The sequence below is a fragment of the Epinephelus fuscoguttatus genome, linkage group LG2, assembly GCF_011397635.1.
Source record: "Epinephelus fuscoguttatus linkage group LG2, E.fuscoguttatus.final_Chr_v1".
In the NCBI taxonomy this organism is placed as follows: domain Eukaryota; kingdom Metazoa; phylum Chordata; class Actinopteri; order Perciformes; family Serranidae; genus Epinephelus; species Epinephelus fuscoguttatus.
The window spans coordinates 24,354,050-24,635,821 of record NC_064753.1 but is presented as its reverse complement, the minus strand read 5'-3'; the positions used below and the strand labels follow the sequence as shown (position 1 = coordinate 24,635,821).

Here is a 281,772-nt window from a genome sequence, read left to right as displayed (position 1 = left end):
CCAATCCACATTACACGAGCCTATGAGTCGGGGACAGAATTTCAGAAAGTCAGTCGCTACTAACACTGATAATTAATGTTAGCTAGCAAGCAACACACTATTTACACGCAACAAACAGTTCAAATGCCACACAAACAAACATGTGACTGACTTACTTTTCCGTTGTCAAAAAACTGTCTCTTGAAAGTCCCCTTTTTTGCACAGGAAAAGTCTTTTGCTTGGATGCTGATGTCCGTCCAATTTGTTCATTTGTAAGCTCTCATTACTGAGCAGCTCCCTGCATGAAATACCAGGTGGCAACTTCCAGGGCTAAAAAATGACGCAAATGTGAAAGTGCTTAAAAAAATGTAACAAAAAATTTTAATCAAGGCTTACAGTTATGCATAATTAAGGGTGTGGCCACTTTGAGTACCAGGCTGTTTGTAAGGCATCACCACAGTCTATGAGTCAGATCCACCCTCTAATCCACACATGGTCTCCTCTAGCCCCAAAAATGCAAGATGGCAAAGTCCAAAATGCCAAACTCAAAGTTTTAAAATGTAAGTCCACGAACCAGTTTGTATGTAAGGTGGGCTACGTCTATCATTTTTAAACAGTGCGTGATTAAAGTATCCATGATGAGTATTTTGGATGGCGTTGTTAAATATATAAATATAAAATCTGCCTTGTATTTTCATTTCAGCATCATGCATGTGACTGGGAGTGAAGGAATCACTGGAGTAACACTGACCATTCCTCTGTCAGAGAGCGTGAACACATTTTAAGGTTCATTAAAACAGAAACAGACAGGATGGGTGGAGCTAAATGAGAATGCACTTCTATTTTAATTAGGAAAATGATTGAACATATTTTAGCACTGTTTATTCTCTCAATTGGCGACCCAATAAAAACGTGTCACCACCTACTTTGGGTCATGGCCCTAACTTTGGGGAATAATCTCCAAAACCAATCTCAACAGCTACCCTTTAAACCTATTACATATACAACCATGAAAATGGTGTGAAAGTAAAGTGTCCAAACACTTATTTTGATTTTAGAAACACCACCAGTTCCCACCACAGCTGTGTGAGATTCAAGAATATTGTTTATTCTGTTTAACTACTGCTACATTGCAATGTGATCAAAAAAAAATCTGCAAGTAACAAATTAGAAATGAGCAAATCTGAAGTCCTGGTACATCAGGTCTGAGTGCGATTTGAAAATGAACATGACAGCACAGACATGGTAATCAGTGGAATACTGAACACTGAATTAATACTATGACAGATGCATTTGAAAACGGTGTTAGTGGCTGTGCACCACGATTAATAAAATAATACATAAGATATAATTAATATAATACATTTCAAGAAATACTATGACATAATGCCTCTCAATAGTCATGTTTCCCAAGTCGACAATCCCACCGAGGATACTACAATATACACGAGGAAGCCAACATGCAAAAGCACAAAGATCCTCAAATGACTCAGAAGACAGAACACATCGACCCATCTGAACTGGTTTGCTCCAGTCTTCTCATAGGTGCACATGCACACACATACTCTCTCTCTCTCTCTCTCTCTCTCTCACACACACACACACACACACAGTCTCAAACTTTTCTGATCAGAGCGTAGTGTGGTCTCATGGACAGGATGTGAGGTCTTGATTGTTTACTTTAATTTCCTGTGGTGAGGGATGATGAGTGCCTGCCTGCCTGCCAGCCAGCTCTGCTCTCCTGTCTCTCCCAGCCAGTTCAACATGCCTCCTTCCCAGTGTACCAGAGAAGGCAGCGTGAAAGCCAGACACGCATGTTTCCCAATGGGTCATCCACAGGAGAGGATTTGTCACCAAAGCCCCCCCTTCGCCCTCGCCCCCCACCCCTACTCCCACAGGGCCGACCTCAGCCCGCCCAGCTCCCCTACCTTCACATGGCTCCGCTGCTGTGGAGGTAAACTGCCGGGCCGTGGCTCCATTTAAGCATACAGTTGATTGCTATGAGATTACACTGCTCCCTTTCAGCTGGGGTCAACGTCCTCATGTTTGACAGTTTGAATCACAAGCAAATTGTGTCATTTCCTACTTGTTCTAGCTTTCAGTATGCATGTGTGCGTGCTTGTGTGTGTGGCTGTCTGATCTCCTTAGTCAGCCAACGGTTCGCAGGCTATTATATGACCTGTGTATCCGAAGCTCACTACAAAAGCAGCTATTCTACTTTTTAAGAAATTGTAGTCCTACCTCCCCCACCTCTCTTTCTGGACTCTTGTGACTCATCACATTTGTGTTGTTCAGAATGCTCTTCGGCTCTGCGCTTTACTTTCTTTCCGTCATCCTCGCTGCACGTTTCCCTAAATATCATCGCAGCAGTTTCATGTTGTTTCTGCGGCCAGTGCCAGCGGCATCTCACCCCATTGTAGAGTAGAGCTGGTTTACAGTTTACATCTGCCTGTTTGCCTGTCCACTATACTCCTCCTAACTGGGACCACCCAGGAGAATGGCGGAGTGGTACTGGTTTCTCTCTCTTTCCATTGCTTTCTCCATCTCTCCATATTTGTGCCTCTAATTCCTGCTGTTTCTTTGTAATTCTCTCATTTCTGGAGTGGTGAAGCGGCATCAGCCTCCTTCTGTCTTTAAAATCAAATAAGCTTTACAGGCATGTTGCCACGTTATTGTCAAGGCATGAATGAACATATATAGATGAAGTACCACAAGAAGACAAATTTCCTAAACAGTACAATCCTACAGAGATGAACAGAAAACAGTAAAACAAAAAAGCGGTTTTATTGGTTTTGTAATATATTCTGCAGGCAAGAAATCTCTCCCAAAATGTTTAGTTCACCCTCATTTGTCTGACGGGGGATTTCTGGACATATGATACCTGCTTTCTGTAAGAACTGTTCTTTAAATTTGGCATAATTGGTGCATTCAGTGAGGTAGTGAAGCTCTACAGTGAAACACAGCCCGTCTTTTCTTTCTAGACAGGTTTCACCTTTGTCTCTTCTGACTCTGTTCCTCGTCAACATTTTCCTTGATTTTAGCCGACGATAGTGCACGATGTGATGGGATGCTATTGTATGAGTGTGTTTTAGGACCCAGTATCAAGTTTGTACTGTCCTCTCCTGTCTTAACACAACACACAAGCCTTCTGTTTACACGCTGGGGTCATGTACTCTGTGGCTGCAGATACCACTCATATCTCTCCGTCGTGTCCTGTTCCCTGGGGATGGACCGTAATAGCCTGACTCCGCACTGCCATGGTAACGCCATACATGGCAGGAACAGAATGACTACCCATCTTATTGTGGGGAGATGCTTTTTGTTTTCCGATTATGTTCGCTGAGCACAGGCAAAATTGAAAATACTGGTGCTGGTTGTTGATTTCAGGATGTGATGCTGATCTGACTGTAATTTCTGTCAGCACATGGTGTGTTTCAATTTTGAAATGCTTACAGTCACCACTTTCCCTTTACTTTGGTTTAATTTTCCTCTCAGCTGCAAAAGCGCTTCTCACTCTCAGTGTGGGGAGTTTGTAGTGTGTGCACGTGAGGCTCAACTTTAAATATGAGCACTGAAATACACCTGACATACACCCAGACACATGGACTCAGTCTTAGATTAGTTTTACAGAACGAGCCAGTGTTACAGATCAGAGCTGATGAGAGGCCAGCGCTGCTGAGCGGTCAGTGCCAGTGGAAACAAAGAGATGTTGTGTTTGGACCAGCCTCCATGTCTGAGCGTGATAGGGCCGGATGGGTGAGTGGAAGTGCAGGCGGCCTAATTGGACATTGACTGAAACGTCACACATTTGGACTGCTGGCCCCTTGTGATGTCATTTTGGCTCACTTAGTGCTGTTTCATTGAACAACAGAGTCTGCAAAATGCATATGCAAACAATGTTCCCTCTCAGCACCAGCCAGTCCTGTGCCGTGAGAGATTCTGCAGGTACTCAATCCAACTAAATGCTACTAAAGCTGATTTTACTCATGCTGAATTTTCACTTAGAGAGCAGGATCTGACTAAATAAATCAGCTGCAAAAGTGCTGTGTTTTTTGTCATGACTGTCCACCTGCTTTGAGAAAACATTGTGTGAAATGTATGAATCCACAGGTAATTTCTATTTACATAAATTTGATTTGGTTTCATTGCAGAATGTAATGTCCAGTGTCCATTATAAAAATGTTTCAACGAAACAATGTGACAGCATAATAAGCTATAAAACCTTCACTCACATGTCAGCAGTCAAAATATATCAACTGTCTTTAGTTCAAGGTCCACAAAGTTTAATATCTTCAGCATCATACATGCATTTGGCTATGCCATCAAGCTAGTTTGCTGTCTCTGTCAAGTACCTGTCTGTTACTCACTCATTCTGCAACTGAAAACACTTCAAAATAAAAGCTTGTGCCGGAAATTCACTGTACTTCAAAAATAAAGTGTATTTTATACAGACTTGACAGGATTGCGAGTCACTTGTGGTCCATTCAGAATGGACCCAAGACCCACTTTTGGATCACAACCCACCAGTTGGGAACTACTGATGTATTTCATTATACTCTTATATTGTAACTCATCTTGCCTGAATTTTACGTTTTTCTTATGTAACAATATTTCCACCATAAATTGGTGTATAGAACGTCACTAGAATGCAATAAATTAAGTGTTTGAAGCTAAACATTTCCTGAGGGAGGACCATCAGGACCCTGTTTTAGCTACAAGTCCTGGTAACTTGACTGCAGAACAAGATGGGACAGAGGAAGAGGGACGAGAGGGTTGTCTTAAAGCCCTCTGCCTGTTAGCACGTCACAGCCAATCTAATCAGCCTCCCAGGACAAAAGAGGGGTACAGAGGAGCTCCCTAATTGCTCATTTGTTCTGTATCTCCAACCACTCAGCAGCGCTAACTGGCCCCAGTCTCAGCCCCCGAGCTTTCCCGTGCTCTCACTAACTGCATGCACACACGCACATGCCCACACAGTAGATGTTTACTTGTAATCATGGCATTTAGTTACAATAATTTATTTCCTCGTGTACATGACATGGAAAATACAAATCATTGCAGACCAGGGACCTTGGAGCCAAGTTAAATTTTGCTATTATAGAGTTACAAATATGCATTTAGCTGACACTGTCATGAGGAATAACCTATAGAGAGGGAGCAGGAAGGATATCAAGCCTGACCTGTTTTTAGGGCAACCTCTCTAACCCATAGACCACTGTCAGGGTTAGCAGTTGTAGACGTTAATATTGGGTTTAACTTAATTCGGCTGAATTTGGCAGGGCAGCCAGACAGCAGCTTCAGCAGGAAGAACTGGTGCAGCCACCAGGCATCTGGGCAGGAAAACACAACTGTCACACAACCAGTAGTTAATGCAACCTCACTGTCAACGCCTGTGCCAAGCTGCTTCAATTTTTTTCATCCCCCTCTCTCTTATTTACTGAATCAGTGTCTTTACAGGCACTTTAATATTCATATCATCACCAGATGAAGGTGACACTCCACATGTTGTGACTGTCATGTAAACACCTTATCTCTGTGGAATTAAACCTGCATTCAGAGAGTATGTAGCTCACTTATTAAAGCAGTGAGGCAGATTTGTATTTATTTTCTTTTGGTCCTGCACTCAAGAGAAGTGTTGCAAAGTCCACTTATACAGTACAGACACAATGCAATGGTAAAAGAAAAAAGAAATACTTATATATTACAACTAATGAAAGAATGGAATAACATTAAAATGATATGGTATTATTGTTATTAGAATTATTATTAGAAATAAATATTGTTGTTTTTATAAAATACATTGCTTTTTATACCCAAAATTCAGCTCTTGTGAAAAAAAAGCAACATGAAACAAAAACTTGATGAATGTAAAATGCAATACAATGTCTAAAAAGAGGTTTAGTGGTTACCTGTACGAGATCCCTGCAAGTTACTATGCATTCCTTGAACATGTTATATGAAACAAATCATAGATTACCATCTCCGCCAGGCATAAACCTGGAGGGCATTGGGCGTTTGGTCGTGTGTGGGTGTATACATGTAAGTGTGTCTACCTGTCTGTGAGCAGCTAATCTCACATACTATTGGACCAATCATCCTAATATTTTGCGTGCACATTTTTGACTGTATGCTCAAGGTCCTCATGTGATTCACGATTGTCAAAAATAACCTGTTTTATTGACTGTTTCAAACCTACACTGGCTACTGACTCCTCGCTCCTCTTAACCAGCCAGTGGGAGTTGCAGGTTTTGCGGGAATCAACGTCCATTTTGAATCGGAATTATGACCCAATAAAGTTAGGAGCAAAAAAAAAAAAAAAAGAATGAGTAAATGGTCTTTGTTATTTTCAATGCCATCTTGACAGTTAGGGAGGGTTAAAATTCCATTGCATCCGGCTGCACCGCATCCCAGCAACTCAGAACATTTTCAAACACAAGAATGCAAAGAACAGACTAGTGTTCTTGGGGAGAACGTGAGTGAGACAAGTGGCGCATCTGTTCAGCATACCTGCTATTTCACATGAACAGGTAAGAGAAAAGCTCTATCTATATACAAAAACAGCACAGTCACAAGAAGAAGATGTTTATATATATACAGTATATACGTTACATGATACGTTACATTTTTCATACGTATCATACCAGCGTGACCTAAATGAGCTGGCTTTATCATCAGGAGGTAGAGGGGATAATAGATGTCGTCCAAGATGGCTGCCAAGCTGCAGACCACTGTTTGAGACCAACAAACAATCAATCTGTCAGTGTGTTTCCACAAACTTGGTATGTTTTGTAGCGACCCGTAGCTGTGTTTCTATCAGCTTTGGATATGGGTGTCAGTCGGGATAGTGCCACGATAAGCTGTTTTTTTTTTTACCAAGACATTTCTGCCTTTCGTTCAGGGATTGTGGCCCCCAATCTGGGTATTTTAAGCCAAACATGATCTTTTCCTAACCATAACCAAGTTGTTTTTGTGCCTACACCTAACCACACGTTAACCACAGCGTTGTTGGAACGCTCAGTGCCAACATTTTTTCTGGCGATTGGGTTGAAAAGAATTTTTTTTTTTTTTTTTTAAACACAGATAGTCACATCACACACACTCATGCTCATGCTCATGCTTTTTCCCATGGATGAGTAGAGATGGTGTTTGTGCATTAATAACAACGCTAACATTGTGCTCAGATGTGTGTGTGAGTCGTTTCTTTTTTTTTTTTTTGTCTTTTCAGCAGTAGAAAATTTATGGTCACAAGATGACCATGCAGCACTGCAGGGAGACCTGTGAGCAACAAAAACTCCTGCTGTTGCTATGAAGAAAGTAATGTTTTAAAAAGTTCATATTCAAAACCCCAAAACACACTAAATTTTCAATATGAAAAAGGTTTGGGATGGTTTACATTTTGATATTGTAATTAGTTTGTGATTGCGGATTGAGATGGCAAACTATGTCCTTTTTCTGATTAATCACAGTTCACAGTTATAACATTTATAAAAAAACATATTCGCACAATCTTCTGTCATACACTCACAGAGGCACACACACACACACACACACAGGCCAGGCCTGGGCCTGCAGTCACTGGGTCATGAGGTTAACACAAGCCAATTACCAAAACAGTTAAGGAGGAGACAGGAAACACAATATTTACCACATGACTGCCAGAGTGATGTACTGCACACAGACACATGTCGTTTATGCCTCATTCTCTGACTTTACCCTCAGGTTTCACTGTGGAGAACAAACTCTACACTGTAATATTGGGTTTAGGCATACCTGAACAACAATAAGCGACTTTAGAGGACAGACAGATTGAAAAATGGTGATTCTGAATTAAAATTATGTTTTTTTTCCTTTAACGCTTAATGCTGCCTAGAATGTAGATATGATATTGAATAGATACACAAGCAGTCTCAGACAACTAATCTCAACAGCTCTTATCCTCACTAAAAAATAAATAACAATAAAATAAAAAACTATTACGTTGACTTGTCAAGTGTGCAGCTGTCGGGCTTTGTAAGTAAAACTCATATCAGAAAATCCACTTTGCAAGGAGACAATGTTCATGCTGCGCTTTGATGTTTTGACAGGGCTGATAACTATAAATGTCCACGTATCAGACGTGTTTGTATTGGGGATGTTTGGTATGACCCTGGCGTGTGGCTGTGGGACACCGCGGGGGGTCTCACTGTTTCCTGTTTATCACATCTTCCACATGAATGTCAAACAGTTTACCTAACAAGGTACTCTCTCTCTGTCTTCTCACACAAGTGCACACACACACACACACACACACGCACACACACACACACACACACACACACACACACAGAGAAAATACACACGTACCATAAACACAACACACTCGCTAACACATGCGCACAAAAATCATAGAAAGAAACACCTGACAACACACATAAGTGCACACATATGCAAGTATGTGCTAAAAAAAACCGCTAGCACTCTCTCTCACACACGCGCACACACACTTGTGCACACCCAGAGTCAGTGGGTTTACAGTAAATGAGGCAGGAAGTGAATATTTCATTTTACATAAGTGGGAACTGGTGTCATCGTGAGGCCAGAACTATTTTTGAATTGTACATCACACCATCTCAGTCTTACTACACATTATTTTCAGTATATGTACGCGTATATGAAATGTGAATATCAATCCGTATGGTGCATTAAAAGACAAGACAGAATACACCTTACTTTTAGGCTTAACTTTAAACTGTAAATAATAAAGGATTATTATAATAGTCATTAGTAACAGAAATAATAAGACATCTCTATAGTATTAGGAGTAGTATTTGTTTTAAATGACATTCACATACTACATCAGGGGGAGGCAAACTTCAGCTCCAGAGCTACACGTGGCTCTTTCACCCCTCTCTGGTGGCTCCCTGTGGCTTTGACAAAAAATATGTAAATTAATGATTATTTTTTAACATTTTAATTTTCATTTATCATCGTTGTACCCTAAGTTATGACATTCTCCAACTGAAAAAATGTGTCGCCTATACACTGAATAAGAGAAATGTTTTAACATTTCATCAACTAAAATGTGCATCATACATCTATGGCCTAGCACATTTTCCTCTAAATTTTGCCAAACCACAGTAGCAGTAGCTCATCTGGAGTCTCCTTAGCTAGGCTAACATTGAATTCCAAATCCAAAAAAGGAAAGTTCTTGGAGGAAAGTAAAGTATTTAATAGGGTGTGGACAGGTTTGTTTTCTTTTTACCGCCAAATTCTACAAAGTTTAAGTACCAAATAATCATAGAGAGTCCACTGCAGAGTGGCAAAACATATTAATGAATGCTCAGTTAGTCCTATTTATAACATTAATAAGCTAATTTAGACTTAATAGGCTGTGTTACCTTCATATCAAGCTCAAATATGTTTTGTGGCTCCAGACAGATATATATATATATATATATATATATATGTAAGGGAGTGAGTTTATGTTCACCAGCAGAGGGAGGTATTTATGTTTCTGTCCTTTTTGGCCCACTGTAGTTTTGAGTCTTTTTGACCCTCCGCAGCCACCGTAGTTCACAGTTTGTTTTGTGTCTCGTAAGGTAAGGAGGGTTTCCAAACACTGTACTAATGAAACGACTTTATTTAAGTCATTAACATAACTGTCTGTTATAATTTTATTAAACACGCCAGTCCCAAGAGTGGTTATGTTAAAGATGGGACAATTCCTATAATTTTTATGTTGAAATGTGTTTATACTGATGCACTAACTGTGTGGAGCTAGTTGTGTTGTAGCTGGCTAATCAGTAACTGTAACAGAGGCAGCTGAAGTTTATTTTATTCTGTATTTGATATTTAGTTTAATTCAAGTGTTAATATGTGCATTGGAAACTGAGGACAGTTTGTTTTGTGTCTCGTAAGGTAAGGAGGGTTTCCAAACACTGTACTAATGAAACGACTTTATTTAAGTCATTAACATAACTGTCTGTTATAATTTTATTAAACACGCCAGTCCCAAGAGTGGTTATGTTAAAGATGGGACAATTCCTATAATTTTTATGTTGAAATGTGTTTATACTGATGCACTAACTGTGTGGAGCTAGTTGTGTTGTAGCTGGCTAATCAGTAACTGTAACAGAGGCAGCTGAAGTTTATTTTATTCTGTATTTGATATTTAGTTTAATTCAAGTGTTAATATGTGCATTGGAAACTGAGGACAGTTTGTTTTGTGTCTTGTAAGGCCAATAAATGAGGGAAGCTTGCTCCGCCTCAACCATCAGTTTGAGTCCTGTTTAAAAAAAAATGGCTCTTTTGATAGTAAAGATTGCTGCCACCTGTACTAAATATCAGTCAAATTAGCTAACATGATTTGATTAGCCTTCTGTCATGTGTCAAGACAAAGGTCACAAAACATATTTTTACGTATTACGTACTTTTTTGTGCACCGCTTTTCCATCGTATTGCAGTTGTGGCACAGTATCTCTGACTTCTGGCTTGAGAATATTTTTTTAATTTGCATGGATTAATGGAGACTGCTCTTGTTAAGTAAAATCTAGACTAAAATAAAAAAATAACATGTAACAATTTGTCCAAATTGGCAATACAGTTTTAGTCTTAACATTCCATTTAACCAACAGTATGGTCATCAGTTGTGTGGGCACATTGATATGTAAGAGATACACAGTATATGCTGGAATACAACAACATCAGAAAGAGAAAAAGAATGACTTCTTGTTATAACGGTTGGGTTATTCTTGATATAAGTACACAAGCAGCAGCAGCACACCATGTGAAGCTGATTTTTTTTTTTTTTCCCTCTGACTGCCAGTAAAAACAGTGTCACCGAGAAGCCTTTTCAGGAACAACTCTGGTCTTCCTGTCTTAGTTACAGGGCTTTCTCCAGACTTAACTGTCTTGTAAACCATGCAAAAGTTACACAACGTAACATGAGAGGCTGCATGTCAGAGACGGAGAGAGAGAGGCATGTGGAAGGCTGGAGGAGGTGATGGTAATTTGCAAGCTCAGTTTTAGAGCTTTAGAGGATCTGCCATCTATCTGATATCCACCGTGGCTCTAAAAACCCTCGGTGGGTGGCTGAATGTGTGTTTGTGGGTCTGTTTCTTACTCTTGTGCCTGAACAAGCTATTGATTAAGGAAGTAAAGATTGTTATCCCTTTAGCCTGGTGTCCATACAACCATGTTCTTACCATGAACACAGAAGCTTTAGAGACATTTTTATTCATGTTATTTTCATTCACAATGTATTTTAAAGCTCATATAACCAGATATTCAGTCTCCTAATTTGGGATTAGTTTAATGCATGACAAAGTGATACTATCATACAAATAAACTGAATAAATTATTTAATTAGTTCACTACAAGTATTGCAGCAAAATAAAACACATTCCTTTAAATGTATATATATTTATTTGACGCTATCACTGTTTATTATTATAATAATGCTCAGTGTGTAATCAGATAATGAAAACTAATATCAGTTTACAAAGATTGACAGGCATTATTGCATACAATAAATAAAATATGACCTGGTTAATAATGACTTTACTGCGACATCGGTCTTTCATATCATCTAAGATAGAAGAGTTGAAATATATATATATATAAAAAAACAGAGGCAAATGGTGAATTTCCTTTATTTTGCACAAAGCAAAAATGAAAGCCATCTGAGAATTATTAGTTATAAAGCAGTTTCTGCCAGCAGTACCTGTTAATATATTTATTTTTGGGAAAGGTGAATTGCTAAAACTACTAAAAACAGCTGTCTGCATGATTAAAAACCACTGAGGTGAGCTTAAGAATTAATTTCGTTTGCCTGATTTGGGTGAACTAAGCTTTTTATAGAAAAGTGGTGGTCGGGCTGCAGCAGCCATACCACAGCTAACACATGTCTCTGTTCACGCCAACAGGTGATGCTGGTCCAGTCTGGGGGGAGGCAGGGATGTAGATGGAAGGGCCAGACATTAAAACAGATAATACACCAAGGGATTAAGCAGTCCAGTGAGATTGAGCCTGGTCATAATAATCAAACACAGAGACAGACAGGGCACATGTCCATTGGTAGACTGGGGTGGTAAAGCACACAGGGAGGTATTTTAGGCACAGCTTTCCACTTTATTTTTACTGATTTTCCCTTTTCCCCCCCGTATATGATTTTCCTCCATCACTGAGGATAAATGCAAGAATGATGATTGTTCTGTTTGGATAGCACACTGTCTAATGCATGCATGCGTGCGTGTGTGTGTGTGTGTGTGTGTGTGTGTGTGTGTGTGTGTGTGAGTGTGTTTGCGTTCATGTAAAAGAGACAGAGGAAAGGAGCGAATGAGGCAGCAGATGAATGTGTGTGTGTGGGTGGTCTTGTGAAACAAGAGCGCACGGCCATGGAGGTTCTACACTGCGAGTGGAAGTGAACTGTTAAAGGCCGCAGGAGCAGCCTGAATGAAATCACAATACGCCGAGATGAAAAAAAACTACACGGCGAGGGAAAAACAGTGTCCCGCCGAGACATGCTGAGGGGCCGTGGATGAGCCTGGCTGCTCCCCTCTACAAAGCAGCTCTTTCACGAGGGGAAACATTCATGAGTCGGCCGTTTCGCCTAATAAACATTCAATAGATTTAAATAGTTGGGCAACCGAAGCCAGGTCGGAGTGGAGTGAAGCAGAAGGCCTTGAGTCATAAGAGGCTGCTGATGTTCGCTGCTTCGACTGCGGCCTCCTCAATTCACGTTCACATGAGCAATGCTGGAACAGGAAAGTGACTCAAAGAACTATTTAGAGGAGGGACACGCATGACAGAAGGTGGTCAGTTTTAACCCATCGTGCCCAAAAAGAGGTTAAGATTTTCATTGTGAGGTTTTGTGCAGCAATCTGGCCTCCAAAAACAATGACAACAGGAGCTGTTTGTTATAATAATACAACAGAAGAAGACTGACAGCTCCACTGGGCTCTATATCAGAACCCTCATCTTTGATAGCGACTATCAGTTTTTGTACACTGATGCTGGAGGATGGACCTGAGATGAAATTAGTAGCAGACAAACTCACTCTACCTCTATATCCCTCAGTTCTTTTTTCCCCATCTCTCTCTGACAGGCTTCACTCTCTCAGTCTGTCTGTCTCTGTGGATTTCCTGTGGCCTCAGGGCTCCTCTATATCCACACACACACACACACATGAACAGACGCAGACATACGCACAAACACACACACATACACAATCAGCTCAGTGTCTCTGGGACTGCCATGATAGGGATCTGCAGCCCACCACTTCCCTCTGGGGTCAGAATGGAAGAGATGCTGCCAATAACAGGGATGTTTTTAGTGTCAGTCACCCTGTGTGCATGTGTGTGCTTACGTCTGTCCCTCTAAAAGTTTATCTACCTTAGACCTACATTTCTTTGTGTGGAGGTTTGTGTGCATCTCTGAGAGGGAGAGAGACAAATGGAGAGAGCCAGAAAAAAAGACAGAGAGGGGAGGTTTTGCCCCGTGAAAGGAGGATAAGGAGGGCAGAAGCTCTTTTAGCTGCAGGGCTTCAGCCAATGCCAATGGTTTCCAGATGGGCCTCATTTGCCCCGCGCTGCTCCAATACATGGACCACTGTCCTCCACTGAGGATGCTCACACACACGTACACATGCACACAAACACATGAGACACAGAGACACACAGAATACCCTAAAAACAGACCAAAAATTCCCTGAGAAAGTCCAACGGTGAGAGAAGTATTCAGTTTGTGGACTTGAATAAAGGAGCAATACCACCGTGTCAAAATTAGAGCCCAATCTTACATTAGATTGGGCAAGAAAAAAAAATCACAGACTTATGAATAATCAGCCAATAAGTAAAAAGAAATCACAGCACAGAAATGTCAATGTTTGGGGTAATTTAGAAACAATGCCATTGTTTCATAGTTTGACCACTAGAGGGCACTGAGAAGTTTATTTTTCAACAGTTAAATGTTTCAGTCCCAATTCTTGAATAGTCAAACATATCCTCATAGATGGGTTCATATGATAGCCTACAAAAATGCAGACACAACAGTTCGTACGATATTGTACGAATTAGCACCCCCCAAATGACGTTTTGTCCTACATGTACAGTTACATAGGCTAATTCATGTAAAGTTACAGAGATAAGGTTTAGGCAAGTAAAGTTACTGTGGTTAGGGTTAGGAAAAGAAACATGGTACAGATGTACCTTAAAATGACTCTGAGTTCACTCAAAGTTCACGCGGTTCCGAACGCGCATCTCCAGGGGGACATCCAAGGGGAAAATCCATGTTTTTGTGACCAGCCCATCACCCCAACCTGCCTCCTTACAAGACCGTTTGGGATTGCTTCCTTGTTTACTCCCATCAGTGCACTGGTAGGGTGATTACAGCCTTTTAAAAACGGGATATATACAAATGTTGGTGCATTACTTTTCATAAGAAAACACATCAATAGTCTGAAAAGGCCAGTGCAAGGGATCCGTATCAAAAAATTTTCAGTTATGGCTTTATGTTAATGGCTTTACATCAGCAATTCTTGTTTGATGATTTTAAGTGAAGACATAAGACAGAGGGTTAACTGTTAACTGTAGGACTCTTGTGATTAGCATCCTCATGCTTAGACATAACTAAAAAGCACATTTGGATGATGACAATAAGAGTAAAACAACTGCAACAACAAGTGCTTGGGGAGAAAACGGATCTTCATAAGCGATCCAAAAAATGTTTATATCTCTGCTGTCAAAGGTTGCTTGATAAAAATATGAATTTAACTGAATATTGGCCATATGTTGTAATCGTCCAACATTTCAACTTCCACACAAGTAGCACAATGTGAATCCAATGTAAATGTTTTTATGCTGTCAATGATGCGTCAACATATAAGCAGTATTTTATTGTGGTAGCTGGTCAAAGTGGAGCTAATATGAACAATTTATGTACTGTTGAATAGTTTAATCAATGGCAATGTATCGTGTTTTTTAATTCTCCAGCATTAAACCTGTATTCAAGTTTGCTTTTGAGTAGATGCACTTAGTTACTTTCCACTACTGAAAATATCAAATGTGAAGATAGAGATGTACACACACACACACACACACACACACACACACACAGACGAACACGGTGTGGTCCTTCCCACGCAACGCTTTACAAAGAGTCAGTGTTCGGGGGCCTTCAGTGTGGCGATGCGTGACACAGCGGTGTGAAGCTGCCTGTAAAACCCACAGAAACAGGTAAGGGTCACAGACAACAGCACACATGGAAGGTCAGCCTGTGCTTTCTCACTGTGTCTGTGCTGAGTGTTTGGCTGTGTGTTTGACCAGGGTGGAGGTGGGATTGGGGTGTGAGTGTGTGTGTGTGTCCATACCACTATATTTTTGGAAACCACACAGTTTGAAACAGCATGTTCATTGGCACACATGGCAGAGTACTCAATATGGACTATCAGTGAGCGTGAGCATCCACAAACCCCCATCCTTTCCACAGACACCACCATACACACACATTGTACATACAAACACATGTACTCATCAAACTTTGAGCACCACATGTGGTACCGGTTTTAACCCTCTCTTTCCACTGTCCAAAACCAGAAGTTATCACCAACCAATGATGGATACATCTGTAAACTGAGGATATATCATTAGCAATAGTTAACAGCCTCACAGTGTTTACATTATTGATACACAGCTCTTGAGGAATGTCAAACAAGCAGCATGGATAAATAAGTCTTCCAGGTGGAGCTATTGATCACCAAGAAGTCCGTTGCCCCCACCCAGCTAGTGCTGCACTTCAAGATCGATTGATACCTTCATTAGCCAATTGGATTTGGCCCTAACCTCAATACAAAAATCTGTGTTTGTTATTGTGTGAAAAAAATGAGTCCAGTGGGGATAAAGCTGGCCACACTGATAAAAGCACGGGAGCGATGATGACAGAGGGGAAAATAAAGAGAGGTAGGAGAGAGGGAGGTTGGTGTTGAGAGGAAGAAAGTGTATAAAATTGGAGATGTTGATGGTCAGGTTAAGGGTTCACCTTCAATTGAAAGAGAGAATGAAAAAACATGACCGGCTACTTATCACATGCATTGAGCACATGTGCATGCATGTGAATGTATGTGCCTCCGAGTGCTGGTTGCGTGTTGCCCCATCATACATTAGACAGTGGATGTATGTGCTGGCAGGCTGGTGTAACATCTGGTTTCCATGAGGGCCCGAGCAGGCTGAGAGCAGCCAAGTACAGCACAGAAGGTATTAGAGGTAATTTACTTATTAGAGAAAAAAGACTCAATCTCAGGAGCTGTAATTGTAAATGGAGATGGGGCTTATCTGAAGGACTATCAGTATCCCTGCAGGGGAAATACAAGCAGGCAAGCAGTGGCAGTTTTACACACACGTACATGGGTACGTCATAGCCACAAACACACATGCAGGCATGCAAACACGAGCGCACATCAACACAGTGCGACATTATTCTATTAGGTTGTTTTTACTCGTGCTTATAAATTGCATTATCTGAACTGCTAACCCTTTGTGTCAGCGCAATAACAACACAGCTGATAAATGAATAGGCTCTTTTAACAGGAGTCATGACTCCGCTGCTCTGCTGTGAGGGGCTGACTGCTGGTCTGTTGACTCAGATATGCAGTATGGATGTGCAGCGGGACATCCATCACATCAAGCGGAAAACTGTCCCTTTTTGTTTTATTTTGTTGTGGAGGATTTTTTTTTTTAAATATGGAGTTGACATTAGACTCCCACACTGTAGTGATGCAAAAACTGTGTATTACAGCAATGCATTATTTAGCTAATTTATCTTTATGGTAAATATAATGCATGAAACATAAATTTACTGTAAAACTTCATTTAGTAACCCGGGCTATTATTTACTTAAATCACTGAAATCACTGGGCCTGTATCTGGAGCAGGCGTCTATATGGGAGAGGCCTTTATGTCCTTTTACACAAAACTGTTGCACAGCAAAGATCATGAAATGAAATTGATTTGTTCATTTAAATAGTTTGAATAGTATTTGTATAAAAGTAAGGCTTTGAGAGAGAGAGTTACGGCACTAGAGGACTACGGCACCCAGCATACTGACACAACACCATTTTATCCTGTTAAAACAATGCTGACAACTTGGATTCATTTTTATAAAAAAAAAAACAAAAAACAAAAAAACTTTTCATTCTTTTGAAAAGCAGATCCTTATGGATTAAAGGAACATAAACTGGCACATAATCTGTGGTGGAAAGAGTGTCTGCAGATAAATACGCCACCACACACTTCTAGTGGGTCATAAGTGCTTTTGCTTTTGTATGAGTCTATACATTGTTTTATGGGAAATTCCGGCACAGTATATCCTTTCCTTTAGATGTAAATTAACACAAAAGCTAGAAAACAACATGTAGCTGCTAAAAAGTAGCAAAGAATAAAAGGTGATCCCATTCATGCCAATAGGAAGTTATTGTGATTATATTAATCTCTTGTGTTGTGTTGACATTAATAGGGTTTTTAACCAAGACAGGACCAATCCCTTAAATCCCAAAATATATAAGACATTCCACTGACTGTTCTCCCTCCTGCTTTGCAACACAGACACACCAGAATAAAGCTTTTTTTTCCTGTCTGCGGTGTTTTCATTGGTTTCTTGGCCGAGCTGGTTCTGCTGCTGCACAATATGTGGGTCCAAGCGGGAGACCCAAATAGTAACTTAGTGAGGTTTCTTTAGTGTTGGGATGACACCACTGAAATGAAAGGCAGCTATTATTTTCCTAGCCATTTCAAATGTGCGTCACACTTGACCTGAGCAGAGTGGAAATAAACCAGAAGCTGGGCCTGAGCGCTGGACGGGTGACATGAAGGAGGGAAGAAAAGTAGACATGCCTCACCTTGATTTACCCCAGGCAGTCTGATAATGTACTGGACCAACTCCCCGTAGTGGCAGGAGGCCGTGTATTAAGACACTTGTCCAGTAATCTTATCATCATCTGTATCAGCGAACGCTTTTACTCCATGACACTTTTTGTTCCCTCGGTCCAGACAGACTTTTTGCGTGTGTATATGTGTTGCTGGTGAATGCTGTCATGCCTAAGTTATTTCACTCAGGGGCACCAGAGATGACATCAGTGTTTAATGATGCTGTCACTGTTAACGTCTCTGAAAAATGGCTGCTGCTATCTGTTTGTAAATCTGATGACGCTTTTGCGGCTAGTTAGTCATCGTCGGCGTGCATCTGCAGCAAGCTGGGAACATTTTCACCTTCCTGCAAACGTCATAAAATTAACCGGTGGTTCTGCGATGGAATAGCGCTGAAAGTACAACCAAAATAGCCAGATATATGATATATTGATATAACCAGCCAGACAACGCCCCCAACGCTATCAACCCTCAATCTCTCCGGGCCTTCGCTGAGTGGCTGACCTGCCCTGATAGTCGTCTTCCAGTGATCTATGGCTGTGGTGTACTCCCCCAGAAAAGAAGTCTTCTCCTGTGCCTCACACACTGACCCGGCATCTGCCCCAGTCTTGACTCAGCTGAAACTCAATCCAAAAAAACACAGGAGACATTAAACTGAGCAACGCATTGGCCTGTGACCTTTGTGGATCGCGAAATAACACACGTCATGTTCGTCCACGTCAGATACACTCAGAAAAATCCACCCACATTGCACACATCATCTGCTCTTTATCTTCCAGCTCCCACATACATGGGTGATGAAGAGTAGAATGCCTGCGTTGCTCCACATGTAGATTTGTGTGCATGTGTGGTCATTAGGCAACCTCGCTTGGCAGCATGACATGAGCAAAATCTGCCACGGTGCATGACTGTTTTAGAAAGATCAGATGAGCTCTTATCGGTTCTATTTATCTCCCCAGCACATTTAAGATCGTGTGTCTGTGTGTGGTACAGTGAGAGCAAAGCTGATATCAGCCACACCCTTGATTCACCTTTGCTCTTTGGAGATGGGCTCCAGCGTGGTCAGCAGTGTCAGTGAGCAAGATCTGTTGTGATATGTTTGTGTGTTTGGTGCGGGAGGGAGGTTGTTGGATTAAGGAAGAGAGTTTTTGGCACCTAATCCATTGATTGATGGGGTAAATTGGGTGGGCCAGGGCTCACTGAAAGGAGGAGTGTGTGGCTGACGTCTGCTCACAACTGTCTGCCGTCTGATCGATCCTTGCTCGGCGGTGGCCAGACAAGCCCTCGTGATATAAGACGCTCACACACCCACCCACCAGATACACCCACAGATTGAATTCCCTCCACGAGTCAGTTTTCATAAGAAGATTAAAATACCTATATTTACTGGTTTGAGGCTTAAGAGTGTGTGTGCATGCAGAGTGTGTCACCGTGTGCCAGAATGCTGAAGCCTTGCTGCTGTGTTTACGAGGGGGAGCTCTTTGTCTGTTCTGTGTCTCTGTGTCAGGGTGACTTTACCACAGTGATCTGGCTCGTTTCTTCCTCTCCAGCACTCCAAAATGTTTTTCTCTCACTTCTTTATTCTCTGCAATGGAAGGGATTTTTCTGGAAAACTTAGAAGTCATATAAAATGTTATTCTCCCTTACTTCCCCTTTTCTTCTTTCTGGTCACTCACATTAAATTTTGTGCTCTCCAGAGCACTTGAGCCGACATTGCCAATGGATACTGACCTCTTAACGGATAAAGTACAGCGATATAAAGAGCATATAATTTAGCTCATTTCCATGTCCACTTGTGGTTATGCCCGTAAATAAGCATGCAGTTTAACTTTTGGAGTTTAAGACACAGGCCTATAGTATTTCTGTACATTCATTGCATTTGGCCACGATGGTCTATCCCTTCATCTCTTTATCCATCTGTCAGTCCATTTCTGGGTCCAGAGAGATGCTCTAACCACTGCTGTCTGTGTGGCCTCCTTTGTTGTAATGTTGGGCTGCTGTTCCCTTTCCAGAGAAACCACGGTGTGTCATAGCCACAGAAATAGATCTGTGTTTACATCACCTTAAACCCAGCCCGGTGCTTGTTTTGAAAGATGTTCTGTGGTGAACTCGGTGGAAAAATGTTTCTTTTTCTTTGGATTGGAAAAGAAATCACCAGGTATACATATAATATCCACTATGGTTGAATTAACAGGGATTTCACATCATGAAGCTGAGTCCTAATTTTTCACAGCTTTGCAATATACGGTTCAAAGGTCTCTACTCTGTATTTAGATATTAATATCTGAAGAAGTAAGTCTGCTTCCCCGATTTTATGCCATAACCAGTGTTTCATTACTGACAATGAGCCACTGAAGCCTTCCAAGTGAGCTCAAGTGGGGTGCCGCTGATTATGGAAATTCCTTTACTGTCATAACATTGTGCAGGACTCCCCCTACAGGAGACAGAGTGCACTGCAAAGAAGAGAAACCTGCACTGTCATTACAAAACATATTAAAACAGTCAGTTCCCATTGGAACACTGTCAGTTCATTAAACCCCAAATAATGACAGGCCACACATTTGATGCCAATTATAAAATATCAAAAGTACATACATGTAAAAATGTTGAAATTTTTTCTGATGTATATTGCTACTATATAAAAAATGAGAATTAGGCCATAGCAGAGGAAAATTGATGATAGAAATAATAACCAAAAACACAACATGAAAATATGTCTCTCTCTTTCTTTTTATGATACTGTACTCTGTACTATTATATAGTTTTTATTTTAGCAGCATTTGTAAACTATATTAACAACAACCATTCACACTCATGGGCAATTTGGAGTCACCAATTAAATTAAACCTAGCCTGCATGTCTTTGGACTGCCGACGCTGACACAGGGAGAACATGCAGGCTCTGCACAGAAGGGCTCCCCCACCCCAAGTTTGAACCAGGGACCCTCTTGCTCTGAGGTGACAGTGCGAACCACTGCACCACCGTGCCACCCCCAATCATTCATTTGTTGCCTGAAATCATACAAGGTACAACTCCAGTGAAATGTGATCCTGTCAGCCGATTCAACTTGTGCATTGCAGTTTAGAACTTTTTTGTGTCATCCTACGTTGTAGGCTGCTGCTTTATAACTGTCCATGTTTCCAGATGAGCTGCTGTCTGTGTGTAAATGCATCCTGGTCGGTTCTAGTAATCAGTGGTTTCTGGTTGCAGAATGATGTAACTGTACTTTTTGGCACTGTTGCTTCTGTTGTTTTACAAATCAAATCCACTGTGGACTCAGTGATGATATCAGTGATGTCATCGATGGTGTCCTAGGATGTGCTCCAGACTCTGGGAGCCTGTTAACATGTGGTATTAAATGCATGTCAGTGATCCAAACACAAGTGGACAGCCGAGACACATCGCCATTCACTCACATCATGCATCTCCAGCTGACCACTTGTGTTCAGATGTCATTGCTGCCTATGTCACTTGTGCTAAAAAGTCAAAGGGCCCCATGTGCAGTTATTACACCCACACTCTCATTAGCATGCTCGTTAGTCGCATTAGCAGTTGTGTCAGTATAGCTGGAGATATTGCTGTCAGCAGGATTCAACATCTCCCTCTGAGAAGCAAAACAATAGACAGTCACACAACACTTTGTCCAATTTGAGTTTCCAGTTTGAGTGATCAGATCACAATGCGTCTTGGTGGCCATTTGGACTTGTTTTAAGCGCTGTCCACTTGTGATTAGATCCCCAAGATACATATTAATACCAGGTTTAAACAGGGCATGATTGGCTCCATCTCACATGTCATCAGGGGTATGGGCTGTAGTTTGATTACACATCTTGACTTCAACAAGATGGCAGCATGGTCGCTTCTCCCAAACATGGACAGCAACTTCACTCTGCAGCCACCTCAGAACAGCTCGTAGCAGTGATCCAGAGCATTTAATCCCCTTGTGGTGGATGGCAAGCAGGAACAGGACAGCACCTCACATCCCCACTGTCACACCAGTCCTCACTCATCATAAAGCACACGCCTCCTCCCCTTCTCTCGCCAGAGTCCTCTGCTCCGTCAGATTGGTTTCAGTGAAACAAAGGATATTACAGCTCCGGAGGTCATCTAGTTTATTGTCCCACGCCTGCACAATGGTTAGCAGGATGCTAGTTTCTCTGGTGCTTATCTCTATCCATCTTTTCTTCGGTGTTTACTGAAGTTTACATTTGAAAACCTCAGTCTGGCTAGCTATCAAGAGAAAAGTTTACAAACTTTGAGTTGATTTCCTCATCCAAATGAGTGACTCACAGCCACACGCCACCACCGTCCAGCGCCAACCACAAAAAGCACCATCACCACTTGCAAAATAGACATAAGAGCATAAATTTAGCCCAGATATAGGGGAGGTGAAACAACTGGACTTCAACTGGAAATGCCCGTGCTTAAGTGCATCAGTTAGTGAAACAATAACATACAATACATTTTATCTCTTTACTATTACTATTACGTCTGCTCCCTAAAGCTAACCACAACTTTGCTCTGTGCTGTCGTGGCTCATGGTCTGGATGAGTAAGCGACAATAAGTCTGAGTGTTGTCTACTTCTTGATGAGTGGCTGATAAGATGGCAGGGGTCAAATCTGAGTGGTCACCTCCTTTCCTCTCTCAGAGCGCACCATAAATCACATGACAGTGTCTGGGTGCTGTCAGGCCTGCCTGCTGCCCACAAGGGTTAAACCAACAGTGGCCTGAGAGGGGAGGTGGACAGACAGAGGGAGGCCTGGGTAAATGCTGCTTTGTCTTCTTTCCTGACAGCAATACAACTGAGTGAAGACACAAGAGAAACTCTCACTGTAGACAGACTCTGACATCACTTACCACTGATGCTCATGGCTGCAAAGAGGGTTTAATTTTTCCATAATTTAAGTGACTTCCTTTAGTTATCTTCACATGTTCTTTTTGGTGAGACAACACCACTCGCGGTAACATAGGTGACTTTCTTCCCATGCAGTGACTTATTTTCAGTCTTCATCTGCTGCTGCTTCATCTTTCCCTTCCTCTTCATAACTCCATTCTTCCCTTAAGAGCCAAGTGGAGGCTGGAGTAGTGGAGGCCTTACCCAGAGCTAAAGATAGGGCTCCTTAGAGCCTTCATCTGTCATTCTGTGACAGTATTGTAATCAGGCATAGAAGATCCTGCCTACAGGCCGGACCTGACAAGGGGCTTGAGCAGTCCTGAGCTCGCTGGACAGCTGCCAACCCACGGGAGGTGCGCGAGTAAACACAGTATAACCCTCATACTCCATCTAATGTCAGTGCATGGAGGACACATTTATACAACGCTGCTGAAAGCTGTTGAATAACACAATTAGTTAGCTTTGACTTGAACTCCACTGGCTCCAACAAAGCGGGGACGCTGAGTGGGTATGTCTGTGTCATAATGAAATGTGAAACAGCAAATCATCCAGCAACAAAGGCAAGTTCATGAAACAAACTGAAGACAAGGATGAAATAAGTTTTGCAGTTTTTTTTCCAGTGACTCCATTAAAAATAATCATCAGTCAGGCAACCACAACTTTATATCAAATCGCAGCAGAGACCCCAAAGTTTCAAGGGACACCAAATATGTCAGACTGACCTTTTGGGAAATTTTGTCTAAATGTCACACAAGAAAATATTTCTATGATGTAGTGAAATGACGATGGAAATCAAGAGTTTACCACGCTAATATAGCAGAAGTACATGGCATTTCACTAGTTATAATTAAATGGGGATGAATGTCCACCGGGGAGAAATCTTTCATCTTGATATTTTGCTTTGTTCCACTAGAAGTCTTCTGGGGGTCAATGTTACTGCTCTGAGCAATACGTTTAGGTATAATATGGCTTTGATATGTTTGAATCCAATTATTTTGGATAACCCAAGAGTACATAAACAGTCAGAGTGAAACTTCAACATCTTAACCAATAATGGGATTTCCTAACATTTGTTAACAAGAACCAAGTGTTGACCGTCACAGTGAGTGGGATCAGAAATGACGCTGGGTGACTCGGCAAAGTAGTACGTATCTGAAGATTACTTTTTTGATTAGACACACACATACCTGGCACAGTAATGTACTGTAAGCTCTTTCATATAATTACATTCTCTTCTTTGTTTTTGTTTGCGTGGTTCTTATGATGAAGCTTTAAATGACTTGTGCATGCAAAGGTAGAGAAAGATGGAAAGAAAGAAAGAAAGAAATGGGGAGAGAGGTGGAGTTTTGCAGGATGTTATCAACATCCTGTCCGTGTGACCTGCAGCTAATGCTCATGTAAGACAGCAATCTGCTGGCTCTGGTAATCCCTCTGAGAGCAAAGAAAGAAAACACAAAAATCTCACTTTAACTCACACACACACACACACACACACAGAAGGAGAGACAACAATATTCTAATATAATTTTGTAATTATTTTGTATTTAGCGTCAAATAGAAAGTGACATTTAAGTAGTAGGAAAGTAACATTTAAATTAGTTGACACAAGAGTACTGGTGCATTTTCATACCAAAAGCTCTATGTGACTGTTTTATGCTGGCCTTGTTCTTAACAAATTTTTATCCTCCTGAGACCCAAACTTTTGTTTAGTATGCATTTTTAATTCCTCCTAGCTATTTGGGATCAGAGGGACCCAATAAGTATAAAAAACTAAACATTGTCAATGACGATAAAGTCCCAGTGTCTTCAAATGAGTACTTTCTAATTAACAGTGTCTCAGCATGTAACTGTTGCTGAAATTGGTAAAAAAAAAAAAATAAATAAATAAAAATTGTTGCCATATCAAACTACAAACATTCTTAATCACTGAAGTTTCAACCATAAGATGTGATCAGGTTTTGGACCTTGTCCACTTTTGTGTCGGACTGACTGACTGACTTAGCAGAGATGGCTGCCATCCATGTAAAAACAACATGGATTAGTGTATTGTGCTCTTACTACCACTAGATGGCACAAAAAAGTGTCCACAAATGAAGACAACAGGTCTAAGTTAAGTAGAATGAAGTATAAGGTCAAGTAAACCCAAAATGTGATGTCCTCATATGAGGACACAGGGTCTCAGGAGGATCATAGTGGTGCATACCATGGAGAATGTTTGGTTTGCCATGGGTTCAAGCTTTTCCCTCCACCACAACACAATGAACGTAAATTAAATGTTCAAACAATGTCCCAAAACTTACTCAGCATACTAAATAATCATTCAGAGAAACATATTGTGAATAGTTTTAATTGAAACAGTTTACCGAAATAAATTTAAACATTACACATTAGCAACAGGACAGGAAAGAAAAATCTCAAAACTTGGACAAACTAAACAAAACTATCTGCATGCTGCTGCAAAGCTAAGTATCATCAGAGTAAAGTGGTGGTTTACGTAGCTTACTAACCCTTGACATTTGAATTGCCTGCAGTGCTTTTGGAAGCATAACGCCAGAGAAGGAAACAAAACACTTATTTTCCGAATTAAGTTCTCTTCCCTCCAATAGCTCACACACTTGCACCGAATAAGAGGTGTAAATAACCCAGAGGAGCGCTACTCCCCAGCCAAACAGATGGGTGCTCTCACTGTGCAGAGGGGCTAGCAGAGTGAAAGAAAGTGCAAGAAGAAAAAAAAAGAAAAACATCACACAAGTATGCACGCAGCCAGAGATAGAAGTCATTTCCTGACATAGAGAGGGAGAGAGAAAGAGGAGGCGAGAAAAGTGCGGCTCTGGCTCTCCCAGGAAGTCTGTTAATGTGGGAAAGGTGAGAGTCGAAGGCAGGTTGGGTTTAAGGGTTAGAGGAAGGGTTATGCTTAGAGTGCGTATGAGCCTGGAGCTGCAGTCAGTTTGACTAATGATGGATGGACAGGACAAGAAAGAAAATGGGAGCTGGAGGAGCTGGAGGGGGTGTTCTTGCTGGTTTTTAAGTAGACCTTGACAATCTCCCCTTTTTCTACCAACAGATTAAATCACAGCTCACATACAAACACATACATAAATCCTCAGACATAAACACAAACACAGATGCCAATGAACACATAAGAATTTGCTTTTTTGACAGCATACAACAAACCACAATTAACTTTACAAGGCTCAGAAAATGTCCACTGACGACATTGCAAAGGCAAATTTTCTTGGGGTCAGACATAGGCAGAATTCCCCAGTGTCCAGGTATCACCAGCTGGCATCAGCTCCCTCAGAACTCATCATCTCAAACTGCTTTTATTACAGGAAATTGCGTGTGGAATGAGCAGTAATCTGTCTCCTTACGACACATCTGTACAGGGGGAGCCCGATGACGCAGGGGGAGGTCAAAATTACAGTAGGGAGTGAGTTGGTTGAGTAGGTGTGTGTGTGTGTGAGAATCAATTGAGTTTTAGATGTTCAAATTGAGGATAAATTTCCTATATTTATCTTTACTTCTTAAAAGGGTTAGTGAAGAGTTTAAACCCAGTTTGAAAGTTGATGACTTTGTTTTAGGTTGAGGTTATAATCAAGGCTGAATAACCTTTACCCTGAGACTCTGAGTTAGGGTACGTGTGTATTTGTATTTGTGCATGTCACATATGTGCGTGTGGTCCTGCTGAAATGATAGATGTATAGCGAGGGAGGAGCGTGAGACGGGGGCAGTAAACAGTGAGACATGCATGTAGGAGGTCTGGGTGCAGACTAAAGCCAGAGCTGTCAGGATCCCAGACAGAGATACAGATAGATCCCATCCCTCCACACACTGCCACTTGGTCCACACAACGCCATAAACCGTCCCACCGACCAGCCCAGCTTAATGGCCGTCAGACCAATGGGTGACGAGTTCACTGTGGTGCCAGGGTCATCTGCAGGCCCCTCGTAAATATCAAATCATGCACCAGAATATATTAAAAGCCTCAATGTGTGTTCATTGTGTGTTTGTATTTTTAGCTCAAGATCACTTCATTGGTGCCACCTTTGCCTTTTTCCTAACAGTACATATAAAGCTGGCACTGGGTAAGACTTTTGTTACATGAAACAGACCATTTAATCACAGGCAAAAAGTTTTATTCCTTTTAATTTTTGTTCATTTTGCAAGATTAGACACAGCTTGAGAGATGGACGCTGCTTTCAGCATATAATTACTACCTCAAGAAAAAATATACTGTAATGAAAAAGTCATCAAAAAATGTGAATACAAACCTAAAAGATTAAAGAAGAGAGAAAAAACAAGAGTGGCCACAAAACCACATAATAAAGAATAAATGATGAAAGAAAGAAAGAAAGAAGTGAGCTGTGTCTTTATGGTTATCTTCTCTTGTGGTTTGTTTTATGTGATGTAGAAACATTAGAAACATTTGAGTCTGATGCTTAACTTTGTTATCCCTATACAGGATCTCTCCTTAATATTGAACTGTAAATTTATGATGTATTAAATTGAATTTTAGTGTATGTATTTTCCCTCACATTTTTCATGGGTTTATTGTACAATATTGTGATTTAAATTTTGCTGAATACATTTTAGCAAGATAATTCGGTGCTGCAAGAAATAAAAAATCAAATTGATGACTGTATGACTGATTTTTGCATCAGAGATTATGACTATATATCAGGCTGCTATGTTTTGTTGCAGAAATCCAAATCTAGTCTTGTATGAAACAACACTGTAATGCACAGAGCTAAAATAGATCAAAAAATCCAGATGTGATGAATGAAAACTGCAAAATTGCAGGTTGATGCCATCACTATGTGCTGGGTCTCATCATGAGGGCACATGGTTTTGTTCCTTTTGATATAAAGACTTCAGTCATCCAGTGTGATTTTTTTTCCCAAGATGGTTTACTCTGAGACTTCTTACAGCAGGGCGGGGTGGTTTGTGTCTGAGAATATTTGCGATTTGTGTGTATGTGCATGAAGGTGGAAGTCACCTCTCTTATGACCTTCTCTGCGCCCAGGGGTCACACATTGTTCAGGAGGATGCAGACACCCAGGCTGATGGATGACCGTTCAGGCTGTTTCCCTAGGTTCATATTTACTCGGGAAATCGTAATTCACCCCCTGGGAGAGGCCGAAGGCGGACCGGGTCCTCTCTTCTGCTCCGCACTCATTTTCTCCTGGAACCAGGATGCAATGAAGAGGCTGAGAGCTCAGCTGCCTTGGCTGAGCTTTAAGGGGAGGTGGAGTAAATCTTCAGCCACAGCTGTCCCCTCTTCAAACTCCACAGAGTTTTACTGGGCTGAGGAATAAGGCCGTATATGGTGCAACCAAAAATACAGCTTGCCTTTTCTTTGATGCTTCATCACATACACACTACATATAAACTGATGTACAAATACACACATTCTTTGTCATCAGATGATGACGGGATGACACACTCACGACCCAGTGTTGAGTGTGAATATATAACAGTCTTAAAGGCCTTACATTTTCTACATTTTACATGATTTGATAAACTTTGTAAAACCTTTACTAGGTTCAAGGTCAACCATTTTGATCTGCGAGTTCACACACTCTGCGGCGTTATGCAACATTAAAATATAACTGAAAACCTCTGTCCACGTGAGACACAAGAAAAAAGCCCCTCTCTCATGGAAACACGCTTGTTTAAGCCACTAAAGGTACTCTCACATCCCCAAACTTTGACGGAACTCTCTCAATTTCATGTCTAAAATAACACTGAAAAAACAACTTTAACAAGGTTTCTCACACAGCCATGAGGTGGACATGTGGTCAAGTCACAGCTCTAAAAACTAGTGCGATGAAATAACAAGCGTGACCGGCATCTCTGTTATGAGACACATTGTCCATTAGTTTCCTCCACTTTACGACATAGTGACATCATAGGTCACTCGAGCTACCTAATGGGGCCAATGACCAAGACTGATGATTCCTGAGCTCAGTGCACGCCATCACCACCCGCTCTCTCTGCCAAGTATTCAATTAGGGTCAGTGAGTAATTGGGTGTAGATGAGGTAGAGATCATCGTTAGGCTCAGTATGGAAAGTCTTGGAAATGTGTGTGTGTGTGTGTGTGTGTGTGTGTGTAACAGAGACAGGAGGAGAGAGAGAATTTTGCCTGCCGTGTCGTGAGTGACTTAGTAATAAAAAGAGTTTCTAAACAAGTCACATAAACACTCAGGCAGAGTCTCTGGAGCTGTCCAGGGCTTCCCCACCATCTGCTTGTGAGGCTCATTAATTAAATGTTACGGGAAAGAGACAGAAAAGCACATTAAATACATGTTGAGCACCCTGGAATGAAAACTATCCAAATATTTCATCTCCCCAGTTCCAAAATTTGTGTACTTTTGGGGGTGGAAATGTCACCTGAAGTTCAGTAACTGCACAAATGCTCTTCAAAAGTCTATTTCTGCAGCAACCTTTGAAAGGATAAATACAGTAACTTCAGTAGCAAGTCTCTGTCAGTGTGCGGTGGTTTTATGGGATAACTGATTTCCATAAGATCAGTATCCTCCAGCCTTAGTTAATGTGTGCACCTCCCCAATGACTTTCCCTTAACTTCCACTGAGGCTCTTAAATCTGTTTAGACAACAACAATCTCTGGCCTTATCTATTTTTTCCTGTTTGCTTTTCCTTTATGCTCAGCTGTAATAACAGCGTGCAGGGTTGACAGAGAAGACAGCAGTTGTCAAGTTGAATAAACACAACATTTCTGACCATATTAAAGCTTTAATAAATACACTTGCTACTTCTGCTTGTTGTTTCTTTTAGTCTTGAGCTACATTTATAAATGTCATCATCATGTTGTAATCACTATACAATTTGTGTGCGACATACTCTGCAGGGCAATCACAAGAAAATATCTGTAATTGCAGTGGTCACGTGTACGGCCTCTCTAGGTTTTAATGTAGCAGAAATAACAAACAAACAATTTGCCCAGAAAGCGCAAAGGTAGATATGATCTGCTTTCCCTGAAGGAATCACTTTGGAAAATGGGGGAATGGAATTGACTGTAGTGCGCATCAAGATGGGCGAGTAGAGCCAAAAGCTGCTTGTTATCAGTGGCATAAAGGCAGCACTTGGAGAAAAAATAATTAAATATGTTTGAAAAAAAATGCAGTGAAAATGTCTAGCAAAACAGAAAATACAGATTGCACACAGCTTAAAAATTAAAATAATAAAAAAAACCTACTAAACTTTAATTAGATATTCAATAAGAAATAGTTTAGTACTTTTTTCTGTTAAGCAAATTAATTGTGTTCCTGTAGGTGGTTCAAAATAGGTTACATTATGAATTTCAAAGCTTAACTCCTCATTTTAATCCGATTTATCAAAATGCATCCAAAAAAGGTTTGCTTTATATAGCCACAAGATGGCAACATGGAGCTGCAGTAGCTTAGTGTGATGTGTCCATGCTGCTTCTCATTCAGTGCTAAAATGTTTGAGCAAGAACACAAGTTTTTAAAAGGCAATTTAGACATAATATCATAGATGAAATGTCTTTCAACAACAGCAAACCAACAATAAGCTGTTTCCTCTTTTTCGTAAGTTTCACTATTTCCTTCTCATGCCTTTGAGCACTCTTATGACATGAGCCTTAATTTCTGCCCTAAGTTACATAAGCAGGACTTTCCCCCCTGCAATACCTATTGATGTCAACTGTGCAAACCATCATGGTTAACTAGCCGTAGAAGATCCGCTTCACTGGTCCCCGGGACTGTTTCTTTTGTCTCTTTCTATGGAAAAGAGTAGAAAACGGTAGCATGCAAATCGTGTGATAAAAATGTTTTTTACCCCTCACCGGGTTGTTGCTTTTAAACATGCAAATTGTCCACAATTTCACCTGATACAGTTTCCCTTCAGCAATCCAACATGTGTCAAAATATATTTTGATGAGTGCATCATGCTCATCATATGCAATCTTCAAATCTAGGATGACACAGTACACCAACCACAGCTACCACATGACATTAACTGAGCTCATTTTCTATGTAAATTATTTTACCACTGCACTAGCAGGTATTTCCACCTCAGTCATGTGATGGTCATGTTTTGATTCTGGTATTTTCAAAGGGGGAAGTATGTACTGTCACTGTACTTTCTACTAAGGCGTGTGGTCGGCAGACAGCTTGGCCCACAGTCGCCTTCAGCTGTACTGGAACCATTTTAGACCAACTTTAAATAATCTCCATCCCAGCAGCACCTGTTGCCTGGACGGCGTGTGGCATCTTACTCAGAAAGAGGTTGTGTAATCAATGTGACTTCTACAGACGGTCTAATGATATAGTTAGAAACAAGGTTCAAAACCACAAAGATCCTGTTCCTCAATCGATAACGGAGTTACATGTCATCAGAATAAACGTGAACAAAAGCACTTTTCACAATTAATAAGGCAGTGTTGTGTGTAAAAAAAAATATGAGCTGTTTTTTACTGCTGTTTATTTTGCCCTGAGACTTTCTGTCTGAAATTTTTAATCGTAAATTCAGCACACATTCATAAAAAGAGGCAAATCCTCAATATCTATTGAGACGGCAGAAAATCTCTTCATCAGGCATCTTGTGTTACCTCATAACTATCACCTTTGTTACCACATCCTGCCACCTATGTACTTTGCATGCGCACACACGCACACACACATACACACACACATACAGTGAGCACTGAGCTGTGAGCTGCATGTCAATACAGCTCTCATGCTCCCCTGGCTCGTGTACCCCAGGGACTGTTACCCCACCCCGGCCTTCCCCTCCACCTCGACATCCATCACCCTCTTTTACCACCGATAAGTTTTGTTTTTCTTGAACACGAAACAGGAATGCACTATGCATGCATTTTAGTTCTAAACAATTAATGAGTATTTCTGTGCAAGCGGCCCACACACTGTACTTCCAAGGCACTGTAACAAGTACTTCAGCTGTCACTACGGCTGTGTGGATTCCCTCTCATTCATATTTAATTCCTATAAACCAAAGTTTACAAATGGCTTAAATTGTCTGAATCTTTTTTTTTTCCACAGCTGGCCCCTGTGTTGACTGTTCCTCTTTTAGGGGAGAAGTTGTGTGCTGGAACATCTCCCTGGGCTCCTTCCTGTGTTTCCTGTCCAGAGACAGATCAGGCGGTCAGGGATCACTCTTGTCAAAGAGTGCAGCAACCAGGACAAAGACTGATGCAACTCAGATGTCGCCTCACCCACTGATTCACATACACATACACATGCACTCTCCTTCTTTAACATGACTTTGAATCCAGGCTTGTGGTCACAAACAGAGTTTATATGTAGTTTATTCCTGCAGTATATGTTTACTAATTTGACCTGCACTTATTTTGAACTTTATAAATGTTAGCTGTTGACATAGATCCTGTGAGATCAGTCAGATGTGAGTCACAAACTTTCTCACAAAAATAGCTACAAAGATAACCCTTGTGCTTAATTTGATTCTGAGGTCCTGGGCAATTCACAAACACATGGTAAAACATTAAGACGCCACGCTGAGGGAAGACAGAATGATGTTGATATTTCGATGTTGGCTATTTTGATGGTAGGTTACAATAAACCTCTTTCCCGTAAATCAGCATACTTCCTTATATTCACTTTTACATGTTACATCTTTCCTGCTGCATCACACAATTTCCCATTTTTGCGCATTTCTGTCCTGTTACCGTGAATATAGATGTTGATGTAGACGGGTCAGATGAGTCATACATTAATAATCTTAAGCAATTTTCAGATTCCTTCATCTGACGAAATAGCAGTTAACTTTGAAGCATACTCCGTAGGTACGAGGCTTTGGGGACCTTTGGTTTAAAGGACATGAACTGATACCAATTAGAGGATATGATCCTCGATCAGTGGCTACCACAGTGTGTGTGTGTGTGTGTGTGTGTGTGTGTGTGTGTGTGTGTGTGTGTGTGTATACACAAAGTGTGTGGTTAGGTGGCTTTCTCCTTGCGTCCCAGGATGTGGGCTCCCCGTCCACCTGTCTCTCCACTGACAACGTCCTCAGAGCTCTCCCAGTTCCTCTCTGGATGCCTATTCTCATCTCACCCACACTGATTCTAAACCAGCGTTCCCCCCAGAGACACCACCAACGCCTTCAACACTGCCACTTGCATAACTCAACCTGTTTAGGGTAAATCACAACTTCCTAATTTGGCATTCTTTGCATGTATGTGGTCAAAGTCACCTGGCACGATAGAAACAAGGCCTATAATTAGAGTCATTAAAGGAAAGATTTTTTTTAGAGTGACAAAATGCTTCTGAAATACACTAAACCGCAAATAACAAAATGTGCTTTAAGAAGGTAATTTCTCATTGGAACTTGTGATCGTTCCCGTTTAATTCAAGCTGATATAAGCAGTGGAAAACAACAGCAGCTTAACTGAAAGGTCAGTGCTGAGCCTGCAGCCAAACCCTGGAACACGGCTTGAGAGGACTGAGGAGTCAGCAATACGGGGAAATCAGGAAACAACAAAAATAGACAAAGCAATTCCTTTAATCTATCTTTCAATTTGCAGTTAGTCTCTTTTTGCCTGATTTCCTTGAAGCGCTGCTCTTCGCAAAATTGGTGCTGCTTCCTTTAAGTGGCTACTGTACAGCACAGAATATTGAAATGTTATGAAGCACGGCCATGGTTACGTAGCCTATGGTGGCAACATCAGTTCTGTTTGTCGCTTGTCTCTAATGATTTATTGTGGGAAGCCTCAGACGCCACAAAGAGATGTTGCAATACACGGAGAACCACATTGCAGACGCTGAAAATGTGACTGAAAAGAGACTCCGTTAGCAGAAATGCACACAACGCGCCTCCTTCCACTCCCCACAGACATGGGAAAAAATCAAATCTTGGTGTTTTGTAAGAGTCAATACCACAACGCATTACATTGTTTGAACGTGCTACTTTCGAAATTTAACATGACAGGGCTAAAACGATAGAGGCATGTTCAGTAAACCATGTATCAGACATAAAATTTGCCTCTCCTTGTGAAAAATGGTTCATTCTCTGTAGTCCTGTGTGTGAGATTTTACCATCGCTTCTCAGAAACATTTACAACTGCACCCCGTTTCTGACACTAGAAAAACATATCATAGGATATCATGTCCTTTACAGCAAGACGTACAGTCTTTTAACCCTCTGGTCTAACTACATGTTTGTTGGCTTGCTGAAAATAGTATCTGGAGGAAACGAATACTGTGGACTCTATTCTGGATTATAGACTCCTTTGTGGTATCTGGTAAATCCCTCTGTTATGTCTGATAGGATTTATTGTTAAAATTGCAAGTTAGCTTAGCACAGGCATGTTCAAAGTCTGGCCCAGGGGCTAACTGTGGTCTACGGACAGATTTTAAACAGCCAGTGGCTTGTCTTATAAAATATACTGTGGCCCACCCATAGATTTACTACAATACCTAGATACCAGATGCCAAGATGGTGCTAATTTCAATGAAGCTGCTTGTCTGGCACATATACCAAAAAAGTTTTTAGCTTCCTAGTTTACTTTTGGGGTATGCGACCCGCTGAATATACACACTTCTCCCCTGGCTCCGCCCATGAGCTCCTGCTCATCTTATAGACGTTACATTGAGATGATGTCACAGATTTTCAAATCACTTGTCCTCGCCTCCTGGAAAGTTTTAAAAATATAAAACCTCCATGGATCACAAATTCCTAACAGAAAGAGTCATAATTGACCTCATTTTCAGTTTGAGGTATCCTGTGGGCAGTTTTACAGACATCTCTTTTATAATAGTGATCTATGGGGAAAATGATTTTTGGGCAGCAGGGGAATTTTTCATTGAAATACCAAGAGTTGCCACTGTGAAAAACTGGCGGGATTATCATTCAGATTGTAGACATACACCAAGTGGGTAATATACAAGCTGAACTAAACAAGACAATAAACAAGCAAATAAACTCAGTCAGCATCGAGGGCCACCGTATACGAGAGTGGCAGTTGAACACTTATTCAAAGGAAGATAAAACAGCTGTGTTTGTCTTTTTGTACGTGACATATAGAGGCCTATTTTTATAACCCATGTGATGTGAGAAGCAGCCGGCCCCCCAGGTACTTTCACATTATCTAATCTGGCCCCCATTCAAAAAAATTTGGACATCCCTGGCTCAGTACAAAGAATGTAAACAACACAGCTAGCCTTACTCTAACAAAACAAAATCCATCTACCAACAAGTTATTTGGAACCGCTTGACCTTTACACTGTAAAAGGTTACAAGCTTTAAGTGTTTACAGATAAACCTGCTGTGTGGGGCCTGGAGCCGATATATACCCTGGACAGGTCACCAGACAATCACAGGGCTGACACACACAGAAACTAGTCTCGCCACCAGACAATCAGAGATCTCCGCCTTCTGATTTAGTTAAGCAAAGCGTTTAAAGACTGACTTGTGAGTCTACACAGAAACAGACAACCATTCACGCTCACATTCACACCTACTAATGACATTAAACTATTAACTTGTGGAGAGAAGCCAGAGAACACGGGGAAACCATGTAAACTCCATACAGAAGGGCCAGTGGGCTCAAACCGTCCTACTGTGAGGCAGCAGTGCTAACCGTGCTGCTTCTCTTCAATTCCAAGATCCCAGAACCAAGCTCCGCACCATGGGTGACCCGGCCCTTTCCTCTGCTGTACCGAGGCTGTGGAACGCCCTCCCTGACCACCTCAGGGCCCCACAGACTAGTGATGTTTTTAAACGAGACCTAAAAACCTATCTTTTTACAAAAGCATTCTCCTAAATGTCTTTTATAGGATCTCCTTTTAACTATTTATTGTCTCTAATCATTTTAATAATTCTTAAATTGCATTATTTCTAATCTGTTTTAATTTTTTTTTATCCTGCTCTGTAGCACTTTGAGATTGCTAAAATGTAAAGTGCTATACAAATAAAATGTATTATTATGGGCATTTGTCTTTTGTACGTACTGCTACATTTCTGATGATGAATGACAGATGACATGATGAGACTGGGGATGGAAAATGACAGCTATGAAGCAACAGACACTCATCTGCTAAAGATGGGGATGCTGCCCCAGAATGCAACGTGATTGCTGACCTCTATTTAGCATACAGACATAGTAGTACTAGTAGCTGATGAGATGGGTATACTACTAGGTAGATGGGCAGGTTACTGAGGACGAAGTGGGTAAACTCTCCTATATACTCTATTGGCTTCTTGGCTGATAGGTTGGTGTACAGCCAAAAACAGAGGTGGATATAACTCAAATACCCACGTATACCCTCCACTACACCACTGGAAAGTGGTGTCAATCGTCTCATCTGACTCTTGGCAAGAAAGTGAATGAGCCTATTTCTTAAAATACACTTCTGAACTAACTGTCAAGATCATTTTTGTCTATAACACTTTTCTGAACAGAAAAACCATGCGCCTAACAATCAAGTAAACAGCAAAAATGCGAACTGTAAGACTATGAGAAACAAATCGAAATGTTATCCATCTGTACGGGTGTAATTCCATATTTACAAGTAGAGCGGTTATATCCCTGATTACATGATATATATGTGTCATGAATACATTATGGAATCAGTAATGGTCTCAGTATTATTTTGGGGGGAGGTGGGGGTAGAGTCAGTTTCCTGTGACAGTTTTTGAAGTAAGTTCCTGTTCTGTGGAACTAAGACAGAACTCCTCCATATAAAACCACACACACGCGAACACACACGCACACACACACGAACACACACACACACACACACACACACACACACACACACACACACACACAGCCACGGTATTCCACCTGTGTTTTTATTCAGTGAACCATTGATTAGATATTCTAATTTAAGTGAAAGGTTTTATCCCTAGATGTCATATGAGAAGCACATGACTGCTCTCACTGTGTGATCTGTGAGTCATTACAGCAAAGGTTTTCTTTTTTTCATCATTGAAAAAATAGACTGAGCTATACAGCCTTTCTCTAAAAATGATGTTTGTATAGTGCTAAGTCATTGTATGGGTTTACAAGTGGTGTTATTTCTACAAGTTTTGTATTATATTGAACTATTTACTTGTTTTGCTTATATTTATTTCAACCTTTTGGTATTCATACGATTTCCACTGAGAGCCTTTACACTTTACAGTAGTGATATACACGTACAGCATACGAGGCAGCATTTGTAATGACCTTAAGAAAAACAGGCCCTTTGTATTGGGGAACTGAAAATGTGTCTCTGTGTTTGCTTGTGTGTGTGTGTGTCTATATGATGCTTCATCAAAACATGTTTATACGCACTTCCTTGCCACCTTCGCCACTGTGCACCCACTTTGACGTGTGACACTGTCATCTATACCCTGGTCTTCAATGAGCAGCTGTGTGAGACACAGGAGAAGAAAAAGAAGAAGGGATGTCGTCTCATTGTGAATCATCTGGCTGCAGTTGGTCACCTCTCTTCCTGTCCTTTCTCTGTTACTCAGCAGGGAGATGGAGGGGAGGGGGGTTGTCCAAGAGTTTCCCTACATTAGGTAGCCTAGATCCTTCTTTTAGTTTCATACAGTGTTTTAGTTTCATAATTCCTGACCCAGAGTAATAAACAGTATGCGTTCATAGTAAAAGCCGGTCTCAGTAGTGGGGAAGGTTCCTCTAAATGGCAGAGTGACAAAAGAACTGAGAGCTTTTAACTGAATCTTTCAGTTCAATCTTATTGTGCTGGACAGAATGAAGCAGAATGAAGTTCATATTGTATGTTTTCATGTTTGCAGAAATTGTAAATTCATGTGAAATCATGCTTTCAACTATTCAACCACACAGATGTTTGCATTGTGTGCAGCCAAGCATTGTTCAGACCACAAGAGTTATATTTTAAATTCTAATTTAGACCCTTAATATCTATTAAGATTCTTAATAAAGTGGACTAAATCATAGGGAAATGTGTACATTATGCATAAGGTATTTATACATTCTATGTGATGTAAGGGTGCAGGTGAACGGTATTGTAGATTTGAATGTTTCATCCATGAAGCGTGATATGAAATCACTCAAGCATTGAAATAAGCAGACAGAAAATATGCTGTAGATAAAATTACTTGTTTTTAAAGTTTGCTATTTCCAACCTAACATGCACCAGTGGTTTGTATTTATTTTTACTTGGTTGAAACTAACATTAGATAGGTAATCCACCAAGCATCACTTTGACTTTTGGTGTTGTCAAAGTTATGTTATCTTTGTGTGGTTATGCAATTACAGTATCAGTGCAGAGCACAAGTTCATATTTCCATGCTGATTTTAATACTACAGATGATTTAAATGGTTTAAATGGCTGCTTGGATAGTCAAAAAACAGTTTAAGCAATGTAACTTGTGGTCAGTAAGTTAAAAATATGGTCCTGTGATCCATCCAACATTTAGAAGTCTGAGCTCACCGGTGAGTCTAAACCAGCCATCATCCCTATTTAGCAGTAACTATGCAATTTTGTATTGCTCACTTTTGTAATAATGCAACAATCAGAATGACATAAAACAACAATATGATGATATAAAGACAAACACATGTGTTTCAGTACAAACTAGTTTACTAGAAATGCAGTTTATAAAAAATCAGTCTGATAGTAAAACCTATCTGTAATATAATGCCACATTGCACCTACAATTCCACACTTTTTTTATCAACTCATAAAAAGATTTTTCATTTACTGTAAAAAATAGATAAAAAATTAATTTTGTCTGTTTATCCAAACAGTTATCTACGAGAAAGCAACTCAAATTCAAAAACAAACACATAAAATTCAGCTTTGAGAACTACATTGCATATATCCAACTGCTGTCACACTGCCCCGAGGCTTTGAGTCTAGTCTTTACAGATATATATGAGAAAGTTCTGTGATGGAAGTCACCACAGTGAATCTGTTCTTAAGGCTTTACAACACACAAGTTGTGTGTAACATATATTATAACATGCTACTTTTGTCTCTGGAGCTGGATGATGATACTCCCATGCAATAAAAAAGCAGAAGTTAAACACAGAGTTTTTGTTAGCACTGCACTTGTAAAAAATACAAACATTACTGACATACAAATACCAGGGACATCCTAAAATTGAAAACGGGTTGGAGCTGCAGCTTTAAAATGCTATTGTATGAGATTTTCTTGTCCTTACTGTGATTGGTATAAGCGTAAAAAGTATGAAGTTAAAACTGATTATAATACTGTGCTTTGTCTGAATTCATCTTGTCAGTGTATGTCAGTAAAATAAGGAATGTCCCTAATATGTTGTACACTCAGTCTGATACACGCTGGAGAGCTCCTGGCAGGTGTGTTGCTGCTCACAGATCAGGCAGTGATGGGCATGTTGTCCCTGTAGCAGGCTGGCCTCTGGGGGCCGCTGTAGCTGCACAAGTCCTGGTAGATGCGGGCCATCTGGTCACTGGCCACATTATCAGACATCTCCAGGTTTGGGTTGTTGCAGTAGGGCTGGGAGCGGCGCATGTTCACTGCCTCCAGCAGGTGCTGGCAGTTCACCACAGTGATCTGTCATTGGGAGAAGAGACAGACAGAGGTGTTTTTAGTGTCAACGTACAGCTTTTGTCATCTGTTTGAGACACACATTATGACTTGACTGGTCTTACCTGTACAATGATCAGTTTGCTTTTGGCATTGCTGAGATCATTGAGCTCCTCTCCGAAACACAGAGTCACTGTCGGATCAGGAGCAGGAAACTGACCCTCCTGGTACATCTGTAGAGCTGGAACATGCAAAGTACATGAACAGTTGTTAAGACAATCTTTTCAAGTTATCAATCCTCCATTATGATGTTGCTTACGCATATGTCTTGCATTGAACATCGAGGCTCACCTTGAAGAAACTTCCCTGTGTCAAAAATCTTGACAACAGCATCCCTCTCAAGTTTACAAGGCATGGGGCTGAATGGTGAGCCCACTTCTCCCAGCCCGCTCCAGAAGACACGGCTCTGGCACAGCCTCTTGATGAAGATGCCCTCTTGGTTGGCACGGACCAGCACGCCTCTCTCCAGGTGGCCCAGGAGCTTGCGTGTGACATGGCGCTGGCGGTCGTACTCGATGAGCTCGGGGGGAGGGAAATGAACACTCTGCATGCTGTCTGAACTGTACATGGTGCCACGACCCAGGTGCTGCTGTGGAGAGATCCGGCAGCCTTCAGGATGAGTAATCGCTGTGGTGTGCATCAGCTTTCCTCCGTAGTAGAAACTGATCAGCATTTGGGAGAAAGCTGGAGAAGAGAACATTTACTGAGCTTAGCAAGAGAAACATAATAAGTGTAAATGTCACAAAAATAATGACAGAATAGAAGAATTGTTACTGTTAATGTTTAACTAATGATCTGATGTTATTATTATGCTTTCATGGTTAACATTAATACCTGAGCTGAGACCGCCTGACGGCAAAGGGTCCTGATGCAGAGGGAAAGCTGTGAAATACAGGAAGAGGAGATGAGTTAAGGCCCTTATTACCACAGTGGACACGACCACACTGTCATGTCATTATTTTGCTGCATCATCAGAAATACCATTTCTCTAGCACGATCTCAAAAAGAAATAATCCTCTTAGTCAGCAAAGTTCAACAGGATGTTAGTCAATTCCTCCATTGCTGAATTCAACAGACAGGCAAATAACCTCTATTTAGCACCCACAATCACAGGGACAAGTCACTGAGTTTTCCACTGTGGTTGTTTTCAAGACATTAAGCTTGTATGTCTCAAAGACGAAACAGTCTTACTTAAAACTGCCTGGATAGACTTGTAGCCACAACACTCACTGAAGTGTGAACAGCTTCATTTAGTCAGAGGAGTGTGTATTGTATTGTTAACTGAGTCGAAAAGGTTGTCTTACCATTGATGCTGCCCTGGGACCAATACTCTGGACTGGCCTGGATACTACGGCCTTCCTCCTGCAAAAAGACAGTGGTGAAATGAGCTGTTGTCAACAAAGCACCTTTATACACTTTGCAGTCATGCAGACCAAGTGGGAGTGTGAGCAAGCTCGGTGCAACAAGTGTTGGTGGAGACGGCAAAGTGTGGTTATCAGAAAAAAAGGTGACACAAAAGCTGCGTGGCAACCAAGGCAAAGTGAAATGTGTACATATGTGACGGGGGGAGAAAGAGAGGTAACAATATGTGTTTAAAGTGAGAAGTAGTCTCACCTCTTTTATAAACTCCTCTATCTCTGCAGGGCTGCAGTCCATGTCAGTGATATCACCAGTGCTGGTGGTAGCCGCCATGGCCATCACTGAGCTTTTGCCATCTGTAGGTAAAAGAACAAAACATTATGTCTCTGAAAACATAGGACTTCTTTTCTTGATTTTAATTATTGCAAGAGGAATCCAGGAATTATATCCTGCAACATGCACTGCAATTGAAGTTCTAATGATATCTGTTAAAGGCCATCAACTGATCACAAACTTACGCTTCTGCTCCTCCTCAGGCACAATGCGGTAGACTTTATAGGGCTCAGAGATGTCCAGCTGCGACCTTTCCGTCACCTCCTCAAAGTCAGGGCTTTTATTCAGGGCACAGCGGAGTCTGGTCTTCCATGTTGCAGGCTCAGCCTTGTCCCCCTCCTTAAACTTGCCTTTAAACACAGCCCAGGCCTGTGCAGGGAAGGAACACATTTTAAAGATGATATTATATTGGGTTAAATTTCAAGAAGAATCATAAAAGTGATCCCTTATTGCTCAACTCTGAGTAAGAAAGACAGAAAGAAACAAAGAAAGAAACAAAATCTAATTTGTAGTAATGACAACTGGCTATTTATGGCAATTTAACATTTACAATTTTAGTGTAAAAAAATAATACTGGTGCTTTACCAGGGTAAAGCTTTATTACTATTTAAAAAATAAATATAAGTTTGTTCAAGTTAAGTCAAGTTAACTTTCATATGCTATAAAAAAATGATCACAATGGGATTTCAAGGTCTAATTAATAATTTCCTTTCGGCCATAAATGAGCACGCGCTACACAGGTCCATCAAGTTAATCAAGTTTTGGTTTTACGCGCGGCGCTGCGTAAAACCAAAACCATAACTCTACAGTTATCTATCCATGTGAATAGACGAGAGCGCAATCAAACCTTAAAAATGGATGCGTCTATTTCTTGGTTGTAATCCTGTTTCCCTGCGTGTTTCCATGGAATTCGGAACATAGTGCGACTTTCATCCTCCCACTGCAGTCCGGAGTATTGGCCGCTCTGGATCTGCTCCATCAGCCACTGCTTCAGTCTGCGACCTCCCGTGTTTGACATCTTGATGGAGAAAAGTTGCTTTTGGATTGCTGCCTTGAACCTAAATGAGCAGGATATAAGTCATGATAGCATATAAAATGTTAGGCTACTATTTAGTTTTGTCTGAGGTATTATTATGCTGTAATTTATCTTTAATTAAGGCAACACTTACACCTTTAATTCTCCAGCCTTCACCTTTAGATTAGAAATCAAAAGTAAAAGCACTTACACTCTGATACGCGGTTGAGCTCTTGACCCTGTGTGTGATATCCTGAGATGTTGACGGATGACAGATGTAATCAAATGAGCACTCCCCGAGACATGCCTATCGAGTTTATTGTGCTCCGTGTTATGAATGAAATAGCTGGGAGATGATTTGACAACGCAGCCGCGCTCTGACCAATCAGCGCGCTCAAGCTTCTGAAGGCCGGCCCATTCCGGAAGTGTTTTTCTCCTAACTGCGGGCATTTACAAGAAATGGCCTGACACAAGCGCTGGTTGTAAAGCTGCTGCCCACGCTGAACGCTAGAAGACGTGGAGCGCTGAATATACCCGGAGAGTCACAAGTTACCTTGTGCCGTGGGGGATTTCTGCGCTCCAGAACAAGGTACTGCGTCCCTCCTACGCCCACTCAGTGCTGATGAGAAATCACAGACAGTTCTTGTGCAGGTACACAAGCCTACTGTCTGTATGATGGTGAGGAAGTTTTACTCCAAGTCTTCTTGGAGATGTCCCGGACTAAGAATGATGTAAACTATGATGGTAGAAAGACACAAAAACCTCTATGACCTGATTTTTATCTGTTATAAGGATCAAAAGGAGATTCACAGTGGACTCTGTAATAAAGCCACTCATATTTATATCCATTCTTAATTGATATCTGCAATCATGAGTCAGGCATCATGCTGTCAACATCATAAATATATGGATTTAACAGAGTTAAGTTCTCCTCATTTACTCTTAATGTCTATCCTCCACAAAGTCAGATCAGTCCTGTAGGCTAATATTCCTCAGGGACTGATGTAGAGCGGAAATGAATAGTCAGTTACCTGATTACTCCATCAACGGGAAATTCATTTTCAGCTACTGTGATAATCCAGTCATAATTTTCAAGCAAATAATTCCCATGTTTCAGCACCTCGGTTGTGAGGATTTGCTGCTTTAATGTCTTATATGGTAGTATGAAAATGATCATTTTGGGGCTTTAGACTGTTGGTCAGACAAAACAAGTTGTTTAAGACATCAGTTTGGGTTAGTCTACTAATCAAGAAAATAATCTCAAGAAATCATAATCAAGAAAAATAGTAGTTGCAGCCCTGGACTTGATTTTGCCATCTAAAATTAAGTGTCACTAAACCTTGTAGTAAATGAGTTGCTTAGGAGAATATGCTAAGTAAAAAGAGAAGGTGTAGTAAGCTTAAGCTTCAGCCTACACCTTTTCGGTCCACATTTTTTTGTCTTTCTTATGTTTATCCTTTTAATTTAATGCTTTGATGTTATTTATTCTTTACTTTGTGTGTTCCTTTTGGAAAACTGTTAACAAGGAAATAAATTACAACTAACTGTTTCTATTATTTGATTATTTGCCAAAAAAAGACCTCAAAACAAGACTCTTAAATTCAGCAGGCCTGTTACAATCCTTATTGTATTTGCTTGGTGATTCTTAATTGATGATCAGACAGATGACACTAAATACACTGAAGTCTCTCTGTTGCTCCCACTGCATGTCCTTTCAGTATTGCCTTTTTTTTTTTTTTTTTCAAAATTCCCAGTAAGTCTGAATGTATGCTTTCTGAGTAACCACCTCCTCCAGAGGTATTCCCAGGAATGAGCTACACATGTATTGTGGAGCTTGTTCACAATGACTTTTCAGTCATGGAGGATCAGAATAAGCACATGTAGGTGATGGCAATATTATGCAGATAAACTAATTGCTAAATTGGGAGCCAGAAACTAGATGATACAGTACCAGCTGTGTTCAATCCCACTGGCTTCCCCCCTCCCACACAGAGATTCATTCCAAGGAAGCAAATGTGTTCTTTGGAAGACTTTATGAAAGCATGTTGATCTTCCTCAGAAAATGAAGAGAAGCATTTCTTATTATTTTCAGACGTCCTGATGTGTCTCTTTGCGACAAGGCAAAATGAAGCACAGCACTGGTTTGGCATCAGGGTGATGGGGGAAAGGTTAGTCAATGTTTTAAGTATTAAAAAAAACAGAAGATGTGATTTGGGTAGGCTCAGGCTTATGAGAATGTAGTTTGACTGTATCTGTGATGAAAGGGGAACTATGCCCATTTTCAAGATGAATACATCTGTCCATCTATCTATCTATCTATCTATATATATCTGTCCATCCATCCATCATCCATCCATCTATTGTCTATATAGATATAGATGGAATGTATTTATTTATAAAGAAAACAAACACACTAAAACCAGGCTCCCATTCATTGTCTCTGGGGCAGCTTGGACATCACTTGACGACATCACCAGTTTGAGATTTACTTCTCTGGTTTCTGGCTTTGAGAGAGAGATTAGCTCATGTTAACAAATATTGATTGAACCTACCTAGGCCATGGAAATAACATATTGGAAGTCTTCCTTTAGATGGTGTTCCCCTTTAAGAGCTTTTCAAATACACTGTAGTCTTTCGTCATTACAAAACTGGTGGGTGATGTCATCTGCCGACTGTACCTTCGAATTAAAATTCTCGGGTAACCTATAATGTTTCCATTAAGTACTGTTTTGACACCACTAATACGCATCATATTTTTGTATACAGTTATTCTAAAACAGGTGTAATACAGCTTACTTTTTTATTATTAAAAAAATCAAACAGCATGTAAGCATGTAATTTTGGAACCTTAGTCATTACTTACTAGTGGTTAAAGATGTACCACACTGTTTATTTTCATGAAGCTGCTCACCCAAGTCTTGTGGTCTATTACCAGGTGATCTGCTGAGTAATACCCAGAACCCTCTCAAATCTTGAATGTAGACTGAACTTTAAGAAAAGCCATTCTAGGTTTTACTCAGCACAGTTACCATGCTGCCTCGTGAGAAAAGCAACCTGTAGAGATGAGCTGTGTATTACAGTAATAACCACGTATATAGTCATTTTCTTTAAGGAGTTGTTTTACTCACACACAGACACATGCTATGATGTTGATAGCACAGATTTATTAGCATTTCCATAGGTTTCGTCAGTCACTGCATTTTATTATAAAACACAAACAAAAAACACCATAAATACACAATTACAACAATTAACTGTACCCATGAATCTACAACAGAAATGACCTACAAAATCAGCTTTGTCACAATAAAAAGACAAATCAGAGCTTCAGTAAAATCAGGAAGACTTTAGCATTTGGACTGCAGAGATCCTTCATATATAGTTACAGTTTTACTCAAACACTTAATGTAGCTTCCCAGTTAAACCTGCTATGTATTACTTAAAGGAACATTTTGCCAATTTTAAAACTCCATATGTCATTCCTAGCTGCATGTCTTTAAGTGGCCAACCAGTGTTTTCTGCAACTCTATAAAGAACTAAAGCAGCCTAGTTTACTAACAAATGTCACCCCTGGTTTATTTTATCTATTTTATCAGTTGACAGTGGACAAACTATGAAGGGTTTTGATAATGTACTTTTTTCTTTTGTCTCAGCCTAATATGGGACAATCCTGGAACCCATTGGCTATCCATTTGACGACAATAAGCCTCTGGGCGCAATGGACAACATTTCAGGAGACCCGGCGTGGCTAGCAGGTATTCGGGGCAACCCTTCCTCTTCCATGCACCCATCATTTTGGCTAATCTCTATAAACAGATATCTGCATATGAATGCACATGAATTTTGAATGAGAAAGCTAATATAAAGCTAAATCATCAAACAATAACCAATGGATTCAGAGAATGCATTTCGGCTAATGCTTTCTGCCCATAGAAACAGAATGAATAGAAAGGACATTTAACTGTTTGCTATGGTCATTTGACTATTTTAAAAGAAAATGCCAGTTGCTGTTAGTAGTTGACGACACGTCATTGGGGCCATAAACTATGTCACACCCACTAATCTGAGAACTCTGTTTTGGCCTATTCTGACACCTATTTTCCTTCATAAACAGAAAAAAATGCAACCATACAACAATCCAAGTTTCTCTCGTTCATCAAACTAAGACCAGCTCAAAACACACATTATTCAAACTTAACAAAAACAAAAAAAATACTCAACAAAACTGTCTTAGTTTAGGTAAGTTAGTCTACCTTTCCAGCAATCACCAACTCTGGTTTGGTTGAAATAAACCCTTAATTCACAAAGTTAGGTGTGAAAATATGCTGGATCTACACACTCTTTATCCCTGTGGTCTCTCTCTGCCTTTCAGCTGTCTGCAGAGCAGCTGCCTGCTGTCACTCATTCTTCAGAGGCAGCTACATCATGTTTCGAGAAACATGCAATTAATGGCAAAAAAGAAATACGGTTATACAGAAGTTAGCTCACTACAACAGTTGCAATGCCAGCGGTACAAATAAAAATGGCTGCCTCTCTGACGATCCTGCTAAGTTGATTTTAATGGGAATGTCTGTTCTACTCTTATTCTATTTCAAAGGTTCCACCTCCTCACACTGACTGTTTACCTGCAGCTCAAACATGATTGGTCAGTACTACTCTACAAATGGAAAACAAACTGCTTCCGATACAAAAATGTTGTCCTGTTGCCTACAGATTCCACATGCATACACTCATATCTGTTTATAGAGATAACTCAGCAACAGGTGTGTTGGCTGGGACAGAGTTGCTGGGAAATGACAGAGCTGACTAACAACTTTTCCTCTCCCACTACCCAGTAATATTAATTGATATCAAGTGACTACATTCCTCTGTAGATGGTTGGTGCTGGATTCTGTTAGGAGACACTGGTACATATAGTGTGTTGACAGCTTGGAATTTTCTTCAAATATGAAACCAAAAGTACCAATGAACTGAGTGAAGAGCATCCAACAGGGTGTGCTGTTAATATATTTATTGCTGTTATATCTGTAAGTGGCTAGCATATTTGCTAACAACACCATGTCCATTGTTTGGGTATTGTGCATTTTACAAGTGTGTGCAATGTCGATAGTGTTTTAAAATTTGACAGGCAAGCGGTGCTTGCTCTCAGCAGGATGTACATATTAAGTTCTATACTGTCAGCTTGGCAAACATGCCAACTTCGCCATCTGCAGTGTTTAAAGAGTATACCATTAAGAGACTGCAAATTGGTCTTTGTCAGAATAACTGCTCAGAATAATTGGCATCAAATTGGTTGTAGATTTCTGGATTTCACATCCACATAATTAGTGACAAAATGTTCCTTTAAGACAGCATTAATCAGTCTCTTCTTTAAGGCTACTGACCTGAACATTGCAGGTGTAAAGAGTCCACACAGAAGTGTTGTTTATTCATCATGGCTAAGGTGCTGAGGTGTTTAGAGTAAGGCGTCTGTGAGCACCGATACCCCGGTTGTGGCTGTACTTAGTTAAAGGAACAAGGAAGGTATTGGTAGTGGATTAGAGTCTGTAGCCCAATTCTAAATCAACCTCCAGTGATTAACAATGATTAGACAGGTGCAAATTAAGTATGAAAGATATGATTGGCTTTTAAGGGGGGGTTACTTTATCCTATGTTTTCAGAGTTGTACAAAGGCCTTAAAGTTGGATAGAACTTGGGGTTGATTTGGAATTGAGCACAGAAAGATAGTGACTGCCATTTACAGACAGCACTGGGCAGGACGTTAGCATGATCAGAGGCCCATGTTTCAGCTGCTGCCCTCAGCATCATCAGGGTCGGACGGCAGAGCACAGACACCTACACCGTGACTAATCCAGCGCTGGTCTGCTCCTCTCCTCTGGCTCTCCTGTTGTTCTGTGTACTGGCTCAGCAGGGCACCCACCTGCTCCTGGTCATTGAATGGACAGGGGCGGAAACTGGACCGTAACCATGCTCGATACTGGGGACGAGAGGACAGACAAAAAAACATAATTCAGCAAATGTCGTTATTATAACAAACAATTTCTGCATAAATATTCTTGACAACCGTATTTCCAATCAGCTTCACATTTGCCAGTTGTTTTGCTGAGGACCCAAGGAAGTGAGGTGTTGAGTGCGAGCGCCTGAGATCTACAGGTAAAATTTATGAGTAGTGCACTACGACTACCAGAAGTACATACTGTGCAGTGTGTTGAGAGGGGTCTCCTATTAACTGATACACAGCTAAAAGGCATGCTGGGTACAGCTTTCTCTCCATTATTAGCTCAAGTACACTCAAAAACAGATGAAGAAAGACAGACCGGAGATGCTACATTGTAGAAAGCTCAAACAATTCAAGCATCAATGATGTAACTTTTTGAATAAACACTTCTGTTTTCTGATAAACACACTTTAACTTCACTGAGGCCATATATGTATACTCTAGCATTGTTAAGAAACACAACTATGTCATGGCAGGTGAATGGCAGGAAGAGCAGTGTCGAGTGTAGAGTTGTTTGGAAGAGCAGTTCTCAAGAAAGCTGCAAACAGCAGTACTGGAGGTCAAGCAATGAGCCTGTTCTTAGCAGGCATGTATTGAAAGCACACTGCACTTGTTAAATGTAATACTGGCTTGGTGTCTTAGGTCTGTTTACCATGAAGTCACATATCTTGCTTTCGTAAGTCTTGAGTTAACCGGTTATTGCGTCACATTGGATCTGTGTTGTTTTCTATTACAACCTGGGGTGCAAAGTTGATTTCATAGTTTCAACTGAATGATATGACAAAGTATGTCATGAAATGATATTCCATGTATTCACTGTCTTCTTTGCAGGAAGGAGCTGATGAGTAGAAAAAACATGGCTTGCATGGGAATGTGACGTAATGGGTGGAGAGGGCAGCACAGACTGGATTTGATGAGACATTTCTAATGGAGCACTTGTCTCTCTGCCAACATGCCTGCTCACAAAAATCACCTGAGCCTCAGTATTTCCCTAGAACACGACTTACAATTTCAAGAGAGATTCAGCTTTAAAAACAATGGAGTTACTGTGGTGTCTGGCAATGTAAAATTAGAAACCTGGCTAATAGTTATGAGTATATACTCGGTCCAAAAGCCTCAATACCATGTACGAAATGCTTAAAGTCTATTAACTGGCATGTAGAGTTGCTCCATGTGAACTCTGAATTTAGATGGTTTCAACTGCAGAGCACAAAAAATAAAAGAGTCCTTCTGTTAAAATGATTTAAGTGCCATTTTGCCTCTTCATGTATGAGTCAAGACCACTTGCAACAGGTGGTATAGTAGTAGGCAGTAATGGCTTTGAGATATTATAGCATCATAATTTGTGTGTAAAGGTAAAGCTAAGTTATCTATAAAAATTCTCTTGATATTTATTGTCACTACACTGAATGCAGACTGAGCTTGTCTTAGATGCTGCAGCCTTCCTTTCCAGTAAAGATGTTCAGTGTTGTAGTGACAGCAGCAGGTCAAAAGAGCAAGGAATTGAGATTTCTCAAAAGATATCCAGGAATTTGCTGCAATACCTTATTCTTTACGCAATACGATGAAGTGAAAGTCACTTTGGACATAATACATTCATCTTCCTAAAATTAGTATTCTCACCCTCAACCCAAAAACCAAACGAGTACAGCACTGACTCATAGCATCAACAGATGAATGAAAGCACAGCATAAAGATATCAATAATCAGACAGACTTCAGGTGCAGCGTTCTGCTAAAGGTTATTGTGTCATCTTGAAAAAGAAAATGAATCATGGTAAAAGCTACAAGGTGTGTTTAAGTCTTCCACTGACTGATACTAGTTTGATGTCACATGCATCAAAATCAAAAGGGGGTGGTATTGCTATCACGCAACAAAAGTAGAATTTGTCTTGTTAGAACTGAAGTCAGACCCTTAAAGTTAAGACAAAAGGTGGATTTTTTTTTTGTGACCAAATTTTTTATTGTTTTTTTTTTCTTTTTGTTTTCATCATGGAGGAAACACTACAACTGAAAAATACAGTATTGACAACACATGCCATATCTACATCTGTACTTGAGGGTATCCACAAATACATTAAGCATATAGTGTATTTATGTAAATTAGATGAATAGCAATAAAAAAATAAATAAATTGGAGCAATACTCAAAATGTAAATATACCTTCACTTATCCTCCTATAATCCAAACAATAGTTTAAACCCTACTCTTTACCCCCATCGCCCCACCCCACCCCACCCCACCCCCTGTGGCCTGAGTTTAAACATTGAGGAAAAAAAAAAAAAAACGACGAGATCATTAGATTAACTAATCAAAACAAAATATAAGAATAAGTATCTACATACACACACACCTTTATATGAATCCATATATCTATATATCTACAAATACACAGATAAATACTTGTATATACATTCATAATAAATAAAATAAAATGAAGTAAAATGAAGAAAAACTCATCCCTATATTTTGCATTGATTTAAATATGTGTTTTAAAACCAGCTCTCAATGGAACAAAGATTCTGGTCTTAAACTGAATAAACTGTTCATAAAGAATCAATGTATAATCCAAGTGTACCCCCAATTTAAAAAAAAAAAAAAAATGTGGATAAAAGGTGGATTTGAGATAGTTAATTGTGGAGAGGCTCGGGTTCATAGAGTCACTGCTTTACAACAAAACTTTTTGATTCTTTTAACAGAATAAAAACAATCAGACATTTTATTAAATACAATGCAATATACTTCATGCAAGCAGCAGTAATAACAGCTTTCCACGCTTTTGCCTATTACAGCGTTCACGGACTTCAAAGTTGAACGAGTTTTCTCTCACTAAATTTGCATTATCAGTTATAGGATGTGCACTTCACTGTATTTATTTACATGTGTTGCTACTGTGATGCTGTGTCAGTGAATGTTACAGCTGCATTAGTAACTACAGTGTTGTCTTGAGGATTCCTCACTTTCTATCTGAGGCACATATGGGAAAAGCACAAATACAGAAATCCTATTTCCTCTTAAATCCTCGAAATCAGTGCAAGATCTACAAACAATGAGCAATTTTTTTTCAGTCATGTTATGTTGCAAGATGCTGACAGTAATGCTAGACACGTGATGAGCAAAACCAAGCTAATGCAATCCCAGCAAACCCCCCTGCAGTTCCCCTTCTCTACTCAGTGGCTTGGTCAGTCTCAGTCCAGCTTTAATGGGATTCACACACTTGGTGCCTTCAAGTAACTGAAATGCTGCAAAAATGTTAAAGGCTGTGAACAGCTACCTACAGTGTGTTTTCATATATAATTCATCCTGTCAATGGTAAAACACATTGGAGACAAAGACTAAAAGTAAAATGCAAATAACAATGACCTCACTCCCTAGAATGTTAAAAAGAAACAGCAAAGTGGTCTTCTAATTACTTGAGACAGTATTTCTAATACAAACATATGTCATATATTCTAAGATACAGCAGGGCTGCCAAGTTTCAGAAAATGACAAGAGTGAGACTTTAGTGTCATGCTGCGTTCGGAAAAAATTTGGCCTTTTTTAACATCGATTTGGCCTGTTTTAACGTCGATTTATACCTTACGACTGATGTCCTCACCTCCATGCCAGCGGCTCTCCCTGCACTGTGGCCTCCCAATGCTAGTTTTACAGTGGTTCTCAAAGTGGATTCCAGGGACTCTGTGGGTTCCTTTAGTCTAAATTGACCCTTACAAGGTCTGTAACTCTGACAGTGTACAAATGGAACCCCAATGGGTCCATTTGGTTCCATTTGTACACTGTCAGAGTTAAGGATAGCCCTTGAAATTTAGAATTTTGAGAAACACTGCTTTAGGGGGGTCTAAATTGATATTTACAAGTCTGTAACTCTGACACACACACACACACACACACACACACACACACACACACACATTGAGACTAACGTTAGAGTCTCTTTTTCAAGTGTGAACTGGCCAAGAGAAGAGGCAAATAAATTTTACAAAGCTCTGCAACAAATACAGGACAATGATAGACTTATAGCAGCCTTAAAACAGTACATATTAACTAGGAAACTCAAGGAGAAACAGCGAATCAACAGTGAACAAAATTGGGTAGTTTCCTACCGTCCGTCTTCTAGCAAGCAGAAGAACGTCGAGTGGGTTTTAAATGTCGGCGCTGTTGTGTGTGAAATAAAGTTAGAGACGCCAAGACCCGCCTTACGTTGCTTCTGATAGGTTTATATTGCGTGCTGCCTTCCGTGGTTGGTTAGATTTAGGCACAGGACTGATGGATCGGTCTGGGATTGGTTATCTCGGTCAGTCAATCAGAGTTACTCGAACTACGGCAAGCCACGAGGACCAAAGGGTCAAATTGCGTGACTGTCACACTCAAAGCGTGACGCTTGGCAGCTCTGGATACAGTGTTTGACATTTTCTCTGGATGAAAAAATGCCCCAAATCAGACTGGACGTGAAACCAGACAGTTTAGACTGATATTCTCCAAAGTGAAAGTAGACAACTATGAGCATTAAACGTCAGGTCTTTGCCACCGAGACTGTGCGATCATGGATTATGCACTGTAAAATAAAAAGATGTTCAGTGTAAAGATCACCACACAGCTGTGCGGCTCAAAACCCTTAAAACAACCCTCATCTAGAGCAGGGTTGAAAAAATCGATTTAATCGATTCGAATCGATTTTCCTATGGCACAATATCGATTCATTAATTAAAAAATCGATCTTTTACTATAACTGTTTATTTTCCTCCGTGGACGTATTGTACAGCCGGTGGCAGACTGCAGCAGCAGTAGTATCAACCCAGATAATCTCGCGAGACAGCCGGACACTGAATGAAGACAGAGCAGCAAACAATGGTGGGAGCGCGTCCACTGAAGGCATGGGTCTACGGTGCATTTTTCTCACTCGCATTTTCCCCTAAAAATATAACGCTAATAATGTACGCATGTTTATTAAATGCACATCAGTTTCACAGAAAAGATTAAGAAATACCACTAAGCATCAGCACACTGCTAACTGTAGCCTCAGTTTGTACCTCATACAGATCTGCTGGTAAAGTTAACTTAGCGTTAGCAAGCGTGATAAAAGACGGCAGAGAGGCGACGTTGTGCAAATAAACCAAAGATTTATTAATTTTCTGTAGCAGTAAACACATGGACCGATAACAAATGTGTTAACTAACTATGCTAAAGCTTTACAAGCTATTCAGGGCTGCCGACGATAACATTAACATGACAAACAGCAAGGCTAACGTTATAGCTAATAAGCTAACGTACTGACGCTCCTCAGACACTCAGACACACACACACACACACACACACACCGGACAGCCTCTCAGTCCTTCCTTAGCTGCTAACGTTAGCTCATGTACAACACAGGTACCACACAGAAACTTTTACAAAGTGTCATAATGTGCTTCTAGTGACTGTCAAATCGCCAGTGAACATTGTTTACACTGCGGACACGGAGCTGTTAGTGCCTGCTCTCATGGGGCAAAGATCCTCTGAGAAGAAAGACAGTTGACTCTGCTCTGCCGCCAGGAACAAACTCGGGGGCAAAGATCGTCTCTGAGGAAGAGGGTTTACTTTGCTGCAGAGTTCACCTACGTATATTGTTTCTCTTCTGATACAGTCAATGTGTGCATCACAACCACTGTAGTGTATTGCAGAAAAGCTTTATAAGACGGTTACAGGCAGCAAACTTGTGGATGTCCTTTGTTTACATTTTTTGTAGCCACTTTATTTAAATTGTCTGCCTTGTGATTAGATTTAATTTAAAAAATTTATTTTGTATGTGTCAGGTAATGTTAAATAAAAGTACATGATGACTGATGTACTGCTTTGGGGTCAATTCTTAATGTAAACAGTATTTTTAATAGTAATGCACCAGGTCAGAGGGTTCCTTGTTAAATATACTTCGTTATTTCTCAGAAAATATCTTAATATCCAAGCAAATTTTGTTAAATAATTGAAATATACTTGACTGAATCGATATTAAACTGAATTAAATCGAATCGTGAATCGAATCGAACTGAGTCCTTGAAAATCGAATCAAATCGATCTGGAAAATCTGAATCTACCCAGCCCTATATCAGACAGGTGAGAAGTCACGTTTTGTATTTATACAGGAGGAGAATTAAGTCCACTTGCCGTGAGTTTTAATGTTAATTAAAATTAATATTATTAATATTTATGAGAGTTTTTCCATACAACAAATAAATAATATGAATTTTACACATGTATGTTTATGTTTATGTGATGCACTGTGAAACAAACCATGGCTGTTCATTAGTCTCTGCAAGAATAAAAAAAAATATTCAAACAAGGGCCTTTGCCTGGTGGATCAGATTTGGCCTAGTTGAGACCACATTGTTTCGCTGATGAAGAATTATGTATCATATGTTTATATGAATTTCCCTTTCATTACTATTGTAATCAATTTAATAATTAATAATTGTGTAACTATTAATATTATAATCTTATTTTTCCTAAGCTGTCTGTTTGTGAAATACTGTGAGGTTGTGTGTGTGTCAGCATGTGTTTGCTTGTTTTATGTATAACATCATGTGTGGAGATGTGTGTGGGTGTGTGTATGTATAGTATATGTGTATATGTTATGGTACTTGTTTGGTGCAATCAGTTAACATGCTAATGGCAAGTCTAAATTGGTGGCTAGAGGGAGGTTTAGCCATGACTACATGACCCCCAGATATGTGCTGTGTGTTGCTATGTGTTGTTTACTTATATAATATATAATATATTTAAAAAACATACACAGAAGTAATCATGGATGAAAAAGTCCTCTACAACTGTCAGATGAACAAGTGAGCTACAATCAACAGCTGACAGGTTAATAATCAACATCATGTGCACTGTGATGGTTGCATGAATCGTGTTGTGTAACTTCCTGTGCATGTCTAAGTGGCTTTGAATCACCAATAGCAGCACTAAAGACACAAAGACATGTACAGAATGTGAATTCATCATATGGCTGTTGCTAGAAGGAAGCCAGTGAGGAAAACATTATAAAATCTGTCATTTTTAAACATTCATTCATTTTCATTTTCTGTAACTACTTATCCTGATACAGGTTCATGGGAGGCTGACACTGGGCAAGAGGCGGGATACACCCTGGATAGGCCGCCAGACTGTCACAGGCACATAGAGCCAGACAACCATTCACACTCACATTCACACCCATGGGTAATTAGAGTCACCAGTTAACCTGACCTATGTGTCTTTTGACTGTGGGAGGAAGCCAGAGACCCCGGAGAAAACCCACACTGACACTAGGAGAACATGCAAACTCCACACAGAATTTTAAAACATAAATTCTTAAAGATCACAACTTAAAATCCCTTTTGGCTTTAGGTTGCATCACTACAAACTGAAAGGTGGCTGGGTGCCTTCTGAAAGGTGCCGTGGGCGTGCACTCATCATGTCTGTGTGTTCCTTCATGTATTTACCTCTGCAACTTGTGTCCTCTGGTACTCCTGCAGCTGCTGCTGGAAGCCATAGTTTGGGCCAACGAAGGAGCGGACAGCCTTCACTGCGGACAGACACTCCTCCCAGTTGTAGTGGGTGACAGTCATCAGGTAGGCCACCACCATGGTGGTGCTGCGGGACACACCTGCAAGGCTGCGGCAAAGCACGTGACTTGGTCATTGTCACAAAGCAACTGCATGTTCAACACCCTTATTCCTGACTGATAACGATACATAACAGAACAGGTACTGAACAGTTTTTTTCTCAGGCTTATTTTGGGTCTGTCTTTTGAGGTGTACTACAAACCTACATCCAAAGTGAACATGACATGTCTTGACCCCTCCAGAAGGAGCCGGATACAGCATTAGACATAAAAACCTACCAGTGAACAAGACATGATCCACCATTCAGGCGACATTCATGGATGAAGCTGATGCACTCTTTAAAGTGCTGTAATCTGAAAATGAAAAAACAAGGAAAAAAAGAAACTGATACATAGCTCACATTTTTGTGGTTTGTGGTACAAAATATAGAAACGAACACTTTGAATCAAAAATGACCTTAGTACCATGGCTCATTAAATCAGGAAACGAGCTTGCTTTTGCTAAGGTGGTGTAGGGGTTGTGAAGCTAAAAATAGGTTACGCAGTATGGGATATGAGAAAGGACACCTTGAACTGAAACTCCTGCTTCGAGGCCCCAACTCTGTGTTTGAACAGGTTGGTGAAACTGTGATTTCATGATACTTTTCTGATTTTGACTGAAGAAACTGAAAATATAGTAAGAAACCCCAGAATGGAGCAGGCAGTTTTGATGGATTTTTGTTTAGAGCGCATGGCGAGGTTTTGATTTTTCAACTGCTTTCAACTACTCCAACTTGTCATGTGAGAAAAAAGGTCAGGTCTGCTCAAACAGAGAGTCTGTGGTAGACCAGAGCACAGACAGTAGGGACAGACAAGGGAAGTAACAGTTGTTGGTTTTTGTCTATCTGCAAAATTACATCAGGTCCCAGCATTCATTCACTCTGTGTCTACAAATGATCGAGTGGAACAAAAATACAGCCTCCTGAACTATGGCGGACCATTCAGGTTCACATGTTGCTGCCCTCCAAATTAAAGTTCTTACTCATACTGAGCTTTTGTTGGCCCAATTTGTCAGACCCTTTTTTTAAATGCAAGCCAATTAAAAGCTAAGAAATATTAAGAACACAATAGAAAGTCTGGATCAACAGGAAGGCACTCCAGAAGACAAGAAAAGATAAATCAACAAGGATCTGTTGTAAAAGCCCTGACGAAGATGTACAGAAGTCAAAACATGCTGGCTCTTTAAATGGTTTAGCCACAATAAAGGCTTTTTGAAATGATTTTGTTTATTGCCTTTATTAAAAGGGCAGCTGAAGAGTGACAGGAATGGGGAAAGAGAGGGGAGGACGGCAAAGAGCCACGAGTTGGATTCAAAACCAGGCCGCCGCCAAGGGCTCAGCCTGCATTGGGCTCCAGGTGAGCTAGAGTTCATGTTTACCTCACTGATATACAGTAGGGGCCAAAAGTTTGGACACACCTTCTCATTCAATGCGTTTTCTTTATTTTCATGACTATTTACATTGTAGATTCTCACTGAAGGCATCAAAACTATGAATGAACACGTGGAGTTATGTACTTAACAAAAAAAGGTGAAATAATTGAAAACATGTTTTATATTCTAGTTTCTTCAAAATAGCCACCCTTTGCTCTGATTACTGCTTTGCACACTCTTGGCATTCTCTCCATGAGCTTCAAGAGGTAGTCACCTGAAGTGGTTTTCCAACAGTCTTGAAGGAGTTCCCAGAGGTGTTTAGCACTTGTTGGCCCCTTTGCCTTCACTCTGCGGTCCAGCTCACCCCAAACCATCTCCATTGGGTTCAGGTCCGGTGACTGTGGAGGCCAGGTCATCTGCCGCAGCACTCCATCACTCTCCTTCTTGGTCAAATAGCCCTTACACAGCCTGGAGGTGTGTTTGGGGTCATTGTCCTGTTGAAAAATAAGTGATCGTCCAACTAAACGCAAACCGGATGGGATGGCATGTCGCTGCAGGATGCTGTGGTAGCCATGCTGGTTCAGTGTGCCTTCAATTTTGAATAAATCCCCAACAGTGTCACCAGCAAAACTCCCCCACACCATCACACCTCCTCCTCCATGCTTCACAGTGGGAACCAGGCATGTAGAATCCATCCGTTCACCTTTTCTGTGTCTCACAAAGACACGGCGGTTGGAACCAAAGATCTCAAATTTGGACTCATCAGACCAAAGCACAGATTTCCACTGGTCTAATGTCCATTCCTTGTGTTTCTTGGCCCAAACAAATCTCTTCTGCTTGTTGCCTCTCCTTAGCAGTGGTTTCCTAGCAGCTATTTGACCATGAAGGCCTGACTCGCGCAGTCTCCTCTTAACAGTTGTTCTAGAGATGGGTCTGCTGCTAGAACTCTGTGTGGCATTCATCTGCTCTCTGATCTGAGCTGCTGTTAACTTGCCATTTCTGAGGCTGGTGACTCGGATGAACTTATCCTCAGAAGCAGAGGTGACTCTTGGTCTTCCTTTCCTGGTCGGTCCTCATGTGTGCCAGTTTAGTTGTAGCGCTTGATGGTTTTGCGACTCCACTTGGGGACACATTTAAAGTTTTTGCAATTTTCCGGACTGACTGACCTTCATTTCTTAAAGTAATGATGGCCACTCGTTTTTCTTTAGTTAGCTGATTGGTTCTTGCCATAATATGAATTTTAACAGTTGTCCAATAGGGCTGTCGGCTGTGTATTAACCTGACTTCTGCACAACACAACTGATGGTCCCAACCCCATTGATAAAGCAAGAAATTCCACTAATTAACCCTGATAAGGCACACCTGTGAAGTGGAAACCATTTCAGGTGACTACCTCTTGAAGCTCATGGAGAGAATGCCAAGAGTGTGCAAAGCAGTAATCAGAGCAAAGGGTGGCTATTTTGAAGAAACTAGAATATAAAACATGTTTTCAGTTATTTCACATTTTTTTGTTAAGTACATAACTCCACATGTGTTCATTCATAGTTTTGATGCCTTCAGTGAGAATCTACAATGTAAATAGTCATGGAAATAAAGAAAACGCATTGAATGAGAAGGTGTGTCCAAACTTTTGGCCTGTACTGTATTTTGGAATATATTCTGGAGTGCCTAAATTGTCTTCCTATTATCGTGCTCCCTGTTTTCCAAGAACACTCGACACATTTTCAGTCTACATTCTAGTTTAGAGAAAGGGTAACCAGACATCTCTTTTTCACAATACACTTTCTATTTACCTCAAGCCACACACACAAAAGAAAAAGCTCACTGTACAAGTTCACATCCTCAGAATGTGACACTTTTCTAAAATAAAAATAAACTCAAAGCAGCACAATGTGGTGCAACCACTCCTCAAATATCCTACGCGTTCACTGTCAGGAAACACCGATGGCATTTTGCATAATCAAGAAGTGCATGGCTGATAGCGCCGTCTCCAGAGGAGCAGATGCTGGTTACTCAATAGCAGACAGAATAACAGACTGGGGCTAAAATAGATTGACTGCAACTTTTCTTTTTTCCTCCTTCCTGAGATCCAAACTCTTCTTCAAAAGATGTCCCCTCAGCACTTTGTTCTGTCTTCCTAGCACAGAGACTTCCGGCCATCTTGTTTAATATGCAGAAAATTACCTTGTGACAAGGACTTGAGGTTTTAACCAGTTGAATTCAGAGAAGAAACTGAAACAAATTGTTGAGCTACCGTACATTAGAAATGCAAAACGAGCTTGTGCAAATCTATCATATGGAGAAACTTCATTTGGTACATTGGTACTCTGAAGAAGTCATTTTTAAAACAAACAAAAAAACGTACCATCTGATTTTTAACCACAGTACACCATGGTATGCATGCAGACTCTTCTCACAAATGCACATCTCATTTTGGAAAAGCTTGACGCAAATGAGTTAACACCTTCATGGTCAGTGCACACTGTGCATTAAAATCATAACAGGCTTGTCATGAGAATGTAAAAATGGAGGGGAATCCCGGGCCCTCAACAAACAGGTACAAGTGCATGCTAGCAACTATATAAATCAACGTTTAAGACAATTAAAAATATATATTTTGTATTTATTCAGTGAGTGATCACCTCACCTGATATCAATTCTGTAAAAGCCTCGACAGCATCAGCGACAATGGCGACCAGGTTAGCTTTCATGTCCCAGCTGGTTGTTACAGACATTTAACCTTCGTTAGGACACCTGTCACATACTGCACGCCTGGCAATCATAAAAAATGGATGCTTCTGAGGCCCTGACCAAGATTTCATATTTCTGTTTTATCTACTTAAGTTCTGAGAGAAGTAGTAAGGGTCTAAGGTTGGCTGTCATTTTAATTATCTTCTCCATTTTCTTTTATAGTGTAATTGATGCAGCCTATTGAGACAGTAACAGTGATTTAGAGCTACACAAATGAACCCTTCTTCCATCCCAAATTACAGACACAAGAGCTTTAAGGAAGTTTAAGGTTTTTCAGACAGCTTCAAACTGCTACAGTTGCTCCAAAAAAAAAACAAAAAACAGAACCTTCGTGACAAAGACAGTGCCTGCTGTGGACCTTCCACATGGCAGGGGCCATCAGACCTGGCCACAGGGGCTCCCTGGCTGGTGGTGAGCATTGTGGTGCGTCAGTTGGCCTCACCACTCCCGTCAGTCAGCCTAGTGATTGTGACAGAGGGGGTTTATTAAAGCTCTGGGTGGTCGAGGCCAACAGCCAGATGTCACACTAAGGTTTCCTTCCTCTGCTGCCTGAGGGAAGGACACTTGATTGCGACAGTGGAGGTCAGACACCTCCAACCCAACCCAATCAGCAACATCCATCCAAACACTAAACCTCAGGTCTCATTAACTTGCATTTTACCAAGCTCTGTTTTCTTTCTCTCTTTTTTTTTGCTAAGTTAAGTAGAAATTAAGTTCCTCTTCAAACCCCAAACAACCTCAATGACTGCCAAACTCAAAGTCAGCCTCAGATTTATGGAAACCAACAGCATTACGTATCCAAATTCAGGTCAGAAACCCCAAACCTTTAACTTATTCACATTTAAACTCTACGTCTATCAGCAGCACTGTGCTTAAGAATTTTCTTTCTGATTGCAGTGGTCTGACCTTTGAAACAGGACATCTGAATGAAGAGTTTTGAATTGAGACATACTAGTAGGATTGTATACCCCTTTGACACCAAGGACCAAGTGTTCAGCCTCTGTGTGTCCTGTCTTTTTCTACTATGGTATCTATCAACAACCTTATTATTTATTATTAATCGTCATGATTCCCCCCACTTTTTCCTTGTCTTTCTCCCCATTTTAGTATGGCCAATTCCTTCACTGTATGGCCCTTGTCTCTGCTGACCCCACTGTATATACAAATGGTGTAGAAAGCACCAGCGCATATGGTGTCAGCAAGGAGCTTCACAGGGATAAAGTTGTGCACTCGAGATTTATGCAACCCCTTCAAAGATCCCACCTGTCTGTGCAGGCACCCAGACCAACCAGTGGAAGGCACCAGTACAGCAACAACGGCATTATCCCCCACCAGCTCCAATACTGACTGCAAAATTAGTCACGTCCTGAGGTTGCAAGACTGCTCTTTTGCATATATGCTCAAGCTGCAACCCATAATTGATGCTTGTGTTTTGTGCCCTCAGCATGAGTTAAGTGTTTAATCAAGAATTACTGCAGCTAGTGTTGCATGAGGTGAAAGACTCTACAAAGGTATCAACAGAAATGCAGTGACTAATGCATCCGCTGCAAGGGTGGAGGGACAGCTCATGCCTCTTTCAACACCGAGTCTGACTCCTGAACAACAATGACACATTGAACACACTCTTTGTCTCTCTCTCTCTCACACGCACACACGCACACACACACACACGCACACACACACACACACACACACACACACACACACACACACACAGACGCACATACACAAACACAGGGAACAAAGACTACTGTTGTGCCTAATTGTTATGAACATACTATAATTAATCTAATATTGCAGGGTCTACTTTTCTGAATATATCCTCAAATCATGACATAAACTGATCAATGATTTCAATTTCAAATTTTAAACTGGTCACTTTGTCCTCTACTGCACTGCCTAAATTCATGCACTCGTAGTAAAAATTAAACAAGCTGATAGTAAATGTCCAAAAAATACCAACAGGAATTGAACGATTAAAGACAGACATATATAATTTTTATAAACTGTTTAAAGTTATTATAGTTATTGTAATCTTTGTAACGGTTTACATTGGGGTGTCACACCCTGGGACCACAATCAGGATGGTAGAAGTGTTGAAACAATAGTGCATGACTCATCGGCGTCACAGAAATTCACACGGACAGGGACATTTAAAATCTGACGTATAAACACAATTAGTACATCTGATTGTCGGGAGTGTGTGCGCGTGTGTGTGTGTGTGTGTGCTCTTACTCACAGGTTCTGGCTGGAAGCATCAGCTGCATGTATACAAAGGTATGTCATGTCCTGTAAAACATGTATGGAAAACTGTAAAACGGCTGAAACAGAATTCAAGAACATATGCCATGCATGTCATAGCTGGATGTTACCTATAAATCTTATTAATGGGTGCAATTATGGCCCAGAGGCCTCATTACAGATACTGCTTATCCTATCTTAAGTTAACAGACAGGAGAAGCAATTCCTAAACTCATGGCTGTGTCCTATCCCGTCTCAGACCTCCTATCTTAACTTAAGAAATCCTCACTGTAACTGTAGAGTCGATTTATCTGTTGCCACTCATCCTGTCATACCGGTATCTATGTTTAGACTGCCTGCATCTTTGATTAGAAAGCCCCGGTAGGCTGGAAATCACCCAACTGGCAAAAAAAAAAAAAGCCTCTGTGAGCTATACAACTACTGGCAGAGCCCCGTGCCTCCTTGTCGGCCTCTCCAGAGCCAGATGTAACACATCGATCAAATTCTAAATGAATCATCTTGGCAGTCAATATATGCCCATTAATACAAGGTTGGGGAGATTTAAAGCATCAACAAACAGTTCCAGCAGCCTTTCCATCATTATGTTGCGGTCATGTTTTCTCCATCTACATTGTCGTTGCCATACAGACCTAACAACAGTGCTACTGCCACATTTGGTAGGTATTTTGAATTAAGAACAAACTCTAGCTATCCTTATTTAAGATTCCTAACTTGGGAAATCTCTAAATCTGTATTAGCTAAATCCCTATCCTGAGATAAGACAGAATTTTTTCCTACATGCAGTTAGGAAACATGTTGGTGAAGATTCTCAGTCATCCAGGTCATTATGATCTTAAGTGCTATAACACTGGCAACTGGACTTGCTTGAGTTTCTTAAAGACATGTCACCTTTCATCCAAGAGGCTTCTTCAGTGCTGACCTGAAGCCTTTGTAAAGTTCAAAAGCTCCAACAGTTCCTCAAGATAATAATCTGTGTCCAGTGTTCTAAAGTTGACTGTTAAAGCCCAGTGTGTTGAAGTGAAACTAATCTTATCAGTTTGTTCTACCCAGTTGCCTCTGATGTAGCACTTAAACAGTTAGGAAACATGTCTCTGTAATACCAAAAAGATAAGAAGCCCTAGGTCTTTTAAGTCTTAACAGGTGGGTCTGTATTTTTCTAGTCACTCAGTAAAATAATTATTTCTGATATGGGGCTTAGTATTATCTAAATGAATATGCAGATAATATCTACTTAAAGGTGCTGTACGTAACTCTGGAGAAAGAAAGGTAATTACTGAGTCTCATTCCAAGGTTGTCAAATACCGGCGCTTTGGGTTGGCAGTTCGGTCTGACTACCAACCCAAAGCGATGGTATTTGATGATCTGGGAATAAATCTGAACAATCAACTGTCTTTCCCCAACACCTTTAACTCATTATTCAAGACAGGCACAAAAACTGACTAATCAGTCTTCTGTAATAAACTACTTTCCACTGCTACAAATATCAGTCTCAGAACATAATGTTGAAAGACACATCTACTGTCTCTGAATTATATATCTCAGACTTGAGTCATCAGTGTCTGGTAATTACAACAGATGAAAGTGGCTAAAGAAACTTCACATGGTTTCTGAGATTACTATCTCCTGTCCATAAACACACACACTCAATATTGAAACTGTCCATCTCAGGCACGAACCTCTCTTGCTCCAACCATAACTCATCACCACCCCCAGCTGGCTGACAGGACACATCACACTATGACATGCACAGTCATACCAAAATCTCCATGTAAAAATGTTCACAGGAAGAACAAATAGTTTGACCCAGTCAACCTGGATTTTCCACGAACCTCAAACACGGGTTTTGCATTGTTGTACACCGACAGGATGTGGGTGATGCCATTCTTAGACAGACTCTCTCTGTTTTCTGCATCTGGGGCAAAGAGAAGAAAGAAATATCTCTCACCCGAGTCATGTCAGTGATTTATTATACCGACCAACACACCAGCAACTGACCAGCTGTACTGTACATTGCTGCAGAGGCAGGTCTGTTAGCTGTTTACAGTCCTGCAACATCATTCTGTACAGTTAGGCTTGTGGTCACTTGTTCCTGTCACTTGAACTAAATTTAGCCATTATGCTTGTGCCATCATGTGGAGCCATCATCGCAGCAGCTAAAGTTAGAAAGCTGCAAATGCCACATTAACTGGGAAGGGGTTGTTCCAGGCCAGGGAGTGACACGCTAACAGTCTTTGAGACTGTTTACTTGTTTAATGTAAAGCAAGCAACACCCTCTAGCGTAATTGTCTTTTGTCAAGGCATTTGCATCTCTTACTCTGAAATCTAAATTTGACAGTAAAACGACTTGAAGCTACAAAATGAAAAGCTTGTGTTAAACTATACAAGGGACAGCACTTAAACTGAAAACCATTAACACTGAATATGGGTAAAATGTAATGTTTTTGTCCATATTATTTGGAAGAATAAGAATAAATGCCAATAAAAGAAAGTAATATGTTCAAAAATAGGCTACTGAAGGTTAAGTGATGTGCATCAATCCCCACACCACAACATTCCTTCATGCAGTTATGGCCTATAATGGTAGCATTCTGCCTCTAGTAGTGAAAGCCTGACCCGACCCTGCCACACTGCATGTATCAAATCTACAAACATCAAATCAAGTCTGTCTTACCTCTTATATTCCCAAGGTAGAGCCCATCGACGACCTGTGAAGCAGCATTCACAGACATATTGCGTTCAGGTTAGATATTCATTACAGTCCAGCTTCAAAACCTCCACTTGAAAAGGAACGAATGTCCCAGGTTGAGCCAGATTGGATTTAAGGCTTAAAGACCAGCAAATCATCCCCTGCAGCCATACAAGGCCTGAAGCAGTGATGCATGATTATCAGGGCAAAGTGATGAGTGGCAAGCAGCCACTGAGTGTTGCTGTACTTTGGTACTAGTGCCATGAAGCACTGGGTTTCAGAGGATAATTAATTGCTGGATTCACAGTAATAAAATGCACGATTAACTCATCCCACACATTGGTGTGGCAATTAAGGATGGAAATACAGATGGCCAGTTTATTTGCTGATGCAGACTCATTTTAAAGCTAAATTAAAATGTACTGCTTTTACTTGCTCTCCTTTTTTTTTTTTTGCAACAGGCAATTTAGTGATATCCCCACAGTTGGGGTCTTGACTGGTGTTGAAATAAAATTCAAGGTCCTTTTTTTGTCTGAGACCAAGACAAGACCATAGAATACATTTAAGTCCGAGATGAGACAGAGACCTTCAAAAAGTGGTCTCGAGACCAGTCTCAAGACTGACTTTAAGTACTACAACACACCTTTTTACTGTCTAACTAACATACTGTACATCAGTGTAATTTTGCATGATAGTGATAAACAATCCACCATCATGTGTGACGTAAATGTTATGTCGCTGTTTCATAATTTGAGGCAAAACTGCATGAACCCCTCATCAGAGGGTCAGAGGTCAGGGTCAGCCACAGCAGCCCTGGCATGGAGTCAGTGCCTTACTTGTGGGCCCATCAGTAGGGTGGGAGCAGGAGAGTAAAACCAAGCCTTTCGGTTTAGGACCAGTCTACATGTTGCAAGTGTATTATTGGAAAGTTGTGAATCAACAGGATAAGTTGTATCAGTTGAAATAAGGTAAACAAAAATGCTAACAGTATGAACATAGCTTATGTGCTGGTATTTACTATAAGTTTATGATTAAAATATCGTGAAGCAACATAATAAGGTGGCGGCATGGTGGTGCAGTGGATAGCATTGTCACCTCACAGCACCCCTATGTGCTTAGTTTGCATGTTCTCCTCGTGTCAGCGTGGGTTTTCTCTGGGTACTCCAGCCTCCTCCCACAGTCCAAAGACATGCAGGTTAATTGGTGACTCTAAATTGCTCGTAGGTGTGAATGTGAGTGTGAATGGCTGTCTGTCTCTATGTGTCAGCCCTGCGATAGTCTGGTGACCTGTCCAGGGTGTACCTTGCCTCCCGCCCAATGTCACCTGGGATAGGCTCCGGCTCCCCCGTGGATAAGTGGTTACAGAAAATGACTGTATGAATGAACATGATAAGGTGTTTCATATGATATAATATACTGATAATACAGTGCATCAAATTATGCAAGGTCATATTTGGACCAAGGCAAAAGAACTGTTAAGGGAAAAGCTGTGTTTAACTCTGGCACACAACAGTTGTGGTTTTAATTGTTGATATTAAAATACATTTAGAAATGATAGCAATATTGTTGACCTTTAAAAGCAGTGTTTATGGTTTGGCAGGGGCATATTTTGAGTTTGGTATTATTGTTGGGCTGGTTTTGTCACACAGACATAGCAACCCTTTATCCCCAGGAGAAAGCTATAATCATCTGCATTATTCACAACACAATCCTATGAATTCATGACAATTTAGAAAAGAAATTGAGCCACCTAATGCTTAACTGTCATTAGATCTCAATCCAAAGGCAGTCTATATCTTGTTTTAGCTGTTTACTCATTGTTAAAACATTCAAAAATATGAACAGTGCAGGTAACCTAAAGTGCAATCTTCAGTTTATTTATATCAGTGTGGACCATAGACTGTATCAATAATGTAGACAGAGCAGAACACGTCACATGATTGATTACATTGATTGAATGACGTCAGTGTCCAACTTCAGGCCCATCTCCAAGCTCCCTTTTTAAAAAGGTCCTAGAAAAGGTAGTTTGTGAGCAACTGCAATCACATATTGACTTAAATGGTATCTCTGAGAAATTCCAGTCTGGTTTCAAATCCCGACATAGCACAGACACCGCCCTTTTAAGAGTTTTTAATGACCTGCTTTTAACTGTTGATTCTGTCAGCTCTGCTGTCCTGGTCCTTTTGGATCTGTCTGCTGCTTTTGAGACGGTCGACCACAGTATTCTCCTGTCACGTCTTAACTCGTGTGTAGGCATTAAAGGTACAAGTCTTAAATGGTTCCAGTCTTATCTATCAAAAACAAGTTTCTCTGTCCATCTCGGCCAGTATTCTTCAGGTGCGTCCCCACTTAGTTGTTGGGTACCGCAAGGCTCCATCTTGGGCCCAATTTTATTCTCATTGTATATGCACACCTTGGGGTCAATTTCACAACAACATCTCATTTCATTCTTTTGCGGATGATCTGCAGATCATCCGCAAAAGAATGAAATGAGATCTACAGATAGATCTGTAGATCTATCTGTCCATATAAACAAACAGTGAGGCCTCTATTCAGGCTCTGCTGAACTGTCTTAAAGATGTTCAATCATGGATGGAGTTGAACTTTCTTGACCTGAACAAAAACAAAACTGAACTCATTCTATTTGGGCAATCCAAATTTGAAGAACCTTGGTGTGATTTTTGATTCTGCCTTTAAACTGGATAAACAGATTAGTTCAGTTGTTAAGACAAGCTTCTTTCAATTGAGACTCCTGAGTAAGGTGAAGGCCTACCTCCCTCCACATGACTTTGAGAGAGCAATTCATGCTTTCATCTCTTCACGTCTAGACTATTGTAATTCTTTGTATGTTGGACTCGACCAGTCATCACTGCGCCATTTGCAGGTGGTTCAAAATGCAGGAGCCTGTCTGTTAACAGGAAAGAAACAGCATGATCACATCACACTAGCTTCCAGTCCTTTTCCTGGATCTTATATGACTGAGCTTTTCAGCCTCACACCCCAATGAGAGCGTTGAGGTCTACAGATCTATTACTGCTGGAGGTTCCGAGATCCAGGCTCAAAAGTAAAGGCGATAGAGCCTTCTCAGTGGCAGGTCCTAACCTGTGGAACAGCCCACCTGTACATATAAGAGCTGCCCAAACTCTGGAGCATTTTAAATCCATTTTGAAAACACATTTCTTCTCTCTGGCCTTCGGCCCTCATTAAGCATGACATCTTGCTCTTATGATCTTTTTATTGTTCACTGTATGATGTTGTATTGTTTATTTTAATAAGCCTATGGGTTGTTTTTTTTAAAAAAAAATTTATTAATCACTGACTATACTGTACAGCATGTTCAGCACTTTGGTCAGCTGAGGTTGTTTTTAAATGTGCTGTATAAATAAATTTGAGTTGAGTACACTTTGCAGAGTTTTTCCATCAAACAGTCCCTGCCAACAACATACCATCTGAACACGAGACAAAATGAAAGCCTACCTTATTCATTCCATTGCCCATGGTGACTCTGGAGCAGTCTGCGATGAGCTAACACTTTAAGATCTAGATGTGCTGGGGTATTTAAACATGGACTTTGAATCCAAGACGCGAGGCTGGACGGAGTTTCTTCAGACTCACCACACACAGAGGACAATATTCGCTTCAGTCGCTATGTTTGTCTCCTGCTCAACAACATTATTAAGATCCAGCACCGTGCTTAAAGCAGTAATGTTATTAATTCAGCCTTGACCTCGTCTCAGCTCCAACAACAGTTCCGTCATGCTGTATCGTCTTCCGGATTGTTTTGACGTGAAACAACTGCAGCTGCGGGTTCATCCGGTAAGTGACATCACAGCATGTGGCCGGCAGCTCATACATGAACTTCAGCCTCATACATGTAGACTATATGGACATATACAGCCTGGGTTTAGACATGTGCAGATGATAAGGAACCCATAAATCCTTTATATGACGTAGCTATTTTGCAACACCCACTTGGAGACAATATGAAGATGACGTAGCTGATCCATACAATGGGCAAAAACGGAATCCCTTTTGGACTACCTCCATACCAACCCCTCCCACATACTGTTTTTTATAGTTGTTTTTAATGACATGACATTTACATTTTGTCACTGACAGAAAACAATTTGATTCATGCATTCATTAGTTGCCAATTACAAATTCTACCTCTAGTCATGGGCGTGGATTTCAGGGGGGAAGCAGGGGACAGGTCCCCTTAAATATATAATATGTGCATTTGCATCCCCCCCACCCCGAAATAAAAACATGAAGGTAGCAGAGGACATAATTAACGACATTTAGACTATACATTGATGCAGACAATGAACAAATTGGTGCAGAATAAATTTTAAAAAATCACCAGAATGCGGGAAATTGACACTCGCGCTGAAAAATACACTGTTGCTCCTACTGTCAACAAGAGGAAATTATGCTGTTAAAACAAAACAGCTCTTTGCGTGTACAGTGGTTTGGTTTTACAATTATGCATTCCCCGCATTAATACAAAATTTAGATCAACTGAGAAAATACAATGTTATAATGATATTGTTTTTTGTGCTTTCCATAAAATGGTAGTATAACCTAAAAACTATAAATGCTGTTATTCACCTCTTGGATGTATATATAATCCAACATACAATGCACACAACTGTACATATTTCCTGTTTACTTTTATTCTATTGAAATATATGTTGTAGTAGAAATTCTCACTTACAGCCTAAGCAGTGACGATATAATTTTTAAAATATTTTTAATATCTTAGTGTCAAACAATGGAGCATAATGCACATTTTCATTTCTAATTTATTTTATTGCTTTATATTTACATACTTCTATTTCATACTCTTATTCTTACAATTCAGAGTGACTGTAACAAGTCACAATTTCCCCTTAGGGATCAATAAAGTATTTCTGATTTCATCATTTTCCATGTAGTCTTTTTAGAGCAGTGTTAAGCCTAAATGTAAACAAAAATATTGATTAAGTTTATGGCTAGAAAATCAACCTGGACATGTCCCCCAGTCCAGAGTGGGAATTACACCCTTGGACCTATGCTTAGTAAACACTATCCATATACCTACTTTTTTAAGATCACCTTCAAGTAGCTACATGTGTAGGGTGCAGACTCCCTGGACAACTATTTAGAGGTTTTTAAGTACTTTTTATGACCCATGTCACCGAATAACCCATGACATACAAATTAAGACACACTAGCTCTTTAACTATGAAAATTACACTGAGTTATTTACTGATGCAGCTGATGTTTGTTGTATGAGAAATGGTGAGGGTGAAGTCCAGTCCTTCTAATTTTATATATGAAACAGTCATTAACTGTGAAAGTGTTTTTACATAGGAGTAACAGGAGTCAACACAATTGAGACATTTTATGAGTTTAACCATTTTTATTCTTACTCCTATAATACACGATGACCTTAAGAGGAAGAGGTCTTCCAAAATGCACAAACTGAGGTAATGTGGACAATTGATAAATACAGAAATATGAGTATTCTTGTATCTTTGAGTTGGTCTGTCTTTGTCTTCAAGTATGTATTATGGTCCTCTGGCTCCTTTACTTTTTCCACTGGTTGTTTTCGTAGTCCCATTTGGCGGCAAAGCCCTCCACTGGGTTGATTCTCATGTCCAACATCCTCTGCAGCTCCTTCTCTTTGTACTCAGCCTCAAATGTGTGTGGGACGGGTCCATACACTGTAAAGAGACAATATGTCACGTGCTTAATTAGAATGCAACGAGTGTAATAAAGATGATAATTATATTCCTCTGTTCGAATCGGTTATAATGGAAAAACGAGGCATCTCTACATTAAATCTTGAACAGATTTGCAGACATATTGCCAGTCTTTCCATTACTTTTTTGCAGACATACCATACTTCCTCTGCCAGAGCACAACCAGGCCAGTGATGCCAATGAAGAAAAGCATCCCTGCAACCACAGACTTCCACTCTGATGATCCCTGGTTCATCTCAGCAAAGCTCTGTTTGAAGCTGATGCGGTACACTGAGCATTGGAAACACAAAATCTAGATGATTACAACTGTAATAGATGAAAAAACCCTTACCACTAACACATTACTACATGAATTTGCTGATATCAAATCAGTTTGACCAATGGTTATTAACATTAGAACATCTCAAAAAAGCAGAGTGCAGTGCGGCAAAATCCTACATGCAATCTTCTCCTCATTAGAGAGTGCAGCCCAGGAGCCCTTCTCCTTCTCCTTCAGGGTTGCCTGCTCTGGACTCAGGTTCTGCACATAGCAGATATCCGGGAGGGGATTCTCCCGCCTGTCAAAGTAGGCAGGGAGAGTGTAATCCTCTACTTTAGCAACACCTGCAGGGGATGACACAGAATGCCTCATTAAGTTTCGCCGACACAAAATGCTTTCAGTCACATCCACGTTATCTGAAATGTCACGTGTATTTCAAGACTAAAATGTTTTGTTTCTTTTCTGTAAGCCTATGCTGTTTAACACTGAAAGAGAAATTACTGTGTTGACTGCTGTGAGCACTGCACTGCTGTGTTCTTTGTCATTTGAATCTCACTCCATTTAACCTGCAGTATTCCTTCATTTCTAAAGGAAATTGCTTTTTTTAGCCCAACTCTGAATATTATTAAAATATTGAGAAATACTTTGAATAATTGCTTAAGTTTATATTAAATACAGATATTTTGTTGCACAAAACAAAGTCAGCAAAACCCCTCTCTGGTTGAGCATGTGCTGACCCATTAAATCAGCTCTCTCCTGGCACATAACTTCCCGTTCCTTACCCAGGATTTAATGTATACATAACATTCAGTATGTTACTTGATATTTCCACATATATTGAGGGTACATGCCATCATGTAATAGAGGTCAGGAGATATCATAACATAAAGCATACTTGAATGAGTGCCAGAAAGTACTCGTGCTTGCAGTAGATTGACACAGGATACTATGCTGACACTGAAATCAGCTGAGCATTGGCACACTCGAATGCATTTCTGATGGCTGGAAAACATTTTAAAAGCTTGGCAATTCTTTGTGTCTGATCAAACTTAAGCCAAGTGCCAGGCGTACATAGCTAAGGATTTGTTGTGAGATGGGATGAGAGATAAAGCGGGTGATGTACGCCACCCAGACTGACATTACAAGATGGAAATGGCTGTTTGGACTTTGGTGGGAAAAAAAATAATGTTTAACAAGTTGACATGAACATTTATTAATTTAGGGAAAAACATTCATTAAATTGTAGCTCCACTTTAAACAAATTTGCTGAGGGACTTTGCTTTACCCTAAAATACATTCAACAAATATTTGCGTTCTGACATTGAGCATTCTGAGAAAAAAGAACCTAAAGGACTCCTGAAAGGTCACTGAGTTTATCTTACAGAAAATGCATGCTGACTACGATCCAATTATTAATGCATAAGTCTGAAAGAAAAAACACTGATTATGTGAGGCACAAACTCAATCTATTGTTATCAACCCCTGCCAAGAATAGAACATACTACATGTTAGTTCAGGTCACGCTTACCATGTCCTCCACGTACACAGACAGATGTAGAAATGGCACGTTTGCCAATAAGGCGAAGGGCTCTGGTGGCCAGCATTCTGTGGACATTAAGCAAACACTTTAAGTACATTACATTAAACATATACATTTAAACACATCAATATGTTTACACATCCTCCTAACATGAAGATGTAAACATGTGTGTGTGTGTGTGTGTGTGTGTATATATATATATATATATATATATATATATATATATACACACATATATGTATTATAATGAAAAATAATCATGTTTCTTCAGGGAACCAGACCTATAAATACTTAAGAATAAATGATGAATTTATGTTAAGCTGCACATAGCTGTAGGACACTTGAAGAATAATTACTTGGTATCAAATATAAAATACAATGTCCTGCATTTGCAGTTGTCTTCAATACCTACATGCAAACTAAATAACGTTATAATAGCTTCCATAAAACGTCACGGACTACTTTTGTACGTGTGCGTTAAATTGTGCTAATGGTGATGAGACTGTGTCCAATCCAAAGGTCTACCGGTAGTTACTCCGTAAAGCTAAGCTAACGTTAGCGTTAGCTGCAAACACAAGGTCATAGCGCCCGGGAAAAATAATCCCCTAAATACCAGTTTCTTTCAGTCAGTACTGTACAATTCAACAACATCCAATTTACGGAGACTGAATGTATACGAGCCACGTTTAAAACATTTCACTACTGTCTGCTCAACACATCTGCCTTGACAAATCTGATGCTAGAAGCTAATGACAGTTAGCCGGGAAGTTAGCCCGTCCTAGCCTCGGTCCGCTCTGACAAAGTCACTTGTACACAGTTAATTATTTCGGTTAAAATCACCAATCAGTTTTAGTCCATTACTTACAATTTTAATAAGTACAATGTCACAGTGCGTGTAAGTGATAGACTGTGATGTATTCCTATGTGTATAGGATGATGTTGTTGATAAAATGACCGACCTGCTGTCTCTTTCTTGCTCCCGTTAGCCGTTGATCTGAAAGGAGGTAAACTGAGACCGGAAAGACGTAAGTCCCTTTAAGAGGAGCCGTTTTACGGCATATCCGTTCTGATTTACGGCACCACCGGTGCTGCAGAAACGAGTCGAAGGTGGAAGTAAGATTAGCTTCGATGGCTAGTTAGATTTCTTGAGTAATTCATTCGGCATGAAAACAAATTTGTATTTTTTGCTAATAGTAAAGCTAAACGTTACATGTTGGTGTTAGCAAGCATAGCGTCAGCCACATATTTTAGCAGTAAGGTGACTGCTGAGGTAGATATCCACTTTCCTCTGGGCATTATATGTGACGTTAGCTAACGGTAGCAGCACAGGCAGCGGTCTCTGCTCTACGTGTAGCCAATCAACTTCTCTGACAGGAGCTGTCTTTTTACGGACTGTGTCGATTTCCTTATAAAGATGCCTATTCAGCTCACAAGCCAGGCTTACTGTAAACTGGTTTTACATGCTGCCAAGTACCCCCACTGCGCCGTTAATGGATTACTGGTGGCAGAAAAAACGAAGGAGAAAAAGAAAGACAGCCACAGTGAACCAGTCTTGTGTGTGGACTGTGTGCCGCTGTTTCACGGTACTCTTGCTCTGGCACCAATGCTAGAAGTAGCTTTGAAACTGGTAAGTAGCCGTCAAATAAAATATACACTCAGTTTTACGTGTATTGGGTTCACTTAGCTAAAACTAGTACAGTCTGATACACCAGCCAGCAAAGCAAAAGTTCAGCTTTTGTTGATACTGTTTAAAGGTGCTGTGATTAAACTTCATGGTCGTATGGTAGGCTGTGGTGCTGTTGAATTGCACTGCCTTACACAACAGGTGTTTTTAATATTTTGCCCCTCCTATCTATATAATTTAGGGTAAACTAAATATTAGAGTCACCTCTTAGAATAACAAAATGGCACCACAAAATGACAATAATGTTGAACACTTAAAAACTAATCATTCCAACCTTTAAAATCAATTGTTATATTGCAGGGTTTTAGATTACATTCATTAAAGTACAGTGTCATCAAGTGTAGTTCAATGTCTTTGTTTCTCTTATTGAAAATGATTTTGGTCTGACCTCTGTTGTCCTTCTGTCCGTTCACGTTGGTTTCACTTCTGCTCCTGTGCCAGATCGATACTTGGTGTAAAGAAAATAACTACGTCATCGCTGCGTATTATCAAGCCAATGAACGCACAAAGGATTCGAGGTACCAATATCAGAATGCACACCAACAGGAAAACAACCAGCTTCAAACCACGCCCCAAACTCCTCTGGGCTCTGATGCACTAACTATTTTGTCCTCTCTCTTGCAGACCCAACCAAGTTGCAGAAAAAGTGGCTGCCAGAATCTCTGAGAACTTCAGTGACGCAGCAATTGTTATGGTAATAGTACATGATTAGGCTGGTGTTAATGATCTGTGCTGGTATGTTTTTTTTTGTACACATATTTCAAGTTATTATTAACTGCTGACTTTCTGAATTTTCAAAACATTTGGTACAATTTTAGTTAAAGAAATGTGTTCACCCTACCTTCCAGGCAGCCATTAGTTTTAGTTCAGTATGGTGAAGAAAAAAAATCAACTTACATAGTCTGAGAATCTTAAATGGGTCAATTGTCACAGCAAGCATTCAGCTCCACAGTCTGAAATTTGATATGCAGTTTAGTGATAACAAGGAACATTCATGTATAAACAAACTGAAAAGGGTTTATGTGAGTTTGTTATGTTCTTGCATTTTTAGGCTGCTGTAAATGTGCTGCCTCTCAAGTTAAGGATGCTGGTGCCTCTCACTTGCACCTACATGCATGGATCTTGAAGATGCTTTTTCAAAAAGTCTGTGCTCTTTAAGGTTCAGTTCATTTTTAAACGTGAAAATGCTTTAATCAGTGTTTTTACTGGATAAAATCACTGGGTAATCACTGGATAATTTGGCCACTGGGAAATACCTTCTGAACGTCTGGATCTTTAGTTATCAGAGGGAAAGCAGAGCACACATTAGCAGGTGCTGAGCCAGCAGCAGGTCTGAGACAGCGTAGGAAAAACACTGATTTGTAACATTAAAGTGCTTTAATCAGTGTCTTTTACTGGTTTCAATCACCTGGCCTGTTTGTTTGGGTGACGAAGAAACCCCTGTAGATAATTTGGCCCCCAGTAAAAACCACTTGAACAGTGAACTCTGAAGGAATTGTAACCAGGAGTTCACACTTGGCACATGGGAGAAGTTTCAGTAAGGATTGCAGACTGCTAGATGTCACTAAATCCTGTATCATCGTCCAGTGCTAGTGTTATTTGAATGAAAAGCAACAATATTTTCATTGTGATAGGTTACATACATAAAGCAATTTCTGGAATATATGTTAATAATGTACAGGCGAAATGACGAAATGCAGTCGGCTATCTGGAAGGTATTAGAAACACAATCAATCTATAATTATATGGCACATTTTTAAAATGTTTAACAGCATCGTAAAGTTTACAGAATTAGTAGTGATTTCCCTGAAACGTGAAATATTGGTGTGGTGCTTTAATCCCTTGTATGTTTTTTCTGTGTTCTTCCCTCAGCTGGACAACAGTAGATTAACAATGAGCTGTTTTGAGCCCATTGTGCATATCTATGACCATCATGAAAACAAGTGGAAAAGCAGAGATGTAACTCAGTAAGTGTCTCTGTGTTCAGAGCTATTTCACTGAAGACTGTACTGAGTGTGCAACCTCGACCATAGCCTCAGTATAAAATTGTGTAGATGTGTTTTAGGTGCAATTGCTAAACTGATGTTTTCCTCTGTCTTCCAGTGAGTGTTTTGAGGACTGGAGCGAAGCACAGAAAATCACATCTGCTCTGTTAGAGGGCAGGTCGTACGAGAACTTGATTGACTTTGACAATCACTTGGATGATCTGAGGAACGACTGGACCAACCCTGTGATCAACAAGTCCGTCCTGGATCTGTGCTAAGAGAGTCGGTCCGGAGCACCATGGACACGAAGACCGATGTTGCCGCCGTTTCAGCATGCATGATGCTGCCTATAGTGTAGCACAGGAGTACGAAAATGCTGAACGCATGTTCATTGTTCCAACAAAAGCCCCTCATACTGAGGGCAGCTTGCGGAGCATTGACCGGTTAGGCCGAAATCTCTCAAGGGCAAGCGCCATATGTGCACTGTTGGCATGTGTCCACCTTTGCAAGGTGATGCTGAGGTGATGGAGGCAATTGTGTTTTTGACTGCAACTTAATGTTTTCTTTTTCTGCATTGGTTTGTGTTTATTCATAGTCGTGTGCATAAAGTTAAATTCTAGAGTCTTTGATCTATTTTTTCCTCTTAAATTTTACAGCCAGTAGCCATACAGAGATCAAGTCCTAAATTATTAAAACATTTAAGGAGATGATTGTACTACTGAGATTGATAAAGATACATGTTTTTATGAAATGTCTAGTTTGTTTAAAGCCCTGAAACAAAATTCACATGTAAACTGTACTCTGAAGATGTTTGTGGGCAGTTTGATTAAACATTAAACACATATTAGAATAAAAAGGAAGAGTATTTAGATGACATAGAACCAGAGAGACAGGAATCTTAAGTTTTGTCTTCTCTGACTGTAGTTCACCTGCCACTTGAGTTCTGCAGATGCACCAGTAATAATAATGGGATGATTGACTTAAGAGCTTACGACCTTTTAAATTATTAATGCAAATATTTCTATGATGTATGTCTCCTGTTCTCATCCCTGGTGTGCTTCAGAGTGTCATTGTGGGTGATACATATACACACGCTGGCATTTTGGCTTTCTTGGAGGTTCAGAAATGCAACATGCTCAATCTGATTACAGGAATGTGTGAATTTTGTTTCATGTTGGTTATCTGTTGTAAGAATTAGATCATAGTTTTTGTTCATACTTAATTGCCCACTCTAAATCCTACTATTTAATAAGTAATGTTAAAACATTTAAATACTTAACATGAGGACTTCTCTTTGTATTTGAGATTAGGATGAATCAGTAAGAGCTAATTACATAAATAATTATTGGATGTCACATTTTTTACAGACATTTTATGAACTGAATGTACAATGAAACCAACTTTTGAAACTAAGTCTTTGTCAGACTCGTTTTGTTAAGTAAATTATCTTGCTTAGTGTCTTACCACTGTCTTAACAGTTAAGAAAAGGTCAGAAACAAGTTTAGAAACACTCACCCACAAACTCCAGGGTTTCAGCTTTTGGTCAAGTTTTGTTTGGCTTTAAAATTGTCCATTAAGGATAATATTAATGCCTTTGCTGCTCTATCAGTAATGTGTGTCAGGGTCATATGTTACCTGCTCAGAACTGGTAGAATGGAGAATAATATGTTATAGAAAATACAGGAAAAAATGGCAATAGATAAATTGAGTACCTCTGTACACCAGAAATCCTGGTGGGAAATGACATAATTTTAAAAATGCCAGATACATTACAAAGGAGGAACGTAAAAATCTTGATAGTGGGGCATTACCTGTGTATTATAGAGAGGGGATATATTTTATGACAGATCAAAAACACAGCCTGACAGATTGTGTTTCCCACTATAACTCTTGCTAGGAAAGAAGAAACATCTCCATATTCACCAGGGTCATAATGTATGATCTGAAGTACACACAATATAAAATACTTGATGGTAGGGCAGAGATTGTGCATTAGTGAGAGTGGGTAAATTGTATGGCAGATGATTGATTAGATGGGAAAGAGGAAACTTCTCCATATTCACCAACGTTGTTAGGCATGATATGAATTTTTAAAATTGACAAAAATAAATTGATAGTGGGGCAAAGACATGTTTTGTGGAATGAATATATATATCCCACTCTAACTTTTGCTAGGAAAGAAGAAACATCTCCATATGCACAGGGATTATTCAGTATGATTTGAAGTACACATAAAATACTTGATAGTAAGACATCATCAATGCATTATAGATACCATTAGGTGTATAGTAGGCTAGTAGTAATAACCAAATTTAGGGGTACTATTATACACATTTCAGGGTGAAATTATTGTACTTTTGACTTTAGTATGCATATTTACATAGCAAAAAAAATCAAGTTTGCAATTTATAAGTTTAGAGATTAAATCGCAATAAGGCTACAGTAGTCTATATAGTGATTGGAGTTGCTTCTACATGAACTACACCATCAATATGCCACTTACACAAATACTATAATATATAACATAACAATATGAAAAAGGGGACATTGTGCACATCGAGTACTTTTAAATTAAGTTAATTTAAATTAAATTAAATTAAATAAGATAAAAACGTTTTGACAGTAATACTTACGTAGGCTACTTTAGTAAAGTAAAATGGTAAAGGCACAGTTTCATCACTCGGCGAATGTCGCCCCCTAGTGGCGCTTACCGGCAACTGTCGCTGCTGTCACATGACCTACGTCTTACTTCCGGTTCCTATGGTGACCTGACCCAAGCAAAGCAAATAATGAAGGAATAGACAGTTGCGTCGTTACCAACCGACCGTTGACGTGCTAAAAAAAAATAGCATTCAGTGTACAATTTCTCTAAAGATTCAGATACGCAAAGTCGGGATAATTACTTATAAGAGAAACCGATGTTGTTGAAGTGCACACGACGGTAAAACGTCACCACCGCGCAACAATACAGTGTCTGCTGATGACGTAGCTGTCCCGTCCTATGTATCCCTTGTAGGTTCGTTCAGGCTGCAGCGCGGGAACGAGAAGCAGTGCAAATGTGAGGGTAGAAGTTTTCCGAAACAAATTTATCTATTAAAACAGAGAGCCATGGATGCATCTGAGGTAGAGTTCCTCGCCGAGAAAGAGATGGTGACGATAATACCTAATTTCAGTTTAGACAGGATCTATCTGATCGGGGTGAGTAAGTGACGTTTCAGTGTGTTTGTCATGGTGTTATTGTACACGGTTAAACAGTTGGTGTTTGGCCTCATACTGATAATTCACACAATGTTAGCCACATTAGCTTAATGCTAGCATGTGCCAGACCTAACAGTTGCTCAGTAGCTACAGTGTGACGTCAGTATATTTAGACAGATCACCTGTAAGGTTAATGTACACACACCAGTGGTTATATGTTTGTGCAGACTGGAGTCGGGTGGCTCTTTGTGTGACTTACTGGGTGCTAAAATCTGTGTCCTCAGGGTGACCTGGGTCCCTTCAACCCTGGGCTGCCTGTTGATGTCCCTGTGTGGCTCGCCCTCAACCTGAAGCAGAGACAGAAGTGTAGGATTGTTCCTCCTGCCTGGATGGATGTTGGTGAGATGCAATGAACACTTTGAATTAACTTCTCTTGTGTGCTACAACTCTTTATTTAGGGCATATAAACCTTACATTGAGTGACATATTCACAAACTAAGACTTAATGTTTAATCCATGGCTGCATCATTCCATGTTGTTCATAACTATAACACATAAACCTGAATTCAGCCTTACAGATGTAGTATCCTTAGAAACTTTGGGATCTCCAGTAGGATTTGCATTTAACTTATTTTGATTTTTGTTTGTGTAATTAACATGTCAGAGTTTTAAGAGAGTAAACCTTAAATGTTCTTCTTCATATACAAAAGTTATAGACTCAATGTTTTGTAGTATAAAAAAAGATTTAAGATGACAGCCATCCAGAATCAGACACAGGCAATACAACAAGATGATTTGCTTCAAGGCAAATCAGTTGTGACATTTGTTAGGTTGTTACTATCTACTCTTAAAACCCAGTGTAGATTAAAGTCTTGTGAGCCTCAGGATAGGGCTGGCATTATTTTATTGTTTTCATTTTGTCGTTCAAAAATTGCCACTGCGCTCTGACCCTCCTGGTGCGTAGTCCAAATAAATATCCAGCAAGAACAAAAACAGTTTGAGGATCGCACACAGATATGTCCGTAAGCAGGTAAAAAGATTTTATTGAGGCCTCACACTGATGAAGGCCGGACGGCCGAAAGCGCTTTGTCCTTTGTCCTAAAAATGCTTGAAAGGCCTCAATAAAATTGTTGTCATTTTGTCAACAAATACCACAAAAAGACAAAAAACAGCTACACGTCAGTCTGTCTCATGATACTTTAAGACTTCCTTACCCTTTCTGTGGCACTCAGCCCCAGACATTGTTGGATCCTGCAGGGGACGGGTAAATGAAGCCCGATGAAGCTCTGGGGTTTTCTTTCTGTTAGTGCTGAAAAACATTTGAAGCTTTGGGGCTTCACAGGCAGCAAACACAGTAACATCTGGTGGATTGCAGAATGTTTAGCAGCCCTTTAAGACGGTCCGAAGACCCAAACCTCATTAGTTTCATGTGTGCAGTTTAAGTTCAACAAGCTTGTGTGTCATTATAATATCTGCAATACTGCTGATACTAATACTACTACTACTACTACAGAAATGCTGCATTAAATGTAGGTGCAAAGCCTTAATGTACCTTACTGGTGTAGTGAAGGATCAGTGTCACTCTGGGCTCATGTGTTAACTTCATGATAGATATTTAAACAACATTGAATGTCAATGTGGTCGGAGCATGGTGTTCATTAATTTAACTTACTGATTTTACTCCTTATTATTGGGTATCAGGTGAAAATTTTCTCATATTTAAAATTATGTCCTTTGAGTGTTCATCACAGTTTTCTCCGTTATTCTGTTCTTTTTTTTTTTTTGCTAACATTTTTTGTTGAGGACAACTACAAGTCATACAGAATTACAATTGAAACAATGCTTTTCCCTTCATTTTTTTTTATTGTCGTAACAAACATCCCTCCCCATCTCCCACCCATCTCCTCCTGCCCCTACCTTGAAAGTCCATGGAGAAACAGGTTGAACACACTGTGACACTGATTCCATATAAAAAAAAAAATCAAATACAGTTGAAAAAAGGGGGATAAGTAAATAAAAGAAAGGATAGAAGAGGAGAAGGTCTTTTGAGTAATAGTGCGTGAGAGTGAATAGCAATAATGTACAATTACATAATATTTCTCTCCCGTTCAGGAGGGAGTGTTTGAAGGCTATTAAATAAACTATCAAGCATTGCCATGTCTTATAAAAACAGTCTTCAGAGCCACTAAGAGTGAATTTTATCTTCTCAAGTTTAAGAGAAAATACCAGGTCTTAAAGCCAGACAGAGGATGACAGGGATTAGGGCGACAAGCTAATAGAGATGCATACGCCACTACATCAGCTTGTCCAGTGATCAGAGAACTAAGGTCCTCTAGAGCCCCAAACACTGCTGTGAGAGTGCAGGGTTGCAGATCCTCTTTTAAAATCTCAGACAAGGTTCCAAAACTGTAGGCCTATAAGCTCTTTAGTGTGAGACAAAGATAGAATATATGAGCAAGGTCTGCAGCGGTCACATCTGTTGTCTTCTCAGTTATTCTTTTTAGCACAATAACATAGTTTAACTGCAAAACTTTCAAAACTGTCAAACTGAATAGAGCGCTTTCCATAGCACCAGTGACAGTGTATTAAATCAGTGTGCTTCACAGGAGGGAAACAAGCTTATGCTGTTATTTGCACATCTCCATTTCCCACTAAAGATATATAATCTAAAAATAAAATCACACATTTAGAGTCGAATTTTTAAAAAGTACAAATAATGTCCTGAGAAATTTAGACTTTTGTCGGCCAATGTTACTCAAACAAGATTAAATAGTGAATTTGTTCCAGACTGTTTACAGCAGCAGGACAGTGTGTATGTGGGACATAAACTGTTTATGTTCATCAAAATGCAGGCACATGTCTGTCAGTGCAACAGTATGGCTCATTGGTGTGTTCTCAGTTGTGTTTGGACGACTATGCATGTCTAAAGAATAAGATATATCACCCTAAGAATCCATTGCAGCACAGGACGCACAGGTTTGTAGATATATAGAATATTGCCAGCAGGATAAATAATCTGGTTAAGTATTTAAAAATGAAAAGACAGTATCTAAAAATGTTTGATTCCAGACTGTTGTGCCTATTCTGTTTTCTAAAATATAAAATTCAGGATTTCTCAAAATAAATGGATGTTTTTAATGGCAGATAATGCGGCAACATTTTTAAATTGCATATATACATAGCAACACAAATAGCCACATATTAAGCCTGTCTTAACATTTATGAGTTATGCAGGGATGTAGTTATCAGAAAAGTAAACAGACTTTTTATTCTGCGTTCATCATCGTTTCCACGGACACAGTGAACAAACAATGCAGCACAGATGCTATGAAAATGAAATGATTTGAATGGAGATTCAAAAAATATGGGTGGAAATAATAATAGAATATTATTTATTCAATATGTTAAGGGAAAAAAACACTAGTATAGGAAGCACCAGTTAGTTTACTTCCTCACAGGGCAGAGATAAACTTGTCCAGGTTTGGCGTTTGGCACCACAATAGCATATTTAATCAGATTGTAACATGCATTTTAAAAGTTGGATTTTAAAACCATTTATTTACATAATAAACATTTGTACGTAGATGTCAGATATGGTCTGAAAAATCTACCAAGAGATCTGGAAATTGGACTCTAGGAAAGTATGGCATTTTGAAATGGAAAATATGTAGGAACCCTGTCAGTTCCTTTTTCACTGTCATTGTTAAATGAGCACAGATGCCAGCACTGCAGAAATCAAATCTTGAGCACAAGATGCTGAAAATACTGGAACTTGTGTGACTGGCACGTCTGCGAGATGTTGTCATTTATGCTGATTTCTTCCATTTGGCAATGTGCTTAATCAAATTACTGTTTCTGACGTTCCTGCTTTGATGCTGTGCAGAGAAACTGGAGGAGATACGCGAGCTTGAGAGGAAAGAGGACACCTTCACGCCTGTTCCCAGCCCTTACTACATGGAGCTGACCAAACTGCTGCTGAACTAGTGAGTTGTTTAAAGTCAAGTAATTCCAACGCAGAAATAAGAGCATCCGTCTCACAGTGCTCATGGTGTTTACAGTAATTAAATGCTCTCTTATTGTCTGTGTATGTGACGCTCTACTTTACACGGTGGTTTGTGTGTCTCTGTAGTGCGTCTGACAACATCCCCAAAGCAGATGAGATCCGCACACTAGTCAAAGACATCTGGGACACGCGTATTGCCAAACTCCGTCTCTCTGCCGACAGCTTCATCAGTCAGCTGGAGGCTCACGCCAAGGTAAAACTGATGATGAAGAATCTCACACTGAGCATTTAGTGTCAGAAAACTGTTAATTAATTAGAAAATTATTCAGCATTTTTTAAAAAGGAGAAATGCCAAAAATCAGTAGCTTTAGTGTCTTTAATGTGGATATTTTCTGGACTTCTTCCTCTGCTGTGATGGGAAAATAAATATGTTTTGGTTTTGTAGCCTAGGTCCAAAAAATGGTCAGTGGAGGTTTTGTTCAATTGAAGGAAATGTAAGCACCTAGGAATTCTTCAAGTGATGACAACCTAAGTATTCATCAGGTAAAGTTGATCCGTGGAGGATTAACAGCCACAGTCACAGTGTCTTGCAAAATAAGTGGGATTATCTTTTTATCCTCATCTTGTGACCCCAGTGCTTCCTGTTTGCCTGTCATACTAAGATCCAGCAGATATGAGCGCAAGTGTTCACAGCAGTCATTAGAGGAAGATATTATTTTTACATGTTTAACACTGTCTCCCTCTGCTTCCCTTTCCCTCTATAGCTGGACAACCTGACTCTGATGGAGATCAATACCATCCGAGCGTTCCTCCTGGACTCTCTTAACTGCATGTACAAACTGCGTTCTAATCTGCAGCCTGGTTCGAGCAAGGGACAGTTCATGGACTATTGATCCACGAGATCAAGGCCCTGCTGAACAGGTCTGGATCTCGTCCCAAGATATAAAGCCTTGGACTGAGCATCTGATCGGCCTCTGACTGAGGCCTGTGCTCACTCACCAGGCTCTTCAAAAGACAGTTCTCTCAGAAATCATGTTCACAGGATGCTGAGGTCTGTTTGAAGCTAACTGATGTTTACTCAGCTTTTTTAAAGGCCTATATATTTGAGTGAGACTTGAGTTAGCTCTGTACATAGGAAATGCATCGAGGTTTCATGTGTATCTTCTGTTTGAAATATGTGTGTATTTAATTTAATTTAGGATGCTGGCTGTAGATGAAAACTGCCTCCATTTTTGTACATGTCAGTGTCAAATAAATGTACTTGTGTGTATTTCTATGGTATGTGAGTATACTCTATTATAAAACAAGACATTTAAAGAAGTCACTGAGGGCTTTGATGTGCATTTTTCCCCTTTGTGGAAATTTATTGAGGAATATTTCAACTTTAGAATACAGGGAAATTTAAACTGAGTGACACAAGGGAAACATTTCTGAAAGTGATGCTGCTGTATTTAAAATAAGTAAACAAATTTTCATTATTTTTGGAAATAATAATTTGTAATTATCTACTTCAGTTAAGACTAGGCCTGCAACTAACAATTTGCTTCTTAGTCAAATACTCTGTTGATTGTTTTCTCAGTTAATGTATCAGTTGTTTGCTTGATAAAATGTCAGAAAATGGGGAAAGTGTTGATCAATGTCTCCCAAAGTCTGTGATGGTGTCCTCAAATGCCTCATGTTGTCCACAAAGAGAAGATATTCAGTTTACCGTCATATGTAAGAAAAAAAAAAACAAAAAATAGAAGCTGTTATTTAAGAATTTTGACTTTTTTTTTTAATTAGTTTGAAATTTATTTAATAGTTGACAAGTAATAAATTAGTAATTGCAGCTCTATTTAAGTCCCTATGGGACACTTTACCTGTATTTGACCCAACTGAAATATTTAAGAGCAGCTGGGAGCTACAGCTCAGCATCCCAGGTCCAACTCCAATTCTGAGGTCAGTGTTGAAGTGCAGGGCAACGAAAACTATTTTTAAAACCCAAAATGCATGTGCTAGTGGGGAGGGAAGCCCACTGCCTAAACAAGACCCATTACCATTTTAATCTAAAACCAGGAGTTATGATGGGTAAGTACTACATTCACACATCTACAAAGAATCAGTGCCAGGAAAGGTAGAGAAACATGTATGTATGTGCATGAGTTTTAGAGTTCTTCCCTCCTATGTACAAACAGGCGAAGGTTGATATTTAACATTTTTGAAATATTTTATTTTCTTTTTTGTCTGAAATCACAGCCATATATTCATAAATACCTAATTACTACATTCAACAAAGAATATATTACATTACAATGAATTCAAACAAGTACATTTTTAAAAACAGGATTTCACAGCATCTAGACATCCTCCACTGAGTAATGGGGCTATTGCATGGGCGTGCGTGGGTTGGAGACACAGGGAGGCTGGGTGTGAGGGGCTCACTGTACTGCACCTTCCTCCCCAGGGTCGTTGGCAGCTTACCTCAGCATGCCTCTTCAGCTTTGTAAAAATGTCAGACTGCACTCTGTATCCAGCTGATCCTCTGAACTGGCTTGGGGGGGGCCTCGTTTATAAAAAAAGGTGCCGCAATTTAAATTGGTTCTCGGAGACGCGTTTAGATAAAGGAATTCTGTGTCGGTTCTTGGCATGCACATATTTGAAAGGTGTGAGACATACAGTAGACACTTTAATGTAAAATGTAAAGTCCCTGATCACTGGTGTTGTGTGTAGAACGTCCGCTGTGTGGACTGCAACTCATTCACATGCTCCCAAATTCTTGAGGCACTTATTCATATACTGTATGTGGGGGGTAAGCTGTGCTTCAGTTTTATAAATTCACTTTATGCACAAAGTTGATTACGTGTTTTTCACTTTGAAGTACCAAAATCCCCCCCGCTCTTAACACCACAATCATCTATGCACCTCCTGACTGGCCTCTGGGGTCTCCAATCGCACATGAAACCATAAGGCTGAGGCAGCGCGAGTTACAGGCGAGAGTCAGTGTAAAACAGAGCAGGAGTAAATGAGTGAGGCTAGGTAAAGCAAACCTATCTGATGTTATATGTACCAGGGAATGCCCAGGTTGAATTGACCAATATCATATGTTGGCAACTTTGGATAGCGGGGACCTAAAAAGGGGGTAAAATGATTGGGGTCGAAGGTGTTCAGCAGTGGAAGATGGCTACTCTGGTTTGAATGTTTGGCTACCTAATTGCAACTCAGCTGAAAATGAATCCAAAATGCTACCGTTTTTAAATTTTGGCACTATGTCCTCTCGTGGCTGCTGCTGATAAGGGCTTGTAAGGCGTTATGCAAACCATCATTTTGTTCGAGTCCAATGGTGTATGATGTCGTACAAAGTGAGGTGAAAGGTCCAATGGTAGGATAAAGCATCAAGAACCAGTTCCATCCGCTGGCTGCTTAAGAGAATCTTCATGTGTTCACAAAATAATCAAGTATGTCAAGTGAGGAACGTAAAAAAAACCAAAAAAAAACGTCACTGCGGATCTCAACTGGTTTCTGTATGTATGAGAATATCTCAAGCTAACTAGTCATGCTAGCAGCAGTGAAGCTGAGGAGTTGTTGATGGGCGTTCAAACAGAGAGACACATGTAACGGTGAAGAAGGGGGGATGAGAGGGCAGGAGCCATGTCTCCAGACCTTTAAATAAGCTTTGCTGAGCTCAGATGCCAGATGAGGTGGTTGTGGCTGGGTCAGGAGAGAGTAAGAGAAGCAGTGTATCCTGTTTCTCCCTCACTCTGTTAAAATGAGCTGTTCTGGCCAGCAGCAGTACAAACACTAAAAGCAAGGCTTTCTTTTCCAACCCAAAAAAAAAAAGAAAAAAAAAAAAGCATAAACATATAAAAATGGCAGGCTTTTTCTTTAAAAGAACAATGATTAAAGTAATAAAAACATACAAAATTCTTTTAAGTCTTCATATTATATACAATACAAGGCTGAAGCACCTTTTAAAATTCTTATTCTCAAATTTTCTATTTCGAAATAAAACATTTCGTTAATTCTTTCCAAAAATGTGCATTTTTCTAAGTTCTTCCCTAATTTGAACAGTTCTTTGTTGTAACACAGTACCACCAGGTAGTTCTTCAGCTTTTTATTCTTAAGTGCATTTCCAGTTCAAAAGCTCACGTGGCCACTGTGATAGAAATCAGTCCCAACTGGCCTGAAGCCTTTGGAGCATTCAATTCTCTTGACGACACCCTTCCTGGGGCAGCTGCTCCCTCATTGGCAGGATTGTCTGTGTAGCTGTGGCGGTGAGGGATGCAGGGACTGAACAATGGAGCAGTGGGGACTGAAGAATGTGTGAAAAGCAGGTGCGTGTGTGTGTATTTGTGTGTGTGTGTGTGTGTTGATCTTCAGGTACTCCTGCCCCATGCTCACGGGGTTGGCTACATTGGCACACGTTAGTGGCTCGTGGCACAGTCCCTGGCTGGCCACAATCCAAAGACTGCCTGTCCTTCACTGTATGGTCCTGTCTCCTGTGCATTCATCCATCATCCATTCACTCCATTCACTCATTCATCTTATCTTTCCAGCCATATTCTCCTCCATGGAGCCATGTGGACCAGGCCATGAAAAATAAACTCTGGGTGTCAGTCTGAAAGGGGAGGTGGCCGGGGGCCTGGGGGCCATCAGGTCGGCGTGTTGGGGTCACCTGGGAGGGTAGCCCTTGTAATGGCCGCCTCTCGGCCAGTGCGTCTGTGGCAGCGTCAAACACTTCCTGAAGTGCTCCAGCTCTGCTTGTAGCTTCTCCCTTTCCACTGCCAGCTTCTGTCTCTGGGACATCAGCTCCTACATGAGCAGAGCAGCAGAGAGAAGGTGTTAACACAAAGTTACAGCAGTCAGATGTGTTTCAGTTACATGGCATCAATGGGGGAAAAAAATTAAGATTAAGGTGCTGTCATTCATATAAGATCATTTTTCAAGAGGGAAAGCATGCAAGGATTGCAGAGGTGTATCTAATTTATGCTTTAAAAAATAGGTAGGTTTTGATGAGTCTAGGCTTTGAGTGTGTCAGAAGGCGCAATATGTGTGTGTGTGTGTGTGTGTGTGTGTGTGTGTGTGTGTGTGTGTGTGTGTGTATGCATCTTACCCCCATGCTATGAGACAGCTGCTCAGCAGTCAGACTGAGGTTGTAGTTCTGAGCTTCTAGTCTTCGACACTGGCTCTGCAACACTTGTCGCTCCAAGCTTTGCTCTGAAGGACAACACCGAATGAGAGAAAAAAGAGGGGTGGTGATTAGAGAAAACAAATGAAGCCTTGGAACAGTAAACATTGACCTGTTTGCAGAATCTAGACCATGTGTCATCTAACCAGCAGACGCTGGAAGGCTAATTTACCAGAAATTGTCTTCAGATGCATTTATCTTCATGTCTATAAGGAAATAAAACACACCACTGAAACTGTGTGTTGTATAGACTGGAATTGGTCAGAGCGGCATTCAACTTCTGATGACTATATTTCTGGTACACATCCTGATGATACATTTTATCTGAACATGTTGCGTTGAAGGAGGATAAATACCGCCCTCTAGTGACGAGAGAACATTACAACAACTGCTATAACTCAAGCCTATTCATTTGTATTGATTACCACCATCAAACAAACTGCTTCAAGATGAAGACAGTTTAAAGAAATAAAAAGAAACACTAAATTATGAACCTATACTATAAGATATTGACAGCATTTTCAGAGGTAGAGGATGTGAAACCTACATAATTAAACAGAGCTATGAGATTTTTAGTAGCACCAACAGAACCACCGCATGTTCACTACAGCTCCTCACCTTCAACGTATTCCTGATAAGCTTCAAATATAGATTCAATCCCCTGCCACTTGGACACAGGAGCCTCCTCTTCCTCCTCTTCCTCCTCCTCCTCAGAGTCGTCCGGACCCGAAAGGTCTTCTCTCGTCCCTGAGGCCTCCCGGTGTAGGGCTACGGAGAAGTGCTGCCCGTTGGGCTGAGGGTGTGATTGTGAATGTGGCTGCGGCAGTCGGCCGGGGGCGCTCTGAAGCTCTGGAATGTTGTAGTGAACAGAGGACTCCTGGAGGTGGGATGACTCCGACATCCCTGTGGCTCCACCTGAAAGACGAGCAGGAGGTTTTGTCATATTTTCATCAATATTTATTCATTTTAATAACGATGAAAGGATTAGTTCATTCAGCTGGGGATACGGAAAGCGTTTATTTCCATTATAAGTTTATCTGCTGATTATTTTCTCGATTGATTGATTGGTCTATAAAATGCCAGAAAAATTTCAAAGAAGGCCAAGATGTCATCCTCAAAAAAACTGCACTGAAAACCATTTGAAGTGGGGAATTTTTGGGGGAAAAAGATGTTCCTGGCATACCTGTAGTTTGTACCTTTAGTCTTATTGCTAAAAGTTGGTCTCATTTGCCACCATCACAGACAGATCTCCGAGGCTTGCTCAGCTTACCTTTATGTTTCTGCAGAGCCTTCTGAGTGGACTGAAGCACTGATTCGTGGAACTGCTGGGCAAATTCCTCCGGGGTGAAGCTGTCCCAGGGTTTGGTGCGCCCATTGACGCTGTGGAGGCCCTCTTTAGCCTGCAGGGGGAGTGGGGGCCGCAAGCTGTTCAGCAGGCTGGAGCTCCTCTTGGAGATGGGTCCCTCACTGGGCCCCCGGGCCTTGTCTGGGTAGACAGCTGGAGAAGGGGGTTCCTTTGGTCTTAATGTCTCCCCAAGGGATTTTGGATGACCACTGGGGGATGCTGGGCAATGTGGGGAGGGGCTATGCGGTCTGACACTGTGGTGGCCTTCTGATTCAGAGGAAGGCTGGGGAAATGCAGAATCTGCAATCATTTGAACACGGGTTAGTCATGATGAGGTCAAGATCCACATTACTACAGATGGAACACTGCAATTAGAGACTGTAGTTACTTAAGACGCATCATACAAATGAATAAATACCACACAAACCCAATACTTTAGGAATGAGACAGTGAGTGAGTTTATGGTCATTAGCATGTGTCTCACCAGAAATCTGTGCTGGAGGGCTCTTACATAGCGGATGAGGGGCGTGTCTGATGGTATCCAAGGTTACGCTCTTTTCTTTAATGGCTTGAAGCAGCTCCACCACTCTTTCATTATCTAAGAGACAGAGAAACAGAGAAGATAAGTTAGACTTGTCCGTATGTATCTTATTCACTATTTCAGAGGCATCTATTTCTCCCAGTATGTGTGTGTGTGTGTGTGTGTGTGTGTGTGTGTGTGTGTGTGTGTGTGTGTGTGTGTGTTACAGGAGGTTGAGTGTGGCCTGATAGTGTGGGAGGCAGTGTGCTGCCATCTATGGGCAGCAAACAGTAAATCAAGGGGATTAGACGAGGATCACTGTAAGCCCACTGCTGCCACTCCCAATTCCTTGTCAGAACGTGTGTGTGCATGTGTGTGTGAATGCAAGTGCAAAGGAACCTTGACACAAGTCAACCTTTCTAACTAGGGCAAAGTAAAGCATTACATTATACATACATTGTTTAAAATATGCTGCATATAATTCGGGGTTTGAGGTTGACATGATCATTGTTTGACCCCCTTTAAGGTTTCCTTCAAGGCTTGAGTCAACATATTAATGAGACGGCAGCGCATGTAAAGCAGGCAGAGCTCAGCTAAAGTGAAGCGTCAGCAGGCTGCAGAGCTGACTGAGAATGACTGCTACTTTCTAAAAGCCAAATGAGCATGCAATCAGTCTTCTTCTTAACTCTGCCGAAATGAGATGTCAAAGAGGAGAGACATGATATGAGTAATGGATGGAGATGTTTGCGAGGCATGTAAAGGGCACTGGGTCAGTTCTATAATGCGATGGTTTCTAACTAGCCTGCTGAGGCACACTCATGCATGCTCTGCCTCGCGCTAATGTTACAGTATTTTTCAATATCAGTAAAAAACATTTCACTTCTTTTAATTCCAATATTGTACCATGGAAGGCATGGAGTTAGTTTTAGCAATTCTTTACTTAAACAATAAGGAAGCTATAGTTTATTTAATCAAGAATAGCTACGAGGCATTGTTAAACACACTTAATTCTTCCACTAATTAATGTAATTCTTGAAACATAATTAAACAAAACGGTTGGTTAGCAACACTGAAGACTCGCATTAAGAGTAGCTGTTAGACAGAAGCAATATATATATATATTCGCCGTTGATTTAAAGAGCATTTTTAAACGTGACCAAGGGGGCCATGTCCACCAAAGCATTTTTTCCCCAGCTGAAATGGCAGGCGCTCCTCAGCGAACATCCTGCTAGGTGCGCTTGATTTTTTAACTGAGGCACTTTGGTTGCGTCTTGTTGTTATAATACGGAATATCTACAGAAATGAAAATGTTGGCACAAGGTAGAGTACTTGCTCTGGATGAAAGGAGGGCTGAAGCACATAAGGAAAGAGAACAAACCTGCCAGTCTATGTGGGTTCATAAGAGTAAAACATATATATTAACATATATACAGCATATTTCTCCTCCATTGTTGTTGTTCAGCGCCTGTACATGTATGATGTGACAGTTGGTCTTTGTGGTATCTGTCCCTCCACTGTGACTGGCCAGCTGAGTAAAAAGTGACGATGATGAACACAGAGTTTTACCCAAAATGTAACATTTTTCCAACTCTCAGAGCTCAGACAAAAACAGCAAATGGTGGCGCTCCCATTGCAAAGAATTCAAAAGATATGCTGGCCTCAGGAAAAACACTTTGGTGGACATGGCTCCTTTAAAAATTAAGTGTGGGGTGGAGTATGTGCTCCTTAGACTGCGCTAAATCTGTGTATTACAACTACAAATATAAATTCCTTTACCTCTCCTCTGCTGTACAGTGACATGGGACAGTTTAAACGTGGTGAGGAACCGCTTCTTATCCTCCAGCTCTGGTGCTCGGTCCATTTCCTCGGGAGTGAAGCGCGTGCTGAGTTGGGGAGGAGGGGGAGGAGTGCGTTTCGAGTGCGAGGCAGGTGGTGAGGGACTGCGCTCTCTGAGCCTCCTCCTCCTTTTCCTTCTCTTCTGCTGCACCAGCTCATCTCGCCGGCCCACTGTGGTCAGGCCGAACACTCCCAGGAAGTCCAATTTCTGTGCGGAGAGGCAGAAAAAAAAGATATTTGTTAAAGATATTTATTTAGTGCTTGTGGAAAGCACAGAGAGGGAATGTGTTGGCAGGTGTTTTACCTCTGTGGAGTCATCCAGTTTGAGTGGGGGCTGCTCTGCTACTCTCCTGAGATGGGCTCTCACCTCCTCCTCGTCACTCTCATCATATGAGTCATCCAGCTCATAGTAGTAACCTGCAGCAGGCACAGAGGTCACTACTGACACCCCACTTTTAAATCCACTAAAAAAGTTGACTGTTACATAAAACAAGATATAGTCTATGATTTTTCAAAGCATGTAAGAGTACATGGGATAAGCTGTAGTGCAACAGTATGCAGAGTATGGTGAGTACCTTTCTCCCTGGCCTCCCTTCTCCTCTTCTCTTCCAGGTCCAGCTTGCTGACAGGCCTTCGGTGCTGCTGAAGGAATTCATCATAGATCAGCATTGCGTCTGGACCCATCCCCAGTGTGGCTACCTGTCCCATCCCTGGCCCGGCAACCATTCCTAGCCCTTGTCCATGTCTACTGTGCCCTGGGTGTCCCTGGAGGCTCTTTAATCCAGCATTGCTTTTCATGGCTCCCTCCAATTCATACTGGCTGGTCAGGGACAGTGATGCCCTCTGCTGGCTGAAGAAGGTCTGAGTGGACTTCTCCAGATCAGCAAGGAATGTGCTGGGTTCCGGCAAGCCCGGAGGACCTCTAAGCGGGGGATACTTCTCCATCGCTCCCCCTTCTCTCCTTCGTGCTCCGTCCTCATATTTGGAGGGTCCTGGAGGAAGCCGACTGAGCTCATAGTGTCCCATCCCTGAGGGCTCGTGGTTGCGTCTGGACTCTGAGGCAGTTTCTATGAGAGATGCAGGGTTCCACAGGGTGGTGGGAGGGTGGTGTTCACGAGGTGGCTGGGGAGGTTTGGGGGAAATGAGGGGTGGAGGGGCGCCTAAGTGAGGATGGAGGTCCCGGCTTCCTGGTTCATGGTGATTTGGTATGGATCTGTGGATGTACAATGGAAGAGGGGTGAGATTTATCTGTTGGAAATACAGCACAGCACCCATATCACCTCAAAATTTGATTTATGGTGTTTTACAATCACGCATGCAACATAAAGACAGAGTGTTTATATGCATTGCCTATTTCCTTTCATCCCTGTCACTGTGTCTGTGGGTTTGTGTGTCTGTGCAAAGCAGTGTTATCAAGCCCAGACAGAGTAGCCCAGAGCAGAGTGAGGATGTGGCCAAGGCACACAGTGTCCTCCAGATATACAGGCCTGTTTTTGATCTGTCAGGTCCTTGTAGTGTGGCATGCATGCACACGCAGAGAGGAAGAGAGCAAGTCCAGAGAGCAGGCTACTAAGAAAGAGGCCAGGAGAAATATTCTCCTGACAGACAGGTAGGCAGAGAAGAAAAGGGCCGACACAGTGTGGGTAAGGAAAATGGCGTATTGCTAGAAAAGGAATCATAGTCAAGGATATGAGAGAGAAAAAAATAATATATATGTAAAGGGAGAATAAGAGTGAAAAGAGACTTTTTAAAGAAATAATGATATAGTGGTGGAAAAGAAATGGCAACAGTACAGTAGAAAGAAAGGCAGATGGCTGATGGACACTGTCTCAAGCATCTTTCCAAATCAAACCTGGCAGGAGCGCAGACTGCATGACCAGTCAAATTATGTTTGTGTTTGCATTTCTGTGTGTGTGTGTGTGTGTGTGTGTGTGTGTGTGTGTGTGACTGAGTGAGTAAATGTGTGTTATCTGCAATCTGCAGCCTGCGAGCTGTGATTCTGCGATTATACCGTAGGGTTACTGATAGCAGACGTGTGTATCTCCCCTGTCCTTCCAGTTCAGCATTAACCACAGCCTCACTTCTGAATCGCACACAACAACACAAACACAGGCACAGTAACAAAGGAGGGTAAGCAGGGGGCTTACGCTGTGCAAGGTTGAGAGGATTAGCTGAGAATTAGCCTTTGTGTATCTTAGCCGTCCCACTTGCTGCCTGTTTGAAACCCCTACCTAGCACTCACGAAACAGCAGTCATCAGGACCCTGCTTTACACCCTGCATCAACACCTAAACATAGTTGCCTGTTTGCCTACATGTCAGGCCTAGAAGGAAGCACGGACGGAAATAGAGTAGATGTGATGCTTCTGACAGGGTTTATCTTTTTCCAGTCCTGCCAGAAAACAAACTTCTAAAGCCTGCCAGCTTCTGAGGCTTCAGAACACAGGCACAACTGTCCCTATAAGACTGGAAAAGATAGACAGCCAAACACCCCTGAAAGAGGGTTTGCACTGAAAGCAGGCACGCATTTTTAGTGTCACAGAGACCCCAGATCTTGACTGAGTCCAGACCTTTGAATCCACCACCTCCACAGAGTTCAAGTTGACTGATTCGTCTGGCACTGTGACATGACAACGACCAGTGAGCACTGTAGCCAATCAGCACTATGGGTGGGACTAACGGCTGTCAAACTGTTGTCAAGCGTAGTCAAGTGCTGGCCAGAACCAATGAGGAGAGATAAGAACAATGGCACTACACAAAAGACAGACGCTGCTATCAAGGCCGTTCTATATCGACAAGTCTTCTCAATATCGCCTGACATCATAGTTTGTTTTACTGCGCTACACTCCACTCTTAAAACCCCAGGTATGTTGACATGGCTATGCATCAGTGTGGAATTAAAATGGCGTTAGATGAAGATTGAAACTGAGTGTAGTGAGTTGACAATTCTGTCTGATATCAGGCAACCCCAGAAGTTCTTGTCTCTATCAGATAACATGGGCAAAACAACTCTGCAATTGCCACATCATGTGGAAATAAATACTACCGTGGCATGTGGTAAAAAACAAGAAATGGGTTTGAAATTTTCATACATGATGGCTGGACTGCGGCGAGTTTACCCTCATGAGTGTTGCCTCACCTGTGTGAGTCTGTCCTATGATCTGCTGCGTCAGCTGGCCGGCCCAAGTCCAGGTGCTGCTCCAGAACCTGCTGGCGGAATTCAGACACCTGGTACTGACGGTCCTCTTTCTCCTGCCGCAGCTTGCGTTGCCGTGCCAACCACCTCTCCTCCTCATTGGTCCTCTGAGCGATCATTGAGGCAGAGAGTGCAGTCCCTACACCGCTGGAGCCCACGTAGAGGCCATGGCCTGAGATTAGACCGGGGATGGGATGATGTGATTGGATCATTGACGAATGGAGTCCTGGCGGGACTGGTTTGGGAGCTGGTGGGACGGGCTCTTTGGTTTTATCTGTGGAGGGAGAAAGGTCAGATATTGATGTCAGGGGTGCAACTAGTGATTGTTTTTATCTGACTATTATTTTCTTAATTCTGTCTATAAAATGACATAAAAAGGGGAAACATAGCATTCACAAGTGGATAAGAGAGCAAGGTGATGTCTCTGAATCACTTGTTTTGTCTGACAGCTAAAACCCCAAAATATTCAGTTTGCTATTGTACACAAGGAAAAAAAGAACATTCTTTTAAGAAACAGCTTAAGAAATAACTTAAACTATTATCTGAAAATCATTAATTGGTGCAGATTAAAACACTAATCGACTAATTGTTTCAGCTCTCTTTGATATAAGGTGTTTACAGGGAGAAGTGTTTATAGTCAGTATGGCTGTAGCTTGAGGAATCTCCAGGGACAGCACTGACACATACCAGCCCGATTAGGAGTGAGTCTCTCAGGCTTGGTTCGGTCCTCCGGCCCCCTCATGGCATGGAGCTCAGCCAGATAGTGGCTCTCCATGGCCTTGGACGCCTGCAGCTCCTTCTCCCTCAGTGCTCTCTCCTTTTGCCTCTCCAGCTCCTTCTCTCTTTCTCTCTCCCTCTCCCGCTCTCTCTCGCGCTCCCTTTCCCGCTCGCGCTCTCTCTCCCTCTCCAGCTCCTTCTCCCGCTCTCGCTCCCTCTCTCGTTCCCTCTCCCGCTCTTTTTCCCTCTCCGCCTCGCGCTCTCTCTCCTTCTCACGCTCGCGCTCCCGTTCACGCTCCCTCTCTCTCTGCCGCAGCTCATCCTCCAGCTGAAGCCTAAAAGGCAAAAATGGACAAAGGGACAGAAGAAGAAAGAGGACGTCAGTGAAATCAGACAGAAATCATTTAATGCTGTTGAGATCTGCTGTACACACGCATGTGACTGTACGTATACATGAGTGAAGGAGACTGTACCTCTCAGACTGCAGTGCTGACAGAGACGGGTGCGTGAAGTCTCCAGGGTAGCGGACCCCGGGTAGGTGCATGTGAACAGCAGAGGGATGGATGGGAGGTAAAGCTCCCCCTCCTGGAAGCTGATAGAAAGGTGACCTCAAAGCAGAGAGGCAGAATGGGTCATCCATCCTGGGAGATAAGGATTGCAATTAAAAAAAAAAAAAAAGGGAGAAAGAGGAGAAGTCAGTCTCTCCGTGTGACAGTGCAGCATTCACTTTCATTAACCTGCGCGCCTCCATCTCCCAAAGAAGCGACATCACAGGGTCTTCCATCTTTCAAGAAAGAAGCAGGATCTGTCAGCTAACCTCAATCACCACACAGCAGCTAGCAGGAGACTGTGCTGTGTGTTGATGCACAACTGTGTGTTGTTGTGTATGTGTGTGACATCCACTGCTCATCCCCTCATTAAATCCATTACAGCACAGTGTGTGATGGGTGCTGCAGTCCTCTGATCTTACTGGGTTGACAGACCAGGGGCACACAGCCTGTGTGATAGCCCAAAGCAAGCAAGGGTCCATCTCATACACATAAAGTCTACATGATCATACGTAGTGTGCATATGAGATGAATGCATTGTTAAAAAAAACCTGCACATAGATTTAATGCTGCTGTGTTTCTCTGCAAGATCAGTGGGCTGTCACTCCTATAAAGAACACTATCAAGTACCATAAAGAAAACTAGATTTCCTTATAAGAGACTGTACAAACCACAGGATACATCTTATGTCAGATGTGTAAACAGCTCATGGATTCTTTTATGTTAATTTCTCACAAAGCACGCATGAACAAGCTCCAGATATATAGAGTTAAGTGGCAAAACCAGTTGCGGCTCTCTTGGATGTTCATATTTTATTCATAAGTATAATCTAGCTCGAGTAAAGACAAGGAAAATGGGTCTTGTTATTAACTGGCTCGGTTTAAGAAGCTTCAAAATAAATACAAGTTTTTCATTAATAAGGCATATATGGAGTTTTGTTTGTCTCATACTGCAAAGATTATTAGGGACCCATGGAAAAGCTGTCAAATAAGTATAGTGCTTCTCATCTTTTATGAAGAACTGCACTGTAATCTAGCAAGCAATAAAGCATCATTACAGCAGCTGTGAAGGTTGTAAATGACATTACCACAGCCCTCGGCAATAAACACTGATGTATATGTGTTTTTTTAATCAGTTTCTTAAAAGCATTTTGACACAGCTGACCAGGATGTTTTCATACGGTGGCTTCTAAGAGGCAGCCTCTCAGATAATACAATATATATAAACATGTAATTTAGGACTCAGTGCATCCAATATGATAAACTCTGCTTTTATGTGTTGCAAAGAGGTACCCCAGTGCTTAGTGCAAGAATGTGCTCTGACCTTTGTTTTAACAGATGTCCTTCATGTCCATGTGAAACTGTGAGTTTGGTTATTTTTGTGTCTGTTACTTTGCTTTTTGTTTACCTGGGAACTGATTTTTAAATGTGCACTGCCATCTGTCAATGCCACATCTCTCTTCAACTCTCTTACACATGATGAAATCTGTCCCCCAGTTAAATAAATATAAACAACTTCAATATTCTACCTCTGGGAACATGAATTCAAGGTCAGCTATACACTAATGCGTTTGCTGCTGAGTCCAAGCGTTGCAAATACTTAGTTCAGTCATACGCACTGACTTGCACAATTCGCTCTCAGAGGAAATGGGTGCCAAGTCAACAAAACAAATTAACGGAGAGGCTTACCTGTATGGCGTGAAGGAGGGGTGGGGCAGGTAGCTGGGGTGGTAGTAGGCAGCTGCAGCAGCTGCAGTGGCGGGGTCCAGGCCCAAGGGCAAAGAGGGCATGCGGAGGGCATCCTCAGTCGTGGCGTAGGGCCGGAAACCACGGAGGTACTCTTCTGGCACAGGACCAGGGGGCACTGCGTTAGGCAACTGTCTGGGCAGACTGAGGTAGGTAGGGGCACAACAGAGAAAAGCCACGGTTAATTTGATTTGTATGTGTCCACTGTTGTACACACACACTCTGTGAAACTATTAATTTCTCAGCACCACTGCCAGCAAGACAAATGTGTGTACATTTATTGCAGCTGCTTTTCCCAATGAGTTTAATATGCCCATGAATTATTGATCATACACTTAAAACAATGTGTGTAAAAACTTCCACTTAAATTGAAAACATGCAAACTCCTCAAATCCAGAGGCACAGGCAGAGCAGTGTGTGACTCACTTGAGGGGCTGGAAACGTGAATCCTGCATGACAGCACCGGGGGTGAGACCAAAGGCATAGGGGTTTCCCAGGAGGTGGGCAGGGACTGAGGGGCCACCCTTTTCCTGTGGGATGCTTCCCTCTGCACCCAGACGCTCCCTGCTGGCCCCACGAGGCCCCGAGTCAGCCTGGAGAGAGATACACAGAGAGAGTCTTACTCATTGTTCGTGAAGACCTGTGACCGTCACGGTTGTCAATGCTCATGGAGCCCATCCTGTGAGAGAGGGGGGGACAGGGGAAAGAATAGGCCTGTTTATGGTGCAGCAGCAACAGCAGCAGCAGCAGCAGCAGCCTCTCTCACTCTCTCTTCCTACCTCAGGCACTTTTATTCACTTTCTCACACAGACTACCTCCCTGTAAAAATAGACGGATGAGCATTTCTCTGAGGGGAATATATGATAAAATGGAGGAAGCAGGTAGAGAGTGGTAAAAAGCGGCCTTACTTTTTCCTCTGTAAACAAGAGATGTCATCCTTGATCGATGAGGTAATGATGTACAACAGCACTACTTCTGGAGAGATGATGACTTTGATCTTAGCAAAGTGTGTGTGTGTGCGAATGTGTGTGCATGCCCGTGTATGTGTGTGCAAATATAACTTAAACACTTACATCTACAAGGAAGACAACAAAGTCCAAACAGCAACATCCCTCTGCCTCTGTTTTTCTTACTCTTCCTTCCCTTTTCTCTTTCACCTCCCTCTATCCCTTTGGCAGCAAGCCTCGTCTCACTTATCCAATCCCACAACAAACACAGACGCACACACGCAGACACACACTCTCAGCAGGCACATACACCGTTTCAGAGCTACAAAGGCATCCTGCTGTGGGAGTGGGAGTGCATTTTCTGAAGCTTTGGTTTCCCTCTGCCTACAAATGCAATCGCAGAACAGAGAAACTTACAACCCTTGTAAGTTGTACAAGGAAATTGTTTATGGAGGGATACAGTCGGGGAGGATTTTTGCACGTACGCTGGAGCAGTTATCTCATCTCCAGCAAAACGAGAATTCAAGCTGAAGTTGGCAAGGGAACAACTAGAGAGAATGGAAATAGGGAAGAAAAGAAAGGTGGAGATGAAGACATAAAAAAGAGGAGCGAGAGGAGAAGGCAGTTCTTGCCCCACTAAATTAACCTCTTGGCTCCCTGGGATTAGAGAGAGACCTTACAGCAGCACTGTCCTCTCTCTTCACTACTGCCTCTGATAAAATAAATCCAATTTAGGGAGCCATTACCTCCATGTCCTGTTCTGCAACCACTGACCCAGGCTGACACTCATGTGCTAACATCCAATCTTAAACGCCTCTAATGTTTAGACCCCCCACATCTCCCTTTGTTTCTCAGACACCCCCATGTTGCAGTGGTTTAAAGTTACTGTTGTTTGTTGCGCTTCACTAAACAGTAAGGCACTCTACTCCCTCAAATCTCCTGTCCCCATAAACCCCCTATGCCACTTCCATCCTTTCAAAGCTTTGTGAGCACAGGGAGACGAGAGGACGTCCCCTCCCAATCAGCAGCCAACTGGAAATGAGGTTCATATATGTCAAAAGAAGTCAATATCAGGTTGTGGCTTGGGAGCCGCAAGATGCCAGGCTCTCTGTCTGTCCTCCTCCTGCTTTTTTCCAAGACATCTCGTGCCTCAGTGACCAACACTACTAACAGCTGATGGGTGGCTGCCTGGAGGTCTTAAGAAAAGCCCTCATGAACTTACAGACTAGGTAATGTGCACTTGTACAGAGTGAATTTCTCCAGTCCATCCCCTCTTCAGTGTCATAAAGATATACAGGTACATGTTACTGGTGAGCACTGCCGCGCAGGACGAGCTGCTCTCTATCACACTGGCTGTCACTTAATCAATCGCTATAATCACACTGATGACAGCTTTGCTAACCAAGTGATCAGTGTTTAGCAAAGCTGTCATCACTGCTTGATAAACACCACTGATGCTACAGGTCCATGTATCTATTTATGTTTGTTGTGTTATGTGTGAGGAGCAGGCCCGAGTACCACCTATGCCTCAATCTGTGGTCCAACTTCAACACTAATCAGGTCGTTGGACGTCAGAGAAGGATCAAATGAGAAAAGTAATGTTACAGTTAAATCAAACAACACTCCACTGATCACTTGTGATGGCTTCACAACACAAGAACCTTCTTAGCAAAATAAAATCATGCACTGTCTATTTATAATCTATTTATAGGTGTTGTTGACTATCTGGTATTCATCTGGTGACCAGAAGTTAGTATTCTCAATGTGGGTTGAACCTATGTTCAATATCTTGTGTTATACACAGAGTTTGTGCGCGACAGGGGCATGGTTTCATAATCATGGCTTTGACTCAAAAACTGTCAACTGGTTGCCAGCCACAAATTATCACTTGAATTGAATCAACTGTTCCTTTCCAACAAATCTCACAGAAAATCCCATCACTGGAGGATGACACAAAGTTGCCTGTGAAACAGCAAACAGGGTCTGAATTTCACTGCGGGAGTGCAGGTACTGCACACTGTTTAATCGAAAGGAACAAATCTAGCACTTATAAATTCCTGCACGCATTAATAGCAAGGTCTTATAAATGTCAGCCAACGTTTGCACCCATGCAGAACCCATGCAAGGCTACGAGCCACCTTCGCTGTTGGAGCATCTCTAGCTAGCTTATACAGACAGGTTTCAGTGATGCAAAGTTAAAGGTATGCAAGCATGATGGAGCACTGGTGGAACTCGGAAGGACTTGCGCAAACAGCATCCTCAGGCTCCTCAAACATGTAACGGTAACCCTACTAAAACAAAGCAGCAGTCCGAAGGCCGACTGGCTCAGAATATATCCACAGCTCAGAATTAACAACACTCAATTTGTAAAATGTACAGTGCTGGGCCTTTTACCAGTTGACTTTATAAAACATCAACTTTAGTGGCCGCTCAGATGGCGTTTCTCATGAGAGAGGGAAACAACAGAGCACGGAGGCGAGAGCAAAGAGGGAGCCAACAAAAGAGAGGCTATGGAAACTGATGCAATTTAAAAAGATGACCGCAAAAGAAGAAGAAAAAGAGCAATGTATACGGTTCAGAGAATCCACAGGACAGCGACATAATGCAATCTGAGGTAAGAATAGGACAAGGAAGTAGTAAGTGTAGTTAAAACCCTGATTCCCCCATTTAAAGAAGAATAAATAAATTCAGGCTCTAGCAAAACATGGTGGGGCTGCCTTGATTTCGCAACTGAGCAGCTTCTGCTTCCTGCTTTTACCATTAATAATGTTACTAAAAACCACCAACACCATCTTACACATGAGTTGATCAACAATGATTGTTGTTTGCAAAGGAGAACGTGTACATACGGCTGTGATGCTGTGTGTACTTTCTTGTTGCCTGAGCTTAGTCTCCGTTTGTGTATATCTATGTGTGTGGATGCACGCCTCTAGAAAAACATGCAAAGGTGTGGGTGTAACAGGTCAGCACCTTGAAAAAGCACATACGCCACAAAGACAGAACCTTCCATCCCCATTAGAGAGGCACCTTAGCCACTCAGGCACCTACACATTCAACCAGCCATCCCATTTTGACCTTTCCCCACTTGCCAAAAAAACAGCCTTCCATATAACACACGCTGCTCACCAGCACCACGCCATATACAAAGTACAGAGCGCAAATACAAGCACTCAGACTCAAAGACACATCCATTAACAGCCATCTTCCTCTGTGTGAGCCAGGCCCCTGTAACCCCCACTGAGGGTGGGAGACCCTGCGCATTGTAGAGCGCTCGTTTACGCCTCTCAGATGGAGCCATGAATCCAAATTGCCAATTAAAAAGCAATTACAGGCAGCAGCGGGAGCAGACTCCTGCAGTCATTAAAGCAAAATGCCAACGCACCAAGCCCTCCCTCCTTAGCCGCCTTGCCTATCACCCCCCCACCCCCCCACCCCCCAACCACTGAAAAAAACAGACTCATATCTCAGCCAGAGAGACACCAATCAACCCTTCTAACACAGAGAAAGCAGGACACAAATGTACACACTGAAACAAACAAGCTTTTCTTGGAAGGTTTACAGGGGATCCAGAGAACAGACTCCCTCCTCTTTATTTCTCCTCCCTCTATCAGACTCTCCTTTTGTCTTTAAATCTACAATCTGAAACCCTTTATGTCCACACAATGCCATTCCTGTCGCATGGAAAACACAGGTTGGTCATGACATGGCACAAAGGTATCCTGCACAAAAGAGACACAGTGTGAGACAAGGTTTAAGGGACATGGTCAAAGTGCCAGGGGTCGACCCTGATGCATCACGCCTGATCAGTGATAAGCAACTGAAGTAAAGCTGTAGACAGTATCATCTTTGTTTAAGAGGGACATTTTGATGGCGTGTATGTCTGTGTGTGTCCTTTATGGCCTCGTGGCTCTTTGTTCACACAGAGTTATATGTGTTCATTGAGGCAGAACCGCAGAAACAGGGGAAATGCTGTGACGCCAGCTTTCATGACGCATCCCCGCTGCTGCCCCCCCACGACCTCTGCCCCGTCATCCCAACCTCTTGTCCACATCACCTCCCTTAACCTCCTTTATCTTTGGCTGGTTGGCCCCGTGCTGCTGGAGGCACCAAAAACCCTGTGATGCGACCTTTTCAATTCGAGCTTGACCTCCTACACACACACACACAACCACCGTGCAAAAGCATACAATCTTCTTTCTCTGCTCTTTGAAACTTGCTATGCTGAAGGAATGGCAAAAAAAGGTGACATCATCGGCAGGGTTCCCCCATCTCCCCTGTGTGTGCCCCTCCCGGCTCAGGTTGACCCTTGAACTGCACAAGGGTCATTTCGTAAAAGCTATAGGTAGCAAGGGTCAGGGTCAGGGGGGTTGTCCAGGGGAGAGGACAATAGCCTGGATGCTACCACACATTGCTGGCTTGCTGACCTCCTCACTCACCCTTCGCTATCCCCCTTCCCTCCGTCTCCGGGGAACTGTCAAACTGTCTCAGAGAGTTTCCGCATGTTGCCGAGTGCTGTTCGTAACTGTGTGCTTGGCCTCGAAAATTAGCCCTGAGCTGAGATAAGAAGGCTTAAAGCAAGGCCATAATCCATAATCCACTCCTTATCAAAGCAAGCAGCTCTCCCTCTCTCTCCCTCTCTACGTAACAGAGAGCGGGTGTCTGGGTGACGAGGCAGAGGATGCACTTGACTGCTTGAGTAAAGAGGGTGAGGCTGGATGTGGGGATGGGGAAGGGGGGCTTAGGAGGGGTAGGGCCAAGGGCAAGAGGGCTAAGTGGGAGGGGGGCTGGAGGGGCACAGATGTTAGCTGCCGTTGAGTCTGTCACCTCGACGTCCCAGTGGCAGCTGGCATTGTTTAACGCATGGAGCCATAAGGGGGGTATGTGACAGGGTGGTGAGGGGAGGTTTTGAGGGAAGCAGACATTCATAGACCAGCCAGCTATGTCACATGTACATACGTCAAATGCGTACTGCCACACTATGTGTTACAGGTCATCTACAAAATCCATTAATCCCTCAAGAGCCTGTCTGTGTGCATGCTTGTGCTGACAGTCAGGCTGCAGAATGAGAACACTGAAATGTTGCTTTAACTGCCAGATGAGAGACAGAGAGTAAAATACAACGATAGTAAAAATACACCGGAACAATCTGAGACTTCGGACAGAGCAACTGAGAGAAAAAAGGAAACATCAAGGTCAGTGTGACAGGTGTTTGAACATTGTTTTACCTGGCGTCCCTCGTTTCTCCAGAGGCCGTTGCTAGTCTTTGTTGGAGCAATGGTGACTACAGGTGGAGTGTTTGGCACGCTGTGGCCTGCTGGGGGAACCAGAACAGGCCCTGGACCAAGGGGACCCCTCTTGGGTGTGCTGACTGGAGAGCTGTGGTTGGTGGCCGGGGATGACACTGGAGAGGACTCACTGCTGATGGAGGACGCAGCTGGAGAGAGACAGAGACAAATGACATGAGTACAGTGAAGGAGAGAACATAAGACAGGCCGATTGTCTGTGGTTTGCTCTAATAAAAAGGAAAATTTAAGAACAGTATGATCCTGTAGCTCCTTCACTGGGGAATTTCTCAGTGATTTCATTTAAGTTTTATGACATTTTACTTCATTTTACTCTGTTTTAGTGTGTGCCTGGTTTTTAGCTTTTAATTTGTGTCATTCACTCTGTGCTTTGATGTGTTCTGTTCTTATCTTAAAGTACTCTGTATCAGTGTTTTGAAAAGGTGCCATATAAATAAAGTTTTATTATTATTATCATTATTAGTTATTATTATTATTATAAAGGAGGCTGCAACACTACAATAGCAACAAATTACGTGCACAGACACACACACGCTCAGGACCAGATGGATGGCCCTAGGCCCCTCTTATGAATTGACAGTGATCAGGATGAGCAGCCCTGTGAGAGTCACATAGCCTTGACATGCAGGACACACACACACACACACACACACACACACACACGCCCCCACCCCCCAAGAACACACTGTTTGGGAGTGAACAGCCATACAGAATGTATATACAGTCAGTGGCGCTTGCAGCCACACACACACAAAACTCCCCCTGCATGGCGCACACACACACACAGCAGGTGGTGAAAAGCTGGCCCAATGAGCTTCTCCGCTGCGCTGTAGCTGTGCCACATTAACAAAGCCCTCCAGGGAAACCCTGTAGCGCAGGGTCACGGTCTGGTCACATGCCTCGCTTTCCACACATCTCGCCTTTTCTCTCTCCAGTTCCTCTCTTATGATATGCTCTCGTTCACATACGTTTATCACTGCAATTCCATTTTTTCCAGTCTTACATCTTTACCTCCCCCCATACAGGCTACACACTCCGTTCTTCTCAACTGTGTCAACAGTCTCTTCCTTTCTGTCTTTTTTTTTATTCTTCTGTCTTCCCTTCTTTTTTTTCCCTTTGCTCTCTCCCATGTTTTAACCTGTGTTGTCTCTTCATGTCCTCTCATTCACCCTCTTCTCCACCCAGCCCCTGCCTCTTCTCCTGAAAGTACAGTGTGCTGTATGTTTCCTCCGCTCAGAGCGAGTGCAGCATTACACAGTCAAACTGGGTCACAACCCTCTCAATGGGACACACACTTCGGCGCTGCAGCAAGGACAGCCGGAGATGTGCACTTATGTGTGTGTGCATGCGCAGGTAGCGTGCTGTTGTGCATAAACGTGCTTACTTGCAACCACAGCAGCTGAAACCTCGGGCCAGTTTCAGGTCTACTTCCTCTCCAATTATCACCATCAGAACAAAAACCACAGATCTCTTACCCAACCGCCATTTCTTCCCTGCTTCGGTTTCCGTGGCAACATAACTGACAATGTCAGCTTATGATAGGTGCGGTCAGGATATTGACTGATTTTAAACACCTAATACCACTAAATAATGGAAAGAATCAATAATGGCAGCGAGGTGACAGTCTGTAGAAAATCTGAAAATCTATGTGTGAGTGGTGGTAAGAGGCACAGAGAGGGTCGGCGGGGGGCACGAAGAAAAAGATGTGAGAAAAAGATGGTGATGATACATGTGAGGTGAGACATGAAAATGAAAAATGATAGGAGATGGGAGTGATTGGGAAAAAAACAGCAAGTGAGAGTGCAAAAGAGGTGCAAGGTGAGACAGGAGATGGAGAGGAGAGGAAAGCAGAGAGATAAGGGGTGCAGATGGGTGAGTGGGTGGCGGGGACAGGGTGGGGGATACTGAGGGAGGGAGAGAGGGAGGGGGGCATATCTTGTCTGCACAATGGCAATTAGTGGCCTAATCCTCCCCCCCTCACCTCGGAGAGCCATTACTCTCCCCTGCAAGACTAGGCCAATCAATAGCAGCCCACTCAGCCCGGGGAATGGAGCTTCACTTAATACAGCTCTAGTGTCACAGCCTATTCACTCACCACCACACACAGACAGACATACACACACACACACACTCTCACAATATGCATACACAAGAATGGAGGAACAAATAAGGTTGGCAGGAGGGAAGAGGCAGAGAGGAGAGGACTGCTAAGCAACAGACCTCCACTCCATATATCTCTCTCACCCCCCTCTCTTCCTATCTCCTCCTTTTCCATGTCGAGGCAAAGCAGACGGGAGAAGAGGCAGGGCAGACTAAATAATTAAGAGAGCAGGAAGAGAAGCAGGTGAGGGAAAGCAAGGAAATAAAGGAGACAAGGGCTGTCTACCAACGGCTTCATTCTCCTCTTGCAGCTTGCAGAATTTGTGTTCTCATGTAGGCATCCTTCCTCGACACATATACGCACACAAAAAAATACAAACAGCTATTATTCCTCCATCGTTCCCTCCTCCTCCTCTCTAACAACACCCCACACAACCACCACCCACCTACCACCTCTTTATACACTCTAATTCCTTTTCCTTCTGTTCTTCAAACAGAGTGCCTGCCAACCAGACGTAGATCTGTCAGACTCAACGCGGAATTTTCATAAACACATTTACAATACTTACAGCCGGTAAGGGCTCGAGGGAGATGTCTGAGAGGGTGGTTACATGTATGCATCTATGTATGTTTCCTTTATCTTCCTGTTTAAAACCACAGAAAGTCATATGCGCCCATAAGCCTCTTTCCTTCACCAAGCCTCCATCCCTCCTCCAAGATTTCCTCTTGTCCATTTTCAAACCATTGTCCATTCCCCCCCCCCCCCCCCGCTCCAATTTCCACACAAATCCCTTTCTTCGCTCCTCCTTCACATAATAGTGCCATCTGACAGGAGAAAAATCATATATGGAGGCATGTGATTGGCACCAAGCTGGTGTCATTTCCACCATATGCTCCTCCCTTTCCATCTATACAGAAAGAAAATGGCCATACATTGCTGGTCCTGTAGGGAGCTAGATGAGGAGGAGGACTGAAGCACAGCCTTCGTCCCCAGAGTCTAGAATAGGCTCATCAGCTCTCAACCTGCACTTCATTAGCTGTACTGATTGTCACTTGCTTGGTTTGTAGGGGTGTGTGTGTGTGTGGTGTGGTGATGGGGTCGGGAAGGGGAGGGGGGGCACAGAGAGAGGGAGAGAGGGGGACAGAGGAGGTAGAGACAGAAGGAAAGAGCAAGGAAAAGAGAGAAAGAAAGCAAGCGCTGTCTCAGTCCCAAGCTGTGTGTGATTAATGTGAAGCTCCTTTCTCTATCGCCTCCTCTATTACCAGTCCCACTCTCCCAGACTGCCTCCACACTTGACCGCTCAAGCTGAGCCACACATGCGCACGCATACACACACACACACACACACACACACACTCACACACACGATACAACAAGCAGCAGCAACAAACAAACAAACCAAGCTGTGGTCAGAGGCTGTGGCCAAGTGTCCCTGCATAGACGGCACCTTTTAGTTCAGCCACTGACCCAATCAAAAAGCCACCACAGCTCTTCAGCACGCTATTTCATTCAATGGAGGAGCCCAGCAGCTATACCAGTGAATCCCACTGGATCACTAAGCCTTGATAGGAAGACAACACTACACAAAAATGTTTCAGAGTTGCCAAATGGCCCCTACCAATCTTCTGCTGCCACCACCACCTCCACCAGCGCCTCTGCCAAAACAGCCACGCAGCCAGCCGCAGCCCTGCCAGGCAGAAGGTGCTCTCCTCCACCCCGCTAACACACCCACCCCACCCTACGCCCCCTCCTCCACCCGCCTCCCTCCCAGCATGCATTACAACAACATCAGCACTTAATTAAACAGTCCATTTCACACCTGGTGTGCATAGCAGTGCCCAGCCAACCCTGCATCCATATGCCACCCCACCAGCAGCACAAGCCTCAACACGTGCACTCTAATACACACACACACAAACATCCCCTCACTCACAGACACACAATAACCACTGATGCACACAAACACCGCACACACCTGCTACTACAGTCTTGGCCATGCACTGACAACACAACACAAAGCCTGTAATCTGCATCACTGAGTGGGGGGAGGGGAGAAGCACACTGTGTGTGTTGCTGTGCCAGCGAGGGAAAGAAAGACAGTACAAGATGGCGGATGGAAATAAGAGGAGCAATCCTCTGTGCCTTCTGCTGACTGTACAAACTGTATATTATGCTTAAATGCTGCTTTGCTACTGAACAGAGTCATGAGAGGTGTAAGGTGGCTTGTCTGGAGAGAGAGAGAGAGAGAGCGAGAGAGAGAGAGGAAACGCAAATGAGCTTGTTTGTGAGTGTTTCAGGGACAGTCACAGCCTGAAGGGTTTCGCCTTCAAGAAACACATACACACACATGCGCACGCACACACACTAAGCACAGCGAGGCAGTGTGAGCCCCAGGCAGGCTCCAGATGGAGAGGTCAGAGACACACTGCCCCGATGTCCCAGCATGCTCTGGGCTCCCAGAAAAAAGGGAAGCCTCCGGCCACACACATACACAAACACATACACGTACATGTAGAGATACTCACAATCTGACAAACACCACAGGTTTTCACAAATCTACTAATTACTTCCATTTCCTCTTTTTTCCAGCCAATTCAGTCCATCTATCTTGTACACCTTTATTCTCTGTCGCTTCATTCTCTCTCCAGGCAGCGTACTACAGTTGGTATGAACGCAGTCGTGACATTCTGCTGGTGTGTATGTGTCTAAGAGTGTGCGAGAAGAAACAACTGAGAGGATTAAACCCAGGTCTGCCTAATTAATCAGATATCAGCAGGCCTGCCTTTTTGAGGCAGTGTGTTGTCTGTGTGTGTGTTGTGTGTTTGCGCACACATGCGAGTGCTATCGTGTGTGTGTTCATGTGAGTGTACATGGGATGAGAGTGTGTCCTTTACGCTGCTCTGATACTCATTATCCATCACCTCCCCTCTTCAGCGCAGCACTCAGTACACAGAGCTATTCATTATACTCGCCACAGACAAGTGACAATGTATGTGTCTGTGCGTGTATGTGTGTGTGCGTATGGGTGTGTGGGTGTGTGTATAAACAGCAGCCGTGCTCAGGGTCTTAAATCAGTTCAGCAGCCAGTGGCAGTGATACTAGTAGTCAAACCTAACTAATTCCTCTAGGCCTTAGGACACTGAGTCATGGCACTTCATGTATACTGCACTACTCACCTCAAAGCATGAACCAGAGGGTGAGAGAGACAGGGAGAGTGAGGTTGAGTCAAAGTAGCTAATGAAAGGACAGCAGGCTGCAGCATGCTAAGAAATCACGAGGCTTACACAGTGGCAAATACAACTGTTTGCATGTGTGGGGGTGTTTGGGTGTGTGTGTGTGTGTGTGTGTGTGTGTGTGTGTGTGTGTGTGTGTTGCCTATAAATACAGGCTCTGCAGACAGAGAGGTGACTGGAGCTCCAGGGGCTACATGTCTCTGCCCACCCCGCAGCCAGTGCTCCTAACACGGGCAGAGTTGCCCCGTATGCCCGACGGCTGACTCACCCACACATCACTGCCTACACCAGCCATGCGGCACAGTCAGCAGGCCCTCAAAATAACAAAGGGGCTTTTTTGTGCTTTTAATAAAAAGGTGGTAGAGCTTAATCAGACAGGATCTGGTGTCTGTTTGTATGACAAAGACACAGACAGGAGCTCTCTGCCTTGGTGGATTGTGAATTACAAATAGAACGGCGCACACTTATTCTCACCTCGCTCCACAATGAAAAATAAAAAAAAAAAGCTGAGGTATTAAAAAAACATGACTAAGAGAACGCAATCCTTGTGTTTTCCAGCTGCAACTGACACAAAAGGGAGGGTGAGCAACAAAGATAAGAAGGAAAAATTCCAATAAAAAAAGGTGAGTCCGTGATGAAATGAAAAGGACTGAACCCTGGAAGTCGATTTTTCTGTTTGAGGGAGACGGAGTGAGAAAGTAATAGGGCTGGCATGTAGGGTTGAGGGAGTGAAGAGAGATGAAGGGGAGAAGGATTGAGAGGGAGGTGAGGAGAGGTTGGGGCTGAGTTCCCTCTCTATTTCTGTGGGTAATAAATCATCTGCAGGGTTCTGGGTCCCAACCCGCAGTGGGCTGGGGAGCAAGGTGTCCAGGGACAGCCAGGAAGGAGGGGACCATCTGATTTAAGAGCCAGTGCAAGGGTGGACAGCTGGGGTAGCTGGGCCTCTCCGGAGCCAAGGCATGGAGCCACACACACACCAGACACACACACCCTCAATAAACTTCACACTGAGGCTCTCCTGTGTAGATTCTGCATTGTTCGCTTGTTTTTATGTTTACGTGTGTATAATTAAGACACACTTGGCACATGGGTTTGAAAAACGTCTGCATGTTGATGTGTATTACAGGCCGGTTTTGCAAAAAAAGAGGAAATCAAAAACCCACAAAAAACATGTTTCAGCCTTAAAGGGATAGTTCAGAATTTCTGACAAGAGGTCGTACAAGTCAATAACTAGCAATTCAACCACCTGATGCTTATTTCATATTCATACGACCACAGAACAGAGCCCTGGGAGCTGGAAATTTTACGGCATGTTTCATGTGTGTGTGTGTATTCACTGACTAGGACGAATGTAGGAAGGGGAATTATAACACCATCACACACACACTGACAAGCACACCCAAGTGCACTCACACACAGCACATTAAGTGGGTCAGCTAGAGTGGCTCCTCTTCGTCCCAGTGTCTCCAGGGACACCAACTAATTCAATCCTGTGTGGATATCATCCCATTGCTATTAGCAGTTCTGCTCTCAGCTACACAAACTGTCCATGGAACTAGGCACGGCGCGCACACACCTGTATGACCCCCTCCTCCTACTCACACACACACACACACACACACACACACACACACACACACACACAAAGACCAAATATACAACCACACACACTCAGACACAGGAGGTACAGAACACCTAATCCATCAGGTTTACAAGCAAGAGTCAGGGGACTAGATGTAACAATAAAGTTAGCTGCTATTATGGTTTGATACACAATAGGGTGCTCAGATCATGGTATGATGTTATCACTTTTTTTAGCAAATGATTTTGCAGCCAGACATTAACACAAATATTAGGGCTGGGTGACGTGGAGAAAAAAATCGAAAATGTATTTTTTTAACCAAATACCTCGATATCGATATTGCGACAACATTGTGGGGATGACTTTTAAAAAATAATTACCCAATAAGATTTTAATAAATAATCATCAGTAATGTGGGTATCATGACAAAGACAGATAACAGTACAGCTCAAACTGTCACTTTACTGTGACTTAGCCTTACAAACCAGGAAAAGACAACACTTACAACATCAAAATCTCAAATTCTAAGACAACATCTAGTCTTAAATCATAATGTCAATATATCGATACGTTGCCCATCCCTACGACAAACTAAGAGAATACAGTAGAAGCCACAAAAGACATCACAGCTGTGGACTATTGCCATTTTCTTCATTAACTATATGCCAAAATGCTGCCATTCAGCAGACTTAACCTTGCCAGTGTCATGGATCCCTGTCATCAAGCTGTGTGGCTTTACCTCGAGGTTCTTCGGCCTGTTTTGCCAGTTTACGGAGGGCTGCAGCGAATCCAGAGTGTGCAGACTGGGTAGCGGGGCTTCCATTGGCTACGATGGAGCCGTTGAGAGGCGACGGGGTGAGGGGGCTGACCGTCGCCGTGGTACGGGTCGCCGTGGAGATCATTCCTAACGATGGTGACTTTGGCTCATGGCTCATGCCTACAAACGTACAAAGAGGAGGAGAATGAGGAAGTGTTTATAATCAGTACTGCATTCAGGAAGAACCAGTGAAAAAACTTGTCACTAAAAATACCTTCAGTCCTACACACAAACATATAGTGCAAGAAATATGCAAAGAGCAAGTGAGGCGCATGTCTGTCTCTCTAGACACAGAGACAGAGCAGAGTGCGGTGCTGGGTATCTGTTTGTGACAGCTGGGGCGGATGGGGATTGGTGGTGTGAGGGGCAGAGGGGCTTTAGTTGTATGGCTTAGGGTCAGAGGTGAGAGGTTAGGAGGGCAGGTCACCCTTCCCGTGCTCAAAGAGCTCCAGTCTGGCTGTGTGTCTGCCAGAGGTCCATGGTCACAGAGTTTACACAACACCTCCACTGAGCATGCTCCAACACTACCAGGGTGATTTTATCTCCTCGTGGCGGTATATTATGTTAACAAATTCAGCGAAAACACAACCATTGCCTTTCCTGTTAAATGTAACAAATTAGCAACTCATTGACTCCCTCACACAACTATCACTTAAAAAAAAGTGTCCCATTCATATTGTGCTTGATCCAATTAATGCTGCCAGGGAGGTGCTACTAAGACCCTTCTCTAATCAGGAAGGAAGAGAATTACAACAACACTGTAAGAGGAAATAAACTGTTGTGTTTCAAATTCTGCCAGCAAATTTAGACAATGAGTTCTGAATGAATCTTGTGATTTTGTGAGTCAATGATACCGAGACTTGCATAGCATAAAAGAAAACTTTCAGTTCAACCCAAGACAGAAAATACACTGCACTGAAAAGAGATGAAGTCAACAGCGACAGTGGAAAGGGTGACTTTTTTATGTCATGTCTCTTTCCAGTTTCACATTTATACGAGCTCTTTGGTGGGTGAAGGGGGAGAAAGAGTGAGGAGGGTTGAGACGGCTGTCCCTTTCCTTCCTGTGTATGTGTGTGTGTTGACAGCCCCTCGGTCAGTGGAATCCCTAAATGCCAGAACGGCGTGTGATAGCCCTACATGCTCGGGCAAAACACACACATTAAGGGGTGGCTCAGAGGACAGTGTGAGTTCAGACTAGTTTTTCGTGGCAGAGGTATTAACTATTACATCAAAACACACACACACACACACATAGACAGACACACACTCTCTGGGGATTGTCCAGAATCCTCGAATCAACATTCAAAGTAAACTTCGAGCTAACACAACAACTTCTAAGACAAAGACACACTGAGTGGAATAAAAGCTGCTTACTAACAGCATATCAATAGCACAATTAGATAAGTAGGAGTTATATCTGGGTTTACCCCAGAGGCTGAGAGGGCTATAAAAAGATCATGTTCCCTCCTGAGAGGCAAGCAGAGCCGTGTGTGTGTGTGTGTGTTGTTTGAGTGGACACACACAGCGGCAAGTTGGGCATGAGAGAGTGAATAACATTCCCAACACCTCTCGAGTTGTCCTGCCTATAACCTCCCAGTTACCCAGTGCACTCAGAATGAACCCAGCACACAATTAATAATGGGATCAACAATGACTACTGTCTGACCAACACACACAGCGCCATTGAGAGACAAGCAAACACACACACACACACACACACACCAATTGCCCAGTCCAGTAGCGTGACTTTGTCAGGCACTAGAGTATGACTGTGCTCCTCCCTCTCCCTCTCTCTAGAGAAAGTCAGAAAAAGTCAAAGAAAGGAGTCAAACAAATACACACAGAACTTTTTGTAAAACCTAACATGCTATAGAGACAGAGCAGTGTGTTTAAAGCCCCAGTCTATCAACTACACACATAAAACCACAGTACTGACAGACACATACACGAGTAACAGTGAAAGAGGAGACAGACAAGCACATAGCTTGACAAATACACACAGAGGCACACATCCGGAGGTCTGGCAGTGGTTCATGACCCCCCCCCCCCCCGCCACCCAACAATAAATTAAAAGCGTGGTCGAAGCTCCTTACTGCACAAAGGAGTGGAGCCGCCTGGATCCCCCATGGCTGCATCTTCACGTTGAGCCCAGCCCAGCACACACCGGCAGCCACCGACAGGACACACACCATCTTCCTGCTCCCCTCTCTCTTGCTCTCCGTCTTTCTATCTCCTCTCACCCATCCACCCTCACTCCCTCCCCGCCTGCCTTCCTGTCTCTCGTGCTGCCGCTCACAAAGACCGTTTAGAGCTTATCTAACAAAGCAACACACCACACACGCCGCCTATCTCTCCCCTCCTTGCTCTCTCTCTCTCTCTCTCTCTCTCTCTCTCTCCCTCTAAGTGAGAAAACAGAAATTCTTAGCCTAGCAGCTGCTGCGATGTCACATGACCCCCCCCCCCCCACCCCCACCCCCCGCCTCCCTCCCCTCCCGCCCTCCCTTCTCACACTCTCCCTCACTCCTCCTCCTCCTCCTCCCCTCTCAACCTATAATTCCTCAGCCATTTGTAGATAACAGACACAGGCATGCATGCCCTGCCAAGGCAAGCGGGAGGAGGGGGAGGGGAGAGGAGAGGAGGAGAAGAGACAAGGAGGAGGAGGAGGAGGAGGAGGAGGAGGAGTGGAGGGGAGAGTGCTCAGCTGGTCATCACATCTGACCCCATGGCTGGGGAGCGACAGGCAGTGTGTATGTATGTGTGCATGTATATAGATGGATGGGGAGTAGGTTAAATATGTGGGGCGCCCTTCCCTTCTTGAGACACAAAAAGAAAAGAGAGAGGGAAAGAGAAAGGAAGAGGACATGTCCTGGCCTGTGTCAAGCCCAAAGCATAAGAGAGAAACCCTTTTGTGTGGGAATATCTGCCTCAATGCATTTCAATTTGCTTTATTTATCGGCATTGTTGTTCTGTCACAACTGGAAATGCTCATCACCTACCTCCCAAACAAATAGGTAATGAAATCCAATCAACCTTTACCATCTCATACAAACAAGGAAGTCATACCAAAAATGTGCAATTGAACCATAAAAGCACACACAAAGGCTACATGCACTACAATTACAAGGGATTCTTATCAGGGTGGAGGAGACTAATGCGTAATGGTTGTCTGGGGGTGGAGGGCTCAGGAAAAGGGTAAAATGCGTGGGTTTGACTTCCCCTCTGTCCGTCCTGCTGTCATTGCAGGGGTGTGAATGAGTCGTTTCTTTAGTCATTTCCTCCCTCCGTCACTTGCTACTTTTCTCAAAGCAGCAAAGGAGTGAGAGCAATGACAGGGAGAGAGATTATCTTTTTGGGTAAAGCTACACGGTGACGAGCACTGTGCCAAAGGCCACCTCTCGACAACGACTCCTTTCTGTTCCTCAGAACTCCCCAGAGGAAACACAGAACCGCTACACTCTCCTCTGTCTTTGTGCCTCTCTTACACCCCTTTCCTTTCTAGCATCACAAGGATCAAGCTGCTTGTTTTAAAGAAGAGTGTCCCTTTGCTGTCTGTGTTGATGTTGTCCGTCTGAAGAAGCTTGTATGGAGCAGGGTCGGGGCTGAGGGGGTTGCAGGTGCTTACATGGCTTTTCCTGTCCAGTCTTCCTCTGCTGGTACTCAGAAGTAAAAGTTTGGCTCATGGGGCGTCTTGGTGATGACCTAGGGGTGGACTAACCTAAAGTCTGGTTTAGTTGCATGTCCTCCTCTATCTGTCCTCATTTCCTGTCCACTACCCACTTTCTAGTGTCCAATAAAGATAAGAATGCCCAAAACATACAAAAAAAGAAGACAAGCTTTACAAGAGGTCCCACCTATAGCATGGTGAAACACTCTCTACTTTAAGGCATTGATTACAACATACACAACAGGATTAAGTGGAAATCAATAATAGTATTAAGGTTATGTGGGTGTGCACGGTTTAACAAGAGAGAACTCTCTCTGATCTCCGTTTCCACTTCTTCTTTCTAAGCCAGAGAAACACAAGCCACGCAAGTCAAGGCTCTCTTTTCAGAGTAAGTTATGATGAATAGCATGATCTAAGCAACCCAGGATGAGTAATGTCTTATGAATTTCCAGATTATTGAGCCTGCCTCCACCTCTTATCATCACTCAGTTACAGCACACTTGCTCAGTGTTTTAGGCAATCCCTGGCTCTACGTCCTTCAAACATCCAGCAGATGGCATTGTCTCCCAGTTAATCAGAGGCAAGTCCTCTGTAGATGAAACAGCATATGTCACCGTCCTTTAATCCAGTGATACACAAAAGGAAAAATACATTTTAAATGATATTGCTGTGGATTACGAAAGGGACAAAGGCCACATCCTCATGCAAGGTTTAGAGCCTTAATGCAAAGGTCTTAGGAGATATGACTGAAGTAAATCTATCTGTAGCAAAAAAATAAACTATTTTTTCACTGACAACCCAAGGGTTAAAGGAGTCTGTTACACACCAAGCTTCCTCATGCAATTAACCCTTTGAATGCCGTTACGCCCTAAGGGAAAACAAAACAAAGCCCTGAAAGAAAAGGAATGTAGATTACAACAAACCACACACAAACATGATCCCGCCCATACACACACACACACACACACACACACACATACACAGCAGATTGACTGCTAAATGGCATACAGTAAACACACAGTTTTAACACCCCGCTGGGAGTAAAGCCGATCACTAACTCCCATAGTCAAACAAACACACTGACACACACATTCGCAGTTCCACCCTTTTGCTGGTTGGAATGCAGATTACTCTTTCTCTCTCTCTTTTACACACACACACACACACACACACACACACACACACACACGCGCACACACTCATATAAAGTAAATCCTCTTGGCTCCTGTATGCCCCGGCCAGCAGGGAGATAATGCAGTGGCAGCTCTAGCGAGTGGTTAATCTTTAACCAGGAAGGGATTTGCCTATCAGCTCGTTAAAACTAGCAGGGCAGTGCTGCTGGCCCATCTATCTGATCCAGCCACAAACCTGGTGTGGCCAAGTCCAACGCAGCATGGGCTGGAACTGCACCGCCGACATTGTGTATCCACGCTTTACTTCACTGGGGCAGCAGATGCCTCTTTTCCAGCGGCTCGGTACACTTCAGCTATGCCACAATATTGTGGTGCCGCTTAGGAGCAGAGCCAAAACCGGTCAGTGTCTGCCCTCAAATGAGCAATAAATATGTCAATGTAATAAACTGGTTGGCTCAACATGTGTGGCCAGGCAGGCGACTGAAGCACGGTTTCTCAAAGTCTTGCTGTGCTCAGCTTTGAATACTTGTGCAGCTCCGGTGTAACATAGCCTTTGTGGTTTGGTGTTTTGTTCCACTCCTACATTCCTGTTCTTACTTCCCTCTAACAAATAGCACCCTTGCTGTTTTCTATCAAAGCTGTATTTGCTAATACAAAACAAACATTTACTGCTGCTTCACATTTCACTGTTTTCAACCAGCAACCTACTGGACGGCTTTTATTATGAAGCAGCGACAAAATCTTCAGCTCAATTTGTTGTTACGATTAACAAGTGACTGAAATTTGCTTCAACAGTGGGATACTGACACTTTTTGTCAGGAGACAGGTTTCAAACACTGCAGGGAATAGTAAACAAGACGTGGCCTTAGTGAACTGGTTAGGTGAAGAGCTGCAGCTGACAAACGTTTTCCTGCAGGTTGTGCAGACCAGCAAGCCTCCAACACATCATCAAGACAAGCAACACCTTTTATCATGCCATCTTGTCATAAATAAAAGGAAATCCCCTCACTGCTAAGATCATGAACTCTGATCACAGTTGCTCATGGTATCACAGTGAAGCTGATCGCTCAGTGTGAAAGCATACTTCAAACAGAGGACACAGGTTGGAACCTTCAACCTGCTCAAAGTACCCAGAATAAGTAGCTCAGCCAGTGACACAGGAGGGATTTAGAGTCGGCTGGATGAGTACATGTCATCATGAATGGTTGACTGACTTGCCAGTTGGCTGAAGATGTGCTGACAGGAGGATGGAAACCAAGGGAGGAGGGTTTGTAAAAAGCTCAGCATGAAGGAAACTTCCAACTAAAGATAGAGATGAAAAATTGAGGGTGCCAAATATATCAGTGATGAAGTGACATGAATGAAACCAACCTAGCAAAACAGAATGTAATATGGTCATAATAGCTGCTACCACAGTCGCATCACGGGAGTGCTTCAATCTAAAGGGAACTTCAGAAATGACACCTTGTATAGCTGCCTGAATGACAGCATGAAAATACATATCTCTGTGACTGACAAAATCAACACTTGAAGTGATACACTGTTTATAAATATCACTCATGTACTGTACTCATAAGCAGTCTTTGAAGGTGTGATAAAAGAACAAAGGATGATCTTAGAGCTGGTCAGATGGGCGTTCCAGAAAAGAAAGCAAAAGGCGGTTCATGTAGGTCAAGCAAGAGAGCAGGAACCCAACCTCAAGAGCAGCTGTAAATGCTCATACACATGAATACCAGGGCTTCAACATAAACTATACAAATAGATGCATGTCATGATCTCTGTCTTGAAAACACATAAAGCAACACACACACACACACGCACACATCATCCAGGAACACAGCAGGATAAACCTGCTCTGGTAGTTCCAGGTTTGTTTGACTTCTGAGATGAGATGTCAGAGCAATCTACCCTCAGGCGCTGTAGAACGGATGTGTATGAGCGAGCATGTGTGTGTTTGCACACGCACACACCTGCAAGTGCATGACTGCACGCATGCACGCCATCTCTTTTAGTCCATACCAAAGAGAAAGCCCTAATATCAGAGAAATCCTGAAACAGCAGCACTGTGGCTGCGGAGCAGCAGAATCAAAGGCGACAATTCCACTGGAGAATGAGAGAGAGAGAGAGAAGAAGAGAGGAGGGTAAAAAGAAAAGAGGAGACAAAGAGACAGAGAGAAACAAGGAAGGGAGGCGAGAGAGGGAGCAAGAGATCAATCAAGAAGCCGAAAGAGAGAAAGAGAGAGAGAATTGCCTGTGTGTCTGAGCTGTCATTATACAGCAGGCCTCCATTATGGAGCTACAGCAGAGAACAGAGTACATCTCCCTCTAACCTGGTTCACTGTCAGTGTCTTCAACACATACATACACACACACACACACACACACACACACACCTCTGTGCAAAGAGCAAAGAGAGCAGCCTTCCTGTCTTTTACCTTGTGTGGCTTTAAATGATACGGCTGTGTGTGTGTGTGAGCGTGCATGTGGGCACACACCTTATTATTCATCCCTCACCTCCTACTTCTCTTCCTCTCCTCCACTTGCTCTGTATCCCCCCCCCAACTCCAAAAAAACCCTGCCTGCCAGCAGCTTGCAACAAAAACACAGAGATTTCAAAAGACCAGCCGGCATCTCTCTCCCTATCTTCACCTTCCTCTCTTTTATTCTCCAACACACACAGCCACAGAGAAGCAGATTGTGTCTTGAGGGTAGGCACGAGCTGAGATGATTTTCTCTCCTCTCCTCCTCCCTGCATCCGACTCACCCACCCCAACAGCGCCATTTCCTCTGTCTGTTAATTACATAGCGGCTGTGGTAGGGGTTGCTAGGGTTGTGTGTCTGTGTGTGTGCGCACGCATGTCATCTGGGGAGTGTGTGGCTGTGTTCTCTGAGACACCAGCGTGGGCGTATGACAGAACAGTCTGGTTACGCTTCACAACGCTGCTTAGAGAGTGTGAACACACACATGCAGACACACACACATTCAGTCACACAAACACACATAAGAGCCTTCTGTCTGTGTCTCTGGCTCTTTGTGGTCCATGCCCCAGGAGTCAAGCTGCTGTCTGTACGGCTGTGCCCTCTGTAGCCTCTCGCTGAGGGGGACACAGCCCTGCCGCTCCCCTGATGAGAGGGCCAGCTTCAGCCCCTGCCCAGCTGTTCGACTGTGAGAGGAGGTAGGGAGTCAGCTCTGACTCACAGTCGTCATCATCACCATCACTATCATCATCATCAGCAGCAGCAGGTCCTTCCGACTCCTCTCTCTTTTAATCAACCTCACCTGCTACAGAAACAGGAAAAGGTGGCAGTGCGGCTCTACCCAGCAGGGCAGGGAGATTTGACAGATGTTGCACATCTCACATGAACCCAAAGCATAAATAGAAGCAAACACATACTAAGAAGGATGCACCATGGAGCTTTTCATGGTTTCTGCACCTGCGATACTGTTCGGCACAGACAGCCCACACAGTTCTGGATAAATTGTATTGTTCTGTACAGTAAAGCTCTCGATGCCTGGGGACATCGCTGCCTGTAACATATTTTAGTTATCATCAACTTTCAACTTTCCCCCTCCTTCTCTCTTCATCTCTCACTCTCGCCCCTCCACAAGCCTCCTCGGGAGATGAGCACTGTTTTTGCCAGCTCCCTTACATACAGCCCTCACTTCATCCTCTGTTCAACCTCTCTCTCCCCTCTATTCTCCCTTTCTGTCTGTGATGTACTCTGCTGGGTTGTGGTTGCCTAATTAGCACTCCAAGTGCTCTGCATGGGCCCTGACTCCCAAGCGGCTCCACCGTGTGCGTGCACACACTCACACAGACGCAGACACACACACACACACAGCACCAACTTGACTTTCCATAGCAGGGTCTGGTTGCCGAGAGTTGCCCTGTTGTAATCTTGTAATTGGTATAATTGGTGTGTGTTCCTGCTTGTACATGTGTGCGAGTCTGAATGTGCTGATGTTGTATGGACTGATGAGTGAACCTTTTTCCTCTAGGCGAGTAGGAGACAACCCGCCGTCGCCATAGCCACACATTTTAGTGAGTCGCCACAACAACAAGGTTTCTATTGGCCACAGAGCTGAGACCTATGGTGTCCTATATTCTTTTGGGTATGTCACAAATAATTTGTAGAATAGAAGCTCATCAAAAACTTCTACTTTTCTACAACATTTTTAGGGGTCAAACCAGATTAGTCTTAATGGCTCTTGTGTTTCTGATAATCAGTTTCAGTATTGGTATTGCTTGGTTGTTAGTTGGACCAGTGGAATGTGTGCAACCCATCAAAATCAGGCCTTCGTTGAATGTGCTCTGTGCTGACAAATGAATGACCCATTCTTTCCGAATCACAAATCCTCATGACTTCCCTCTGTCTACACAGAACATATCCATGAATGAAGATTTAACTGAAAGATAAAAAGATACTCAATTACCATAGGTTTCACATGACCTTGGCAACTGAAGCGATGAGCCAATTAACTGATCAACAGAAATATAATTAGCCACAACTTTTATGACTGACTAATCATTTCAGTCATCTACCAAGCAAAAAAAACGTGAACAAATGCAGCAATTTCTCAAGTTTCAACTTCTCACATAGCAAATGTCCTGCTTGACTTCAATGTATGTCGTGGTCAGACACAAGAAGACATTCAGAGACATTAGCTTGTGTGGGAAGTCCAGATTGGCATTTTTTCCCACAATTTTGTGACACAGACCAAACAATTAAAAAAAATGCTAGATTTAAATATTGGTAGTTGCATCCCTACTTAAAAGAGTTATGATATTGATACCAGTATCAGAAACGCCTCTGACACCGCCTAAAATGCTGGATCGGGTATCGGCAAGCACACTATTCTAAACGCCAACACAATACCATGTAATTTATCAATAAACTTAACAGTAGTGTAACAGCTAGATAAAACGGGAATGAATTTTTCTTCACTGCTTTGAAACAGTAGCCTACACAGCAAGTTGTGCTGTGCGGCTGCTGGCTACTGTTGTATAGCAGTGAAAAAGAATTGATTTCCAATAAATTGTTTTAGCCGTTAGCAAGGTGTCAGCAGTATTGGCAGTATTTAACACTGGGTAGTCCTACCAGTAAAAAGGCATCATGTACAATATGAAAAGCTTTAGTTTCAGGGTAAGAAGTATACAGCTGTTATTTTTTTTAATGCCAAGGTATTGGATCGATAGTTGGTATTGGCTGCAAGTTAGGGTTTCGGAATCAGGAAGGCAAAAATTGTATTGTAACATCTCTACTACATAAGAGTCTACTCTAGTAGACTACTTGATGCTATGTGAAAGCCATACAACAGCTTTCATGTGGAATACTTCTTTCCTGTGTATTTGTTTTATCTGTTTAGCGGAAAGGAGAAGCATGTATCGTTGATGTGAAACTGAAATAGGCAACACTTACGGAAGATGTGAGAAGAGATATAAACAGAAATGTGAAAGAAAAAAAACAACAGTGCCCCAAAACGGATACCCTTTAGTAATGCAAATACCAGGCAGATAAAACTAGTCTAGCTGGCAACTACAGCTTCCACGAGAGCACGTTCAACACGGCAACTGTGGCCTCCACCAACACAGGCATGCAGCTCTGTCCATGAGCTGATTAAAACACATGGCCACAAAATCCACTTCACTTCTTCAGGCACATGCCTGACCTTGTTCTCATACACAAGGAGGCATGCTAACAAACAGACACACACAATATGACAGTCAGCTGATATAGCAGATATCTTGGGCACAGAGAGAGAGAGAGAGAGAGAGAGAGAGAGAGAGAGAGAGAGAGAGAGAGAGAAGGAGAGGAAGCGAGAGAGAGGCAAGCAGACAGACATGTTGAGGAGAGATAGAAGCAGACACAGATAGAGGGGAAAAGAGAGATGATGATGTGATAGCTAAAGAAAAGGCCTTTGTTGAGGAGTAGCCTTTAGCACAATGCTGGGTTATACTGTGAGAGTGTGACTGGTGAAAGCACAAAGACAAGACAGACAGACACACACACACTGTATGATTCGTGCAGCGGAACACACACCGAAAAAAAAAAAATGTTGAATGAAAGAGGCCCTATTTGGTAAGGGCAATAGTCAAGTATGGTCAGTATTGAGTGTGTGTATGATTCGCTTATCTACTGCTCTCATGTTGCCTGTGTTGTGTTTGTTTGGCCAACGCTTATCAGGCCCCGGGATAGGAAAACGACAGCAGCAAACATCAGCTACACAAACATACACATCATCTAAAGATATCTAGAATGTTGTTCAGTCTGCTGGATGTTGCAAGACTTCTTTTTTTTCATGTGTGAATGGAAATGTTTTCTTCTTTTTTTTCCAGTTGCCCTCAGACAATCTAATCCAAGCTGAAGATTGAGAATACAAACAAAGTTAACATTATGAAAAGGTTGCTTGTAATTACTCCACTGCAGAGCATTGTGCTGTGTGCTGCTGTCTAAATGAAATCACACTGGATACAAAAGCAGCACGCATCCAGTGTGAATCAGGGAATGGGTCTTGAACATGGGATTTGCGACCATAAAGAAAATCAGCGTGACTCTGCCTCGACTCGACTGGCTTAATTTGTTTTAATGGCACAAAAAGCACAATGCTCAAGTTTGGCAAACAAAAGTACAGAAAAATGGAGACAGGAATAAGGCTTGGGCAGTAACACAGTATTATTGTATAACAGGGTATTTAGAAATCCAGATGGTATGATTTTCAATACCTTCAAAAAACAGACGCTCATCTTTGTATTAAACTCATACTGAGATGCCATACTGAGAATGTATTGTATGTAGTGCAAATCACCTGCCATCAGAGGTCAGTCTCTACTTGTGCGGACAAATATGGCCACCGCCATTGGTGGGGATAACGTTACAGGACTGGGAATAGCTGGCCCTCAACGGCAGAGAGACTGCAGGGAAAAACAGCGTATTTTGAAATCTAACTCTGTGAATTAAGGGTTTATTTCGATCGAGTTGGTAACTGTTGGAACAGTGAACTAACTAACCAGGACACTTTTGGTGAGTTTTATTTTGGGTTGAATGTTTATTCGAAGTGCATTTTACAATGAGTTAACAAGGCAATTAAGCTAGTGTTAGTTCGGTGAAAGAGAAAAACTTGAATTCAGTTTAATAAGGAAGATAGATGTAGGAATATTACCTTTCATGACATTTTGTGAGTTCATGTTGTCTATTAATTAAACTGAAAAAGCGAAAAAGCTTGCGGAACAAAGCGAACTTGCCGGTGGTTGGTGGGGTGTGGGGAATGTTTGGTAGCGCTGCATACAAAGATTGACATATACCGCATACCTCAGTAAAATTTCTGCAAAGTATGAAAAAAACAGATGCCACCCAAACTGAATAGTAACAAACCGTGGAAACAACAATTCAAAGATACAATCAAGCCACAGAAAAATAAGTCTTTGGGTAGAGGGAAACAAATGGAAAACTAAAGCTCAAATATCCCGCTGCTGAAGAGAAATGGGGCAAATCAGGTGACTGGGGCGCCTGTTAACATCTGTTTGCCACACCCATACACACCCACACCCACACCCACAGATGAAGATATGAGAGTGAGCCAGAAAGGGTGAGATGTAAATCTACAGTGCATTCACAAAAACATACATGTTCAAACTATGTTACCATATAAATCTAGATGCAAGCTACGATCTGTGGCTGTTTTTATGACTTATCTTTAAGTGACATGGGCACAAAGTGTATGAGATAAGTGGACAAACATACTTGAGTCTATAAAGTGGGAGGAAAAAATGTAATGTAAACTCCCACATAACCAACTCTTCAAAAGCAGCAGGTGTATATGAACTAACTAATAGCTATACAATTATTTAATGCAGCTTTTATTTGGAACCTTCCCTGTTTACATTACCTGCAGACACTCTTTTCCAGCTAACATTACATGTCAGGCAACTGCTTGGCGTGATCTCAAACAAGTTTCATTGCATGTCCCACTAATTGCCAGGCCATAAATTTGTGTGGTGTGTCACTAGGTGTGTGATTGTGTGCCATGTTGTGTGACAGGCAAATGAGCACCACACCCTTAACATCTTTGAAAGCGTGTATCATCCCCCCCACGCACACACATAAACAATACCTGGGGGTGAAAAATTGGATATTGTTTAATGTTTAACAGCAATGCTGGATGACACAGGGACATAATATGTCCCTACGCAGGCCAGGCTTACAGAGCAGGTTAGGCTTGCTCTCACACACGGAGAGCAAACACACGCATACAGACACGACGTGATAAGCAGCTGTATCAGTGAAATATGGAGCAAAAAGCAGCAGGTACGAGAACAAAAGTCATGAGCTACAGGAAGTTTTTGGTTTTCTGGCTATCTACTTTACAACTCCTTCCTCTACCTGTGAATCCATCTGCCTGTCTGTACACAGGTGGACGTCCATCCAACTTTTTGTCCGTCTTCCCTTCAGATAAATACTTTATGACCGGTTTGTTCAGCTGTCTTCACCGGTCATCACATTTACAGCTTTTACTACCTGTTTTTACACCCGGCAGGGGACGCTTAGACACACGCAATCACTCACACTTCTCCTGTCCATCCAGAAGGGAAAAGCATCAAACAGGGCCCACCGCCACAAAATCCACAAGGCGTACATGGAGAGTTGTAGCTCGGAAGACAGAAGAAGAGAGATCAAGAGAGAGAAAGAGAAAAGCAGACGAGAGAGGTGGTGGAAGAGATGGAGAGATATGATGGCCGAATAAAACCTGTATTTCCTAAACATCCAACTGTGGTTTCTCCACCATCACGCAGGCAGACCACATATCAGCCCTGCCCTGACACACAAAGAGAGCGGTGTGTGCACCCACATTTTCATACCACCTCAGGACATTGTTGTAATGCTAGTCAAATCTAAGCCTCTCCCAGTCAAACACATCCCATTCTCTCTAATAGGGAACTATGTAAACCCATGCAAAGGCCTCTCTACAGTCTGTGCTATTCAAAGCTATCAATGGGAGCTGTTGATAAGGAAATGCAAAGTGGGTCACCTTTAACTCCAGGCTCCTTGTGTAAACAGTATGGGGAGCTGCTTGGGACTCTCCTAATCACTCTCTAAACAGAGCCAGGTGCTGTTGCCACAGACAAACTGTCACCAACACTCTGCTCAACACAGCTGCCGTCTAGCCCCCAGACACTCACAGCACTGCAGGCTACCGCAGCATGACAAACAGCACAACGACACCTGAAAACATGCCAGCCTAGTATAGGCACTATCACAGTAGAAGGGTTCAACCGCTTTTTAAATGGATGATCAGAAGCGGGAAATTCTGTTGCTCAGAGTGAGATTTGCATAAGTAATCTTACACTCTTATCGTGTCCTGAACCATCAGACACATGTAAGGCTGTGACAAGCGAGGATAAATCCACCAAAAGTTAGCTGGCTCACTGCTTCTGCCAGGGAGGTTACGTTTGTTCCTCTTACTTAGTTTGTTTCTCTCTTTATTTTCATGAAATTTGGTCGACAGATAAAGAACTTTGCATTTCAGATTAAAAGCGGTCCAGATCTGTGGTTTCTGCCACTGAACTGACTTTTTTTGCTGTGTTTGATGTCTGCAGGGTCAATAATTCAATGTGAGTTAAAATTTAAGCAAGTGTCAAGGCAATTAGGAGGAAATGTCACTGTTATTATTTGTTCTGTGCCAGGCAAAGTGGATGTCTGCCAGGTGGGGGAACAAACTAAACTGTATAGAGAAGTTGTGTCACGGTTCAAAACAAGCATAAAACTTTTTGCGTCATGCCAAATAACGATATTGCACATGACCACACAGTACACTGTGGTGTCTGAGGACAAGAAGACACAGTGTGCACAACGTAGCATGCAGACAGGCCACAACTGCAACACATTAATGCCCCAAACACTTAACAATAGCCCTCACACTGCCTCCATCCACACTCAGTTTCAGTTAACATGAGTCAAAATGACTTGTAGCTCCAATATCTTGTAGAAGTGAGTGATCCTAATATAACATATCCCTGACAGGCTCACTGGTCTGCACCACAGACTTCAGTTACGTTGCTACAGTTACAACACATTTGAGGAATCACATATACATGACAACAACTATTCTAGCCTCTAAATGTTTTCCGAACATCAGTATAATGATGTTAGTTAAAAGGGGTTAATAATGCTGAAAGACAACCATCGGAGATTAACCTGCGACAGCAGTCACAGGTCAAATGCTCGGTTAAGTGTGTATTCATATGGGGGGTTTCCTGTATGAAAGTGCAGTGGTGACACTGGCTGCCATCAGTGGTGAAGGTGATAGTTCAGACAGATGATAAATCACTAATACATCTAAAGCCCTCTGAGAGTGCTGACATCCACTACGGCTTAATCTGGATCAAGACCTTTATCAAAATACACAGTGATCGACAGCTATAGCGCCATGTGACTTTTTTTCCTCCATTCTTTTAGTCTAAGTGTTCATGAGAAAAATGCTCATGTTTCTGGATCCACACCAAAACTGCACTGTTTCTTTTTTCATTTCTATCTCTGTTTCGACACCTGGCACCTTATAAGTAGACACTTTGCAACATAGTCTCATCCTGTCAAAGTAATAATTAAAAAACAGTGTCCGTTAGAAATATCTGAAATGTTTTACACTTTCTTTTGAGGTGTGAGTGGTAAATGAGCAGGTGAAACTTAAACTAGTGTCAGCAACAAGTGAAATAGAGCCACAACATCTCTCACTGTCTCCCAGTGTCAAGTGATAAAGATAAATGTGTCCTCTCATTAATTTTAAATGTCCCCATAGTGTATTTTGTTTTGGGAGTCTTCCTGGTCTTGAGAGAAACCCAGGTTATAATCAATGTAAGTAACAGTAACATAATAATAGACTATATATACCACAATATGCCCAAAATGACAGCACACAGCTATGCTACATGGCAAACACATGCCCATGAATGACCTATTTGCAGCCCCAGTCAGTAGCTGCTAAAGACACCAGTAGTGCAGTCTCACTATAAAAGCCAGGAGGCTCTAATTCCCTGCTCTTGCAGTTATGGCTAACCTTATCAGCAGCACCTAAAACACACAACAAGGCTCCTTCTGGCTGCAGATAAACTCAACCCGCAGCACAGTGTGTTCAGTAAAGCCTGTTGCTTCACGGCTTGTGTTTGTAGACCGTGTTTTAAACCCGAGAGGTGTGTGTGATGAGCGTGATGAGTGGTTCGTGTGTGTGTGTGTGTCTGTGTGTGTGTTCCCTACAGAAGCAGCTGTTGTACGCGCCTCCAGTTCAAGAGAAGTGAAGGAGCGCGTGGGAAGTGATTCAACACGGTCCACCTGCCACGCGCACGCGTACCCACACATACACACACACACATACAGGGGTCAGAGCCTTCACCCGTGAGCACCAAATGGTCAACATGTGTCACTATCGCAGTCACAGTCACATTTACGCAGAGAAAATGCCCCCTTCAAAGACAGACTTCCCTGCTCGGAAGCAGCAGACGCTCTCCAATGATTTTAAAGGAGCCAGCATGACTGGAGACCACGAATTAGCAGCCAAGTAAGGCCAATGATACAATTTCACATAAAAGGGCCTACAGTGTGCGTAAATGGCTTACGCAGAAACCCTCTGGGCTGTGCTTTACATAATAATCACAACAGCGCACCGGTAACAATGTTACAAGAAGTTAATTTGAGGGGGTGGGGGTCGCCTGCTATTCCTTTCAATCCTTTAGGCTAATCTGCATTTTAAAACACGGTGGTCTGAAAATCCCTAACAAGGCGGAATACACTGTATCATTAGAAAACATATCTTAAATCGGCACTTGAACGCACCGGTGTGGCTCTTTCTTTCTTTTCCAGTTGCACTGACTCTTTCTTTCTTGTTACGCACACACACACACACACACACACACACACAAAGCACGCGCGCGCACACCCGCGCACACAAGGGCTCGGCACCGACCTTCGAAAAAAAAAAAAGAAAAAAAAAACTGCACCCGTTTCCTCGATATCGTAATGACTTCCTCAACAAAACCCTCGCCGTATGCTCGCTCCGTTTACACAAACAACCTCCGGGTTCTGAAAACATAACTAGAGATTTACACAGAATCACTCACCGCAAACAAGTAGGGGCTAATCCAGTGTTTTATAAATGAGTAAATGTCTCCCTCCGTCAGCGGTGAAAGCGCGGATCCATCCCTCCGTCGAGAACAGAGAGTCTGCACTTTTTTGTTGTCACGCAGGAAGCTCCGACGCCGAGCGAGGCCACAGGGACGGAGCAGAGCAGAGCAGAGCGCCGGGGAGAGGAGGAGAGAGGAGGCGGCCGGCTGCTGGGAGCCGGGAGGTGGGGCTTCCTCTCCGGCGGGGGCCGGACAGGCAGACAGACAGACAGACAGACAAGCCTGGGGGGGGGGGGGGTAGAAGCACCTGCTCCCCCCCCTCCTCTCCGTCACGCCTCCAGTCCACAGGGCTGACCCCGCATTGTCCCCCCAATAGGATAAAGAATGTCCTGTCCATCCCCGACCAGGATGGAGAGAGTCACTTCCTGTTCATTAAAAATATCCACAAATCTGTGACTTACTTACATCTGCAAGTCCAATATGACATTACAAGGAAACAAAAATAAATAACCATCATCCAGTATTCTAAAGGAACAATTACATCCAGATATGTTTTGATAAACTGTGCCTAATTACTGGGTTGCCTTTCACATGCAATGACAATCAAAATCACATTTAATTTGAACTGCAATGATCTGAACAGTAACTTTACAGTCACTGAGGTGATTATATTAATGAATTAATTGATCAATAAACACTTTCTGCATAATCCACGCAAAAAAGCAAACTATGACTGTTTTAACACACCTATGGTCACTCCTTAAAGACACCACAGAAAACAGTGTATCCTAAATGGTGTTTACACTAAACTTACTGTACCTCATGGTATTCCTCCAATAACACAACCAAAACAATAACAGTAGATCACTTATGATAGTAGTGTCTCCAAAAGCATGTGACAAGCCACTATAGGTCATGTGATTTAGTAATTCATACCAATAAATATCTACAATCTGGATGAAATTTAAACTTTAACCACAGCTTGCAATAACCAACAGATATTAAGGGATAAGACCCCTTTGTTTTGCTACTTCCTAATACTGCATGACCATACAGTGTACAGTAGGTTACTAATAAAAAGGAGAGAGTAATTCCACCGAGTGTCCACAAGGGGACAGCCACCCACCAAAAGCACACACCAGCCAACAACCTCTACCCCTGTCTGGCTTATCAATGGTTTTACTGTGGATTAGATACCAGCGACTGCACAGGCTGTAAAATCAAAGCCACACTTGTAAGGGGTGTTGCTCCCAGAGCCAAGGATGAAAATAAGGATTAAGCAGGTGATGACTGGGGAGGAAGTGGGATGAGGGCCTTTTTTTTTTTAACGCTGTGCTGTAAATTGCTAATTGCTGAGATGCATTGGATCAAATGCAACATGATTATGAGTTATGTGTCTCATGCTGCAGCCTACATCTCCATCCTGCGCAGATGGGAAACACTACCCGACCAACAGCGTCCCCCTTTAGGCAGCATGACCCTCTGTTTTGTGTGTGTGTGAAGATGCATTTGTACAGTGCGTGATAATGCCTGCATGTCTTGTCTTTCATCCAAGTGATAGTGTATCCCTCACCTCTACTTGACCTGTGAGAGAGGCAACGAAAGAGAGGCAGGTAGACACTGTATCCTGACTAACGACGCCGCGCAGACCTCAGCCTTTGATCTGCCTGCTGTCTGCACACATGCTACCCCCAGGACAGCTCTCTAGACACCAAGGCAGCCCCCTTCTGTTCAATTAGTCAAATAATCACTCATTTTGGTATTAAAATGCCTTGGTTAACTAATAATTTTTTAGCCAATTAGTCATTTTCTGTGGTCTTTCTTTTTTATATCCTGATCACTAATGAGCTATTAGTCTTTAGTCATTTCTGATGGTTAGGCATTGGTATTAAGTCATTAAAAGAAAATGATAGTCACATCTCCAGCATCATAATAATAGTCATAAATATGTTTTGGTCTTTAATAAGCACCAGATTGCTCAGCATGACTGCATCCATCTGAAAAAACATATTTTTCTTCCAGTTAAATCAACTTGTGAATTTGTCAAAGAAATGCTGTCACTATTAGTCGCCTAATATGTTTTTTAATAAGAGCATCCCTATTAAAGTCACACACGTAGGCTCATTATTATGTGCTATGTAAAGATGAACGAGCTAAAGAAATACATGATTGTGTATCAACACGTATGCTCACAAATGCCGCACTCCCTGTGGCCACTTTGCAAATACCAACAACGATGTAATCAACGTTAGACCTAAAGAGTCTGCAAAAAGCTTAGAAGTGCTTAACCCATTTAAAAACTCCACAGAGTGTATGTTTTCGTTGCATACTTTCCAAAACACACATTTGCACTGTGAATCTCCCACAACGAGTCTTTGCCTAATTACTATTCCTCTTCCCAGCCGCAGGTGCACTTCTGTTCAACTCTGGGAAGCTGCAGGGTATTCCTTCCCTCCTCCTGTCCTCTTTCACCAGCCCTGCTTTACCTCCTCCACCTTCTTTCATTTGATACTAAACGGCCCCCCGTTCCCACCATCCCACCATCCCTCATTGATTTGACTACTTGCCATTTCATATCCTTGTTCCTAACATTGCCTCCTCCCCCGCCTCCTTATCTCTGCAGCCTTTACCTCCCTATGCATCACCTCTCCTTCTCTCTAGCCCCCCATCTTTCCTTCTGTCTCTCTCTCCCTCTCTCTCTCTCTCTCAGCAGCGGACCTGGCCTTAGGCATCGTTAGCTTAATTTAATAAAGGGGCTTAAGCTTTTGAGAGGCTTTTGAAGGATCTGACTGCTGTTACATTCATTACAATCTATCAGCCGCTAGAGACACAGCCTTGTTGCATGGCTGAGAGAGGGAGAGAGAGAGACTGTGTGTGTGTGTGTGTGTGTGTGTGTGTGTGTGTGTGTGTGTGTGTGTGTGTGTGTGTGTGTGTGTGTGTGTGTGTGTGTGTGTGTGAGAGAGAGCGGAGATGGTAATAAAAATGGTTCTAATTATTAGAACTATGATGGAATCACACACCTTGTGAACTCACAACTGACTCCAGATCTACCTGGCAAAATGCTGTAGTGTAGGGTTGGTTGTACAGCTGATGGGAATGTCTGTATCATTCATATGTGTGTGTCAGGATATACATCTTCTGCACACCAGTATGCATACTGACGGTGGAGAGGGGCGCCTGGTGGATGAATTGCCCCGCACTGTGAAAGCATGCACGCTTTCCTCCCCCTCGGCATCTAAAAAGAATGGCTCTTTCACCTCCTTTTTGAACTCCCTCGCTCCTCTCAAAGACAAACGGCACAAACTCCCCCCACCTCCTGCCTCGCCTCCATTATGTGGACGACAAGTGGCAGCGCTTTTAGCCTTCGCCATAGGGAGACACACTCAGTGAGGATGGGTTAGAAAAGACTTCAGCCCCCCTCGCAGACATCCTGCCTGGGCCCCCTTTTACTCAGAGCCTACTACCCAAGAATATCCTCGGCTTTGCCTCCCAACACCTCAGCAAAACAACAATCCAAGGAAGCACAAAAATGCAGAAAAAAACCTATAGGCTTTGTGTATGTCTGTGCGTGCACGAGCAGATGTGTACACGTGCTTGTGTGAGTGAGGGCTGGAGGGCATATGCTATACCTCTGGGGTGTGTGTTCCACTTTCTTCCCAGACAGATATTAAATTAAGGCGATAGAGGTAATTAACATGCAGATCAGATGCCACACGGAAGACAGAAGAGGGGCTTCGCAAAGTGACAGGTAAAGCAAAGACAGAGGGAGAGAGGAATGGATGAAAAGACAGAGGAAGTAAAGGGAGAAATAACAAGGAGGAGTGATGCCCTGCGCTGTCATTTACCTCACTGACTGACCTGCTGTCATCATTGTGTTGCCACACAGCTGTGCACAGCTGTCCAACACACATGAATAATGATGTCAGTATACATATCAGTTAATCGGATAATTATTGTCTTGATGATTTTTTTTTCTGTAAAATGACTGTAAAAAAGTTGCCAATATTTTTTTAACAAATCAATTAATTGACAAGTTCTTTCAGCTCCAAATGCAATATAGTGAAAAACTTTTTTTTTTTAATATTTTATTTTAAGTTTTCGAATTTAGCATGAACATCACAACCTATTCCCTCCAAAAAAATTCCAATATCAAGACACATCTCACAAAAACAGTGAGCCAAAAAAAAAAATCTACTTTGTCCAGACATGAGTCCACAGTTGATAAAGGTAATGTTTCTACATACTCCCAATGAAAGGCTGCTAAATCTTTAAAAAGTCATCATATCTGTTTTTCAGGACATACATGTAGGTGATCTTCTCTAGAGGCATACAAATCATCATTTTGATATAGAGAGGGGGGGATGTGGCTTCCAAGTTAATGCAATACACTTCCTGGACACAGTAAGAGCTTGATCAATACATTTCCTGGAGCTTCGATTTAGTTTCAAATTTTTAACATTTCCTCGAAGAAAAAGTCCTGGATGTAATGGAATTGGTGTGTCCATACTAAACTAAGATTTGAGTCAATTCTTTAACCCTAACCCATTGTTATAAAATCCAAAATATCAAGATAGCACAACATCTTTATACAAGTGGTGGTACAACAGGAAAGTTGACTTATTTATCATTTAATTAGGAACAAATGTTCAGTCCAGGGTGTCTACAGGTATCAGACACACACATTTGATGCTTTTTAAGACCTTATCAAGATATCATTTAATCCAATTTAAGACTGATATTTGGATAATTTAACTTTTTCTTATTGAAGCATTGCAGGTAAGTATAAAGGTAAGCAGTATATATGTGGTCCTGTGCAGAGGTAGATTTGTGTATGAGCTGGGTTGGTTTACATTTTGCCAACAGGTAATTGCATGTGTAAGCTAAAAAGACAGTGTTAGGTTCAGTGGTCAGTTTAAATATATGTAACATCTGAAATGTGGACACTTCACATTATGGGCTTGACTCACTCTGACAAAAAGAAATTAAAAGATGGATAAATTAAATTAGACAAGAAAAGTCTGTTACAATTATGACCTCACAAATTCAAGTTTAAAACTGTTTAATCATTTTTAAAGCCTACTATTTATAAAATTGAATTTCAGACATTTTCTGACTTTTTAAAGAACTGCAGACACCCTGCTACAATCTAATGCAATTTAATTTAATTTGCTTTATTTATTTATTTTTTTATTTAACCAGGAAGCCCCATTGAGACTGAAAATACCTTTAACAAGAGAGACCTGGCCAAGGTAGCAGCCAATCAAAACACATTAAAAATGCAACAAATACAATATATAACACAAAAATCCACAATAAAACAACATCTATTCAAACGTAGTGGCCTCTTAAGAAAAACAAGCACATGTCTCTGTCACCACATTCTTTATGATGCCCTTAAATTCATCAGTGGATATAAGTGTTCATACAATGCTCCTGCAACAAATCTGATCTCGGTGAAGCTTAAAAAAAAACTGTTCCTCATTTTCTGTGATAAGCATGAAATCATCAACTAAACCCAGTATGTATTAGTAAAAATACATTTTTCTCAAGCACCACCGACTTGAAATGTTAAACTAACTTAAACAGTCCTGTCAGTGGTACAGACCAAGCATTTTCTTTGCGTGCCTTACCCTTTAACCCAGACCCCAGCCTCACAGCCAAACACCAGCAGATACCCTCTGACTGACAGCTACACAGGACCAATCACAAGACACTTACATATCCTTCAGCCAATTAGAAACACAGGGGACAGGCTGTCTTCGGGCCTGTGTGTGCTAGGGTAGACTTTGAGGAGATTAAACGAGGGTTGAAGAGTAATCTCTTTCATATTTACTTTACGCAGCTCTAAATATGCTGCTTATCTGCCCCTGCTCTTATTTACATACATGCATATGCATCGCCATATGGTGGAGCTTCAAAGCCTTGCTGTAGAAACAGGTCAAAGGTCGCAAAACAGCACAAAAAACTAACACTGAGGGGAAAACGGAGACGAGTGGAGGAGACACGGGTTAAAACAGGGAGTAGGTCTGTGGATTGAGCATGCTTGGCTGTGTTCCCTCCTCGCTATCCTCCTACTATCCAAGTGCCTGTGTATGTGTGTGTGAGCAACAGGGGAGTGTGGTGAGGCCTATTAACAGACGTAGAGGTAATAGGCAGGGGGAGCCAGGATGTGTCTGAGCCACTGACCTGCCCATTAGCTCTCTCCACTCCGCTAAGCCCTCACATCGATCACCCAGCCACACATCATTGATCTGGAAAACCAGGCACGAGCGCACTACTTAGACATACCCTCCGTCTCTCACGCCTCTCAGTGTTACCCTGTATGTGTGTGAGGGGGAGAAAGAAGAGAGTGAGGGTGTGTGTGATTGTGTGTGTGTGTGTGTGTGTGTGTGTGTGTGAGGGGGGATGGTAAACGTGTGTGTTTGTTTTATCTTTATGAATGTTTGACAGGCCCCTGGGTCTGAGTGGACACACGCATCCACAGACACCCTTCATTACACGTACAAAAGGGCCGAGGCATTTAAAAGCCCGCTGTTATATCATTCCTCCCATTATTCAAATATATTCCACCTTCCCACCTCTCTGCTGTGACATAATTAACAATGTACACTCCTCTATTAGCCGCACTGGCGGCAGCTAATTGTTAGCTGTCAGTGTGAATGTTCTGAGCACATAAGACACCCTTAACCCTCTCTGCACTTTGCCCATGCACATACACACAAACATAGACAAGCACAAATTAGACATGTACTCATACACACTTCTACACTTCTACCTCAGTTTCTAATTTTATACTTTGCTCTAACCTGCATTGACTGCGGCAGCGGTTAGTTACGAGTTGAATCTTAATAGAGAATATCTCAGCTGCTAATTAGATCAAATTGTCCCCTCCTTACTCTCATTGTAGAGATGAAGCCCCACTGTCTGTTCCCCTCAATACGGCAGCGGAGAGAGGCACCAGAATAACTCTTTGACAAAGAAAGAGAGAAAGATGAAGAGAGAGGGAGGGAGACACAATGGGAGGTTACAGAAATTACTATTTTACTGTCTTGCTCACAGCAGAAAAAGGAAGAATAAAGCGAGGGGAAAGGGTGCAGAGAGAGGGAGGGACAAAGGATGCAAATAGAGCGTGGGGAACGGAAGGAGATGGGACCGGTACAGATGGTGACATGTGGATGCACGTCAGTCGGCAGCAGATGCGCCTGTACGTTTCACTAAGGAACGGAGGAAAAAATAAACCTGCGAGATGGAGGAGGCACACAGCAAAGAGTTGTTTTTACATATACAAACACTCATAAGCACCTGTAAATTTGTGCAAACACATTCTAACACGCAGCGCGGCAACCACTGGTGCTATAGTGCCATGCGTTGCAATACAACAGTCTGACAGCAAACAAAGCAATTAAACAGATGAAGCAGCTCTAAGCTGAAAATACCTTACTGTAAACAAGGACTTCGATGTCACTGAGTTTGAGAGTAGGCTGTGATATCGCTTGTTCTCAGTGTTTCTGGAGTTAAACTTAGCATAGTGTATGAGAGAGATCCCATGACGAAGAAGAGGAGAATGATGTATCTCTCTGTGACTTGTGTATCACTCTTTCAAATCAGAACATAACCCATTAAAGCCCTGGATCTTTTCCATTATCCCCGCCCTCTCACACACACTCACTCCCCTATCCTCTCACCCACCCACCCCACACACATACCCTCAAACAGATGGCACGGGGACGATGATAGCCAAACCAATTATTTATCTAATTATGACTTACCACTTAACAGCGTAATCTCCCCCCGCAATTGTAAGGTATTAAAATACGGGGTGATTAAGGGGGTTATGCAAATCTAAACAAAATCATTAAGCTTGCACTGGCTTTAACAGGGATAAACCAGCGTGCCCACTCGACGGGTCCGCACTCCTAACACACACACGCACCGATATGTTGAAAGTGTCTCTGGTTTGTCCAGTAGACATGTCGACAAATGCATAACATCATGCAGAGAGTGATGCATGTACAGGATATACAGAGAGAGGGAGGGAGGGAGGAAGACGTAGCAGCCGCCAGTGTGAGTTCAAGCTCATGCTAATAGGGTAATTGCATTGATTTCCATTTAGCTGCGCTCTCTGATGTTATTTACAGCGTTTAGCCCAACAAACAAGGCCTTTCTCTCTTCTCCCAGCTTGCTTTTAACTAGCCGTGACACGCTGTCAACCCCTTTTCCTCTACCCTCTGCCCCCCTTCACCCTTTTCACAACTGCCAAAACAGCCAAATACATTATTAGGCCATTAATAGCAGTCACGCTCACACATCCCTCCATCCCAGCCCAACCCCACCCCCCCTTCCCTCCTGATTCACTCCAGTATTGCAGTCCCTCCCTCCCTCCATCCATCCTCTCCTCTCAGGCCTGTTGGCACGGGCACTGAGCTGCTTTGAAGTGGTCTTGTTTATTCAACCAGACTGCAATGTGGTTGTGTGTGGTGGAGTGAGGGGTGGGAGGGCTTTGTTTAGGTGGACCACATGTCAAGGCCTTACAACAAGTGTTAAGGCCAAATTATGCTTTTCATTCAAGGTGCTCCTCCTTAAAAAGTTGGGTTAATGTGGGATACATGAGCAATGATGGCAAAAACGGACAGTTAGGGCTGCTTTGTAGGAAGTCGATGATGAAGAACAACAAGTGTGCCTCTCTTTTAATTTTGTGATCTAACAATGTACCTTATGCAAAGCCTGTCTGTCAACAAAATAAGAGAATGTAAACATTTCTTCAGGTATACAACTCGCTATCTGATTTTGCATGAAACTTCCATCCCCTCTCGTAGCACTGCTATGACAGTCAACAGGTTAAATCCAATCAGCCCTCAGAAGTCTGCCTCCTCTCACCTCTTTGTCTCACAAGTCTCACAACAAAAGACTTTATGAGAAGAAGAGAGCACGAGAAAGAGTGTGACACGATTAGCATGCAGCAGACAGAGCGCTGCATTAGTGCTATATTAATGCGGTGGTCACGTCCGGGACACAGACAGACTGCATTAAGCTCATCATCACTCCTCTGCACACATCAAGGACTCTGCCGAGATCTGCAACATTACAGCGTTAGTTAAAGAGCAACAGGAGATGTGTAGATCTCAATGTGTGTGTGTTAGGTGCACACTGTATCTCTGTCACGCTTTGGTGCATGTAGGTGAACATGGGGACAGGGTGTGAGGTCGCTCCTTAATGATGTGCACAGTGTACGTAGGAGTGTTTCGTACGTTTAAGGCGAACATATGTGGTCTGTGAGCTATGTTTGTGAACAGCGTCCTCACATATGACTCATTTCATTCTCATCCAAGGGCTGCGTGGGTGGTATAGTGGCTTGGTATTAACACCACAGACACACTAGTGTCTGCAAGTGTGCATGTTATACATACATATGAGTGTAACATATGCCATTTGGGTTTAGCCAAAGTGCTCTGCAGTACCATCAGTGCCCATTCGTTTTAGCATCACCGCTCCGTCCTGTAAATGTGGCTACGTTAGCACCACGCTGTACACAGAGCTCCAAGGTTAATGCATCTGCATTCATGAAAAGGTTGTCATTTTCACAAAGGCAGGGAGAGAGCAAGGAGAGTGTCAAGGATCATTCACTGAATACGTTGCTCAAGTGGTTTAAGGGTTTCTTTCTGACACAGCCTTTTCTCGGTACTAACATTGAGAAAAACAGAGAAGTTTCTACAAGCTTGTGGTGGCGCATCCAGCTCCCTGTGAATGCAGCCATCTTTAAAATCTGCCAGCTCTCCTCCTCCTGCCTGTGAGATATCTTGGCTGATAAAAAGGTCTACAGTACAAAAAAAAGCAATGGTGATGTAATTGGCCTGTTTTTTTTTTGTTTTTTGTTTTTTTTTACAAAGACACATTGTGACATCATCATGTCCCACTGCTGCAAAGCCAGATATGACAGTGTTTTTACAAGAAAAACAGGTGTGGTCTCTCTGAATCGCTGCAAATGAAAGTAAAGATTAGGACACTTTACACACTAGGTAAAGGTATGTTTTCCACACTCTCCTTCCATCCATCACTTTCTTTCTCCCTGGGGGTTCAAACAGCAATAGCAAGCGCCCCACTGTAAGACGATAAGGGAGGCTAAGGCGCTTCTATCCCCGCAGAACACACACACTCGGAGGGATAAGCTATGGACTAGTCCGGATCCTTGAAACACACAAACATGAAGAAGCAGACGTTACAAAGCAGAAGCTCTCATCTCACCGCAAAGCAAGCAGGGGAAGGAGGGAGGAAAGATGAGGAGTGAATGAAAGGATTTAGTCTTCATCTGCGGATGAACATGCCATCTCCTCCTCCCTGTTAGCACAGATTCCCCTGCTTCCCTTTACCTCTTTTTGCCAATTCAGCCCTCTTTTCAGTCGGCCTGCCCTTAAGCACCCCCTGTCTTTGGACAACTGGGTTACTGAGTGTTTGGTAACACTCTTTACATTCCAAAGCAACATAAGCTATGGCTATGAACATTAGAAACACATTCCTTAAGCCAAGCACACGCTTCACACTCCTCCGACACACTTTCCCCGCATGCAGATGGTGTGTGTTTAAAGCCAGCAGGGCAAGTCCGTGCACGTCGGTGTGCACGTGTATCTGCGATGCGCGTGTGAACGTACGAGTGTGCTCGTCTGTGTACGCCGGTGCTCGAGGTCTCACCTGGGGGATGAGAAATTAACACAAGCAAATTTTACTGCGTTCATTTTCATTTTGCTGGTAACAAGACCATCTGCTAACCATCCTGCACCACACGGGAAGAAAAAAAAAAAGAGAGAAGTGGGCTACGCCGCAATCACTCCCACAGTCCATTTCTCTCTCCTCACCCCCCTCCACCCCTCTCTCTCCAACACGGTGAGGGGCAGAGATAACACCTCAAGGCCATGATGTTGCTGCCAGCCTTTAAACCTCTCCGTCTCCCTCTGCCTTGCTCTCTGTGGTTTTCGTGATGAAAGAGGGGAGGCAGATCAGAGGAAAACATGGCAGCCAAAAGACTTGTATCCACAGCCAAGGCTAAAACCAGAGCACGGAGTCACTGCCCTTCACCATTCACCTACAGCATGGACTTGTGGACACCCAGCTTTACGCACACACACATCCAAACACATGCACACATAACACCCCTACATATATACAAACTATGAAATACTATATGGTTGCCTCGGCACACAGAGGAACTGATCTGTTTGAGTGTGCATGTGTAAGTCTGTGTTAGGATACAGATGGGCTCCAGTGGGCCGTTACAAACCCTCTCTGACAGCGGCTTAACGAGGGCACTGGCCTTTGGCTCCTGCATCTGTGTTGGTGTAGAGCAGCCAAAACACACAAACACACCGATTAATAAAAGCTTAAACGTGCTTTAAATGCATATCTACGCGCACACATTCAGCTCCGTATGTTATATATTTTCAGTGAACACAATCCCACATCTGTTATAATGACACAAATTATCTCCTTGCTTCCCACCACATGTAGGAAGACTCTGCACTTTTCAGTAAAACACTTGGATTTGTTCGCAGCAAATAATGACACAGGCAATGAGAGAGGGGGTGAGAGGAATTCACTGATCTAATTAGCAGCTAGTTAGCAAGACAACAACTGAGTCCAATTAGGGAGTGTGTTGTAGTGTAGGGAAGAGTTTAAATGCTATCCTGATTATCGAGGCTGTTTATTTGCTCTCCACCAGGAGACACACTCGGTGCATCTGACTGCTAGATTTAGACAAGCAGAATGAGAATGGAAAGTGTTTGTTTTAGACTGAGGGCGAGTTAAATGTTGAGTGTGAGTGTGTTTGTGTGTGTTAGAGGTTTGGGTGTTAGGGAATGAGCGAGCATGTGTGCTTGCATGTATCCACCTGTGTGCATTTACGTGTGTGTCTCCACTGGAAGAGGGCACGCAGTTGTCTGATACGCTTAGACTCCTCATTAATATCCAAAATCTTCAGAGGCCGGTTCCAGCAGCCCCAAACTCTGCTTCGCTGCCACATACCACAAACACACCCCATCTCTCTCCCTCTCTTTGCCTCCTCCCTTGCTTTTGGCAGAGTCTCCCCCTGCCGGCAGGTGCACGCTCCGGTGGCAGCCAAAGTGCCAACCTGCCCTCCATATGCCCGCCTCCGCAGTGCCAGCTTACTCCTGCCACTCCCCACCAGGATTCAGCTGGCCGGCCCTCCCCAAATCTGTTCCCACTCCCCGCCACCCGTCCTCCCCCACACTCATCAGTATCCATCCCGAGCCTTTATTCTCCCACACACGCACCCCTAACCTCATCCCTCTCGTGCCAGCTCTCCCTCTTGTCTTGCACAAAGCAGCGAAGCACTTTCGGCAGCCCGCTCACATCCACTTGTCTTATCTTCCCGTGTGCTTCATCCTCCCCCCTTAGCCCCTTTCTCACCTTACACTCTGCATTCCTCTGACCTTCATGTGCTGTTCTCCGCCCTCCTAAGCATCCCCCAGTTGTCCGGCTCTTTTCTCAGACCTCCCTTGACATGATGCCGAGAGACCGGAGCAGACACTCACAGGGCCAGGAGCCAGGCCACATCAATCAGCACTGGGGTGTAGGACGTCAGATCGATGCATCATCTTTCAACTGGTTGCATTCTGGGATTTATAGGGAAACCCACTCCTGGGCCAGTGGTGCAGAGCATGTTTTACCGCTAGCAAATTACTCTCGTCTCCACTGGGCTCAGGGCATCAACAAATAGTGTGAGTGTGTGAGAGAAAGTGTGTTTATGTGTGTCCACTCACTTAGAGCCGCTGATGTAACCTTGTCCGACCTCTCAGCTCGTACAGTTTTCCCTAAGGGTGTGAAACCACCCCTATCGAGGCTACACTCTGACACCAAGCAGCCAAATAAACACAAGCAAACACACAAACACAGTGCCCATAGGGCGGGATGTGAGAGAGGACGAGATATATCACCAACTACTCTGCCCCCTTTTTGGTTTTGCTTTTTTTGAGGGGGTTTTCAGAAAAGAGGAGACAGGCATCATTTCTCGAGCGCACATTGTACACGCAAATGGACAAACACAGTGTGTGAGATTTATACTCAGCTATAGTCACCGTGCTATTTGTTTTGTGGTCGCTGTAAGGCTTCCATAAACACAGAGTGATGGAGCGGTAATCCCGTGCCCTCTCCTCATTACTCCTCCTCCTGAGGAAGTCATCTGACCGGCCCGAAGCCATCTATTCAGGTCACAGCCATCATCTATCATCCATCATCGAGTCTCTCCCTGTCTCTCCATCTCACACTCACTCACTCGCGCACAAATCCAGTGTGTGACACTAATTTTAATAGGATGCTTTAGACCCAGTCACTGATCACTCGCCCCATGCCAAACCACTGTCTGAGAACAACAGACAGTGAAGGGGAGAGTAAGTGAGTGAGTGAGCTAAGACATGGACAGGGGGAGGGGGGGATAAAGAGAGAGAAAGACAGGAAGGAAAAGAAGAGTGAGAATGAGAGACCTTGCCTCAAGTCATTTCCAGTATTTAACAGGATGTGATGAGCTCTCGCCATTCTCTTAATCTGTCTCCCATGATTCATTTCCATTTCCTGTGTGCCGAGAGGCTGGCAGCTCGGCACCAATCAGCCACACAAACAAGCACACACACAACAAGCAAAGCAAAAACCTCTGCAAATAAAGTAGAAGATGGAGGTTATTCACTCATTACACCAGCTGTGTAAGATAACTGAGAACCACTGACCTGGTGAGCCTCTCGCACCAATTCCACCTCCTGCTGTCACCCCGAGGTCACTGGCCACTCATCCTTAACCCCTCACACACTGAGTAGAGAGAAGCATGGTGACACAGGTATTTACAACCTTGTCTATAAACACTGTAGCACTCTGCCTCGACACTCTCTGGACCCTGGAGACTGGCCATGGGAGAGGGAAGAGAGGGGGACCCACCAGGCCCAGAGGAAGGCTATTGAGCACAACAGAAAACTAGTGCTCATCTAAGAGGTAGGGGAAATACACAAGCTTCAGCTATAACATCACAAACTGCACGTAGAGACAGTAGCTGCATGTTTATATAAGAAAGACAAACGCTTAACACATTGAACAAAGAGGAGGAGAGGGGATTGAACACAGGCAAATTGCACTTTCTTTATTCCTTGTCTTAAGCAAAGGGGTTGCTTTGATGGCTAAGCTCTGAAATCCCATCGACTAATGATTGGAAAGCTGCCAGCTTAAAAGGCCGCCCCCATCCACTACAAAAAAATCGTACACAAAAATACACACACACACACTCTACAGAGATCCAGAGGAGGAAAAAGTGCTGTTTCCAAATCCCTATTACCCTCTCTCTGGGTGGTACAGTTCTCTGTTTTCCACTCCTCTTCCTCATAAATCTTTGCCTCACACACTCCTAATTACCCCGGGAAGTGAGGGAGGATTACCCTGCTTCTCTCTTTAACCTCATCTACCTCCTTTTTTGTGCTTGTTTCTCTACCCGCCGTGCGTTTATGGTGCCGTTAAAAGGGCAGGGAACATTTGAGATCAATGGCATTTGCCAGTTTATAAGTGTGTGTATCGCTGCTAGTGAGCGTGCGTAAGTGTGCATGTTTATTAAAACTTGTAAGTGTGAGAACCTGATTGCTCAGCTGAACATTGACGCCTGCTGGTGTAGTCAGCAGGTGCTCTGCCAGGGAGGAAGTGGACGAAATGTAACTGAACCTGTGCTGCCCTGCAGAAGAAAGTCATCTGGCAACAGATATCCCTGTCTGTCTGTCTGTCTGTCTGTCTGTCTTTCTATATATGTGTGTGAGCGTGAAGGTATGAACATTAACATACCTATCTGCAACATATTTGCTTTTATAGGCTTCGCAAATGCAGATTTCTTTGGTTCCTCCCTGTAACTCAGAGGTATATAGTAATCTCAAACAGCTATCCGTGCACCTTATGTTTGTGTATTTCATTATGATAAATGAATGACAATACAGCCGCAGCGTGTCTGGAGCAATAGTCTGATCAGCCAGCACACATCAAGTTGAGCACAACTCTAACCTTTAGAAACCAAGAGTCAGGTCCAACATGGTGTCATGGTACACACTGAGTGAACAATCCTGTAGTCTCTGTATCACAGGCCAAAATCAATATAAAGTTCTCTCTTGAAATAGATCATATAAACTCTCTCTTCATACCTTCTGTATATCCTCACTTCAATTTTGTTTCTCATTCTCTCGAATACACAAGAACAATGACTCAGTTTATACAAATCATTGCTTCCTCTGAGCATCCTTAATGTTGCATTACTGTATTATAACAAATCAATGACACAAACCACCTCACAGAGTGCTGCATTGCCTCCATGCTCTCCACACCCATTCTTAATGCAGTCTGGTATTCTGGCGGTCAGCTGGTGGGAAGTTTACAAACCAGTCACCACTCTGCTCTCTAATGTTAAACCGCTGCTCATCTGAGTGCTCATAAGTGAAAAATAATACTGACTCCGTGAACATGTGTCAACCTGTGATGTGTATCCGTGTGTGTGTGCGTGTGTGAACCCAGCACCATCAGATGCAGGCAGGGTTTAATTAGAATTCTCTGTAGTCTAATTTGATTAGTGGAGGCAAAGGAAGATGAAGGCAATTAGAGCTCAACTATTTCTGCTGCTGGAATAATGTTTCAGGAGAGAGGTGACAACATAGACACACACGAGCACACGCACACACACGCGCTCAACCGCAAAATACAAGTCAGCCCACATGATCATTGCTCGCACATTCCAAATGGGGTTCACGTAAGTTCACGGCGACTTAACGCAAAAGAGCAGAGGTGAGTGTCCGTCATGATAGCCGAGTGTTTGACAAGCACTCCGAGTGTGAGACACAAGACCTGCCAACTGATATGCCTGCACATACACAGCTGTGAAGACACAGTTTCCCACCCAACTGCTGCCTCTGTATGTGTGTATATGTGTGTGTGCGTTGGCCACAGCCGCAGAGGAGCAGAACAAACAAACCCACATGCAACACAATGCACTACACAAACAGCATTGCGTCTCCCTGGTGCCAAACTGACAAGACTACTAGAGGGAACAGAAAGGGAGGAAGAGTGCTGACTGCAGTCCATAAATCATAGTTGTATGCTACTGTGATACCAGCAAAGCCCCCATTACCCCCTGCACCTGTTAGCTCACCCAATGTCTGTCGAATAGTGTGTCACTGTGAGTTATTATGTATGTGTGTATGTATTTGTGTGTGTGTGTTCCAATGCAGGATGGAGGACAACCAAATGTCCTGATGAAGCTGAAAAATTCACTTTTTATGACTTTATTTAAAGGAATAGCTCAATATTTAATGCGATGCTTTGCTTTCTCTCTGGGAGTTAGATGAGAAGATTGTTAACACTCACATCTATGAGTTAATTAAAAGAATAGTTCAGTGTTTGTATGGATCAGACAAAAAATATAAAACATGTTAATTAATGTTCTTTAGCATACAGCTCTGATCGGGCCCTTCATGAACCCACACAATTTCTGTCCAAGCAGGACCCAAGCCTGAACCACAGCAGCAGTTTTGGGCCTGATTAAAAATCTGAATTTCTGCTTTAGAAAATATAAACTATAGCCTATTATAATTCATATATTACGATATTTATTTTTTTTAATATTAAAGCATGATCAAACTAGTCGCAGCACTTCTCCTTCATTTTCGTATTTCAATAGTCTGTCATGCACGACAGGTTTGGCAGAGCGGGCTGCTCCCCTTGATGCCTCCAGTGTGCAACCAAGTCGCCTTGCAGCCTCTCTCTCGTTTCCATCCCTCCCACATGTGCATCATCTCCCCACTTATCCACTGTATTGCTCTGTTGTTCCATCACTTATCCTCTCTCAGTCGCATCCCCTCTCTTTCTCTCTTTTTCCCTCTTGATTCAGTCCATCAAAACTTTTGCCATTTAATGCATGAGAACTGCCAGTTTCATTTAAAAAACAAACAAACAACAAACAGTAAATTGGTGAGAACCTGACCCGGTTCAAGCCCAGGGAAATAATGAGAAATTCCAGACCGACCCTGGTGGCTCAGGAAGGGCCCAGTCAGGCTCCAGCAGAGTATCAGAGCTCTACTTCAGAGCTGCTGGCAGGGGGGTTATTGTTTGGACAGAGCTAGGTTAGCCTTTTACCCCTGCTTCCAGTCTTTATGCTAAGCTAAGCTAATTGCCTGCTGCCTCTAGCTTCATATTTAGCATGCAGATATGAAAGTGGTCTCGACGTTCTCATCTGACTCTCAGCATGAAAGCAAATATACATATTTCCCAAAATGAATTATTCCTCGGAGCACAGAGCTGGAGTCAGGAGCTGTTTAGCTTACCTTAGCACAAGCATTAGAGGCGGGGGGAGATGCTAAAATACTCCTTTCAGTGATGAAGTTTGAATAATGATTTGTGTATATAGGATGTGTGGTCAGTTACGGTTCTCACATGTATAGACATACAAAAATGTGCCCATGTGTATTTCTGGAACTCCCCTAACACTGTTGCTGGTGGTGGCTCATATCCAGAGAGGAGCCGAGGCCACAGGTGTGCAGGGTCACAGTTTAACAGCCCTGTGTTTATGAGCAGGCTAACGGGGCAGCCGGTGAAATGCGCCACCGCCGACCTTTACGGTCATGACCGGGGCAGTGCCACCTGCGGACTGGCGTGGAACAGATGCCACACCGAGAATGGGTCAGAGCTTTTATTGCAAGGGCAGAGTGAGGGAGAGAGAGTGGGAGAGGGAAAAGGGTGAGGGAGCCGGTAGTCCATCATTGTGACTGCTTTACTGCCGCTACTGCCATCTAATGACAGAGCTGTCAGAGCACATGGAGTGGGAGGGATGGAGGGATGGAAGGGCCGAGGAGCAGAGGAGGGGTAACGCAGATAAATGGATACAATGATAGAGTGAACTTGGGGGATAAAAGCACAGAGGGAGGAGGAGAAAGATGGTGAGACCAGTGACACATGAGTAGATGCTGGTATAAAGAGAGTAATAGATGCAGCGGGGAGATTTGTAGGAATTGATCGGAGGAGATGGCTTCAGCGAGGAACGGAGAGGAGGAAGGAGAAGGAAAGATACCGTGGTTAATTGGATATAATGATTACACCACTGCACAGATAATCTTCTGACACAGTATAGACTCCTCTGCTGTTTTTTATCAATGAGTGCTCTCCCTTGGCTAAGGTTACCAGCATGTGATGGCTCCGCACACACATGAAGCTGATGCACAATATGCACATTTACCAAAAAAAAAGCTCTCCTCACACACTCAGCACTCTTCTTTGGTCCTAAACAAGTGCTCAGTAATCACCAGTGATTAGACTTCACTCTGATCAAGGGCTCAACACCCAGCATTTCTCATGCACATATTGACTACCCTGGCGCGTGTGTGTGTGTGTGTGTGTGTGTGTGTGTGTGTGTGTGTGTGTGTGTGTGTGTGTGTGTGCGCGTGTGCTGAAAGGCTTTTTGTCCATGTCGCTGTGTTCTCTAGGAATTGATTTTCAGAGAGAGCCAGAGAGACGGGAAGAGAGAAGACCACAGCAATCAGACTGGTTCAGGCCTGGATTTGTTTAAGTGTTATTCTCGCTTCGCTCTCAGTATAAGGTAAAGTCAGTTACATATTCATATTAATCTGTTGCGTATACAGTCCTGCCTTGACTGGTTACAAATTGGTTGCCTGAATAAATCTGTCTACTGCAAGCGATTTTGAGCAAAGGGAAACACTGGTGAGCAACACCTGATGCTCTAACTGCACCAAAACCTCATCTGCGGCTCATCTTGACAAAACTACAGCCCCTCTTGGTCTTTGACCTCACTTCCCCTCTCTACTGCTCGTCTCTGTGGTTTCAGCATCACCTATTGTTTTTCTTTTTGTTGTTGCCTCTTTCACTCTCTTGTTCTCTGCATCTCTGTCTGTCCATCCCACTTTCTCTCCTCTTCTTCCTCTTTCTTGCTGCTTTACCCCCGGGCTGTAAGTGCAGACAGTTTTGGGGGAAAACAACAACCACAGAGAGCAATCCCGTAGATCTGAGCAGTCAGCTTTAACACACACAGGCATGAATACAAGCCCACACACACACACACACACGCACGCACGCATAGCAGAAAGATATGCAGACAAATGTGCGCACGCATCACAAACAAAACACACACAGTACAAGAGGTTTAAACAAGATTTGATCTCTCTGAAATCACCTTGGAGAATAAAGGAGGGAGGTATGGAGGAGGATGAATAGAAGGAGGAAGGATACAGACCAGTGTGGGAAGGAGGGAGGGACAGATAGCGAGAAGAATAAAAACTGGAGGAGTGTAAAAGTGAGGAGGAGGCATATGGAGAAGGAGTGACCATGCTCCATTTTGAAGTGGTTGCTCCCTGGCTCTTCTCCACCTCGGCTGTGATGTTAATGCAACCCAAGTTCAAGTGCTTCTCCTCTCCTCCTTTATCTCCACCTCCCTCGCTGTTATTCTCTCTTAATCCATTTCTTTCTCCACTTTCTCTGCTCTCTCACCATCACACACACACACATACACACACACACCACACACACCCCAACTCGTTCCTCTTTATTTAACCCAACCTTTTTTGTTGTCAAATAATCACGGAGAACTAGCATGTGTCTGACATGGTCTCCAAGGCAACGGCGGTTAAGACGGGAAGGCAGGCAGGGGCTCATTCAGTGGCTGAATGAAAGAAGGGGGAAGAGAAGAAGCAACCCACAGTGCTGGACACACACACACACACACACACACACACACAGGCAGACACACACACACACAAGATAAGACAGAGAGAGAGAGAAAGGGAGACGGACGGACACACACACACACACACACACACACACACACACACACACACACACACACACACACACACACACACCTTACTAGCTTTGGCCAATGTCACAACCAAGACCCTCTCTATGTGTCTCCAATCTTTGTAGCTCTCCTGCTGTGGGCTAGGTTGGTGTAGGAGGTTTAGAGGTCAAAAAGGGGCGACACATACACATGCACACACATACACATAGTGAGGAGAAGGGAGGAAAGGTACCATTAGACAAACATGGGAAGGGGAAGAGGATCAGAAGGATGAGGAGGAAGATGAAGGCGATGGCCGGGTGGTGGAGGGTGTCAAGGAATCAGAGAGGTAACGGCCTGAGGAGACAGAGGAGGAAGCTGAGGAGGTCCCTCTCTCCTCTTATCTCGCTTCATCCTTTCTATTTCCTCTCTAATTTCCTTTGCGTATTACTCCCTCTCTTTCTCCTTATTTGATCAAACCCTCACCTTGACTGTGGTCAGGAGCTCTGGCACACGGAGCAAAGTACTGCACTGAGTCATTCCTCCCTCTCTGTGACCCCCTCACACACACACACACACACACACACACACACACACACACACACACACACCTCTCTGCGTGTGTTTCTTTCTGTCTTTATTCCTGACACAGACACAGCAGGTGCTCTGTGGCCTTTACCGGCAGATCTCCATTTCAAAACCCTCCTTCTGAGCCAGAGAGGTAGGCATGCGAGACACAGAAGACATAGTGAAGATATGCTTAAGAAAAAGTACAGAAGAGAATTTTAATGCTTATTTGGTTTGTGGTGATAACCTAATATGTGGTAGTCCTATAGATGTGGTGACACTGCGATGAGAATTCGTTTAGCAGGGAGAAGTTATATCTTTTATTTCATTGTGCTGTACCGTACCCTTTACCCTTACAGAGGTTATTTGATACACTATCTGTGTATCTTGGTTTTCCTTGCATTAGTTGTTATATCACTTGCAAGACTTGCAAAAACACAATAATGACCAGTATCTGCTACTACGCTATGACTATTAATCTTGGGGTGCCTTGTGTTTCTAGGATCCCTGCAGTGTAAGAATGTGCATGAAACATAAAGTAAAGTATGTAGACAAAATATGGTTATTATTGCATTTGGCCAATGTAGCTTTGAAAGAAAAATATTAATTGAAGTGCATAAAAGCAACATACTGTATGCCTGTGTTGTAGGCTTCAACAAAACTATAAGAGAAGACAAATATTTCTAAAAAGAAATAAAGAAAGATTGGGCTTGGTAAAAGGCAGTTGAAAAGAATTTTAAAAAATCCAAAAATAATGTTAAGTGATGGTGGACAGGTGATGTTTGAGTTGCAGCTGGCAGGTGAAGAGGTGTATTGCAACAGGCCACTGTACTGAAATACGAGGGACAAAACCAAATTGGTGCTGGTTATAGTCTAACTGCACACTCTACCTGCTGACTAAAGCACATAAATAATGTATCACGATTAAGTGTCAGTGAAGTATACCCTCTTCTGCTGACAACAGTCACACAATGATGAAAACTCACATTAAAGGAACACTTCACCCCCCAAATGACCATTTGTATATCAATCCTTGATCCCATGTTACACTGAATTTGTACAAAAACATGTTTTTCTCACATAAACAGGTGCAGATGAGTCGTGCATCTGCACTGGTTATGCAGCAGTGTTTTAAATGTGGTTTTTGAGAAAAATGTGTTTGGGAAGTACCAAGCATACAACTGGATAGATGAGACGAGTTGTGTGAGAGGTTGTCAACGGATGTTTTGCTATAGTTTCACTGCTCTGTAACACAATCCCCTCTCATTAATTCATCAAGATTCTTCACCGTGGACGTATGTAAGAAAAAACTAAATTGTCTTCCAGAATTCAACATAACATGGGGTGTGTAGCTGATATAGAAATTATCAGTTTGGAGGTTAAGTATTCTTTTAACCAGAGGACCAGCTCCTTTGCACAGATTTAGATTAAACAATCAAAAAGATTACGTAAACTGCAAGTGAAACAGTCACTGCATTCATTGCACACAGCATAGTGCATATATTTTTGTGTACACAGGTGTAAGTGCACAGTGTGCTTGTTAAACAACCACAAGCAGGGAAACATTAATACATGTATGAACAAAAATTCCGGATTCCGGAATACACACAAATAAAAGCAATATGGTAGAGTGAGCCCAATAACGACGCACAGAGAGGAAAATATTGCCGTCTTAAGTTCCCTTCTCTTTGATTCCCCCCCTCCTACCACAGCCTGTCATTCTCTCTCCCTCTCTCACTGCCCTCTCTTGGCTGTCCTCTCCACAATCAGTGCCCAGTGAGCCGTGAGACGCACTTAAGCGCCGACCGGCGGTAACCTCACGCCGCCCTAGTACTCACTCTTTTTCACACACACAGGCGCACACACACAAAACCACAAACATGCATGTGTGCATGCATGCGTGCACAGTCACCGGCACTGACACAAAGACACACAAATACACGCACAGACAGATACGAACAGACAAATCACACATACAAAACCACAAATTTGCTTCTCTCCTCTGCTCGCCGTGTGGTCGCGTTGAATAAAACACACGCTGCCACTTAGTGTCCTGTTTACCTGCTGACTTCCATGCTGATAAAGGGCTGAGAGCTTAGCGAAACAGAGTGAGAGCTGCTGTCACACAGCATTACCAGCCTTGGATCTCAGGTTCCAACCTCAGGACCAGCAACACAAAGACAAGCGTCTCCTTAGATGCACTCCAGAGCTAACCTCAAACCTCCTGTGCACTTTTTCAGAGCACACAAACACACACACATATACACTGCTTAAACCACCACTGTGCATACACACAATATATTTGTAGACTGAAATGCATACAAACACGCAAAAATGAAAATTTCCACATCACACACAATTGCTAATAGCTTACCTGGCAAGTAGTAAAGTGGTGCTTTTAGTCCAAACATGGTTACTGTTTAAGTGTCATGAAGAGAGAGCAACTTGTTTCAGACGTGCTTGCAGTCCTGTCCTGGATGACTGAGCTAGAGAGGGGCTTTGCCCTCGCAGCCACCCAGAAACGAGGCTCTGTGTGAGGGGAGGCTGGGCTGGGACTCAGCCTGTCATCCCCGCTCTCTGGTCCTCGCTAACCAAGCGTGAGGCTGGGACCGCCCAGCCAGCTAGGACACACACATACACAAACACACAGACAGTCATACAGATACACACAGACAGAGAGGTGCAAGGGTCGATCCCCTGAGCACGCCCCCGCTCTCGACCCCCTCACTATTGCCCGTGATCCCCACGGGCAAAGGGTCACACACTCGCTGTCCGTTTCCAAGCAGCAGCAGGAAACACGCTTTTTCTCACACGCACACGCACACACACATACACACACACACACACAAACACACACCCAGGGAGCCGGGACAGCCGGAGAAAGATGTAAAAGCTATCGGTCCAGTGCCAAGAAGAGGTGAAAAGAGGCAGGAGGGAGGATAAAATACAGGCTGGGTAAATCCTGAAGACGAGAGCGACGACTGATTCCTGGGACTGTCTTTTATCCCTCTATCCAAGAAAGATGATCAGAGGAGAGACGGCTCTGCTTCCTCCGCTACTGCTGCCACTCTCTGCCTCTCTCTGCCTCTCTCTCTCATTTTCTCACCCTCCCTTTTTTCTCCCTCTCTTTCACTGCTGATACGGAGAGAAGGAGGTGGAGGAGAGGAGGAGAGAAGGAGGGCAGAATGAACTCCCTCCAGGCAACAACACAGCCAGATAGCGTGAAAGTGTGTGTGTGTGCGTGTGTGTGTGTGTGAGGGGGGTGGTGGTGTTAGAGCGAAAAAAGATAGAAGAGGCGAGGGTACAGATGAGAGGGAAATACCGGCCGGTGCTGATGCTTCACCCGAGGAGGAGAGTGGTCACAGTTCAATTCGGAGTCAGGGTGACAGCTGATTGGACAGCCCCAGTGACAGCGAGAGGCCAACGACTATCAAGGGAGCATCTGTTCACACTGTATCAGACAGTAGGAAAGCATCAACCAATAGAGAGTGCAGATAGAGTGCCGTGGGTCTTCAAGGGCAGCTCACAATAGAACAGCTACGTGTTTGGAAGAGGAAAATATAAAAGATCCCCCGCCTCCATTCTCTTCTCTGAAAATAAGAGTCCTTGTCTCTGTCTGCGAGTGTGTGGGTGCGTTTGTGTGTCCGTCTAGGAAACTTGGCTTGTGCAGCCTAGCGCACAGACTGCTCACCATGCTGCGCTGACAGCAGACTTTCCCCCCTTCTCTCTCTCTTCATCACACACACACACATACACACACATGAATAAACACACAAACACGCTGTGTTATTCCGCCGCCTGCTCTGCACACAAACCTGACTGAGATGGTGGCAGTAGGGGTGAGGAGTTAACTATCTTCTGGGATGCAGCCATGCCAAACCAAAAAAACAGCAGGAGACAGGGTGAGGGAGAGAGAGAAAGGAAGAGAAAGGGAGAAATGATGGAGAAATACTCTAGCAAGACAGTTTGCCCCGAGGGCTGACTTGCTCTCGAACCCATTCTATGAAACTCACAGTGGGGGAGAAAGAGAGGGGGGATTGGCAGGAGTTTAGTGAGGAAGGGGAGGGAGGCAGACTGAGGGGTCCTCTGCCTTCAGAAAGACTCTGAGGACAGGGGGAGGAGAAAAAAAAGAACTCCACAAAACGCATCCACAAGCACAGTGAGAATGAGTGGGAGCGCAAAAGGCATGCTCACAGGCAAATAGGGCAAATAATCGCTAATAGGGACTGATGATTGAAGGAAGAAGGAGAGACAGACAGAAGGAGAGAGCAAAGTGTGGAAGGGGAGGAGAGTCCATAGATTGAGATATGTAGGGAGGGGAGGAGGGGGAGATATTCTGGGAACAAAGCCCTTCTATATTTATCCAAAGACAGGAAATCAGTAAATGTTTAATTAAGACAAGTACAATGTGTCTACGGTGTGTAGGTGTGTATGCTATAACATAAGGACAGATAAGTGAGGTTGTGCAACATGTTCACATTTCCACAGCCCTCATGTTACACAGCATGCAGCACTGAATGTGCACAAACAACACACATTATCATCGCCGGAAGGCATGTGCGTGCTTCTGTGCTGTTTTGCGCAGGTGTGTGTGTGAGGTAGGTGTTGAAGTGTCTCGCACCTTGCAAGACAGGTTGGAAGGCGACGTGTCCCCCTGAGGTGCTTATACACCACCGACTCTGATGACACATTGACAGACAGAGAACTGAAAATACAGCATCCAATTTCCGTAAGGTGGACAAGATGAAGATCGATTCATATTTTTTCTCCACACACTACAGTTGAAAGCTGCATCCAGATGTTCCCCCATATTTTAAACAAATTTTCTCAAAAATTCAATAAAATGTGTCAACTAAATTTATGTTGATGTTATGATGGGAGAACAACAATCAAACAAGCACCTGTAACACTTTTAGTAGGCTACTGCAAATACATCTTTGAATTTGTTTCCTGCCTCCCAGCTGCTATAGCAGCCTCGTTTAAAGTGTTTCATAAGGAACAGGTTATTCCAGATCCTTGATGATTTATTTTAAAATTAACACTGTATTTGGATAATGAATGTATTTGGGAGCATGGTGTTGCAGTGGTTAGCATTGTCACCCCACAGCAAGAGGGTTCCTGGTTTTAACCCGGGGTGGGGGGTTCGAACCTCGGGGTGAGTTTGCATGTTCTGCCCATGTCAGCGTGGGTTTTCTCTGGGTACTCCAGCTCCCTCCCACAGTCCAAAGACATGCAGGTTGGCGGTGACTCTAAACTGCCCGTAGGTGTGAATGTGAGTGTGAATGGTTGTCTGTCTCTATGTGTCAGCCCTGTGATAGTCTGGTGACCTGTCCAGGGTGTACCCCGCCTCTTGCTCAATGTCATTTTGGATAAGCTCTGGCCCCTCTGACCCCCAACAGGATAGGTGCTTACAGAAAATGAATGAATGAATGTATTTGGATAGTCAACCTACAGATAGTGTTTAGACTATTTGTAATATTTCAACACCTTATTAGTTGAGATCATAGACTGTATAATAACAATGGAGGATATGACAGCTCCCCAAAAGTGAAGCCAAAACAACCTGGTGGCTGGCTGCAGGATAGGTCATAAACTCCACCCCTCCATGTTACTGGATGCAACATGGGTCAAACTAAAAGCTCAAAGTAGACGTCAAATCAGTTTTTGGTGATGTATGTTCAAGAGTTCATTTTTGAATAGCAGAGAGACGTGGCATCCATCTATATATATATATATATATATATATATATATATATATATATATATATATATATATATAGTTAACAGGTTATCTACATATAACAATTCATGAACATACCTACAAGTTCTCAAAATAATTTAGTTGAACTGTGAAATCTCGACTATGTTGACCACTAATATGCTGTTAAAATTTTACAAATACTCTATAAACTATCTGCAGGTGGACTACACAAATAAACTGTCGCCTAATATTTGATGTTTTAGGTGAAATCTTTGGTAACACAGTGCTGAGTACGGCTTTTGCACTGTTCTAACTATTGAAAAAGCGTTTGTAGAGCAAACAGAGATTAAAACTGGATCATTTTATATCAGTATATCTGAGACAGAGTAGAAGACATTATGTGGAAGAAAATGAGGATAAAAGCTTACTGCCTCAAAATGAAACCCAGTGCACAGTTCGGTGATGGAAGGGGACATCGACAGGTAATAGATGAGAATAATCTGTTTGCTTTTTTTTTTAAAAATTTTGCTGCTCATTAAGGGACAAGTGATCCTAAAGACTAGCTATCCTCTGTTATTTAAGGTAGTGTAATGAGTCACATTTGACAAGTGCACTGCAGAAGAAGGCACGCACATGCACACACATTCTCTGAAAGGCTATAAAAGCTCCCTGGGGATCGAGGCAGTGTGTGTGACTGAAAACACTGTGATCAAGGAGTAACGGGGAGAGGGAGAGGAGAAGGGAAGAGGGGAAGAACAAAACAAGTGAAAAGGGGGTGTTAGAAAAAAAGGAGGAAAGATGAAAACGGGATGGGAGGAGGGCACAGCAGTCAGCTGACAAGGATAGGGAAGGAGCAGGAGAGAGAGAGAGAGAGAGAGAGAGAGAGAGAGAGAGAGGAAGAGTGATCTCCCTCTCACAAACACACACACTCACACACACAACCCTACCATGCCCACTTCCTGTCAACCCACTGTCTTCCCTACAACCCCCCCCTTGCAGGAAAAAATAATCACTCTCTCAATCGTTGTGCCTGTGTGTGTGTGTGTGTGTGTGTGTGTATTGAAAGATGGTCCTCTTCCACAGCAGGGAAAGCAAAGATAAGGCGTCACTATAATCTTTCCCAACCACACACAGCCTCTGGAGGTGCACACAGACTCACACAGACACACGGATACACACACAAATACTGTAAACTGCTGCACTCTGACACGATTGCAAAAAAAACAGGTCAGTTCCTGCGGAGCCACCCGTTCACAATCTGAGGTTGTCAAATGCCCACGCTTTGTCACGCCCCTCGGCGTCTGACACCAACGCATAAGGCACCCCTTAGCATCTGTATGAGACGCACCAGGCTTTCAACTAAGTCCAAAGTTAAACCAATCTGCAGCAGTGTTAGACACTCAGAACAAGCGATGCAGTAGAAGAGCAAGAACGTGTGGATGGATGGGTCAAACAAACAGGACTCACAGCCAGGAGACAGATGTTTGTGTCCTTTGTGAGCACCTAAGTCACGTGACTACAACGTTATGTAGTTAACTTGCATATAAACATAATTATTTTAACCCAAACCATGATCTTTTCCTAAACCTAACCGGAAGTTGTTTTGAAAAGTCATAGTATGCATGTAACGAGTGGAAACTGACACATTCCAAAAGCGATACTAGGGGGTACTCTGAGCGTCATACTTCGAAGCGTGGGGTATTGAGTATTGGAAACACTGTGTATTAATCGGAAACAGAAACAAGGCCACATATCATTGTCATGTAACCACATATACATTTATAGATACAGAAGGACTTAGAAGCCAACTCCATTGCATGGCCTTAGGCCTCACAGCAAGCAGGAGAGGTAAGGAAACATTTTGGAAGGAAGGGGGTGTAACGTTTGGGAGTTTGACAGATTTTACAAAAAAAATAATAAGCTGAACTTCAACGCGTCGTCTCAGATCAAATTTGACGAGAAATGATATCTCGCCACCCTTCACTCACCCCTATTTGCCGAGACCCGCACCCACTCCACCATTACACACACCCCTTTAACCTGACCTCCCGCTGGTGATTAGAGGCCCGCGCAGTGTGTATGAGCATGTGTGCGTGTGTGTATCGGTCTTTGTGTGTGAGATGCTTCTCTCCGTATGCTAATCACAGCCTAGCACTGAGAATTAATTTGCAAATGTGTCATTACCCATCAGGCTCAGCAGCAATAACCCTGCAATTACACAACTCTCGCCTGGCCAGCTGAGCACCACACATGCAAATGTATGCACACACACAGCCACACACACACATACACACACACACACACACACACACACACACTGCGACATACACACACTCGTTCGCACACATGCTGTTTCTACAGTACTGGACAGAAAAGCTCTGATATAAAGATGTTACCTTCTCATAGATAAGACACCCTGCTTTACCACGGCAAGGAAAACATACAATACTTTGTATCCAAGTGATATTCAGCATGTTTACAGTGTAATCACAGCTCCTCACCTCAGTGTCAACAGGACAGCAACCAAGGTCAGCTGCGCTTTTTCACATGCTCCTGTTTCTTAGCAACATTATCCAGGAGTGTGGCCTTGCTAAGAAGTTCAGCGGAATCGCACAATGCCTTCATATATTGTACCAGACACAGTAACTGAGCATCGGCGTGTGTGATTGTGTGTGTGTGTGTGTGTGTGTGTGTGCATGTGTTCATAAGTTCAAGCACTTACCTGTGAAATGAGGGGTCAGGATCAGAGGAGAAGTGTGCAACGACCATGAGTAGGAGGAGGAGGAGGAGGAGGAGGAGGAGGATGGTTGACATGAAAAAGAGAAAACAACAAAGCTGTGAGTTTACATGAGTTATATCTAAAGTTAGCATACATTTATTAGCTCTATCTGACATGACAAATGAAAGAATATACTAAATACAGAACTATATAACAACTGAATGCTTCTCTAAAGGGCTATGTGAACCATGTGTTACAGCCCTTGCATTTATTACATCTCAATTCAATTAATGTACCACCTTTGGAGCAATGTGTTTGACAGTTCTCCCCAACACCATCATAAAATTACCAAATGAGGAACAGCTTTTTAAAGTGCCCATTAGAGTTTAAGGGAGTTGGAGAATCTTTGCAAAGAAGCCGTGAAGCTTTGTCAGAGGCTTGTGATGGTACACAACCTTACTAAGACAATTTATGCACATTGAAAATATATTTTGGAAATGCATGCAAAACAGCAACGGTCATTTGGGTTTCCATCCAAATGTTTTACATGGACCTGCACTTGTAATGCGCCTTTCTAGTCATCCGACCACTCAAAGTGCTTTTACACTAAGTCCCATTTGCCCATTCACACACACACACACACACACACACACACACACACACACACACACACACACACATTCATACACTGGTGGCCAAGGCTACCATACAAGGTGCCACCTGCTACTCAGTTTTTAACATACTGACACACTGATGGAACATCCTTCAGGAGCGATTTCGGGTTTAGTATCTTGCTCAAGGATACTTCAACATGCAGATTGAAGGAGCCAGAAATCGAACTGCTGATCTTCCGATTGGTGGTTGACCTGCTCTGCCTCTGATCCATAGCCGCCAAATTTAAACCAAATTTTCAGAAAATCTCCTTAACAAAAAAAAAAAAAAAGGCGAATTTATCTGTTTTCCATTCACATCTGATACGCAAATACTGAAAGTTCAAGATCAACAGTTTGTGGTGCTAATTCTCCAACCAGGTGCCATTATACCACTGCAGAAGAAGAGAGCCAATCACAGTTTAACGAAGGAAAACAATGGATGTATAATAATGCATAGCACACGGGACAATGGGATTAGAGAGTTTTAAACAACTGATATTATAGCTATGTGCTTCTGTAAGAGTTCTGGTGACAACCTTGTGTGCATTATAAGCACTTTAAAAGCCTTCAGAGACAAGAGAGAGAGCTTGCAGTGACCTATGCAATGACATTACATCATGACTGTATGTCATGATTTATTCAGTGAGTCTGTTTCCATTGCACTTAGTCATATTTACCCATTATTCGTAACCAACTTATTCACCTTATCCCAAGTATAAAAATTGTCTGGTGCTTACACTTGGGTTTTTGTATACACAAATTAAAAAATGCACATAAAAAAGGTGAATGGAAAGCACCCATGTTAAGTCTTCCTTGAATCTGAAGTTAAGGAATGGCTGACACTGATTAGAGCTCATATTTTTCAGTCTGGTGAAAAGCAGGGGAAACAGCAGCGACACCAAACTGACTGCTAGTTGAGTTTTTAGGTCATTATCTCTTTTAAAGGAAATTCTGTGTTTCAAAATTGAGGTCAACTAAGGGTTAAAGTCAAACTAAATGCTCAGTCACTGGATGCAAACCACCTGCTCTCGAAATCCACGTATCATCACATCGCCTAATATGGTTAAAGCTCATTCACACATCTCTGGGCCTGCTACAAGAAACTAACCCGCAGTGGCACAAACTCATCTAAAGCATGTCACACATACTCCTCAACACTTTAGACGCACTCCTCTCTGACGTTGGCCTTGTCGCCCGTTGCAGTCACACCTTGGGGTGACGGCAAAGGTGTGCACATGCACATGCATAATGTGTCTGCCTTTTCCATCACTTGGAGCTTAACTGACTCGACCTTGAAAGAACTGTCAAACAACAGGCAGTTGACGAACAGAAGACAAAAGGCTTAAACCGATTATTTTCTTTGAACAGGGGAAGAATGTCAAACACAAAAATTTAAATTCCTTAAGATGATTCATGTTTTCCCTGTGATCACGCACTGCTGGCAGATAAACAGACAAATAACCTGACATGAGAAGGAAACCACAAACCAAGACGGAAGAACCGAGGGTAAAGGGGAAGACGGGATGTTTTGTAATCTCAGGCCACTGTCCAACTACTGATGAAGCTTTGGTGTTGCTAATCCTGCCTGACTCAGTTTATAAAAGACAGTGAAGATAAACACTTGAGTCTCAAGTTAACAGATTCATGTACTTGGAGACCCTGCTGGCAACTCTGAAAGAGAGAGTCTATTTTGACAATTTACTTTGGCAACACAAAGCAGATCGCTGCATGAGTAACCTAACACTTCCAGCGAGGACAGCAGAGGTCTAGAGAGATTCTTGTCAAAGTGTGGGATAATACAAGCTCCCTGAGCCAAAGGCAGCATTGACTGGCTTTTACACAAAACACATCTGGTTTGATTTCGACTCAAAGGAACAGAATTTGCATTAACACAGTGTCTACAAAGCTACTGATGCCAGATACATGCGAGTTACTGTACTGACTCAGTTATTAGCAAAGAAACTGTCTACACAGGGTTTAATCGAGCATTAGTTACACTTCACTTGGAGGCCAGAGAAGCGTTTGCATTAGCATAACCAAAGTATGCACATTATCCTGTCACGTTATCTAGCTGTGGTGACTTCCTTGTTGCCGTTATGGCAGTTATCAGGTGGTGCCAAAACTAAAGAACTGATGTTTAAAATTCTCTACAAGCCTGTTGTCTTCACTAGTACATATCTGTGCAAGATTAATCCATGCACTCCACTAAGAAAGAGATACTTTACTGACAAACTGAAGTGATTTGAATCGGAAACAAGCTAAATTATGCTCTTACTTTGAGGAAAGAAATAATATTGCAACACTTAGCCATGATTCTAGATTAAGTTACCCATTAAAATGGATGATTTGCGCAGTGTGTATAGCCCTATGAACATTCTCCAGAATTTCTCTTGATGATATCTTCAGGCGCCTCTTGCATTTCCTTGCTTTGAGAGTCACATTTTAATATTCACAAATCAAGCCCGCACTCCTCATGTTCCCTGGAACACTGTCACTCCTGATTTAAAGTGGATTTCCCTTTTAAATGGCTGCTAGCCCTTATTGTGGCCAACTCTCACACACACAGACGCACACTCGAGAGAACCAGGTGGGGGGAAGCTGGCCAGAGCTGACAACCTGATGTGCCGTCATATCATATCCCTCCCACAATGCCTTGTGGCACACCTGCTTTCTAGCACAGACAACAAAAGCGTCCCTGTTCTCAGCCGAGGGAATGCATCGCGCCACACGTCTCTGCTCTGATGAGGCTTTTTATAGTCACTCAGCTCTCTTACCTGCATCCTCCAACCCTTCATCTGTCTCCATATCAAACACATCAGATCTGCTGCCTCTCAGCGAGTCCCGTTGTTATTAGACAGAAGAGCAGAGAACCACAGATGAAGAGAAGGAGGAGGGAGGGAATCTTTAAAAGCGCTGCTCATTTGATTAACAAATATGTGTGTACATGTGTGCTGCGTGTTCCTCTGTGTAGTGTGTGTGTATATGGGGCGTATGCGGGTGTGTGTCTGTGAAATCGCCCAGGGGGCAGGTGTATGGTATGCAAACGCAGCTGAGGGAACCTAGGGAGCAGACGCAGCAGGAGAATCCTGCTTTACAGCAACGTGCTGCAAAGAGGCTGACAACAGGCTGACAGGGTGGGATCACATACACACAAGCAGGTATGCACACACACAGTTGCTCACATAAACATGTTTATGCACATATGCACAAATAAGAACAGCACACACAATCCCATGTACATGATTTAATATTTAATTGTGTGTATCCATACACATAAGACTGCATCCACACACACACTGCAAGCACACACAAAGAGCTGCTGGCAGTGTGGTTTTCGCTTGACTTGTGCTCTCCTGTGACATTTCCTCATTGCCTTGTTTGTCTCAATTATCCCTGCTTATTGGACAGAGATGGTTAACCCATTAACTTACACACGGGGAGGACGAAAGGAGAGCAAGAGAGAGAGACAGAGAGAGAGTGAAACGGCGAGTGCGGCAGAGCTGGATTACAGTTCGGCATGCCTTAGGCGTGTTGTGAATCACACAACTGTACGAGGCCACAAACATGGGCTGGCCGGGCCGGGCGCCAAGCAAACACACAAAGTTGTACACGCACACACAGGCAGCAGAGAGCAGCTGAGGGGGCAGCAGAGCACCAGCACCTTGGGGTCTGTTGGAGGGCCTGAGCTGACCTTCTCCACTCACCATTGTGCTTCTGGATTTAACATCCTACAACAAGGCTGCGGCTTTGTGTGTGTGAGTGTTGTAACTGTGGGTAAGTGCATCATTAGATGTGCCAACATGTGTGCCTGAAATGTATGTATGTTGGAAAGCTGTGTGTGTATATAAGGAGGCTGGCTTGCCCTGTGTCAGGCCTCTGCTGTGTTCAGTAAGTGAGGCGTGCTAATACTGCGTGTGCTCAGGTTTCACGCATCAGCACACAGTCGAAGAGACTTACTCGAGGTCACCGACTGTCAAACCCTCCTCCCCGTCTCCCCCTCACTCCTACCTCCTCCTCCCCTCCGTGACTCAATCCTTCCTTTCCTCTCGCTAAATACTTTACCTTTAGCCAAGCTTCAGCACTCTATCTTTCAGTTTCCTTTTGCCCCCCCCCCCCACTCTCCCACTTTGCTATCAGTCGTCCCTTCCCTCTGCCTCTCCCCCTCCCTCCTCCTTACTCCCTAGAGGATTCCATCATGCTCAGTCTTTTAGTATCTTTAATGTCTTTTACCTGTCAACAGAGGAGAGAATGTGCGAGCAGCTCCCCAACAAAGGAAAAACACCCTCCTGTCATCTCAGAAAATGCTGCGGGGGGGGGGGGATCGACAGGGGGACAGGGGGAGCTAGATAACACGGGAAGCGGAATAAAAAGGGAAATGCTGGGGGAAGGGGATAGAAATATGAGGCAGAGGGAATATTTTGCGCTTAATGTGTGTTAAGTAAACACAAGCTGTGCTATTCCTGAGCAAGTTAGCGGTTTGAAAATAGCATTTAAACGGCAATATGTCTTAAACAGGCGTCACATTTCAACACCTTCATACACTTGGAGATGACACACCCTGTCTGTAAACTACTGTTGCACAATTACCCCTTGTTTTAATCACAAGGAGCAGCTCAAGTATGAATTTCAAACTCTTACACACTTGTGAAAGAACACGGGCAAACACAGACAAACATGACCTCTCCGGCTTCAGACAGAACCAGCCTGTGAACCCTCAGAGGCTCAGTTCAGCTCTACCACACTCCACAACAGTCCCAGCAACACACATTCACACGGGATAAAACTATAAGCCGTGCAATCCAATAGGCACCTCACTCAATCTGGGACTGTCTCTCTATCCCATGCCAGTGTGTGTGTTTGTGTGAGTGAATCCTTTGCTATTGCTAATCTGCTGGCGCAGCCCCCCGTCCTCAGCATTGCCCTCGTCTCCGTATTATTCTGGGATTAGCTCGTGTGTTAGCCTAGCTGCAGCCCACAGCCTGAGCTGGGGAGAGGCAGCCATCTTAGAACAATGCCTATTGATGAAACACTAAGAGGCTTGATTGGATTAATCATCTCTCCCTCTCCTTTTTTTTCCTTCTCTAGCTGTCCCTCTTTGTTTCCATTCCCCTTCTTTTTCTCTTCTGTCCTTCTGCCTTTCCCTACTTCCCTTCAAAGCTCAATAACACACAGATTTCGTTGTTTCTCCCCGGTGACGAGATGGCGCTGTTGACGCCCCCTCGTTGGATAACGAACACATATAACAGGCTGCCGGTTTACGAGGGCACTTCAAGGTAAAAAGTAAACATCTAATTAAAAAGAGAATCAAACAGCTTCTCACTGCTTCCGTGTGGTAATACATTTTCCATTACAGTGCTTAAGTGGCAGGCCCCTCCTTGATGGGAGCGATACGAACGAAGAATCACATGCAAGATGTTGGAGAGGGAAAACTGTGATTGGAGACTCATATATGTAAGCTTTTCTTTCTTTCTATGAAACACATGAACGAGAGCTGCCAACATGTGAGGGAGAGCAGAGAGGAATAGGGGTGAATCTCTGCAGATTTGGCCTGTGTTTAGTTGGGGCACTCTACCAAGTGGCAGTCGCTAGCCTGGGCGGCCTTTGGCCCGCTGTCCCCACCAATCACATTCCGGCCCCTAACTACGCCAGCGTGGACCCACAGCAACCCTCCAGTCTGGTGCCAAACACCCTTGCGCACACACACAAACACGCGCACACACGCGTGCACACACACACACACACACACACACACACACACACACACACACACGCACACACAAGGGAAACCACAGCTCATACAAACACTGCAGCCAACTCCATTTTCAAACATGGAAAACAACTGAATTAACACTCTGTGATCCTCTGCCAAAGCAGAAGGATGCTCCTTTATACATTCAAACACACACACATGCACGCGCACATACGCAAACAAGTACATAGCCATGAACGCACACACACAAGGGGCTGTTTGGGTGGAGTTATCTGTGGTTAGATTTTAAATGCCTCATCCCCTCCTTATTGCTGCTTCTCCCTCTCTCTCTGTCTGCTTTGCTTTCACCGTGTCTTTTCTGCTGCTGCAAAGATAAAAGCAAATTACTGTCTCATGCCGGTGTTGTTAGCATTGAAGCTATTTAGACAGTGGCACCTCTGTGTGATGCTCCAGTGTTTGGAATCCAAAAATTGGGTTGAGAACAAGGGCGAGTCAGAGTGATGAGGGGTAAGGTGGGGTGGGTGAGGGAAAGGCAAGGCAAAGGCGGTGTGATGAAGTAGCTGGGACATCATTTCTTCCGAAGCACAAACCACTTGATCTAAGTAAATGCATCTTATTTATATTTGCACCGATAATGACCACACATGCACCTTCTCCTCTCTCACATCTTACCTTTTTCCCCCCCTCCATGTCTTATCTCTTCCCGACTCCCTCCCCTGTTATTTCTTCCATCCACGGCCGAAAATGGTTTCTTTTTTCTTTCTCTCTATAATCCTCCAATCACATCACCGGTCTAATCTGACCACTTCTCTGTCTCCCTAATTCCTCCGTCTTTCTCCCCCCCCCCTACTTGTCCCATTGCCATTTTTTTTCTTAGCTCTCATATGAAAACTGCACTGTTTAAAAATGCAGACACACACATACACACAGACTCCACACATGAGCACGCAAAGCCACACACACACAAGATCTGACACTACTTTTGTTTTTGTTTTTGAACAAACCAATTGTCACAGCTATGGTTATTTAAGGATGTTTTCTCTGTTGAAAATCACAGTAGGAAGAAAAAAATGGCAACCAGCTAAAAACGGAGAGAGGCAATCACCTGACATCACAGCTATTCATCCTGCAGAGAGCTGTTTGGTCCTTCACCAGCATGAAGAGGAAAGGCCTTCCAAGAATCCCTCCTCTCTCTCTCCTCCCTGTCTTTTTCCACAGATTAATCTGTCCAGCAGCCGTATAAATCTCTGCGCTCACTGTGGAGAAATGCTCTATGTGGATCATTTATGTATGACAGAAAACGGAGATAAACCCTGCTAAACCTCACTTTAAACGGCCTGAACTGACCTCACGCTACACACACACACACACACACTACGTTTAGCTGTAGCATGAACAATGTGTGCTTTTGTGCTACGTGTGTGAGAAATGAGATAATGTTGAAGTGTAGGTTTACATTACCCAGAGAGCATGTGTGAGTGTGTGTTGTCCTGGTTTGTGCTGCTTGTTAAGGTGTCATGATCATTTATGGCTAAGGTCAAAGCAACTCTCTCCTTTACTAAAAAAAAAAGGGAGGGGGCCTCAGGAGAAGAGAACCAGGGGGGAAAAAAAAACATTAGAGGAGGGGGGGGTGAGATGGCTTCAAAGGGTCCTGCTGTAACCATGGTGCTGCTGAGCTTGGTCACCGTGGGAACAGACCTTCCGAAATGTTGACGAGGGGAATAAGCATTTTTGTAATGGAGGGGAGGTGGGCTGTTGCCTTCGAGTCCCCCTCTGTCAAAATCCAGTGTTAACACAAACTTGGTGTCTTATCATTTTAAGACCACTCAGTACAATGCAGATCTCTGCCAGGTAGGAACAGTAACAGTACAAAGTTCATCTGTGGGCTACAGAACAACAAAGCAAAAAATAACAATAAACACAATTAAAACTGACAAAAACATTTTTTAACTACATAACTTGCTTAATAGTTAATGTGAAAGCACACACCAGATTGCAGCTGGACTGTACACAACTGTGCCCGTTGAAATTGTTCCCTATACAGTCAAGATGGCAGCAAAGATGACAAAAACTGGGATCTCGTAACATGCCTATGATCAATGGATCATAACATATTGGGTTTTGAAATTCATCTGCAGATGCTCTAGTTCAAAATGAGACCAAACTTTTCTATTGAGCCACGATGAAGCTCAAAATGTGGCCTGCAACAGACGATGGAAGGCTTGCTGTTTGTAATCGAGCCGATTTCCTGCTAACTAACGAACTTGCTAACTTCCTAACTTTTGGGTGCTACTGGCTGGTTAAGAGGAGGGATGAGTCAACACACATAGATGGTATAAAACTGTCATTAAAAGAGGTTTTTCAACAATTATGCATTACCGCAACCACTTCTGATCCTTCAGCTTTTGGTCATAAATGTGCACGCAAAATATTAGGCTTATTGGTCCAGTAGTTTGTGAGATTAGCTGCAGACAGACAGACACACTCACAAAAACATGATTCCTACCAGAAGTCAATATTACAAGAGAATAAACAAGTCCATACTGATTAAGCAGTGGTGTAGACTTTGCAGTCCACAGTGCAGCAGCTTATAAAGACCTTTGACATGTAATAATGTCTATAAAATATCAGTACACTGAATAGCCAGTCACACTACAACCCAACAAACAATTCATTCATTCATTCATTTATCTTCTAACCGCTTCATCCTCTTGAGGGTCGCGGGGGGGCTGGAGCCTATCCCAGCTACATCGGGCGAGAGGCAGGGTACACCCTGGACAGGTCGCCAGACTATCGCAGGGCTGACACATAGAGACAAACAACCATTCACGCTCACATTCACACCTATGGACAATTTAGAGTTATCAATTAACCTAGTCCCCAATCTGCATGTCTTTGGACTGTGGGAGGAAGCCGGAGTGCCCGGAGAGAACCCACGCTGACACGGGGAGCCAACAAACAATTATTATTGGTATATACTTTTTTGACTAAACACTTCATTTATTTGAAAAAAAAATGTAAAAGCCTTATGGTTTAATGTCCTAAATTAGCTTATCTTGTATGACTAAAACTCTCAATGTAAAACTATTGAAGACTCACAGCTATAAAAGCTGATATATTTATGTTAAAAAAATGAAAAATTTTTTTTTTTTGGTCTATTTTAGATATTTTGTTACTATCTGCAGTCATTTTTTGTCTCCTTGTGATTGCTTTGAGTTTTTAGTCAATGAGATCTCTTTCAGCCAATTTGGGGATTTAATGAGGTAATGTTTTGTCTTTTGGGGCTTTTTGTGTCTCTTTGTGGTTGTTTTGCCTGATTTTCTAAAAAAATAAATAAAAATAAGACTGATAAAAAAAATAAATAAATAATGACAACAAGAGGAAAAAAGTAGAAAATCCTCACATTTTCAAAGCCATATTCAGAAAATGTATGTACTTAACTCGTTTATACAACTGCATCAGACCGATAGTTAACCTTTTTATGTGCTCTATGTGCCAGATTAATGAGACGTGTTTACATCACCTAACATTACTCAAAAATATGTATCAATCATTTATCACTATATCCTCTTCCAGGGACTGATTAACACTTCAGCCTGCAAGATGGAAATGCATCTATTTTACTTTTTTTTGGCAGCATCTCCAAAGTGTGTGTAAATCCTGCCTGACAGTTGGATGGAAACAGCTTGTGTCTCCGAGCAGGCACCTCTCCTATTAGATACAGATGATGAGCAGAGTTTTCCAAAGATTTTTTGGAGAGGGAGACCGCAATGAAACAAAGACTCTTCTGTTTCAGGACATTGTTATTGCAAAATTAGCTTCATCAATCTCGCTGACCTCATTGGCAAGACCGGTCTCTATTCTCAGACCTGAGCTGCGTGTGTGTGTCCGTCCCTGCTGTCCCAACAGTAACCAATAATACCATCTCCAATATGGTCCCGCAGTGAGCGGATGCTGTGTGATTTAGATGATATTTGTTTGCATGGATAGAGCATAAGGTGTACTCATGTGTGCGTGTGTGTGTGTGTGCATGTTCGTGTGTGTGTGTGTGTGTGTGTGTGTGTGTGTGTGTGTGTGAGAGAGAGAGAGAGAGAGATTGATTTCCTGTCAAAGTAAACAAACAGGCTGAATCGGTCAAAGGGAGACAGGCACTTTTAGTAGTGACCACTGCAGTAGGATTTACAACACTCTTAACGATCACACCCTCAATTAGACCTGCAGAATAGTGTCTGTGTGTGTATGTGTTAGTGTGTGTGTTAGTGAGTGTGTGTGTGTGTGATGATAACTACCGTACAGAATAGCAGGATGAAGGGGTTATGAGTAAGCGCTGCAACACTTCGATTTCCCCTCATGCTGTGATGTCACTGAATTTATTACTAGCTCTTGCTTAAGACCATACTCACCATAAATCAGACACACGCACACACATACACGCAAAGACACTCGGAGACACACACGTCGCTCTCTGTTCGTGTCAGGCTTATGATGAGGAGCAGAGCGGAGAGGGACTGTGATGAGGGGGAAACAAACAGAGCGTGGAGACGGATGACGGATGGCTCCTCTCATTCAACGAGCCAGTCTGAGATGAACATACACTTAGGCAATACGTTCCCCGGTCTCGGCCTCCGTCTTCCTGTCTCCTCTGCTGCGACAGATAACTAACACTATGGCACCTTGATGTGCTGATAGCACTGCTGCGGACCAACAGCAAAAAGACGATTTCCAGGCTGATAGGCTGACTGTCGCACACCAACAATAGAGAGATGTGAGTCGTGGACTGACACTACTAAGCAGACCAATGACTCCCACTGTGTGAAGAATGGGGATAATAGAGGAGGGCCCACTCAAAGTCGAGCAGGGAAGAGGTGGCAGGGGCGCTGGAGGTGACCAGAAGGGAGAGTAATTGCCTCGCCGCACTCAAGGTGCTTGAAATGATCTGTGACCTGTTCCAAGTGTGTGCGCTTAAAGGGAGGGGCGAGAGCCACAGAGAGGGATCGGGCAAGAGAGAGAGAAATGACTGTTGCAAATGCCCATTTCCTGCCGCCGCGGGGTCATGCCTGAGTGCCACCAGGAAGTGTGGGATGGAGCGGAAGGTGGAATAACAGAGGGATAATCTTGTCTGAGCTCCAGTGTGTGAGGGCAGGGGGCTTGTTATGAGAAAATGAAAGGGGAGAGGTGGAGGAAAGGAGAGCCACGGGCCATTAAAGACACCTCAGCTACACATAATGGCAGGTAGTGCAGAGAGGGACGCAGGTAGCCAAGTGGAGTGAAGGTTAGTGAGGGAGCAGGGGCAATACATGGCCTGTACAATAACCAGCAGGCTAAAGCAGCCTTACACATATGTCAAATATGACATTTTATTCCACATCTACCTTGTTATTGATGGCATAACGTGACTATTTTTTGTTGTTGCTGTTGATGCTTTAAGAGCCATTTAGGTCTCAAATTTTGTGTTTTAATGAGGTAATTTTGTGTCTTTTGGGGCTTTTTTTTGTGTCACCTATTTGTCATTTGTGTCTCTTTGTAGTTCCTTTGCATCTCTCTGTGGTCTTTTTGTGTCTCTTTGTAGTCATTTTGTGTCTTCTTGTGGTTATTTTGTGTCCTTTGAATTCATTTACATCTCTTTGAGCAAATTTTGTGTCTTATTGAGGTATTTTTTGTATTTTTTAGTTACTTTTTGTTAGTCTTTGTAGCCATTTTGTGTCTTCTTGTTGTTGTTTTGTGTCCCTTTGTAGTCATCTAGGTCTCTTTCAGCTAATTTTCTGAGTTAATTTTCTGTCTTTTGGAGCATTTTGTGTCACTTTCCAGTCATTTTGTGTCACCATGTGTTGTTTTGTGTCTCTCTGTGGTGTTTTGTGTCCCTTTGTGGTTGTTTTGCCTGTTTTTTGCACTAATTTTGTGTCTTGTTGCAGTTCCTTTGCATCTCTTTGTGGTCATTTTGTGTCTCCTTGTGGCTATTATGTGTCTTTTTGTAGTCATTTAGGTCTCTGTGCAAATTTTGTGTGTTATTGAGGGTGTTTTGTCTTTTTTTTGTTGTTTTGTTACTCTTTGTAGTCGTTTTGTGTCCCTTGTGGTACTTAATTTGTGTCCCTTTGCAGTTGCTTTGCATCTCTTGATGGTCTTTTTATGTCTCTCTGTAGTAATTTGTGTCTCTTTTTTGTTATTTTGTGTCTTTTTGTAGTCTTTTAGGTCTCATTGAACAATTTTTTGAACAATTTTGTGTCTTATTTTGTGTCTTTTTTTAGTTGTTTTGTTAGTCTTTGTAGTCATTTGTGTCTTCTTGTGGTTGTTTTGTGTCTTCTTGTAGTCATTTAGGTCTCTAATTTTATGTTTTAATGAGGTCATTTTGTGTCTTTTGGGGCTTTTTGTGTCACTGTGATTGTTTTGCCTGTTTTTGTAATTATTTTGTGCCTTTTTGCAGTTCCTTTGCATCTCTTTGTGGTCTTATTTTGTAGTCATTTAGGTCTTGTTGAGCAAATTTAATGTCTTATTGAGGGTTTTTTGTCTTTTTTAATTGTTTTGTTACTCTTTGTAGTCATTCGGTATCGTTTTGTGTCCTCTTGTAGTCGTTTAGGTCTCTTTCAGCTAATTTGGGGTTTTAATTAAGTAATTTTGTGTCTTTGGGGGCTTTTTGTGTCACTAACTAATAATTTGTGTCACCATGTGGTTGCTTTATGTCTCTTTGTAGTCCTATTGTGTCCCTCTGTGTTCTTTTTATGTCTTTTTGTGGTCACTTTGAGCATCTTCCTACATATTAATTTGAGTGACATTTAGCAGGTGAAGGCCAGGGGGGCCCTAACATTTTGGGCCCCTCATCCTGTGCCAGGCAGGCTCGTTCAGTAATCCATCCATGGTGATGACCACTTACATTTACTGTTCATTTCACTCAGCTAGAACAATGAACTTTAAAAGCTTCAGAAATTGTGTCACTTAGCTTTAATGCAGCTTAAAAGATGCAAAAACTCAAACACGGCATTACAAAAATCCCCAAAGATTTCTATTTTATCTCGATATCAAAATAATATTCATATTCACAGTGTTGAATTTTACACCAGGCAGCTCCTGCTACTTTCCTCTGCAGAAAAAGTCTAGTCTATGGAACAATAATAATCCTTTATCACCATGTGGTCTTAGTGTCTGCCTCACTATATTTCTTTTTTTAATGTCTCTAAGAAGTAAGTGGCACAATTGCAGGCAGAAGAGAGAAGAATATGAAAGAGAGAGAGAGAGAAAGAGAGAGAGAGAGATGTGGATAAATGTGAGAAAGGGGTAACAGAAAAGACAGAGAGGCTGTGAAGAAACACAATGTTTGTGTTTTCTATGTTCAACTCTCAGTTTTCTGGGCTCCTATTTTTCTCCCTGCTCTCTATTCTTATCAGCGTCTTCCTCTAACTGCCCTCTCTGGCACACAACCCTCTAATCAGGAGGTATCTGCTGGGTTATGTCATTGAAACGTTAAAAAAAATATATATATATATATCTGTGTCAGTGGTTTACACAGACGACTGTGAACATGGATATGTCCTCAGATTTTTTTCTCTTTCTCTCTATCCTTCCTGCTTTATCCCTCACTGACTTACATGCTTCACTTCCCCTGCTGTAATCTCAACAGCATTTACTGAGCTAATTAATGGGGCAGAGGGTTGAGTACTGCTCAACTGAGACAACTCCTTCTCTTTGTATCTTGCACACATGGAGAAAGGGAAGAAGCAGAGTAAGGAGAGGCAAGAGGGTGAAAGAAACACAAGGATAAATGTACTTTTTTCTGCTTAGTGCCAGAGAAAGAGACACAAGTTAATTAGTGCATTAATAAAATATCAACTTAACACTTACCTCACTCAAGTCTCAGTAAACTGTCTGCTTAGATATAAAATATTAGTGATAGCAGCAAATATGGTTATATTTGACCTTTGCACAATATTCTTACAATTACATTTTATTATTTCATACTGTGTGCAGGAGTAACTACAGTACAGTTACAGTTCCTAATCAAATGTTGTTTACAAAGGGGTTACATCCACAGGCACTACGGTGGTGCAGTGGTTAGCACTGTCAAGAGGGTTCCTGGTTCGATCTCGGGTGCAGGAGCCCTTCTGTGCGGAGTTTGCATGTTCTCCCCATGTCAGTGTGGGTTTTCTCTGGGTACTCCAGCTTCCTTCGACAGTCCAAAGACATGCAGGTTGGCAGTGACTCTAAATTGTCCGTAGGTGTGAATGTGAGTGTGAATGGTTGTCTGTCTCTATGTGTCAGCCCTGTGATAGTCTGGCGACCTGTCCAGGGTGTACCCAGCCTCTCACCCAGTGTCAGCTGGGATACGCTCCAGCCCCTCCGCGACCCTCAAGAGGATAAGCGGTTACGGATAATGAATGAATGAATGAATGAATGAATAAATGTACTTGAATATAACATTCATTCTGTTGATTAGCATCTTGGCAGGGCGGGGATGCCTTTTGGCATAGCTTAATTAAGGACATTTCTTCAGCTATAAAATTAATCAAAAAGTAATCGGATGTCATAAGTTACATTACTTTGAAGAAGTAATATAAATAGTTACATTACTTGTTATAATTTTGGCAGGGTAACTAATAATCTGTAACCTGTTACAGTTCCATAACTTACCAACACTAATTAAATATCATTGTTTGTTCTTTTAAAAAATGTAGAAAATGTAATGCATGAGGGACCAGGGAGTGTGTTTCTGTTCCTTTTTTTGTTTGTTGAGTGTGTTTCCATTCTTTTTTTTGTTTGTTTTTTTCAATGAAATGTTGTGGTTTATTCAGCCACCTTGCAAACAATGCCATGCTGCCTACCAGCCACTTGAGGCAGATAAGTGAACCCTGTGAATGTAAGTGAATGAACACGGGTCCACGAGGCCCTACATACTCAAAAACCATCAAATAACTTTAAAGGGACAGTTTACCCCAAAATACAAAAAATACATATTCTTCCTCATACATGTAGATTATTTTAGCGTTCGCTGCCAAGTGTTGGAGAGATCGGCCAATGAGATGTCTGTTTTCTCTTGACTTTAACAGATCTAGATGGCACTCGGTTTGGTGGTGCTTTAAATATATTTGAAAACAGCAATATCTCTGGCCCGATTATTGCACAGACCTTGTTCTGAAAAGTTTCTTGTAGGAACTTTCTTTCTAACAAACTATTCTGTCCAACCATATCACTACACAGATGGAAGCGTGCATCTACTGCTTGCTCACCTAGCACCACTGAGCTAGCTAACGTTACAGCTAGCTAACGACGAGCAGGATGCCATTATTGGTTCATCTCACACTGTTACAAGGATGAGCCTATGACCGATATTTCAAACACTCAGGAGCTCACACCAAAACAATCTAGATTGATAAAGAGCACTACAAGCACTACAAAAATATGTATTTTTGATTTTGGGATGAACTGCTCCTTTAAATATTTAAAATTCTGGCGTAACTACTCTGAGAAATGGTGGACAGCTAGCCATTCATGACAGCAGAAAGGAGTCAACCATTGTATAAGTTACAAAAACCATCTAAACCTCCTCAAAACTCATCAACTCTCTATGTTTCAGTGTACTTTATCTATACTGAAGCCATTTCAAGGTCTGTGCAGTCTCTATGGAAAGCTGTGCAAGGCTAATACAGTAAGTAACAGTGTGCTCTCTTTATAACCCCTGGCGGCTCACAGAGTGCAAGTTGCCATGTTTTGTGTCCCTCTCATTGCCATGATCAAGCTTTTGGGTGATGACAACAAACTGTAGAAAGAAGGAGAAGAGAGAAAGAGAGAGGAGGAAGAGCCAGGAGGAAAACAGATGTACTGTAGTTGTATGAGAGGAAAAAGCAAGGCTCTTATCCGGAGACTATGCTGAGTAAAATGTCACCTTATTACCAGAGCAGAAAGGCCAGCTTCACTTTCCCTCTGCCGCCCGAGAAACATGATACCCAATGTATTTGCACTTACAGAGAGCACAAGACGTGTAGGTCAGTCAGCACAAGGGCATTTTGACTAGGGCTGTATAGGTTTTTATTTTCTCATCATTGCAACTTCAACTTGTGCAATAAACCTTTTGCAAAAGACTGCAATATTGCACTCAGGAATTTTTGAGTTGGTTGAAACAGAGTATCAGCAGAAAACTGCACTTAAAATGCAACTATAATTCTTTTTTTTAATTGGTCCCTTTTGTGTTCAGTTAAATGTTTCATTTGTTCAACAAAATGGCCTTTATTTTGTTGTATGTTAGCAGTATACCGACAGGGTCAGCAATGCCTCGTTTCTGCTTACATATGTGACTGGGGTCCCTAGATCCATACAGATGCTGCCTCTAGTGTCCAACGCAAGGAAGTGCATTTCTTTATGGATGGATAGAAACCTGATAGAAACTACCTGTAGCCATGGGAGAGAGGCTAATTTTAGTAGTTTGGAATATGTGCTTGGAACATTACCGGGACAAAAACAGGACCTGCCAGGTGCATGGCATGTATTGTGAAATATTTAATTAAAAAGATGTATCAACGGCTGAATGACAATGTGACTGTAGATAATGTAAAACCATATTTTAGCAGAATAACATTACTCAGATTCACAGTGTGTTAAAACTAGATAAACAAGTACTTTTTAATCAGACAAACTCACTTGACAATCAATACAGGCAACTGAATTGAAGGAAATAGCCTGTTAGCCAGTTAGCAACCTGTCAGCTAAGCTAGCACACTGGCATACGGTCTCTCCGAAATCCACCGCAAATTCCTCAACGAGATATTACGGAGGGGAGGAGTTTTGCAGGCACAACAGATATCACAGAGATTCCCAAAGGAATGAGTGGACATCTGGTTGCCTTGTCTCCGTACACATCCGTACATATCCAGAGAACTTTATGATGAACCAGTAGTATCTCTTCTCCATCTCCGTGGTTTATACAAGAATGCAAATAGCATATTTCTCAGTATATAATTTTTTTAAACAGTTGAAAAGTAAGAAAAAAAGCTCTTGAAGGGTGGTGTGTCGCTCTGTCCATTGGATGTAAAAAAGGGTATTTGTTAGTGAAAGCAATAGTTACACACACTTTATTAACCACTGTGTCTATGAGGATGTTTTGGAGTTTTTCTGAGTTTTACAAAAAAATTAATTGAAGTGGTGTCAGCAGTCCTTGGTCCTTCTAAGCAAGCCACACAAGAGAAATTAACACTTTGAATGAAATATCTTTAAGTAATGTTATTTTTAATTACACTTTCGAGAAGTGCAGATTGCATTTTAATACATTTCTTAATTGAATTAACACCAAGGTCAACATTTCCGAATTTCAGGGGAAAAAAGAAGCGTTTCAGTTGAATGCACTGTGGTACAAAACGACCGATGGGTACACCCCACCTGTGCTTCAAACACTCTACACATCGACTGCATTTATCATGGTATTTGTGTTCAGCACAAAACTAATAATGCCACATATTCTGTTTTGGTCCCCCAAGTCTGTCCCACAATTTCTCATGTTTTTATCACCTCACTTTTTAAACTTGTCACGCAAATAAATTGAAAATGTAGGCAACAACAAACAAGAATATGTCATGTATCATATCGACTCAGTGCTAGATTACAGACAACAGAGAAAGCAAGCTGAGAAACCGGGAAAATTCTCCATAAACAATCATTAGCCACGGATCCCAAGTCTCTCATCTCTAGTTGATTTTCACTTCTATTTAATCCATCTCATTTTCTGCTTCCTAACGCTATCTTCTCCTCTTCTTTGTTATACTCCTTCACTATCCAAACCAGACTGAAACACTCTCTATATTTACCGGGTGTCACACTAAAATTCTTCCTGCTTTCTCTCTACCTTTTCATTTGTGCACGGTTTGGTCATAAACACACATATGCCCAAACTACAAGGTGTCGTGTTTTTGTTATGGTTCTACTGGTGCACTTATTTCATTGGTCGAACCCGACACAGAGAATAATGAACAACTCGGCATGACAAATTCTGTTTGTAGAATACCACTGCACCAGCTGAGCCTGGGCATCACTGTGTCTTTCTTTGTGTCTGTGTTTGTTTGGATGCAACCGCAGTAGATCCACAGAGCAAACTATATTAGTTGTGGGTCCGCTGAGCAATATGTATCCTGTACATTCTGGCTTCATGATATCAATATCAATTTAATATTTATACAGACTGGATCTGAGAGTCTGCAGTCATGCTTTTATTATTTAAATAATAGTAATTTGAACCACTGCATCATCAATATATTCTTGAAAATAATTTAAAAACTCTGATGTTGCAGTGATTGACAACATTTAGTTTATTTAGTCAATAACTGTCATAAGTTTTCGATAATTTAGAGACAATTGTTTCAGACGAAAGCATTACTGCAGAGACAATTTATTGTGTCTCTTACAGGGAAGCAGCTGCAAGAAGAGATGAGTTACTGTATTTGGAAGGTAGTCGACAGGTTTGCTTTTGAAAGTTTTTTACAGCTTTAATTTAAGCGCGTGCCTCGTCACACGTCACCAACTTAACACAAGCCTTATTCTTCGACACTGATGTCATCCTGTGCACTGGTGGCCAGGATAAACCTTTGTTAGAGATCCATCAAATGAGCAGAGTCAGATAAGTAAAAATTATAGTACACAAAACAGATTCATTCAGTTTTGTCTCGCCGTCATTTTTGCTTAATGAAATTCAGCTGTGTTCAAGAGCGAGGAGCATTTGAGACGGAGACAGATGCAGTTTGTGTTCATTAATGTCACATCAGTGTAGAGGTGATGAGTCAGAGCAGGTCAGGGTTAAAGATCACTGCTGTGTGTCATTTATTCCCAGCCTCCCTCCTCTCCTTTTACTTCGTCCTTATTGAATCATTGTCACCTAGCTTACTTGAACCTTTGATCTTTGTTCTCTGTCTCCCTCTCTTTCTCTTTCTCTTTCCTTCTCTCTCTCTCTCTCTCTCTCTCTCTCTCTCTCTCACACACACACACACACACACACACACACACACACAGAAACATCCAGGAGCCATATGGATGCTGGTGGTGCTGCAGGGAGAGCTGGGCAGGGGGAGGTTATTGATGTGTGCTCTCACAAAGCCAAGGTCTAGGCCATGAATCGCAAACTCCAGCCTCCACTGGCCCCAGACATTAGCAGCCTCAGATAAGACATGAAGGATAGCCTGCATTATAGGAAAAACAGCTTCACTGCATTACGCACCCTCCTCCCCCTATCACAAACCTTCCTCACTGATATCGACACGCAACACACATTCACACATACACACAAGGTTTGTCCAAGGTCCAGATACACAAGTGATTTCGCACGAAGAGTATGTTTCTGTTGCCATTGTGTGAGTTTGTTGTAAGCGGTGTAACAGAGGAAACTGTGCACCGCTGGCTTTGTGTACCTGTTTGTGTAGGTTGGAGATGAAATACAAGAAATGAGAGTACAGTCAGGTCATCAGCAGAGAGGAAAGGATGGGAAGGAGGAAAGAAGAGACTCTATATCCATTCTTATTTGCTGATGTATGTTATGGTAAATTGGGGATGCCTTGAGACAATCTGCAGGATCAGGACTGGAGCTGAGAATGTGTGAAAGTGTCTTAATTGATCAGTGTTAGCTCTAGAAAGTACAAATCCTTATTTTTTGGAATGTGTAGGCTGTATTTTCTTAATGTAAAACTATTCAGCTCTCACACATATCGAAGGTATGCAGCTGTGATACATGAGAAATGTTCAGTGTTCATGATGAAGGACTTGGGTGCAAACTGGGAGCAGCATCCTGAGCCAAAATGAAAGGCAACTAACCTGGTCCTGAGTGTAAAAAACAACAAAATAATCAGTGTGCCAACATGACCACAGAGCCATCATCCAAAAAGCATTAACTTCGACCTTTGCCCCACGCTGATCTGGGGTCAGAGGTCTTGCTCTGGTGACTCCCTGTGGCCTCCTGCATGGACCGTTCAGGTCAATAGAGCTCAAAGGTCAAGCTGCAGCCTCTAAAGCCACTGGACATGAAGCCATTCATTACTATCTCCAACCCAGAGACAGCAACAGGCTTAAATAGCCTCTGACACTTCACCCCACTGGCATGGAAACGCTGCCCTGCACTTGAACCACAAGCAACATGAACACAATTTACAACTGCCAATGGCACAATAAAAAGAGATGAAGCCAGGGGTCACTCAAACCTGTGAAAAGTGCTCTTTCTTCTGAGAGATGTTTATGCGCTTTGTGAAGATTTGTGTTCTGAGGAGCTACAGAAAGCATCAAGGCTAAGGAACTCCAAAGCTGAAAGGAAGTGACAGCAGAGGCACAAGGCCATAGTGTGACGCAGGCGTGAATGCTGCACGAGGTGCGTCAATCTGAGCTGTCAACAGGTCTTTTTATGATGAATCATATGTTATTTTGGAGCCAGAAATAATAAACACTTAAGGAAAATGAGGTGTCTCGTTCCCCTGATTGTTCATGCTGATTACATCTTGAGGCTCCCAGTGAGTGTGTACGGACACGGAGGCTTTGTAGCTGTAGATCACTGTACTGTTAGCTCTGAAATGATTTTTAGCACTTTTCTTGTCATGTGGATGCGTGAGCTCGGCCCTGATTGTAGTTATTATGGGCTGGGGTGCCATCTATGAGCAAGCGAGCGTGGGGATGGAAAAACCCTGTCCCCAGTGAGCAAACACACACTGATACACACACACACACTCTCACTCGCGCATACGATCTTGATCATCAGTGCCAAGCTCCTTCATTATTTAATCAGAACCACTCTTTGCAGTGGCTAAATTATTGAGCAAGTGTATGTTCACACAATCCCTCGCTGAAAGGTAGTACAAGGCTTTTCTGAAAACCCACTACTCCCACACAGCAGCTATGAAACACACTGTGCCGAGCCTGGTTCTCTTTCTCTGCTGTCTTTCTGTCTCCTCCTGATCTCTTGAGTAATACTTTTACAAACACAACAGGAGAAATTAGTAGGCAGTGGCTTAGCGAACTGACATGTTACGTATTTCCACAACTGATTTGCTAAGAAGAACAGAGAGGGAGGAGGGAAGGCGACGCGTTTCCTCCCTCTCTGTTCTTCCGCCTGGCATCCTCTGGGCTCATAAAGGAAAACACACAGTCAAAAAGACAGAGACACTAATTCAGGATGCAGATGGACAGGCAGACAGACAGATGGACCGAGGGAAGGAGAGGCAGATTTTCATTGGCTCTTGGAGGTACAGTGGCGGCGCCCAGACTACGCCACGGCCATCCCAGTCTGACAGTCTCCACAGCACAACCCCTTCCTGTGGCAGAGATCTGGAGGTCCAAGGGACGAACTTGCTCCCTGCTCCCCCTGGCTTCCCCTCCTCCCGGGCTGTGACTGCCCCCCAACCCCACGTATTATACACACACAGCACACAACCCGAACATGCACACTCGACACCCCCCGCCCACTGAGGAGGCCCTCCCTGCAGGAGCCCGGTGACTCTTCCAGGGACCAGACAGGTGGTGGGAGCTGAGCGGGCACGCGAACGCCAGCCCACTGCCAAGGGCTCGGTGCCAGTTGGCACACAGTTAACAGGCGCACTCCCTCAATGTAGAGCACAGTGCACACATGAAGATAACAGGCCTACACACATGCTTGTCTTAATGTGCTTATGAGGACCTTTCACCACTGCACGCTAAACCCTTACCTAAACTTTACTTCTGATCCCAAACAAACCACATGAAGACTCAGGGAACGGCTGAAACAACCTCAAATCAACTTAATATCCTCATTTTAAAAATCTATAGCTCAATCTGAAGGGGTGCATCCCAAACACACGCACACACAAATACCAGCATAAAATAACGTTAATAGATAGAGGGAAAAAACTAGAAACAGGGGAAAGAATGTTTTTATGAGTTTTCCATGAATGAACGTCAAGTCAGGCATACAGTACACACACAGACACACACAGACACAAAGATATGCAGCATGACGGTGCTGCCAAACAGCAGATTTTGAATTATTTGTTCACAAGACATCTGGGTTCTTTAAAAAGAGGAACTTGCTAATAAAATCAAAGTATGTCCTACTGTCTCGCAACACAGAACCTACTTTTTAGGGATTATCTTGCATCCAAATATCTAAATTTTCACCCCATATTAATGTAAATATACTGCCTTAAAAACACATATGACATTTCACCAGCTGAGCATTTAATTTCACTGAGTTACACAGCTTTTTTTTTTTTTTTTCAGAAAAATATATCATATAAATGAGTGTGTGCATAGTAATCCTAACAAATCACTCATTCAAGTCAAAGCCGTAGTGTAAAGTTGCACACCTAAAAGTAACAAGTGTACTTCAAGATAAGGCATAATTTGAGTTATAATAATGGCACAAGAATATCTGAGTTCCCTCTTATGACATAGTGCCCATACTTTCCATTTCCAATAAAATATGAATCTATTCACAACAAACATTAATTTCAATGTGATGCGCTGTATGCTAAGCAGTTGAGAGAATGACAACTCAGAATCACCAACACAATTCAAAAATAATTGTGACAGGTTTTTGTGAACATCTGATTTAAAGTTAACACAAAGCAAGGCCAGATTCGAAGAGAAGAGACTTGAGAACAAGATGTTTAATTTAAGAATTGATCATGAACTTTCCATTTCTCTTAAACACATAGCCGTGGTACACTCATGTCCTCTTGTGGCTGAAATTCATTGGCATATTAAAATTGCTGCAGGAAAAAAATTGATTTCATGAAACTTTAATTGGTAGATCATCATCATGTGGTACTGTCGACTTCTGTACCACGTTTGATTTCAGCTTAAGAACATTGTTTGTACTGAGTTCTTCAATCAAATGCATCTCAAAGCTTTATAAAGACTTGTTAGTGTCTGATTCACTATTCTAACAACACATTCTGTAACAGTCTTTGTGAAACTGCTTTTTAACATTACAAATATTTTTTAAAACATATAATCTAGGTCCCAAATTTTAATTTCCCCTGACGAAAAATTTCACAAAACACATAATTCAAATTCAGTGTTCTGGTGGCACAAATCTCACCCCATACGGAGACGTGCATACCCTCTCACACATGTCACTGGCAGATTTTGCAGCATGTGTAGTCGATCACCATATGCCAACTAAAAGAGAGGCCTCATGTCTTCAACAACAGACTGTCTCTGCATTAGACACCCACACATCATGCCATCCCAATGAGCGCTGATATCTCTTCCACCACATTACAAAGTCGGTTTATATTTCTGCACCTCTGAAGGAACAGGCATCAAGGAAACACACTGAATCTGCGACCACCTTTTCATCTGTGTTTTGCCCGCTCTTCAACATGGCACTGTGCATCTACATTTGTGTCTGTGTGTGTGAGAGAGCATGTGAGCCTGAATGGGAGGAAGAATAAAAATGCTATTGACTGTGCGAGGACTCTCTAATTATAAACAGGCCTACTTTTCTATTCAACTCAATCTGACAAAACTGACAGGAACAATTGTCTTCCCCTCCCCCTGGAGACATTATACTTTGATAAAGAGAGTGCTTTTCCTGTGTGAGCGAGGAACAGAAAAGTGTCATAATACCATTCCTCAACAGTGCTAGATCTGACAGGACATCTACAGGAGGTTTTATGAGATGGAGGGAACTTGTTTTGTCACTTTACTAATTTATACGCCACTTCCACACTGAGATGCTGCAGCGGGGCGGAGAGAGCCCGGCGTGCCATGTTTAGTGAAACATGGCGGCAGTGGACGATGTTCTCACTGAGTCAGGATGATATACTCCAACAGACAGGCAGACAGCTGAACATACAAGGAGACAGGCATTCAAACAAGCAGATAGGCCGTTTCTACATTACTGGGGTGTTTAACAGGCTTTTTAAAACCTTTATCTCTCACAACTGCAGCTGTCCCTTGCTTTTCTCCTTCTTTCTCCATCTCCCACTATCTCCTTCTCTTGTTTCTCTCCTCTCTCCTTTAATCTTTGCCATAGTTCATCCTTCCCTGCGTGCATTTACTCCAGCACTGCTTGCTTTTGCCTTCGTTTTACCCTCACAATCAATCTATTCTCCTTTTTTCCCAAAGATTAAAGCTACTTCAAGATTAAGGAGCGTCACAAGCTAACCAACTGAAACGGACGTTTAAATTCATAGCCCCACACTCAAAGTGTCCAACCTGCCTTTCCCGCACACACACACTATTCGGCAATAAACTTGTCGACATATGCCAGCAGGGGGAGAGCGCGGAGGATAACCGTTACAAAACTAACACTGTTTAATGGCTTTCTATTCTTTCCTGTTTGAGTCAGAAGCCTCCTTTAGCTGTGTGCTTAGTCTTTGCTCTGTAAAACACTCTCTTCTCTCTTTCTCCTCGCCCCAACACCCCCCTCTCTTCCCGCTCCCTCCGCCCCTCCCGGCTCTTGAAAGAGGTCCTGTCCCGGGCCAACAGAAATGTGGCCGACCTTTCACCCCTGCTCGCTAATTACAGCACCATGGCGACACTTCAAGTACCGAGTCAGCCCCGGTACCACAAAAGTGAGCGCGTGTGCACACACAAAGAAACACACACACACACACAGACGCACTTGTCAGGCCTGCATTCCAAAATGCATCAGCAGTGACACACATACTTAGGTGTGAGAACGCAAACACACACATGCAGAAAACATTCACTTGCAGCTTCAGACACACACACACAAACACACACCGCTCCAGCTCGCTTGCTCGACGAAGTCATTTAATTGGGGCCTCTTTTCAATCCTGAATGGCAGGGATCCCGCTGACCCAGCTATTACAATAGAGAACCCCCCCATGCCTCCCTCTCTTCCTCTGCATCGCTCCCACTCAACCACCAAGCCCCCTCCACTTCTCCCTCCACCTTTCTTCTCATTTTTGTTTACAGAAGACAGACAGGAGAATTCTTTCAACCTCTCTTTCCGCCGTTATAACAGCCCTTCCACTGCTCTCTGCCCAGTGTACTCTGCATCTCTCAGTGGCACCGGGGACCAGACACCTTGACACCTCAGGGCTCTGGCCCCCTGCCCCTCAGCTGCGCTCAAAGCCCAAGATAAAGCTGATATCCTATTCTGTAAATCAAGACTGCAGCACTATGCTGCTGCCGAAAATGTGTGTTTTTTTCTTGTGAAATCAAAAATATTGCAAGGTCAACATCAATTCCCAAACAGTCCTCTATGAAATATTCCTGTCAAGTCTGCTCCCTCATGACATTACATCCACATAGATCAGCAGTGTTTATGTAAGACCAGGTGACTGGTAACACAGCTGAAAAAGTGAACTGACTAACAACTCTGACAGTTGGGTGCATTCAGGTGCTGTCGTATAGATTGGCAAAACAGCTTGGTCCACTGTTGTCTTCTGGGTTTCGCTTATTTAATCACCTGCCTTGTGACTATTTTTAAACATTTTGAATTGATCCAACTGTGATCCAAAAAGCGTCTATTTAATGAAGTTGTGTTTTTTCCATCAATGCTGTTTTCCAGCTTTGCACCTGTTATATACAGTAAACTGTGTAAAGCTACACTCCTTCTGTTGTTTGTTACATGAAGATAAACATTTAACATTCATAACAGTACAGATGTTTGCATGCAGGTAACATAGGCAGCCATCCTCTAGCAGAAGCATATATCTTTTTTAGTTCCTATTTTGAATTATGATGCAACAATTATTCTAAATTAACAGATGTATTTGTCTCAAGCTGTGCGCTCATAGTAACTCTGTCAATCCCCACTGTCTGCCATTGGTCATTTTTAAGACCATTATAAACATTTTCATGCTTTACGATGTCATATCGCTACTTTTGGTCCCACTTGGACCACAGTGGAAGATTTCTGTAAATCCTTCCCTGAGCCTTCGCCATCAAACTGCCAGTGTCTTAGAAAGAGAATCAACCTCCCACATGTCTGCTACAACATTTACAGTTTGAGTTGCATTATGGAAAGAGGATGGGGAAACAAGCATTCCTCTTTGGTTACACAGCAGTCTGACCTTTGAACTTTGAACCAGCTCCACCTGCACAGTGCAACAACAGACTCTGTCATCACGACCACAGGGTTAAAAGGGAAATAAAAAGCTCTGAAAAACCCCAATTTCTCAGTTGCATGCTTTGATCCGTCTTAATTGGTCTGAGTGACCTCCTGTCTCTTTGTCACTCTCTCTGTTTGAGAGCAAGTGCACACGGCGAAGGTGTGCGTCACAGTCAGGAATCGATGGCGTGCAATGTTTGGGGGCTCGAGAGAAACTGGATGGAGCGTGTGTGTGTGTTTTTGTGTGTGCGAGCGTGCGTGTGCTATCAGTGTCTAACAGGTGGAAGACTCTGGCTGCTCCTCTCTGGAACAGTTCGGGAAACAAATGACATTTCCACTCCAAAGGGAGCGGGGAAGCAGATATACCGCAGCCTGTTTGAAGAGCTGAAGACACAATTATACAGAAAAGGGGAGGTGATGAGTGTGCCGGGACGGAGGAGGAGACGGGGGCAGAGAAACCATTCGACAGAAATCAAAAAAGGAACTATGGAGATAGAGAAACAGAATATAGAAGGTGAAAAATTAGCACAGGTTAATACTGGTGGAGAAAGATGACAGGGATGGCAGTGAGTTTTGCTCATGGCAACGTTCTTTAGGATCAGTTATGGATGTTGCACACTCCCTTTCTCTTTCTCTATCTTTCTCTCTGCCTCTCTCTCTGTCACACACACTCAGGCAGGCTTGTTAAGCTGGGAATCCCTCACGGCGCTGTGCACTCTTGTGTGTGGCAGGAAGAGCATCCATTATGTATGCCCCACACACACTGTCTCTTTACATGGGTCAGTGCCACATGCACGCACACGCACACGCACACATACACACAGACCAATGCAAACTGGGATACATGCATGCATACACAAAGTGGCCCACAGACACCCAAGCCTTTAGTCAAATGCCAGGAAAGCTGTCTCAAGGGCTAATACTGTCTCTCTCTCTCTCTCTCACACACACACACACATATACACACACACCTTGCTCTCAGACATTGTGTTTCCTTTAGAACTGTGGCATCCGTAGCTGTGCAAACACCCTGCTCCTTCTCCTTTTCATTTCAGATGGAGAGATATATTAGGGAGGGGGAGAGTGTGAGATATAAAGACAGAGAAGTGGCATGGAGGTAGAGAGGGTAAAGTCGTGCTTCAACAGAAAAATAAATGATTGCTGAATGATTCATCCTTAAAGAGCGAGAAGAGAGAAAGGAAAGGACAAAGCAAGAAAAAAAATCTCTATTACTCTAACTCCACCCATCCTCGCTTTTTATCCTTTGCTCTCTCTGCCTCTAATAACCAGGTATATCGCTCCCACCCGCCTCTCTTTTATCTTTGTTTGAGCATATCTGTCTTCTCCAAGCCTATATCCTGTGCTATCCATTTTTTCTCTCTTATCTGTGCAAATCCATGTTGTGCCGCTGTTCTCTTTATGTGCTTCGCTTCACATCTCACCACTCTCTCTCTCTCTCTCTCCCCTCTTCTCAGTTTGACCCCACCTCTCTCTTTCAGCGTTACTGAATGTCCTCTTTCTCCTTCTCTATTGTGCTGACGGCAGAGCCAAAAGAGGCACACTGTGTGTATGTGTGTAGGTTTGTAAGTGTGTGTGTGTGTGTGTGTGTCTGTGTGTGTATGTGTGTGTGATGCAGTTCTGACCCTCTAATCAGTGTGAGGAGAAACAGAGGAGGACTTGTGCTGCCCAGCAGGGTCAGAGGCCGTGTAGAGTCAGCCATTACCCTCTTTCACCGAGACACACACACACACAATATCTGGGCTTCACGCCCAGTGAGGCATCTGCCTCCGAACAGACAGTCTTGTGTACAACAGCCCTGCTAGAAATACACACACACAAACACACACACACGCAGGAATAGATAGGAAAGACCGAGCCACTCTGTATCTGTGCACTGTTTGACTGCTCCAACCCCAGGTCTCCTTATCAGCTGTCTCTCATCTATCACAGCCTCACAGACACAACTCTCACTTTTAACACACACACACACACACACACACCTCTTAGGAGGTCATTTCAGTTTGTGTTGACACGGCTCCACCTTCTCCAGCTGACTGCTTTGGTGTGCAGAGTAAGAGCATTGTGTAAATAACATCTAATGTGACTCATCGACTTGTAAAGGAATCATCCAAAGTAGGTGCGCTCACACCTCTCACATCTTTGAGAGGAAAGCATGCATTAGGGATGTCCTGATCTGATCTCAAACATCGATGTTGGGGCTGATCAAGATCATTTTTAACCGATCAGTATCGGCTATAGTGAACTATATAGAGCCTGATCTGACACCTTGGTCAGCTGTCACACAGGTGTTTTACTGGTGAAGATTTAATGTAACAAGGTGGAGTCAGTGTCAATTCTCGAACTCTCCACTGTCCGCAAGAACTGAGCCCTTCCTGCAGTGAAACATCACACTGAGCGACGTATGAAACAGTATTTTGCTTGTTTGTCATCTATGGTGCACCTTGTTTCACCGCAAACTCTTAAGTACAATAAAAAGGCCCGTGAGCAAAACAAATTGATTAATGTAATCAGTGCTAAAGACATACAGATGATGAAAATAGACACTCAATAGGACAGTTTATTCAGGTAACTCACACATTAAGAGGTAACACACTGGGGATTACCCTCTTAAAGGCATAGAAAAGGGACAGAGAGGTTGTTAATTTATACAACACTAAAAAAATTATATTAAGGAAGATCTTGGATGCAGGCATTTCTTTTATAAATGCATTACAGTGGTATTCAATTGTTTATCATATACACTGGATTGATTTTAATAACTTTAAGGTACTTGAAGTGTGCTAGGCAAACGTAAGTATCGGATCGGGACTCCTTATCTGCAGATATTCAATATTAAATGACTCTGATTGGGATCGGGGGCAAAAAAAACCTTCATTAGGACATCCCTACTGTGTATGGGAACAGATGACTGTTAAAGACTCAGAGTCCTGCTGTTGTGCAGGTTGGCTCACTGTCCCACTGTCATGGTTTACGGGGAGGAGCCATCTTTAATGTTATTTGTAACATTTGTGACTTTCCTAGTATTACAAAAATGCTGCTGTTAAAAACAGGCCTATTGTTACATGTAACCTGGACATCTTTGAAAGAAAAAACTTTTCAAACACCTTGAGCGTAAATGACTCTTTTCTCAATTTCCAATGCCTTGTTTGAGAAAGATTTGGTCCATAAAAATGGGAACACCCTATTTTCCTGTTTTTGCTTTGTCCGGTACCCATCCCATTGTGCTAACGTCAGCATCCTGACAATTAGTACGACATGGCTCCTTAGGTTTCAGGGTAAACAGCTGTGGCCTAAAAATGCATGGCTATTAAATCTGCTGGACTTACAACCAATTAACTCAACCTCACAGTTTTCCTCAGAGGTTTATCCTACATGAAGCTCAAAGCAGCATCCTGCCCTGATGAGAGCAGAGCACAGGCAGTGTTACACTGTATAGGATGAGCTGCCAGGAGGAAGGAGAGATATCAATTATGGAAGCTGCGGTTGTTGTCATTGTCGTCATCATCGCTGTCGTCATCGTGTATTCTCATCACCCATATGTTCTACCGAAAATACAGTCTATCCCTTTGTTCCCTGTTTAATCCTATCATCTCTCCTGTCCTCTGCTTTGCTCTGTCGTCCTTCTCCTCCACCTCTCTCCTCCCTTTTTCAAACACCCCCCTATTCAAAATCATTCCCCTCTCCTCTCCTGCTCCATGTCACGGTCCCACACTGTTCCCTATAGACTGAAAGAAAGGCCAGCTTAACATTGTAGCAGCTTGGCAACCGGGCACTAAAAGAGGGGGGTGTTAAAAAAAAAAAAAAAAAATTAAAAAGCCCTGTGTTTTCCCTTGAGCCTCTTCTTCTCTCCATCTCTGACCCCCGTCTCTCTCTACCCTCTCTCTGTCTCTCTGATTCTCTCCTCTAAGCTGGCTGATGGCGGTGGGGTCGGGGACCCTGGCTGAGTGGAACTCATTACAGACTCCCTTCATTTCCATTCTGAGTGGGGCCTGTAGAGAGAGCGCGCACCAGGGCATTGAGGTGCACTCGCACAGGGAACAGGGCGAACACATTGAGCAAGACACCACTTATGAAGAGTGACGGCCAACAGAAACAGCCTTTAATACCCCCACAGAGGAATAAGAAGAAAGGGGGGGGGAGGGAGAGGGCGGGCTAGCACGCCAACCACAGAGAGAGGGATGAAGAGAGGGAGAGGCAGCAAGGAGAGAAGGAGCAAAGCAAGAAAACAGTAGGACAAGGCAGGGAGCAGGGCAAGCTGTGGGGCTGACACAACAAGAAGGCTTATTTAATAAACATGAGCTGGAGCCCAGTGCAATCGAGTGCTACAACGCAAAGCTTATGCAGATGAGAGCCGACCTAATGACTAAATGGAGTGGATAAAGAAAAGAAAAGAGAGGAGGGAGAGATTAAAGAGGGAATGGAAGGCAGAGGCGAGGGAGTAGTGTTTAAGTGTCTGTGATGGAGTGTAAACAGAGGAGTTTCTCTGCTGTGTAGAGAGAGACTTTGTTAAACACAGAGAAGGAGGAGAACTGAGGAGAACACAGCTTCGCTCATCACGCAGCTGTGCAGGTTAACACCAGACCAGCAAAGCCAACATAGCGAGACTAGAGCTAGTGGAGCCTTGAAAATGACATGTTTACATGTGAAGGGTGTTCTGGCTAAATATTGTTTCCATGGTAATATCTAATATTTCCTTGTATGCTAATGTTGTATTCACATGGAATCAGGCAGACAGTGGATGGCAAATTAGATATCATTACAGTGGACAAGCAGGATGGTAAAATTAGGTGAGAATACCAGCAATAGTAAACAGCATTACGGTTCTGAATTAAGATCATTGTAATTTTTTCCATCCTTCTGTAATGGAATCTACATCCTGATGTTATGCACAGAGCTCCCACACATCTCCATGGACAAAACTTCAAAACTTTTCCATGGCTTTTCAAGGACCCATAACAACATTTCCATGGCCGCTCATAATAAGTCAAACAGAACTGTAAGGTGTACTTTACTCCAAATAACTGTTGAATTCACTTCAAATTACTCCAAATAGGACTCATTTGTCATGTGGGTTAAAATCAGAATAAACAGGGTGTGCACATTCATAAATCCACACGCAGAAAAAATTCTGGTTTTGAGCATTCAGAGTGCACACTGAACATTAATGGATGCCAGGGGCGTAAATATAGACAGTGCAGGCAGTGCGGTTGCACTGGGGCCCCTGGGGTGGAGGGGCCCGTAGAGAGAGTGATTCATGTGATTCAGATTGCCACCTTGGATATATACCTGTGTTCAAAGATAAATGATAAAAATATAACTTTGTCAAGTTTAAAATGGTACCATTTGCTATAAAGGTGCTCAAAAAGGCAAACCCATTTGCATCATGGTTTACTTTTTTTCCCCTTTCTTTTTTTAAATAGTCAGTAGCTATCGAAAACAAAATCAGATGCTTTTACTGCATAAGCTATAAAGTCTTTAAATAAACATTAAAAACTATTCAATAAAATGGTTAGTTTTTTTTACTTTCTTTGATATTTTTGTCAGATGTGCAGTGATGATTGCTGAATAATATGTATGTTGATGTTGACCGATGTCAAATCTCTATTTGTGTTATTTAAACATATCAGATTCAAACTCAGTTCAAACATGATTGCAGCTAACTGGCATAGCCTACATAGAGAGAGCATGTACAGCAGGGAGAACATGATGAAATGTAGGCTACATGATGGTAAGCAAAACGCTGTCACACATCAACACATATTATAACGACATTATGTCAACAACAACAAGATAAATTAGCAGTTATATGGCATTACGTGGAAGGTTATCCACGAAAGAGTGCTGTAACAGTTGAGTCCTTTATACACCAATACAATTCAATAACTTTTCCAAAACTTTCAAGGCATTTACTAATGACTTTTCCTGGTTTTCAATGACACTGTATGTAGCTCCCTTTAACTGTACAATAGTGGAAATTGTTAAAATATTTCCATAAGGTAATTAACACTAAATCTTTTTTAGTGCCACCTACACAACATATTATCAAGCCATTCCATCGTTCGTTTTTCCCATGCTGTACAGAAGGTCTTGTCCATCTGCTGTCTGCCTGATTCCATGTGAAGACTTTATGGTGACGGATGTATGAAGCCGCACAGAAATCCCTCACTTCACATGCAACCTTAACTTGAGTGAAAATGGAAGTCAATACCAGGCTAGACAAACACTGATACTCTGATGTTTGTTTAAGCACCTCATCAGCCACAAATCAACAAACATCAGGCTAATTTGCACCAATTACAGAGCTGCGTTTGTGCATCACTGAGTTCCATTACAGATAAGGGGCCCATGGCTTTAACAAAGGAGGGGGTTTAAAGGCATATGCAAAGGAGAGCTTTTTGATGGTGTGTGTGTGCAGGAGATGGGTCCAGGCTTTTGGTGGAAGAAAGCTGTTTACCTGGAACAGAGGATTATGGGACAACTCCCTGTGGCATGTTGGAAGCTGTGGGGGTCTAGGTGGGCTGGGTCTGAAATCATTTTAGGGAACAGTCACACCTCTCAAAGTCCCTCACCGCCACTGTCTCCTCTTTTTCTCTGTGTCTGTCTGCATCTGCCTTTCTCACACACAGACACACACAAACACCCGCACACACTCTTCATCACCCCAAAATATTTGTCCCCTCTCCATTCCCTTCTTCGCAAAAGGCTTAAGTCGCAGTTAGCTTTCCGAAACTTAATCCATCAGACACTATTTCATTTTCTCCCTGCAGAAGTTATTCTTTTTGCTTTTTTCCCCTAAATTGCAAAAAGAGATCACTCAAGTTGGAGTTTTGAAATCTATAAAGTGTAAACATGCAGGAAATATCTTAAATACTTTCTACAGATTGATTAGGTGAGAGTTGCAGTAATTTGTTAGTTTACAAAATTATGAATAATTACAGCCAGATACATTAAAGGTAAAGCTGTCAGTATAATAAAGGACAAATAAAAATACAAAATAGTTAAAATAGGATTAAAAATGATCTGCCTTCCATGAAAATCTACCAGGGGAATGAGTGCAGTTTGCCGTGCTATCATGGGATTTGTTTCCTGCCCAGTTCTGCCATGATATGGAAACAATAGCAGATGAATTAGAGATAAGGGGAAAAGCTTTACTGGGGCTAAAACAGGTATAAATTTGAAGTCACCAAAGGCTTTGTCTTCATAATGTCAGTGACAGCTTTGTCCTCCCCGGTATGTCGAGGGACCACGAAAAATGCTGCAGTGAGATCAGAGAGAGGAGGAGAGCTGTGGACGCCAAATAGAACACTCCTACTCTAAAATGGGACAGTCTGTTGGCAGCATGTAGCCTGTGTATGTGTGTGTGTGTTTGTGTGTGAGCGTGCAATACAACTGTTTCTGTTCCCGTGTTATAAAATGTTTGCATTCCTCACTTCTTCTCCTTCCCGTCCAGAGAGTGTGGGTGGATTATTCTTTGTGTGTGTGTCTATTTGTGTTATTAAATTCACACAGTTGATGTGAGCTGGCGTATGTGTGTCTCTCAGTGTGAGTGGGAGTAAGAGTGTATATGCCACACTGAGTTTAATTAGCCTGCGTGGCGCTAGCGGGGCAGACAGGGCTGTGGAGCGGTGAATGGGAGCAGGTGGCCTCTGCTACTTGGGGGAGTCGGGGTCCAGCCTCCAGAGTGCCTGCCCCCCCACCACCACCACCACCAGCCCACCTGCTCACACAGCCCTGGCCTTGACTGATGGGGACAGAGGGTTTACCTGCATGCTTCTCTGAGCCCGAGGAAGGCTGGAGGATGGTAATCACTAATCGCTACCATGCTGCCTTTTGCCTGCCTGGCCTATTCGCCCCGCAACAGGGAGGGTGAAGCCTGTAGAAGAGGGGATTCTCTGTCTTAGAAGTAAGTCAAACTGGGAAAAATAGGGCTCTGCTATACGACCACAGCATGAGCTCTGGAGGAGGACCAGGTCAAGAGCTGATAGCAATATTATGGCTCGGAGAAAGAACAAGGGAGAAAAGGACACAGGGTAGTGAGTGCCAGGTGGCAGCAGTGGCATGTCTCTGCCACCTGTCCGGGAGAATATGAACCCTTCTCGCTCCTCCTGTTCTCCCAGTGTGGGATGACACTGGCTCCCTGTCTGCCGGGCTGGCTCGCTGGCTGTCAGCCTGTCCATCTATCCGTCTGGCCGTCTGTCAGCCTCACTACTAGTCAGTTAGTAAGTCAGTCAGTCTTCCTATTTGTCAGCCTGTCTGTTAGCCCATTAGTCTTGCCTCCGGCTGCTGCATGCTAAAACAGCTTGCTAGCACCACCTGTATTCATCACACCCTCTCCACTTTAATGTTTACCTCTACCCATCCATTTGTAGTCATTTCCCTGCCTGTGTTCGTTATCCTTTTGGTTTATTGCCATCTTTTTCTGTGCCCCCCTCACTGCCTCTCAAATCCATCTCTCCTTCTTTCAACCCTATTGCTTTGCTCCTTCCCTAACTCCTCCTCCTTTCCTTCTTTCCTTGCCCCCTGGCCCCCGTTCAGCCAAGCCAAGCACACTGACAAGCTTAAGTTATGCACAAGCTATCATGGCAACCAGTCATTTCAATTATAGCAACCACACGTGCCCACACATGCACACACAAACATAAATACACAACTGTGCACGGTGCAACAGAAAACAATACCTCCAGCAAAACACAAAGATACAAGAGCTTGTTTCATTCACTGCCAGCTACATTCAACTTCAAACAGGTCCTCCTCATGCTTAATATGCACAGTCTCCACTCTGCGGTCTCTTCGGAAGGAAATGAGTCTTACAAAACACTGTGACTGGATTGAAAAACGTCTATGAAGACATAGAGGTTGTGCTGGGGGTAACACTTCCTGACACCTAGCTTGGCAACAGGAAGCAGTTAGGAGAGGCACTGCTAGCGTAGCCTAAAGCCTTGACTGCGCTGGTGTGTGGAGTACAAAGTGATGTTTGAAAATGCGCGAAGACACAGGAGAATGCGCGCACGCGAGCAAATGCACATAAACAATCAGTCAAATGCATGCTCGCACACACATACATGCACAGAGGACAGCAGAAACTCCTCCTGCCAGCCCTGCACCATCTGTCTCTCTGTCTGTGCTTCACGGCCGTGCCCAAACAGGGCCCCAGCAGAGTCAGTGTGAAATTAGCTGCCTTTGTGGGGCTTTGTCTGCTTGTACATGTCTGTTTGGGTGTACCAGCACGCTTGGTTTAGATGCGTATTTTAGAACATATTTGCTGTCAGTCTGTCAAGAGGTAATGCACGTTGGAGTGCTAATGTGGGTGTGTGTTTGTGTACGTAACAGAGGTGGAGGAGCAGGGTAAATCCGCGGTCTGATCTAATGACTATTTCCCCTGACCTCTGACCTCTGAACAACCACACTGACCTTAGCCTCAACGCACTCCACCTACAAGCAAGGTGTGTGTATGTGCGTGTGTTTACATGCAATTGTCTGGCCAGTCAGTCCCTGGAAGGCTATCAGGCCCTGGTCGGCCATATTTAACCCCCAGGGTGCTCTTTGATATTCACTCTGCACTGTGACCTTTCGTGACCTTTGACCTGACCTCTTGACCCCAGACTTTTGAGAGCTCCGTCCTCCTCCTCTCTGCCTACTAATACGTGATAAATCATGTCTGCTCTGACACTGCTCTGGATGCACGCACAAACATACACACACATGCACCAGCTATCCCACTGCCACATCATCACCCCACACCCCTCACATTAATGAGCCCGAAGGTTAAAGGTTGTTGACATTCCTTTCACGCTCCTGTCTGAACACTACTGCATGGCCCACACACACACACACACACACACACACACACACATTTATAGAAACCACAACAAAAGAGAGAGTCGCTCATTTCGGCCCTTCAAAGTCAAAACAAAGGCGGCCAAATAGTTGTATCAAGCCTAAAGTAAACATGTAACAGAACATTTCACCACACGGACAAAAGAACCAATAAAGCATATGCAGAGTTTCAGAGTTGAAAAGGTCCTGAGGCTGATTCAGTGTGTGGTCTGAGGCTTGTACAGGGCAGTCTGGGCTGTTGCTAGCCAGACTGATGAAGAACGTTGCTGCCGTGTGACAGATAATCATTGTATTCTTCTCTGCTGCAGAGTCTTGGCTAGGAGACAAACCGTCTGGCAAACAGACAGCTTTACGGCGCAGAGCTCAATCAAACTGTCTCCCTACCCAACAGTAAACACACACACACACAAACACTCATACAAGCAAGCCATACACACATATGCGCACAAACACACACGCAGATGAAACAAGCCTAGAGCCAGCAGAGCCTAACCCAGATTGATAACACCAAACAAATCAGTCTGTCGATTCCCCCCGCTGCTTACAGGAACATAGCTTTATCAGCAGTGACATTTTGATTGTTGCATACTTTACTTACCTAATTAATTTAGAAGTGTTCTAATTCAAATGCCATTAACATTGTACACTGGTTGATTTCAGCCATTATTCCTGCATAGATGAGCAGTAAAGTCAGCAGTCATGACAAAAGGAGGGAACCCTGAGCTCCACTGTGCCAAGCGACCTCTGCTGGACAGACGAGGCATACCACCAATCTATGCTCCAGTGCTATGTGGCTCAGCAATTGGTTACTGGTGAGGAAATTGGCAACAGTCAAAGTCAAAGCTGATAGGCTCTGATGCCCTCCTAAGACACCCAATCCTGTCCCTAAGGAAAGGTGGGCTCCTCACTAACAACACAAAAGAGGAATAATGCAGGAAAAAAGGGCTGAGCCAGTCCACTGTGTATTGAGTGTATAGGCTGTGTGTGTGTGTGTGTGTGTGTGTGTGTGTGTGTGTGTGTGTGTGTGTGTGTGTGTGTGTGTGTGTGTGTGTGTGTGTGTGTGCAGCGATGTGAGGACAGCCCAGCTTCTTTGCTGCCCAGTGAGGAATCGAATGAAAAGAGGAAATGGGAAAGAACAGACTGTATGTTAAGATAACAACAGTGAGTGTGACTGTGTGTGTGTGTGTGTGTGTGTGTGTGTGTGTGTGTGTGTGTGTGTGTGTGTGTGGGGCAAAGTAAGTGACGGGAAGGTGAATATATTTTAAATGTGTATAAATGTATATGTGTGTGTCCAGGCATCTGTGTGTCCTGTCTTCTCCCCTCTGATGGTTGACCCCTCACCCTCGCCGCCACCTCTGGACCCTGCAACAATTGTCCCTTTGAGGCACTGGGGCCCCTTTGGCCCCTGAGGGGGAAGGGGAGGTGGAGGGGTGTTGTGTGTGTGTAGTTGCGGTAGAAGACTAGTCATGGCAGTCTGATCCTGAGCTGAGCTAACAGGATTAGAGGAGCCAGGGCTAAGAGGGGTAGAGTCCCCCGACTCTGTCTCTTGGGGATCAGAAATGACACTCGGCCTCAGCAGATGCCCTTAGAGCTGCAGACAGCTAACCCGCAATACAGATTCAAAAGGTGGGAGTGAAAGGGTACTTTGAATCCTCAGAAAAGCGGTAAAAATCTTGACAGTGCAAAAAAAGAAAAAAAAAGCACACACAACTCTTTTTTTCTACTGTCAACGTCCCTTTAGGAAGGAATTTCTGAGCTTTAAAGGTCAGGTGTGCAGGGTTCAGGGGCATCTATAGGCAGGAATGGTATTTATATATATATATATATATATATATATATATATATATATATATATATATTCCTAACTGTGGTTTTTCTTTTTTCACCTTAGAATAGTGTTTCCCAAATGGTCCAGCCACAAGGTCCAGATTTCTCTTAAGTCAAGGTCCACACAGTTTAATACATTCGGCGTCATACTTGCATTTGGTCATGTTGCCAAAGTAATTTGCTGTTTGTCAAGTAGCTGTCAGTTAGTTACTTACTCCACAGTAGGAAACTGCACTTCAGAATAAAAGCTCTGTGCTGGAAATCACTGTACTATAAATAAAGTGTTGCTTTTTACAAACTTGACACATTTGCTTTTCACTTGCTGTCCATTCAGAATAGACCCAGGACCCACTTTTGGAGCACAATCCACCAGTTTGGGACTGCTGTTTTAGAATGAGTCGCTTATATTTACATGCAGAGCTTTTCCTCTTTCACTGAGTCAGCCATGTTGTTTCTACAGTAGCCCAGAATGGACAAGTCAAACACTAGCTTTTGATAGGGCCATTCATGTTTTTATGCCCGTCAACGTAGCCACACGCTTGAAGTTTCAGAGAAGTTTTGTTTCTGCAACCTCACCACGAGATGCCACTAAATCCTACATTGCTCCCATTGACCAAGACTGCGTTAACTGAAAAAAAGTGAAATGTGTCTTTAAATTAAAGGTAAAGTAGGTGACTGATGGATTTCTCAGGTAGCGATTGGTTAAAAGTGATTAAGACCTGCAGAGCTCATAGAGAACGAATGTGATGCAGTTGGTGAGCTGAAACCAAATCAAACCACTACAGACCAGTTTACATGTGGCTCTAATGACGGCTGGCTAAATCACATTGGGCTAATGAATTTAGGGAGTCTCTAATCGAATCTGTGTGATCTGGCTACATGGCTGACATCCGTGTGTGTGTGTGTGTGTGTGTGTGTGTGTGTGATTATGGATGTGAGGCAGAGAAACTCCGTCTACATGCCTCTGATTCAAAATGAAACAGGGTGTCAGGGTTTTTCTAAAATGTAATAATAAGCATGAAGACATCAAAGTGTTGGGAGGAGAGAAAAGCAGAGCGCAGGAGAGAAATGAGAGGACTAGCTTGTATGCATGTGTATGAGAGTGCATGCATGCATTCATGATTGCACATCTGGCAGCCCAAAGAGTGAGGTTCCACTGTGACCCTATTTAGCTCTCTGTAATATACTCACACTCTCATTACCACCCAGTTTGTTTGTGTGTGTGTGTGTGTGTGTGTGTGTGTGTGTGTGTGTTATTCTAGCTATTTCTCCCATTATGCTGTGTTTAAACATGAGAGAGCTCTTTGAGACAAGAGAGAGCTGCATGAGGGGATCAAACAACCACACATACACAAACACAGTCAAGTGTACACACACACATACACACACGCTTCAACATGCTTACACACACACACACACACACACACACACACACACACAAACAGTCTCACACACATATGTGTGAAGAGACACAAAACTGCAGCACACCCCCACCCCCCTACTGCTCTGATTAATAAAGGTCAATTAGCAATTATAATTTCCATATTTAATCAGTCCCCTGTGGTGTTGCTCTGTGGCCTGAGCTTTGACAATTGGCTCTTTCTCTCTCTTTCTCTATCTGCTGCTTTCGCACTCCCTCTTTTGCTTTATGTCACGCTCCTTCGCTCTTCCCATCTCCTACGTCATTAACATCTGAGCATCTATCCCTTCTCCTCCTCCTCCTCCTCTCCCAGCCCCTCCCTTCTTACCGTGTCATCCCTCTATCCTCCCCTTCCCCCCCTCCTCTCTTTCTCCTCTCCCTCCGTCTTTCCTCCCTTCCTCTCTCTCCCTCTCTGATGAATGCCTCCCCTCATTAATCTTGATGTTTTTCCTCTTGCTGTGTTCTTCCACAGGCCTTCAAACCTCTCGCTAATTGCAATTAATCACCGAGGGAAACAGATGCTGGGAACAAAGGCAACCTGGGGGAGCCATGAGTCTCTACATGTGTATGTGTGAGTGTGTGTGTGTGGGCATCAGTGTGCATGTACTGTATGTGTCCACGTGTGTACGACAGGGTGGGGGTTTGATGAAGCTGTCAGTCAGGTTGCCACACAAAAGTTGGGTGCCTGCAGGGCTCTGACATACAACCCTGGGCTGTGTGTGTGGGGATGTCAGGGGGAGTGGGTGTGGTGTGCTTAAATGTGGGTGATTTTTGCGTGCCGTGCGGTATGTGGTTGACCCTGTCACTGCTCGCCATAGCATCTGTCTAACCTCACTGTGTGGCGACGACAATGAGAGCTCATAAAACAGATAAAGACATGAGTGAGCAGACAACAGGAGAGCAAAGAGGGAAAAGAGCAGCAGCTTCTTGCTTTAAGAGGATCTGCAAATGGCTGCTCTTTAGTCCAACTTGTACCTCTGTGACACTCGTCTGTCATTTCTGAGTGAAGACCACAGTAGAAACCACACGCAGCAGAATTATTAAAAAACAAACTAACACAAAGAAAATTACAATTCAACATGTTTCTTCCTTCTCTTTCTTATGTTTACTTGAACACGGTGATTACCGAACTCCAGGCGGTGTTATTTTATTCCACCTGCAGAGAATAATCACAGTTTCTTTCTTTCCCGTCTGCCTTCCTTTCTCCAATCCATCCTCACCCTCCCTGCATCCCTCCCTGCATCCCTCCATCCCTCCTTCAGATGTCTGTCGTCACTGCTGGGCCTTCTGTTTCGAGAATTCACACAACAGCTCACTGAGAATACACCCCATGTTCGGGAGAATAAAGCACACAGGCGCCTGCGAACACACAAACACACCAAGACATTATCCATAACTGTTCAGCTGAATCAGAGAGAGCGGTTTAATGTGTGTGTGTATGTGTGTGTGTGTGTGTGTGTGTGTGTGTATTTGGTGTGCGCTGCGATATTATCCATCACAGCTATCTGCATCACTTATCAGCCACAAGGAGGCAGAGAGAAAAAGGCTCCTGAAAAACACAGACACTCAAAACAAAATGGAGAAGAAACGAAAAGAAACCACAAGTCATATTTTCCACTGGGTACGCACATGCGACAATGCGTGTGTGCTCACACACGCGCGCGTGCACACACCTAAGGAGAATAGACTCAAACTAAGCTACTCAAACCAGACGCAAGCGTTGAAAAACCCATCAAATAATCAGTGGGAGGCGATACAGGGAAAAGATGCAAGGCTTTGCTATGTTTTAACACAAGCTTGTTATGCTCCAAATCCACTCCAGGAACGCAGCAGAGTGTCCAACACAATAGACTTCAGCTCCACCGCAGATAACAGACTACAGCGTCTTTTCTCCCATCACTAGAAGAGGATCATTCTGCTTTGAGCCCCTGCATATGGGGCATCAGGACAATAATGAAATCAAGCTGATCTGATATGTTCTCTGGGATTAACACAATACGGTGACCCCTGCATAAACCCGAGCGCACGCCATCAGCCTCAAACTGCAAGATCTGAGAGATAGCCGGGCTAAAAGAGGGAGATATGGGAAGGAGGGGAGTGTAAGATGGAGGGACAGGAAGGGAGGCAGCGTTAAGAGCGTAGCACCTCATAAATTGCTAAGAAGATGTGAAGCAGGTGCTGTGTTAATGCTCGAGGAGGTGTGGGCCTACCCCATGTTCCCTTACACACTCTTGAACTCTTTCTCTCCCTCACATAATCAAAATAAAGCACAAATCATGCAACGTATAGCCGGCTCTTCTGAAGGGATAAAAAGTTACATTAAAATAAACACTTAATGTTCGGATAATGAGGAAGGGAGAAGGTCTCTGTATATATTTCTCTTAATGTATGCACGAGTGCCACTGAGTCATTGTTAATGACAGCGCAGTGTACACAGCTAAGGCCTGCACCTCTGTTCTGCAGCAGCTTCATCTGTCACTGCTGCTGTCGCACTTCAAAGCCCAAAGCATATTGAGCTGTTTTTCATTTCTAGTAAAAGTAGAGTGGGAGGAGATCTTTACTGAAAGCCTGGAGGAAGCTCTATTAAGTCTCTACTGTTCTTCACCTGACAATCCTATAACTTGAAGAAATGACAAAGCCTTCTTCCCAAAACACAACACCAACCCCCCGCCCCTCACACGCACACCCACACATTCCCTTGACAATTCCTTCCCAGCAGGCTCCACTCAGCCTTTATTCATTTTTTATATATCACCTCCTGTGAGTCTATTGCTCGGCACGCAGCAATCGCTGCACTTAACCCATTATGCTAGGTAATGCTCCCCAGAACGGTCGCTCCCTCCCCGGGATAAATTATTAACTTCCTCCACATCCCGCCATTTATCACTGAGCCCCATCGAGCAGAACGGGAGAACCATTGCTCATATCCATGGCAACAAGGGCCTATTTGTGCAGCAGTTGGATGCTGCTGATGATGAGGGGAGAGATGAGGAAGAGGAGGAAGAAAGAAGACAAATAATACCTGCTCTTATCAAGCTCTCTATTGTTAGCATCACCTCGTGCTCCTCTCTTGGCGCTTGATTTTTCTTTCTCCTCTACTGTTATCCCTCTTTTTACAGCCACAATGTGCCGCCCCTTGTCTCTTCCTTGCTTGCTCCTCTCGCCTTATTCACGCCACCCAGCCCTCTCCTCAAGTCTGAGATGGCAGCAGTATGGGTAATTAGATCAGAGCTTTTCTCTTGTCTCCATGGAGATGAATCATACAGTCAGGGTGACAGTCTGAGCTTTAGCGCTACGCGGTAACCTAATCAGAGCGTTTGAACCCCAGCCAGAGCGGCAACATAACCTAATAATACCAACATGAACCTGCGGTGACCTGCATCCCTGCGCACAGCAGTGCACACAGACAGGGGTGACGAGCAGGTCTGGTTAAACACACCAGGTCACATCCCAGGATGTGCAAGTGTGTGTGCATATGTGCATGAGCGACTGTCTGAGCTTGGGAGGAGAAAGCCCTCACAGGTGTCCTAATTCATGAGCAATCGCAGCTCATGAATAATTAAACACAAAATGCAAATGTGCTCCTTTGATCATTTACATTCATGTCTAACAGAATTAATTAATCAAACAAACCTTTTCTTTATCCCCAGTGGAATAGATAAACCAGCACTCAGAGTGCACAAACACACACACACACACACACACACACACAGACACACACATGTACGCAGGCAGACAAGTATACAAAAAAGAAAAACCCACACAGTAAATAAGTTTACTAATCGCACCATTTAGCCACATCTGAAGAAACAAAATTCTGTGCGCTGAGCAACTTAGCATGACTCAACCTTGGACAAGCCACATGGTGAAGGTGACTTAGTATCACTCCACGTGAGATTACTTTAATCTACTCTAGTAGCTACACCCACTGTATGCTAATGCAGTTTGCACAAAAACAGGGAGCCATGTAAGCATAACCTCTGTGCTGAACGATGACCAGGTGTGTGTCTGTGATAGTAAGAACAATATGTTGTTGTTGTTACGTCTCGGCGTGCAGATACAGGCTGCGCTGCACCTTCTGCTGCAACATACACGCCAGCATCAATGGACTTAGTCGCAGGCAAACCTGAAAGCTAAGTCACACAGCCTGACACACAATGCAAAGACAAGTGCGCTCTAATTCTCCTGTTAGATTGTGAGACAGATGGTTGCTAATGGTTCTGATGGATAACACAACCACACAAATACACACGGAGAAGACACACAAGCCACAGCAGGCTGATCAGGATTTCATAGGCTTTTTGATATGCTCACTCTGAGAGATGGACCTTATAAACAGCCACTCTTCAGCTGACCTCTTGTTTATAGCAACAGTATCATACACAGAGGGAAAGCTCATAAAGAAAGAAACAGATCTGCCTCCCTCCCTCCTCCTCCTCCTCCTCCTCCTCCTCCTCCTCTTCCCTATCTGTCCAGATCTCTGTCTCAGTCCTTTTTCTCGATTAGCGGTCCTCTCCTTCGCTTAACCTGCCGCCTCGCCAAACCAACTCCTCTCTTTCTCTTAATAAGTCTGTTTGTATGCAGGGCACACTTGCCGAGGCCTCACACAAACACAGACTCCGATACATACACGGGCAAACTCCTGTGACTCCCTGCCAGCTCCGCTCCCCTCCTGTCACACCCTTTTGTCATCAATTTCTCCTCGGTAACAGAGAGAGGCGCGTCTGACTTATGGAGGATATCAATATCTCAGACTTAAAGGGGGAGGAGGGAGGGGCGCACACCTCGGGCTTCTTTTAGGACACCTCGTAAAGCTAAATGATAGTTGAAGGGGATGAGAGACGGAGGGAAAGGCGGGGAGAGAGACAGACGCAGGGAGGAAAAGCGAGTGCCGGTTGTTAACGTGATGGCAGGGGGCCGTAAATAACTGAGATACAGATCTACAGCGTGTTTGTGACGCTTGTGTGTGGGGTATGTTGGTGGTATTAAGAAGGTTAAAAAGGACTGAATGGTTGACCGAGTGATCACCATACAATATGTGTGTGTATTTGACGATTTAGAGCGTGGCTGACAATGTGTATCATCCACAGGCTGATCCTAACAGGGGATTTATGCTAACTGCCACTGTCCAACGTGTCTAACGCTGGGCTGTAAATAGCTGTCCGTCTCCGCTGACATTGCCAAACTGTCCATAAACCTGTCACCTAGGACAGTTTCAGTCAAGCAGGACGGGACAGGCCAGGCAGCCATTAAACTATCAGTTTACACTATGAGTGTGTTTGTGTGTGTGTGTGTAAATGTGTATGTTGGAGGTGGCGGGGATGTGCTGCATGCATTTGTGTTTCTCCTGGAGGATTTAAATGTTATGCAGAGTGTGGTACGAGGGAGGGACGTTGTGTGTGTTTAAATATTCATGATGCTGTTAAAGGGTACAGGTTGACACAGGTTGAGATTCTCTGTGGTTATTGTAAACAGATACATCGCACTATGGTTAGGCCTTTAACACATGAACACACACGCAACTGTACAGACACAGTCGCTCACACACACACACACACACACACACACAAAGGTGCTTCTGAATGAGGTCAAGGAGTCAGTGTTGAACTGAGGAGAGGATCAATAGAGCTCTGTGTTTGTGCACCTCTCGCCTTCCTCCCACATTTCCTATGCCTTTTTGAGATCTCTCCTCCTATCATCCTTTTCTCTCTTCCTCCATCATTTTCCTCATAAACAAAACCAACACTACTCGCGCACACACAACAGAGCAGCAGCCAGTACAACAGGGTATCTGCAAAAGCCCATAAACTCCCACAAACGCACAGAAATGCGAGCACCCGTCTGCTATATGCCATCTCTGCTGTGTGGTATGGCTGTCAGCACTGTATGAGTGTGTCTGGACGTGTCCCAGAGGCTGTGTTCATTCTCTTGTGGGAGATCTATGGCTGGCGACTCCAACTCACTGGCACCCCACTAGCAATAGCACGGATGTGATAGGCAGATGAAAAGAGAACAAGGCAGTGACAGAACGACAAGCAGAGGAGAGGCAGAGAGAACATGTAAAGGACAAAATGCTTTCTTCCCTGGTTGGGAGCATCTCATTTTTTCTCATTAGGGGAACTCATCTGAGCTCAGAGGATAAAAGGAGGACTGATAGCCGGTATTTCTCTCTCACTCCATCCCTCCTCTCCCTCTTTTTCTCCCACTGTGCACATGCCACCTAATTAATTACACCCTACCATCGCTTTGCTACAACAACCACTGCCGGCTAATTAACGGCACGCCTCAATCATGACCCCACTTCAAGGGTTCGGGATGTGTTTGTGTGAGTGTGAGATAGAGAGATCGAGGAGGAGGAGGAGGAGGAGGAGGAGGAGGAGAAGGAGATAGGGAGGAGGACATGTGTATGTGTGATATGCAGTGGAGAGAAAGAAAAATCAGCAGGAGAAAGGAAGGAGAAGAGGAGGATGAATGGATGAAATTTAGCGACTAAGGATTGGTGGGAGAACACAAACCATTCTTTAAAAAACAGGAATGTAGGTACGAGGAGATGAACACTTTGATGTGACAGACAGATGCTCGAGAGACAAGAGGAGAGAGGGATCCAGGAGATAGATGGAGCACCTCCTCTCTACGCCCAGCTGGACTCTATCAGCCAGGCTGGAGCCAGAGAGGCTGGTGGGGAGTCCCAACTATGGGGTGTCTCACCCTGGACACGTCACTCCCAATCCCCCCTGAGCCTGCCTGAGCCTGGCCAGACCTCAGCGCTGCTGCAGCCTGCCACGCCAGGCTCCACGGCTCCTACTGCCCCAAACGCAGTCATACTGATCGTATCAGAAAGAAAAATGGAGCAAGGCAGGGCCTACAAAAACACACATAGCCCGGACAAGCTGAAAACCACGTACGCCACATGTAACATCGCCATGGTTGAATTGAGAGCGAGAGAAATGAAGGGAGAGAGACGGCGAGGGAGGGAGCTATAATTTGTTTAGTGTATGTGATTGCATTAGTGTAAGGGTCATATTATTCTTCACCCACGTCACACACACGGAGAGCTGAAGCCCAGTGGGGCAATCATAACATTAATAGTGCTTGACTGGGCCTAGACGGACACAGACACACTCACTTACTCACACACACATGCACACAGACACACACGTGTTTCCTGTGATCTGCTCAACAGTTTATGCAGAGGAGGAGGACAGAAGGGTGGGGAATGAGAAGATGAGGTGAAAAACAGAAAAGGGGAACCACAGAGGAAGTAAAATTTATGAGAACAGGAAAATATATTTAAATAAAGATGAGCTAGAGAGATAAAAATGGCCCAGAACTCAACAGTGCTCAGTAATTTTAACTAACAATCACCTGTCAAAATAATCCTCTGAGCTATTAATTAATAATGTCAAGGACATTATGTAGAACAAGGCATTGATTACTGTAAACACATCCATGTAAATATAAGAGTGAATGCTGATTAACATTTCCTGCATCTAGTTTTATCTACCAAAAAAAGTTTGCGCTGCCCTTGGCACACAGACAAAATCCTTATATTTCAAAAAATTTTGCAAAATAAAAAGATCTGTGTAATTATTTTTGCTGTGGGTGACGGCTGGTACCAGGAAGAAGTAATACGAAGGTCAGGGAGGCTAGAAAGTGTAATTTTAAGAAATATTTCTGTCAGGTAATTGGAAATTATTTATGCTATTTAGTGGCTGATCACACAAGGGGGGGGGGGGTTACATACATCACTGCAACTTTAAAAGATTCATATTTGTGCACAAAGGTGGTTGAAAGAAAATGTTAATAAGGACAGAAAAGAGGTGAAGGTGAGTATTCCTAACATTTTCATAGATGTTCAGCCACCAGAAAATGGTGGTTTGATTATGATAAATTCATCGAACCCTTCAAATATTTACTGTAATCCATTTTACATTCTATCTGGAGACATTTTTAGGACAAGTGTTCAGCTTTCCTTTTTTTTCATCAAACAACCTTGATGAGACAAAAGTGACACCTAGATATCGTCACTGGTACATTATACAGCAGGGAATGTAAAAAAAAAAAAAAAGAAGAAGAGGAAGAAGAGGGCAATATAGTGACAAAGGAAGAGTGAGAGTGAAACAGAATGTACTAGTAATGGGCCAACAGCAGAGTAGAGAGGCCATGTTCGCTGTCAGCCATTAACATGGCCAGGACTAAATTATTCACTGCACTCTGTCACCTTACACAAGCCTGGGCTAACTCACACTAAAGAGGACTGTGTGTGTGTGTGTGCGTGTGAACATGGTGTGTGTCAGTATGTGTGTGTGTGTGTGTGTATGTGTGTGTGTGTGTGTAAATGAACGGTGGCTAGTAGCAGGAGGTTAAGGAGGATTCCTTTAAAGAAGGGGCTCAGTATTGCCATCCTGTGGCTAGAAGCAAGTAAGATACTTTGTGCAAGCCATTTCTATTAGTTGCCACACACACACACACACACACACACGCACGCACACACACACAGATACACATGCACGCCGGAATAAGAAATTGGCTTCAATGAGTCTGAAACACATGCAAATAGTGTACCAGCTCTAACCTTTAGATGCCCTTTGAGTGTTATGTGCGGTAAAAAGCGCACACATCCACACAAACATACAAGCAAATAACACTGTGCGCAAACATAAAAAGACAAGGAGGAACAGAGAACTGTTTTGTGTAGAGGAAGCTGATTTCCATGCAGCCTGCTGGTTTACTATGGAACAGGAGAGGCTGGTTAGCAGGAGCAGCTGGGCAAACAATACAACCTCACCTGGAGTCATTTACATGGATTGTGTGTGCGTGTGTATGTGTGTGTGTGTATGTGTGTGTGTGTGTGTGCGCTTGTTATGTTGAGAGGGGTGTCTCCTGTTGCTGCTCTTCTTCATCATGTTCCTGAAAGTGCCGTTGGCAAGGAAACCAGAGAGAGAGGGAGACTGAGAGACAAGTCAAGGAGCACAGTTTCGGGTAAGAGCAAGACGAAATGGGGAAGAAAAGGCAGACAAATGAGAGAGGGAAGAATAAAAGCGGAGGATCTTTGGAGGAGAGTGGCGGGGGTTTGGCAGGCATTGGGGGGAGGGGGGTGGTGGTTGGAAGGAGATGGAGGAGGGAGTTAACAGAGGGGAGGCAAAGAGCATGTGACAGTGCGACCCATGCCTCCCGCTGACAAGCTTTATTACAGTCCCACCTGCAGCGAGACAGCAAAAAGCACTTAGCCTCAGCCAAGTCGTCCGACAGTGGAGGACAGTTTGGGAGGGAGGGAGGGAGGGTAGGAAGGAGAGAGGGATCGAAAAGCAGAAAGGAAGGAGGGTGGAGGTGGAGACAGGGAGGCTGGGTGGGAGGAAGGGATGATTGAAGTCATGGGGTTGCAGAGGGAAGGAGGGAAAAGGAGATATTAAGAAAAAGGAAGGGGGAGACAGGAAGAAAACAAGCATAAGGAAAAACAAAAGGAAAGGAATTAATCAAATATTGCTCTGTTGTCATTCAAAAATCATCCTCTGCATGAAACATCCTCACTTTCAACCAAATATGGATTGATTTCACCTCCTGTGTGTTTTTTTGAGGCTGTAGTCTATCTGCTGTATATAAAAAGATACAAACACAGACACAACACAGCTTTCTACCAGCTCCGAGTGTGCAGGCGGTCAGGTTTAATCCTGCTTGAACACCTGTTTCCTTTGTGAGGTCAAAGGTCAGGGTCTGGAGGTCTCTCACTAAGTGGTCATCTTTTTCAGGGCTACTGCTGAAACACGTCTGTAACCTGACCTCACTGCTCTGCACTGAGCATTAACCTCACATCGGGTGGCCTCAGCAAAGCCTAAATATAACTTCTCACAAGCCCAGAAGAGGAATTCTTTGGTCCACGTTGCACATAGTTGAGTTTTATTATATATATATATATATATATATATATATATACTGTGTATATATATATATATATGTATGTAGTGTATGATGCAAGCCCCGAATAACATAACACTCTCAGATGCTCCTTGCTGTCATCATTTAGTGCAATTCATGCAAAGCGTGAGAAGGAAATAATTAAGGGGATGAAATGAAGAGAGGTTTATTACTTCCAGAACGGCGACAGATCACATCTATTAGCTCTCCAGCCTGCTGATGTATCTGCTGATGAGCTATGGCCAAGTAATGACGTGCTCCGCTGGCTGTGAATCCATAGGTCTCTCCCTAAGTCTACTCTTTCTGGCTCCCAGGCTGTGGATGGAAAACCACAGTCACTAAATCAAACCCATCCGGAGGGAAGACAAGAGAGAGAGAGAGAGAGAGAGAGAGAGAGGGAGAGAGAGAGAGAGAGAGAGAGAGTGAGGGGGGAGAGAGGGGGTTAACGGCCTGTTTCTCAGCCTTTCGAAGAGAGGAATGTGTTGGAAAGGCTACAAATCAACCAGAAGTGACTGCACAATAAGGTCAGTGTGACCAGAGGAGAATCCTGACTCAAACGGTAGACACGCACAAACACACACGCACAGAAACAAACACATTAAGCACACACATGCAAACACAGTGAATGATTGAAACGGGGCATAACCCCGTGCCCACCCTGTGAGTGGCTAATAACTGTGGCACAGTGCCAAACCCACTGTCTCCTGACTAATTCCCCCATGCCCGCCAGGACTGGCGCCACGCTGCAGAACAGAGCTCTGTTTCTCAAAAATCCTGTGATCATTACATTACTGAATTACTCAAATAGATGGATGAAAAAACAGCCACGCAGGCCATCCAGCTCGCTTGTCCCCTGAAGAAAGGATATAATGGAACAGACAATGGGAACACTGTGAATTAATATTTGTTTGTTGAGACTGCCTCCCCTCACTTAACACACACACACACACACACACACACACACACCTCAACGCCCACTCTGCTGGGCTGGAAAAAGAGGGCAGTGAGGTGGCACTCTGCCAAGCGTGGCGCTGCCAAGAGACTCGGTATACCCTGGTCTCCAGTGGCATTTTAATCACATATACACACACACACACTTCCATCTGCTGTGCTTCATGGGAGCGGTGGCAAGCTTGTCACTGTCATTCGAAGTTAGCCCACCCTCCTGACACCCCTACTGAGGGGGGACAAAAGAAAAGGAGAAAAGAGAAGGAGTCGGGAGGGGGCAAGCAGTGGCATTCCTCTCCATGCCTCCTCTGTCACCCTCTGATCTCTCTCTCCAAACACATCTCCTGTCGCCTCTGCATTCAGTGTCCTTGTCCTCCTCTCACCATCCTCCCCGTACCGTCCCTCCCCACCTCCCGGCACACTGCTTCTGTCACCCCTCAGCTCTGCTCTGTCTGTGCACGGCTACTCTCATCCCTCCACCTACTGCTCTGTTCTCTGGACAAGAGATACAAGCACGGGCAGCTGTTATCCCCCTCTCATAGACAGCCTGCTCCTCATTTAACGTGCATGTGTGCCGTGTATGTGCTCTTGCAGCACGGCTGTTTATGGATTGAACCTTACCGCTGCGTTCTCCATGCAAGACTCTTAATGTGAAATGTTAACCGCAGCGGCTAGAGCAACAGCTCAGACATTGATCCTCCTCCCAAGCAAAGGCGGGTTGCCAGATACTATGAATGCCCCAACCAGCACCCACACCCCATCTTCAGTGGTGCTCCATGCTCCCACAGTGGGTAATTGTAATTGTATTGAACTGGCCAGCAGCCAAGCACACAAGACTGCCAAGTCTGCCAAGTCCAGCTGTGCCGCTGCAATCAAAACACACTCACAGCCTATCTCATGACAATCACATCATCAGCATGTGTAACTCCAAGACACACACATATGCACACACAAACAGAAACACACATATCTCAATATGTATTTGCTCAGTGTGACAAGATTGCGGAGCGAGGGCTGTGATAAAACAGCACAAGGGAATAAATGTTGTAAAGGCTAAATTCACATGGCGGTAAGAGCGGTAGAAGCCAGACAAAGAAGAGCATAATGGTACAATGACTCCTCACCATATATTCTGTCCTTTACATTAGCCCTGTGTGCTTCTCCCTCCATCAGATGTCTACAGAGTGCTGCAGGAATGAGTCCTAAAACCTGGATAAGAGTTAGCATTTTAGCACCCCGGGTTCCCTCGCCTCAAAGTCAATGGCTTTTTTGAAAGGACTGTTTGAGTTAGATGCCCGAAATAAGGTCTGTGGTTAACACAAGCTTAAGAGACTTTCATGTTTTGTTCTTCGCCACAAAACACGCCAGTAAATACCCCACTTGTAAATTTTAAAGCCTTTCGTGTCTTAAGTGGCTAAATAAGACTACAGAGCATCATCATGCCAACCACGGCTTTACAGTCTCATTGTGGTGGCAACATTCAAGTCATGCAACCATGATGTAGTTTGTTTATAGAGTTAACTTTTCACTTCTGGCAATTATGCTTCAAAAATCTTTAAAATGGTGTTCATTTGTGAGGATTATTTTGCTGAACAAAACGTGTAAGTGTCATAAACAGAGCTTTTAATCCAAAATCCAATAGAAAAATCCCATTCATCTTTTGTCGAGGGAAACAGGGCGATGTTAACTTCCGTGCTGGCCCACAAATAATCGTCATCCCTGCAGCACTCTGTGCAGACAGTACAGCAGAGGTTCACCTTGTTCCTTCACCACTAGTAGTGATGTATTGACTGTGTGGTTGTTTTGAGCCTGAGCGACTTTTGATATATATGTGAAGCGTTCAGTGAATGTGTTCACAGGACTGCAGGCCTGAAGCACATTGCGGGCAGCCTCTATGTCATAACCTCCCCTCTCCAGCCTGTTTCCTGTCTGATAGGAGCTCTTGATGGGCCGCAGTATGATGAGACTTTTGACATGAGAAATGGGGATCTCTTGTTTCCCTTTTTTAAACATATATGTTCTGATTATATTTTAGGATTTTATTATAGTTCTCCTTACCTCACTTAGTGACATTCATATACCACAATGGAATGTAAAAGCACACTGCTTTCCTCTCTCTGTATGCCACTAGTCAAAGCAAACATTTACATTAGAGCCGTGGCCATTAAGCCACTAAATATTCACACGCACACACACGCACAATTAAAACTGCAGTGGACAGCAGGACTGTGTAACATCAACCGTCTAAAACCATAAGCCTCTCTCTTTCAGTCTAGCTGCTGCATAGGGGCCCATTTAATGATTTAAACCCAACAGTCTTAAGATCATGACGGATTGTGCACCTCTCTACTCTACTCCGTGTGAACACCGCAAGCATGTCTTGTGTCACGTTTCTAGCCTGAGCGGAGGAAATGGGCCGTGTCATGTCAGTGCGAGCCGCAGCGTAACACGCATGATGGAGAGCACTTAAATAACTCATGAAAACCCTGTTCTCAACCCACACTAGACCACTGGGAGGAACGCTCAGTCTTCTGCATGTACATTGTGTGTGTGTGTGTGTGTGTGTGTGTGTGTGTGTGCGGTGGCCCTGTTTGTCATGACTGTTTAACCAGGTGCTTTTGAGTGTGTTGTGGTTGAGCTAGTGTGTGTGTGTTTGTGGGTTCAGTTGGAAAGAGAGCTTGAGATGAGTTTCTGTAAACGACAGGGGGGCCCTCATGGCTAAACAGAAATAGCCTTAGAGAAAAGAGGGTGAGAGAGAGTGGCCTGAGCAGGAGGAAGTGGTGCGCAAGACAGAAAAAGAAAAAAAAAAGTGACAAAAAGGAGGGTGGAGAATTTAAAAAATTAGATTTACAAAACTGCTGTGTTTAAAAGTGCAAATGCTTGTTTAAAAAAAAAAGAGAGAGGAAGAGAGGGAATAGATATCCAGTGAAAAGGCAGTCCAGCTACACTGATAAGAGGAGACAGCAGCACTTTCCACATAAACGCACTAAGCTCCAAAACCCACTGTAGTGATGGCCTCCCTCGGGGCATACTCACACATACACGCTCGCATGTCACTTATTTTTTGTGCCTGTGCCTGCTTCATCATGACATCTTCCAACCCATCTCTCAGTCTCGTTTTATCACTACTATCCTCTCCTTCACCAGTATCCCCAAAAACCTGCTTATTCATCTATCTGGCTGAATACTATACTGTGGGAGAAGGAGATGGGAGTGAAATGACCGCAAAACCTGTAATCCACAGCTCTGGGTCAAAGTGATTAGTGGTCCCCACACCAGAAGCTAAGATTAACAACAGAAGAAAAAAAACAAGAGTAAAATTTGGTGTGTAAGCATGTGCATCTGTATGTGAACATTGACAGAGGTCAATGCTGGGACAGTTGAGAGTCTTAGTGTGTACACTTTGTGGACAGGTTGGGTTTGCTGGTTTGCATTGCTGACAATTAAAAGCAGTTGCTGTCAAACAATGTGCTGAAAGGAGGTGGAGGGATCAGATGCCCTGCACATTTGCAAAACAAAGTGCAGGGAAATCATTCTAACCTCCTCCTGGTGTCACGTAGCAGCATGTGTAGGCTGACTGGTGTAATTACAAAAGATGGAAAGAGTTAATCCAGTTTAGGGTGAGAGGGCGTTAGCTATAGTAGGTACATATATATAGATAAAATGCAGTGCAGGAGTGTGGTTGAAGTGTTACAAGACATGACAGCACAAGCCTAAAAAAGAAGAACTCAAAAGATTTTTTATGAGTGTTAGAGCCACCTCAGACCTAATCTTATTCACACCAGGGGTCTCACTACTTCCTGTGTTGCCACACAGCAGGGTCAGGAGGACACCTCACACAGGAAAAGAGAAGCAGAGATATGATGCTGGCTAAGTGAAGAGATATATATTCAGAGGATACGGCTTATTCTGAAGGCTGAACCAAAGCATTACCGCTGTATGTTGTGAATGAAAGCCTCTCTCACAGCTGTGGCCACACAGAGTGAGGAGATCAAGAAATGCAACATGAAACATAACAAATGTGTCAAATAATACAGCTAGTTATTGGAGAATAGCCACTGGGGTGTTTTCACTGCAGTGGTGTGTAGTAACATGTATCAAAGATCACACTGGTGCAAAGTGAAATGCTATGCTTTTTATGGATTCATCCAGTCACAGCAACAAAACGGAGGTAAAAATAAAAAAAGACAGAGGAAAGGATAGTAAAACATGACATGTAAAAGTAGGAGATCTGACATTAATGAGAGCTATACTCACTGGAAAGTGGGCGTTCAGCTTTATCTGGCTCCGAGGTCACTGGTTGAGAAGGAGTATGGTCACATGCAGGCTGCGAAGGCCCCGAATCAACCTCCTTACTGGCTCCAGCCGCGCTCTCAATCACAGTGCACACCTGAAAGATATAAAAACATAATTAACATACGAGAAACAAAGGAGGAGGTTTAATATTACAATGTCCTTTTGTACAGTAAGATAGAGGTGAAGTCAATTGATCGCACTTGAATCAATGAGTGATTTCAATATAAGTCCCCAAAACTAATAATGTACAGCTCAAGATGCTACACACATACACTAAGAGGTGCCCTGATAATGATATATAACTAACCATTATTGAGGCTACAACAACTATACTGACATAATAGTAAAATCTAAACAATAAAAAGACACTGATGGTGCAAATATAGCAATTTACTGCTGATGTAGCCCGTCGTCGGTGTAACCATTTTTAGCTGCTGTCACAGCACTCAGATTTCTGCTATAAAAAGACAACAACTAAAGGGGATGCAGTGCTGGGTGAAGAAGTGTCCCTTCCCTGAAGTGACAGAGCCGCAAAACAGACAGACAGACTGACATAATCAAAGACGGAAAGAGACAGAGAGAGAGAAAGAGTTTTCCTGACAGCCCAAGTCTGTTTGGATGTGCTCCACTCTGCTCCCCTCCGCAGCTGAAAGAGGAAAGAGGGATGAGCCTTCAGGAGAGAGACAAGCTGACCATGAAAAGCAGAGGGAGTAGCAGAGGGTGGCTGTCAACGAGGGGAGAGGGAGAGGAAGAAGTGGGGGAGAGTTTAAAAGAGGCTGTGATGGCTCCCTCCATTGACGAGCAGCAGAGAGACAGGCAGGGGAGGTGCAGCGCATCTTAAGACAAAAAGGCACCCTGGGCTGATGAAATATACATAGCTCTCAGCTGGAGACAGAGACACAGAGCGACAGAGCAGAGGAGGGCCCTGAAGACTGACGAGACTCCGCAACCCCTCCTAAACACACACTGCTAAAAATAAAACACACAGACACATTCCTAATGACTTCTCATGAGGAGCCAGGGGGGAAGTAGTCAGTGCTTTTTTTTATCGTGTGTGTGTGTGTGTGTGTGTGTTCATATGTTTAACACTCACACAGCACGTGCAGGTGTTTGTGAGCATCATGGTGCATCAATGCTTCCTCCTACAGTTACAGACTAAGTTGATAAAATCGCAACAGTAGCTATGACACAAAAAGTGTTTTGGCTGTTGGCCTATAATCCACCTGCTGGTCAGGGTTTTTTTGGTTAGGAGTTTGTTTCAACTGCCTCTCTCAGACCTGCCCACCTGTCCTCTCTTAAAGCCCAGGCAGCTGCCTCCGCCAGTTAAAAACCATTTAAACACACCTCACTTAACAATAAACTCACCCTTTGTTCAAGCTAACGATCCACCTCTCCCACGCACTCTCGGTAATGGCTACGCCACTGAAGTATTGGGATTCTCATGCGAGTGTATTTGTGTGTCTGTGTGTGTTAGACTGAGTATATTCACTTCTTTGCTTTGTCGAGTCTCCCTACTTATCTTGTCCTCCTCATGAGACACGTTGGGTGTGCCTCCCCAGTCTGAATCCCTAACACGTCAGGTGTAAGCAAAAGAAACTTGCAGGTAAATAGTCATGTCTGAGCCTGGGGATTACCTCTCCTCTGGAAAACATACACAGCAAACATGCCTAGAGGTTTCCTAACCTTTGTTGTCTGTTTTTTTTTCTTACTCTCTCCCTTTTTTTTGAGTTAAAGTGCACTCGTGAGGGGCTCGTTGATGAATTCCCCACTCTGTATAGAAACTGTAAAGATCAGGAAAAAGATATTGGAGTAAAAAAAGTGTGAACTGCTCTGTCAGGTCAGGGCCATGAGCCTTTATAAATTAATCACTGAGATATTGTTGCTTCTTTGATCCACAAAACACCTGTTGGAAAGTAACACTCAACATACTGGCCTTGAAGAACAAGCTGGGATGCCAACATTTGATGGTATGCATTTGGCTGCTGCCATCATTGCTGCCAAATGACTCATTTATGCCCATATAATTAGGGAGGGGCATGATTACTTACAGAGAGTCGTGTTACATAAGACTCAACCATTAGATAGTTCTGAGCTTAACAAGACTAAAACTCTACAATCGTGCTTGCAGCTCTGTGAGGCTACACTTACATACAGCAGTGCTTTAATCTAAATGCTGAGAGCAGCATGCTAACATTCTCACAATGACAGTGTAAACATGCTGATGTTTAACAAAGCAGCAACCTCTGGGGCTTAGAAAATGAAGTGCCAAAAACTGCAGTTCCTTAAAGTTCCTTAAACGGCCACTTGTGGCTGGTACCACAACAGTCAATCCCCATAGACCCCCAAGTTTGTCCAGCTTCATAGTAGAAATAAACATGTTTACAGCTTGGGACAAAAAATGGTTATAGTGTCTATAGCTAATTTCAACATTCATTCATGAAATTTTAAATAACTCACCCTTTACATTTTATTAAGGCTAAAGTTATGTATATGTAAGGGTGGGCCCGCTTTTGTGACAGACTGTCTATAGCTCCATTTCCATTGAGCAGTACGATATGACACAGTTGAGTTCGGTAAGCTTTTTTTCTGTTGCCACTGTGAAAAGTTGTGGATGGGACCAATGGAACTGTTCCATACCTTCCCCATTTTTGGTCACCCTTCTGTTGCGGTACCGAGCACACAGATCTGGTACTAAAAGGTGGAGCTGTGAACACTGCAGTCTGTTGATTGGTCAATAGAGGACGGTCACTCTGCTCAGGGCTGAGTTGTGGCTGGTTTTGAGGCTCATGTAACCACTGTTCATACCGTGGAGAGTTTTATTAGTAGACTGTAACTATAAAATGAAATTATGTTTTGCTGCCTCTTGCAGCAGCTGTAGTCAGAGTAAAAAATAACTTAATTCACTGCGCCGACTGTCGGCTACTTTTAAGGCAGAACGTTAACTTGTAATGTTACTCAATGCATGAGTTGACAACGTGAATCAATCAACACACACCTTAAATTTCACTTTAACAACTTTGACCATTACTAAGGTTTTTGTATGACATACACTTTTAGTAATGAGTGGATCTTCAAGCTGTTATATATATAATATTTCGGCCAGGTTATGTGAAGTGCATACATTCAAATCCTCACTTGGAGAAAAAAAGCGTTGTGGAGCATCATCTTGTGTGGTCCGGCAACTCTAAACCCCCGAGCTTGCCTTAGAGGGACTATATGCCCAAAGCCACTATTTTTGAATACCCCATGGAGAGACTCTCACTGCAGCCTGTTTCATTTTGTTTTTAAAATGTCGCCGTGTAACTCCGTTCTGCCCAGACTTCCATCTTTGTCACTGGTAATGAGGAAATACAGCAAGTGCTGGTCGGAACAGTGAGTGACAACAACCCCGCCCACATTTAAGAGAACTGTTTGCGGTGGAAATGCTAAGTGAACCTACGGTCTAGGTACCATGTCTGATACTTTTGGTTCCAAAGGTACCATACCGGAACTGTTTGGTGGAAACAGGGCTTAAGAGGTGTTGAGTCAGATCCACCCTTCACTCACACACAGCTACACCCTAAGTAGGAAGTAATGATTGCCATGTTCACCAGTATTGTAGCATGTTATTACGCTAATGACATTTGCTAATTTGCATTAAACACAAAGTACTGTATTATAATGTCATTTTTTGGTTATAGCCAAAGAATCGGACAAATTAATTTGGTGACACATGTTAAGTTCTTTGATGCCACATCACGACAAAATAAAAATAATTGAAGGCAACATTATGCTTTGTTAAATTTAAAAACTGTCTGAGTTTATATGCAGACTTGATATATGCCCTTTAAATAGAGGGAACAGAGCAGGGACATGTAAGATGCAGCGCAGGAGTCAGGAGGTGAAATGAGAAGGATCCAGAGAGGTAGCACTAATTGAGGTTAATTCCACAGTTCAGCATTATCTCCTCTAATCGGCAAGAGGGAAGTTGGTAATGGATGATGTTGCAGGACATGGAGAGGGCCTGCCAGCAGAAATCACACAGCAGTGCAGAGTACTGTATGCCCCCAAAGGATCACAAGACATTAGCAGCTGAGTACAGATCTTGATATGAAGCTGCAGATAAACAGAGATTCCGGAGGGCCTGCGGGCTTGCAGAGGGACAAGTGTGAGTCCTTGTATACATGTACGAGTGTGTTCAAGAGGGAGGCTTGTCAATCAAGATAGTCAAAACCTCTCGAGTCATTTGCCTGTCTCAACCCACGTCTCACCTGTCAACCTCTCGAAGCAATGCTGACACGGTCTTGCACACACGCACCCTACTCAGGACTCAATGTCACTTCCTAGTTGTGACACACAGGGAGTGATGGGGTGATACACATGCACATCACCCAGAAACACATGCACCCTCTAACAATAACTCTCTCCTTCAAACACACACACACACACACACACACACACACACACACACATTGTGACCTAACCCAGGCCTCTCCAGGGACGAGCTCTTTTATCACAGCCATGCCCGTCGATACTTGAGCCCTGCACAACATCTGCAGTTCAACACCTACCAGATTCATTAAGGAGGAGGACGGAGTCAGAAGCAAAACGGTACATCGATAAGCAGAGGAGGTGGGTGCACATGTGTATGTGTGTGTGCGCGCGTGTCACCAGGGGCCAGGGCCATCCATAAACACTGCTGACAGTCTAGACAGGAAATACACTTGAGGATGTCGATAAGTTAGTCAGCAGGGGTGAGGACAGATCAATAGGAACACAGGATGATGTCAGTGGCTGCAGATGAGATCACCTGAGGAGACGAAGGATCTACACATGTGATATGAAATGAATTGTGTTAGCACAAAGTGTTCCATATTACCTATTTTACAGGAACTGTGGAGGGAGTTAGACCAAAATCCTCCTCTACAACCATCTGAAGAGTCAACTGAGACTAGACTAGACTTCTGAAAGAGCTTCAAGCAATATATTGTGTAATTATTTGCTCTGGTGCCATGTCTAGCTGTTGTTCTGCCTTTGTTGCACTGGCATTACCAGTTGAATCAATGTTGTGTTACATAATTTCATGTTAAGAGTGTTGCAATGCACATGTTTATTCATGTGAAAATGCCACAGATTATAACTTCAGCATTAGTGGGAATAAATATCTCCAGAGGCATACAGTGATTCTCCCTTGAGATTTCATAAAATGAAGGAGATGAAGTTGATTTCACCCACAGGACGTGACTGCCCTATATCACGTTTGCCTTTCTTGCCATGGTGTAGAGCGCAAGTGCCTTTGTGTGTGTGTGTGTGTGTGTGTGTGTGTGTGTGTGTGTGTGTGTGTGTGTGTGTGTGTGTGTGTGTGTGTGTGTGCGCGTGCTCGGGCAGATGTGTGTTTGTGTGTGTTCTCAGCTCTACTGACATTTCCTCGAACGTGGTTGACATTTCCAGGGGATTTGAAGATTTGATCCCTTCTGTGTTTGAAGAGTTGTGTGCTGCCCTCCTCAAAACACTGAGGGAAACGCTGCAGCAGAGCCAGCAGTGTGACCTGCCTTCGGGGGCCTTACTCTACAGCATTTGGAGCAGCCGGTTCTCACTCACCCGAAGTGTGATCAGGAGAAGACCTGCACTATACATTGCCTGCCTTTTAGAGATGACTGGTTCACTGCTTGGTCTTTTACTTAGTCTTGTTGTTTTCCCCTGAGCTGCGGAGTGTTTCTGCTTCTCTCAACTGAGGCAGAAAAGCTATCACCAAAAGATATGAGAGAGGAAAGTAGATCGAGATGGTGTGGGAGGGAGCGGGAGGGAGAGAAAGCAAGAAAGCGTGAGAGGGAGAGGGAGGGAGAGATCTGTTTCTCCTGCCACAGGCTGGTTAGTGGAGCGAACTGACACAGACTGACATCTCTCTTCCACGGAGGCCGAAAAAGAGCCTCACTACTCTTTGTCCATTACTCTCCCTCTCTCTCTACAACCTTCCCTCTTCTTACTCTTTCAGCCGTCCTGCCCTCTCTTTCTCTCTGCCCACCCTGCGGCTCCCATGTCTTGCTTTTTCTGCCTGGATGGACTCTGTAGCAGTCCTGTCCTAGCCTGGGGCTCAAATTACACCCAACCACCCTGTGCTGGCCACACATGCACACACAAACACACACATATATAGACACACATGCAAGCCCATACAGTAGCCATGAGGAGGCCCAGGGCCCAAACACAGGTCAGGCTTGGGTCAGTCAAGGGCAGGAGGACGGAAGCCCGACAGAAGCAAGCCTCGCACTGAGGGAAGCTGCATAGACACATTAACACAAAAGACACAAGTAGATGCATACAGAGGTGCACACGCATGTATCAACTGATACTTGTGAAGGACTTTAAAAGTTTGCAATATTACATTTTAGAGACAAACAAAATTTGCCTTGCTCACGTGTCTATGCATGACTGAATGTGTAAAACTGTAAATATCCACACCACATGAATATATCATAAGAGATAAAAGTATACACACACACACACACGGCTGGAACACTAACTAAACTAGATATTCATCATGAGGCATATTGCTCAACCTGCTATGCCCCAAAATAAAACACCTGCACATTTGACTGTAAGTCATGTATAGCAAAATAAAAGGCATCTTTTCACTGCAACAGTAGAACTAATGCTGGACACGACCTTGGAGCAAGTCAGAATTAGCTTCAGTCTCTTATCCAAAGACATAAATCAACAAATAAAAGAATCACTGATGAGATTCAGACTGAATCAGTGCTACGTTCTCACTCTAACTACACCTGCATTGTAAGAACACAAACCAAAACATAACCCCCAGCAGTACAGAATACTGAAGGTCAGTGGATCTGACAGAGTGGGTGCTGATCTGACCTCAGAGCTCAATATCCTCCTGTCCTTCAAATGCCAGTGATATTATGGCTGTAAAACATGTGCATCCTGGTGGGGAGCAGAGCTCAAAGGAAGGGAAGCACAGCATTCGATGCATCACAGCAAGCATCTGGCCACTTCCTGGGTTGGATTGTCCTCGGGAACAGGATGCATGGATACAAGCGCCTTGATAACTACATGTGATGCTCATAGTACACAGAGCAGGAGCAGGGAGGGACTTCCATGCTACCACTGCGTATATCTGCATGAATATGTGCAGTGTCTTTTACTCCTGTCTGTTTTATCCATTTTAATTCATCTTGGCTCATGAGGTAGAGCCGTCATCTACCAATCAGAAGGTCAGTTCGATCCCTGACCCTTGCAGTGTACATGTCAAAGTGTCCTTGGACAAGACACTGACGGTCAACTTCTGAGGGCGTGTGAATGTTTATCTGATGAGCAGGTGGCACCTTGTATAGAAACCTCAGCCACCAGCGTATGAATGCGTGTCTGAATGGATGAATGTTGCCTGTATTGTAAAGCGCTTTGAGTGGTCGCTAAGACTAGAAAAGCACTATATAAATGCAGTCCATTTACCATCTTTAGAATTCAGATTCAAGGTTATTAGACTATTATTTCAGAGTTATTTGAACTGAGACTTAGATAGGTTAAACCTGCAGTTTGGTCTCACACTGCAGGGTGAGACATTGACGAATGTCAATAAATCAAGAAAAATGCTCCTTCATGGCACTACACTTCGTCCTTGGTCTAACGCTCCAAATACATAAATGCACTCAATCTTACTCAGCCTCAGACACAAAGCTTTATACATAAAAAAAGTGTGCACAGACAGGTAGTCACATGTTTACACAGAGACACACATACACACACACACACAGCTGGCGACTACTGCAGGGCTGCGTCTTTCTCCCAAGTCTGTTGGGAACTCTAACAGGAAGAGGGTAAGTGCTATCGATTGGCTTCTTCCTGCTTGGCCCGGCTGTCAGAGCAAAAACAAGTTGACCGTTTGACCGTCTGCTTTTCAGTGCAGCACTAACTACATGTAGTCATGTACACACACACACACACACAAGCACACACAGTGCTTGCCTTCCAGTTCCTGTAGGATTTAAGGATACACCTGAAGCACTCTGGTACCAGGTCCTATTTTGTTTATGTGTGAGTGAGGAACGTTTGGAGTCATAAATTGAAGACCTGCACAAATGATTGATTATTATTATTGTTTTTATTTAACAACTATAAGCACTATTAGTCAACCTGGCAATCATGTGTAATTGCACTGAGGCCACGACCATACAAAGGATGAAGTGGATTGAGAAAATGAATGTATTAATTCACAGAATATGTGTTATCAAGTACATGCTACTGGACTATTTTCTGAAAATCACAGTATGAATGTCATGTATAGAGTGAGCATGTACACATGTAGCAAGAAAAGCCGATGTGGAGACAGGCACGGGTCAATATAAAACTCTCCTCTGGGCAGCACTGTGACATTATGAACAGAAATCTCTGCCGCACTCGGCTCTCTCTTCGATGGCATTTAGATATGAGGCAGAGGAAAGATGGAAGGATACAAATCAGGAGGAGGGATAAGTGGATGAGCAGATAAACAGACTGACGGAGACACAGAGGCTGTTCGTTGGGGTTTAACAAATCAAAGGGAGAAATGGAAGAAGAGAACAGTGGCTTGTGTGTGTTTATGTGTGTGTGTGTGTGTGTGTGTTTGTGTGCATCTGCACTACTGACACTCTTTGTTTCCAGCTATACATAAATGCCTCATTTAGCAGACGTGAACAGACATGTTGATGTGCAGAAGTAAACCGATTTCTTTTAGCTTCTAACACAAACACAAGTTGTGGCACAATAGGAGTGGTGAAGGCCACTGTTCCTTTTATTTCTGTGACAAGTGTTATTGCAAACTATGGGAGACTAGTTTGCAGAGGAGGGACCAAGTCATCGTTTTACAAGTCACAAGCAAGCCTCAAATCTTTGCATTTAAGTACCAAGTTAAGACAAGCAAGTCCTAAGTCAAGATTGACGAGTCCCAAGTCACATCGCATATCCTGAACAAGTTTCAGGTTCTAAACAAGTCATAATGCACTCCTTGCCAAATTAAATTCCATTTCAACAATGGAGTAACAATATATACATTTAAATAACTATCAGTGCTTTTTAAAATTCATATTTACTTTCTTAAAACAACTCTGTTGGAAGTTGATGTGGCTGTCTTTAATTTTCTGCAAAATACTGCAATTCTTTTTTTGTGGACAAATGCATCATTTTTGTATGTGAACAGAATGATCTTTGGTATTGTTTTTTCCAACTGGCGCTCAGTAACACAATTCTAGTTCTTTGTGGTTTTCTCTTGCAACTTAATTGGATGCCAAGTGTCGACTTGCGGGGAATGAGTGACGCTAACAGGAAGGTGTTGATGCAGGAAATAAAGGGAACTGAATTCATTTCAGGCACACTTTTTAAATAACACTTTTACATCTTTGGACCTGAGGAAAGGTAATATGTACTTTCAAGTCAAAGGCTCAAGTCCAAGTGAAGTCACAAGTCATTGGTGTGAAAGTCCAAGTTGAGTTAAAAGTCTTTTTTTTGATTTTGTCAGGTCCTGTCTAAGGTCATCAAATTTGTGACTCAAGTCTGACTTGACTCCACTCCTCTGCTAGTTTGGGACAATTGCCAAAGTCTTTATCTTTTATCACTAAGATTTAACTTGCTTCTTAACCTTCCACGATGGTGCAGTGCCAGCAAGATGTTTGTAAATGTTGGTGTGTCTACCTGCATTAATACGAAATCTTTTATATTGATATATGTATATGTACATATTACAGGCTCTCTGTCTCAGAAAATGGTATTATCCAGTCCTTGGCCAATCCTGAGTTGAGCCCAGTCAGGTTTCCATCAAAACTGTGGGACCACTGGCTCTCCATCTTGTTTGTGGGTGCAATTTATTGAACTTTGTCTTTTTATATGAACTTGCATAATGTAGTGTTGGGTATTTCTTGTCTTTTTTTATACATATTGTATTTATAGGATCGTATTTTTGTAAAAGACGACTGTTTGTTTTAATTCATCACAAAATTTAAAAAAAAAAAGATAATGTAAAAGTAACACATATCATAACAAGGAAGACAAAAACAAACACACTCCTGAAATGATATCCTACACAGTTTGGTGAAAAACAGCTTTAACGAATGTATGGTTAAAGAGAACATTATGAGGTTATTATTATTATTTTATTTTATCTTATTCTATTCTATTTTATTTATTATTACTGTTAAGGTGCAACTCTGACACACACATACACCCAGAGACAATCAATGTCATTACATTCCCAGTAAAGTTATTAAATAGTCTTTCCTCTAATATTTCCTGGCCGAGCTGAAGTTTACAGTAGTTGTAAAACTCACTTTGGTTCCATTTTATTTACCCTGATTTAGCACATTATATCAAAGGTGCAGTGTAAATACGAACATCTTCAATATTAACTACGTTTGTATCAAAATGTCATTTTTTATGTACAGGCTTTATTGCTCCATTTACCGGTAAATGTGAAAGGCTGGTGTCAGCCAAAAACACTGCTGCACTCATATATCTGTTGTCAAGCCCCAGGAAAATATACAGTAGGTAATATATACAGCAGAGCACAGCAAAACAACTCTATTCTCCAGAGGGAGAAGAAAGTGGGGAGACAGCGGGAACAAGATAGAGAGAGATACGCAGATAGGAGGAAAGAGGGAAAGAGAGAAAGAGAGAGAGTGAGAGGCACAAAGGGCTGTTTTCTGCTGGGTGGGTAAAGTGTGTCCAGGGGGCAGCTGAGTGAGCACACACAACACAAAGCCTGTCATTAGTCCCAGCTTTCTGCAGACACAACAAACTGTGTGTGTGTGTGTGTGTGCATGTGGGCATGTGTGCGTGTGTGTGTGTGTGTCAGAGAGAGAGGATGACGATGCGTGCATTTGCGCCTTTGGGTGTGCACAGAGGTTTTGTGTATATGTGTGGAGTTTCAGACACTGACAAAAGCCTGTGTTGTTGTGCTCGTCTCTTCTGATGTACAGCTCCTTCAGGATCACAGCCCTGCGCAGTCAATACTCGCCTTGCCTGCTTGTGTGAACGTGTGTGAGATTAGTTGCAATGTATAGATCCTCCCGTCCTCCTCCTCCTCCTCCCCTTTTCTTCCCCTCCCCTATCTTCTCTTCTTTCCATCCTCCTCCCTCTATCTTCCTCCGACACTGCCACACACACCGCCTCCTGTCTACCAGCTGCCACTTTGCAGCCATTCATCAGAGCTATGATTAGTGAGTGGAGGAATGTCGTGTAGCTACAGCCGACTCCTCACCCCGGCCCTGACCTTTCACCTCGGGACGACCCCGGACGACCCCGAGCCGCAGCAGCTGCTTTTACACTGCGCCGACACACTCCATTAGCCCTGACACCTGCTTCTACACACATCGAATTGCTGTGAAACGCGCACTCACGCACACAGAAACACTTATGCGCACAAAGATGCAAAGGATGGAAGCAGAGGCAAGACTCAAAACAGTTACTTATGCACAGGCACACACACACACACGCACACAAACACAATGGCCTTTACACATGCTAATGCAGTAAGGCGGCCCTTTTATGAGATTACACAGTCATTACAGTGAGAGGGGTCATGAGGGGCACCTGTAGCTGAGCGGCTCCACAGTCTATCAGGAGCCTGTGTGTCTAAGTGTGCGTGTGTGAGTGTGTGGAAAAACAGCAGGAGAATAAAAGAGTGTGAGACACAGTATATGTACTGTTTCAACTGAAGTATACGCAGACCTTGAGGAGTGATATAGAGCCAATTCTGGATCCATTCAGTGGACACTGTGCATATGCTCTGTGCGCAATAAGACACTCTTTGTATGAGTGAGTGTTTCTGTACGTGTGTGTGTGTGTGTGCCTGTGTGTGTGCCTGTGTGTGGGCCCCAGGCTGACTCTGACAGCTCAGTGCTAGCCATCTGCTGGCAGTCACACCAGGAGAAAGCAACCGCAGCCAAACAATGGAGAGCAATGACAGGCCAGGATTTGTGGGGAGTTTTGTATGCGTGTGTTGGTGCGTGCATGCGTGTGTGTGCGCGTACGTTTTGGTGTGGTGTGTGCGTTTTCCCTTCAAAGATCCAAATGAGCCCCTCTCTATGAGCATGTGCAGAGGGGCGTGGCTGTTGTTGATAGGCTGTCTCTGTTACCAGGCGATAGATTAACAAGCCCAAATGGCCATCTGAGGAGGATAGATAGCATGGGCGAGTGTGGGCTCACTTTTTTTTCATCCTGTGTGTCACTTGCTGTCTGCCTACTTGCACGTTTGTATGTCTGTCCAACCCTTTTCTATTTTATCTTCTCTCTCCCTCTGGCTCTGTCTCTCTTTGTAAACTGTAAGTTGATATGCATATACAAAGGCTAGGTGGATGTGCACTAATGAGCTTGGGTTTGTGCATAGCATGCACATGCAATTTACTCTCCAACCTCTCTTTGTGTGCATATGCAGGCTCCTCTCTTTCCAACATACAGTGTGTTTGTCAGCTTCTCCCTATTCCTCTCTCTCTATCTGCAGGTAGAGTGCCATCATGGATGCAGACAGATGGTCGGGTGTTCTGAGGAAGCTGGCTTGCCTGGATGTGACACACCAGTCTGACAGCAAGCATCATCCAGCTGGGTGGAGGCCTACAGTGCCTCCTAGAAAGAGCATGCCAGGTGGCCAAGAAACAGGCTGCTGGTCTCCCGAAGCCACTAAACACATAACCCTCTGGTAACTATTCTGCTATTTCACCACCAAACACAACACGGGGCTGTTTCCGACTAAGAAACACAAATAAGTCAAGACCACAAGCCAGAACCAGAGGAACTGAAAAGGAAACGTCCAAGCAAGGACAGGAGGCAAATGGCTGATTATGAAAAGAAATCCCTTTCCCTGCACTCCATTTGAAGAAGAGCGTTTGGTGCCATGTGCATATGCCTGTGTTGTGAGTGTTGCTTTGGCCGTCCATGCCTTTGTGTGGCAGCACTTCAAAGGCAGCCTTCAGTAAGTTTCTGCTCTTCCACCTCCTGCTGCTGCTAGTTTGTGTGTATGTTTGTGAGTGTGTGTGTGGAGCAGTGCCTCCTGTAGCTGGGGGCTATGGCTGATCACCACTACCGCAGCGAGGCTGGCATGGCATGCCCGCTGGCGCACTTACAGGGCACACCTATTTACACAGGCCCAGACTGAATGGCAGGCATTGTCTGGGTGAGAATGCAACATTTAAGCTCCTGATTAAGGCAGAACAAAGCCCTGAGGGGCAAGAGTGATGAATGCATGGAGCGAGAGAGGGAGGGAGCCAGGGAGGGAGGGAGGAAGAGATGAAGGGAGGCAGGGAAGGGAGGCTCTGTAAAAAGGGGAATCTCATCTGCTGTTGCTGCGGGATGGCGAGATGGGAGGGCGAAATTGAGAGGGGAGAAGAAGGGAAGGAAGCGAATTGGCAGCAGTGTAAGGGACTAGAGGAGAGGCAGGTAGAGAAGTGAGTAGGAAATGAGGTAGGAGGTAAGGAGAGAGGCAGGTAATGATGAAAAGAAAAGGTGGGGATGGAAAGGAGGGAGAAAAAGATGAGGTGGGGGGTGAGCAGGGAGGTAGGTTTAGTAAAAGATAAAAAGACAACAGAGAGGGAGCCAAGCAGAGAGGTAAAGAGAAAGAGGAGAGAGGAGGGAGCTACTGTTGAGGTATCCTCACTGATAAGGAGGAAGTGATGCTACACTATTACAGCAATTGGGTAGACAGACAGATAGCACCCTCTAATGGTACTTGTGCACTAGCAATGAGCTCTCCATCCTGCCCCCTCCTGTCCAGGGAGTTAACAGCAGTAGCAAGAGGGAGAAACCAATCACTGCCAACATTTCTATTCAATCAAAATTATAATGAAGTCTTCTGGGCACTGCTATGAAGCCCTGGTATTAAAAATAATATTTTACACTAACATGTGATGGATGTTCCCCAAGTGGAACAGTGATACTGTAGGAAACATCAGCGGACAATTTCTTCTCTTGATTTAGTGTGGTTAGTCTAGAGCCACATGAAGTTCCAGTGTGTGTGTGTGCATGTGTGTGTACACTTAGTGACACCTTGGCAACGTATGGGCACAAACAGAATGTGTATGACAAGGGGTGAGCTACTCCCTGAGTGTGTATGTATCCTAGCAACAAGACAGACGTAGTAGCAGTGCAGTGAGCAGCTGGTAGAACGGGACACAGAGGCCATGATGGATTTATCACAACGTGTGTGTATGTGTGTGTTTGTGTCATTTAACAGCTGTGAGAGATTTAGGTGTGTCTGTGTGTGCACACATGCTATGCAGCCATGCATGTTTAACGCTTAAACACTCATCACCGTGTCAAGCCGCCAATTGCGATGATAACAACCAATAGACAGCCACCGACTTCACATGATTACACTTTCACAGTTTCTGTATATAATACATACAAGAACCATTATCACTTGTCATTCAGTGATCAAAATGAAATGAAATTTTGATTCTTGGTTGAGCGCAATCTGTCTATTCATTTGTCAGTCTTGAGCATATATTAAGAGACAGTATATTTATGCATGACTTTGCATTAATGTTGACAGTAGATATGTGCATAGTTATGTATAAAGAACATTTAAAACAGGCAAGCTATAAATAAACTAAACCAAGATGCTGCCCCCGAAACGAAATTGGGAGAAGTGTGGCCACCCAGAAGTGGCAATAGGCATTAGACATTATACACATCAAGTGTCTGTTTAGACTTCTGTGAAAGCACTGCCATATACAGTATAACCACATTAATACATGCACTGCAAATCTGAAATTATGTAGACATTACCTGGAGAACCTGTAAGTGAAAACGCAAATGTCCAATCAGTCGAATCAGACATTAAACTGACTTTACCCTGCCAGTTCCCTAGTACAAAGTCTATGCAATGTCCGATTGAGTTGAGGTGTGAATAGAGCAAGTAACTGTCCGAAGAATTCACAGCGAGTGTGTTGATGATGTTTCTATTGCTCTTCCAAACCCGAAGAAAACAAACGCCAAAGGGTGAAAAGATGACGTACAGATGGCAACAAAAACTGGAGAGTTGACGAGATTCGGGAACTTATGTAGGTAAAAGTCAATGCCAAAATTGTTAGGCAAATTCAAGGAATGGCAAGAGACTCTGTTGTTTATCATTGATTTACGAGTCGGCTATGGGACCGCGATGTAATCCGCGTCATGTCCTGCCTAGTGCATGCTCTACCCTGGTGCCACCCCTCGCCTAAACCAAACAAAAGTATTTCCAGGAAGTGAGAATGTGTCTGACATGGACAATGGCAAAAGGTGTGAGAGAGAAACTCCGGACAATGTCTGGACTTGATTCTCTGGACAATTTCCAGAGTTTATCTTAAAAAAAAACAAAAACCGCTTATTTGACATAAAGCCTTTTATGGTTTCAAAGAGGGTTGCGCAAAATCTGATGAATTGCCTCAAGTGATGTCATTTGTGTCAGTTAGTGCTGAGGACTAAAAGTCTAAGAATTTAAAAAAAAAATCTGGGATGTGGAGTTATGTGGAGACGTAAAGACGTGAGATTACCAGACCTCTATAGCCTACTCATCTCTGCCTGAGGTATGCGACTTGAGGCTACATTAGCTGCTAACAGAGTAAGACATCTGAATCTCAGACCAAACTGTTGGTGGTCAGTTTGCATTTAAGGTAGGCGCCAGGTTTTCACAAGAAAGAAGAATGTGCATAGAATAAATAATACGATATCTTTTGTGCTGCTGCATCAGTTTTTAAACTCTCTATTGTGAGGTCAACAGTGTTAAAGGAATGCAATGCTAAAATCAGTGGAGTACTGAAGATATATTATAAAGAGAGTCATTTACATCTGTACAGCTTAGGACCAAAATTCAATATCTGATTGTGACACACTGGATTTTAAAAACATGCAAATACTCTTATCATCAGTCTTATCATGTATAGATCATCAGGCATAAATAAAGACCCATTTAGGTCCTCATATCCTTCAAAAGTTCAAAGAATCACCGGTTTATATTCAAGTCATCACCTCTCCCTCACTCTGAAGATTAGACTGGATGTTTGTGAGCGTTGGCCTACAGACAGAGAGGCCTTATCTAATCTCACACTCCATCTTATCACCAGGGATATTTGTGAGTCTTATAGACAAGATGCAGATGATTATACGCACAAAAGTACACATCGGTTGCAGAGCCAGTGATTGGGCCCAGCTGTGCACCAGTTAACTATGGAAGTTCCCCATGGTGAGAAAGGGCTTGTTTCCAAACCCCAGGCCAGTTGGAGGGCCCTGGCCTGGGCAGAAATCTGTCTCCACTGGCGTCCCTGCCTGCCAGCTTCAGCTCCATGGAGGTGCATCATGCTGCAGCTAATCACCAAGTCAAAACCGCTTCTGGAATGCAGAGCCAAGCCACAATAAGGAGATAACACATTTCACTAACACTGCTGCAATCATCTGACCTCATACCATATGTCCCCATGTTCTTTTCTGTCTCTGCCTTTCAATACTTAGCAGTGGGGTGAAAGAGTCAACGGCGATGACTCAGAGAAACTCCCCACATCACTACATCTCAACAGATTTAGACATTAACCAATGAGATGTTGACACTGACATAATCTGCAGTTCTATGTTACATAAACAGACAACAATATTGCAGATAAGGGCGTGCTATCAAGTTGCAGCATGTGTTTCTAAACAAAGTCATGACTAACAGTGAACACATTCAGCGCATGCTTGTGTGCTTGTATTTACAGAAGGGAAGGTAGAGATAAAAAGGAAGAAAGAAAAGAGACGAGAGAGGGTGAGCTGCTTTGTTTCTATTTGACTGTGTGTGGTACGCTGTTGCATCCTCAGCCACCCCCCCAGCCTCCACCTCCACCACCCCTACCCCTCCTGTCTTTCTGTTTCTCTGCAGGCTGTCTTGGGGAGTGTGATGTTTTTTTAAACGGCGCCGGCTTCATGTGTTTTTATGTCTGCTCATAAAAAAGCAGCTTCCTTTAAAGGCTCCTCTCACCAATGACTCGTGCTCTCGCTGTCACTGGATGACAAGCGGCACCGGGAATGACAACAGAGGGCCAAGAGACAGAGAGAGGTAAAGAAAGAAAGTAAGAAAGAAAGAAAGAAAGAAAGAAAGAAAGAAAGAAAGAAAAATGTTCAATTTAGGTTTAACTACTATTTTTACCTCAGGAAAGCTGATTTGCTCTTATCCAATGATGCCCTGATTCACATTCATAAATAAGAGCTGCCACCCAGTACAACCACAGGGCAGTGATGCCCCTTACAAAATAGCACTTGGGCCCCTTGAAATGTCTTTGAGTTGTCAGAACGATTTCCTTTCAAAACTTCTCCAGTGGTTTCATTGAATATGTAAGGTTTAAGGTCAAGGAGGAAAAAATTTAAAAGCAAAGATTTTAGAAAATTCTCAAAATGGATACAGATTTATGTAGCAGAAGTTCCTTGCCCACAGTCCTCTATTCAGCTCTGAAATTTAAACCTTCAGTCCACTTCTCTGACATCTTTTATATTCAGCCATAACATGTCACAACTAGAAGGGCACTTGGAGCCCGCAGACCTCCACCAAGGTCTACCAGGTTAGACACCAAAACATGACCTCCTTAGTGGAGCTTATAACAAATTTAAGTCCCTAAGTTGTAGTAAAGACTAGAAAGCCACGTTCAGTCCGACTCTGCCCTGCATGAAACACAATGTCCACATATATTTGAATGGGACCAGTCCAGCAATGCAGCTGAGATGCTACAACAAAGGGCTCCGGCAAAAAAATACTGGGTCATCTGGCAAAAAGGTTGGACCTGGGCCACCTTTTGCCTATTCTCTAAAAACAGATATCTACACATGAACACAGGATCTGAAGGCAATAGGACAAAATTTTGGTTTTGGGAGCATTCTGGTTTCTATTTGTAGTCCAAGGAGTATTAACCAATCAAGCAGCAGCAGGTTTTGGTTGCATGCAGGTAAACAGTCGTGTGGAAAGAATCTCATCCACACACAAACACAGTTTTAGGTCTACTACTGGTTTGCTAACATTTTGTTAGCACTGCTTGGTCTAATGACTTCTTAAACTTGCACCCAATGGTGTTGCCCCACTTTAGTGTCCGCAGTTCAAAGTCTGTCAGAAACCATGGATCAGGACCAGTCAAACCAGCAGATTGTAGGACAATTTCCAGAGTGGGATTGTTGTCGAGGAGAAGTGGAAGGGAAAGTTTAGCAGGTTCAGAGCATCACTTATATGTTTGATTGAACTCTGTAGTCCTTATATTGACCAGAAATCAACTGTTACTAGATCTCAAGTTGGTGATTTGAAAAAGGTAACATTAGCCTGTTCACTTTACTACCTCTTTGACGAGAAGTGACTGCTGAAGACAGCAATAGTGCTAGTCTCTGGCGAGCGTTTGGAGTTTTTCCTGCATTCCACTTGCGGACAGAGATATTTTGTTAAACAAAGGTTGTGTGGACAGAATTCTTTTTTTAACGGAAGGGAAAGATACTTGTTATCAAAAATATCGGTATATGTGTAGACAGGGCCTCAATCATCATCATACTGATAGCCGATGTGCTGAGATTGGCTTTTGCCGAAACGCATACGCTACAAGATTCCTGGTGAACTACTTTGGAATGGGGTATTTCTGCTGATTACCTTGCCATCGTTGTGACTAAAGGTAAAACAGTTGCCCACGTGATAACATCACAGAGTTGTAAAATCCTGTATGTGAGTATTCTGGTAAGTCTTCAAATTCATGCATCTGTTCCTCAAACTGGACTTTCTCAGCTGCTATTCATGTCTCACAGCTAACTTAAACAACACATCTCCACCAGCACAGCCCCCTGAGCAGTTTTTCCGCAGTGCTGTTTTCAGTCTGAATGCCTACTAGATAACCTTATATGTGCGGCTGTGGCTCCGAAAGTAGAGCAGGTTGTTCACTAATCTAAAGATTGGCGGTTCAATCCCTCGCCCCTCCAGTCTGCATGTCGAAGTGTCCTTGAGCAAGACACTATGCCCCAAATTGCTCCCGATGGCTGTTCCATCGTTGTGAGAGTGTGTTAAAAACTGAGTAGCAGGTGGTGTATGGTAGCCTTGGCCACTAGTGTATGAATGTGTGTGTGAATGGGTGAATGTGACTCATAGTGTAAAGAGCGCTTTGAGTGGTCGGAAGACTAGAAAGGCGCCATACAAGTGGAGGTCCATTTACCACCTCTTTTGAATGTTAGATGTATTTAACACCCAATGCTCTGCTTTCTTTGTTAGTCAACAGTCCAGACTAGTGGCTGTTAGATTTTTCCTCAAAATGGTGGTGTGGTTAACAGGGAAGCTAGCACACAAACACATACATCACACACACAAACACACACTTACACACACTAGCATGCACACAGCTGGCTCACATGCAGGCTCCAAGATGCAGACCTCAGCCTCACCATAAAATGCCCCACCACACATAGCCACACACACAAACTGCACGAGACTTCATACATCACTGCACTACCTCTATCTCAATGCCTCCTTCCCCCCACCCATCACCTCCTCCCTCTATCTCCCCTACCACCCCCCCCCCCACCCCCCCACTCCCCATTGCAGCCCACCTGGTAGTGATCCCCATCTGGATCTGTTGGGGTGTGAGATGTATTTTAAGGCCACATTAATAGCTACCCAGTGACCACATTAAGAAGCTGTATCTCCTGATCACACCTCCCAACCTGCGTTTCCTCTTTCTCGTCATCTATCTCTCTGTTTTCTCTCCAACCACACCATATTCCCTCTCTTTCAGGCCTTGTGAGAGTGTGTCCACGGGCTTAACAAGATCGATCACTCCTAACTCCTTGTACTCCCTGCTAAATCAATGGCTCTTTGTCTCGTTAAGCACTGGAAGGAACTCGGTGCGTTCTTTTTGTTGTGTGTGTGTGGGTGTGTGTGAGAGAGAGAAAGAAAGAGAGAAAAAGAGCGGTACTGTAAAGGTGTAATGTAACGGGAGAATCTCACTGCAGAACAACTTAGGGTTTATCCTGGGACACAGTCGGCCCATTAAATCGAGCTGTGATCTACTTCCTAGGGGGCAGGAAGGCAAAGAGGGTGGGCGTACTGTACGAAAAATAAAAAGAGCACTTATATGGACGGGTCATTGCAACAGAGAGGTATGAGGGACAAAGAAAGGGAGACTGTGTGTGTGTGTCTGTGTGTGTGCGAGCCTGTGTGTGTGCAGCACCGGGAGAAGTGAGCCAAACCTCACCGCTGACTTGGCCAGGGCCTCTGGAGCCAGAGAGAAAGCCCTGCTAACCACAAACTCTCTTTCTGTGTGTCTCTCTCACATACACACCCTCGCTGAAAGTGTCTCACTGTGTGAATACGTCATTTCAAAACATGTGTTACTGGCCAGGAGAGCAAGGGAAGTAGCTCGTGAAAGAGAGAGGGCCATAGAGGAAGGGAAAAAAAGAAAACGGCAGCGGCTGGGACAAAGTGAGCGGAGAACAACGCAGCAATTCACTCTCATCCTGAGCAAAGCAAACAGGAAACACACTCTCTTGCTCCACTTGTGTTACCCTCTCTCATCTCCTGCCCTCGCCACTCCACTGTATTTAAATTCCTGTCGCTGTAGCTCATTATATTTCCCAAATGCACTGGAGTAGGTGGTTGCATCGCTGCACTTTAAGTCAATAGCGGGACTGCAGAGCCATGAAAATGAATAAGGATAGGGGCTCTTCACAGCAGCAGCACTGTGTAAAAAGGCCTGGGAGTGCTCATCTACAGCACGGCTGCTCTCGGCCCATTTATATTTCACAGTGACACTACATTAGCTGCCCCTGGATGAGCACACAGTCTGCAAGCCCCGCTCTGCGTCACCCTGTGTGCAGATATACAGCAAACACCACAATGAGAGTATTTGCCTGATGCAGTGCAAAACACTGAGAAGAGAGGAAGAGAAAAAGAATGACACCCAAAGCAACAAGTTTGTTTGAGATGCAAACTCACTTCACCTTTCAGACAGTGAAATGCACAAGTACAGAGAAGGGCTGAGAGTGAGGAAGATGGAGCTACGATGGAAAAAATGAAAAGCGGAGAATACCAGCTGGTGTAAAGGTCTCTCACCTCAAACTGGTCAGTCTGTCTCGTCAGAGCAACCCTGTCTGAACACCCGGGCAGCAGACACCACACAAACACACACAAACACAGACATAATCAGACACACACACCTCTGTCTGTGTCAACATGAGCTCGTAGGAGGGTTGAGAAGTGTTGCTAAAGGGGGGTGGGTGCTTTCTTTGGCATGTTTGTTTTTGTTCTGCATTTTTTTTTTTATGTTAGGGTTGAGGCAAAGCAACACAGAGCAGTGTGTGTGTGTGTGTGTGCATGCGTGTGTGTGTGTCTGTGTGTGTTTCATAGAGTGTGTTAGTAGGCAGAGACAAAAGGAGCATATGGCAGCAGCAGCCAAGGCTGTAAATTAAACATAGAGGAAGATTAGACAATGAATGTGTGCTCTGAGACACAGAGACAGTACTGAGCCAGGGGCGGAGCAGACCACTGCAAGACCAGAACCAGGGGTGGGGGGGTAGAGTGTGTGTGTGTGTGTGTGTGTGTGTGTGTGTGTGTGTGTGTGTGTGTGTTAACCACATATTAAACACTTGGAATAATCGAATGAGGTAACTAACTGCTATTAAAGCATTATAAAACAATACAAAAAATGAGGAAAAAGAGAAACACATAGGGGAGGAAAATATCTAAAAGCCTTTAATGACAGTGACAAAGGTCAGAGAGAGTGGAAGCAACACGAAGACGACCCCACCCCCTGCAGCTTAAGAGAACTGGACCCCTCCGCTCCCAACTAGACAGCTGCTGTTGAGCTGAAGCAAAGCTGCATCTCTGTCAATAGGATTACCAAAGCTCTTCTCAAATACACAGTCCAACACATGCTCAGACACACACAAACGCACTATCATACACATATGGCGAGGCACACATACTGTGCAACAACACTCCAACACTGGTTAAAAGTTTAAGGGCGACTGATAAACATATTGGATAAGTGAAACAGTAAATGGGTAGCAAAGAAAGACACATGGAACGAGGGACAAAAGGAAATAATTTATAAAGTATAGTGAATAAACACAACTCAAGGTTGAGCCTATTTTCTGAAAAATTCTATTGGCATTTTTGTAGAACATTTTCCACATCAGTTTCGCAGATAATGTAATGTACTATAGACAGATGGAGAAACACAACAAAGCACGTCTACTCAAGTACTGTGCTTATGTACAAGTTTGAGGATTTTACAGTAAATGGCTGCATTTATATAGCACTTTTATCCTAAGTGCTTTACAACTTTGTCGTTGCTTACATAGTTAAACATTGAACTGAGGCTGTTAACAGCATCAAAATGTCTACTTGTTGCATGTTCTGTTGTCAGAATCAATATTCCAACAGCGGACTCGACTTTTGCAAAATGACAGGACACCAAGGGCCAGTCGCAGCAACCCTTACCTACCTACCTTACCTATGCAGCAACCCTGCATAGGTAAGGTGCACACAGAGGCATTTCTAAGACTTGAGGACATTTGGGATTTAGCCAAGACCTCTGTCAGGATGTCCAAGGGATCCTCATCTAGCATTTTCTTTGACAGACAAACTCTCACTAATCTAGTGTCTTGTATGCTCGTAATTTCTTGCTGATATTTACGCTAACTCTAGGTTTCTCCACCAAATATACGTATACAGCTGACCACTGTATAGTAGGACAGTTGTTAATATCTTCTACCCTCTCAGTAATACCCTAGCACATGGATCTGGAAGTTGGTCACCACTCATAAAAGTCAGTTTGTTTAGGTAGCGTTTGTGATCTTTGATGGTTAATGCCTTTGCATAGTTTGGCAAGCTATTGCATACATCTGTTGCCAAAGTGAGTGCACATCATCACTGTTTACAAACTGTAAAGGAGTCTAGAGGAAACTGTTCAACTCATGGACATTATACTGTTAGGTGTTTCTAATAGGTGCACCATCCATGTCCCTACAGCCCAGGACGATTATGGCACTGAGGTGATAGCATCTTTGTCATGTTTAAACTCTTATGATAGTATCATATCCTGGGTGACCCTGTGATGCCAGGCCCTACTGATGTTTAATTCTGGTTTTAACCTACCTGCCAGCTCTCTTACAAATTGGCACTAAATGTCTGACATGGGATTAGAAACAGAATCTGTACCACATGAACCATATCACAACCCTGTCACCTGAGCTTACAAGCTTACACGCTTCATACAAAACTTGCACATCCACACACAGCAGTGACAAATTGAAGCTCATTGCAAGCCTCTATCTGAGCGTGAGGAGGGGGAGATGTGGGGATAGAGACAGAGAGAGTAGGGTTTAGGGTAATCTGTCACTGTCTCATTACTGGGCCACATAAAGCAGGGAGGGAGGGTTAGGGAGGCGGAGATAATGCAATAATATAAAAACCAAGAGAATGAGAAGAGATGGAGGGAAGGGGAGAGAAGGGCCAGGTTATCCTAATTTAATAACGGGAATCAGTTGGGAGCAGATGGAACTGATGTGTACCTAACTTGAGTTCCTGAGTAATCATTTACCTCTAAAAACAGCAGCAGCAGTTTAGGGGAGATTGCATTTCAATCAGGACTCAACGCTGACTTTTGGGAGTGTGTGAAAAGTTTCAGGGTGCATTTTAAACTTCAGGGCTAAAATGAATAATAATGTGTTCACATGCATATATGCCATTTGATGTAACGATAATCATAATGTACACATTAAAAGGGACCCAGAAGACCAGATTCATCAAATGTTTTTAAACAATATTTCAATCTAATAATCTGGTATATTGGGGATGGATTAATATTCTTACAAAATGTGAGCACAGTATTGAATGCAAGAGTTAGCATAATCATTGTGACAGTGCTAGTGTAGTGCCAAAGTACAGCCTCACGAGCTGCTGTAGACCCAACCTTTTTCCTCAAGTCAACCCTCTTCTGTCATTGGGTAAACTGACAACTGCTAACTAAGTGACATGGATATTTCAAATTATAGGCTATGCATAACAATAACAGTACATAACAATTGATAAACTGCACAATTAACCTAACTAGTGAATGCGGTAACTGCAGGAAGTTTGTGTTAAAGAGTAATTTGGATGAATTTTGAGCAGATTATTTCCTGTGAATAAAACATCAGAGTTTTACAGATATACTTTTACAATTCTCTGTCTCTGGTATGGTGGGTTTTGTTTTTTGACACATTCATTGTTTTCTTCTCCCGGACACTTGGCCATTGAGGCTGTCTAGCAGCGAGAGAAGGCTGTGAATACAGCCTGTGCTCAGGTCTTCAGTGTGCCCTTATGCTATGAGATTTTTTTTTTTTTTTTTTTTTTTTTTGATGCGTTGATCTTTAAAAAAAAATGATCTCAACTTTAAAATTAAGAATTTAGTTTTCTTTACAGAATGAACAAGATATTGAGTTATAGACGTACTGTATATTAAACAATCAAGACGCATCATGGCTCCCCATGAAGTTTTGGCAACCCCCTGGGACGCTGGGAAGCCCAGGTTGCTGTAGACTATCAGTCTTGTTACTATACAAATGTTAATCTGTGTTAAAATCTTTTGCAGACTACATTTCTCTGCTCTCTGTTTCTCACAGTTTAATTGCTCTTACAAGTGCTACTATTTTCATTTACACATTTGCACACTTGCACATTTGCATGCAGGAATTTGAATATGCTCACCCTGTAGAGCCCTGACATCAAGGTGTTTTTGTATGGCTATGTGTGTGTAATACACAAATTCGCATAGATGTGAGTGTGAGGTGTGAGTGCAAGTCCATTTAACTCTAAAAGATTCTCTGTGCTGTGAAAGAATGTGTCCACTTCAGAGTTCTTGATATGTCATTGACCAAGCCTTTTAAAGCCGCTCTTTTTTAACTTTTGAGCCAAAAAAACCCCAATAACCAAAGTTCTTTAAATTGCACACATATTATGTACGAACACACACACATAGATCACTTTGCCTGCACCCACACGTACCACTGCAGCCTGTAAGGCTACCAGGGGGGAACTATAATCACACACACAGGAGGTAAAGGTGATCTGCTGGAGCCATAATGAGGGAACACTGTTGTTGTGATCCTCTCACTGCAGCTCTGATTACAGCCCGGTGTTCAGTTTCTACACTAGGAGTAAACACATGAGAACACCGCCGCTGTGGGGATTTGACAGTACATAAGCACACACACACACACACACACACACAAAGGTGGGTCTGCCATGCATGCAGAGGCAGAGCAACAGAGCCGGAACGTGAATGATGCTACAGCCTTCATGTGTGTAAGTTTAGTAGGCTGCAGCCCAACACGCACCACTTTCCCCGCTCGCCGTCTGTCTCTTCAAACGACAAAGCGTGGCCTTATTGCCCTCAGCTCATTAGCGGTGGTGGAGAAAGAGGAAAAACAACACATATGCGCACACATTCACACACAGTCTTGCTTTCTCACTGTCATGCTATGGACCCTTTAGCAGTTTAATGGCATTCAGCAGTGGGCAAAACAATGTAATCTGCATGCTGATACAAACACAGCGTGGAGGAACTAATGCATATCTGACACAGTGTTGTCCCACCACTTGTGATCTGTTACAAAATCATTAAAAAACTATATTGGTAACATCACCCTGCCTTTAGCAAGTCGCTGCGGTACTGTAAGTGAACTACAATATGCCTTTTTTTTTTTTGCTGCCTGTCAGTGGCTTTTCAGAGCTTCCAGCCTGCCACCAGGGATTAGCTCAATACTCAATTCTCCACTCAATCTCACTACCACACACCCTACATAAGGGGATCTGTACGTGTGTGTGTGTGTGTGTGTGTGTGTGTGTGTGTGTGTGTGTGTGTGTGTGAGTGAGTGACTGCACATGCACATGTGTGTGCCGCATGTGTGTTAATGCGTGCGTGTATATACACTCAGGGGTGATATTAGTTAATCATAGCCTTCACTCAGCATAAATAAAGACCAATTACTGTGCTTCCCTATGGGCCCTTCACTATTAGCACACTAAAGACCCCAAAGAGTGCTGCCCCATAGCTAATACAGCCTTGGTATAACAGTCAGCCTGCTGAATCATGATGATAAGCACCACAGAGGGTAACAGAAGGACAACATTCACAACATCATAAAGACTGGGGCTGGATTAGCCATATGTGTGCCAATGGAGATCAGTAAGTGTAATAATAATTTTTATAAAAGATAAGAATCAGGATAATTTATACGTTATCAGGAATGAAAAAGCCTCAGGATTAGCTTCAAAGTACAGAGGAATTTGTGTTGCTGACACTGGTACAAATGTGATTGCTGGGGGACGGTGACAGAGATGAAGCAGGTAATAGATTAAAAATACTATGTATGAAGTAGCACAGTCAGTCATCTATCACAAAGTGCATGTGACCTATACTGTTACATAATACAATAGCTTTTATATCAATCCCAGTTCAGGAGGTCAAATGACCTCCTGCCTGTAGGGTTCAAACACCACTAAATCGGCTTATAGCACAAAAAACACAGCCACACACACACATAGAGAGAGAGAGAGAGTGAGGCACTGCTGCAAATTATGTTACAGAATTACATTTGCATAGAAGGTGAATTACATGAGGGTATAGATACAGTATAACAGCTGACTACCAGAGTCCAGCCAAACTCTAAGTAAAGATCAAAGTGCATACGGCACTTGACTACAGATGGAGAGAGGGCACTGTTGTTTATGTACAACAGATGGACCTGCGGGATACAGCAACCTGCTGATCATGACATCATGCTCTGACCAAAAAGCTGAAGAAAACAAGGCGTGCCTAAAGATGCAGAACTGACTTTGAACATCTTTTTTTTATACCAAAGTGTTCTTTAATGGTTTCGTGGTGATTCTAATAGAGGTGGAACCAAGTCTTTGTTTTGCAAGTTCCAATTCAAATGCCAAGTCAAGACAGGGAGTGAAATGGACCTGTACTTGTGTAGCAACTTTCTAGTCTTCTGACCACTCAAAGCGCTTTTACAGTTCATGTCACATTTACCCATTCACACACACATTCACACACTGGTGGCAGAGGCTACCATATAAGGTGCCACCTGCTATTCAGTAACCATTCACACACACTCACACACCTATGGGACAGCCACCAGGAGCAATTTGGGGTTCAATATCTTGCCCAAGGATAGGAGGAGCCGGGATTTGGACAACCCGCTCTACCTCTGAGCCACAGCTGCAAGGAAGTCCCAAGTCAAGTCCCAAGTCCTAATCTATAAATTTCAAGGCCTAAACAAGTCACAATGTGCCATTTTAGCAACAGAACAATAATACATTAAATTTACAAAAATCATGAATGCTTTTTAGAATTGTATATATATTTGTTGAAACAAGTGCAACTGAACTTAACTTAAAAAAGTCGTGCTGATATGGTACTTTCATAACATATAGCCCCAATAATCTGTACCACAACAGAATTTATTTTGTATGTTTCTGTCCTGTCTTGTTGTATTTATTTCATATAATATAGAAAAAATGTAACTTTCTCTTGCTCGAGGCTAAGTGAAGTCATGAGTCATTGATGTTAAAGTCCAAATTGAATTGTGAGTCCTTACGCTTTTGTCAAGTCAAGCCATAAAGTCAGCAAATTTGTGACTCAAGTCCTTCTGAGTCCAAGTCATGTGACTCAATACCACACCTCTGTATTAGATAATCAGTTTTTGCATTTAGGAGATATTAAGGGTTAAACCAAAGTTTGTTTTATTTCTAGCTCAACAGTCATCTAAACTTATCACAATCAGATTTCCTGGCAAACAATAGCCCAAACTGGGATTTCAAAACTTCCCCATTATGACCAGTGGAGTCTATGTTTTACAACATGTACCACATATTATTACCATAACAAACACTTCACAGCAAGGAAGTGTTCTTACTTTCTCTCCAACAGCACCACAGGAAACTGGAGGACTGGACTGAGCCAGAAGACATTACGTGCTGCCGACACACCCTTTAACAAGCAAATCCCGCTGTTAAGTTTAGACTACTCCTGTTTATCTTTTGTACAGTCAACTGCCAACTTTAGCCCTGTGATATTTAGAAAGACAAACACGGCGTAAGTTGCAACCCTAAATAAACCAAACACTGTGCCACTGGTTTCTTGGTACCATCTTCCTTTGTCCTTTCTTAGGATGGATGTCTCCATGCAGGTGACAAGTGACACAGCAGCTGGAGACGTGTGCTTCACAGCTCATGCACAGATGCAAAAATACACACATGTACACAAACGTACACACAAATAAAGTGGACCCTTGCTGGCAGCCACTCATCACCCAGAGAGGCCAACCTAATTTGGAGGACAGGCTCCTCTCTGCCTGCTGGGGAGGCAGCAGGGATTATGAGCCTTTATACACACTAATCTAGTTTAGCCACGCTGGGAGAGGGAATCTGTGTGTGCATGTGTGTGTGTGTGTGTGTGTGTGTGTGTGTGTGTGTGTGTGTGTGTGTGTGTGAGTGAGTGAGAGAGAGTGAGAGAGAGAGAGAGAGAGAGAGAGAGAGAGAGAGAGAGAGAGAGAAGGAGAAAAAGTAAAAAGGGAATATATATGGATGGAGTGCATAAGCATGTGTGTTTGTGTGTGTGTTTTGTTAACAGTGGGTTATGTGCATGTGTGTATTTGTGTGTGTGTGTGTGTGTGTGTGTGTGTGTGTGTGTGCCCAGCAACCCAGTCTGTGTGAGCAGAGATAGGGAGGCTCTCAAACTGGTTAGAGATGTGGCTTAGCCTCTTGTCCTCTGACGGCAGCTGGCAGGAACTACATAGGAACACACATACACAAATCACACACACACACACACACACACACACACACACACACACACACACACAGAAACAGAGGCAACACTGACACACAAACAAGCTTACTCCTACTGTCACAATCAAAGGTACACGGTTATATGTACATCTTAGACTAGATGTAAGTGTGTGTTGTGGGAAGACAGACTATGAGGGCGTCGTGTCGTGCCTGCATTAATATCAGAGGTCAGAGAAGCTGTTGGCAGCTATCTGCACTCCCAGGTGTGGCAGGACTTGACCAGCAGCTGGTTTACACATGCACACGCACACAAAAAGAGAGCACACTGCTGACAGGACAATTTCAAAACCTGTCTGGTATTTGTTAGCTCACTGTTTAAAATGTGTGTATCTAAACAGAGTCATGTATAATTGGCTTGTTGGCTGGGTCAAGTTGGTCAGAAAAGTGTGTGTGTGTGTGTGTGTGTGTGTGTGTGTGTGTGTGTGTGTGTGTGTGTGTGTGTGTGTGTGTGTGTGCGCACTTAGTGAAGCGTGAGCACGAGGGTGAATTGGCTAGAAGCACCGACACATTCCAAAACACAGGAGACAGATCTCATGGCCAAACCAGAGCTGGGACCACACTGGGAATCACAGAGGAAGACTTTAGGGGAGAGAAGGAGAGAGCGACTTAGGGGAAAGAGAGAAGGAGAGAGAGTGGGGGGGGGGGGACCACAGACTCTACAAGCTTACAGTGTGTATGAGCGTTGGCTTGAGTAATTACAGACTTGCCTGGTGTGTGGAGCCGAGAGTCTACCACAACACAGCCCAAGTGATGACACCATACACCGCACACATGCACACGCGCGCACACACACACACACACACACACACACATACACAACGGCAATTACTGTACAAAGCATTTAAACAGCTGCTCCATATCCCCATTCCTCAAAACCACACATACATTCATGCACATGTTCCAAGCCACCCAGTGGTGCAGAATGACTTGAACTATTGCACAAAGAAGATCAGTTTTGCACACATTCACAGACATGCAAATACAAACACATACGCATATACAAGCCCAGGCTGTAACAATCAGTCTGCTTTAAATATACAACATATACCTAGGTCCACTCCTTGCCTGTGTACCAAGGAGTCTCCATATTTTATCAACTGGAGATCTCCACCTCTGCTTTGGTCCAGTGTCAGACCAGTCCCAAGTGGAGCACTGATACCATCTGGTGGCTAGTGAAATCATTACACATTCTGCTCATTGCATATTCTCACTGCAAAGAACCAAACGAGCCCAGTGATAGTCACTAATGATATTGACAAATCGTCAAAAAAAAAGAAAGTTCAAACTCATTTTCCGCTCATTCATGTGAAAACAAAGATGACTCATTAATTGCACGGCATGTCACGGAGAAAGACAAGACGTCTCCAGCAGCAGGAAACCGAAACAGAGAATCTGTCCAGACTGCAGTCACTTGGAACAAATCAAACAGCGGCGGCAGACGCCGGTGGTTTTGATCTCTGGAGTTGGCCACAAGGTCCCAATCTATTCTCTAACTGGATATCTGTCTGGTGCAGGGCCCTTCCTGACAGTAGGCACTACACACGGCACAGAGACAGGGAAAGAGACACAGATGGAGGCGCAGAGAGAAAGGAGGAAAACTCTAAAATGTGGTGTAATAGCATCAAAATTCATAACAGCTTGCCAAAAGCGCAGGCAATGGGGACATAGACTGATGCTACATTTAACAACTGATTTAAATCCAGTTATTTTACATTAATCTACTGTATTTATGTTGTGTATATATAATTCATTTCCTCTTCATGGCAGCATAACATAAAATACTACTGCACAATAAAATAGTTTGGGTAGAAGGATTGTACTCATACATATGTAATGTACATTATAACTTACTACCCAACTACTGCACTTGACACCCAGTTCACCCTACTTAAAGTTTAATGTCGAGGTCTTGCCTTTGTTCAGTCTATACACACAAAACACACACTTTTTCTTTCCTCGCACGCACAAACTGGGACTGTGCAGTAAGTGGAGCCACATTGATGAGTCATGGTGGGCACTTTCTTCTCTCTCCCATTCGCTCTCCCTCGCCTGTGATCTTTTTTGTCCCACACTCTGTATTTGCTTCTTCACTCCCTTCTGATCATCTACCATCTTCTCTCACCTCCTCCTCCTCCTCTTCATCCTCCTGTCCCACCTCCTCCTCCGATTTTACTACTGAACCTTTCTCACAGCCTTTCCTCTCTCCATCCCTCCCCCCCGTAATCGTCTCCCCCTCTCTTATTCTCACACACTTATCTCCCTCTGTGAGTTATTACACCCACTCCTCTGTTATCAGTTCCATGTGGAATCTGCCTCGGAGAGACATTTCCTCCTGGACTGCAGCATCAGAGAGGACAGAGAGAAATGTTTGTTCTGACAAAAAAAGACAGAAAGATAGATAAAAAGATAGATGGATAGACCGCTGGATAAACAGTCGTACAATTTAACTATTGTCTACTGCTACGGCTCAATTGCTGCGACACCGATGAAGTCATTAAATTGTTCCATTAAGACAAAGAGACAGAATGAGTGATGGAAGGATCTGCCGAAAGACAGATGAGGAAGGAGGGAGAGACAGAGAAAAAAAGAGGCAAGGGCAATATATAACATTTACAAGGGGATTAGTGTACAGCAGTACAGGACATGAAGACCCCCACACATCAACTCTGAACTTGTTAAGGTAGAACATCTGTGGTGGAGCAGGAGGGATGAAGAGAAGGAGGAGGAGGAGGAGGGAGAGGAGAAGGTCAGGGGTAAACAGAGAGAGAAAGAGAGAAAGGGAGAGGGGAGGGGGGAGGAAAAAGGAAAAGAGCAGATCAAAGCACGAGAGCTTTGTGCTCCCTCTCTTGGCAAGACTCTGCGGCTGTGTATGTGTGTGTTTGTCTGTGTGCGGAGTGTGTGTGTGTGTGGGCGCGCACACGCATGCCTGCGCTCCTGGCAGACTCAGACTAGGCATTAAAATTATTGGTGCCGCCAGCATGCCGCGGCCCCCACTGAAAAGGGAGGGAGGTGAGCGGGGAGGGCAGGAGGGAGGAAGGGAGGGAGTCACCAAGTGCTAATCAGACCCATGTGTGTGTGGCCGGCGCTGCTCTGAACAGCTGTTACCATGCTGAGGACCTGGCCACCACACACACACACACACACACACACACACACACACACACACAAACAAATGTCCTGTAAAGCCATACAGGTATAATCAGTTTGCAGTTAACACAAACACAAACAGCTCTGCGTGAACATGCTTATAAAAATGTGTATGATAGATAGGAAATAAAAATGGTTGGTTGACTTTGTCATTTTATCTCTTTTTTTTTGCATGTTTTGTGATTGCACAATTTTCTCTCTGCACGCTTCAGCAACACAGATTTGAATATTCACAGATAAAATGAATTAAAAGTGAGACAAACATTTACAAAAAGGAAAAATCAAAGAGACAGAGAGAATGAGAGAGGTATGGAGGTGGCATGTCTTTTCCTCCCTCGACCAGGGGGACAACAGGAAGAGTCAGAGAGCAGAGGGAGGAAGCTCTGTTATTTATTCTATCAATGGAGGGAGGAAGAGACCCCCACTTTACAACCCACCCCATTACACACACACACACACACACAGATGCAGCACACGCAATGCACTCTACAAAGCAGAGGGCATCGATCCATCTTACTTTTCTTGTTTAGATTAGCTGTTTCAGTTTTAGTAATTGGATCTTTAGGCTGCACGGTGCCCTCTGGAACAAGCAAGGAGGACTTCTTTGTGCGTGTGTGTGTGTGTGATGAGGCAGAGCTGTGATGAGCCTTGGGGAATGGGTCTCTTTGTAGTGGGCAGGGAAGTAGAGGAATGTCTGGAATCTCCCCAGAGGATGCAGGGTCTGTCCGGTCAACTCTCTCTCGCTCAGTCTCGTGTACGGAGGTAATGGCTATGCATGGTACATATACTGTATGTGTAGCAACATGTGTGTACAGAATAAACAGCAGCTGATACGGGTACAAAAAGATTTGGAGCCAATAAAGTTCACTAACAGCCCAGGAGCAAATAAAATAAAGCTTTTACCAGAGGCCTTGAGCTGTGCGTGTGTGTGTTAAATCGCGGGATGAAAGAGTTGGTGGTCAGACTTGGTCAAGAGCTCTAATCGTTTTACCAGCCACACTTGACATGGTGACACAATATAGTGCTGTTGTATCCCGCGTATCGTGTGTGTGTGTCACTCTCCCCTTTTGTTGTTGTCAGGGGTCATGTTCACTTCTGTGTGCCTACGTGTGTGCGTCTGTCCGTCAACCTCAGGCTGGAGTGAATTCCTCATTGTGGTGCAGTTTTCAGCAGTGATGTTTGTAACACAAAATGTGCTGGCAGCCAATCAAAGCAGAGCATCCGGCTGATGACAGAGCCTTTGCAGATCACGAGTGAATTCAGGTTGGAGAGCGGGCAAACATGTGTGTGTGTGTGTGTGTGTGTGTGTGTGTAAGAATGTGTAAACTAAACGCAGATCCCCAGCGGTGATCTGTTCTGCATCAGAGATCAGACAAACACACACACATGCACACGGCAAAAAAAAAAAAAAGTGAGTCATTGTGGCATTTCATGGAGCAAAATAAAAGACAGAGGAGATAAAGACGGACTATAAGATGTGAATCACCGGAGGGAACATTCTGCAAATGACACATCACTAGCTGTGAAGTTACGTTGGGAAAGACGGAGTCAGACTGAGAAAAGTGAAGACACACACAGAGCTGCTGGGTGTGGAGACAGTGCAGAACCGCACAAAAGCTGTATAAAGTTTTTGCACACACACGCCAGACAGATGAAAAAGAAAAAGATGTCCAGTATAGCCAGAGGATGGAGAGAGAGAGAGAGAAGAGAGGAAGAGAATGAGTGATGTTATGAGTGAGATGACTGATGCCAGACTCCATCGCCAAGCAGATGTTCAGCACGGCGTACACAGGCTGTGATTCCGTCACTGTAAACACACATTGTACGCTCATGGAAAGTGATATTGCTCATGTTCATCTATTTAAAGGCTTTGTAATCTCTCACAATTTCACAACCAGCACTCACCAAAAAGAGAAACCACACGCTGACCTTCACCTCCATGTCTCTCTCATTTTCACAACCATCTCTTTATTCTTCTCCCCTCTACGGAGAGGAGAGGAAATACATGAGGATCAGGGAGTGAGGTTGTAACAGGTGATGTGGTGGGTTTTTGGGGGGTCTGATGTGTGTTTAAGGGGTCAAGGTTATGAGGGCATCTTAGGTTAGAGCTGAAGTACAAAGCCACCCTGAAATCAGAGGTTGCTGAGGGGTCAAAGGGCACACACTGGCAGGAACAGCGAAGCACAAACACAAATTGAGAATGTTGCAAAGTCATTAGACCACCAACAACCAACAACTTTGAATGTGGAGGAAGTCAAATACCCTTTTCCCACCAAAATTAGCACATATATGCAGGTTTTTTAAACGTAGGAAAACCCGTTAAAAATAGGCGACAGACTGCTTTCCTATTGCCAGAGAAACAGAGCCGTGTACACAGCTGGATTGGTCCCTGGTCTGCAGTCCGGTGTATCTTGTTCTACATCACGGACACACCACAAAACAGTAAACTGTTGAAACCAGCGCTGTGGCCAGTGAAAATATTTTGCTGGTTACTTCTTTTGTGTATCTGTTACATTCAGTCTCTCTTTCACACTCAGCGCTGACTAAGTTTAAATGCTGTTCAAGTGCTGCTTGGACAGAGATGGAAGTTGTTTTGTGGCGGCGCATCATTACATCGCACTGGCAAAGAGGCTAAAATTAGCATATCGCACTGGCAAAGAGGCTAAAATTAGCATATCCACCTGGGTGTTGTGTTTCCATAACTCAGAGCTGATTGGAGCTGGAGCAGATAAATATCTGTGACTAGTGCAGAGTCATTTGACCCGGGAGTGAAAGCCAATTGCAACTTTCCCATTTAAACAGAAAAGCCAGATGTTAGTAGATTTTAATCCAATGGGAACGGGGCTAAAGTGAATTCATACTGTAAAATGGGGTAAAGTGCAACAGGTGTGGGAAAGAAAAATCAGTGACTGTAACAGTGGCGTGTAAAGTGGAGCACTTTACTTCCATCTGCAGCAGCTTACAGGTACTTACAGGTGTTAAGTCTGGTAATGATAGTGTTGTTTCCAGGCCAGTGAGCAGCAGTCCACCTAGACCTTTGCTGCAAAGATCAGCCAGGCAGAGCTCTCACAATGGACATCTGACACAGCAAAAAAATGCTTTGACGTGAAAGTTTCTACATGGGAGGGGGGCACAAGTCTTTCTTTGCATTGTGTACAGAGTGAATGCAGCACACAAACGCCAAGCAACTGAAGTGTATCCATTGTGAAGCCAGCTGGGATCTGGTCCCTGTATAGTAAAATCTTAAGTCTCTACCTACAGCTCCTCTCATGAAAGAAACTGTACCATAAAAAAAAGCCCCCCTCTCCAAACAGACAATAAAGACTAGCCCCAGGACATGGCACCATTCACACTTTAAAATAACCAGCAAAGAGCTATTTGGACCAGGTTACAGCCCCTCATAAAACAAATACACACAGGAATAATTGTATCAACACAGCAACCTGGCAGGGAAAAAAAAAAAACACCTCTCCATGGGGGGTACCGGGACGCTATGCCGAAGAGTGGTGGCGGTGTTAAGGGGTGGTGTGTGGAAAAGGGTGGGAGGGAAAAGGAAAAAGGGGGGAGGAAGAAAAACAGGTCCCACAGAGCTACCGTGCAGGCGCCAGCAAAGACAGCGAGGGTGGAAAGGAGGGGAGGAGGGAGGAAAGGAGGGGGAGAAAGACCCTGGTGAAACTCTCAACAGATGCGTGAAGCCCTTGTCAGCATTCCTGCTAGGTAACGCAAGGTCAGGAGCAAGCAGGAAGACAATATGAGGACTATTTGGGCTCCCTGAGCGCCAGATGTGTTTTAATAAGACGGCTGCCCTCCTAGCTAATAAGGTCAGCCTCTGGCTCCAGCCAGACGAGCAAACAAGTAGACTCTTGGCAGGAATTCAGCTCCAGCTTGGCACAGCCTCCCTCCCTGCTTCCTGCCTCGCTCTCTCACTCACTCCCTCTCCCTCACAGGCTCGGGGAGATCGAGGGAGGCAGACTTTTTCTCTCTTTCTGTGCGTGTGTGTATGACTCACTCCATCTCATACACCCGCCTTTTATTAGACACTTCCCTTTTTCTGCAAGGGGAGAGGGAGAACTACTGGCTAAAAACTGGAGAGTCTTTGAGAACATCTGTGCTTGGATTGCGCACTAACATGCACACACCCACACACATGCAAGTGCACACACGAGTATTAAGCACACTGTGCAGTTCACGCCACTGACTACCTTTTAGCACCGAACATGAAAAAAAAGCCACTCTGCTAATGTTAATACACAAGTAATGAAAAACTAAAATTAGTTACAAAAATAAACATTGGCCCAATAAATCTGACTCCTCCAGAGGGGAAAAGAAAGAAGTGGCATTGGCGCCAGAAAAGATTGGCTCGATTTGCAACTGAAAGGGAGACAGAGGAGGTGAAGAATGAGGAGGAGGAGGAAGATTTAAGGAGAAACTAAGAAAGACAAAGATAGAGAGATGGAGCGTGAGAGTGAGGACTCTTGGCAGTTTTGGTCGAGGTTCTGTTTACACAAGCTCCTGCCAGTTGCTTATGGGGTACAGAAAAAAGTCATTGTCAAGCTAGTCCAAACATTGTCTGGCATTCAAACTTGTGAAATTGTCCAATAATATTGTTGAGAACAAGAGATCCAAAAGAAACTAAATAGCGGTTAGAATAACTTTCTAATGCTATCAGTGAATCTATCAGTATCTGAAACATGTGCATGCATGTCACTGAGCAGAACCCAGGTGCCAGTGGGACCAGAGGAGGAAATGTGATTAAGGGGATGGCACAAGCAAAGTGGTTGGTAATTTAACTTCCAATAAACAGAGAAACACAAACAACTCACATCCAAGATCAGTATTTTACTGTTCTGAATGTAGTAAAAAAGTCTGCTATTGTGTGCTTCAAGCCCCCAGGAACAGTACCAGGCTTTGAAGCATGATGCAAAACAGTAGAATTATAACTTCTGGGTCCCTCATGTGACATCAGTGGGCCCTAAAAAGACATTTCCCATTGACTTACATTGTTCAAGAGAAGACTGTAAATCAGTGAATACACTTTTTTGAGCATCACAACCCCTGTGAAATTACTCTTTTCACCATCTTAATCTGAACCATTCAAGCTAATAACATTTAGAAAGAGCTGCACATTTGGGGGCAGCAGTACCTCAGTCCATAGAGACTTGGGCTGGGAACTGGAGGGTCACCAGTTCAAGTCCCCATCTGAACTAAAGATGGAGTGTGGACTAGCAGCTGGAGAGGTGTCAGTTTGCCTCCTGGACACTGCCAAGGTGTCCTTGAGCTTGGTGACGAACCCCCAACTGCTTAAGGTGCCCGTCCATGGGCAGCCCACTCGCTCTGACATTTCTCTATTTAATGCGGAGGTCTCTTGTGCACCTGCTCTATAGGCCCAATCATCTGGGTGATTTCAAACACAGCAGCCTGCCTCCAATGCTGTATCCAGGTCTCTTTACACATCCATGGTTTCTTCCACTCGTCTCTGCTCACTCCATACAAATAACATTGTGAAAGAGACATCTGTAAAATGGTGGATACGGGTTTTTTTTAGTGTCACAGCCTCCGAGAAATGACTCATTCTACTATCAGGATTTAATCTAATAATTTAATCTATTTGGTCCAATAACATTCTGAGTCTAAAAGACCTCCAAGATTAAATAATTTTCATCCCCATTCGAGTTAGCAGAAGATTAACTTAAAAAAATTTGTGGGCTGCATGCGAAAGATTTCATGGGCAGAATTCAAGCTTCTTGGCTTCACGCGTCACTGAGAAACTTAATGAACGGGACCCTGCCTTTAACGCTGTATATAGTTCTCTTCATAAATCCATAGCATAAACCGCAAATGCAGTTGTACCACTGTATCACAAACACACATTCTCACATGGACACTATTCTCCTGGCATTCTCTCTCTCTTCCTCTGAGGTAGAGTTGACGTCATCCTTGGCCTCACACAAAACCAGCCCATCCAAGACAGACCCTCTGCTAATGGTGCCTACAGTCCTCAAATATTTACCTCAAGGCTAGGCCACGCGATACCACTCACACACACACACACACACACACACACACACACACACACACACACACACACACACACAAACCACAGGAACTCTGCTCCTCCATACACATGGCCCCTGCTCTCACCCATATTTCCTAATCACACACACCAGGTTTGCACACATGATCAGTCATTGGCTTAAATATATACTATGTAGGATTTTCCCCAAAAAATGTTTAGTCTCGCACATAATTAATCCCTCTCAATCATCACTTATGACCCACTACATGAGTGTGGCAGTGTGTTTATCTGCAGACAATCTGCCCTCTGTCTGTATTTTCTTCTGATCTTCAGTGTTCAGGACGTTTATGGGTGTGTACCCCCACAGCGCCCAGGTGACATCTGGGCTTTATAAAAAAGTTTGAGACCAGGTGGCAGACCGTGAGCAGCAGGCATCCAAGAGACACAGTGCCAAAAAAACCCCTGCATAGCAAGGTGACACAACAAACAATAGTGAATCTGGGCTTTTACTTTTGCTGGCGAGTGTATTTACAAACAGTGAGCAACAATCCTGCATAGTGTACCTTTAATGGGGGAGATATGGCAAAGAATGAATTTTCATCTTTTTTAATTCAACATTAATATTTATTGTAATACCACTGTATCAAAAAAATATTGTGATTGTACTTTATCATGATTTAGCCTCTGTATATGAGCCATACACTGTATGTTCATGAGAGTGTGTTTGTCTATTAGTTGGACGCAAGACTGGACAGAAGACCATCATTCATCACCGTGTTAGAAAAGCTTTCTGCTCCAGAGGTTAGACCTTCCTGTTTTAATGCGTGCAGACAGGGAACATTTGGCTAGGTGTAATTTGAGATGACCTCATCACAGCAAGCTGGAGGTTACAAGGTCAGCAGGCCTTATCATTCAGCAGCAGGCCGTGTTTCTGCTCCACGGTGACCCCCACTACTCGCTGACTCTGCCACACACACCCATACACGCACACACATACTCAAACACAAATGTGTCTGTGTTCCCACGGTTGCAGCAGGTCTACGGGTTGATGTATGGCAGCTTGTAAAGCAGGGCTGTCAGTCAGCTTTAACAGCCTATCACAGAGATCCAACAGGACCACAGCCACGCATGTAGGCTCAGGCCACTGACCAGCTCAGCAACACTCCATAAAAGCAGCTCAGACTCCACACACACACACACACACACACACACACACACACTGACTCAGCCAAGTACTGCAAAACAACAGAGCAAGATGGCTTTGATCTACACAGACAGATACTCACACTCAAGATGCTTCAGTGTCCTCAAAATGCTCTCACGTGTGTGCATGCGGACATGAAAGCTAACACTGTCCATCTTTCTCACACAATCACAGGCTTATACACACAACCCCTGAACAACTGTGACACCTGTGGAGCTGTGCAGTGCGGGAGCCCATCCAAAGCCTGCTATCAGTCCAAACGCTGAGAACACATGTTCCTTATTGAGTGGAAGTCAAACAGCATCTGATCACTCCTCGGCCAGCGTCAGTCTGTCTGAGGCTCTGGTGTGTGGAAATTGCTGTGCTCTCCTCAGGCAATCCGACAGGTGGACAACAAGCAGCTCGCACAAACCCCATCTGGCCTGGACCAAACACACAGTGTTATCATATACAAAGGACAGAGAGGACGTGGGTAATAAGATCTTATGATCTCAAAGGATCTGCAATGTTTTTGCCTATTGTCACACTACTCATTGATCTGCAGTGGACTGGATTTGAGCCACATTGGACTGGAGATCAAAGATGACACAAGGTTATTTTAGTCACAAAAACATGTATGGTAAAAGACTGCTAGGGCGGCTGATGAATCTCACAGATTTCATTGTGAAATTTTACAACAGCACAAAATAATGGGCTCATATAAAGATACAATTTCAGACTGGTATTACAATCAGTTCGGAGTTCAGATGGTTTCATTTCATAGGGTTTAATGCAGTAATGATTTTAAAAATGTGTTGGTTTTACTAACTGTTAAAACAACCTTAGTGTAAATTTAAATAACTGGACTGAAATAAGCATCAAAACCCCTTAGATATCCCTTGACAAAGAAATTCTGGTTATTTCCAAATCAAAAAATACCTACACTGTGGCTTATTACTTTTGGACACATTGCCATGATTATATATTATACTCAAAACAAAAAAAGGCAATGTCTTTTTTACACATTTTAATCAGGGCTGCAGTAACTACTATGGAGGACACTCAGGCCATGTCCATATTCAGCAACCTGGGGGTCTATAGTTTACGATTAAGAACTTACAGATGGTGAGAATTCTACGAGCTGACTAAATCATTTTTAGACCTACATTTAGGCTAACAAAACAATTGATACACAAAGACTATTGTTTTCCAACAACGCGGAATAAATTTGTGAGCAGTGTAATTGAAAAAATGTTAACTGAATAAATAAAATAAGAGAAATCCAAGTTAATTAAATCATTTTTAAAACCCTGCATTTATGTCTGGTAACATTTTTGGACAGTAATGAAGGGTGCTTGAGACTGGGAGACCTTTGTCTTGGCTACAGCCCCCGTTTTCATGTATAACAATATACTACACTGCATTAAAAAGCATATGAAGATAATAAGTAGACATAAGCACACTTAGGTAAGGTAATAAGTCCAGCACGAACACATTTGTGTCAACCGAGTGTAACCTTGACAGATAAATATTCATTAGCGGGCCGCTAAGCTACCTGACCTGTGACCCGCTCACTTCCTCTCCTCCAAGGGTATCAAGGAGCAGAGCTGCAGGAGGATATGAAGCCTAATAAAGAATTCTCTCTTCTTCACCCATCTCCTCTTTTGGTCCTTTCTGTTTGATGTGTAGCTTGTCTGCATTTGAAGTGGTTTTCAAAAAGACATGCATGCAGTGGCGGAGAGGGGAAGTCACACAGAAAGGCCTCCCTACACATCACAGGAATAATAAAGTGTTGATTGTGATAGCACTTTCAATTAATGAACTGAGCTGGCTCCTGTTACTATAGGAACCAGCACAAAGGTGGCATATCATAGTTGCTTTGTCTCCAAAAAAAAAAAAAAAAAAAGCTATTGTTTTTCTTGTCAATATAACAGACACTCACACAGAGTAGTTGGTATAAGATTGGTATTATTTTGCTGGTTAAAATAAACATTCCTTGGTGCTGTCACAGGTCAGCTACCAGTGTTCAAAGCATATTCTTATTTTTCCTTCAGGGCACAAATGTTCAATATTATTATTACAGGCTACACAAAGAAGACTACAAAGTCTACTGTATTATCATGATCAATTAACTGCCCTCTTTCACAGCTGGAGGCTTCATACTTCTACAAATCTGTCCACCAGCAGATCTGCAAAAGTATGAAATGCACAAAAGCTGATTGATGTTGAGCAGCTGATACCTCCGCGAACTCAAACATACCACTCTTATCCTCAACAAACTCTTACAGGCTTACACAACGCAGATAACATTCAGCTGTTTGTCTCTGACCTGCAGGCACGACAGGCAGTAGGAATGACTTATGCTGTTTTAGAGGAAATTCAGACCTGTGCCAAAGCACAATGAGCCCTGACAGCCTCCACAATTAGTCATGCATACACACACATTACTCATGAACACACACAAACACAAGAATGTCCTCTTCCTCCGTAGTTTATGTATGGGTTTATTGGCTGCATGGCTTTGGTCCGTATCAGTGACCTCTGTCATGCTCTCTCATATGATACTATCAGTATTACCGACAGGCCTGAATCACTGTCGCAGAATTAAATAGTCACGGATGATGCTGGACAGATGTTAGTAGACAGGGTGAGAACGAAACAGAGAGACTAAAGCAGCAAGTGATCAAATAAATAAATAATAATTAAAATGTCAGTGAGAGAGAGACCTGGTGGGTGGGAACACTAAAGGGTGGGAGAGACCTAAATGAGCAGGTCCATAGAGAAGAGTGAAAAGATACACACAAAACATGAAATGAAAAAGGTTTTTATCAATTAAGAGGAGAAAATGGAAGAACAAGGAACATGTGTGTGGATGTGGATGCTTTTATTGAGGTTCAGAATAATGTCTCAAGAGGAGAGGTATTAGTCATGCTGTTACACATGCACGGAGTCATACAAAGATAAACACACAGAGCTGCTTCACGATACAACACACGCACACACACATCTGTACACACAAACACAAACACAGGCAAACCCTTTCATCCTTGGCTGAAGGTCGTCACAGCTGGCAGTAACCTTTAAGAATTAAAATATAGAGATCTGGTGACAGGCTTACTCAGATGTTCATGTGATTATGCGGCCTCAAAGCTGATCTTTAATAATTATCTTTTACAGATTTTACCCTGACAGACTCACGGTAATCAGAAAGTAGGACACTCGAGATACAGTATGTATGTTTTTGCGCACATAAACAAGATGCCACTGCTCTTTAGATACAAATACAGAGGGAGGGAACTGAATTGCATTGAATTTTGTGGTTGGTAAAGTATAAAACTGGGTGAAAAGAGTACATAAGAGTACAGAGTCTGAAAAATCAGTACATAAACCACTAATTCCAAGTTCAAGCAGTTAGTCAAACTTCTGTACCAGACAATGTAATGACAAAGAAGCCTACCCAAGCTTGTACACTGACACAAGGCCTGTTTACACCCGGCATTAACATGTGTCTTGGATGATTAGATCACAAGTGGACAGCTCTCATCCTCAATGCATCTTGATATCCAATCACTCAGACCAAATTCAGAGGTGGTCTCGGTCTCATGTGGCCACAGTCTTTGAGCATTGTGTACGCTAATTTGTCCTGGACCACACTGAAGGACCAGCTACTCAGCTAACATCCTTGATTATTTGACTCAAACTTTCTGTTGCTGCCATAACACAGATTAGCTGCAGTGCTGAAGGAGCATCTCCGGAGCTGCTCACCTCCTGCGCCAGCGAACAATCAGTTCATCATCTGCCCAGCTAGCACAAGCTAACACAGCAGCAGCTGTTCAACGAACCTGCTGACATTTTAACAACTTGATTTGGCTGTGTGATGTTAACAGTTAGTCCTGTCACTGTGCGTGTGCAGGCGGACTCTAACCAATTGTCCCTGGTGTGGAGCTCACACACTTGCAGCAGTTGTGTCCTAGCAGTGAAGTGGCAGCGGGTCCGCAGCACGTGCTTGTCTGGAGATAAACAGAGAAAGAGACTAAAGGACAACAAGGGGCTAAGCCAATCAATGTGCTGCATGCAGCTCTACAATGAAATACCCATATGAACATCTGTAAGTGTGTCTATAGTGTGACAAACCTTATTTGGTCTTTGCAAATGGTAATGATGTCCACATTTACCTGCATATACAGCAGGGAAGTGAGATCCAATCACAAGTGGTCACTCGAGATCCATGTTCAAACCAGGTGTAAACAAGGCTTCAGTCTCACAAAATGCCCAGTGACTTCACTGTGTCTCACAGTCTGCTTTGATGTGTGCTGCTTCATCTGGTTCAGACACTGTGACCTTGAACTCTGTCTAAAAGAGGACTATATGTGGAAGAGGAAAAGATCAGGAACCAGAGAGAGATAAGGTAGAAAAATTCAGGCTAATGTGTGGAGAGGGAGGTCAGGAGTTATCACCCGGGTGACCTGAGGGGATGTGACAGGACTTGTCATCACCTTCACAGACAAAGAGCAAGACCCGGAATCAGGCCAAGAGAGGAAAGGACGATGTACAGGCATCAAAACCAGAAATCATCTGCTTTGTGTGCACATTGCAAAGTTGTGCATGTACTCTCCTGCACGTGTTTATGAGAGATACTTCTCTTTTCCAGTGTGAGAGGCCAAGTGTTGGTCATATGGTTTTGTTCAGAAGACCCCCACCAGAATGGACACCTTCTCACTCTTTAATGCCCCCTTCTGAGGTGTGAGATCATGTCTGCGCCCGGGATGTTGCCAACAGAACAGAGAAGCATGCACAAACCAATACGTGTGTGTATACAGGCGTGTGAGTGTGCATATGTATGTAAGCATGTGTGTGAAGCAGATGGGAGGAAAGAAAGAAATTAGAGAGGGGTAAAAGGAGAGTAGCGACAGAAAGTCTGCAAGAGCATGTGTGTGTGTCCGTGTGTGTGTGTGTGTGTGTGTGTGTATGTGTGTGTGTGTTGGACTGAGGGGGCTGTGAGGGGTTAGGGGGAGGCAGAAGGGAGAGGAGAGGGGGAGTAGTGTGGTTAGGCATCCAGAGTCAGTGAACATTTTTCTGGCAGGCCCTCTCTATGCTCCTGGCTGCTTGCCCGGCTCTGAAGCAAACTTAAACAAACTCCTGTTGCAGCCATCTGCTGGGCCCGCGGGATAAATCACAGCACTGCTCCGCTCTGTACTACTCAGCCGCACCACTATCAGGTTACTGTGTTAGTGGCCTCACACACACATACACACACACATACACACTTGCACACGCTCCCTCACTCTTAGGCATGCAGGCACACATTAGAGTCTCTCTCTCATCCACACACACACAGACGCGCACACACCGAGCTACGCGTCAGCCTGGAGCCAGGGCCTGCCATGGGGCTCACACCACCAGGAGAGGCCAGCAACATGTGGCCCCGCTAATACCACAGGGAAAGATGAAGAGGAGGGGGGAGAGGAGAGAGGAAAAGAGGGGAGAAAGGGGGAAAAGAAGGGGGGGGTGCAGAGAAAGAAAGAGGAAGGCTGAGGTGATGGGGGGAGAGAAGGAGAGAGATGGACAGAAGACAGAGCTGGTGGGACGAAGGAAGAGAAAAAATGGGAGAGAGGAGAAGACCTCTGACACCCAACTCGAGCCAAGTGCTATTTTTACAGCCCCCTGTAGAAGAGAAGAACATAAAAACATCTAGAACCCCTCTGCCTCTGTGGACTTTCATAACAACTTAAGCATTTATAACAGGGGCTCTCTTTGAGGAGGAAACACTGGATTTTAACGTCTCATTCTTTTCTCTGTGACTTTAAAACTAGCGCTGCTACATTGCCATGATATTGTCTTGTACAGTCAGTAACTGTGCAGCTGTACCTCGAATAGCTCAGAGATCATTAGCAACAGGTTAAATCTGCTCTGGTGGCTTACCACGCTGGCTACTTCACTGTGGCCTTGAGGCTGCGCTCTGCACATTAACCGTGACTAGCCCATCGGTCCACATTGCACACAACTCTTGACCATGTGGGAAATGCCACTGACCAAGTTGGCAGGTCATATGTTAGCATATTGCTAGCCTCATAGCCTTGGAGTAGGTTCGGCATGCTTTCAATAAGTCACAGACATAATCAGCGGTGGTAAACAGCCACATGAAATCTATATTAATAACATTTCAATAGTGCAAATGGCATACTTGAAAGGGACAGCAGGCAAAAAGTAACAAATAAATAGTGACAGGCCTTCGGGAAGTATCTGTGGTATCTATCTGCCATACAGATGGAGAAACTGTATCGGTTTATGTCTGACTCATAGGATGGTCATGTCAGTGTGGGAGACTCTCACCCATGGAAACTATTTACAAAGTCCCTGTAACTCCTGACTATGTCTGTGTGTTTGTCTGTGCTCATGCATCTGTGTTCATGTTTACGTGCGGATTGACCGATGAGAGCATCTCTATTGAGGTCTACACCACCTGGATGTCATTTGAGTAATCATTCTTTGTTTGCATGATGCTCTGGATTACTGACTGAATCACAACTCACACTAAGGCTTAAACAAATGTTAACCTCAAAGAGACAACTCAACGATTTTAGTACAAAGCAAATGACAGCAGTTAGTGTATTTCATAAGTGCCACCATTATGTGGCCAATTTGATCTAAAGATCTGCTTTTATCACAGAATGCAGAGACGATACAATACCAAATGTGTCAGGGCTACTGTATGTAGTCTGTGAACCACATTCTTTCAGAGGTATCACAGTCTCTAGCCTCGTGGGAGGCTCAGTCCAAAACTCCCTCTCTGTCTCCTTCTTCCCAGCTGTCCTGGAGCTGGCAGGACAAGCTGAGTATGTGGGAGACCAGGTGGCTGGACGGCATGTGTGGGGGTGGGGGGGGTGGCGGTTCAGGGCCAGGACTTGGGGATGCTGACGGGAGGAGGGAGTAATCCAAGGAGGGAATGTCTTCTTCAGCCAATATAAGCTTCCAGAAGATCACCAGTAATGCTAATCATTATCTCTCCTCTGGTTGGCCGACAGAAAGAGGGTGAAGCTATGTAGCGTCTGCTTGATTGGAGCCAGTGGTTGTCTGCTGAGTGTAGGGCAAGAGGCTGTGGAGTATATTTAGTCCACTACTGTGGGGGCTATTTTGGCTCCAGCTGACATCTCCAGTTGTCCTAAGAGCAGGGTGAGAGTGCGTCTTCCTCCTTTTAACCCCATCAGTAGTATCAGAAGGTGAACAGGAAGGCAGGAGGATGCAAGCGCAAAATGGAACAAAGCAGTAAATGAGGAGGAAGACCCTGAGAAAGAAGAATCACAGTCACGCAGACCTTCAGCAGCACTTGGGAGGTCTAAAAGAGCAAGACTAATGAGTAGCACTTAATAGCAATGAATAATATCCAGTCAGCTAGGAGCATAAGTTACATGTTAAAAGTCTGGCAAGGAAATAGGTCTGCTATTAGCTACTGTGCTACCACACACTCCAGCTGTGTCCAGGTGCAGAGCCATACACACACACACATGCACAGCTGTGGCACAATCCAGCTGCATTTGCCAGCAAGAGAGCAAACACCTGCCAGTGCTCCCAACCACCTGGCAGACACACATGTACAAACTCACACGCCTGCAGCTGCTCTGTATGTAAATTATGATCAACGACTACATACTGTATGTGCGTATGCAAGTGCAAGTTTGTGAGTGTATGCATTTATACGTGACTGTGGGTGAGTGTGTGTATGGCCAGAGGGCAGCTGGCAGAGAGAGGAGAGCTATAGTTACATTACACTTTGTCCTCTATAATTACCACAGTCAAACCAGGTTTACTACTGTAAAAGCCAGACTCGAGGGCAGTACAACACAGCGGCCTTTACAGCATCATCAGTCGTCTGTATTGGCCTCTTGCCACACCATGCCAGGCTCCAGTGAGGCATTACAGAGGAATTTACTATAAAACACATGTAGTGTATAGAAAATGTCCACGGCAGACCTCAGGGTGTAAGCATGTGCACCGGCCTCAAAATGTGTGGTCTTTACCAAATTTTAAAAAAGGACATTGACGCAGTTACACAAGAAAGGAATTATCTGCAGAGTAAGATAGACAGAGGGGTCTCTCAATAGATAGATAGATAGATAAATAGATAGATAGATAGATAAAACTGTATGATAGAGAAGACAATGGCCAAAAACATCCCACAAACTCACACCGACACTGTACTCCCACTCGCACGACTTAGTTCTCACAGCCCAGCTTAACAGTTCACACATAGTTTACTAGACTGTGTCCCCAACCTGGCCCGTTGCATACACACATTTTGGTGCCAAATGGACACCCATAAAATCTCTACTGAAAACAGTTCACAGCAGGGTTCATGGTTTCAGGGGTTTAGAGCAACACCGCCCTCTGTGTTCCCCTTTCACCCTGTCCGCTCAAGTGGATTTGGACATTTGGTTAAATGAGAGCAGGATTGCGAGGCACAAGTAATGATAGGTGATCAAAGATATTGAGGCTATCGGTCCGAAGAGGATAAAGCCTGTGGGGGAAACTGAATATATTTCGGGAGATTCAGCGAAGCAAGCAGATATCCGGGCCAAGACTTGTGCATTGGTCATTTCAGCAAATCTCTATTAATGCGTTCCACCTCTCTACACTGTTGGAAGAAGTTTTACTATAGGGCTCTCTGCCAGAAAGGGATTTCTTGGTTAAGGTTTGGAAAATTGTGGTTTGCCTTAAAAAAAAAAGCTTTCTAGCAGAAACGGCTCTCTGGTAATGATGATCCGATAAATTGCAATCAAGGCCGTGTTCAGACCAACTTTCACCCTGCTTGAAGGATCCAGCAAACAGTTTAACGTGGCTCATCCACTGACACAAGACATGTCGTCCGGTAAGGCGCTGTATTGGCCAAATGTGTCAAAGTTCACATTCATAGTTGATGACAAGTTGAACACAGTATTTCTACTGTTTACACTGTAATCGTCGTCATGAAGAACAAAATAATTGCCATCATGATGATCTTCTAGAGCTGTAAAATCCCATGGAAGAACATTATAAACAGCTGTGCAGTGTTTTGGCAAGTGAGAAGTCTTCAGATTTACAGCATCTGTCACTCAAAATGCACTTCCTGGATTGCATTTCATCATCTCACTCATTATCCCTATCCCTTATGAGTTTTTAGACTGAATCAAGGGCAGACAAAATGCCTGCATAATACTGAAGTGACTTTTTGAAGTCAAAAGGCTAAACAGGTGTGTCAGATCCCTACACAGCTCCCCTATCTCCAGTATGACCTATGACCTTTGCTGACCCTGTCCTTGAGAGCTGGCTCTGCGGGGCTTAAAGGTCAGTACGCCTTCATCCGTCATCTATAAAGTAGCTCGGAAATCTGCACCCTGACAAGACCCAAAACCCCAACTTCCGTCTCAGCCTTCCTGCCTTTACCAATGACATCAACGCCTTTTAGTCAAAGAAACAAAAACCAACTTAAAAGCAGCAGTGCCACACACTTATTCTCTCACACTAGCAGTATAATGAGCTACCACGCAGTCATTCACTCTTTGCATTCAATGGCATTCCTTTCTGTAACAACACAGGATGTCAGGAAACTTCTGACACTGCTTGATTAAATCATTCTCTCCTCCCATTTTTCGAACTCGCCTGCTTCCTTCTGACAACCGTCTGCCACGGAATTTTAAAGTGCCTGTTATGATCCTCTTTGGCATACGTATATTGATTAATTTGGACTGCAAACCTATGAACACAATTAAGAGAAATGCCTATGACTTTTGGGTTAGCACTGAACCAATATTTTCAGGGATAACAAATGATCTGCACGGAGAGATAGTGCTAGCCATGTGAAAAAATACCAGCTTCTGTTAGTGTCAAAAACTTGACTCAGGTAATAGCTAGCGAACAACAACTGAGTGTTTAGCTAGGTGTGCAATTACTATTATAAAAACCAAGAAGCAAATGATATGCAGTTGACCAAAACTGTGAACAATGTGCGTCTAAATGTCACAAACTGAAGGTGTGTCTCTGCTAAGTTTGACTGTGTTAGTCTACTAGCAGAACGCCAAGTTAAAGGCTAACTAGCTAACCAGCTAAGTTAGCCAAGTAAATTTCCTGCTGTTTACATACTCAACTCCAACAAACTATTCTTTCACAAATGTACACAAAAAATAGATACATTGCTAGGGAGACTGTGTTACTCACCACCTTCACAGCAGGTCAGTCTTTTCTCTTTCTTTCTGTGGATGGTTGTTGTTGCTTTAGGTGTAAAGAAGCAGAGGGTACAAGGAATGGCTCAAGCTATAGACCCTTACTGTTAGTTAACAGTATGACGTTTCTGGTGGGCGGGGCTTAGCTGGAGGCAAAACAATTCCAGTTTCCTCTATTTTGTTTTGCTATCAAAGATAATGTTAGCTAATGCGCTAGAAAGTTAGCATCCCATATTCCTCTTAATAACTCCCCAATTTCTGATGAGGTGGATATGATTACCCTTAATACACATAACGTTATTCATTCATTCATTCTTGATAATAGCCTCTGTCCAATCCATTCGTCTTATCGCATTTAAACATAGTTGTCTTTGTTTTTGTTGGCAAGCAGTGGCGGCTGGTGTGCAATAAAATTAAAGTTTTAAACCATGACTCCTTCTATTCTGGCTCCCAGTAACACAACAAGACAACATTAAGACTCATGCATAGCTTACAGCCCTGTGGTGGAGAGTCATGTTTTGCCTCCAGCTAGTGAAATGACGTCATTGTGACGACGGCTCTGAAAGGGTCTCTGTTTACAGAGGTGGGAGGACATGGGGGTCATAAACTTCTGATAAATGCAGACGTAATCAGACTCAGTATTTCTTATTGTTGCTTGAAACATGAAATCATTTTATATTAAAAAAAAAATTCAACCACATATGTACTCAATAATTACACTTTTACCTATGTTCACACATCATGGATGTGTCAACAGAGCTGAACAGAGCGCCCCAGGAATGAGTCCTAAAACCCATACAGGAATGAGCATTTCACCCTTCACGGTTCCCTCATCTCAAAGTCAGTGGGTTTTATGAATGGATTTTTGGCTGGATGCCTGAAATAAGGTCTGTGGTTAACACAAGCTTGAGAGATTTTCACATTTTGTTCTACGACATAAAATACATCAGTAAAAACCCCACTCGTGGACTATGAAGCTTCTATGTGTCTCGAAAAAGGTGGTGCCAACAAGGGGCTAAATGAGACTACAGAGCATCATCATGCCAAGCTGCACCAAACACAGCTTCACAGTCTTGTTATGGTGGTGACATTAGGTCATGAGACCGTAGTGTAGATTGTTTATAGCCTAACATTAGATTTTTACTTCTGGCAATTGCATTTAGGCTTCAGTAAACATGAAAGTGGTGTTCATTTGCAAAGTTTATCTTGTAACATGTAAGTAACATAAATGTTTGTTTGCAGCCGAGCTTATTTTCAGCAATAATCCAAAATCAAATTGAAAAATCCCTTTTTGACAAGGGAACCGGTAAGATGCTAACTTCTGCGTCAACCTACAGGAAAACATCATCACTGTGGCACTGCCAGTCTGTCTCAGTGGCTAAACGTGGTACTGTAACAATAAAATAATCAAAAAACATTTCCCTCATAGACCACTATTATAAAGAGACAATTGTAAAACTGTTGAAAAGCTTTTAATAGTGAATTTTTAGTCCATTGAGGTTTTCAAAACCTCCCGAAGTGCATAAAACATATTTTCATATGTGTGACATATGTAAAGTGATCCCTATGTAAAGTGTAAGGGCTGAGCAGGACCAAGCGGGAGAAACACCAATGAGCTGCATGACAATATTTGTTAATAATAACTTCAGGGTAGAAAAACCCTTCATCATGTAAATTAAGTGAAACAGCGCTGTTCCATTTTTAGCCACCTAAAATAGGCCACCAAAAAGATCCATGCCAGTAAAAGTGTACACTATGTTTATAATATTTTCACCGCTTCACCTTCACGTAAGACCCTTGCCCTTGCCAATGGGGAACTGAAGCTGTTATCTCAAAACCACCAGACCCTGCTGCTAAAATACATTTTGCTGCAGCCCCCATCCACAGCAGTGCATTGCCTAGCTTCCATGCTGGTAGATTTGGTTTATTAAAGACGTTAGCAAAGCAACACAGTACATAAAATGAGCATAGCAGAAATGTCAGATAGGTCAGACCATGATGTTTAACTATGTAAAATGACAACAGAAATAGACAAGTTTGCCAATTTCATGTATCTCTGCGATTTAAATGACTTGCTAGTTGTGTTCCTGGAAGTGACTGTTGATGTAGGCTTCAAACATCAATGTGATTCAGTCAATGCCAAGTAAAACAGAAGGAAAAGAAACGTTTTTTTAATGTGCTAGGTGAGCAACTTTCATTCAAATGAATTAGCAGCATTTTGGAGTAAGACCCAGTTCTTATAATACAGCCCTGTGCTTGATATGGCACAGATACCCAGGCTGCCAATTTGTGACCAACCATGATACTGTGACAAATAAAATAAATCCCCTTCAACAAAAAAACAAGCATTATTCTTTGTTTCATGAACTGTTAAGACCATGATAGTTCAACATATTCAAAAATATTCCAGTGCCAAGGCAACACTGACTCTTTGTAAAGTCTGTTGGACTGGCAGGTTCAGGGAAACCGATGTGCAGTAGGCAACACAACACCAAAGCAGCAAGAGAGAGAACTTTTTGAGATTTGCTTGTGTAAGCAACTTTAATTGGAATGAATGGACGCAATCTTGGAGCCTCATATCAAGTTCTCTTAATACAACCATGACACGTATGCATAGTGGGCATGCATGGATACATGTACTGTATGTGCTGTATGCCAGCAGTGAAAGGGGATAAGTGTATCAGGGATCAAAGGATTCCCTTTTCCAATATGTTGAAGCCTGGGACATGGAGCTCAAACAGATATTACAAAGACCATGGGGGTCAGAATCTGCGGTGTCAAACACAAGTCAGGACACACACCACCCAACTGGCCAGGTAAGGAACTGGAAGACAGGGCTAGGTGTTGAGGTGTCTCTCAAACTAGTACTATGGGAGGCTTGTATATAAGTAGTCTTTGCAGGGTTGAGACATAAAAGGGGAGACAAGGAATGAAACACTGGAACACATCCATCTCATCTGCTCCATACAGGACTTGATCTCTCCATTCAGATATGGGCAAGAATGCAGCGCTGAGGGATGCTAGCGGGAAGAGGGTGATTAAAGCTTTGAGCCCTAAATCAAAACCCACCTCCAGCAGCTTTGAAATTAAGCCCCTTAAATACCAGAGGATTCCCTGTGAAACGCAAAGCTGTCTGTCAGCCTGCACTGCTGGGAGAGGAGAGAGGCACAGCTGCAGCAACTTTACAGGATATGTGCAAAACGAATGGTTTTGGCTAAACACACACTCATATACACACAGGCACGCATAACAACAGCTCACACCATATGTTGAGACCACACCACCTCGCATGCCTCAAATTAACACAGTTTTAATAGAATCCCCTCTCTGTGTAAAACCGGCTCTGTGGCCAGCGTGCTGTAATATTTCCCTCTATGATGAATTAATGAGAATGGGACTCCTTTTTCTTCTGTTTTCCTCTGGCTGTAATTTAAATCCCATTAACCTTCTCACCTTCTCTCAGCCTCCCACTCGCCTTTTCTCCTCTTCTTCTTCTTCTTCTTCTTCTTCCAATAATTCACTCAGAGTAATCTTTCTCTCCCTTTTCAACTCCACGTCCAGATTTGATGTGTAATTTTGCCCTCACTCCTTCCTTCACTACGCCATAAATCTTCCTTGGCGACACTGTCAAGATCCCGGCATGTTTTTCCTGTGACAGCAAATACCTCCTTTACAGGATGCGGGCCGTGCAGCGAGAACACAGCAGATCTTTTACACCAAACACATGTGAACGCACAAATCTGCACACATGCACAGACAAACACAGACAGAAGCTGCACATAGACACCGGAAATATGAGCCACACAATGATCACACACACAACCCACTCCTTTACACACACAGTGACTGACTGATTGAACTCAGTCACAGAAACCTGTCTCCACTCTTCTAACAGGTCAACAATAATCATCCACTCGAAACACACACTCAGCAGACCACCACACAAAAATAAACATTCAAGCATGGATACATTTACACATGTATACATATGCGTGCGTATGAGCAAGAGCGGCTTAATATGTCTGTGTGCTCGATATCTACGAACAGTCATATAGGATTTATCTCTGCGAGGCTTGGCTAATGATTCATTTATTTGCTGTTTTAGTCCCGTATGAGCTTGTACAAGCAGCAGACACACTGTTGACTATAGGGAGACTGTGGATTTAGTGATACACTTCAATTATACCCATCTATATCAAAGGCACGCAATCAATCCCAATCCTTACAACAACAAAGTAACGCAGCGCTGGTATCTAATCAGTTTCCTTAGGGCCTAAGCATTGGAGCGTTCAGTTATTTTCTCACCGTGTTATTGTTCTTGCTTTTCTCATTTTTCTGCATCTATGCTTGTCACATTTTTGCATTAATGTTTTTGATAAGTAATATCCATAGTAAATGTTTCTAAAAAAATACATTAATGCAAGCCCACCCCTGATGCTTATAAGGATTTTTTTTTTTTCTTTTTTTTTTTTTTTGCCTTGCCCTTTATGTCCTTTGCACCTCCAGCCTGTGTAGTTGGTGTCAGTTTAAGGCCTTGTCCACAGGGACACAGGTAATTTATGGTACACATTTTGGCCTTTTTTGCACATGCAAACTGTGTTTTAGGCCACTTAACCCTCTGTCCATGGTAAATTCTTTTAGACACTCTATCTTCAGTGTTGCAGAGTTGTTATGGAAAAAAGTGTTTTTGGCTTGTAACCGTTAACGTCAGATCGCACATTGTTATCTCCTTTGTAAGGCGTCACTTGTGAGGCAATTCCTGTGCAATGGCAGAGGTGGCAAAAATAGCACTGTCTCTAACTTTACTAACAAGACTTCTTGAAGTGTACAGATACTTTTCCACGATATGGAACAAAGGCATCAGAATGCACTACAGAGGTCACTCATTGCTGCTGAGGATGTATAAAGAGACCTGGATACAGCGTTCTTTCCTATAAAATTTGCTCAGTGGCTCATGAAGCCAAAGGGGCTCTATTTGCATAGTATAAAATTACCTGATCTTCTGCACTGTGGATCCCTATAGAGCAAGCGCACTAAAGAGTTCCAACGGCCAATTAAGCGGCTATCTTCCAGCAGCCAAACAGCTAACTTCCAGTTTAGCACTACATTCACTTGAATGGGGTTGCAATGATTTAATTGTATCGCTCCTCTAGACTTTTGAAATGTTATCCAACTGAGTGGATCAGATCCTGATTGTGAAACAAATCATTTCCTGGGGGTTGTGACGCTCATAAAAATGTATCCACTGATTTATAGACATCTCTTTCACAATGCAAGTCTAGCAAAAATGTCTTTTTGGGCCCCATGGCATCACGTGATGGACCTAGATGTTGTAATTCCACTTTTGGCCACTATGTAAAAATAGATTCGAAGCCAGGCACTGTTTCTTGGGGCTCAACTGCTACAGGTAGCCTTCCGGTAATAGCTATTTTTAAGACTGCTGATTAGCCAACATCGATTTGCTCTTCTTCTTCTTTGCATGGCTTTAGTGTTACAGTTATATCACCCCCTGTGAGCTTGGCTTGTGTCAGTGTGTAGTAGGCCTAAGAAAGGTAGCAGATGATAACACAATCAGCCTCTGAGAATGCCTCCTTGATGCATTTTGTCAGTGAAGTCTACTACACGATACACAGTTGAGAGGTCAGACTTGCGTTAGCAAGCATTAAAAAGAAATTGCATCAGTAGTTAAATGTTAAGGAGGTTTTTAAGGTGTTTGAAAAAGTTCATCTTTCAGCTGCCACCTTGTTTTCCTAGAGGCAGATGCGCTTGCTCATAGAGGTTAATTAAAGATGTCGTCCTCTTCACACCAGTCTCTTACTCTGCCTGCCCACATGTGCATTTTGTCTTCAGATGACTATGCTAACAATAATCTGACCCTTCAAAATTGTATGATCATCAGTAAATCTCTGACAAATCAATATGAACAAGCAACGACATTGTCTCTCATTATTTACACTCTCTCCCTTAAAGGATGAAAGGCAAAGTAATATGAGCCCACAGCAGTTTGAGTTAGTCACATCAAGACTGAATCATTTTTCAAAGTTACAGTGTTTTTATTGTAAAATTTCTCTTTTTTCCACACACAGTGTTTCAGTGCTGAGCTCCAGTGGAGAGATAGTAAAACAAAAGAGAGACTTTGTGCTGGAAAGACTGTAACTTCACAACATTATGCAAATCCATGAAGGAGAAAGGCACACTTCAGTGTTTCGACACATGGTGCACCTTCAGTGAGAGGCAAACTACTTCCACATCACTGCATTTGTTTGACAGATAACACACACCTCTTTCAGTGCAGAAGGTGTCAGAAATAAGTCACAAAGGACTCAGTAAATAAATATATCCTTTATCGTGTTGCTCAAAGGCACTTCAAAAGTAGTATGCCATCCTGCTGCTGCCTCATTAAGCAGGAAAACAACTACGTGCATGCAACAGTTGTAACCGACACACAACACTGGACATCTGTTTTACTGAGAGTGCAAGTGAAAGATCTGCTGACCAGCAGCCCCTCCCCAGACGCCGGCTGGTGGTCTATACTTACGCACCTGTCAAAGGTCATGTCCAGCATACTAATTAAACACCCAACAGCAGAGCAGAGAACATGATAACCACCCATCACTTGTGTTTGTGTGTGTGTGTGTGTTACATTTAACATCTACTAGAGTGTCCTAAGGCAGATCTCATTTCATGCACTAATTCATATCTTACCAAGCAAGGAAAAGAGACAGCACAGCACCATTCATCCTTTCACACTTCACAGGGTAAGCATTCATACGTGCACAATGATGTTTACTCCAAAGCGAGCGGTATAATGAGTAAAAACTGAGATCTCATTCTGAGCTAATCAAAGATTTGATTTGTCTCTGTTATGTCTCTGAATTCTGAACATTAAACATGATTCATTGCTGGAACTGTCCCTGTTCTGCAGCTGTGTGTTTGAAGCTCTAACTGAGACTGCAGTGTAACACAAAAACTAGAATTTAATAGAGTAGAATACTATATGCAAGGGTGTATTTATAATTGCACAGCCCCCACCCCACCCCCACCAGGCACACACAGTGCTAAGGGGAACCAGATGAGCGCTCCCTCCTGACAGCCCAAACCCCAGCGATGACAGACCCTCTCAAGCATATAGCATGACACTAAAGGACAAAGCACCTGTTCCCCCGCAGCTCTTTCGCACCTCCCTTTCCCCACAGAAACACACACTGGCACTTTCTCAGCCATGAGGTCACTGTCGCGCTCAGGCCAAAACTGGCTGTGCCACCTGCAACCCTACCAGCCCAAAATGATCACCCGAAACCCAACCTGCCCCGACACCCCCCTTTCATCACACCCACCCTATGATGCCTCAATTTTGGCAGGCAGTAAAGCTGGTCCCATAATTACACCCTATATCACTAGCATCCCCTCACATATGACTACTATGAGCTCATAGCTCACATGCGAGTGCTCATACTATAAAGACTTGAGACCATGAGACAAACCATTCAAACACTTATTTAAAGGACAGAGAGAAAATTAGGTGGACGACTCCAGACAGCTGGTGTAAGTGTGCAACATACTGAGGTTGCTGAGTCTGAATGGCATCCGCAGATGTTCTTCACGTGTCCTGCATGGCTGGACAGTCTGTGTCCGTTTGCATGAGAGAGCTGCTCACAGAGCCAACTGGCTGTCGAAATGCTCCTCAGCTCTTCATCCACACATCACCATCCTCATTTGCCCTGCACTCGTCCCTCATATAACCCCCGGTCCTCTGCTACTGGAAAAGCAAAGGTTCCGCTTTCATCCTCTTCACAGCGGGATAGGGGTTTTATGTGTATTGTTGAGAGAGGAGTGGAAAGAAACCAAACTTTGGAGAGAGGAAAAGGCAAGACAGCAAATGATGACAGAATGATCTCTCTTCAGAGGAAGTGTGTAGATGTACTGTTCCCTGAGCCGGCCCATCTGGACCACCTATGCAAGAATCCTCACTCATCAGAGTCACTTTTTACGAGGTTAGCATGCAGTATTTGATCATGAATATGTAAGAATAAATCAGAACACACAAAGTACAAATGTCTTTAAACATCCATCACTGTTAAATCAGCCAAATATGAGCACAATATGATTAACTGAGTGTGGAGATTGGGTGGAGTCACATTATCCCTTTGCTACTTACTTTAGGGGAGATCAGTGTCTCATGGAATCAGCATGGATAAATTACCAGTGACTAATTATATTGATTCATATGCCTTATGATATTAAAGGGACAGTTCACCCAAAAATCAAACACATACTTTCCCTAAACCCTGGAGATATCGGCCTTGGAGATGTCTGCCTTCTCTCCAACATAATGGAACTAGATCACATTTGGCTTGTGGTGCTCAAAGTGCCAAAAATATACATTTGAAAAACTCAACAGTAATGTCATTGTCCAGAAATCATGGTCTAGTTACTTAAGATAATTTACAGACCTGTGAGCAGTTTCATGTAGGGACTATTGTCTTTCTTTCTAACTATTTTCTTTCTTTCTCTTTTCCTGAGGGAAGGGTGCATCTAATGCTCGCTCACCTAGCGGAGCTTATCCCAGCTAACCCTGGACAGGTCACCAGACTATTGCAGGGCTAATATATAGAGACAGAGAACCATTCATGCTCACATTCACACCTACGGGCAATTTAGAGTCACCAATTAACCTGCATGTCTTTGGATTGTAGGAGGAAGCTGGAGTACCCAGAAAAAGCCCACGCTGACACGGGGAGACCATGCAAACTCCGCACAGAAGGGCTCCCCCCACCAGGAACCCTCTTGCTGTGAGGGGACAATGCTAATTCACTTGAAGGGAAATCTGTATTTTTGATTTTTAAAGTGAACTGTCCCTGTCTTCAACTATATTGTTTCACCAAGTATATCAAATAAAATTTTGGATTTTTGCTGTTTTAAATAAAAATTATTTTATTGACATGACAATTATCCATGAATGCTGGGGTCATCCTGACTATTAACTAATTGCCCTGAGTACACATCATCGGGACTTCTCTGAGCATGTACATTCATATGAACAGGTTGAGCAATCACGTAAATAATCACTGTGTTGTGTTGCTGCTGTGTTTCTGTGTAGTACTGATTTATTTGATGTTCTATATATTTCTCCTCAGTAGTATTGATTGTGTGGAAGATATGTATCTATATGACTTTGCATGATGTTGTATTTTTAAATCCACAATTTCTTTATTCTTCTCTTTTGGTGGGGTACCATGAAAAGCCCTTTCTGGGTCTCTACCTCACCTGCACATGTAAAAAGTTTTTATCTTACTTTTTCTCTCTTCTTTTATATCTCAATGTGCTAATAAACTTAACCTTAAATGTACTGTTTCTTATTATAGTCTGTCTTTGTGCTCCAGGTCGTCCCCAAATCTTACTTGGGAACAAACAAAATAAAACACATGAAAAGTAAGAGATGGATGGGTCCAATTTACTCTGTGTCTGTCTTAACTTAAAAACAATACAATGCTAAGATTATTATCCTACAAATAAAGATTTAAACTGAATGCTTTGAACAATCAGTTCAAATTCCTGTTTCACAGGCTGTTTGAGGGACTGGTAACAAGATGATATGGCTTTTGATTTGATAGGGATATGAAGATACATCAAGTAAAAGATGTCTTATTAGCAGGGTAGGCTTTTTTTTTTTTTTTTTTTTGCATTTGTGGTATGATTATTTTCATTGTCAAAAGAATTATTATAACGTACGACTTCCTTTAAACGTACTTCCTAGAAAATCCTCAACATGCTCAAACCAAAACAAACTGTTAAGCACCGGGCGAGACATACTCTATCATGCTTGCTCAAATAAACACACTCACACACACACATGGATACAGCAAACACATGGCTGGCCTTGGCCGTCAGATCCCCATAGTTTTGTCCTGGTGTTTATAGAAGTAAGTTTTGAGGAAAATGTTTGTCTCATCATTGTTCGCACAAGCTGTGTTGGCCGGCCCAACCAAGCTTTGCAGTCTCCAGCCACACACACACACACACACACACACAAACACTGTGTGAGATCTATTCTTCTGTAAAAAGGAGAATACAGTGCTCCACTACATGATAAGCACTGTCAAGGGTATCAGTGCTTTCAGTCTGAAACACGATAAAATTGTCAAAAGCACAATCTGCATGATGATGATGAACCTTTCTTTCTAACAGCAATGCCACAAAGCAAAATGTCAAAATCATCCCTTGCCATGTGACTCAGAGGTCGTATCAGGGCAAACAGTCTGCGCTGCTCTGTGGGAATGCAGAGGGTGATTAAAGGCTCATGGAAGACTGTCATTATAACCAACCTCATGAATTGAGTTAGACAATTTTGAAGACACTGGGAAAAAAGAAGATCTTCAGTTGTGTGTTTTATCAGATAATTTGCTTACCTTGTGTCTAGACTGTGGCGATGCTGCTTCTGGTTCTTTCCTCTCCCCGTCTGAGGCTCCGTGTCCATGTCTATCCCTGTCCTGCTGCATGCTCTGTCCCACCTGCACCACGGCCTTACATTCCATACATGATCCAATCACCAACCTCCTCCCATCATCCACCAGGAGTGTGCGTGTGCTGCGAGGTGCGTACAGGAAGACAGGTAGTCTGGCCACGGTAACAGCGCACAGCCTACCTTGCCTGCGCTGCTCCTTCCTGCAGAAGAAACACACAAAAGCCTCGCAGCTGTACTGGCGGGCCCAGGGGGAGCTGGGTGGCTGGGGGTTGGCACTGGATAAACTAGAGGTAGAAGGGGTGGAGGGACCCAGGCCCTTGCTCTCATGCTGGGCCCACTGAGTGTGCAAGTCATGGTAGCAGAGATTACAAGCTGACACCAGGCCTGTGGCGTCAACTGGCTTGGCACGGGGAGCAGGAGGGTGGACGGTGAGAAAAGGGAAGAAAGGTTCCCTCTCTCCACAGCGCCCAGGCGGGTTGACATGCAGCTGGTACTCTGCACCTGCACACAGCTCAGCTCCACACAGGTAACACACCGCCATGGAGCTGCCAGGGCGAGAGGCCACACCTGTATGGGAATGGGCCGGTCCTGACCCCTCAATGGCCACGGCAGCGTGGTACCTGACTAGAAAGGAGCTGACAGAGGTGATGAGGTCTTCACTGAGGCTGAGTCGGTATGCACTCCAGATTTCCTCCAGGATAAAATGGCACTGTGGGCAGCAGTGTATACGACCGTTCCTCACCCCCTGGGCATTAGGTGGGCAAGGCAACATGTTGATGAAAGGAAAATACATTGCACCACGGGATTTGCCAACACCAGCCTGTGCATATGCTACTCTCATATCTCCTCCACACTCCTGACCACAGAGGAAACAGGCCTCTTGGGAGGCCCTGGGTTCAGTGATGCGCTCCATGGACTCTGGAGGACTTTGCTGCGAAGGATGGAGAGAACCGGTGCCTTGGTTGAGGGGGACTACATACAGGCGCTGGAGGACAGGCACATCTGCCAGCTGAAAGCTCTGCCACTGCTGCATGAGGGAGGTGTGGCAGCTTCCACACACCAGGGTTGTACCTGCTGGACTGATAGGTATTGCACCTCGGGGTGGGGAGTGAAGCCACAGGAAGGGGAAGAAGGGCTCACCCTGTGCCCTCTCCTGTTTCTGAACACTGACTTTAAACCGGCCATCATGTCTGAGCCCAGCACCACAGATATAGCAAACACACTCCTCTGAACAGGTGTCCACAGCAGGGTGCGACTTTCTTGATGATAGGTCTCTGACAGGTCTAAACTGAGTTGTTGGGCCTGTTTTGCCCTCGTGCATGTCCATGTCATCATCACTTGTAATGTTAATCTCATCTTCATCAGAGTTGTCAGAGTTATTCTCCCTGGGAACAGCCATGTTAGATTTAGTGGTGACAGCAGCGGTGCCAACAGATGACAAAGCCGTGTTAGGGTGATCCTCACCCTTTCCTCGGTACAGCAGCGATGGATGTCTGGACGAAGCACAGCTGCTGTCGGCAACACGCTGAATCTGACGAGGCTCCGCATGTCTGACATTCCCATCATCCAGCCATCGCCTGTTGCGCATAATGACCCCGTTGTCTTGCACAGGTGCGTCAGAGAAAGCGCTGTCATAACATCGCTGAGGGAATCTCTCCTGGGACTTTGCCAGAGACTCTGATGATTGACAGACATTATTCATAATTTTAGCACCGCGCCTCGCCGGCAGAACACTCTCCGCTTTTGGCGATCCCTGCGCCCCATAAACACCCACCGGGTAGCGCATTGCCCGCTGTGAATCTGGGCTGTTTTTAACACTGATGACATTGTTCTTCCTGCTACTGTCTCTTGGCGATTTGCCAGACCCTCTCAGGCACTTGTCTTTGCTCACACCGGCTCTGTCGACTAAATCCATCTCCTGGTCTGATATGTTCTCGTTCTCAGAAAAAGACGAGAAATCAGACTCTGCGCCCCCGTCGTAGTTCTGGCTGCTGACACTGATCCTCCTCTCCAGATCATAAGAGATGTTCCACTCCTGTGGGACCCGACGTGAGTCGCACTGGTAGGGTCGTTTCAGCCAGTACATGCGCTTCTCAATGGGCGTCCTGCTCCGCTCGAAGGAGTTCCACTGCTCCGTCAGAAAGCAGTGGCACACGGCACACACCAGCGTATGTCCATCCGGGCTCACTTCACACGCACCCGGGGCTGGCTCCTGGTTTTGCAGGAACGGGAAAAACGGCACCCTCTCCTTTTGGTATGTCACTTGTAACCTCAATTCCTTCCCTGTTGTAACTCCGCTGCCACATATGAAACAGTGAACCAGTCCCCCTAATCCATTGCGATCAGCCCTGGAAGTGTTGCCGGGCAATGGGCTGTCCTCACCGGGCATAGCAGCAGCCATGAGTCGGTGTTTCCGAGATAAGGGTGCCAGTTCCTTGTCACAGGGGGAGTTCATTGTTTTTTAACACCCAAGCCTATGCTACATGGCATAACGTTAACAGTTAGGTTATGCTCATGGTCCACACTTATCTGCAGGTCAGGAAACCATACAATCACTGTTAGTTTAAGTTACTCACTGGATGATAAGATACACGATAGTCCATTGAAACTACAGCGTGCAGCGAAGGCAACAAACCGTTAACTGTTATCTTTCAAGGACAGGGAGAGATTCACTCAAAACAGCCACGAAACAGCACACAGGTCCTTGTTAATTAGAGTCTGTAGTCCGCATGTTTGCACTGGAAATCCGCAGGTAATGTGACAGAAGAAGTTGGGATCACGGGTCGCCTCTCCAGCGAACTTTCCTGCCTGCGCTCTGCAAACTTTGGCTGCTAACTCGCGTACACTGTACACAGCGCCATCCCCGATTCATGGGACCCGCTCCGACACCCCAAAGACAACCTCCACCCCCTGCCAGCCCCCAGTAATAATTTTACAGAGATTATGAGCACACACTCCTGCAGTAGCTGCCCATGCGTCAAAGTACTAGGCATGCACAGGATATCCACAGTTTAACATGGACAGGGGCGTGTATTTAATAAACAGACTCCCAGCGTGTAGGTGATCATCTGCGAGCAAAACTTCAGTGTTAGAGCCTGTCAGGGAGATTGCATGTGTGAGAGTGTTTAAATGTGGAAATACATGAACAGTCTTCTCCAACAGATGCACAAAGCTGACAGGGAACAGTGTGATCCCTGCCTCCCCCCCCTGTGAACAGGGGGGGGGAGGCAAGTTTATCTTTATAGCAGTCTGAGCAACAATGAAATTCAAAGTGCTCTTCAAAAAGCATCTAGACAAGATGCAAAAGAAAGACTATAAAAGGACATTTCAAAGCTATTTCACCAAAGAACTAAATAATAGGAAATGAAAAGTTAAAATGCACATACAATACAAGAATAAAAGTTACATTGCAGTGTCGGAAAAGGCAGCGGCACACAGATAAGTTAAGGGTTGCTAAGAATATGGCACAGCTGTTCATCAGAGCAGGCTGTCCAGTGAAAAGTGCAGAAATGAGGGAAGTCACCACAAAGCTGACAGAGCTACTTCACAGTTGAGATGGGAGAGACTGTGCAGTGTGACAACAGTTGTCCAGGTGCTTCACAAGTTGCAGCCTAGAATGGGAGATGGCCACTTTTGAAGAAAACTCACCTGACACCAGAGGTTCTCTGAAAACAGTCCTTTTTGCCACATGACTGAATATTTGATTTGTAAAGCTCCAGCCTGTCAGATTTAGGGGCATCTATTGACAGAAATGTTAACTAGGTTTTCATTATAGATTATAATCACCTGAAAATAAGAATCACTATGCTTTCATCACCTTAGGATGAGCTGTTTATATCTACATATTGAGAAGGTCTGCCATGTTATTCTACAGTAGCTCAGAACAGACAAATCAAACGCCAGCTCTAGATAGGGTCATTCACATTTTTGCATTCTGCATTTTCATGTCGGCCACAGTACTCCTCCTACACACCTGGCGCACGGGAGAAGTTTCAGCTCTGCAACCTCACTGTTAGATGCCACTAAATCCTGCATACTAGACCTTTAAAGGGCAACACCATCAAAATGAAGAATTGTAATATGTTATTGCCGTGGCTTAGGAACATTAAATTTATATTTGTGAACATGGGCTACTCTCCCAAAGACAAAACCAGAGAATTATGTCTCAGGCTTGTCATCAAGTATAAAGTCTGCTCCATACACAATGAATGACAGGCTGATTTTGTTTGTTTGGATCTGCAGAATGTTTGTTTTCTTTTCCTTTTTTATACCCCAAATGAGCTTTATTCTATTGTAGTGTTCTCAGCCTGAAACAGAGACGGTACCCATATACTTAGAACATTCCCCTGGTTATATTTTTGGACTGTCTTAGACCATAGGAATGACATACATGAATTTGAAAATGGGCGTAGTTCACCTTTAAGCCAAATGCTGCACATCAGCAGAAACAATGAATGCTGCAAATTCAGAGAAATCTTGTCAGAAATCCCCCTGCAGTTTGCATGACTACTGTGACTTGGGAGATTTATTTTCCAGCAGACGATGATCCCACACATAAAGCCATGAGCCAGGAATGGCTGTCAAGAGTCCTGCATGTACACATCTATCTATCTCTATCAGTTTTGTGTGTCAATGAAAACACAAAGTGATGCCGTGGACCTGACAACACAGTTGATATCTTCCTCACTCCATGCACATGCAGACGCATCACAATATTTACAACCCTGCTGTACTCCAGTCAAGAAATCAACCCTTAAACACTTGCGACATCTAACAATGACACATAAACAGTTGTGTCTATCAGTTCCACTGTGTGCTGCCCCCTGGCTTCATCCACTGTCCAGTGACTCAGATGTCAGAGACTCTCCCACCTTACTACCTCTGTAGCTCCCCATTTCTTCATCCCTTCTTTCATCCATTACTCTTGTCATCATCACTGCGTCCCCTGGAGACAAATTACGCTCCCTCCTCAGCCTTCCAACCTGGAAGTCCAGGGAGGTTTTTAATGACGCTACCAACCCTCGCTGTAACTCCTTGCCCACCCAAGATCTGTTTTTTTTTTCTCTCTTCAACATGGCAACCAAGAAAAATCACAGGAAAAAAAGGCATTCCTGAGTGATATTGACCTGTTTCTACTGACACTTCCCACAGAGAGAAGGGGAAAGTGGGAGGGGATGAGAGCGAACACAAGCACGCAGAGTAAATTAATGTAGCTGCGCATTTATACCCCAATTACTCTGTCCTCACATAAAGTTATACCTAACACATAGTGCAACACTAATGATGTGTTGTCAGCAGAGATTTACAACACTGCCTTGCAGTGTCAAATCTTGGTACTGCATCATCTGGGAAATCCCCCTGTGCAGCCAGTCAGACTGAGGCTGATGCTGGCAAATCACAGTCAAGCAGAAGAGGGGGGACTAAAAGAGAGAAGCAAGTAGGCAGAGCGTTTGAAAAAGGAGAAATAAAGGAAGATAGATCATGAAAAAAATGCATCCAATCATCTTTGTTCTCTTTCTTCCTTTTTTATTGCTGTCTTGGTGCAGTCGTTCCCAGCTGTGGGGCAGGACAAATCTGAGGGTTCACAAGACGACTAAGCTGACACAAAAGGAGAAAAATGATATTTCTGATACACAGATATTTAGTTATTAATTCAATTTTTTTTATGAAATACTGGCTACTTTGAGCGGCACGGTGGTGTGGTGATAAGCACTGTCGCCTCACAGCAAGAGGGTTCCTGGTTCAATCCCAGGAGGGAGCCCTTCTGTGCAGAGTTTGCATGTTCTCCCCATGTCAGCGTGGGTTTTGTCCGGGTACTCCGGCTTCCTCCCACAGTCCAAAGACATGCAGGTTAATTGGTGAGTCTAAATTGTCCGTAGGTGTGAATGCAAGAGTGAATGTGTCAGCCCTGTGATAGTCTGGCAACCTGTCCAGGGTGTACCACGCCTCTCGCCCAGTGTCAGCTGGGATAGGCTCCAGCCCCCCAGCGACTCTCGAGAGGATAAGCTGTTACGAAAACGGATGGATGGATGGCTACTTTGATCTCTTCTGACCTCTAAACCCAGGTCCATACATCTGTCATAAGCTGTGATGAGAGCTCACAAGTCAAGATGCTCCCTCATTTTAAGGGGTCGCACATCAAAAAATTTGGGAACCCTTAGGCCTGCTCAGACAGTGTACATTATACTGGTCAATGCATACTTCTCTGTGTTCCAGATCAATATTGTTAGAGCCCCTGATTTTATAGCAACAGGATCATACAGTGTCCATTTTTGGTTCATGTTGATGAAACACGAGACAAGCATGAATTGTACACACGTCCATACACACATACACAGACATACAATGCAGTACAAACACATGTATGCTCTATATATCAAAAACTATAGCTTCTGATTTTGATGTCATCCCTGTAACTGTGTTCAGACTCTCAGTGCCTGCATGCAGTAACAGTGTGTGTCTGTGTGTGTGTGTGTGTGTGTGTGTGTGTGTGTGTGCAGATTCTCTGACTGAAATGGTGCCATACATAGATCTCATGTGAGTTGAGATATCTGCCGTATTGCTCTTCATGCTCTGTATGGAAATTGCTCTGCTCTGACAGACCCCTCCGGGCTGGGGAGAGTGGAAAGGGAGACGCAATTGGTTGGGGGTGGGGTGTTGAGGTGGGGTTAGCGAGGGGAGAAAGGGAATACAGTGGGAGAGTGATCTGAATAAAATCCTCTTGTTGAGTAGTGTAGGGCCTCCAGGAGTTTTGTTAGAAGGAGGTGATGACAGGGGCAAGAGCAGGCCGCATAGACACTGCACTGCACTGCGTGTGTGTGTGTGTGTGTGTGTGTGTGTGTTGGGAGTGGGTGTATACTAGTGTGACGCCCCTCTCACTGTCTTGGACGCTGTCCTGGCCAACCTCAATAGACGATAGGTTAACAGTGCAGGGTCCTCTGCTGATTAGCTTCACCTGGGCACTTGGTCTACATCAGCTCGCCCATGTTCTTCCTCCTGTGTCTCCTTTCCTGCAGCTGGCATCCACCCTGCATCACCTTCTTTTGCTTTTGCACCATCAACGCCTCCACAGCATACATGTTGCACACGTGCATTGCTGATACTACTGATTCCCACACCTCATTGTTTAACTGTGGTGATGTTGTCATGTTCCCTGAGTCAGTCTGTGACAACAGCACATACAGAGATGTGTAAAAAGAAAACCTGCATGCTTGGGCGCACATACAACTCACACACAGACACAATGGACGCATGTATGTATATATAAAACTGCTGAAAGGTTTACCCCATGTTCCTTGTTTGTTCTGGATATTTTAACGTTGTGACAGCAGGTCATAAATACACCTGATTCCTCCACAGGTAATATGGTAGTAGTATAAAATCACTGGTGCATGTGCAGTTCAAGCATACAGTATGTCATCCTGTATGTGTCTGTGCTTGCAGAGCCATCTGGGAGGCATTACCTTACCATTGCACCACAAGACTCCGAACTTCACTAGAGAGACCTCCTGGGAACTGAACATGTCAGTAGGAGTGAGAGAGAATATACTGTAGGTATACTTAAAAGACATTTTTTTCAGGTAGTGTGATAGCTGCTCCAGACTTTTAATCAAAGTAAAATAGTGTTTGGTGCATAGCATGGGAGGTTAGAGAGTGCTCCAGTGATGACCTTTTTCAGTAGGTTGACGCAGAGGTTAGCGTCACCCTGGTTCCCTCGCCAAAAAGCCAAATGGGATTTTTCTATTGGATTAAGGATTATTGCAGAAAATTTGCTCTGTGGCAACAAATGTTTATGATACTTACATGTTTTGCTCAGCAAGATAATCTTTACACTGAACATGATTGTTGAAGCCTTAATACAATCGGCATAAGTACAAAGCTAACATTAGGCTATAAGCAAACTACACAAGGGTCACATAACGTCACCATTGCAGTGAGGCTATAAAGCCGTGGTCGGCATGATGATGTTCTGTAGTCTCTTTTAGCCACTTAATAATGAGAGGAAAGTCTCTTAAGCTTGTGCAAACCACAGACCTTATTTCAGGCATCTATCAAAACCCATTCAAAAAACCCATTGACTTTGACGTAAGGGAACCAAGAGTGTGAAAGAGATAGTATCTCTGGGATGCTGGTGTGATAGCTGCTTTAAGGACAGGGACTACGATCAGAGAGTAGGGCAGGGAGAGTTCAATCCAAAAACTTTAATGATCACATTGGGCAATTACAAGTCAGGGATGAGCACAAGGTATTGTGGATACAGGTGAGGGTGTGTGTGGTACTAAAGGAAACAGAAGAAATAAAATATAGTATTACTCTTCAATGACATATTATTTTATATAAATCAAAAAAATATTATTATTCATCTTAAATAACTAACCAAAAATGGACTGTTCAATTTACATCTAAACACCCTGGTTTACACACTAAATTAACTGGCCATAATGAATGATTCTGTGGTCAACAGTGCCCTCTATTGGCAAAATGGCGTCACTGCAGTACTAGAAACGGCCACATGGCGAAATACCGCAAAAATAATGAGGACATATGCTTATGTACACAATTATCAAAGAATCAACAAGTTACCAAACCCCATAGGCACATTCATCATGTATGACACTCATAATATCGAAATTTAAAGGCTAATAGGCTATATTAGCAAGAAATATGTCACCGTGTCCACATGCTCTGAGCCATGTACCAAGAAAATGATGCATTAAACCCAGAAACAACAGAAAGCACTCAAAGAACAATTACAGGGCTGATAATAATATCAGGTAATATTTATACCAACAATATTGGGTGGTCTACCATTAGCAAAAGAGTTTGACACTCACGTTTGTGCATGAACACACACAACAGACATCCACAGCTGCTCATCCATGGAAAATGCGCACGGGTCTAGCATTCACAAGGTATGACATCATCAACTACGGCAAGTGCGCCAGAACAAACTACAGCAAGTCAGAAAAACTCACAATTACAGAGGGTGCTTTAAAACAATGAGAACAGATCTACAGTAGACTTTCTTACAGAGAGTGCAAAAATGCTAACTCATTTCCAGGTGTTGGGACTCATTCCTTCATTCCTGGGCACTTAATAGCACAAATCATCTAAGATTCAGACATTGTCATATTCTAAGGGCCTTGACACAGCAAGACAATAATTACCATCAGTCAGTGTGGGGCCATTGGTGAGCATCTAGTTTTTGCGGCGTGTCCTTCACCAATGGCACTGTTCAGCTCTTGTGAGCTGTATTTCGGCCGATTCATTATGTTGTACTAACACTGGACCCAGTGAAGCCCGATGGTGAGTGAAATCACTCTGATTGGCTGTTCAACTCAGTTCACAAGAAGAGAAATTTAAGTAAGTTAAGCAAACAAAATAACAAACTTACTATAATGGGTATGTTTTTAAGGGGAGGCCATT

The 281,772-nt window shown here is 43.3% G+C and overlaps 6 protein-coding genes across 11 annotated transcripts; 2 read left to right on the top strand and 4 right to left on the bottom strand.

Moving 5' to 3' along the window:
* Nucleotides 1-38,323: 38,323 nt before the first annotated feature.
* irf8 (interferon regulatory factor 8) lies at nt 38,324-42,371 on the bottom strand. Its single transcript, XM_049565468.1, has 9 exons — nt 42,248-42,371; nt 41,869-42,079; nt 41,207-41,390; nt 40,944-41,044; nt 40,634-40,691; nt 40,164-40,211; nt 39,621-40,013; nt 39,395-39,510; nt 38,324-39,296 (listed from the first exon to the last, which is right to left on the bottom strand). Exons 2-9 carry the CDS (start codon nt 42,037-42,039, stop codon nt 39,099-39,101), a joined length of 1,269 nt encoding a protein of 422 aa, XP_049421425.1. The 5' UTR covers nt 42,040-42,079; nt 42,248-42,371; the 3' UTR covers nt 38,324-39,098.
* Nucleotides 42,372-45,180: 2,809 nt separating this feature from the next.
* dusp22a (dual specificity phosphatase 22a) lies at nt 45,181-68,610 on the bottom strand. The gene is made up of 7 exons (XM_049565817.1): nt 68,203-68,610; nt 64,711-64,744; nt 63,869-63,951; nt 62,017-62,066; nt 55,895-55,969; nt 55,494-55,665; nt 45,181-48,013 (listed from the first exon to the last, which is right to left on the bottom strand). Exons 1-7 carry the CDS (start codon nt 68,221-68,223, stop codon nt 47,822-47,824), a joined length of 627 nt encoding a protein of 208 aa, XP_049421774.1. The 5' UTR covers nt 68,224-68,610; the 3' UTR covers nt 45,181-47,821.
* Nucleotides 68,611-70,106: 1,496 nt separating this feature from the next.
* LOC125882160 (cytochrome c oxidase subunit 4 isoform 1, mitochondrial) lies at nt 70,107-73,311 on the bottom strand. The gene is made up of 5 exons (XM_049565864.1): nt 73,228-73,311; nt 72,257-72,333; nt 70,908-71,072; nt 70,608-70,739; nt 70,107-70,430 (listed from the first exon to the last, which is right to left on the bottom strand). The coding sequence occupies exons 2-5, from the start codon at nt 72,330-72,332 to the stop codon at nt 70,294-70,296; spliced, it is 510 nt and encodes a 169-aa protein (XP_049421821.1). The 5' UTR covers nt 72,333; nt 73,228-73,311; the 3' UTR covers nt 70,107-70,293.
* Nucleotides 73,312-73,355: 44 nt separating this feature from the next.
* On the top strand, nt 73,356-77,350 carry emc8 (ER membrane protein complex subunit 8). The gene is made up of 5 exons (XM_049565831.1): nt 73,356-73,895; nt 74,394-74,470; nt 74,577-74,646; nt 75,825-75,919; nt 76,056-77,350. The coding sequence occupies exons 1-5, from the start codon at nt 73,683-73,685 to the stop codon at nt 76,213-76,215; spliced, it is 615 nt and encodes a 204-aa protein (XP_049421788.1). The 5' UTR covers nt 73,356-73,682; the 3' UTR covers nt 76,216-77,350.
* A 1,353-nt stretch (nt 77,351-78,703) lies between these two features.
* On the top strand, nt 78,704-84,748 carry gins2 (GINS complex subunit 2). Of its 2 annotated transcripts, XR_007448312.1 has the most exons (6): nt 78,704-79,135; nt 79,420-79,534; nt 83,019-83,118; nt 83,265-83,391; nt 83,584-83,681; nt 83,903-84,036. XR_007448312.1 is itself a non-coding variant. In XM_049565852.1 (5 exons), the coding sequence occupies exons 1-5, from the start codon at nt 79,046-79,048 to the stop codon at nt 84,029-84,031; spliced, it is 561 nt and encodes a 186-aa protein (XP_049421809.1). In that variant the 5' UTR covers nt 78,704-79,045; the 3' UTR covers nt 84,032-84,748. The 2 variants fall into 2 exon arrangements, 1 of the variants encoding a protein (XP_049421809.1); XM_049565852.1 differs by lacking the exon at nt 83,584-83,681 and having other exon boundaries at nt 83,903-84,748.
* Nucleotides 84,749-86,592: 1,844 nt separating this feature from the next.
* On the bottom strand, nt 86,593-275,202 carry gse1b (Gse1 coiled-coil protein b). Of its 5 annotated transcripts, XM_049565113.1 has the most exons (17): nt 272,291-275,202; nt 212,482-212,614; nt 112,113-112,310; nt 104,380-104,588; nt 98,634-98,800; nt 98,151-98,351; nt 96,388-96,555; nt 95,885-96,249; nt 95,141-95,471; nt 92,579-93,216; nt 92,308-92,420; nt 91,944-92,211; nt 90,132-90,245; nt 89,573-89,947; nt 88,921-89,217; nt 88,228-88,331; nt 86,593-87,926 (listed from the first exon to the last, which is right to left on the bottom strand). In XM_049565113.1, the coding sequence occupies exons 1-17, from the start codon at nt 274,799-274,801 to the stop codon at nt 87,786-87,788; spliced, it is 6,333 nt and encodes a 2,110-aa protein (XP_049421070.1). In that variant the 5' UTR covers nt 274,802-275,202; the 3' UTR covers nt 86,593-87,785. The 5 variants fall into 5 exon arrangements, with proteins under 5 accessions (XP_049421070.1, XP_049421078.1, XP_049421099.1 ...); XM_049565121.1 differs by lacking the exons at nt 212,482-212,614; nt 272,291-275,202 and adding an exon at nt 151,840-152,524; XM_049565142.1 differs by lacking the exons at nt 212,482-212,614; nt 272,291-275,202 and adding an exon at nt 129,098-129,287.
* Between the last annotated feature and the right edge of the window lie 6,570 nt (nt 275,203-281,772).

Bases quoted from the DNA above. Each gene is read 5' to 3' on its own strand.
- gse1b (XM_049565113.1), bottom strand. From the start codon at position 274,801: ATGAACTCCCCCTGTGACAAGGAACTGGCACCCTTATCTCGGAAACAC. The intron at 92,212-92,307 runs GTAAAACACCTG...CTCTCCGCACAG, and splicing joins AACTGGATGACTCCACAGAG to AAATTGGACTTCCTGGGAGT. The intron at 88,332-88,920 runs GTGAGGAGCTGT...GTTGTCCTTCAG, and splicing joins TTATCAGGAATACGTTGAAG to AGCAAAGCTTGGAGCGACAA.
- gins2 (XM_049565852.1), top strand. From the start codon at position 79,046: ATGGATGCATCTGAGGTAGAGTTCCTCGCCGAGAAAGAGATGGTGACG. The intron at 79,136-79,419 runs GTGAGTAAGTGA...CTGTGTCCTCAG, and splicing joins ACAGGATCTATCTGATCGGG to GGTGACCTGGGTCCCTTCAA. The intron at 83,119-83,264 runs GTGAGTTGTTTA...GTGTCTCTGTAG, and splicing joins ACCAAACTGCTGCTGAACTA to TGCGTCTGACAACATCCCCA.
- emc8 (XM_049565831.1), top strand. From the start codon at position 73,683: ATGCCTATTCAGCTCACAAGCCAGGCTTACTGTAAACTGGTTTTACAT. The intron at 73,896-74,393 runs GTAAGTAGCCGT...CTCCTGTGCCAG, and splicing joins TAGAAGTAGCTTTGAAACTG to ATCGATACTTGGTGTAAAGA. The intron at 75,920-76,055 runs GTAAGTGTCTCT...TCTGTCTTCCAG, and splicing joins AAAAGCAGAGATGTAACTCA to TGAGTGTTTTGAGGACTGGA.
- LOC125882160 (XM_049565864.1), bottom strand. From the start codon at position 72,332: ATGCTGGCCACCAGAGCCCTTCGCCTTATTGGCAAACGTGCCATTTCT. The intron at 70,740-70,907 runs GTAGGATTTTGC...TCCAATGCTCAG, and splicing joins TAATGAGGAGAAGATTGCAT to TGTACCGCATCAGCTTCAAA. The intron at 70,431-70,607 runs GTATGTCTGCAA...GTCTCTTTACAG, and splicing joins GCTCTGGCAGAGGAAGTATG to TGTATGGACCCGTCCCACAC.
- dusp22a (XM_049565817.1), bottom strand. From the start codon at position 68,223: ATGGGCAATGGAATGAATAAG. The intron at 64,745-68,202 runs GTAGGCTTTCAT...GCTGCTTCACAG, and splicing joins TGGGCAATGGAATGAATAAG to GTCGTCGATGGGCTCTACCT. The intron at 55,970-62,016 runs GTGAGTAAGAGC...TTTCATTTTCAG, and splicing joins GATGCTTCCAGCCAGAACCT to ATTACAGCACTTTAAAGAGT.
- irf8 (XM_049565468.1), bottom strand. From the start codon at position 42,039: ATGTCAAACACGGGAGGTCGCAGACTGAAGCAGTGGCTGATGGAGCAG. The intron at 41,391-41,868 runs GTTTGATTGCGC...TTCCCTGCACAG, and splicing joins TAGACGCATCCATTTTTAAG to GCCTGGGCTGTGTTTAAAGG. The intron at 39,297-39,394 runs GTAAGACCAGTC...TCCCAATGACAG, and splicing joins GCAAACTGATCATTGTACAG to ATCACTGTGGTGAACTGCCA.